At 45.5% G+C, this 288,358-nt stretch overlaps 5 protein-coding genes and 1 long non-coding RNA gene across 56 annotated transcripts; 3 read left to right on the top strand and 3 right to left on the bottom strand.

Moving 5' to 3' along the window:
* Window positions 1–3,442: 3,442 nt before the first annotated feature.
* LOC120958331 (AF4/FMR2 family member lilli-like) lies at window positions 3,443–15,547 on the top strand. Its single transcript, XM_040381046.2, has 7 exons — window positions 3,443–5,153; window positions 6,968–7,291; window positions 7,357–8,134; window positions 10,496–10,659; window positions 10,740–12,841; window positions 12,909–13,029; window positions 14,164–15,547. Exons 2-7 carry the CDS (start codon window positions 7,118–7,120, stop codon window positions 14,944–14,946), a joined length of 4,122 nt encoding a protein of 1,373 aa, XP_040236980.2. The 5' UTR covers window positions 3,443–5,153; window positions 6,968–7,117; the 3' UTR covers window positions 14,947–15,547.
* Window positions 15,548–17,245: 1,698 nt separating this feature from the next.
* LOC120956532 (trithorax group protein osa) lies at window positions 17,246–26,486 on the top strand. Its single transcript, XM_040378055.2, has 3 exons — window positions 17,246–18,270; window positions 20,860–24,447; window positions 25,222–26,486. Exons 1-3 carry the CDS (start codon window positions 18,043–18,045, stop codon window positions 25,321–25,323), a joined length of 3,918 nt encoding a protein of 1,305 aa, XP_040233989.2. The 5' UTR covers window positions 17,246–18,042; the 3' UTR covers window positions 25,324–26,486.
* LOC120956533 (protein Cep89 homolog) lies at window positions 26,002–30,796 on the bottom strand. Its single transcript, XM_040378056.2, has 5 exons — window positions 30,212–30,796; window positions 28,559–29,717; window positions 28,359–28,488; window positions 27,088–27,255; window positions 26,002–27,022 (listed from the first exon to the last, which is right to left on the bottom strand). Exons 2-5 carry the CDS (start codon window positions 29,670–29,672, stop codon window positions 26,707–26,709), a joined length of 1,728 nt encoding a protein of 575 aa, XP_040233990.2. The 5' UTR covers window positions 29,673–29,717; window positions 30,212–30,796; the 3' UTR covers window positions 26,002–26,706.
* An 18,718-nt stretch (window positions 30,797–49,514) lies between these two features.
* On the top strand, window positions 49,515–231,634 carry LOC120955320 (dystonin). Of its 50 annotated transcripts, none has more exons than XM_049608791.1 (36): window positions 94,615–94,682; window positions 119,033–120,359; window positions 128,544–128,605; window positions 144,044–144,061; window positions 144,499–144,558; window positions 145,388–145,477; window positions 145,565–145,735; window positions 167,513–167,792; window positions 168,747–169,455; window positions 169,538–169,742; window positions 169,816–170,184; window positions 170,437–170,475; window positions 171,096–172,011; window positions 172,884–173,514; window positions 173,581–173,716; window positions 175,030–175,113; window positions 177,082–177,303; window positions 189,632–189,768; window positions 189,843–200,076; window positions 203,612–203,758; window positions 203,834–211,332; window positions 211,849–214,028; window positions 214,110–214,296; window positions 214,793–214,858; window positions 215,291–215,335; window positions 216,093–216,176; window positions 216,523–216,812; window positions 216,898–217,127; window positions 217,222–217,339; window positions 219,128–219,193; window positions 222,334–222,491; window positions 225,765–225,919; window positions 226,013–226,309; window positions 226,950–227,009; window positions 227,375–227,440; window positions 228,554–231,634. In XM_049608791.1, exons 2-36 carry the CDS (start codon window positions 119,792–119,794, stop codon window positions 228,696–228,698), a joined length of 26,724 nt encoding a protein of 8,907 aa, XP_049464748.1. In that variant the 5' UTR covers window positions 94,615–94,682; window positions 119,033–119,791; the 3' UTR covers window positions 228,699–231,634. The 50 variants fall into 50 exon arrangements, with proteins under 50 accessions (XP_049464770.1, XP_049464771.1, XP_049464773.1 ...); XM_049608793.1 differs by having other exon boundaries at window positions 94,648–94,682; window positions 119,030–120,359; XM_049608800.1 differs by lacking the exon at window positions 94,615–94,682 and adding an exon at window positions 114,265–114,361 and having other exon boundaries at window positions 119,030–120,311; window positions 170,452–170,475.
* LOC125907294 (uncharacterized) lies at window positions 92,707–94,481 on the bottom strand. Its single transcript, XR_007452575.1, has 2 exons — window positions 93,454–94,481; window positions 92,707–93,375 (listed from the first exon to the last, which is right to left on the bottom strand). It is a non-coding gene; the product is annotated as an uncharacterized LOC125907294 (long non-coding RNA).
* Window positions 231,635–232,521: 887 nt separating the features above from the next.
* On the bottom strand, window positions 232,522–276,439 carry LOC120955324 (protein patched). 2 transcript variants are annotated; one of them, XM_040376130.2, is made up of 7 exons: window positions 276,312–276,439; window positions 273,897–274,887; window positions 239,435–239,985; window positions 237,458–239,360; window positions 236,507–236,714; window positions 236,165–236,436; window positions 232,522–236,095 (listed from the first exon to the last, which is right to left on the bottom strand). In XM_040376130.2, the coding sequence occupies exons 2-7, from the start codon at window positions 274,032–274,034 to the stop codon at window positions 235,142–235,144; spliced, it is 4,026 nt and encodes a 1,341-aa protein (XP_040232064.2). In that variant the 5' UTR covers window positions 274,035–274,887; window positions 276,312–276,439; the 3' UTR covers window positions 232,522–235,141. The 2 variants fall into 2 exon arrangements, with proteins under 2 accessions (XP_040232064.2, XP_049464787.1); XM_049608830.1 differs by having other exon boundaries at window positions 273,897–276,439.
* Between the last annotated feature and the right edge of the window lie 11,919 nt (window positions 276,440–288,358).

The raw sequence follows: 288,358 nt of genomic DNA, 5'->3' as shown, positions 1-288,358 counted from the left end.
ATTTAGATAGCGGTAGTTGTTCCGAACAATGATGTGCTCTCTGGAGCGCTCCCACGACTCCGATCCGACTCCGACAATTGTTAGTCCGATTCCGACAAAATGGAACCACTAGATTCGCTCGGAGTTGGAGTCGCCCGGAATCTTTCGGAGCCGCTTGGAGTCGTCCGGAGTCGTTCGGAGTCGGAGTCGTTCGGAATCGGAGTTGTTTGTAGTCGTTCGGAGTCGTCCGGAATCGATTGGAGTTGGAATTATTGAAGATTTGGTTTAATGTGCTTGTGATCAGGCATTTAATTTTGTTGTGGTTTTGTTGTCTTTCACTTTTGCGCGTGCAGTTCGTAAACAGGCCTTTGTTTCGAAGACTGACTCCCAACGACTCCGGTCAACTCCGACTCCGAACGACTCCGACTTCGAACGACTCCGGATGACTCCGGACAATTCTGGGCAATTCCGAACGACTCCGGATAATGCAGGATGGAACAACCCAAATAGCCAGCTCGAACTCCATAGCTGATTTGGGGCTGTTTTACGAAAAATCGTTCCGATGTCGTACTTTGTAGGTGATTAAGAGATGAAACGGTACTTGGTGGAACAATACAGCTTTTTAACAATCACACGGTACTCTTTAGAGCTTTGCGGCTGATTAGTACTAACTGCAGGGTTGGCGATGGAACTTTAAGGCTTTTTTAGAATTTCTACCGATCTTGGTGAAACTTTGTATCTTTTTAATGCATGACATCGGTACAGTATCGGACAGAAAGATAGGGCATTGGTTTTTTAACGCACCATGCACCCGTTGGGCCAAGTTTATGTGTGGTTTGTATGTGCTTGTGTTTGTGTGTGTGTGTGTGTATGTGTGTGTATGTGTGTTTGTGTGTATGTGTGTGTGTGTGTGTGTGTGTGTGTGTGTGTGTATGTGTGTGTGGATGTATGTTTGAATGTGTATTGATGTGTGTGTTTGTTTCACAAGTAGGTCGTTTCGGATAGATTTGTAAGTAGTTTTTTTGTGTTTTGAGTTAGGTTTTTGGTGTGATAAGCAGGACCACCGCCCTCGCGATCAGTGTGTTTTCGATATATTAACAATGTTACGGTCTTCTTTCGCCGTGGTCTTCTGAGGACGTCCGGTTGACTTGCGCGTTTCGGTTGTCCAAGCGCGTTTCAGTTGTCTAAGCACGTTTCGGTTGTCCGAAGCGCGTTTGCCACAAAAGTGCGCGATCGTTCCATTACGAACTCGATCCTTTTGCGTTTAATGCCAGCAGCTGCCATTCGCTTTTACATATGGCACTGATGATCGGTACAACGTTTACCTCGACCCATTGTTACTAACATTGCTTGCTTGGACCGTCAAGAACGCGCTGGTTAAAAACTTGGACACGGCTGATCCCGTGCTCTGCCTGCGTTCTACTTCTATACGCGATGAATTACATCGTTTTGGAGCAGCGAAAACATCGCATCGATAAAAACTATCAACGAGTACGCGAGTAAGCGTCTTCCTTTCAAAATCGAGAAAAGAATACTGCCGCGCTCATGAAACAAAACGCCCATTGAAAAGAATAACTGCGCGCCAGCTCAATGCACGCACAAAGTTTACCATTCGCACACAACGTGCAACGCAGAGATGCACGAAGGCCTTTCAATGGCGTGCACTGGAGAAACATCTGTGAGGGAATGCCGAGTTCATTGCTATTGTGCGCGTGTCCATTTCGCACCGGTGTCGCATTCACAGTCATGAAACAGCACACCTGCGTTTTCGTCCGAGAAACAAGCGCTGCTGTCGATGCAAACTTTAGTTTTTATCCAAGTGTAAACGCACAATGTTTCACATGATAACAAACATAACAAGAATAATTTCAACGCAATATGACATCATGGCAAGCTATGTTTTTCAGACACAAACCCGCGCACTTGCTAATACACATTAAAAAGCACACTCTCTTTCTACTACTACACACACACACACATGCACACACACACACATACACACACACACACACACACACACACACACACACACACACACATACACACACACAAACACAAGTAACGTGGCAAAACAAGTGCACGGTGCATTGAAAAAAAAGGGTCCTATCTTAATGTCCGATACTGTACAAGGTAGCTCTTGTCAAAGTGTCAAAGACAGACGCCGTCTCGTAGTTTATGTTCCAGTTAGATTAGTTATTTGAAGTAATAATGTTAAGATAGTTAACTTAACTGTTAAGGATTTAAAATTCTGAGAACGTTATGAACATTTACAGTTCACAAATAAACATGCACATAAAGAAAACTCAAATTGTGTTGTTTATTTCAATGACGACGTCTTGCTTGAAAGTAAAACATAATGAAAAAAATGAAAAATAATGACCAGCACCCTGGCATAAGGAAGCTGCTTTGGCGCAATTTAGAAAGACCATCTGGAACTATGATGGTTTATCTACTGCAAAAGGCGATTTCAAGCAGCGATCTTTAGCATGCCAAAATTGGCTGCTTAAGCAATTTTGGCTATTTGGGTACCTTACAGAGTCGATTCTGAATTTATTGGAGTCGGATCTGAGTTTACTCCGGATTTTTGCCAACTTTACTCATTACTATTTCCGACGCAATGCATTGAAATTCATCGATTACCACTGCCTGGCAGACGCATGGGTTAGGTAGCGGTAATCGTTACGGCTCGGGTCTATGAAAATTTTCCGGGAAAATTTGTTCCCAAATCTTATGGACGAACTGTCAAACTCATGTTGTGAGAACATGTTGCAAGAGTCTAGTATTTAAACAATCGTATCGCCGTTCTAGTTCTAGTGATACATAACTTCAATGCGAAACCATACAACAGTACAGAGGGAATGGGAAAGCTTTCCTCCAAGCGAGGAAGCTCCACTAGTTGGGCATCCCACCAACAGATGGCGCCACCAGCTATTTTTTGCTATTTTGCTATTTTTAGAATGCATGAGTCGTTTGCCGTCTGCTAAACGAAGTCTTTCTATATTCCGTTTAGGTAGAGTGCTTGAGTCGTTTAGAAGCCGTTTAGTGATCGTTTAGTGGATTTGTGGCACTTGGTACATTCATTAGTTTTGACGTTCCGTGGAAGATTCACCTAAAAAATATTTCACTGTATATGCTCGTGTTGATGTTGTTGATCGTCAACTCTTTAAAACATACCGAAAACTACCGATGCAATTTTGATACTTCTACCGAAAACCGCCAATAAAATCTGGTCACACTGACTGTCAAATCAAATTCTAAACTGCACGTTTTGGAAATCCAAAGCGTTTGCGTTAAATTAGAAAATACTAACAAAATGTGATAAAATCAATGTAAAAATTTGTCACTTTTACACTAAAATAACTTGCATGTTTTAAAAATAACGATAAAAATAAAAAACCAACCACCGAACGTGGTGTGAAATATTTCATACCGAATTTTTCGAACATCCAAACGTCCGAAGCGAACAGCGCACTGTTCTCCTCGCCTTTCCCCCTGGTGCCAGAAGATCGGTCCAACTGCTGAGAAGGGTTGTTGAGTCGCGCGATCGAGTCCTGGTACAGACAGCTCCCTCGGGTGCAGATTTTCAGTGCACATACCAGCGCAAAATAACAACACTTAACCGGACTCCGTCGTGTGATCGCGTGCTAATCCGAAAGGAAGAATAGTTAGCCAAAGGTATAGTGATGCAAGCAACATAAAAAAGGTGCCTTCGCTTGCTGGTAGCTGGTGGAGAAGGGGATTGCGCTACGAGGGTGTGTATGTGTGTGTGTGTGCATGGGCTGGTGGTATGTGGTAAAGTACAAGAAGAAAGGGAAAATGTTGTGCTGCTGCTGCTGCTGCTAACTAGAGAAAGAAAAAGTATGTTGTGGTGAAAATCAGTTTGTGTGCAAAATTGTCTTAAACAACCTTCCGGAAAGGCGTACACAGTCTGCGCCACATTCCAGCAGTGGTTCCATCGGGGAGGGGAGGGGGGCGAGCTCTGCTACTCTCGTTACTTCATTCCGCTTTCGGGGTGGTTCGATGTTGGATGTCGTGGGCAGTGAACGCAGTAGCCATCGAAACACGTCAACTGTGCCCGCCTCTTGTCTGCTTGCCGCAGTTGAGAAGCTTCTCTTACGGCGCAGAGGAATCGTAAGGGAAAATTTCCAAATAATAAGAAAAGTTCCCAAAAAAGATCCGGAGCGGCTGGAGGACTTTCCCTCTTCCCGTGTGTCAAAAGCAGCCCCTGCATAGATCGTGCCTCGACTTCAACATCGCTTGTATGTGTTTGTGTGTTGGAGGGCTAAAAATCGCTGCTAGCATAACGCCCGCTAGTGTGTGTGTGTGTGTGTAAGTGGTGAAGCTGAAGAAATGCTTTCGACGTGCTGCGACGCGTGTGATGGTATTGGTGGAAGAAAAAACCGTTTGTTTATGTGAAATTGTTGGAATTCCTGAAGCGCCCGTCGCCCTACCAGCGAGCGGAAAGCGGGGTGGGTCGGGTTAACGTCGTTGCGTGTTTGTGTGACAAAGTGTGTGAGCAGGCGACGAAACGAAACGACCGGAAGACCGGGTGAAACCAAAAAAAAAAAAAATGATTCAAAAATCCCACAGTGGTGCGTGAATTTCGGTGTGGTTTTTTTTTGCAACATTGGCTGCTCTGGAGTTGTTATGCTCTGGTTGAGCGCACGCTTGCTTCGATGCTTGCAGAAACCGAGAAGCCCCCAATGGCGACCAGTGTCGTATGCGCATCGATTTTTGTCCGTCCCGCATGCACGCTAATCGTTGAGCTAATTGCTTATCGGGAAGCGAATTAAAGTGCAATTCGGGCGCAATTCGTAGAAAGGGGCTAATGATGGTACGCGTTGCCCTGTCCTGGTAACGAAAGGTCGATGGTAGCGCCGATCATATCCGATCATCGATCATGCAGCATCGCGCGGAGGGCAGTGGCCAATGATCTTTTGCGGTGCAGTTGTGCCATTACGCCAGCCGGATTCAGTTGGGAATGAAGTGATGTGAACCAGTGAACAAAACTGTGCATTTATACTAGTAAACCAAGTTAGTAAGAAAGTGAAGAATCGATATTTATTTGTGTGACAACCCATAAAGCAACCGTTTGAAACGAATCCCCTCCAGATAAGGTGAATAATCAGTCAGATAGAAAACCACAGCAGCGGCGGCAAGCATAAAAATTAAAGGTACGTGTTTTTTATGCAAAAACAAATTCTTGCCATAACGATCCATCCTTTTTTTTTCGGAGCACGAAGGGGAAACAAAGTGTTTTCCGGTGCTATCACTTGTACCATCATCCCGTATTCAAATAAAACTGTTGATCTGCTCGATTAGTTTCACTGCTTCCTTTCTTCTTCTTTCCCTTGCCTGGCTTCCTTTTTTTCTCTTGTTTTTTTTTTATACGCTCCGCCACCACCACGGTGTATCATTTAATTTGCATTCAATGAAATGTAAATGATGTGTGCGATCTCCGGTGTGTCGGTGCGCCGGTGTGCGAGTTTTATGTTTCCGTTTGATATCTCTTTTCCCATGTTGCGCGCGCCCATATGTCGACGATGGGTAGTAATGTGCCGCTAAAGGGAGGAGGGAACCGTTTGGAGCGAACTTTCTTTCTTCACACTCTGATTTTTCTGATTTTTATTCGCTCGCTGAGCTGAAAGCGCACACGCTTTGTAACGCTCATCTAGTCGTGCGAGATCGGTATCAATGAAACATTACAATATACTGGTGTATTTTTTTTTTTAGATTATACTTACAAGTGCAATGCACATCAATTTACAATGTGTAACAACCGTCGGGTTCGTCGCTTGCAATCCCGTTGAAGTCTTTTGAATGCAATCGTTGGCATGAAACCTTTCAAAGCGGCATTTTTGTACCAATAATCATTTAGTGATAATGAAGCTAAGCAGATACAGATTTGAACTTGCTTAAACGAGAAAACTCGATAAGGTAGAATGTGTACAAAGTCTCTTTTCTCGCTTGTTTCTATATATAATCAAACATGATTTTTTGCCAATCAAACGTTTCAAAATATATTTTAATTTTGGTGGTATTTAAAAGGCATGAGAATACGTACTACTGCAGGAAAAATGTCAAATAAAGTAAATAAATATGAGAAAAGGTTTGAATTGGATAAATAATACCTTTTGAAAACCTCTATCTTTGAGTTCTTTGTTTTTGGGATCCATCTTTACTGGGAAACAGCTCAATTTAAAGCTCACCAAAAACAAAATAAAAATGTAAAATTACATATTTGTATATATTCCGTTCAGCAATGCGCTTATTAACACGTACACGCTATTAAATAAAGGAAATAAAGACAATAACTATTATTTTATTTTTTTTAAATTTTTTAAATGTTGTATTGCCTATTTTAATATTGACACAATTGACTTAATATTTAATAATGACGATAATTATTATTTTAAGTTTGAACAACGGTGAGGAGGATCAAAACAGTTTTTTATGATTTTTCTTTTCTGATTCCATGAATTTTCTCTTGTACAAGTTCTTCTGTCTGTAATTTGATCAAATCGAGACTTCATATCAATAACTGGTGTTGTATCATCTTTGGTAACACTCTCTACATATAAAACACTCACTAGAATCTTTTTAGAATGTGTGAATTACAAGAAAAAACCATCTGTAAAGGGGCGAAAGCATTCCAAAGCTTCTTATCTTCATGCACAACAAAGAAACAACAACCCCTCCTAGGTAGTCATGCAATCGCGCATGACTTGCATGCAGAATTAGAAACGCCACAACGGCCATTGATTGAAATGCAGAGCAATCACTCAGCTTAAGAGAAACAGGGAATTGTTCTAGAGCCCCCTCCCCCCACAGCGAGTGTGAGAAAGCGAGCACAAATGTGCGAAGCATATATGTTTGTTGCATTTTTATTATGCACATTTTATGCTTGCTAGTTTTTAAACGAACCCAACGAGCAACACGAGTAGGGAATGTAAATTAAATCGTTTTTTTTTTTCGTTTTCTTTTACAGAAACAAACCACAACATTCGATGAATCGATTCCCGGTCCGGCAATCGATCGGCGAAGAGAACAAGTGTTACAGCCCCGCTGCAAATCCGTACATTTCGTAATTTACAAAGACACACGAGGGGGTAGGAGGGTGAGAGCAAAAAGTAAAGCCATGACGGAATTTCTGCCCCTCTGCGACGTGCTGTTCAATGTGATCTCACTGGCCGGCTACTTCTGTGACGTCGTGTTCGATGTGGTGCTAGGGTACGCGCTGTACGAGCGGCAGAAGTTCGCCTACTTCGCGGCGGTCATCGTGATCGTGTCGTTCTCGCTAGTAATCTCACAGGTAAGTTGGTAGTGAAAAGGCAGTTTTTTTAATGTAAATTTAATCCCTCTCTTTTACTCTTACAGATTGTGTCCATCCGGTGGTACTTGAATAAGCGCAAAATTCGCAATGCCAGCGCGTCGACCACCGGGCCACCGGACGCGGAAGCCAACGCGCCCGGCAGTGGCAGCAGTCTGGAGAAGAAGAAAAAGAAACCAAACAGCCTGAACGCGGCCAACGGCCAGAGCGTGGCCGGAAGGGGCGAAGAGGCCGAAGGCAGAATGGCCCCCGGCGGTGGTGGTGCCTCCCGCACCTCCGAGTACAGCCGGTACATAGTGCTCGCGCTGCACGTCACCCAGCTCGGGGTGCTGTGGCGGTACGCGAAGCTGTTCGTGCCGGTCGACCTGCGGCACGTGAAGCACGAGGTGCGCGACCTCTGCATGCTGCGGCTGGTGCACGCGTTTTGCGAGGCCGCCCCGATGCTGCTGCTCCAGCTGTACGTGCTCGTGACGCTGCAGAGCGAGGCGCAGCTGGCCGCGGCACTGAAGCTGAAAACGCTGGGCCATCACCACCATCACCTGCCGCCGAGTACCGCGCTGGTGCAGCAGACCAATCTGGCCGAGCAGCAGCAGAAAACGTTCCGCGATCTGAACATGGTGTCGGCCACGCTGTCGCTGTTTAGCGTGTGCTGGGCGCTGGCCAGCTTTAGCAAGAACGTGCGGCTGCAGAACGTCCACCGGCTGGTGCTGACCTGGCTCGGGGTGATCTTCCAGTTTCTGTGGCGCCTCGGGACGGTCATTTCGCGCGTCATCTCGCTGACGGTGTACGCGTCCGTGTACAGTCACTGGGTGTTTCTGGTGATAAGTGAGTAATTCGGGGAGGGGAGGGGGATGGAGAAAGGCTATGGGAGGGCTACAGGGGGACGGGTCCATTGCAGGCTTGAACTCATGACGGGTATGTTATTGAGTCGTTCGACTTGACGACTGTACCACGGCGCGGCCTAATATTATCTAGTGTTATATGTTCTTTTAAGCGTCGCAAACATTTGGTAACATCAAAGGAGTAGTAGTCGAGTAGTCATCAAAAGTTTTGGGCATCAAAAGTAAAGGATCCTTCGATCACATAGTGCATCTATGTGACCAGTCACTAGTTTTAAAACAAACATGCGCACTGAGCAACTAGTTTTATACGGTGAAATGCTATCAGTGTTTCTCCACGGAAGCCTTTTTATTGCAATACGTGTGAACCTTTTTTGAACTTTTTCCAGCCTGTCAATTCTAGTTACTTGTACAGGGGAACCAAGCTACTGAACGCATACTCAATTATTTGACGTACAAAACAATAATACAAAGATTTTAAGCACAGTGGATCGTGGTAGATTCTACTTGTCCTTAGAATATTTCTTAACGTCCTGTTAGCCTTGGTTAGTACCGAGTCAACATGTCAACAATGGCCGCTTGCCCTCTTAAGTTCGTAGACTGAAATTTCAGCCTGTCAGCTGTATGCATTGTATAGCAGTTTTCGAGCCACTATCAAAGTGGGATTAATATCCAGGTAGGCTTATCCCAAGGTTTATGTACTTAGAAGGGTGATTTTTATCGCTTCTGCTTCTGAATGAAGATTTTAAGAGTGTTTTGTGTATTCCTCAAGCCTCCAGAAAGCTTGTTTGAGCAAAAGTTTTCACCCGTGCTGTCAAAAAGCGACGCTCAATTTCCACCACCTGATCTCTTTAATACACCTTGGGATAAATGAAAACACCACCTTGTTTTGCCTTTTTTCGAGTAGGTACTCGAATCTAATTCTAGCTTTGAGGCTGAAATAATCTAGGAAGAAAAAAGCTGACTAGAATCATGAAGGGATTTCCCCATTGATGGAACAACAATTTACATGACAGACTCAGTCATTGCCATTGCTACGTCGTTAATAAATAAATTACATAATAGTGGGTCCAAAATACTGCCCAGAGGCCACTGCCTGCGGATCGGCAAAATTCTTCGGAAAAAACTGTCTCCTATTTTAACTCGTACGCAGGGTGACGCACTAAGTAGGAATCAAGCCACCTAATTAATCCGGAGTGGAAACCAAATTTTTGAAAATTTAGTGATTAGCATTTGAATATTAACATAATCAAATGCAGAGTAGTGTTGGGTTTCGTGAATCGTTTGTTGAGATTCATTCATATGAATCTTCAGTGATGAGTGAATCTCGAATCGACTCTTCAAAGAACCATGTATCTCTAAAGCATCTCCAAGAATTTATGAATCTGTTAAGGTTCATGAATCTATAAGATTCATAAATCCATTAAAATTCATATATCTCCAGAGATTCATAAATCTATCAAAATATTGAATTTGAGCGATCTTGCCTAACAATATGCCTGTCGGAGCTTCGAATCACGCATGGATCGTCTACCCGTAGCAAAACAAACTATCTGGCTGCGTGGTACTTGCCAAGAAGTCTCGACGGCCTTTATATACTGGCATGATCTCGTAGGTTGTTACTCCAAGAAGAAGAATAATGAAAAGCTCAAGCTCTACGAATCCATGGAGATTTATGAATCCCTAGAGATTCGTGAATCTTTCGAGATATATACATCTTTCGGGATTTATGATTCTTTGGTGATCCTAGAATCTTTGGAGATTCTTGATTCTTTGTGTTAGATGATTCTTTAAGATTCACTAATCTTTGTAATAGAGATTCAGTATCTTTGAATCATTTAAAAGATTCATTTAGATTCATGAATCTGAATCAGATTTACCCAACACTAATGCAGAGTTAAAATCAGTATAGATTGTATCAACTTGCATCCATTTTATCTGGCTTCTCAAAACAGTAATGTAGAAACTGCACTATGTTTTTTTGCTGTCTAAACCCATGTTGTAGTGGTGTTGGAGAACAGTCCCTAGCAATAGGTATAGGTCCCTAGAACAGAGTATAGAAATAGATTCATAGTTAGAAAGTGAGGATCTGTCTCCTTTTTTATGTACAGGATATATTCAGGATTTTTTCCAAACAGCTGGGAAACACCCAGATTGAAAAAAACTACTGTCTCCGGGATGTTATTAGAACCTTAGGACCTTAGGAGCTTAGGATGGTTTTACTTTAGCAGCTGGCGAGCGAATGTCTTCAATAGTTAGTGCCGGAATCGGAATATCCACTGTATCGGGAGGGACAAATGTTGATGTTTATGGAGTTTATATTAATGTTGTTTCCCCTTTTTTTCAGTTCTGCACTGGTTTTCAATGTTTCTGTGGCTGATTTCGCCCAAGAACGTGTTTCACGGGGAGCGCATTTCGCGGCTTAAGAAGACGACGCTCGGCGGTTTGATTGCGTTCGTGTACATCTTTGCGTACATCAATCTGCAGGAAGTGAGGCATCGGCAAAAGATGGTAAGAAAAAACCCGTCGGTAGCAAAACTTCCAATTTCTTGCAGCTCTAATTCCATTCCACCCCCCTCAAACCATTACAGCTCACCTTCTACGTGGTAATGTTTGCGGAAAACTGTCTGCTCGTCTGCCTGTGGATGGTCGGCGTGTGGCCAAACCGGCCGGACGGTTGGTATCTCGTGCCGCTGTCCGTGCTGGGCAGCTTTGCCGCCGGCCTGTTCTTTATGGTCGTGTACTACCGGTACTTCCACGTGCGCCGGCTCGGGTACGAGGCGGGTGGACGCGTGGCGGAGAAGTGCGCTGGTCACTGCGCCCCGGATGGATGCCGCTGCCTGGCCGGGCACGAGCACGGTATGGATGGTGGTGGTGGTGGTGGTGGCGGAGGCGCCGGAGGCAAGGGAGGTGGCGGTATCGGTGGAGGCGTTGGGCGTGGTGTGCTGAACGGTAATGGCTGCCAGAAGTATCCACACGCGATTCCGGGTGTGTTTAACTGCCGCTTTTCGAACCCGGTCAATGCGGCCACGAAGCGGAAAAAGAAGAAACCGACCACCTTTGTGCCGCCGCCGAACTTGGCGATTGCATCGCCGAATGCAAACGCTGGGGGCGGTGTGAACGATCATGCTGTGACGAGCCAGCTGCTTCAGCAGCAACAATCCCACCAACAACTGCAACTTCCATCACATCAGCAGCAACATCAGCAGCAGCAGCAGCAGCAGCAGCAGCATCACCATCAGCAGCACCAGCAGCAGTATCTACAGCAACAACCATTGCTCTCACATCAACAGCAGCAGCAGCAGCACCAACAGCAGACACTACAGCAGCAGCAACAGGAGCTTCAGCAACAATACATGGGCCCGATGGCCATCCCCTTCTGGCGGCGGCCGCTGCCACGATCGCACACCGGCGGCTCGAGCGAGAACGAAGGCAGCAGCGTCGGTTCGCGGGTAAACATCCAGCAGAAGCTGCAGGAGAAAAAGCAGAAGCAGCTGGCCGAGCTGAAGATCATCGAGGAGGAGATCAAGCAGGGCAAGCTGGGCGGCCCGGGTGGTACCGGCACGCTCAGCTCCGGGGACGACGCGGGCAAAACGACGCTGCCGCGGCAACCGATCCCGCGCGCTAAGAAGCACATCGATCTCGATCCGATCGAGTGGCGTACTTCCAGCCCGGATATGGCGGAGATCGTGGCGAACAAGTCGTTCAACGACCTGAACCTGCTGCTCGCGGCCAATCTGGACGATGTGAATAGCTTGAACAAGTTCAACAGCAACTACGATCCGATCTACAACAGCTTCGGGCTAAACGGGATCAACATATCGGCGCTGGTCAACCTGAAGGGTGGTGGGGGTAGCGGTTCGGCGGGTGCGCTAGTCGATGCCACCGGGCAGTCGGCATCGTCGTCGGCAGTACCGGGCGTGGGACCGGGCGTAGGTGGTGCGGGCAACCGTAACATGTCGCCGATATCGTCGCAAATCTCGGCCACCGAGAGCAATTCGCTCACGCGCCAAGTGCTGCCGCGCTCCAAGATACTGCCGAACAACATCCCGCGCAATCCGTTCGCCGAGAACTATCGGGGCAACTTTGTGAATCTGTACGCGGATGCGGCCGCCAGCACACCGGCGGCCGGGCTGATCAATGGTGCGGCCGGCGGTGGTGCCAGCGGCAGTGGGGCCGGTGTGCGGGCACCCTCCATCAGCCCGCGGACGACGGAGATTGCGCAGTCGAACCGAGCCATCCTGTACGATGCGCACGGGCGGCTGTACACCGATGCGAACCATCCGCGGCAGGTGTCCGGCACGTACAGCAGCACGGAGAATGCGGGCGCCGAAAATCTGCCCTTCCCGTACAATGTGGTGCCGCCGCCCCGGAGCAAGCTGGACAGCCGCGGCACACCGACGACGCCGGTCCCGTCCGGGTCGGCGAGCGGCAGTGCGAACAACACGAACAGTAGCAACAAATCGGGCCGCACCTCCGCGACCGCCACGATGGCGGCGATCGTGGCGAGCGTCGGTGGAGCGGGCGGATCCGCCGGTGGATCCAGCGGTGCCGGAGTGATCAACAACCTGAACAACACCAAGCGGCAGAACATGCAGCGGGCCAAGACGCCGGAAATTCTGCTCGCCCCGCACTATCTCGAGAACTCGCGCATCTACTTCGACTGGGTGGCACGGGAGGCGGCCAACTTTAGGTGAGTAGGTGGTACGGTGGAGTGTGTGAGAGGAGATGTTATATTTTTTGGGTGGTCGTATTCGTAGATTACAAGAATCGGAACGTGATCAACCGATGGAAAGCAGCGGAGACGAGAACCTGGACAACTCTGGATGCGACGATGGACACAACGGACATCATCGGATACCTTCGGATATTGATAGTCAGGTAGGTGTTGTTGATTACTGGTAGGTTAAGGCACTGGAATAGGATGCGGGATGCGTTTCTGGAGTAGCTTAGGGTCAAAATTACTTATTTTATGGTTTCATGAATAATTCTTGGATTGGAAATGAGTTGGGATCAGTTCCAAGACAGTTCAGTATCAGTTACTCAGATTCTAGACCAGTTAGGTACTAGACGCTATCAGGACCTGGATTGATATGAGTTTGGATTGATATCTATGGAAAGGATTTGTATACATTCGAGACATCTGATACGTTTGAGTCAATTTCAGGATTTGAAATGAATTGCGATCAGTTCCCAATCCGTCATTAGTTCAGTATCAGATAGGTACGACGTAGCTGGCATGTTAAACTTAAGATCTGATAAAGATCTGTTCAAAATTGGGAGACAACAGATGCTAAACATATATAGGGATAAACATCAGATTCTAATTGAGATAGACATCAGATCCTAATGGGATATACTTTAAATTCTATTTGAGATAGACTCCAAATTTTTTATTGGGGTAGACATCAGATTTGGTGTATCCGTATCAGAAGGGCAATAAAACTTCTATCGTTTTGTACTAAAGCAAAGGTTCCGGTTCAGTTTCTAGATCAGAATGTGCCCAAGATTAATATCTGGACGCGAATAAGTTAGTTATCAATTTCTGGATTGATATAGCTTTGATGTCTATCTGAGCGAGTTCTTCCTATAGGAAAGGTTCAATTTGATAGATAGGATAGGTTCGGCACACCAATAGATGCAATATCAATTTCTGGATCAGTGTAAGTCTAGGAAAACGATTATATGAAATCGTGGTCTTGTTAGGTTCATGGTCTGTTTCAGGATTTCAATTGGTTGCGATCCTTTCCTTAACTGGGATAGGTGCTGATAAATTCCTGAAGCAACATAGGTTTTGAAACAGATATTGCCCGGGGAAAGGGTTAGTATCAGTTTCTGGGACAAGATGGATCCATAATCAATTCCAGAAACAAAAGATCTCCATCTGGTTAAGTTTGGGATAAGGATTTTAGACAGTAACTTAAAAAGCCCAAGAGTATATCTCAGAATTGAAATGTGTAAACTTCAAACTAAACCGACATATCCAATGTCCTCCAAATGTTTGTATTTTTACAGGTCTCACTACCCCGTTCCTACACACTGCCCCGCGAGTTCAAGTACTACCGCCGAAACAAGGGCCGCAAGGTGAAGAATGAGCATTTCATTGCCAGCACAAACAGCAGCGATGGCGATGTGGACAGCGGAGATGACAACGAGTCGGAGCGGCTCTCCAACCTTTCCTCCAGTTCGCAGCGACGCGTGAAAAACGCCACACCGTGCACAAACCTCCAACCAAATGGCCATCACGTTCCATCGTTGCAGCAGCAGCAACAGCAGCTTCTCCAACAGCCATTGCCTCGCCAACGGTTAAACAATCTGAATAAAGGCATGCCACAGCCACCGATCAGCGCATCGATGGCCCTGATGTACGCGGGTCCCGGTGGTCCGGGCGGATCGCCCAGCGGTACGATGCTGCTCACGAACGGACAGGCCATACCGGCGGGAAACGTTAGTCGACAAACGCTTAATGCAACGCCTCAAAATCTTCACCAACCACCCCTACCTCACGTGCCGATCGGGCTAGCGAACGGGTACAATCTAACGGGCGCGGGAGACCGTAGCAGTCCCGCCCTGCCCGCCCTACTGTCCGGCAGCGACGGTAGCCCAGTCGGGATGGTCGGTAAACCGGGAGCGGTGCATAGCTTCGATCTAATTAGCGGCGTGGAAGGGGCGGCGGGTGCTGTACTGCCACCGTACCATCCCGGTGGCGGTGCAGCTGGTGGCAATGGTGCACGTCCGACGCGTTTCCGCATGTACGGTACCAAGAATGGTATGGTGCGTCACGAAACCAAGCTGTAGAAGCGATGCTTGGAAATGAACGCATCCCCCCGTAGGAGGTAGCTAATTTATTAACCTTTCTGTGCAAATTACTGTACAAGTTAGAATTCCGAGAGACCGAGTTCGGATTTACAGTGTGTTGTAAAAAGCCTACCCTAGGAAAGCCATCGGTTCTCTATTGTTTTTTTTCCTCAATTTTAAAATACCCTTTTTACGTTAGATGGTTTTAACAGTTTGAGGAAGAAATGAAGAAAACGTGCTGTTACGTGCTGGCTAAAATAACGTTGTGATATAATTTAACCACGCCATTACATCGTAACACGCGCATCGTGGACACACTGTAGGGAAGTGTTTAAAAAAAAATAATATTCGCATACACAATTACACACAGACTGCCAAACGTGTTTGTAACGACACGATATCGTTTTATTTTAATGCAATGAGCGGGCGTAAAGGACAGGTCAGGTGAACGATTCACACCAGAGCCGTTCAAGGAAGGCTCCGGTGGTATTTTAGAACTCGGTTGAAAATGAGATTGTAATTTATGCGCCAATTTAGGGAATTGTGTTTTAATGTTGTCAATAATAAATAAACGGAACTATTTTATTTTATTACAATGGAAGTTTTATGAGTGCTGTTACCCAGTGGCCTCTCATGATATAATGTTACTGTGGAAAACTGTAAAACTAATGGTGTACTAATATATATATATTTTTTAATTACAGTGGAACCCCTCATAACGAGTTCAATTCGTTCCAATGACTCACTCGTTATGTGGGAGGCTCTTTTTCATACAATTTCTATGAAAAGTAAAATAGTTGGTTCCAGATCAAGAAAAGCGCAGGTATATTGGGATCATATGCATCACAAGCATACGAAACACCTCCAACTGGCAACAGTAATGCATTGCTCAATTCTTAGTATCGAAATTCTCACCTTCACGAGCAAGTAGATCAAGAATGCATGCATGTCGCTAATATTGCCCAGACCCGAAGAGAGCCCTGTCAAATAAGAAGGACGGAAATGGAGCAATTAAACTGAAGACATTACCTAACTTACTCCTTCTTCTTTTTTTCTTCTTTGGCACAACAACCGCTGTCGGTCAAGGCCTGCCTGTACCCACTAGTGAATTGGGCTTGGCTTTCAGTAACTTTTTGTTACCGTAGCAGTATAGTCAGTCTTACGTATGGAGGCACGGTCTATTCGGGACTTGAACCCATGACGGGCATGTTGTTACGTCGTACGAGTTGACGACTGTACCACCAGACCGGCCCTAACCAGACCAAACTTACTCCACCTATGGTAAAATTCTCAGCTCCGCTATCTGATCTGAAAAGAGTTATCTGGACGTGAAGTGGACGCGCCGGCTTTTTTCGAATTTTGTATGACCGCGGGAGTTTTGGATTAGCAGTGGGCGTAAATGTGTCATCACCCTTACGCTTTTCCTCCACACTTATACACTACCCACTTAAGGAAATAGCTTAAGATATTTAACGATTTTTAGTATTGAAACTCTCGAAATGGTCACGATTTCTTATTGGGAACAAAAATGAAAATTATCTTTATGCGAGATTTAATTCGTTAAGAGGGTTATCCGTAGAGCATTTAGATTTCCTCGTTGTGCGAAAAATTCGTTAGAAGAGGTACTTGTAATGAGGGATTATGCACTGTACTAACAAAGGCCCTGTTACAGGATTATGCAATATAATTTTAGAAATATTGAATAAATTCAGGATTAAGGCACAAAGGTTTTTTTAAGACAACTCAATTCCCATGCCTCATATTTTTACTAATCCTCTGCGCCTGCGGCATCTTTAATGGTCCCTAGAACATTAGTTCGATATCCTAAACATCTCGGATAACCATGCCTAAATATAAAAAGTTATAGTCAGTTCTGTAAAAGTATTAACATCAGTTCTGAAAATTAATATAATGGCTTTGCTAAGTGGTTTTATTATTATCTAGTTGTCAACATGCTTGCATCAGCATAGCCAAAGCCCCTTTATTAGAATTTTATTATAGAGCTGTGAAAAATAATTAATTCAGAACATTCATATGCAAAAATGAAAAAGAAAGGCAACAAAAACACATTTCAAGCGCACCCAAATCCCGTGCCACAAAACAAGCACATCATATTGCATACCTGCAGGCGTTCAGTGCGTATCATATTGCATACTTTCGGGCGTTTATGAAGGTCATGCCATTGCTAGCCGCATGAAGGCATTTACGCATTAGTTTTTAAAAACGTTCCAAAATAAGGAACTTTTGGTTAGTTGTAAATTAGGTCAATCAAATCAATGGTTGCCTTTTGTAATCAAAATATTTAAAAATATCCACCCCAGGGCAAGGATTGTCACAGTTGCTGTCCGATGTACTCACCTCGCTTCGTTCGGCATTTGACAGCTACCGCGGTTTTTGACAGCTCAGTGCGAAGTTTTGCGTCCGCCAGCCAGCCAGCCACCACCAGTCGGGTCGCTCGCTGTAGTTTTTTATCATCGGTGCAGATTTCACAAACTCTTCTCGAAACTCACACACATACGGTCGACCGGACCCGGACGAGTAGTAAATCGAATCGGAAAACCTCCTCCCAACAGGAGACGTGTCCCGGCGGTTGTGTGTTGCCGCGTTGTTCCCCTCCTCCCCCATCAGTCCCGTTTGTCCGACCGGAACGGGCACGGGGTGTGTGGAGGCTTCCCTGCACGGCGTGTAGAAAAAAGGATTGTGTACTCTGGTGTGTCGTCGCACACGCGTAACGAATAGCAGAACCACGGAGCGGAGCTCATACGCCGCAGCAGGTGTTTTGTGGGTGTGGAATTGCGGGAGGGGGCGTGATTTGGTGGTGAAAAGTGTGTTTTGTTCTGTGTTGCCACAGTGTGTGTGTGTGTGGGTGTGGGTGAGGTGAAAGAAGGGAAAGAAAGCACCGGCTGCATTCCGTTCCCGGGATCCGGCGGTACACGGCAGAGTGCCTTGGAGAGTGCTGTGGACGCGGGTTGCAGTAGGGTGCGGTAACGAGCCGTCGTCCTACGCAGCAAAGGAAAAGCTGCACGCTCATCGGCAGACACACACACTGCGAACGCGAATCGACACACACACACACGATCCCAGGTCGGCAGAGAAATGTCGGAGAAAGCAGCAGTCGTCACAGCAGCAGCAGCCGCGGCCGTTCCGGCACCGCTACCGCCAGCTCCGGTAGTGCCAGCTCCGGCTCCGGCAGCAGCAGCAGCAGCAGCAGTAGCGGCACCAGCAGCAGGAGCAGCAGCAGCAACAACAACAACAACAACAACCACACCGCCAGCTCAACAGAAGTTATCGGAATCGGATGATTTTACCGACAATTCGGCAGAAGTAAGTTTCCACACGGACATTTCCGGACTGGGCATTGCGGAAAAGAAGGAGAACGGCAAGCAGAGGAACGCGGGTGAAAGCAACCACATCTGTCTGCCAAAGGGCAGATTGCACAACAGTATATAAACAAACTTGACCTTTTTTCTTCCACCCCCTGTTTGTTTCTTCGTACGCAGTAGGGTGCGCGGAACTGCAAGCTTTGCAATTTGGACCTATGTCGGGTGGCCCCTCCAGTGGAAAGGGGGAGAGGCAGTATTTTAGGGTGGCAAACAGCATGCGTGTGGATTGCGGGCATTCAAGCGTCCCAGCGAAGCATCTCACTAGTAAGAGAAGAAGGGGAGCTAAAGGAGCAATGAGCCAATTGCCTCATCCGCTAACTCCTCCAACATGTACACAGGGTTGCATGCTTTAGGCACATCCAGCACGATCTGTGTGCACAGTGATGGCATCTTTTGGTTTTTCCTTCGCTACCACGTGTAACGTTGCTGGGTTCCGGGCTAGTAGTAGTAGTCGATATATCCCCCTTTCTAAGCTTCTTTTTTCTGTGATTTATTACAGCACCGTGTGCGGACAGCAGTGTTGTGGCGCAGCGTATAAAAACTCTTCTTTACCGTTTGACTGAAGCGCTGCATTTATTGGGATAATCACACGCCGCGCACGCTTTGATCGGCTTTTTGGGGGGCGATAGGGCGAAATTGGAAAACGTTCAGTCAGCTGCAGCCCCGCATCGGCCGGTGACGCCGCGTGGCTGGAAAGCGGAATGAATTGCCCGGTTGTTAACCGCTAGCAGAGTGCGGGGGGGTTATTAATTCGATTTGGCACCCGGCAACGCGAGATGTGGTTTGTCCAAGCACCGGTAAATTGGGTGGAGAAGAAAAAAAATTGAAGAGAGACATATCGCCACCTTTGTTACCTCGCTCTAACGGCCAACACGCACACACACATGCTGCGGGGAAGGAGAAAATACCAAAATTTCTCCTACATACACTGCCGGCTATATTCCCCGGATGGTAAGAGCAAAAAGCGTCGCCATTGTTTTTGCAACGCCTGCTGCTGCTACTGCTCCCTGTTTCCCGTACATTGGCAAGATGTGCGATTTCGTGCATTGGCTGTACAAATGGTTGGAGCGATTTTTCTTGCGTGAAAATTGATATGCAGCAGCCGTAGCCGCCGCTGTAACGGGGCAGCGCAACGGGCCTAGCCCCGCGAGTGAAAGGCAATCGAAACAGAGAGAAGAAGAATGAGAGAGAGAGAGGACACACTGCTCTGGTAGAGATTGCAGCCGGTGCCCGATGCGTTTACATGCTTGAATGGTAAATTCAACAGCCCCGTTTTGGTGTGATGAGGATGATGATGATGATGGTTACTGTTTGGTCAATCGGAGAGATATGATGATCTACCTACCTACCCACACCCCCTGCTTTGCACTATCAATCGATCACCACATTGTTCAAATACGTTTCGGTAGAAGAGAGTGCATGCTCATGATCATCATCATCATCGGTCGGCTCGGATGGTGTTGATCCAAGTCGCCGATCGCAACGCTTGCCTGCGCTTTTCTTCCCGCACCTCTGGCCGCGTGTTTGCGCCGGCGCTAACGATTCCGGCACGCATTCCGGGAAACCATGCGCCGGCGAATAGGTTTGCCAATTAGGTTACCTCGTTTTTTTTTCTTTTTTTTGGGTTTTCATCTTATTTCCCTTTTTCTATTTCGGAAAGGAAAGCCCACACAAAAGGGGGGGGAGGCTTTTCTTTTTTTTTTCTTTAGCGATGGAAGGGGGAAGGGCGGTTTTAATGGTTTTTTTTTCGGCCAGACTAAAGCGAAACGGTAATTTTGGTTTAGCAAAGACATTTCGGTCCAATTTTTTTTTGTATTTTCGGGAAAACGGATAAAAACATATCGAAAAACGGCACGAAAGGCATGTAAAAACAAGTTTCATATTAATTAAGGGGTTGAACTCTTTTGCTTTTCAATTTTGCCTTCTGCAAAGACTTGTGTAAACGAAGGCAATACGTTTGGGTAACGTTGTAACCAATTTACAGGGTTTTCCAAGTCAGTTTTGAATACATTTCAAAACAAAATTCCACATCGATCTGACATTTCATTTCCATCAAACTAATTTTGATTTCTTCAGCATGATTTTCAACACTTTAACGGGCTGCTGCCATAGTTTTTTCGCCTTTGCCTGTATGTGGAATACAGGGTTTTCCAGGTCACTTTTGAATGGGCACATAATTATTCACCCGCCTCCAAGATGTTTTTCAACAGTTGTCAAATTGTGTATTTGCATCAAAATAAAATTTACGTTTTTACACATGATTTTCAACACATCACAAAGAACCGTCACACTCAATCCAGCTTGAGATGTGTTGAAAATCATGCTGAGGAAGTTAAAAATTACTATGATGGAAATGAAATTTCAGATTGGAAATCGACTTGGAAAACCCTGTATGATTATGTGTGAAGGAACACGCAGATACATACATGCTGTTGAAATCTAATTTATTGTATTGTCTATGAAATTCGCTAGACAACAATTGTAATAAAATCGTCACTAATTTAAAAATTATACAAAATCCCCCTTCCAGAACACAAAGGAAGCCAATCAGGAGGACACTTCGCAGCAGAGCGGTCTGGCGACGGTCGAGTCCGAGTACGATACTGCCTCCGATTCGCCGTCGGACGGCGGCGAGGAGGAAGATGAAGAGGACGATTACGAGGAGGAGGAAAGCGGTGGCGAGGAAGAGGAGGACGAAGAGGATGACGACGGTACGGAGGAGGACGACGAGGACGACGGTACCGAGGAGGAGGAGGAAGACGAGGAGGACGACGATGATGTGATCGAGGTGCACGAGCGGCAGAGCGGCGACGGGCAGGAGCAGGACGCGGAAAGCCGCCGCAAGGTGGACGACGACGAGGACCGCAGCAACCCGCAGTACATCCCGAAGAAGGGCACGTTCTACGAGCACGACGACCGGACGGCCGAGGACGATCTGGACGATTCGGGGGTGGACGGGGACGAGCAGCGGGCGAAGCGGAACGAGGACGGGCTCGGTGAAGGCGATTCGCACGGTGGCGGCGGTGGTGGTGGTGGCGGTGGCGGCGGCGGCGGAGGCGGTGAGCTCGGAGCGCCCGGAATGTACGGGGGCGAGCGGCGCGGTTCGGAGAAGGGCGGCGGTGGCGGTACCGGTGGCGGAGCCGGAGCGAAGGGAGCCAAGAAGTGGCAGGCATCGGCCGACCGGTGGACGCACGACCGGTTCGACGAGAGCGAGCAGGCCCCGAAATCGCAGGCTGAGCTGGTGTTCGCGTACGGGTACGACATCCGGAGCGAAGATGGGCCGCCGAAGGCGCGCAGGAAGCGCCGGTACGCCCGCGGCCCGAACCGGTACACGCGCAACTGGGAGGACGAGGACGCGTACCAGAAGTCGTCCGGGGCGGAGCACCACCAGCGGCACAAGAAGCTGCCGCGGCCGGAGGAGTTCCCCGAGCTGGCGGGCGGCGCCAACGGGAAAAGTGGTCGGGCGACGGGCCGGGGCCGCCGGGAAGGCCCGCCGAAGGGTGGAGACGGGCAGCGAAGGCAGTCCGGCGGGACGGAGGGTGGTGTTGCTGCTGGTGGTCGTGCGAAGTCGTCCGATGTGCGGCGGGCGGGTGGCACCGGGCCGGACCGCTCGATGGGCCGTTCGGAGCGGGTACGATCGGGCGATTGGGCCGCGAGTGCGGCCAGTGGCGATCGTGACCGGGAGCAGGAGCAGCGGGCCGGCGATTGGGAGCAGCGGCCCGAGTACGGAGGCGGCAATGGGCGGTATCGCAACGAGGAGCGCGGCGCGCGCAACAATTATCATAACAAGGAGAACAAGCTCGCCGGCAGCGGCGGGCGAAATAGTAAGGAGAAGGAGTACAAGGTGATGAGCTCGCTGCAGTACAAGGGTCAGGCGAGAAACAAAAATGGCGAAGCAGGAGGAGCTGGAACGGGTGGCAGTGGGGTTGCACCGATGGGAGCTGGAGCTGGGGCAGGATCGGGACAACCGGGTGGTAGTCCGGGACTGGCTGCCGCCGCCGCTCCGATGATGCACAGCAGCAGTGCCGGTGCGCTGTCCGGCAGCAGCAATAGCAACAAGATGAACAACCATGGCCCAGTGCAACAGCAGCAGCAACAGCAGCAGCATGGAAACAGCACCAGCCCCGGAGGTGAACGCATCCACCACGCGGACCCGAACCATCAGAGCAGAATGATGAACGTGGTGACGACATCGGCTTCGCTGGGTTCGGTGCCATCGGCCGGGGTGCAGCAACAGCACTACGGCATTCATGGCCAAATGGCGCAGCATCCGCATCAGCAGCAGCAGCAACAGCCGTCCCAACCGCCTCAGAAGATGAAACAGGGCTACCTGGAGGAGGACCATTCGAAGTATGTACCTCTGTACGCGGGATCAGCGCCAATGCAACAGGCGAACGCAGCCGGTGGGCAGCTTCCGATGAGTCAGCGATCTCAAATCTCACCCCGCGCAATAGTGGCACAACCCGCTCCGCCGACAGAGCAGGTGTCGTCCGAGCGCATGCAGCTGGAGTACCAAGCGATGCCGCAAGGGTACGGTGGCCAGCAGCGACCGTTGACAGTTCAACAGCAGCAGCAGCAGGTTGCTAATCAAATGCAACATCAGCAGCAGATGCTACCGGCGGAGGTTCCTCGTGCGACGAAACGATACTCGACACAGCGGCAGCGATCCGCGATGGAAAGTGCGGCCAACGTTAATGCGATGCAGGTGCAGCAGCAGCAACAGCAGGTGCAACAGCAGCAGCAACAGCAAGCGGCCGCTGCGGCAGCAGCGGCAGCAGCAGCCGCCTCCATGCACGAGCAGCGCCAGCTGATGCAACAGCACCAGGAGCAGATGCTGCGGCATCAGCACGAACAACAGCTCAACAAGCAGAAGCAGCAGCAGCAGGTGTACGCCCAGCAACAGCTGCCCCAGAGCGGACCGGCACCCGGTGGGCTGCCCATGACGCTGCAGCCCGCCGAGTATCACGTGGCCGTCGGCAAGACGCACCAGCAACCGCCTCCGCCGCCGCAGGGCGCTCCGGGTGGCCAAAGCGCACCGGTCCAGTACCACCAGACGGCGGCCCTCTACTACGCGCCCGCGCCGGGTGGTGCTGGTGGACCGGCGCCGGGCGAGTACGTCACCGCGGCCGCTCCCGGCGGTCAGCCGCAGCAGCAGCAGGCGCCACCACCGCCGCAACAGCAACCGTCCCAGGCGCCACCACCCCCGCAAGCCCAGTATGCACCGCCCCCGTACGCAGCGCAAGGACCGCCGCCGCAACCGCCCCAGTCCGCCCCGTACCTGGCGGGTCCCGTGCCCGCCCCCAGTGCCTACTTGCCAGCGCCACAACCTGCCAGCGTGCCGCAGCCCGGCCCGCAGCCGCCCACGGGCGTCGTGCCGGGCGGTGGTGCACCGCCCCCGCCGATGAACTTTGTGCCGGCGCTCGGGCCACCACCGAGCGGGGCCGCACCGGGCGTTAGCCCGGCCCAGTACCCGACCGCCTACGCCGCCAGCTTCCAGACCGGGTACGCACCGGCCGTCGGTGTCGTGCCGCAGCCCGTGCCCGGTGGCCCACCGCCATCGGCCGTCGTCGCCGGTCCGCCCACCGGAGGCCCCGGTGGACCACCGCCGCCGACCGCGCTGTACCAACCGTCCGGTGGCATCACGTACTACGCACCTCAAACGCAAGCGCAAGCACCCCGCCCACTGCCCACCGGTCGAAGGCCGACCGCCGCTATACCGATTCTGGCCCCGCCGGATCGTAAACCGGCCGGAGCCGCCGCCACGCCCGCCAGCGCGAGTGCGGCGAACAAATCGGGCGGGGCGACCAGCCGCTCCACCGGGGACGAATCGACGGCAGCGAATGCTGCAGAGGGTGGGGCGGAGGGTGCCGGCGGCTCTGCGCCGGCCGACAGTGGCGAAAACATCGACCACATCCTGGACAACATGTTCGTGCAGCGCCCCCAGTATCAGCCACCGTCGCGCAAGAGTCCGTCGCCCGCGCTGGCAGCAACTGCCGCCGTCGCCGCAGCCACTACGCCTCAGCAAGCGCCGGGCGGTAACGAAACACCCAACGGGGCTGTGGACGCAGCCGGCACCGAGGGACAGGAGCCGATGGATAAAATTGGAGAGTCTGTTAAGGTAAGGTTGGAGATGAGATATTACTACAGGGTTTTCCAGGTCACTTTCGAATGGGCACATAATTATTCACCCCCCCTTCAAGATGTTTTTCAACAGGTGTCAAATGGTGTATTTGCTTCAAAACGAAATTTCAGTTTTAAACGCACATCGGGGTACATAGTCCGTACTTGCTAGTGTAATTTAGATTTTCACTAGCGCATCTAGCGACGGCTAGTGGAAGCTTTTTTTTAATCATTGAGGGAATGGCCATGCCGGATCTCAAATTAAAGTGTAATTTTCACCGTTTTTCGATGCGAAAATGAATGCAATGAGTGCAGAACATGTGTGTTTAACTTTTACAAAACTTTTACAGTCCAGTTTAAGTAAAAAACATGTAAAAATAACATACTTTCTGAAGCGGTTCCAAATTGTTTGACAAAATGCTTCAGTCAGCCGCCGCCAGATGCGACAGTGAAAATCTAAATTACTCCATGAAATAATGTTATTTTTCCATGTTTTTTACATATAGTGGACGGGAAAAGCTTTGTAATTGATAGATAAATATGTTGTGCAAGTATTTCAGCCATTTTAGCATCAACAAAACGGACAAAAACTACTTAAATTTGAGATCCGGCATGATCGATTCCCAAAAAAAAAAAACTTCCACCAGTCGCCGTCAGGACGACGGACAATGTATCCCGGCCTTAACATTCGAAACTGACTTGGAAAACCCTGTATCGCATGGATTTTTACTTTACTCTATGACGCTAATGCTCTCGGTCCTTTTTTTTGCAGAAAATGTCCATCCAAGACACGGATAAACTGTCCATCGCCGGTGGTGTGCCAGCAGTAGAGGCCAAAGAGGTTGCGGCCGGTGTGAGCGAAGCGGTTGAATGACGCTACTAAAAGCTAGCGTGCTGATCGTGGAGTAGTAGTAGCGCCGCTGCTTGCAATATAGGCTTACGTTTGGTCATCCCTGGGAACGCACCCAGGGAGGAGCCATTGTAATGATTGTCTGTTCAGAGTGTTGTGTAGTAGCAGAGTACTACTTCGCTTAGGTTTGTTTTTGTGCTACTCCCGCGAGAGAAAGAGAGAGAGAGAGAAGGTAGGTGTATCGTTTTTTGACTATTTTTCCCAGTAACACTAGGAAACATCAACAACGATCGACTGTGTGATTTGAGCAGTAGTAATTGTGTTGTGCACTCACGGCTTCACGCGCCTGTACACGTGATTCATACAGAATTGAATTGATTTGTCGAACTACAAATTGGCCGCTGGCAAGGAAGAAGTGGGTACGAGAAGTAGAAAAGTAACTTTTAGGGGCCCTTTTGGTTTTTTGTTTGTTTGTTTGTCCCTCCTCGCCAAGTAGAAATGATTTAGTGATATTTACATCAAACTATATTTATCTTCCTCTCTTGCGCAACCCTGACTAACCTATCATTGGGCAAATGGGCATCTAATCAGTGTGTGCGTGTAGTTGCTGTGTGTGAGTAATACAACCTACAAAAAAGGAGTGACATTTAGAGCAGCTTCAGGCATAACAAGAGAAAAGGCACGCGCGCGTACGTCCAGTCCAACGACAGAATACACGAGCTATTAATTATGTAAGAAAAACCTGTGTGTACAGCAGAACAGATTAAAAACAAAAAATAGATGCATCCCTGCACCGCAACAGTCACAAAAATCGAACAGATTTAGCCTGCAGCAAGAAGGCGGAAATAATCACCGGAATCACGTGCTCCACCACCACCAACACACAGCTGCACTTTTTTCTCTCTAATTTAACCCTTCGATTCCTTTCACGTCATCAAAACCAAGCAATACGATTTCACGAAGCAGAACAAAAAAGCACCGTCTATAGCCAATAAGAATCACAGAGGAGGTGTGAAAGAGGCAAAAAAAATCTAATTGTATTTATATATTGATTACGAAGAAGAACAAAACAAACCGGTTAGAACGAGCCCAAAACGGATTTCGCATGAGTTTTTGCAGCGTAGTGTTTAGGAGCAACGATAGAAAAGAAAGAAAGAGCGAGAAAAAAAATGTATGAAGCAATGAAAAACATATGAAGTCATTATCTAAGAATGAAATAAAAAAGAAAGTATAATCTATCAAAAGTGCGCAACTATATCCTGAAAACGGCCCGAAAAATTGATTGTAAATCTGGCTGAATCAAGCGAACATAATATGCTTTGTACAGTTTTCTCTATATTTTGTTTTGTTTTTTGTTTTTTTTTTCAGAAACATTGAGCGATTGACTAATGGATTTGCATCGTCCGCTCAACTGTGGCGCTGAAATTGGGCCTTATCTGCTAGAATCTTACGTAGCGTATCCTCCCGCTGGCGCAGCCGACGCTGCAGCTGCTCCTGCTCGACCTGGAAGCGTTGCTGCTGCGCCTGGAGCTGCCGGTCGCGCTGCTGCAGCTGGTCCTGCAGTGCGCGAATGTTGCGCCAGCAGTCGGCCAGCTGATCTTTGCGCTGTTCCGAACCCTTGTCCCAGCTGATCATGGTTTTGAGGCGCTGCTTCAGTATTTCCTTCGATTGTCTGGTGCGCTCGAGCGTTTGCTTCAGCGTAGTGTTCTTTCCCATAAGGATTCTGCGGTGTACGGGTATCATTAGCATTTAAACAAACCTCAAATATTCCTCCCGTAAGATATTTACTCATTGATTTCTTTCTGCCGCTCGAAGATGCCCTGCTGCTGCCGGTGGTCCTGGCGAAGCTGCTCAAGGTCGGCCGTTCGTTGGCGGAGCTCGGTCCGCAGGGATTCCACCTCCGTTGCCGTACGGGCACGTTCCTCGCTGTGCTGGTGTCGAAGTTCCTCCAGAAGTCTGGCAAGTGAATGAAATGTATTAGAACAGCAATGTACAAGGTTTTCCAAGTCATATTCGAATGTGCACATCATTATTCACCACCTATACGATGATTTTCAACAGCTGTCATATATTGTATTCGCATCACAAGAAAAATTTCAGTTCTTATCAGTGCTGCAAAATGTCATTTTAAATGTCATAAAAATAATCTGACTGAAACAAAATCCATGTCAGCGTCACGTACTCAATATTGATAGTCAGAGGTGATACTCAAAACGATTGGTGTGACTAATGCATGCGACCAACGCTTGGTCAGTCACTATGTCAAAATTTGTTTTACTGTGTTCAGTTGTGCAAAATTTCACTGACATCATGACAAATTCCGGCTGAAACAAAATAATGTCAGCGTCACGAGCGCTACTGTGATCAAATCTGACATAGTGAAACAAAGCATGATCTTTTTGCTTCTGGGGAAAAAATACATGCCAAGTATAATGTCGTTATTATCACCGACATAAAATGTCATGACCATGTGAGTGACCAAGAGATGGGTGCTACAAAAAATGTCACCAAGCATGTGATTGGTCTCCCAACTGTTTGAGTCTCACCTCTGATCATCTCAGTTGTGTACGTGAGCTGATTTGAGCTTCGTTTCAGTCATGAGTGTTGGTGACTGAATCAGTGGCATTTGGCAGCACTGTTCACAGCCAGAAAAAAATCATGATAATGCTTGCATTAAGCTCAGCTTGTCAGCCAGAGTTTCGCGTTTCACTAAAGCACTCGCACATCGCATACGGCATGTCATGACGCAATGAACATCAAGCTAACATGGATATGTTCACTGTTTTCGTTGGTGAATATCTTGTAATGATCATGACATTTTGCAGCACTGGTTCTTACACATGATTTTCAACTTGAGCACAAAGAACTGTTAAACTCAATCCAACTTCCAGCGTGTTGAAAATCATATAGAAGAACTGAACCATTATTGTGATGTAAATACAACATTTGACAGCTGTTGAAAAACATATCGCAAGCAATGAAAAATGTTGTTGACATTCTAAATTGACTCGAATAACCCTGTAAAGCATTGCGGGTAGAAGCTTAATCAGTGCACATACTTTTGGCATTCCTTCAAACTATTCGCGACAACCTCTGGATTTTGGTTCAGATTGCGCAGTGAGGTCAGCTCCCCTTTCGCGCGTGAGTAAGCTTCCTGCAGTCGCTCAATGTCTAGATTTTGGGCTTGTACTGGTTGAAATAAAATCATGCATTATTGTATGAGCGTTTTTTCTGATTGCAGGCAGGAAACAGTTCTTACCTTTCTGTTCGTAACATTTGAGCACCTCCACCAGCTTTTCCTTCGCCAGATCGGCCCGCTTCCCCTGCACCTCCGCCTTGCTCCGCAGCACATCAACCTGCGCCTGCAGGCGTGCCTTTTCCGACGCCCATCCGCTCTGACCGGCCCGTACCTCTTCCGCCATCTTCTGCAGTGCTTCGTTTTCCTCCAGCACCTTCTTCAGCTTGCCGGTGAAACTGGCCAGCTCCGATTCGTACCGCTGCACCAGTGCCGTCTTCTCGGCGATCGTTTCCTCGTACGCGTTCAGCAGCGGTCCGAGCGTGTGCGAATTCACCGGCCCCCAGTTCAGATTGTCCTTCGCTCCCCCGTACGTGCTGTCGACAAAGTCGAGCCGGGGTATGTCGGTCCTGCCCTCGCGGATCGTGTCCTGATACCGTTCGATCTGTACATTTAGCCGGTACACGAGTATCTTCATCATTTTGACATCGTTCCGTAGATCGGCATTTTCTTTTGTCAGTAGGCTTCGTTCCGCTTCAAAGCCGGCGCAACGGTCGCAGCTTTTCGCCTGAATGGCTTCGAGCGTGCGCAGGCTCTGCACCGCCTGCTGGTACTCCTTCTGCAGCTTTTCGTGCTCCACCGCGAACTGATTGTTGCACTCAAACACGGCCGTCAGCTTCTTGATCAACTTCGCTATCTGTTGGTCCTTCAGCTGTAGAAGCTTTTCCGCCTGGCGATGATGATGATGATGGTGTGAAGGGGCAATTGTGTCGTGCGATTTGGTAATCGCATCCTCTTCTGTGTCCGATCCGGAACCGACACCGGCCACAGCCGTTAGATCGTCCACACTTTTGCTACGACCGACGATCGCACCGGAATAGGTTAGAGCTGTACCTTGAGGTGATGCTCTTGGTTTGCGGCGTGTGTGCGTCTTGCGCTTGTGGAACCGTGTCTTGCCGGGAATGGGTGGGTCAGGATCGCGCGGAATGCTATCGGCCGGTATGCGGTAGAAATCGCCCATCTCCGAATCGGTCCGGGCGACGGAAGACGACGCAAGATCGGAATGGTCGGCAAAGAGCTGTGAGATGATACGAAACACGGGCTCTACGTTGTGACGCTTCGGCAGTCGGGAGCACATGATCGAGTTGTAGGACTCATTTTGGGGAGTAACATTTGAAAGTTTCTGAAACGAAGAGGAATTTAGAGGAAATTCATTTTACAAAGAATATGTGGAACGGTCCTGGGAATTGAGTTTTTGAAGAAGAAAAAAAGTTTAATGACGATGACCCAGGTTGTAAATGTACAAAACGTGTCATTTGTGGGCGTTATGCTGTAACGCAGTTTCCAAGCAAAATGTCAATTCAAAAATAAACAAATAAATCACTCCAGCTCATTATCCTTGACCTACTAGGCGAACCCAGGCAGGGATGACAACCGTTTATAATTATTTGAGCTCGACCTTTGCAGCTAAACTATTGGGATTTGTTACGAAATTCCCAAATCTTTTAATCTATTCTTTATTCTAGTTCTACAACAAAGAAAAGGATACGCGCCTAGTGCCGTTTCAAATTTATTACCCAACTTCTGTACATTCCGCCGAAACTGGGTCGTTGTGGTGTGAGTGACCACTTACACAAACCGCATTAAAAAAAGAAGGGAAAAGCAGCTGGAACTTACCCCACGCTAGCTGGTGTCACCCCCGTGCAATAAGTTATTACTTCACTGCTTCATCTGCACCCAACAAAACGATGGATCTGTACACGGGATAGCAAGTAAATTAAACACTTTTCCTACAGCGCACTGTAACACATCTGATGCTAAATAACTTTACAAAGACGGTGAACCTAACCCCGATCGACGGGGGCGCACGTTTCATTGAAGAAAATGGGCGGAAAACTGTTCATCGTCGTACGAAATTTCGGTTAGTTACAAATGTCACGAGCAAATAAACAAACGCGCGCGCCGTTGCGATGGGGGAGAGTAAACAAACGCAGTGGAGAGAGAGAGAGCGAGCGAGAAACTAAACGAGAGCATGAGAGTGGATTCTTTTTCGAAAATGGTTTTTTTAAATTTGTCGCGGATATTCTGGATAAATTTGGTTAAATTCAATAAAATCGAATTAAGACTGATTTTGTTGACGATTTTAATGTTAGTTTTAATTTAATTTAAAAAAATACATACGTTGCAATGTGTATAAATAGAGCATTTATAAAAATCTTACTCAGTAATCTATTGTGATTTACAATATTAAAAAAAAATCATATTATGACATTTTTTGAGCGATCTTAATTTTATATTGGATCTAATTTACGACGTTTTTTCAGTTTTTTTATGGTTAATTTCACAATATTGTGAAAAGTCTCGAACATAAAAAGGCCTAAATCAATCGAAAGGATAGACCATACAACAACAAAAAAAAAAAACAACAAAAAATGTTACAAAAGAAAAGTAGCAAGATAAACATAAAAATAAGATATATAAGTATAACATAACCATCAGTAGCTGATGTTAATAGGACGTTAAAAGAGTTGCTAAGTGTAAACAGTTGAGAAAAAATATTATCTAAAACCATGCAAAATGAATGAAAAAGACAGTATTTCACGCTAATTAAAAAAATACGAGAAAGAATAATAAATACGCATTGCAGCTATTGCAAAAAAAATAAATAAAAAAACACAGAACAAAAACAAACCAAAACCAACCAATTCATCAGTCCCATTAGCGCATTTTCGAAAACCGCTTATCTGACCACTGTTTGACGGTGGGAAAGCGCACACGCTCTCGCTCGACTGTGCAGTTCGGCGAACTTCGGTTGCTTGCGTTGTTGTTTTTTTTTTTCTCTCTTCTCTTCTGCCTGCTGTGTTTTGTTCTACAAAGAGCGCACTACCACCACTTGCCCGTTGACGGCAAAGCTGACACGCACACAAGCTCATCCACCCAACGCAAGCGGTTCACAGGCTCTGATAGTGAGTATTGCTGCTGCTGCTCCTGCTCCGGCAGTGTGTGCGAGATACAAACACGCGCCCGCCGTTCATTGTACTCCCCACAACCATACGCTACGGGTGAGGAGGAAAACACCTTCCAGTAAAAATTGATAAACGGGAAGTGAAAACACAGCAATTGGCATATTAGCAAAAGGTGACACAATTAAAACAACATCACATCTTTATTGGATCGTGTGTGTGTGTGTGCGTGCGTGTGTGGAGGAATAGAGCCGCCACGAAACATCCGTAACCCGCGATAGCACAGATAGCACGTGTGTGTGGGGCAAAAAGAAAGGTAATTAGATCGATTGATAAGAGTCTGCTGCTGCTACTACTGCCGCTGTGGTTACTGTCCTGATTACAGTGGAGGAACATTGAACAGTGTGTCTTCGTTGTGGCTGCTTTTCGGTGGAATGAAAACGGTGAACCAGCTTGCACCAGAATCGGTACCGGGAAACGTGTGAAACCGTTTTTTGTTCTATTGGTACGAATCGGCGGCCCCTGCTCCTGCTGTATAAATGTGTGTGTGTGTGCATTCTTGGAAAAGCAGGCTGAAAACTGGCTACCCAGTAGCAGTAGAGTTCAGTTCGATCCAGCCAAAGGAAGCAGTATGGTAGTAACCTTTGCCTTTTTTGACTGCAGCCAAAATGGTCCCTTTGCAGTGCAAAAGTTTTCATTAATCCTAACTCCACTATAAGTTTCATTGTGCCAATTGTCCGGGGTGTGAAAATGTGTGTGTAAAACCAATAAGAAAACCCCGGTCCCCGGTGCACAGAACGCGAACGACGGAACAAGGCGTACGCAATTATTGATTTTCTGTAGATTTTCTTCAACCCGGCTCAGTGTGTGGCTTTTCATGGGGGCTGCTTGGTTTCGACGTGTGTGGGTGGCTCTCTACGTGTATGTGTGCTTTTGTGTGCGCGCGCGTGTGTGTGTGTGTAGGTGAAGAGATACCGCCGAATGATAGAAGAAATAACGAAAGGCAGTGAGATAGAGCGAGAGAAGAGGCAGAGCGTGAGCTGGAGAGCTTGGATGCCGGGGCACGGGCGGTGACGGTGCAATGCAATTGGCGCAATGCTGATCGGTGATGGCGGTTTTGAAGGCGTATAGGGGAAGAAGATGCGCTGCACAGGGGTGGTGTGTGTGTTGGGATGTTGTGTTGGATTGTGCGTAACGCAAACGTGCTCTTGATTGAGTGTGTAAAGTGGATCCGGCGAGCGTTCTAAGTGGAATGATTACGCGATATAGGAGAAGAAATTTTGTGATAAGTTGTTTGAAAGTAGCTGTTTGTGTGTGTGTGCATGGTTTTCACGCACTCGGTGTTCTGAATCCGGGGGTTTCCCGGTTGCGTTGTATTTTTTTATGGATTTAAGTTGGCAATGAATCGGAGGGCTCGTTGCTAATGGTAACGGTCGCTATTGCAAACAATAGCTCCTTGTCGTCGGATGGATTTGCTACGAATTAAGCAGCTAAAAAGAATGATAGTAATCAGGGGTAAGTTTCCTACGCGAATGGCATTATTTTGCCTTTTTATTTACTTTCTCTTATTATTTTTGTATATCATTGTATCTTGAAATGTCTATCCTGCTATGGCAATCAATCAGTCCACTAAAAGGCAGGCAATACCTTATGACCGATATCGGGGTTGTGCCAAAGAAGAAGAAGAAGCCCTATCAATCTGAGAAAATACTTAATTTAAATAACTAAATATAATCCAATGTAGGGTTCAGGCACAATCCTGTTGAATTTGTCGCTTACGGGGTTTTTAAGGGGTTGTCATAATTTTGGGATGCACACCTTTCTTATGGGATGTTGGGGCTCTTTCTTATGGGATGTTAACTTCATACGAATGGAATGACATGGACTCTACACAGACTCCTTGGAAATTCCTATTGGATTTGTCCAATAAGAGTGCTAAAGAGTTCAATTCCCATTACATTAAGTTTATTTCAGGTAAGAAGGAGTCAATAAAGTGTTCCGCAGCTATGAGAACTCCTGGAATATCCTTGTAATTATATAATGCAAAAATAACTTGTAGCAAGGTGTATGGGACCATTGTTATATGAGTACTGGAGTTTAACCACTTAAACGACCAAGGGGATCATTTTGTCCTTGTACAATACGCGTTATCGGCTCATAACTTATAATTGAATCGATATTTTTATTGAAATTACGTCAAAATAAAACACATGTCGATGATGGTAAATCTATCTCTGAACGAATATAAAATAAAACAACTTATTCGTAGTATTCAACTATGTTCTTGGCCAAAGCAGCAGTGAATATAAAAAGAATTGGGTTGTAAAGATCCTCGAAAAACTGCTGTAAATACGCAAATCTACGAAATTTTGGGACAATTTATTTGTGCAATGTTAATTGTAATCTATGTTTCTTTGTAAAACAAAGACATTACCTCTGTACAGCTTTTCTAAAAAAGAAACCTAAGACTTACGGTTCTCGAAACTAGTTAACTGAAGGTGCCAGTATATGTACAATACACTAACTGATTTTTAAGACAGTTGTATTTCGATAGGAGACGCCCCACATAGGTGTATTTAACTGTTTTGTGCAGGTTTTGAGTCATGAACTATGCTTAGTGACCACATCCTCTGGCATTTTGGACCCAAAAAAGCAAGAGGCAAAGATTTTTCAAAACAAAATCACTCTTGTAAGCGATGGGGAAGGCCCTACCAGAGAAAACTCGGAATACACATATGAAACATTTTTCTCGCGCGGTAACCCAGCCGCCGTGGCTACGCATTGTAAAGCGCGAGATGTTATACAAAAAAAAAGAACTACAGAAACGCTTCTTTGGTGTGCAGTTGGGCGTGTGTGTGTGTTTTTTGTTTGTAATCAGCTTGGTAGCTTTTGCTTTTTTGTGGGTTTATGGTGGTGTTGTGTTCATGAAGCAGCGCGGGAGCATCCGTACAAGGTTTGTTGGCAAGCAAATACAAACAACAGATCTCCAACCGTGTACCGTAAGTCCGCGTGCAACTGTGTGTGACTGACCTACACACACAGTGTGTAATAAGGGGGAGGTGGTGAGGGAGGGACTATGATTGATGGACGGCTCAAGAATGAAAATGCTGCCGGTGCTTTCTTAGCTAGAGAGGAGACCACAAAGGGGTACTAAGGAGAGAAGATGAGCCTGGGGGAAGACGAAGGGGGAGTGAGCGATAGATCCGATCCGATGAATGAATGTGTAAAAAACGAGTGCTTCTGCTGTGCTGCGGCAATGGCCGGTCCGGGAGAATTTTCGGCCGGTTTCGCTGGAGCCAACCGCGGGGGGAGAACGACCAGAAGGAAGCAAATGAGCATGATTCATCATGGACTCCTTCCGGTTGTCTTTTATTGCTGTAGAGAGCAACAGAGAGAAAAGAGAGGGAACGGGAGAGAGAGAGAGAGTGGAGTGAATGTTTTTTAGCTGCTGCTCTTTGGTCGGATGCTCTTTCTTTGCTTTGTACCGTTTGGCCCTTTCGCTGGAAGAATGATGGCGAGGTAAAACACTTCCGCTTTTGCGGTGGACTGTCTTGCCTTTCTGTGCAATTGAGTACTCTTTAGTAGATGGTTGAGCGGCGGCTGCTTTCTGTAATTTTAACCGAATAATAGAACGATTATTAATTTGACAAATAGAGCATTTTCGTCCATCCATGGAGTGTTTTTTTCTTTTTTTCATTTTTTTTTCAATATCCAAAGACATTACTGGATTATTCTAGAATCTTCTGTTTTCACGATAGGTAATTTTTGGTGAAAAACTGTCTCCGCTCCCCGGAGTCGCTAAAAAGCCCAAGGGCTTCCAGTAATAAAACGTCCGAAATGGGGTGTATTTGTTGGGCACTTTTACCGGGCAGCAAGCAATCGATGAGCGATGAGTAGTGCTGACGGCTCTCTCCTATCAGCATAAACCGGCGATGATGTGTTCTATATTGCTCGCTTCATGCAATGGTGTGGTGTGTTGTATATTTTCGCCCTTGCCAACATCATTTCCGACGACCGTGCTCACCGGCTGCAATCGCAACAGAGAGAGAGAGAGAGAGAGAGAGAGGTAGTAGTAGTGAGCATGTGTAAGTCAGCTGTCTGGACTTTTGAGGGTGTACTCTACCGTGAGCGTCCCCGGATGCAACATGGGTGTATTTATTTTCAAATCTTTAAATAAATATGTTTTTTTAAATCCAACTATTCATGTCCCTAACGCAACCAACAAGTAAAATTAAGGTCGGTATGGAGTAGCCCAACTAAAACAGGACTTACCGGTAAAGTTCTGCAGTAGATTAATTTTGCTCTGCAATATTGGCAAAAAGCTACTGCGAGCATGATTATGGCATAACTGAATTTATATTTATAGATAATTTAAACGTATATTTTGAATGTGAAAGCACTCCTTGAGCGCATTTGTATTGTGTCATGTATTGTGGTACAAATGCAAAAGGGTTAAGCTGATTTTGGAATCGGTGCAAAGATTCATCTATTTGGATTATTTACGATATTTTGGAATTTGTTAATTTGTTAATTTAATTAATTTGTTAATAAGTTAATTTGGATTTGTTAATTTAGCTGTACATTTGTTAAAATTAAAGGTTCTTCATATTCATATTCATATCTTTAATGGTAACCAATGTGAGGCAATTGTTTTTTTAACACTATAAGCGCCGTGTCATATAAATTCGCATGACGGTTTTGCTCACCGTTCAGCTTTGCATCTGACGTTCAGTGATTCTCTTGAGAACGAATGAGGTAGGAAAGAGAGAAGGAGAACGACATGTGCTACGCCGCTTATCGCCATGAAACAAAAGAGTGATAACAATGGCACGAGAAGCTGTCGCTCTCATCGCTCTCTTGCCATGCGCTACGTGCTCACTCAAAAACTGTGACGTCAGGCTGGCGGTCAAAGTGTTAATGGAAAATGTAAAATCACTCTAAAAATCATTCTATATACGGTCCAATAATTATCCATAAAAAGAGCTGCATTGTGAAAACTGTTAGGCATATATTCCAGTACCAGTAGCACACAATAAATTTCAAAATTTCGGACCATGTTTCGAATCTGTTTCGGTACCGAAATTTGTTCTACCGTAAACCAGGTCAATGTCTATAGTCATTTCTTATTAATAGCTTTATACTCCGTACCGAAAATTGCATGAGAAGTATAGCAGGCTCTCTTTAGCAGCAGGCTGTGGCTGAATTGTTCCTGCCTTCACTTTCATCCAGTGGTATTTTCATTCCTAAAACATCGTAGAATAGTTTTGATCCTAAGAATCGTGAAGTTGGAAGGATATCAGATGCAACTTTCGCTTTGCATTATTGTACCCCGGACCCTTGAGTGTTTTAGTGCGCTTTTTTGAAGCCCAGCGCAAATTAAAAAATAGAATGATAGAACGACTGCATGATCGAAAAAACAGATGAAAACCTTCTGTACTAGGAAGAAGAATCTCCTCAGTGAGAAGAGTCGTAAATTATCTCACGTGCTACTGGTGGAATATTTGATCCAAAAAGTGATTATATTATAAAGACCACTATGTTTATTATAGAGGAGATATTTTATCAAAATTGTTAAGTTAGGTCAATTTTTCTTATTATATTTTGCTTAAGCCGCGTATTTTTATTAAATATAAAAATGTCCGCGCTTTAGCTCAATTCACACATAACCACGAGCATCTTTATCCCAAGATCGATCAGACTGTTAGAGTTATAACGGTCGATTTGTAGTGGCATAACTTCTTTGTAAGGAGCTACGTAAAAATAGTCCCATCCATCATATTTAGGAATTCTATTTGATTTCAAGCAATATTTTGTACTTTTTAAAATCACGTTGCTACTTTGAATATTTTAAACTGAGTTTTTTTCAGAATAGGTGCGCTTTTTGCATTGCTGGATACATATTTGTCTGCTTTCTCAATTCTTAATTACGCTATGAGCATTGGAATTGAAAATAAAACTCAGTAAAGATTAAAGGCATATGATGTATATAGAATAATCTTTTATTTATCAAACATGCTAGTTATTTCTTGTCGACAAAATGGTCTGAGATATTGGTAAATAATATTGATTCTGAATTTTATTCACACAAAAACTAAAACATCAAGAAAAAGCATACGACATTAGCTAATAAATTTATGATTGTGCCCTTTTAAGTATAAAGTACTAAACGGTGTGCACAGTATGCAATACCTCTAAAAAAATGCAAAAATCAACAGCACTAAAAAAACATACCTGTAGTAGAACACAACCTCAAATCCAAAACTGTACCACATCACTCTCACCAATGCGCCGTATTTTGTTCCTAAAATTACGACCAAAAGAGAGCGAGGAGAGAGTGAGCGAGCGCAAACGCGCGCGCCGGATCGAACCGAGAGACCGAGACCGGCCGTGGTTCTTCTACTGCTCGGCGCACGGTTGCGAGAGCCCATCTCCATCTATCACGACCGAACCGCGCTACGAGTTTGACGTTCTTTCCCTGTGGTGTGCCCCGTCGATCCGCGGTGTTCGACGACGCGCACACTGTGTGTGTGTTTTTTTCCTCTTCTACTCTGTTGTTGTTTGAGGAACGAAAGTGCCTACTGGCTCGCCGTGTGTACCGCTAATCACGCTGCAAGTGAGCCCCGCGCGAAGCTAACGAAGCAAAGTTGTCGTCCCCCCACGAAACGAGAACACAGGCCACAGTGTCTCTGTGCTGTGTGTGTGTATGTGTCTGTGTTAGATAATATAATTTCGGTCGGACACATATTTCGTCCACGCGTGTTTGGCCTGCAGAACGAAAAAAGTAAGCCCATGGTTGGGAAAAATATTGTGTCATTTGCGTGGCTGGCTTGATGTTTGTTTTTTTCTGTTCATTGGGTCAAAAAAGGGTGCATTCTAACGGCCAGCGAAAAGTGTTTATAAGCAATGTGTTATGGTTTCTTGTGCCGGTCTATTCGGCCGCCGTTCTGGGAGTGAACAGAATTTTGCACAGAATTTTCTTCACCCCTGTGCTGTGTGTAGTGGGGGCGTGTTGGTAGGGCAAAAACACATGCGCGGTATAGACGACGGTTTGCGTGAAAAATTGCACTGGTTTGACAGGGCAAAATACTTGTGCGCCGTACGGTGAAGATGTTCTGCAATACATATCCTGTGTAGTAGGATACCCATTCGCTAGTGGTTGGTAGTGCAGTAAAGGTGCCTTATTGGAAAATGCGGTCCAGTAGTAAATGCAAACGGCAAGGAAAATCCAAAAGGAATAATACCCATTGGAGTTGTTTTGGTACTGCACGATGAAGGTTGCACGCGTGAGCCCTGAAAACTGGTGTTATTTTTCGGTTTTAGGTAAGTTCGTGCTTCCAAAATAAACCGAGCTTGTTTATTATTTTATAGTGAAATAGTGCATTGCAAAGACTATTGGATTTGTCAAACAAGAGTGCTGCAGAGTCCAATTCCTATTACATTAAGCTCATTTCACGTAAGAAAGAGTCAATAAAATGTTCAACAGCTATTAGAATTTCTGGAAACTCCTGTAAAATCTTATTGGTGGTGTGTAAAACAAAACTTCACATATGGTCTTACCCTTACTACTACCATACACTCGTTTTAAAAGGATAATCGTGCTCAAAGGATAGATTGTGTGTGTGTGTTTATCGTTACAATATACTGCATTATGCATTTTCATCACTGTATGGGTCTGTGCGTGTCGTGAATATGATAGGGAGGAAAAATGCACCACCGGGTATTTTCTAAGGGTGCGTGTGTGTATCTGTGTGTGTGTGGTGCTTCTAGCGTTAGAGGAGTTTTGTGAATGAAAAGGGGGAAAACCAGGAACAACGAACACACGTACATACGCTGCACGTCGTATCCTTGTGCCGTAGAAACGTGCCAGACGTGCGTTGTACGAAAGAGCAATTTATAGGGACCGGATGCATGAGCTCATGCTTTTGATAGTGTTTAATGAATAATTGAGCTCCTTTGTGGTGGAATAAATGTTTTTTGTTTAAATGAGATAAAAAAGTACTGAAATGTTTTTATATTTTTTTGCCAAATATTATTAAAAAAAGGTGTTGAAGAAGTCGCCGGCAGTACATATTTTATTTTGTTTCACATGACACATTTTGCATTCCCTTTTATCTCGTGTATATAGAGGGTTGAAGAGCGTGTAAAATGGCAAAACTTTGAAATTAGTAGTTGCTTGCAAATTATCTCGCCCCATTGTTCACAAGTTTCGCAAACTGCAGTTTAATGATTCACCCGTTTAGCTGTTAGCGTGGTGCAAAATGACAAGCATTATTTTTGCACGCTTGTTGGAGTGTTGAGTGTTTCTTTTACTTCTTCTTGAAACTGTGTTGAACTACTGTATTTTGTGTAAAATATTAAAAAAAATAAATAAAAAAGTCAAAAAGGCTTTATTTATAATGTTTAAAGTAGTGAACAAAAAGATCTAAAAACAATTCAATTTTTCCTTAAACATATAGAATTGAATATTTATCACACCTTCAACACCATGTCACCTTACCTGGAGCAAAAGCACACCGAGGTACTACGAGGCCGTTGTACAATTGTGCTAAACAAATTGCTTGTTGCGTAAAAACAGGCCTCAAGTCGATTAGTGGAAGCCCGTGAGGGATTTATCGTTCGGTGCTTGTCCCTTTTGCAGTGCAAATTCGTGCCTAGGTGTCGTCCCCTCGCCTCCTCCCTCAAAGCAGGTTTGAGGTGAAGAAAGCACCAGGTCAAGTTAATCGTTAGTGACGCCACCCTTTTTTTCCTAGTGTTCTCCGTTCCATGGCGACAGTTTTACGCGCCACTACCGCTGCGTGTGTCCTTGCGTCCTTTCGAGAAGCTTCTTCTACACTGCGCCAGCCCTCTTCAGTTTTCTGTTTTAATGCTCATCGCGAGCGAGCGTTTGGTTGTGGTGCTTGTTTGAAAAATCGATCAAATGTATTCACCATCGGTCGGTCGGTCGGTGGTAGGGTAGTTCGTTCTCAGGGTGTTGGTAAGGTCGATTACCTATGGGTTGAAGGAAACCAAACGTAGTCGCCTGCAACTATTCCCCCAAACCCTTGCCACAGGTGCACTATGGATTTGGAGCTTTGATTAGAAATCGACAGCGCAAAGGAAAACATCCCTCTGGCACGAACATTGCGCTGGGGCTGGATTGAGCAGGAGGTTCCTTGGTAGCAGTGGTGGTGGTAACAAGAAAATGTGTAGACTTTCTTGCGAGAATTTTATCAAAAAGTAAACTTTTCATCGAGGTTCGTCTTTGCTTTGCGCCAGAGGGAAACTAGTTTGCAACCAGTTAAAAGAAGCTTGTTTGCCATCGCTAGTGAATGTAGAACAACGAACCTATTGTGCCAGGTGCGAACTCTTTCAAAAAGGTCGATTTTTGCACGTGCTTCTCGTAGCGTGATACTGGTTGACAAGGCTTTAGGCCGAAGTAATTTAAATTAAATTTATTCATTGAATATGTTTATTCATTGAATATGTGAACGTTCGTGACTTTCAAGCCACTGTTTTTTCCTTGAAGTTAACTCGAATGAAAGCTGAAGAACACTCTTAAACATTTTTTTTAATTTGATTATTGAGATCCGTCATAGAAAGTAGTATTTTGTCCTTATAATAAGAAATAATATTTAAAGCAAATTATGTTGGTACCAAGATGAATTTTAAGGAAATTTGAAAGTTCACTTTAACTTCTCTTTTCCGGCGCTACAAATCGCGAATGGATTATTTTGTTTTTGTTTAATTCGATCGGGTTCGATCGAGATTCTAATATACGACCTGGCGTGTGTAACGCCGAACCTTTGTCATTGCGCCACGGGTCTCTTGCCTTACCGGTCAGTAAAAAGAGCTATTTAAATTAAGTTCTTCTGTTTATGATCTGCATTAAATCTCAGTTATCTTTTAGCTAAATGGAAAAAAAGCTTAAAACGAGTTTTTGTTAAGGAATACGATCACAAAGAAAACCGTATTATTTCACAATTACGAACCCGAGCCAAGCGTTTCATTTTGAAGTTAAACCAACTGTGTGAACCCATTCCATCATCCTCCCTTCGCGTCATCATTTGTATCTTTTATAAGCTCATCAACGTAGTAAACTAGTATCATTCCTTCGTTAATGCTTGCACTGAAGCATTGAGATGGTACAGTAATTGCATCATTGCATCAATGTTATTAACCAGCACCGTCGCCGAGGGTTGTTCCCCGTAGCTTGGAGTAAGCTTCTAGCACACGGAAACACACGACCCGGCTAGCTGTGATGCTAGTCTTTCTACTGCCCCACTTCAACAGAGCGTTGGAACTCACCGCTTGTCCGTACCAGATCGTGTTCTAGTCGTCTTGAGCAGCAGCTCCATCGCACAAGCAATCCATTCCTGTTCCAAACATCTACCACGGGGCAGAGATTCGCTAACTTGCATGGGCAGAGAGAAGACAAGAAGGAAACACGATGCTAAAAGTGGTCTTCCTCAGTCAGGCAGGGTTTAGAATTGCGTGGAAAAATGTAACGGAAAATGACAGGCCCAGTTCGCAGTCGTTTGTCACCATGCTTGCGCGTGTCTGGGTGTGCGTGTGTGCATTTACCAAGAGGATGTATCGGGACGCATTTATGAGCGGTTACAGCATTGGTGGAGCAGTAGACGATGAAGGGGATCATTTATTAATTTATGGGAAAACTTACTTTTCGAATACATTGTGTTCGGTTCTACGCTGTCTAAATGGATATCGTAAGACAGTTAGCAATAATTTGAAAGCTCTCAGGGCTTTCTATTGAATTTTATTTGAAAGGAAATTCAAAACATTGCTCGGGCGCGATCACTTTTTCTGGTCTATTCTTGAGCAGAGATCTCTGCACAACAAACGTTACACCATCACGAGCGAGTTTGGGAATTGAGAGCATGAGAAAAGTGTGTAGCTCAAAATTGATCATTTCGGGTACCGGGGGGAAACGGATGTCGTAACGGGAAAAGCGAACAGAGGAAAAAGGCGTCACCAAAACCGTCCGTCGTCGTCGTCCGTCCAACCTAATTCTCGTGCGCGTCGGAAAGCTTTGGGCCAGGGAAAAACAACACACAGCCCCCAACACGAATCGTTCGCTCGTTCGCTTGGCGGTGGTGCTGTGGAAGCTGCCCCGTTGTTGTGTTTGCAAGCGATGTCTGCTGCTGGGTACAGCGCTCTCTTGCTTGCACACCTTGGGCCGCGCTGGAGGAAAATCTACCACAGAAGACGCGACACGGGAGGGCGGAAGAAAAAGGTAGAGAAGAGCGCGCTAAAAGCGAAAGAACGGAGGAAACGATGGCAAGAGATGAAGCGATACAAAAGCAGGCCAGCCCCATATACTTGTGTTGCCGGTGGAGGCAGCGAAAAACGCGCCCGCAAAAGATCGCGCAGCAGCAGCAGCTCCTCCGGTGGGGTGGGGTGAAATGAGCGGGAAAGCGGGAAGAGCGCGCGCTCAAGAAGTTCGTTGAACCTGCTCGCTGGGTTCTAAATGCACAACATCGTCGCCGGGTTTTTGGACCGGCTCTCCGGTTGGTAGTAAAGCAAAACCAACTCCTTCGCTGAGGGACTGCACAACACCACGGCACTCTCTGTTTGTACGAGGAGCATTGCTAGGGCCTCCCTTCGGCGAGAGTATAGTGAGATGATGCACCAGATGGGGGATGCAACATTTCCCTCCAGATAGAATACTTTGTGCACGATGCTGCTGTGTTTGCTGTTCGCAAGGGGGAAGATCGCAAGGAAGTTTGTGCAGATGTGGAGTTGTGATTAATTTCCTTCCGCCGTTTGGCGCGTTTGTTTGCGCTGTGTGTGACAGTAAATGCAAAGATAAACAAAGCACAAGATTGGCCGAGTTTGTATGTATTATTGGCATGAGGATGTTGCGTTTTATTTCGCTAACGTTGCATTTAATGAGTGTTTTGGGGATTGAAAACTCTGAGTTTCATTTATCGAAGGCAGTTTTTTTATATCAAATTTGATGAAAGACGATGACCGATTAGCTAAACTGATGTCCTTGTTTGAGCTTATTACTTTTTTATTTTAATTATAATTTGGTTTTTTATGTCCTAAGTTTTGAACCATGTTTTACTATGCTGTTTTATAATAAAACTTGATGTACATACTGTATTGATTTCTCTAAACCCTCAAATGATAAAAATGCACATACAATATCCAGACAGAAATATCAACAAGTAATATCAAGACTGTGAATTTGTCAGACCAAACTAACTTACAGTCATATAATTTCAAAAGAATCGCCAGCACTCGGCAAATACTGCAGAACACACAACTCAGCCTGACGTATACTACCAGAGTGCAACGGATACAAAAAGTTTAGGGAATCCTGTAATCTGAACATTCATATTGATGAAATTCTATCAGAAAACCACAAATAATTAAAAAAAACTAATAATCTTGTAAGAAAAATCTCACTTATACAATCTAATTTAACAACTATTAGAAACAAAAGTATAAGATTATCATGTTGTAGATTCGAGTATTTTACAATAGTCTGACACAACATGATAAAAAGGGCTGAGTTACCGCCAGTGCTGCAAAATGTCATGAGCATCACGAGATTTTCGCCAACGAAAACAATGAACATATCCGTGGTAGCTTGATGCTCACTACTGACAGTCAATAAAAGTGCGTCATGACATGCTGAACACGACATGTGAATTCTTGAGTCCAACGCGATACTCTGACTGACAAGCTGAGCTTAATGCCGGCGCAAGCATAATCACGATTTTTTCTGGCTGCGAACAGTGCTGCCAAATGCCACTGTTTCAGTCCCCAACACTCATGACTGAAACGAAGCTTCAAATCAGCTCACGTACACAACTGAGATGATCAGTGACGATACTCAAATAGTTGGAGAATCAATCGCATGCTTGGTGACATTTTGATTAGCACTCAACTCTTGGTCGCTCACTTGGTCACGACATTTTTGACATTCTTGGAATATACTTGACGCATGGGCTCTAACAACAAAATGAGCATGCTTTCTCCCCCTGTCTGTTTTGATTATCTGTCGGGTCAAACAGAGCGAGAAAACATGCTCATTTTATTTCTTGGAACCACTCGCACGCACCGTATATCTCCCATGACTATCGTGATGATCTCTGACAGAAAATGTCGCGACCAAGTGACTACTGACCAAGATTTGCACACAATGTCACCAAGCATGTGATGGTCGCACCAACTGTTTGAGGCTCGCCTCTGATCATCACAGCAGAGCTCGTGACGCTGACATTATTTTGTTTCAGCCGAAAGTTGTCATGACTATATCAGTGACATTTGCAAAACTGATCATAGCAAAAAAAAAAAGTCGTGACATAGTGTCTGACCAAGCGATGGTGGCAAACATGTCATGAGCATGTATTGGTCACACCAACCGTTCTGAGTATCACCTCTGATTATCACAATTGAGTACGTGACGCTGATATGGATTTTGTTTCAGTCAGATTTTTTTATGACATTGACAGTGAATAAAAATAAAAGCATGAAATAAAAGCATTTTGCAGCACTAGTTACCGCACAACTCACCACAGGGCAGATTTGACTAACCAGTATAGTCTGATGAACCTGTGGTAGAAAGGTTTAAGTTACCTAAACAACTTAACAGAGGCGAAAGAGACCCAAGAGGTCCAAAACCACTTTACATATTAAAACAACAACCACAACATTTCTCTTAACGTCTCCATTTTTCTCATTTCTTGCGTTTTCATCTTTAATATTTTTACTCTTCATTTTTCCGTTTCATTATTATGTTGTTACTATATATTCATTGATGTTACTACATTACCAACTGCATGTTGTATCTTTCATATTTTGCATCAGATTTTTATTTTTAATGTATTTTTAATGTAAATATGTTTTTTTTGTGACTTCGATATTTTTTTGTTATTTTGTTTTGCTATGTAACGTCTTGGAATGAATTATTTTGGTTTGGTAGGCTAATGTGAAACAAATATCAATGCAAAAAAAATGCTTCTCTTCTTTTATCTGCATCTCCTCTATTACTCTTGCCAATTCTCAGCATCGAAGGGCTTGCGATTGGGGGGAAACAAAAAATGGAATGCAACAACAAAAAAACTGCAGGAAACAGATTTTGTTCATTCCTTTCCAACCACGGCTGCCTTTGTCCGCTTCTTTCGTGAGCGAAATGAAACGAGAACTGCGGGATTCATGCTTTAGCCCGCTTCGGCTGCTTCGGCTGCTTCGGCTGCTGCTGGTAGTGTACCGTAATTTTAATGAGCAAAATCCGTTGCTCAGCATTTCTGGAATAGACAGTGGTGCTCCAGCCGTCTCTCCCGGGAAACGGCGATGGAACCACATGGGGAACGTATTTTGGACTTCTAAACTGTCTTCCGCTACGCAACCTCCTCACAGCGAACGAACACTCTCTGGGGTCTCCCGTGTGGAGTCATCTGTGAGCAACCATCTTGTGTGCGATGTATGTGTGTGTACTACAAATAGGCTTAAGCAAAGGGGGAAAATGGGGGCTTTGACGCAGCATAATCATTTGTGGAAATTGAATGCAATTATGCTGTGGGCCGGAGAGAGATTAAGCTATATTAATCGATTTTTGTTTTCAGATTTCGCTTTGCGCGGGAGCCTAAAGCTTAGGAAAGCGGTCCCAAAATGTGGAGCAAAATCTGCATCCTCGGGCAGTGTGTTTATCTGTCAGCTGCAGTAAGCCCGCCACCGGATGAGATATCGCTTAAATAAAAGCATTTTATGTCTCGGGTGTAGTTTCACACCAGCCGGTCTTATCTGCTCGTGTTTGCGATATTATTCATGAAGCATAGCGTCGGAAAAGCTTAATTTATTTACGCTTTCCGGCCGCAGAGGTTCGCAGTGACGCTCTTCTAAGTTATTCATTTATCAGTCGGTGGAACATCACAGTGTCGTGGAGCTCTGTTTTGTTTTCGAGTTATGAGTTTACGTTGTTGGCCTTGCGAGTGTTCACCGTTGTGAATCGGTTTTCGTTTGAGAATTTTCACACCAAACCGCATTCTGCGGCAGCAGTATATTGGCCAAAACGTGAAGGGCGAAACAAAACTATGCGCGGCAAGAAACTAAAACTTCTGTTCAGGGTAAAACAAACCTGGGTGGTACAGATTTTCCCACTCATTGCGCCTGCTGCTGCTTCTTCTTCATCCCGGCATTCCCTAGTTTTCCTCCATGGTGGTGGAAGCATCATCACGAACTTGGCCTGCAAGAACGACGGCGCGGTGCACGAGAGATGGGCGACCGTTAGCTCGGAAGAGCGCGAAAGCTGCCCGTATTTCGTGCGCTGCTACGGTTCTGAAGGGAGTATTACGGTCTTTACAGGCGATTGGGGAATGTTACAGCGCATTTCTATTCGAGTTAAATGAACATCCCGGGTGAGAAAGCTGGTGGTGTGCGTGTGTGGGAAAATTAATCGAGTATCGGTGGGTGGTGGTGGTGGCGGTGGTGGCGGTGGTTGGTACCAATTTGCGAGTGGAATTCTTTAAGGTCGGCCAACCTACTTGAAACCGTCTGCACTGGAGAAGATGGTTTAAGTGGGACGTACCTTAAACAATTGCACTTGGAAAGAGTATCAGGAAATGAAAATGGAGAGAAATATAGGCCCTCGTGCTTCTTCAGAAATTTGGAGGACAACTTTGGTCGCATCTGTTAGTTTTAGTTGCTTGAGATGTTTTTTGTTGAGTTTTGATTTCAGAAAGCAGTCTAATATGTAATATAGTTGCATCATGTAATCAGATACGACTAGGTGCATTCAATTCTTCACCACAAAATCCAAAAATATTGACATTTTGACATATTTTTGAATCTCAAGGACTCATGAATCTCAAAAATGCAAGACGCTGAAAGGTTTATGAATCTCGAAAGAATCTTGAAAGATTCATGAATCTGTAGGGATTCACGAATTCTATAAGAATCATAAGGTTTGAGCTTGAGCTTTTTCTTCTTCTTGGCGTTACTACCTATGGAGTCTTGATTTCGTGATACTTGATACAACCGAAAAGCACTACGGCTACGAGGAGGTGGTGCGAGGCTTTAATCCACGAAGGACATATTATTAAGTCCTGTGAGTTGACCACTGTACCACGGAACTGCCCCAAATTAAACTTCAAAAAATCATAAATTTATAAAGATTTATGAATCTTCAGAAATTCCCGAATCTTCAGAAACACACAATTCTTCAGAAATGTATGAATCTTCAGAAATTCACAAGTCTTCAGAATTACACGAATCTTCAGAAATTCCTAAACCTTTGGGGAGACTTGAAAATCTTTATGGATTCAGGAATCTTTAGATTTGAGATTTTAGAGGAAGCCACACAATTTTGAGAAAGGTATGCTTCAAGATATGTATTTAGTACACATATTTTGTAATATTTTGTATCCTTTCAAAAGTCTCACGCACGAATTTTTGTCATTGAAAATTGAGAACTGGCAATATCATCGCTTCAAATTATTCTTCTAATTCTAATAATTCTCATATGTCCTTGTCTTTTATATTATTGCTGATATATTCTTCTTCTCTACCGTTTCTCATTGTAGGTACTGGACCGGGGTTCGTTTGCCGATAAACAATAACATTCAATGCCGGCATCGTTCATCATCGGCCTTATCGTGCCCTGCAGTGCATTGGCACTGTTTTCCAGTGGAAAAATTGTGTCTGGCTGAGATTTTCGCGGCATCCTTCCACAGACGACCAGATAAATCAGCTTCTCGCTCGCGACCATTGGAGTGGCTCCATTTTCACCATCTGCCGTTTGCAAGTGGTTGGAAAAATCGCCTTCCACGCATCGAAAAACGTAACCAGGCATAAGTGCCAAGAAGGTGGGGTGAGTGCGCTGTAAACGAGGTATACGGGCCCAGAAGGACATAAGCGCTTGCCAATCACCCCCCTATGCCGAGAACATACGAGTGTGTTACCGATTGCGCTCATCGTCCGTTTGGCGCATGGTCATCATCGAGCATTGGCTGTTGTGTGGTCATCGACCACAGGCACCCCAGACCGATCGATGGTGTGCAGAAAGTTACAGTGGTTCCACATGTTCATGTCCTTCATGTCTGCTGTTGTTGTTACCACAGCGCCACGCAGCTGGGACGAATATTGAATCGAAAGCCTAAATTTAAAACCATCCAAAACACGACCAGGGAGAGAGAGAGACAGAGTGAGGGGGACTATGAGCGATCGATTTCAAGTTACAACGCAATCGCCGAGAAATTAAAGCCGCCCCTGCGTGTGTGTGTGTTGTGTGATTGTTTTTCATTACTGTTTGTGGAAAGAGGTTTTTCGGCGTCGTCGTCATCGGTTTAACATTATCGCATCGAGCTTTCAGTGATACAGCCCCACACCAAGCGTTTACTGTGTGGACTCTTAAACCTTAACTTAACACCAACTCACCTAACCCAACTTACCGCTGTCTTACGCTACCCCTCTGCCACGTCAACCCAGTCGAAAGCAAACGGGGGGAAAATTAAGCTTTTTGGAAAATAAAAACAAACGAAATTTGTGGCAATAAATGCGAAAATGTCTGGGATGCGTTACGGCCTGGCGCTACAGCAGCGCTGCTCAGAGAGCAGTTACGCATTTGTGCATAATTGAATGTGAATGAGGAGACGGACGTTTCGGTAGGGCCGCCTTTAGAAAGTACGGACGGAGAGGCTTGTCGCTTCGCGCATCATTGAGGACGATGACAATTATATCACGCTTGTATCCTGTCCGTTGGCGATGAATTATTGGCTCCGGTCTTTATCACATGGTTAATGGACGAGGCAGCAGCAGTATTTGTGCTGAAGAGCAGTAGCGTAAGCCAGTAAGGCTCAGAAGAGAAGCAAGGTTACGGCGTGTGGGTTTAATGTGGCGTTTCGTTGGCAGAAACAATCCAACGCGAACATGAATCGTTCACCAAATATGCTCGCCGTCTATCTGTCGGTCGGTTGCAAAAGCGGCAAAGTGTTTGACAGTTGTCTGATCTGATTTGATTGTTGTTTTATGTTTCAAATTTAATATAAATTTTCCTTTTCCTCTATTTTATTGTTGTGCCGAATCTATCAAGAGTGTTAAAAGTGTGTGAGAGTGCAAACAATAGTATAATAATTCGTTTCTTGCAAAAAAGTGAGGGAAAAAATGTATGTAAATAAGTAAAACGCAAAATGTAAATGATTCGATCGAAAGTAAATGGTGTATGAATGCTCTATATCGCACCGCTGAGGCTGAGAAAGTGAATAGAGCAACATAAGCAACAGCAACGAAAATAGAAAAGTATGTATTTATTCAATGCCGCCACCAATTCCATTCCACCCACAAATTCGATACGATCGCGTTGCTGAGTGTAAGTGAGGCGTGTGTGTGTGTGCTGCTGAGTGTTGTTTTGTTGGTTGCGCCTGGTGGTGATGCGAATCGGTCAGAAAAAAAGTGTAGTAATGATGCATTATTTGAAAAAGGTGCAAAAGTGCCAGTTGTTTTACCAGTGAGCGCGAATAGTGCAACGTAACGTCCGAAATACGATCAGCAGCGCCTTGCCAATCTTGCAGCCAACTTCACGAAACAGCAGCAGTGTGAGTAGCCGTACGAGTAAAGACACCACACCGCACACTCCCAACAGCGAGACAACCATGAAGCGAACGCCGCGAAAGCCCAGCGTGTCCGGATTTAGCGTCGATCGGGAAAGCCTGGCCGAATGGGCAAAGGATAAGCCGCTCAGCATACTGCAGCTAGATCCGGCGGATCGGGCCGTACTGAGAATAGCAGGTATGTAAGGGTTTTTTCTGGACTTTATTTGGGGAGGTACATCGGAACGTGTTCCTACAGAAATTGAATCAATACGGTTGTCATTGGAAAACATTGTCACAAACAATTCCCATTTTCAATTACAGCACCAGAACCTTAGAATCTTTTTCGCTACCTTTCATTTTCAACAAGACAGTCCACAAATTGTCACTATATTGTCGTCAATGTCCCAGAACCCAAACAGTTTTGTTTGAACTTCGGGCCCATGCCTTCGAAAAAAGGGTGTCACCTGCGGCGGTTAGGTCACAATCTATTTTTGCTGAGTCAAGGCAAAAAGTGAATCGACCCGATGACTTCAGACGCTCTGTTGTCCCGGTTGCGTCAGGTGTGTGTGGTACTGGAAGCGTTACGCCACCAGTGGAAGTATTTATAAAAAATGGGTTCATACCGGTAGCCCCAATCCCGCTCTGAAGTCGGGCACCTCTGGCATCTCTTACGGGCTAAGAAGTAGCAGACGTCCCTTCATACTACTACAGCGCCCCCACAGTGTAGACTGTTTATTTCCGAACTTGACATAAATTAGCAGTAGCTTGGCTACCGCTGAGCGTTCCAAGGTTAAGGGTACGATGCTTGAAGGTTACCCAAAAAAGCCCCGAAAGCACACACTCTTTCATATCGTTGTCAACCGAAGCAATCAACAGCCCTAGAAATCCACTTGTGTCGGGTCCCTCTCTCCACGGGGGCGGCCTCCCAACAGCGTTGTACGTGGTCGTTTCACACTTGGTCGACACACCTGGGTCTTGTGGGTTTTCATCAAGCACAGAAAGGTGATGCCCACCCGACCATGCTCTAGAGGTGGTTTGGGATATTTTCGAGCCCAATCGATCAACGAAGTGACTTGGAGAGTGTATACGCCCCATTGTATCCCCCAGTGTTCTTGATGGAGGAAGAGACCTATTCTCATGGCACGTGTCACCGTACACCACTGCAATTTGTCAATTTGCCGCTATCAATTGCTACCTTTAGCTGGATAAACAGTGTCAATCGATTAGAGGTTTGCTGTTGTCATCGTTCACCTTCAGAGCTGAGAGATAGTCATGCCAATGACACACATTGGGCTGTGGGGAAATTAATTTGATCACATTATAGCTAGGGAGCTCCAGGTGGGGCTCTGATTGGGCTGTAAAAGTTTACTGTCAATTAAAATGCACTTAATCATTTCGTGGTTGTTGTTTTTTGTGGTGGATGGAGGGTTTTTTTGGAGGAATGATATCATGATTGATTGGAAGTGAATTGCCCCGGTTATAATATTTGGTAAACTGTAAATTGTGTGTTTGTTTTTTGGGTAACGAGTTGCACAGGGTAGTGTTGTGTTGGATGACTGTTCGCACAACTACTTCTGTGTGTAATGTTATAGCGATAATTAATTAAAAGGTCTTTTGTTATTAAAAGTTTGGAGTCATGTGGGAATCGAACCTATGACATATTGTATATCGACCCGATGACCTAGTCACACTGTCATGAGACCTGCAGTGGTATGGTACGCTTGAATGTTGGTTTGTTTCAGCACGCTATTCTGTTACAGGAAGCGTTTGGTATTAGTCATTTACTAAGGTCTTACTTGTTGTAGACTACGATATGTCTAGATAGCAATTCAATCTGATGTATTAAGGTACATCAAGGCATATTGAACTTCGCCGTTGAGGTTGGTATATCTCTAATGACAACCCATAATTGTTTAATCGCTTTCCTATAGAACATCGATATCTTCTAAATTAAAAAGACGCTAGTTTGGTATCTAATCCATTTCACAAAAAAAGGTCATTAGAATGGTTTTATGTCAAGTTATCCAGTTTTCGTGCAATCCTGGAACCAACTTAAGCAACTCGCCGCACCCCTCCCCTACCCTTAGCGCATGGCGACAAAACACTCCCTTAGCTAAAGCCCCAGGATCTTGCTGGAAGCGTAACGACGGGGATTGAATTGCATAAACGCGGCTTTACGGCTTAAGCAAGGCGTGCTCTCTCCCCCTGTGCTTGGTTGTTTTCGTGTGGTGAAGCCTTACCTGTGCGTCGGGGAATGAAATTTAATCGACGCTTGTGCACCTTTCCCTACTACTGCTGCAGGCTGCCTTCTTCTTTCCTCTGTATATCGGAGAACTTGTTCCGTGTCTGGGGGGGTCCGCCTATTACCAGTCGGTGTTGTCTCGGTCGGCGTTTTTTGTCTGAATGCACGCCGAATTTGGATAACGTTTGAAGGCGCACTGCTGGCAAAGCACTACTCGGCCAGCCGATCGCGTGAGCCGTGTGAGAATGGGCCCAATCATCAATCAAACCGATTGATTGGGAGCTTTTTTTGTTGTTGGTTGAGCTGTTAGCCGCCGCCTGTGGGGGCACTGCATGTAATCGATATGGCGAGGTTTTTGGGCGAGCAGTGCAAAAGGAAAATCATTCTATAAGGTTTCACTTGGCGTGTGTGTGAGCAGGCCTTAAACCGCACCAGAGTTCAAGTTGGTGTGGCGTTCGTGGAAAAATGGCTCGCTAGAGAGCGTGCGTCCCCCCCTCCCGTCTAATTATGATCGGATATCCGTCTCGCGCGAATATGATATTAAATGTATTTATTTGTTCGGCCCATCAAACGTGCGGACAACAATGAGCGCGGGTTTTTATTGATTTCAATATAGCTTGGAGCAACAATGGCCCTTGGTGATTGCTCGTATGCTTCCAGCGTGAATAGACGTATTGACAGTATCATGGCAGGGCTGCGTTTGTACAAATTATGCTGTTTTAGAGTCAAGTGGAGTGCGCCTCACTGTCGCTCACTTGAGTCTCTCATCCGCGTGTCTCAAAAGTTCTATCATAATAGGGAATGGTTTTTTTTTGTCCAATACACTCTCATCGCTGGCCGGACAAACAATGCGTGTTCTGTGTAGTTTTCCAGGCGGAGAAAAAAAAAGTGCAAGAAAAAGAGAACCATCTCCCGAGCAGTGCGAAACTCGTAAAAGAAACCACTATATCGACAGGATGCCGGCGCCACCATTCAGCCCATTATGTTGATGTGTATTGCTGCTAGCCGTCTCTCGCCTCTTTTCCTCTTCGTAGCTGACGTCAACACAGTCGGCTGTTGTGAAAGAATGAAAGTGATTGAGGAAGTAAGGGTGTAGAAGGTTTTTACTGTTGAACGCGAGTAGTTGTACCCTTATACACATATATTCCGCACATCGAATTTCTGTTTTGTTTGCATTGTCAGTGTGGTGCCACTATCATCATGCCTCCCCAGGTGGAGCACCGTTACCTTCGCACGGTTTCTATAGTCGGTGGTTGGACGCATCGAGGGCCGGTAGGAATCACGCCCCAAGAATTTGATGTTTTCTTCCGGTTGGTGAAGGTAAAAAAAAACCTCATTCCGACGGTTTTACGCAATCGTGAGTTAGGGTAGGGTGGTGTTGCTGCTGGTTGCTGCTGTTGGGGCACTGCGTGTCTTATCAACCACGTGAGCAGTGGACGACGACATTCACGACGTTTGCGGTACAGGAAATCAAACATGTCGAAAGCATTGACGCGAGGTATCAGAGATGTGTGTATAGAGATATCTTGGAATCCTTGTTGTTGTTTAAATTGAAGATGCTTTTTGAAGGTGATGTCTGCAATTTAAAAACATTTGGTAACAGTATTGGTTGAGGTAATTCTAATGCTTCAAAATGATTATTTGTTTTCCGTATTTGTAAGAGTTTCCAATGTGCTCAAAATATCGAATTTCTTACTGGAATTTTGTTGAGATCGACCGTCCAATGGCTCTGTGTCAATTCTGTTTAAATAATGATTAGATTAGGGAGGCTAAAAGTGTGAAGAATTTAGGTAGATAACCAAGTGGAAGTTAGTCAGACCAGAAGGAGGCTTTGCAAGTGATAATAAATAAAGAAACGGGAAGTATGTCTTGTGCTACTACTATCTGTATTTTAAGGTACATACTTGCTAAAATTGACTTTGTCTCTTATTATATAACCACAAATAGTCTACAACAGAGTTGTACCAGTTTTACCGAAACGGAAAAGGGTTACTATTGGTTCTCGTTTTCATTTTATTCGTGGCTTTGGGCCATTCCAACTCTCCTCCTCCCCAAGCTTGAATGATTTCGAAAGCGAAGCTAACATTTATCGTTGTTCCTTCAATATCTTAAACTCAAACTCTGTGTGTGTATGTGTGTGGTTGTGTCTGTTCCGTTTATAATTATTTATTTGTAACCGCGAAACAGGCGTAACACACCTGCCTTGATCTACCACCGGATTTGTTGTGTAGCGGTGAGTTTGGTCATTTGTAATTCTAATCGTTTATAAACGATTGGAAGGTTTGGGTTTTCCTCTGCCAACAAAAAAAAAATGTTTTAACCATATTCCGCCAAAAGGGAGAGTGGAAAACGAAAATGAAACGCACAGGCCCCGGCCGACAAAAGGAAAAACTTTGCCAAATCTCGTACCTCTTTCGGTACTTTTGTTGCTGTTTGTACTAGCAAAATAACAAGTACTCTGCTGCTGCTGTGTGCTGGCCTTCGTGTGCTTTGGTCCCCGATGCTCAAGGGTTTACCTACTACAACACATTGTTTGCGCTGTGCGGTTCAGCTGAGCGTGGTGCAAAATTAGCTTATTTAACAGTTACCAGTGGTACGTTTTTGGTGACGTGATGTTGGTGCGTGTACGCACTATCTTGCGTGTGTGTATGTGTGTAGTATGCCGGTTTTTAGGGAGCTAGCTTCTTGGAATGTTTGCGTTTGCGTGCGGTACTGTTTTGCACCGTTTTCATTCGAGCCAAGGTACACCTGAATCGACCGTATTCAAATTTGGACGGTGTGTCGAGCATATTACGTGGCCGAAAGCGAATCATAGACGGTACGGAAACATTTCGGGAAGATGGAAGAAGCAACAGGAACAGACAACCACTATCCGATCGGCATAGTGTGCTGAACCGCGCTGTTGTTTCAATTGTTTCCACGTGTCGGGTGAATCGGCGTGGTAAGAGGGAAGTCTCGTGCCAAGAGCAGTAGAATTTAAAATTATCTTCATCAAATTTGAATTTCTGTGCCTGGGAGGGAAATGACAGGGAGTTAGCTCTAGTAGGGGAGTTAGGTTCCAAAAAGGGTATGCGGAGTGTATTTTAGGATACACATTGTTGGAACAAAAAAGTTTGTTGAGAGAGCGATATTGAATTTGAATCTTCGCGACATGCCAACATCACTGCCGAGAAAACGGATACAGTTTGCATATTCATAGATTATGCATATTGTTGGATGATGAAGCATTCAATCGTTAAGCTTGCATTCGGTAACATAGAAAGATGATAATAACATTGCAAATCAATGAAAATATCGCAAGACTATCAAATGTTTCCATAATCGTAGGCAACAAATGGGTTGATTGAACAAGGCATATACCTATTTTATTTATTTAGATATTTTTAAATGCATTTTCGAGTAAAACAAGTAAAAACTATTAAAGTGCTTTTCGACATTATTCAACTATACGTAAACATTTGACGTCCAACAGAAACAGAAACTCTGATGCCTTTCTGAAGATTGTTCAATCGCAACTAAACGTTTGCTATCTCCCCGTACTTAATCGTACGTTTATATAACACGGTTTAGTTTCTTTGGTGATCGTTTTGCTGCAAATTAAATGTTTGGAACTTGATTCCAATTAATTTTGTACCTATTTAATGGTCAATGATTAAATTTGAAGGTAGCGAGATAAATTATTAACAAAAAAAAAATCAGAATATTTTTGGAAATGAAGACACAAACCAAAAGGCTAAACTCCACGAACAAACAGATCGACTAAAGCGTTTCCATTGCTTAGTTACGATTGAACAAAGCTCAGATATGTATCAGTATTTCAGTTGGACGTCAAATGTGTTTACCTACAGTTGAACAATGTTCAAAAGCATCAGAGCTTCTTCTTCTTTGGTACAATAACCGTTGCTGGTCAAGGTCTGTATTTACCACTTAGTGGGCTTGGCTTTCGGTGACTTTTTAATCACTTGGCTTGGCTGTTAGTGACTTTTTAATCACCCATGGTAGGATAATCAGTCCGACGTATGGCGGTACGGTCTATTTGGGGCTTGAAGCCATGACGGGCAAGTTGTTACTGTGCCAGTTGACGACTGTACCACCAGACCAGCTCAAGCAGCTCAAGGTTAACCAGCTTAACGTTCTTCATTTGGGCTCGAAAGGGGCGTAAACCAGATGATATCACAACTGTAAAAAGGTGAAATCGGAAAACCATGCTTCAAATAGTTTATAAAATTATTGAAGTTTTTTAAACTCCAGAGCTATTATAAGCGTTTTACAATGTAAATCGCGTATTTAGAGACTTTAGAGACCAAATCCAAACATAGTTCTCTTAAAATCTGCTTGAAGATGAAATTGCATTGAGTTGCGATTTTTGTGTTGTAAATTTTTGTCTTCAAATGTCAAGAATATCTCATGTGCGTTGTGTTAAAGGGCTCCATTTTAGTTATTTTAATAACTTTCAATATATCACACTACCCCAGACTCGCCTACTTCAGATTTCATGAATGTGTTAAGTGGCATTAAAGCTGTTAATTACACCCGACACCCAAATTGGGATGCGATGAACTCATTTTCTCCTGGCCCAGCCCGTCGAGTGATCGCATCCGTCAGCTTAAATATTTGTCCAACACTCACCCACAATTTCGGTGGACGCGCGCGGCTAACTTAATTCGACGGGAATCGTTCTGAAAGGCCATCGAACCGTGGCAGCAGCAATCACGGTCAAGTAAATATGTCCATCCACGCCTTCACCGTGAATGGGATTATCGGCTAATCAAACATCCCGACTACTGCTAGTGAAGCATTCCAAAACATACTACAAACAACAAACCGCAAGTGATGGTGGTGGGTTGATCTTTTCCGAAACTGTGAAGTGTGCGTGTGTGTACGTCATTCCGTGTCAGCGCACGCACCGTTGATTGAACGATTTTCAATCGCTTGATCGATCACACTCAGCCGCTCTGTAGAGGAACCGGGGAGACCCTGTGCCGACCTTCTATCACCTGCCAGCCCAGCGGTGAGATGAGGTGTGAATTGAAATCGACATTTTTTTGTTACGATTGATCGAAGCAAAAGCACAGTGTGCCTGTGGGGTGTCTTAATCTGGCCAAGAGTTGAGCAAAAAATAACGTCTAATCAAAAACACAAATTGCTCGATTTAGCTTAACCTTCACCGTGAAGTCGTTTATCAATTTGGCTAGAGTGACCACCGTTGACGGGGTGGGGTGATGGCTTTTGTTCCTAATCGTTAGAGTTAGGAGATTGCTGGTGTATTGCATCGTTGTGAGGTATTTTGCAACGTAGCCAGCAGTAGTACACACTCTGGCGCTATCACCGACGACTGTATGCACGTAATTATCCCACTCTATTGACTTAATTGATTAGATTAATGGCATGCCGGGTACGATTGATGGTTGATCTACACATTCAGAATGTATTGATTAAACTGGATGGTGTTTTCGACACGTTTTGCTCATTGATGGTTCATAAATCTTTCTGCTTGAAAATAATCTCGCTGGTTGGTGGCAGAGTTACTTGCATGTCTGCTCTGTTTTATTAATGTTCTTCTGTCGTTTGTTATATATTTTTTATGCTTTAGCGTTTTATATTCTATATTTAAGGTATAAAAGAAGTGATTTTAAAGTGAAACTGCAGGCAAAAATTGCTGTCAATCCCTCTTTTTTAAGCTCTTCTCCTATTCAGTTTTTGGTTTCATTTATATTTTACACAATATTTATTGCACATCAATGCCTTGTATCTTTAAAAAAGTCATCTAAAAACGTCTTTTAATCCGAATAAAATTTCGGATTACTACTATTACTACTTTCAATTTGAAGGTAGTAATAGATCATGTTCAAAGACCTTTGTAACCAATAGACCAATTGTAACCAAAACTATTAACAGTTTTTTTCCTCCACTGGTGCTACTGATTGGAGGGCAGCCCCTTATTCCCACTGTGCGCTGCTGCACGACTGCTCGATCCCTCCGCTCGACTTTTGGAGCACACAGTTCAGCAACCGGGGGTTTGAACTTGAACTAGACACACAAATGCTTGCACCCGGCTGAGGCGAGATATAGTAGTGTGGAGCCGCGATCGTGCGCTGCACTGTTACCCTAAGCAAAGCTGCAGAGCAGAGATGATGCCCTCCAACTACACCACCACCAGCCATGATCTTGGTTTGAAGATATTTTTTTTGTTTCTTCTGTCTCCCATTGGATTTTTGTACACCCAACACACTCCTCTCGTTTCCCTTTCGTGTTCGTGTTACTATCAAGATGCACATAAACAAAGCCGTGGTGAGGTAGCGCGCGCGCGAGATTGCGTTGTGTAACGGTTGAGTAAATGTTTCTCGTTCGTTTGGGAGAGGGGGCAGGATAGAGAGAGAGAGTGAGATTAGCTATTTTTAAGCCACCGCCGCCTATGGTGCCCCTTTCCATTTTGTCGCTGTTTTTCTAAGCGTAGATTTGGCCTTTTTTCTTTCTGCATTTCTCGTTGCTAGAGAATTGGAATGCTTCTGAGTTACTTTTGGAGCATCATGGGGATTAGATGATCATTGGGAGGATGTGTGTGTGGGTGCGTGCGTGGTATAAGCTGTGAGGTTTTGTGTCGACGGGTAAAGGCTTGCTAATGGGAATGGAACGTGTGTAACCCAGTGTAGCGGTGTGTTGAAGTGGAGTTCATTGACTAGAAGACACATTTCCGTGTACTTAGAGAAAGAGAGAAAGTTCCGGTTGAGATTTTAAGGTGAACATTTACCCGGAAGTTGTATTCTAAACGTATCAAAATTGATTGAAATAAGTTGTTTTATTTTGATCGAACAAAAACGTGACCTCTATATTGTGTTTAAGTAAATTATATTTTTTTCGTTTTCCCATATTTTCGCTAAAACAAAATCATGCGTGGTGTATTGCTTTATTGCTGCAATGAAGCTTATTGCAATAATGAAATATCGTTTGGTAGGTTGTCATGTTTTATGGCCAAAGCTAAGCGAAGATCGTGCGCAATAAATCAATATTTTGCTTTCGCAAGCTATTTTTCGGTGGAATGGTAAACGGTAAAAATTGCTTGTTTTGAAATTTTCTGCTTCAGCGTTGTTTTGATCCAATTCATCCGATGGTTCAGCGGTGTCGAGACTTTCAACTAAAACCAACCCATCAATCGATCACTGCTTAAAATATTAACCCGGTTGTGACGGAAATTATTGTTTATTTATATTTTTATTGATATTGCGTTTGATTTTCAGATGTATAATTGATATCATAATTGAGTATCATGCTTTTCAGTGTATTACAGAGTTTTTCACGAGTTCTCATAGCTCTGGGACACTTGATTGACTCTTTCTAACTCGAAATGAACTTAATGTAATGGGAATTGGACTCTATAGCACCCTTATTGGACAAATCCAACAGGAATTTCCAAGGAGCTTGTCCAAAAAGGGTGCCATAGAAACCAACTTCCATCATATGAAGTTCATTTCTCATTAGAAAGATGCAAGGAAAAGTCCCATAATTATGAAAACCACTGGAAAACCCTGTATATCTTGGGAGTAAAGCTGTGAGTAGCCTTTGAAATAAGTATTTATTTTGGCCGTACCATTTTTTACTTAACTTAAGCTGAACTCGCTTTCACGTACGCATGCATCAAACGAGCAAAATATACAGTAAGATTCATATTTAGCCGCGACGCGGGAATGAAAATCGAAAATGTCTAGCACAAACCCCCCATTCCTGGGACAAGAAGTGAGTGGTGCTTGTGAGGGTGTGTCAAGGGGGGATGGGGCGTTCCCATAGACGTTTTTGATTAGTTTTTAATTTCCCCTTCCGACTGCTATAATAATCATCCAATTCATTGATTTTATGGGCCAAAGTATCATTTGATTATGGAGCGGCGTCCGCGCACTCTCGCGTTCGCGTTTTGCATTGGGCGCGGAATGGGGCGCAATGAGTAAGAAAATCCATCCAACTGAAGATGTGGCGGACATACGGGTGGTGGACAAAAAGAAAAAAAAAAGCGAAGAGAAGGTAAGGTAGCTAGAAAAGGTTTAACGATTTAATGTGTGTGTGTGCGTATATGCGGGAATAGAGGAGAGGGTGGCTTTGCTAGCATTATGGGATGGGAGCTAAAGCTGTCCAGTTAATTTGTCCTCATCAGAGCAGCACACACATGGCGGGTGAGCTCGAAGAAGAAACCGATTGCCAAGCGGGAAAGACGGGACAAAGAAAAGTAAACGATCCATGAATGTGCACCTGTACCTAGGGTATGTGTGTGCGTGCGTGGGTTATTAGACTTGGGTTTTAGGGGCACATTTTGAAGCGCGCATCTACTGTAGAAATGGTGATGATTGAGGCCTGCTGCCTTTGATAGGATTTAAATTTCAATTTAAATGAGAAGAAATTTAATTCCAGTTGGATGTGCTCTGTTAAACGCGGGTCGTATGGAAATTGGATTTGTGATAAACATTACAGCTATTTGTCTGTATTTTGTTTAAAACAATTAAGGTTTTAAAATAATTGTAGATATCCTTGTTTTTATAAATTCTATGGTTTAAGAAAGTCCATGTGAAAAGTAGTGCTTCTATAAAACGTACCAAGAATTATTTTTTATCGGGTCATTTACAAAAGAAGACTAAATCTGGAACGCTGAAAGGTACCACTATTCATCGTAACGCAGACCCTTTTTCATATTAACCCCCATTCGGTAGGGCTTCAACCTGCTCTGCTGGGTTTGGAACGAACATCAACATCTAACGGAGGTTTGTCTCTTTTGTGGCGCTTCTGGTCTGTTGAGCAAAAGGGTAAGGGAGACCCTATTGGACGTTTATACATTCTGATTTGGTTGCCGAAGACGGGAGGATCACAATTCCAAGAGCTGTCAGCAGCAAACGATGTGTGCAAAATGGTAGGATGGCTACGAATTCTTGGTATGGTTTTTTGCTAGACTTTTTAGGCATTCAAACTTGCTGAAAAATGTCGAAAAGAAAAAAAGAAAAAAAGGAAATGTTAAAAGTATTCAGAACTATAAAAATTTGTAATTTTAAAAATTATAACAAATATGTTTAATTCTGGCATAATAATTCTTCAATAACGCATTGGCCCGTAAGCGTTTGTATAAGTTTATGCTTTGTGCTACTACTGATGGGTAAAGTTGGAAAAAAATCTGGAGTTAATTCCGATTCAATTCCAAAGTTTACGGAACCGACTCCAGAACGTAGGTCCGACCAGCATTATTTGGAGTAGTCGTGCGGAGTCATCTGGCATCGTTTGGAGTTGTTTGGAGTCGTCCCGAGTCGTCCAGAGCCATCAGTAGTTGTCTGGAGTCGTCTGGAGTCGCCTGGAATCGTCTGGAGTCGTCTGGAGTCGTCTGGAGTCGTCTGGAGTCGTCTGGAGTCATCTGGAGTCATCTGGAGTCATCTGAAGTCTTCAGGAGTCTTCAGAAGTCGTTTGGAGTCTTCAGGAATCTTTAGGAGTCATCTGGAGTCGCCAGTCTGGAGTCGTCGAGAGTCGTCGAGAGTCGTCGAGAGTCGTCTGGAGTCGTCTGGAGTCGTCTGGAGTCGTCTGGAGTCGTCTGGAGTCTTCAGGAGTCGTCTGGAGGCTTCAGGAGTCTTCAGGAGTCATCTGGAGTCGTCTGGAGTTGTCCGGGGTATTCTGGAGTCGTCCAGAGTGGTCTGAAGTCGGGAAGAGACGTAGTCGGCGTCATCCTTAGGTGGAATCGGATTCCCCAGGAATTATAGTCGGAGTCATCCAAATTCGGGGTCGTCCAAAGTCGGAGTAGTCTGGACCGGACGACTCCAACTCGAGATTCCTCTGACTCCGGGTGAAATTATTGATTCTGGTTTTGCAGGGGTCGAAACCGGACTTACAATACCCGGAGTCGGATCGGAGTGACGGGAGCGCTCCAGAGAGCACATCACTAGTTGTTACCACCTGGAGAAAATCGGCAAGAGACAGCAGAGGCGGCCTGCCCTAGTAAAACGGTACCTGTGTGCCACACATATCTAGATTATGCGCTGCCGCCAAATTATAGGTTCTGGAGCAGCAGCGCGGCCGTAGTAGTCTCTGTTATGTCTGCCGTGCCGCACACTCTCGTCTGTTGCCAGTGTTCCCTTGTGCTGGGCGAACAGCGAACCTCTGATGCATGTGTGTTATTATGTAGGTTTCGTATCTTTCTTTTATCCCATTGCTTTTTTTCAATTTAAATCCACCCGAGAGCAGCGCGCGCTTGTTCTGCTTCCATGGGCGGTAGTGTGGTCGACTGGTTTTGATTGGTCTGCCGGGCATCTTTCCGTTGTAGGATTTTTTTTCGTTATAAACGCTTTAAGAATTAAATCATAATAAAAAAGGATTTACGTTGATTATGCATAAAAAGAGCCTCCATTCTGTTACGACTACAAAAATCAATCATCACCATTATCCCGCTCCCGTGGAGTGCCGGGACGTCGATAAAATTATGACGTCGTTTGCATGCAAATGTGCCCATTTATGCTCTACTTTCAACTGCCGTTAACGCTTTTTAAAAGATCATCAATAGTTTTATGAAGAAGAAAAAAGTTCTCAGCCTCAGGGCGCGCTTACAGCTAATCATGTACATCATCACCCCAAACCAGATGATACATTGAAGCGTGACCGTTTTCTAACGGCATAATCAAGAGAAGCAAAAAACAGTTCTGGTGCCACAACACACGTGACAGCACCGCATTCTCCGCATGTTGCATTGGTTTTCGGTGTCGGAATATTTCTGCTGCACGTGACGAACCCGCGACACATGGGTACGCTGTTTTTGGATGAAGGAAATGTCTGGTAGCTCATTCTTTGCATTCCTTTCTGTGATTTTTTTTCACTCTGGCTACTGTCAGCTAACCAGATGCTGTTCATATCAAGAATGGTGCATATTTTCCCTTCGTAGCTGTTGTTTTAGACACATAATGGAATGCGTAAATTATCTGATCTTATTTTTTAATTCGGAATGATCTAAATGCGTTAAATTAGTTGGAAAAGGCTAGCTAAAAGATCATTCATATGATTTTATGGAATATCTAGACTGGGTTTTAACATGTAAACTGGAAGCTATTTCCACATCGGCTACCGTTGAACCGGTAGCCAAATTTGTCGACATTGACCCTGCTGGTTACAAGATTAAATGATAATGAAATGCTGACGCGGTTGCATTGCTATTTTTCTCAGTATTGGAGGCTTATAAGATAAAGCTAAACCAGCGATAACGATTTCAAATCTTTCATTAACCGCGTGCGTTGTTGTTACTGCCTGCTTGTTCATTTGTCGATTTCATATAATTGAATTCTATATTATTCTGTATTTTATTAGTGGATCTATTTCTGCATCACTTGTTGCAATAAATACAGTAGAGTCTCTCTAATCTGCAGTATTAATAATTCAGAAATGATTTGAAAATGCTTCGCAGTCCCTTCACATTCAGTACAGCTTTGGCATCTTATTGTTAGAATACCTTTGCTACATGTCTAATATTGAAGTTTGTGATGATACTGTTGAATGAATAATAAAACAATAATTGATTAACAGACTAGGGAGCTTTTTGATGTGCGTGCTATTTTCTTTCTAATGACACTACCCCAACCGCCTTATACCGCTGCGTTTTGCCAACAAAAACTGATGAAATCAGTTGCGTGTGTGGTGTCGTTGCTGTTGTTGAAGGTTTGCTGTAATTATTCGTCATGGTAAAATAATCGTACATACTTTTGATGCAGCTGAAAGATGACAACGACGACGAAGAGGAGAAGCACACCACAGCTCATTCTAGTGATGGGTGATGTTGGCAAAAATTCAGAATCGACAACGATATGCGTCTTACATTTTCTGAACCGACTCCGGAAGGTAGGGTTAACCACCATTATCCGGAGCCGCCCGGAGCCGGTCCGAGTTAAAGTCGTCCGGAGTTGAAGGAAGAGTTGGAGTCGTGCGGAGTCGATAGTCTTTATTGAGGCCGGAGATGGCTGACTCCGGATGACTCCTACTTTCGAAGATTCGAACTCTGGACGATTCCGTCCCTGGATGACTCCAGACATGACTTCTGAAGACTCCTGATGACTCCAACGGATTCCAGACGACTCCAGACATGACTTCTGCAGACTCCTGAAGGCTTCTGAAGACTCCAGACGACTTCAGACGACTCAAGACGACTCAAGACGACTTCAGACGACTCCAGATGACTCCAGATGACTCCAGACGACTCCAGACGACTTCAGACGACTGTAGACGACTCCAGAAGACTCCAGAAGACTTCAGACGACTCCAGGCAACTCCAGACGACTCCAGACGACTCCAGACGACTCCAGACGACTCCAGACGACTCCAGACGACTCCAGGCGACTCCAGACGACTCCAGACGACTCCAGACGACTCCAGACGACTCCAGACGACTCCAGACGACTCCGAACGATTCCAGATGACTCCAGATGACTTCAGACGACTCCAGATGACTGCAGACGACTGCAGACGACTCTAGACGACTCTAGACGACTCTAGACGACTCTAGACGACTCTAGACGACTCTAGACGAATCTAGATGACTCCAGACGACTCCAGACGACTCCAGACGACTCCGGAGTCGGATAGGAGTCGTGGGTGCGCTCCACAGAGCACACCACAATTCGTTCGCGTGTTGGGTAGGTTGGAATGTCGTGTGAAAATTGTTCGAACATTATTTCGTGGGCACAAAACAGCAATAAGAAAAGCAACACACATTTTCTCACACGCCGAGTCAGATGATTTAATTTGCATTAGCACTAGAGTGGAAAGGGCATTCGGTCAAGGGTAAAAGGTGGTGGTGCGTTTCAATGTCATTTTCATTAGGGTTAAGAAAATCTTGGAAGATCAATTTGTGAGATAGAATGATGTATTTTCTGAATTCAATGTTCTGGCGTTGCCTTATCCTCCTTTTATCCAACCAAATGAAAAAAGAAAGATAGTAAGAACGCTTTCATTAAAGGTCAGTAAAATGTTAGTCAGTTAGAAGTTTTCGCGTACATGTAACACTTTAAAAACTTAAATACCTTTAAATTTTTATCGCATTCAGTTTTACAGTTGATTTCAGAATTCTTCCTTAATTTCGTTCTTATCTCGTACAGTGCGTGCATCCGTGTTGTTGAGTTTCAGTCGAACGATTCTGCGTAATATAGCCATTTACTGTTTAAAGTAGAGAAAATGGCAAAGATCTAGTGAGTACGCTGTAATTGTGTGCGTATGTGTGTGTGTGCGAGTATGCGTTGCACGAAAACAACCCGCGGGGAAAATCGAGCTTACCGATTATCTCACGCTAGGGATCTAGGGCAACTCTGGTTTGGAGTCTCGATTTGTGGGGGCCTATTGGTGTGTATTCATCTTCGCCCCAACCGTAAGCCATCGGAAGCAGCTATACAACCATCCAGCACACCTTTACATCTTATTCTTTCACGCATTTTAAAGAGACAGAGAGAGAGAGGGAAGAAAGCTGTGCGCTGCTCCTCTGTTCGCGTTGCTGTTTATTGCTTCTTCAACAGGTGGAAATGCTTTAGGGTGCGAGAAGGCTGCTGCAACACCAACTACACTCTCCATCAAAACCAGCCCCATTTTCCGGTCCACGCATCCGTTCTTTCCCTTACCGTACCCCGCATATCCCCGCAGCAGGGCTTACTTTTTCCACCATTCAAGTGTAATGCTACGTTTTCTTTTCAAATCGAGACGATTCCGAGAGAGTTAAACCCCTGCGGCGGCTACGGTGTTTTCACCCAACCTGTGCGTGTGTTTGTGCAAGTGCGTATGCAAGTAGTGCATACATTTTTCCCTTTTCAGCAACAAACACACACACACACACACGCTCCTGGTCGGCCATTGTGCGCGGAAGCATCTTTATTCGCGATAAAAAAAACGATGTGATGCCACATGCGGCTGCCACCCGTTCGTGCGTTTGCTTCGCATGTGTGGTTGTAGAGTTTAATTAATATATGATTAATTAAGAAATTTCCATGGAGGGGTTTTTTCACTCTTTCGTTTTATTACTGCCTTTGCAGCAACGCTCAAGCTCTGGGAAAGCTTTCGCTCACGCATTAATGTGTGCCACCCCTTTGCTCCCCTTTGTGGAAGCAAACGCATTCAGATGGGAGGGAAAGGTTATAAAAAATAAGAAGTAAAACATAAACATTATCGAAAAGGGGGAGGAGGCGACGAACCTACCCGCAACCGCACAACAAAAAATAGGTACGATTTGCAAAAATTATCGGTTATTCTCTCCCTACCGTGGTTAGAAAGCGTCCTAAAGGAAAACTGTCTGTGTGTGTGTGTGTGCGTTGGAAGAAAATCAAAATAGAGAGAAAAAAATCATCATGTGGATGTTTTCCCTGCTGTTTTGCTTATTTTTCATTTCGCATGTATTTCCCATTTCGCTTCCGCAAAACATTGCATCTATTGTTTCTGTCTCTCTCTCTCTCCTTCGCACCGTGTACAACCGACATGCATCTGTTGTTATCGCTGACTTCCCTCCGAGACTTTTGCTTTTCCCTCTTGCAATTTTTTCTTCGCCTTCTCAAGCAACTTCTGCTGCTGCTGCATGCCACACGGGGCCCGCGTATGCATTCTTGCCAGTCATATCTGCACAATCGTCCAGATTGGACCGTCGTGTCGAGATCGAGGCCTGTGTAAATCGTGGCTGGGCAGCCAGCCAGCCACCCACCCACCTGCCGTGTGATAACTCCCGTGTGCAAATTGTGAGGAGGCGAGCGTTTTTTGGGGAAGAGAGAAAATAAAGAAATTTGCTGGAATTTGAAATAATGTTGCCATCTCTTCGTTAGAGACGAGATATCCAGAGTGTGTTTTAGTGTCTTTGGAATAGTTTGTGTGTGTGTGTGTGCTTGTGCTCCATTTGATATGTGGTGGGCTATTATTTTAGCAGAAGTGGAGTGGGAGGAAAGTTCATCCAGCTGTGACGGAATTATTCGTCCGCGGGGGGGTCCTTTTGTGCGTTCGTGAATGTGCGTGCGTGTGATGGTTAGCTTAAGCAGGAAAGGAAATTAATTTAAGAAAAGCCCTTTTTACTGGGAGCCCAGTTTCTCCTTCCTTCTGGTGGCAATGGCGAGCAAAGTGCAGTGATTAATGGCTTACCATTTATACTGTTTTATGTTTCACTACGTGCGTGTATGTGTTTATATCATGTGTATGTGTGGTTAATTGGTGCTGCTAGATAAGAGGTGCTGCTTGTATATCTCGTGCAGTTAAAGTGTGTTTGTGTTAGCGGGTTGCTGTTAAATATACGCAAGATATTTCGTGTACAGGAATTGCAAGTCGTTCTTATCTCACTGGAAAGAGAATTATTTTTAAATGAAATTTAGTCCTACTTTTTTCGTAGGATTTTTCTTTTTGTTCCAATATTTTTTTGTAGCACCAATCGAAAAAACTTCTCAATGCCATTAATTAATTAATCCCCGACTACATTACACAACACACATACCAAAGGGCGTGCCATTTGAGATAGGCTTTTTGTGAGTAAGCCGCTGCCAAACCCCCTAAACCAACCCGCCGCCACCAACCGAAGCGTGCCAGATGATAATTATTTTGCAAAGATGTATTTGCATGAGCGTGTGTGGTGTGGTGTTTGTTTTTCGCATGCAAAGTATCATTATCCGGTTGTACGCCATAAAAAAGCCTGACATTTACTGCCACCACCAACATCATGCCTCTTCAACAGCGACAACTAATCATACCCACAAACACACACCGTAAAATGTGACCAAATTGACTATGGCGGGACAGGCGGCGAACCTACCACCGACCACCGTTTTGGTGGTGGCCGTAGTTGTTAGTGACTGTCTGCTTTGATTTGCAAGCGCGCGAGCTTGCTTCGCAAGAGCTATTTTTTATTGCAGGTCAAGGAGGGAACAAAAAGGCAAAAAGAAGCTACTTCATTCTAATCAAACAACGCTCGGGAATGAATACCTTTCCAAGCGTTAGGATTCTTGAGTTTAAATGTGTATCTGCTTTTTTACGACCTAAGAACAGACCTACTGCGCTCGTCTCGCATATGTGTTCTGAACGACTTCTGGCGGAAGAGCGCGGGATGTGTTTCGCCTCCAACCCTGAACCACTGACCATGAATATTCATCTAAGACGATGTTTTTGTTGTTGCAACAATACTTTTTTCTTCTGTGGTCATAAAACTCCTCTCTGAAGAAAATTTGCTCCGCGCAACGACGCTATTTGCATTTAATAATTCACTTGATTTGTCCCACCGCCACCACCACCAGTAGTGGCAGCATCGGACCAACGTGCACAATGTCAGACAAAGGGTATGAGGGTAATAACAGTTCGTTATCAACACTTTCCTTTCCCGGGCCTGGAATGTGACCTCTTAGAGCCTAGAGCATTTGTGTGTGTTAACAAAAGTGTTTTAGTGACTCTCGCAAAAAAAGGAAGCATAACGTTTTGACTTCTTACTGATGCAGCGTGCCAACCATTACCCCTCTTTAGATAAAGTGCCAAACGCACGGGCGAGGTCAGGCTGTGAAAGGTGTGGTAAAATTTAGTCAATAAAGCAAATGGTCAAATTTATTAAACGATAACACCCCTGTCTCAACGTTAGTGGGGCGGGAAATGGGACCAGGAATGAAGATAAAGAGAGCCAAATGCTGTATTCTCTTCTCTTTATTTTTTTCCTTGGCACTTGATTTTATGGCCAAAAATGTAGATGATGCAAACGTTCGTCGCCTGCGTTTGCTTGGTTGGCGTATAATGGAAAGTTGCTGTATGAGATTTTAAAACAGATGCTTCCAATCAAGAATTTCACAAAAATTGGTGTTCTCTGTCACCGGGCCTACTGAGCTGCTGGTGGCATGGTTGGGAGTATGCAGCCAGAACGTGTCATCACGTATTTATGGTGTGAAAAAGTTTGATGCCAACACACGGTATTATTGGCAGAAGTTGTTTCTGCATGATGCTTTGTGTGCCAAGAAATTAGATTGATGTTTAAAAACTTTAAGCCATTTAAATGAATTGAAAATTGAGATGGAAAGGTATAATTAAAGCTAGTGTTGTGTTTCATGGGTCTTTCGTTGAGCATGATTCATATGAATCTACAGCGGGCAGTGATGCGAATCTCCACAGATTTAGCTGGTTCTGTGATACAGTCATCAACTTGCTTGAACTTGGTCATTCTTCAACTTGACTGACTTCTGATCATACCCGTCATGTGTTCAAGCCCTGTATGGACTATGCCCTCCACATGTAGGGCTGACTATTGCACTATCAAGAAGGAGTACACAAGTATTCAACAAGCCACTGATAGCCAAGCCTATGGCGTTAAAGGTAGACCAAGACCGACATCGCTTGTTGTGTCAAAGAAGAATAAAGATGCATGAATCTTTAAAGATTCAAAATTCTTTATATATTTAAAAATCACCAAAGATAAAGTCATGAAGATTATTGAATCTTTGGAGATATAAGAATTTAAAGATATTGAGTTATCTCGAAACATTTGAATTTCAGAAGATTCATGTATCTCATTGCGTTTCATGAATCTCTGTAGATGTTAGGAAGTTCATTAATATCTATTGGTGTTATGTTGATATCTTGTCCCTGCTCTATTTTACGTTAGAGTCATGAATTATCATATATACATGATGAATTCTCAGGGATTCATCAATCTTTGGAGATTCGCCAATCTTTGTGGATTCTTAGATTTTGGAGAATCATGAATTTCAAACTTTGAGATTCAGAATCACTCATATATTTCATAGATTCATTCAGATTCATGGATCTCAATCAGAGTTATCGATCATTCAATCAGAGTTATCCATCTATGCATGAATCATTTCCATGATAAATCCTCAGGAACTCATGAATCTTTGGAGATTCATAAATCGTTGAGGATTCTTGATCTTTTGGAGATTCATGAATCTCAAACTCAAAGATTCAGATTGATACTTTTATTCATAGATTCATTCGAATTCATGAATCTCAATCAGAATTATCCATCTCTAATCAAAACAAGAATAGTGTACCTAAAGCAGTTCTATTTCATGCTTGTGTCTATTTAGCTACTTATTAGACTAAAAGTCGACCATGGTGATGTCATCGTGACCGAGAACTGTCTTTAGAATCTAGAACCAGTTTGTCAGTTGCTTGGGCTGGTACTGCTAATGCTATAATGGACCCAGTTATTACCTATGTTTGCTTACTCGCCAGCTCAACGCCGATACGGCTTATCTATCATTACCAAGTGCTCCACGCACCCTACTAATGGTTGCTCGTGTGTAAATACAAAATTTGCATAAAATCCTGTACCACCACAGGTGGCGCTCATAAATGTAGAGCACCGACATTTAGCATGAACATGGTTGTGTGCAGGCTCTTAAACTCCTTGAATTAGTTCCACCTTGATGCGTCCCTTGGAAATCAACATGCGGTAATAATTCATATTGATACTTGTCTCTGGTAATACTCGATCTCTCTACACGACGTAATGTGAACAGTAGTCGCGACCCTAAGATAGTGAGGCCGCCACTATCAAATTGTTCGTTTTGATTGAGTAACAACACTGTGCCGCGTGTATGTACAACATGGTCTGAGGTAACCGCTGGAGATGACGGCATCTAATAAATCTATGCAATTTTGTCACACCCTGGATACCTTGAACCGGTTGGAAACGGGGGAAAAGAGTGGCTGAAACGAAGGAACCTTAATAAAAATCGTCATCTATTGCGATACAACCACCATAGGGTATAGTAATGTCACCGCAGAGGTTAGGGTGGTGGCAATTTGTGAGCACACGGCACAATAGGACAAATGCGTTCTTAATTACTTTACACAGGAGCCGCTGGAACCAAGAAAAAGGTTTACGCTTGCTGAAGGTTAAGAGGTGCAATTGAATTCAAAATGCCCGTTTTTGTTGTTTGTTTGTGCCTTCTCTGGGAAGGTTAGTGCCATGCATGAGGAATGTGATTATTGCTAGTAGCGCTAGTCAGCGTACTTTCGTGCTCGGCACATCGCCCAGATGTCGGTGTATTGAAAATCTATTTTTTTTTTGCGATTTGTTTGTATGTTGTTTTTTTTCCTGCCGGGATCTCCCCGCATTGAAGGCGCGAGATAATAAAGCTACAACAATTGCACCCTCAATTAGCACAATGATCTCTCTCGCTCTCCGTGTATGTTTGCCTGTGCGTGCCATAAAATGGTCATTAGTGTAGAGGAATGGCGTGGGAAGTTGCATCTACAACTGCTGGTGGTGGTGGTGGCGGCACCGCGCTATGGGCCGGTTGGGCCTATCAAAGTCGATCACGTGTAAAAATAAACCCGATTTTTTTGTGTTGCATTTGCACTGAACCGCGTAGATGCATTCGGTAGCAAACGATTGGGAGGAGGGCGAGCTACTATTATTAGTTCCTCCTACACATCGCCGCCGTCCGTGTGGTCATTGTAGTGCAATTGCAGTTTTCTGCGTTGTGTTGCAAGTTGCAAATTTGCATAAAACTGTTGGCATTGATTCGCGGCTCCTTTTTTGCGGGACGGTTATGATGGCTGTGGATGCACTCTGTTCTTGGAAACGATGATATGACAGCCTGTTGTGTATAGTGTGGCGTTGATTAAATTATTTATGGCACGAAATGAATGTGTGTTACGTCGTCTTTATCGCTATTAAAATGTACATGATTGTGGAAGCGAATAAATGTGTGTTTTATTGGTGCGCTAGCATTTAGCTTAAACATGTCATAATACATGATTTTTATTACTTAACGCTCATGTCCAAACAACGTCGTAGATCAAACATCGAGCAAGTGTTATAAAAATGCGGTATACATGAAAAATAATTAACCGATCGTTCAATGTTCCGTGTGTTACTTTCTTCATGTCCAATGGTGGCTTAAGAAGCTTAAGAAGTGGTACGTTTACGCAAGCAAACGCATGTAAAATAATGATACAGCATGCGAAGTGCACGACACAGAAGGGCCCAATGCCTTCGGTACTATCGCGCTTCAACAAGTACGATCGCATGATCCTCACGCTGACAAGTAAGTTTTTGGAATTTGGATAAAATCTATTGTTCCCGCTATATATTTGTTATGTTTTACGATCCGCGTTCAATGAAGTAAAACAAATAAATTACCTGTTAAAATCATCATTAGTTCGCACTCTCTCCCTGTGAAGCTGTGCGAATGTTTTTATTAGCGGTCACGGTGTAGTGATTTTATTATTTGTCAAATTAGGGCCACCAATCCCGCCGTCTACGGCTCATTAGGTTTTTGGATAGTTTGTTGTCTGTCCCGGGGTACGACAGAAGAAAAGGGGATGTTACGGATGTTTGATTCTGTTTTGATGGTTCCAGTAATAACAATGTTCTCTTGCTCTTGGAAGAAAACACACGAATGTCAACAGTTCCATCATATTCACTCGCTAGCTCTGACTGTTTGTTTGATGTATGCTTGCTTCGAGTGCACGTACTCCTCCATCTGTGTGTGTGCCTTGTGTGAACATTGGAAGAAAACACATTCGGGTGAGCTAAAGCAGCAAACATTTCCGGTGGTGTGGTGCTGCCGGGAAGCACATCGGCTATCTTCCCCTCAAAGGAAGGTTCCGTTTGGGTGCGTTTGGTTAAATTTGCATACTTCTTCGCAGCGGGTCGTCACAAAGCGAAACAAGGTGGTGGTAGTTGTCGGGAGTAATATTTCGCAATCGGCAAGATGAGGAACCTGCTGGTTGGCTGGTTGGATTATGATGCGGCCAGAGGAAGCAGAGTGGTAGCAATAAGGTAAGCAGCCTCTTTGTTGACGGCATCTTTCATGTGCTTCCCACCGCAAAATAAACGCATTGGCGCAACTGTGTGTTGTGGCGGCGGGAGTGGCGACGATCAAGTGAAAAAATGAGCTGTTTTATTTGGAAACGATGGAAATAAAAGTAAAATGCTTCTAAAGTATGGGAAAATGTCTTTGGAAACAGGCTTAATATTGATCTTGATACAAGCATGTGATACTACCTCAAGTAAAAAAGAGATCCGCTGTGAAGAACATTTCAGATCAAGATCAAGGGGTTTGAATACTCCTCTTTTCAACATTTTTTAGCAATTTTAAGGAATTGTGGACACAAATTTTGTTGAATAAAATTATTTGACCTTTTTGTTTTTCGTGTTCCACTAACACTTTCTTTTTTCTGTTTCTTTTTAGGTATGTTCTTTGTGGTAAAACTCCTCTACCCCGTTAACAGCATGGAATGTTGATCCAGAATGTATTCGCGTCACTGATAATTAAAGCATACACACGCTCGTGTGAATTGGTGAGGTTGTTGCGAACTTCAAACGTCGTGATTTTTGTTACAGATTATTTGCATATTTTGTTAAAAGGCGAAGGAAAAAAGAACAAACTGTAACAACACGTAGAAAACCGTACCGTAGCAACACATTGCTTTTTCTTGCGGCTATCCTACTGATAAAGACACACATCACCGCATACGAGAACAACTGCCGTGCTGCGCTACAAAGCCGCGGCAGCATTTAAATCGTACGGTTTTAGAGAAGCAGACCGTAGATAGACATAATTTGCATTAATTAAAGAAGTCTTTATGGCTTCAAGTGTCCTTGTTTGTTTTCTGCGCGTGTGTGATTTTGGGCCGGTAGCTAAGGTTTCATTTTAAGGAACGCGAGTTCATATTTAGGAACAGGCTATTGGGGGTGATCTTCACATACAAAAACGTGGAGAAGCAGACAAACACACTTATTGATGATAGCGGGTGATTTAAATTTTTATTACAAACAGGTTCCATTTATGGGACACCACATACACCATGGGTTCGGTTAGCGATGGTGGACCCATTAGGCTGGTGGACGAAATTGGGGTAAAATTTGGTCGAATAAAATATATTCCACCAAATCGAAATGTGTGCAAATGCCCCGTTGCAAACAGGTTTGATCTCGTTGTTTGATAGAGATATCTTGCCGATTATAAATTAGTTGGCTTATTTTATTGTAGCCGTTCGTTGGGATGCTCTGGTTGTAAATTGTTTTAAAATGTTGTGCCCAAACGAAGCTTTCAAAGCCAAGAATGTGCCATGTCTTTTGTATGGTGTATTTGTGTTTAATGAATTTATACATCCCAGCTCAAATGTTGTGTATACGGGCCGCATAATTGTGTTTAGCACAATATCGATTGACAAATCTCTCAACAAAATGGGTTAGTTTATGTGGAGCATCGCCAAGAATCTACTCTCCAGCAGCAACTCGCTCGAGACCTGTGTGGTGCGCTGTGCAACGATGGGATGGGATTTGCATATTTTAGCATTTCATAATGTAAAATGAGGTCACTTATAAATTCATAAACTCACACCAGCCAATACACAGGACGCTGTACCTAGGAGGTGATGCTGCGGAGGGGACAAAATCAAAATCAGGTTCTGGTTCCGGAGAAAATCGATCGACGAGAGCGCGCGGCTAGAGATCAATTTAATTTATGGGCGTAATTTGATGCGGTTTTATTATGAACCGTCACACCAATATTAGCTCTGTGAGGTGTGCAACACAAGGAAAGGCAGTCCGTTGTGTGGCAGTTGTCGCTTGAGCGAATTAAAGAACAACAACACTAATTTAGGATTTAAGGCCTTTTTGGTACGGTTGTAAGCTAGACACGGTCACCGATTTGAGCTATGGTAGCTGTAAATCGTATTTTTAGAATACAACACAACAAAATAAATGGATTGACGATTTATTGAAGCAAAGTGTTGTGACTAAGGGGCAACCGCCAGCCGGCCGGCTTTGCAAAAAGGGACTAGTAGGAGCTGGCAAAGTATGGTAGACAAGTTCGCCTACGGAAACAACTTTTCTCGCTCCGTCTAGACACGTCTGCAGGGAAAGGGACCGCCGTACCTACGGGTCGATTCCACCGCCCGATACGATGATGTGTGTACCACTGGAGCGCAAGACGCCCGATGGTGTTTAATCAGATTTAGCTCGTGTTCCTCACCATCGAGGGGGTAGCCCACGCGTGTACTTAAAATTGCGGAACCATCGCACAAATGATGGCAAGCTACGATGGGGCTCGTCGAGACACGCTTGGGGGACAGCCATTGGCCGTTCCCTTTGCAGCAAATTGGCAAATTGACATCAACACACAGTGCAGATCGGTGGGCCGCGCAAGGGTTAAATAGCATTGCACAATTCACATTGTGGCCTGTTCTTCTGCTACGCTCCTTTGAACCTACGGGACGACACACACGCAGTGGTGAATGTTTGCTTTACATTCTTTCCGACACAATTGACTACTTGGGATAGAAAGTGGAAATTGTTGTTGAAATTGTGAGCGACGAAACACGCAACGAAGGGCTGTGTGCGATTGTAAAGAAGCCTACTTATTAAGCGTGGGTTGAAGTGATTGCATTGAAAGAGAATGTGTCTCTCGATGTGTACACAGCAGTCGCTAAATCATGGCCTGGAAGGGTTGGCGTTTTTGCACATGGAAACCAGAATCATCGTTTTAACAAGGGTTATAAAATTAATCATTAAAGTAATTGAAATGATTTGCGAACGATATGGGCTCCAAGGGTTCATCGTTGTAACATCATCACTGCCATTTCATCGCGAAAACCATCTACAATGTAGTTTGCACATTGTTCAGTTTTGACGTTGACTTTAGAATTGTGCCGATTTCGTTTGAGCAGTATGTGTCGCTGACAACCGACACTAATGACATCTTGAACTGACACATCCGGTATGCTCTTCGAGCTGTTGGCAGTGGTGTGTGTGTCTGTTCGGCGTTGGTTCCGTTAGCCGGTACCGGTCAACTGTATTTTGCTACAGCGTCGCTGGCGGCTCGTCGTTGGATGACAAACGATCGGCAGTGGTGCATGCCACGGACGGCCAAATGGAGAAGTTGAGGTGTATGTGTGGTGACTTTTCTTTTTCCGCTCCTTTGGCTCGCGCTCAATCACTACTTCAGCTGTGGCGCTAGGGGAATGTACAGGAAATGCATGATTTGAGCCGAGGAACCGAAGGTTCATGGTTCGAATTTCGAAAGGCTAAGAGAGAGGAACAGGAACAGCAGGGGTTTTTTGCATCTTCTTTCTTTCTTTTTGTTTGTTGGGGTATTAGACGTTCTGCATTCAGGCCTCGCGTGACAGGAAATGGCGCAGACAGTTTGTAACAAAAATACTTCAAAATGTTGAACTGTTGAAGTCCTCTTAACCAGATTTCGATTCCAGTAGGCAGTCTCAAGGCGCTCAATGTTGGACTCTAAAGAACTCGTGAACGTTTTTTGTTTCTTGTTTTGTTGTTGTTATGTTGTTTCTATTGGTTTTATTTGATTCTTTATAAGCATGGCTTGAATCCATGTATCCCTTTTAAGATTACAGGCTGAAATTTCAGCCTATCAGTTGTTCAGCATTGTATAGCAGTTTTCGAGCAGCTATCAAAGTGGGTATAATGTAGAGGTGGGCTTATCGCAATGTGTATTTATATAGAACGTTGATTTTTTTCGCTTCTGCTTCTGAATAAAGGTTTTTAGTGTGTTTTGTGTATTCGTCAAGTTTATCAGAAAACCTGTTTGAGCAAAAGTTTTCACCCGGCCTGTCAAAAAGTGACGTTCAAATTTGGTTATAAAAAACAGGCTATGAGACCACCTCATCTACATACACTTTGATTCTAGATTCCATCGCCTGATATCTTTAACGCACCTTGGGATAAATGAAAACACGACCTTGTTTTGCCATTTTTCAAGCAGGTACTCGAATATAATTCTAGCTTTGAGGCTGAAATAATCTAAGCTGAAAATCGCAGGCTAGTTTTGTGTGTGGTTTTGTCTGGGGTGTTGACATGAATTCAGCCGCCATTTGTCAAACTCCATAAAAAAAAGCGGGGTAGTATCGTGAAAGGCCCCTATATTAAATAGATCGATACCCCTCAGAAAAATCTAAATCATTTGGTATTAACATCAAGTTTTTTTCTTCATTTTGACTTGTTTTTATAGTTATTATGGACAAAATATTTCATCATTATCTTTTTCAGAATGTCGCTTGTAGGAAAAAACCTGGCCGATTTTTCATCTTGTGCATTCTCACCCGAAAAGTCTGTTTTCAACTAAACGTTTGGACGAAATTGGTTTCTGTACACGACATCGATTCTTTCTTGCTTGGTTCACAATTTCCCGAACCTCTCTCCATCCACTGTAATTGGAAGATATCGATTTGATTCGGCACCCAATAAAGCGGGCACAGTAGCTTCGCGTCGATGTGTCATGAAGCGTCCATCGGAAAATGGGACACTCACCACACGCATGATATGAATGATGCACGTGATGAAAAGGGCATCTCGTATCACCGAATCAGTTTTACCGGGACCCAATTCCGCAAGAATGCTTTTTTTGTTGCCTTCTCCTTCCTAGTATGTGGCAGTGCAAGCATGGATGTAATGAATGGTCATGCTTTTTTTCTGTTACTTTCTTCTTCTTGGGAAATGAAGTGATTATCCCATGCAAAGTCCCGTTAACTCGTGAGCAATAAAAACCTTTTCCCATAGATTCACATCTCGGCAAGTAGAAGACGAGGAGGTGTGTGTGTGTGTGTGTGGTGTACATGAAGATGGTCACACGATCTTGGTGCGGTGGATCTTTGTCAAACGAGGATTGAGAGATTAAGCTTATGAGAACCACTTAAACGAAATGCGATATTACAATGACGACTGATTAGTATGATCCTCTATACCTAATATTGAGGGTTATTACATCATTACTATTAATAAAGGTTGAAATCGAGCAGTACAGGATCGATATATTCTATAAATCCAATAAGATGTTATAATTCTTGACATTTCCTATATGATTTTTATGAGTTTATTACATCAAACGATACACCTATTGGATAATTTCTCAGATATCATCAATTAGTAGATGTATTTCATTGCTTATTCAGCTTTAGTTACGAATTTAGACATTATATGCAATTTGAAATAAAAAACTGGCGCAATAGTGTTTTGCGGTTGTAATATCATTGTATTTTTTAACAAACTCACGTAACAGAAGAAAGTATTGATTATGTGTCTTCGAATCGATATTTAATGGAGCACTCAAGCGAATGCCAACTAAACGCTAGTACAGTGTAAATATTGATGAGACCCCCACGCCGTGTCACACAAGACGCATTTGAGCAGTGCATTTTTCATGATGCGCATCCGAAAGCTTTACCGAGTCGAGAGATGATGGTTGATTACATGGACCGCACATTGAGATGGATTTTCCCGTCTCTCACACACGACTAGGTGGGTGGAAAGCAAAAGCAACTCGCAGGGAGTTGATGTGCACTGAAGCAAACACTCCGAGGGAGTGAATCCCGTACCTCCTACGCAAGAAAGTCAAGCCAAGCTGGCGTCAAATTGACCCAGACCGGAGCAGGAGAAGCGTATGACTGGCGCTGGGTGTTACAAATGTGTTACAGTGCGTTAGACGAAACCGACCCTAAACCTAAATGGATGGGAAGAAGCAGCAAACACATTAGACAACGGTGACACACGATCGTTGGGGAGCTGGTTTCTTAGAGAAGAGAATGCGATGATGCGTGTCAAAGACGATGATCGGGAACGCACGGAAGTGGAACGCATGTGTGCTATAGTATGTCAATTGAAATTTTGTTTTCAATGAAGCTGTTAGAAAAAAAGAAACAAAAGGCAACTTGAACCTCTGATGCATCATCCCCATTCCTTCAGCGCAGCGCTTATGGGGTGCAAAAAAAAAGGTGTCAACATTGAAATTGGATTACAGCGAAAAGGGCGTCTAACGTAATCGCGCCACACCGTCAGACGAGGGAAGTAATAGCAAGATCAGCTCGCACAACAATGGGTACTTTATTCGGTTGAATTAGCAGCAGTGGAAGGGGAGAAGCAGTTTAGCAGATTAAGTTAGTGTGTCGTAAAAGGTCGTGTACTAACGGATGGGGCAGCTCCGAGTTTGCGGAAGTATAGGGAGGTGTCGCAGTTTAAAAAAAATACAATCGATACGGTGGTGTAGCAGCACCTTCATGGAAGATTAGTTACACCGGCGGTCAGCAACTGCATTCCGGGGTAGTTTTATTTTTTCGTGCGGATAGACGCGAGGTTGCGATTGTAGGCCAAACATGACTCGCCATTTGATATGGCACGGCCAGGATTTGTACGTTTTCTAGGTCACTGTTTTGTCCGACAGATTTGTCACGGTTGTCCATAATCGTTTTTTTTAGGGAAGAATTGGGTGGATGAAATTTGATACCTTCTTACATGATCAATTCTTGTTTTTTGCTTCTCTCTTTTCATGTTTGTATGATTACTGTTATGTTTAGATCTTATGGTTGTTTTTAAGTCATTTTCATTTTTTGTTGGTGACTTTTAACAGTTTTTGATTTTGTGTTATTATCGCTTACTTCTCGTTTTTGTTTATTCTCCTTTCTTGCTTTGTAATATATTGTTCCTTGCATTCTTTTAGCAAGTTTTGTCTTTCTTTTCGTTTTCTTGTTCTATTATGTGTTTTTATCTTTTTGCATCTTTTGTTATAAAACTAGTTCCTGCTGTACAACCTTCTTGAATGAATTAAACAAAGAATGAATATTTTTTGAAAAAAAAAGAAATTCAAAAAGTATTTCCGTCAGACACTGCAGCAAAACAAAAACAATTTAAACAAATCGACATTGCTGAAGGTATCATATTTTGATGATCTTGTTTTAATTCTTCGAAAAATGGAAATTGAAACAAAAACCAACTAAAATACGAATACAGGTTCCAGTTTCGACGCCATATCCGCATCCCCGTCTTAAAGCTGCTGATTTACGATAACGGCTTGTTTATGTTTTCCTGTCAGTCGCTCCGCGTAGCGCCGCACAGTTCGAAGATGATGGGCCGCTTTGATGCGCTCGGGGAGTGATAGATAGATATATATATTTTTGGACGGTTTCCTCCCTCTCTACTACCTATTTATTGCATTCTTATTATTCCATCCGTCACAGCACGATTTTGACGAATGTGATTTGTTGGGAAGGAGTGGGATACATGGGGCGCACGGAACACGGAAGGCTAGTTGTAAAAATTTATCACTTCTTAAAATAGATTTCCGGAATGGCGGCTTAATCTGGCGGTTTTTATCAAGATCTCTGTGTGGTGTACCCTTCGCAGATGGATCTCTGGGGTCCAACGGCACTTTGTTGATCGGCACGTGACTGATCGGCTCTGGCACATGATTCGACGGCTTTAGGTTTTGTGCTATTTTGGGTTACTTAAAATTGGTAGTAGTAGAGCAAAAGAATGCGTTCGAAAGAGGACAGGAAACTCTTAAAAACGTTTGTCTTTGTCGCCCCTTTGTTTTCTTTGGTAACCGATTGAAAATGACCGGAAGTTGAAGTGAAGTTGAAAATGTTATAGAACACCTAAGTAATGGTATGGAAATGTTTTTTCCCTTTTCTGAAGTTGCCTTTGTCCCATTGGGGTGCGGCACTAGACGATCGCGGAAATACCATGGGAAAATTCCAACCTCCTGCCGTACCGAAGGTTCGATGTGGGAAAATTTATTCCCGAGCATTTCGGGGGGAAAGACAATTCCATTCTTGACTTCCGCATCTCTCACCTTCTACTGGCCGCAGCATCATTCTAGCGTGTGGCGGTGGCGTTGTTGAACCAGTCTGTCAGGGGAAGCTATTTTGGCTCACGAAACGTTTGGAACGAAGAATCCGGGTCAACTAGCTTGTGCCTGTTTCCCAGGGGAAGAGTGCATCATGCTTGCGGAGACTTTTCTCTTGCAGCACCTTGTTTGAAGTTTCTTCCCATGCTCTCTTGCGTTGTTGCTCCGGCGGGGAGCGACAGAATATGCCAACTCTGCCCTTTTCAAAAACCCATCCCAGCTGAGCGACGGAGAAGGTTTGCGGGTTGATTGTGTCGTGTCTTTTGTACCATCATCTTTCCACCCTGTAACCGCTTGTGTGAGTGTGAATGAACCTATTTGTCGTGTCTTGTACGGTGTATGAGACAAACCGACGCGGAAGATGTCCAACTTGACACATGCCTGGGTGGGTCCGGCCAACTACAGTGAAGTCTACCGGGTTCTGCTGTACACGATGCACGACGGTTCGAGGAGTGATGGCTCATCAGAAAAGGATGACGAGGGCCGTATCGGCTCAAGAACCGTGGCTTAGTTAACAAGTCGTTTAACATAGTTTGCTCTGGGGTATCCTGAGAGGGGACTCAGTGTAGTTGGGGAGTCGTGCCAGTGCACTGCTGCGCTGGTTCGGCACTGCATTTAATGGATACATCTTTGAATCTCTCGGCGAAGAGAGTGTGAAATGTGTAATGAAGCGGTCGAACAAATATTGCCTGCGTTTTATTGAGGCGATTGTATTGTTGGCATGCAGCTTTTTGCTTGCTCATCATGGCAAACAAGAAGCATTCTCCTTAGTAGTGATGGGAAGAATGAGGCTTTGGTTGCAATCGATTCCAACTAGCTTCAATTTTTTGTGAAATCCTATAGTAAGTTCTGAATCACTTTCCGGAATCTCATCCGGAATCGACTCTGTAATTGGAATCTGATCGCGTTTGGCATATCCATGAGAATAGGTGTTTGGGTCCTATGCAACTACTATTGTAGCGATAGTCACAAAGAATTCAAATATACTTTCAAACGATCCATTCTCATGGACATTCCGTGGCTGATTTCAATTTCAGAGCTGACTCCGATTTTGGGGCCAATTCTGATTGATATTCCGGAGCTATTTGCAATTTCCGTGTCGACTCGGGAGCCGAATATGACTCCGGATCTAATTCCGATTCCGATTCCGAACCGATTTCGGAACCGATTCTAACTCTGGATCCGATTCAGGAATCGATTCCGGGCTCGAAGTTGGCTCCGGAATCGATTCCAGAATTGAAATCGGCTTTGGAATTGGAGTCGGCATTGGAATTGGAATCGGATCCGGAACTGGAATCGGTTCCGGAACTGATTCCGAACAAGGATTTGGAATCGGGTAGTTCCGATTTCGAGATCCCACCACTACTCCTTAGGTCGCTTGCACTTAGTAATGATGTGCAAAACCCAATTATATTTATATTTATTTATCTATTTTATTTGCGCATGAATAGTTGTCTCCACAACAGCGTACGCGAGAGCGCGATTTAAGTGTCCATTGCATTTTTATGTCAAAATGTTGCCTACTCATTAAGAACTGATTTCTGCAACCATCAATATATAAACAGATTCCCTATACTACGAAATCCTACCGTCAGGCAGTTGATCCACGATACTTTATCCTTCAACAAACACACGATCGAACGATTCTTGCCACGACCTATCCCAATCGGTCGATTCGTTGCGTTAGGTCAGGTCTCGTCTCGTTATTAAAAGTGTGTCTACTCGAAGTGAAGGGGGAAAAACCCGCGGCTACACACACGAAATAACACAACCCACTTGAGAAGATGGATCCCCCACCCGTCACCCGTCGGGTTAAACGTTGTTCAATTTATGCGATGGCAGGGTGGTGGTACACACACCGTCTCCAAGACAGACGGTTAAGATGATCCGCGGATCTGTTTCGTCTCGTCGTACGTGGCGACCACCCCCCCCCCCCCCCCCCCCCCCCCAACAAATCACCTCCTTAAGCGCTATGATATCCGGACATTTGCTTTGCCGGGGCGAGGGTTAAGCCACTGTGAGCCCCAACCTTGAATGGTCAAACATATTTATTCGTACCACCTATCTACCTCCCGCACCCCGAATATAACACTTGACGTGTTAATAATATAGCACCGACACACACACACACACCGTGGGGTCGTGTTTTCGGGTGCGAAAGAAATAAAAGCATAATATCTCACAACAACAACACGGCTTGTGAGAAAAGACTGCCGAGTTTCCCGTTCGACGTCCATTTCGTCGTGGTGTCGTGAGTAGAAGAGATGTTGCACAAATTGGCCACGATTTATGGTTTCTATTGCTCCACTGTCTAGGCGGCGTGGTCTTTTGTGGGTGGGATAATTTTGCTCAGGAAGATTGCCCAGAACATTGATGAGCTACGTTCGTCGTTGGTGATAGACGACGATTTGAGTCGAATCGGTCATTCGAGTAGGCCAACTGACGGGCGAAATCTGAGGCGGGCGCGCTTCCCATCCCACACATGATTAATTGTTTGTTTCGTTTGCGTTCAGCACACGCGACTGCTTTTTGCCAAACATGTAATGGATAGCTGTCATGGTTTCATTACTCTGTCATTATTCTATGTTAACGAGCGTAATAAATAAATTATGTTTCCTATGTTTTTGAAACGTTTTGAGTAAATATTTTTGTTTCTTGACCGTAATAGTTTTTTTTATCATCAAAAATTAGGAGAAAGGTTCTTGAAATTCCATTTTTTCTTACTGCACAGGATTTTCCAAGCGTTCGTATGTAAACATTGTTATTCAACGCGTGCAAGATGTTAATCCACATCAATCTTAAATTTCATTTCCATCATAATTTTTTTTTTAATTTCTTCAGAATGATTTTCAACACTTAAGCGATACAGGAAAATACAGGATATTTCAAGTCACTTTTGAATGTGCTCATCATGTTTCACCTCCTTAAAGATGTTTTTCAACAGCTGTTACACATTGTATTGGCATCAGTATGAAATTTCAGTTCTTACACATGATTTTCAACACAGCACAAATAACCGTCAAACTCAATCCAGCTTGAGACGTGTTGAAAATCATGTGGAAGAATTGAACTATTATTGTGATGCAAATCGAATATTTGACAGCTGTTGAAAAACATCTCGCAAGCAATGAGAAATGTTGTTGACATTGGAAGTTGACTCAGAAGAACCTAAATTATTCACCGCTTGCAAAATGTTCTTCAACATCTATCACATATTGTTATGACATCACAATGAAATTTGAGTTTTCAACACATCACACATAACTGTCAAACTCTATCTAGCTTGATACTTGTTGAAAATCATGTGCAAGAACTGGAATATTATTGTGATGTAAATGTAATAGTTGACTGTTGAAAAACATATCGCAAACAATGAAAAATGTTGTTGACATTGGAAATTTACATGAAAAACACTGTAAATTTTCAGAAATCCGACAAAAATTTAACAAAAATTTATTTGTTTTTTTGATAACTCGTTGCAATGATCAAAAACTCGTTTATTGCTAGGGATCTTTGCTTTGAGCTTTATTGTTGTTAAAAAATCCTTTGAAATGGTTTTTGTTTCGTTTTGTCTTGCCAAATGAGCTCATCCTGTAACGTTCATCGTCATCGAATCGAAGAAATTGTTTCTGTTTTTTTAACCCCAAGCACACGTACCACTCTTCTTCTCACCACAATGCGGTCGTCGTCGGTAAAATGTCTTTGAAGACAATTGCACCTCATTCATACGGAAAATAGCCCACCAAATCACTGTCCTGCTAATGTGCGTAGCGCATACCTTTGCCCCGGTAGAAATGATGTGTTCCTCAGCGGGCGTTTTACCGCCCGAAGTAGTAAGTGCATGCTGCTTGACTGTCTTCCCGTTAAATTGGGCATCAGCAGCAATACCCTGGACAAGGCTGGAGCTACGAGAATGGCAAGAAATTAACACATTATCGTTGTGGAGGACTGATTTTAACCCGGTTCCGCCGACCAGTGCATACCGGTTTGTGTGTTTGCCGGTCGTCGTCATATCCGCAAATGAGCCCGGAGTATGCCGTAGCCGCCACCTCTTTGGTATTCGGTGTGAACAACCCTCGTCGTAATACGCGCAAGATCACACCACCGACCAGCGGCATCCCCGTTATTAGCCATGTGTGGAGTGAAGAGAAATGCACTTTTTTGTAGGCCAATTTAGGTACAAATAAGCAAGAAAATGCTGTTGCTTGAGTAGGAAGTGTGGATCTTTTCGAGCAGGTAAAAAGGTGAGAAAATCTTTCACGATCTTTCACTCGAGAACAACTTACACACTCTTTATCCAACATCAAATCTTAATCTAAGTACTTGAGCTGTTTCTGCAACCAATGGCGCTAATAATGCAAATGATCCCTTCTCCCCCTTAGGCTTTGATAGCTACAACAAGTGTAAAACTGTGGAATTTTTCGCCTAACCTCTTCACACGAACGCAAAAAAAGCAATCAGGTTTTGAGCTTAAATAACCAATAAAGATTCTTGACATGGTTGAGAAGTGCGCCATGCTATTGATACGCGATCGCACACTTCTTCGTGCAGGGCCTGATCGTTCAAGTTCCACTGAACTGCTTTACGTGGGCTGAATTTGGATTGTTAGCAGCCCCCAGCCCCACGCGGGTGTAGAGTGATTTGCGCCCGAGTGGCTCTTTTCTTGCTATTTGCGTGCTGCTTGCTGCGCTTCCCTTTCTATTTGCGCGGTCGTTGATCGTGTTGCGATGATGATGATCTTGGCGCACACACGTTTGCTGCAGCAAAAAAAAATAAGGGATGAGTAATTCGTCCTAACGGTGCATCTGAGTGACGTGTACTGCTCGGTACGCGCCATATGGTATACATGATTTTGCGAGAGAGAGTACATGGTGTGGTAGTTTGCAAAAATAAAAAAAAATGTGTACCACCGTCTTCCGCTTATTATGCACAGCACGTGTGTTGCTGGGGCCTGTGGTGTGTTTGCTCTACGACCTTTATGAATAATAGGACATTGTTTGAGATTGTTTTCCGTTGTGCTAAATGCAAATATAGGACAATTGACTATGACGAGAAGACGGCATTTTGTTTTGAAGATAACGTGAAGATTTGAAGAATTGGGAAGATGGAATTCTCCTAAATATTCATCAGACAGAGAAATTAACAGCTGCAAAACAAAATTCACGAAATTATAAAGTAGAGCAAAATTTATCTCTTGTTACTTGAATATTGGAAACGAAATGTGTATATATTATTAAATATACGTAAAATTAAATGTTTACTAAGAACATATTAATGCCAAAATAAATAAAAAAAAGAACATTACAAATATCGAAACCACCGAAAGAGCGTTTCTAATGTACTAAACTGTAAACTGCAGTAAAAGCGTTTACTGCAGATCACGCACACAACCACAATATCTGTTTCGTGGGTTTGTGTCTTCGCTAAACGGAACCCGTGCTTGCATTCGTTTCCTGTAGATGGCGCTAGTATGCCTTCGTTTTGTCTTTTCTCAGCTGGTTGCTGATTTCTTCAGCACTCCTTTCCACTTGTGCATGTTAATCGTGATTTAATGATCATTTCTTGTGCCGTTGTCGTTTGCAGTTACACGATTTCTTTTTCATGATTCCTGCTGAGAGTGAAATACATTCATCTGAACTACAAAATTCACTGCCTGTCCCTCACTGCCCTTTGTACCTCATTTTCTCCCTGCTCTTCTTTTGGCGACTCCTCTTGAATGAGAAATATGCTGTATCCTTACGGGCTACCAGCTATAACACGCGGTTTGTGCGTGACTTTGGTTAAATTTTTGTCTGTCATCGATCACCACCATTCCTGTACCGAGAGACAGAGAAACGTGCACAATCGTTTAATTCGGTAATTGCCTCCTGAAGCGGTAGGATCCCTTTTGGGCAGGATTTCTCACCCATCGAAGCAGATTACATAGCGAGGGTGATGATGTAATGCCCAGCACGACTCGTGATAACGGCTGTAGGGTCCTTCTGATTTGGGCACCGCTGATGGACAGAAACATACAGCAGCATGTGGCCGCATCATACTGTACTGCGCCCGCAAGATAGCGGTTGATGTTGAATTTTAATTAAAGAGTCCGTGCACAATTTTGACCAAGTAGGGAAATGCGAAGGCTTTCGTCGGGAGAGCGCGAGCCGGACAAGGGACAGGGGGACGAGGTGATGATTTCTTAATCGGGCACGAATTGATAAATTATTTATGAAATTAACACCGCTTTGCGCGTCTCTAAACGAGACACAACGACTGGGACGGCTGAGACGGCTAGCCTACTGGTGTTGATAGCATCTGGTTTGTATCAGATTTTGTTTTTTGGCTCAGGTGGATATTATCAACAGAGCGCAGTATTGAATATTCAATGTCTAATGGGTTTTCCAATCATAAAAAGATGATCTATTCAATTAGAAGCAAAGCTTTTGATATTGTTGATTTCTAATGTTCTAACCGGTTCCTGTCCGGATCATGATCTCCTTGAGGAAAACAAAAACAATCAAACAAATGGAAAGAAATCAATTTCCAACAGTTCCACCAGTAAGTTGAAGTGCGTTGGTTCATGTTTTACACGCATTACGATGCTCTACGTTTTAAAGTGTGGAGTGTGGAGTTGAGCTATAATCGTTCAATACACTCCATCCCACCCGTTCGCTTATCGGTTGTTTACTTCTTTTCAATTGCTGATTAATAGCACGCTGCTGTACCATTTCAGAAAAAGTGCACTTTTTGCCGCCCTGCGTCTCCACACAGAAGAGCGACACAGTGTAACACATGCTTTTGAGGTCTGTGGCGCTCCTCGCAGGAAATGAGGGTTATAAAATAGGGTGACGCATGTGCGTGCGTCCGCGCTACTACAGTTGTCCATTCATTCACACAACACAAGGTGTCTACTACTTCCTCTCACCCAGCCTGGGTCGTGTCGTGTCTCCCCTTTGGTTGGAAGACTGTTTGCTTTATGGTGCGTCGATAATGCATTATTTATTGTGGCGGCGTCGTGGCTCGTGCAATAATTGAAAGTGATTCAATCGATCAGAGATATAGACCGTCGAGAGGAGGGTACCGTCAGAATAGTAGAGGGCTTCCTCGGATATTGATCCATGTTAGGTAGGGTTTATGTCTTACTTACACACCTTAGAGCGCACTCGTTCTAAGGGGAGTTAGTTGCAGGCAGGTGTGATAAAATTTGTTGCTGATTTGTTATGTGACAAGCTAGCTTAATAGTTACTATTTAGTATTTTAAGGAAAAAATCATATTAAAATCAGTTCATTAATTTTCAGTACAATATATTATTGTTTGGAACTCAAATTCAACGTTTAACGTTAACAATAGCTGTAATGTCTTGGCTAAGGGAATGAACTTCATTGATTCATAATGCATCACAATCCGCATCATTAGGCAGCAACTCCACTCCTCCGTTAAGGCATTGCAAGAATTGATCGATCGAAGTGCTGCAGCAGTGGGGCAGTGTACATGTTAATCGTTTTTAATGCATTTTAATCTGGTATGGGTTGAATCGCATTATTGCAATGGACCTCAATCATGCTATCGGTAGCAGTGCAACGTTTAACGATAATGATGTGACGCATGCAGTGTCTTAATTTTCCATTGTTTTTGAGGGACATTGGAATATATTGGAGATGTATTAAAACAAATTAAATTTAAATTTAAAGACAATTAAAGGATTTTTATTGATTTTACTCTTCTCTCTTATACTTACAGGTATGTACAACATAAACAAACAATCCAAATCACTCAACGAGCGCTTGTAGTAATCGTATAAGAAATTGGAATAGGAAGAGAATTTAAAATCAAATCATACTTCAATGTATGACTCTCTTAATTTATTACAATCAGCTAAACGGTAAGTTAACACTGAGTTATGATTGAAGCTTGCTGCTTGGAAAAAGATCGCACCACGATCCTATAGAGGAAATAATATCATAGGATTCGAACTGAAGGACCCTAGCAATCTTTTTCTAGACACTCGCACGATAATGATCTCTCTTCGGCGCTTACTCTTTCCGTTGAAATGTATCGCTCATATGTTCAGATAGTCGCGTACTTGTACGCGCACTTGCGACGTCAGTGCGCCTCGTTTGCCAGACGGCCTTCTGGGGATGGCTGGTGTACGCAATGCGCTATTTTTATGTTATATGCGTGTGAATTTATCGTCTCTTGGCCTCGTGTTTCGTACCATGATGTCTCATCTCTTCTGCACTCTCTCTCTCTCTGCCTCTGTGCATAATAATGTCTAGTGTTACTTGCTGCGACAGTTGCGATTTTCTAGGAAGATTTATTGCGTAGAATGTTGTGATTTGATTAAACCACTCGATGGTGGTGGCGGTGCGTTGGAAGGTGGAATATGCAGTTCTGTATAAGCCGTTTTGTTTGAAGTTTGGGTATGGCGATAATCTCGCAGAATCAATGATGTCATTTGTTTTGATAAATTCGTTTTATGTTCAATTAAAATTTGAATAAGATGCAAAAGCAAGAAAATATTAATGTTGACTTAAATATCCATAATTTCAGCAGAAAGACCTTGGCCTTGCACCGTCTCCTTTGCGCTGTAGATTACAAGTTTCATAAAAAAACGCCATATTTGCACCAGGTGTGTGCATCCTTATCAGGTGGCCATGATCAGTTTGGAGAAATTTATGAGGTGTGAAGAAACGTAGTAACGAGCCGGCTTCTGCACACGTTGGTGATGGTTTTGGCGATGATTAGACCTTCCGTTTTGCCTTTGCACAGCAAAGCGGAATGTTTAATATCGTGGACCACTGACTTTGTGAGTGCCTGCGAAACGATGGAAACTTCCACACTCCATCGAGCGCATCATCAGCTTTCCGTTGTGGCACAGTGTGGGATCTAATTAACTCATGTTATGATATTGCTTCCAGCAACCATAATAAAACATTTCATGAGTGGAGTGGATTCATGTTGATCCAACTCCAAGAACTCGCAGTCCTCCTTTTTTTGTCTGTATCACACTTTGTTCCTCCTTGATGTTTATGGATGTGAATTGCTATGTTTTTGTTCTTTGCTCTTCGTTCAAAGGGGCTCCCCATTTACATCCGCAGCATAGCAACTGATGAGTCCAAACTTCTAGGAAGTCTGGATGGAGGAAATATGCTCAATTTTCAAGATGTTTGTTCACTCCACACTGGAAGGACACCCTGCTGATGCTGCTGCTGCTTTGGCTAATCTTTGCCGCTGCGCACACACATCTCGCATCGGGTCAGCTTGCTGTTTTCTTCTGAAGAGGATCAAACCGCCGCGGTACAAGGGTAGATTGCCTTGCGGGCCTGCAGGTTGATGGGTTTATGATGCATTAATTGCCAACCGTCGGCAGAGGGCCCCCGCGGACGTGACTTTGTTTTGATCGCTCTCCAATTTTGCCGACAGCCGTTTCGCAGTCGTCGGCGCCATATTTGGTCAAATCGGATCGCTTTGTTTGCATTACGACAGGCGTGTGTGGAGAGGGTGGCTCAGTCTCGTTAAGTTTGGCTGGGTTTTCTGGTGAAATATCCATGCTCTTCTGGTTGGAGTTGGAGGACGCAGAGAGTAGCAGGAAGACCTCGAAGATTTAGCCATGTTGTGCAAATGAATTGACATTAGCTGACATTGGAGTTTTAATTTTGTGATTCCCTTATGATTCCGTGCATTTTTTTAATTAATAGAACTTGTCATCATTTTGAGCATCATCTGAAGAGTAGATGTCCACTCTGTTGTTGTGGTAGCGAAAGTGAATCAAGATTTTGACCCAAATGTGTCGAAGCTGTTGGGAAACAACTTGGTCCCAACGTCTACGTCTAGATGTCCCCAACAATTTATTGACACACACGCACAAACGATGTGATGATCACCTTGATGCAATAATAGGATTTAATAGCTTTCCGAAACAGAGGGCTTCGCTTTATGATCGCACCCCAAAAACTGTTGTGTCCTCTTTCCCATTTGAATGGCATTTTCATGGCATATGCAACTGCATCGTTTTCATTTTCTCTCTCGGCCACATTTAGCATCGGATGTGTCCGAGCCGTGAACCAGAATGCTGCACCGGTTACGTTGTTGTGCTCTGCACTGTGTTACTGCAACAATTCCCATTCCTGGGATGACGTTTAGTTACGCTCACTTTCTTCGGATATGTGGTGTAGCGTCCTATTAATAGTGGTGGCGGCGGAGGCACACGTTAGCGTGAGTTCCGTTTTATTTCCGTTCCGTGGTGTTGGTGTGTGCAGTCCCACCAGGTATGTGCAACGGGTTGGCGTAGTAGGAACCTTCTTGAAACTCTTTGCCGTTTCGTGCCTATGTTCATTCTGCACCATGTTGCGTTAAATGTGAAGTATACTCTCCCTGGGGAGTTCGAGATCCGAACACTCTCGGAACGGAACAGGATGTGAGAGCGTGTGTTTTATTGTAGGGTACTACTTGTGATATTTATGCAGGTTTAAACATTTGTCTAAGTATTGCATTTCAATTTAACGACCTCGATTGATTTAAGATATATCATTGTAAATTGGAAACGAGTGTCATTTAAACTATCATTTTGATTCAAATCGATCCACCTGCAATAGTACCTGAACCTGATACAATTTCAGTGCGTTCGTCATTATGGTTGCGTATTAATTACCTGTCATTAAGCAATCGGACATTATGATTTCCCGCTGCAACCACATACAGCACAGCGCATTCCCGGCTGGGCGAGAAGAAGTCCCCATAAAAGTCACGGCGCATCCACGTCGTCGCGCACACATCAATCACAGACACCACAGAGTCGTCTCCCAAGAATGGTCACAGGGGGTTCGGGTCCGGTTTTAGGGTGCCCTCGCCCTTGGACAACACATAGCCTCCCCTGGTTTCCCATTTGGAAATGGAATGCATCTCCTGGTATAACACAGTGTTGCTGCTGCTGCATCAACTAAAATGGAACGTTTCATACAAGCAAGTATTGCACCACCTCCATCACACTATCTTGAGTCAGCAATTAGGCACTGGGACAGCCATCATTCACTACCTTTCCGTTCCTTCCCATGATGTAGTTGTGAATGAATTCGGTTTGAAGCATGCTTTCCAATTTTATCTCAACGTCACTATGCGTTCATGATGCAGTCCCAGGGATAGACGGTTTTCATTGAGCGCACAAAAAAGATGTGTCAAACGGATGAACAACCTCGGACACGGACAGGCAGCGGAGCATCAATCATAGAGCGTCCCGTAGATAGATGCTTCCGTTCGATCTCTGGCGACCGTTTAGTGAAACAATAAAAAAAAAATGCTCACTTTCCTTCGATCATTATCGGGAAAACTGGTTGGAATGCGAGAGGACAAGGGCATTTCTTTCCCTTTGGTTCTTCGCAATTTTTTTTGCCCTCGTCTCTCTCTTTAACACATGCTGCAGATTCCGAACCCGCACCGCGATTGAAAGTGAAATGGTGGTGCAGTGAAAGTTTCTCGATCAATATTCGGTCATCCCGGGATCGTTTAAGCACAGTGGGAGGGGGAGAAGGTGAGTCGAGGAGATCGCTAAACAGCGATCGTGTTAGTTAGGTTCCGTTCCGTACGGTAAAAGAAGGGATGGAGGTTGGCGAGGAGTGTGCATTAAGTGGGAATTATTTTCGCTAACCGTTTTGCTTCCCATCCAATTTGTTGCATGGGAGAGAAAGAAGCAAGATAGGGTGGATTTATGATGGCATTATTCTCGGTGGGCGTGTGTGTTGTTGACCTCATCCTCCTCACATATGTATGTTATCAGCACCATTAGTCAAGTATGACAGCATTGGAAAAGGAGGGTGTTTTTTTCTTTTTTACAGCAATCACAAAAGATGAACTGAAGATGCTCATTATTTTATTGTTTGTGTATCATCATGTCAAACTTACTTTCTTCTGAATCAATTGATTGAATGTTACAAATAGATTTTTTTGAAGAACGATTTTTTTTCAAGTTTGAGATTTGAACTGACGATCGTTCTGGCAGGAATCACTCGGTGATCACTAACGGTCAAACGTACGGACGGCTGAAGCATCAATAATTTCTTACTTAAAACACAAATCGAGGAATAGACTTTCTTATTTCAAGCTAATCGGTTTTTGCTAACAAATCTACCATGATCATGAGTAATGATTTAGTTGATTTGGACCACCTTTTTACATCTTATCAAGAATTCGTGCGAATACACACGCATACACACTAATCAAGCTGATTTACAGCCTATCACGTTGCTTACGTTTTTTTTGTTACTGTTTCGATTTTGTCAACCGTGTCAGCCGTCGCTAATAATACAGCCATTACTCATGTCTTTGGCGGTGGACTAGTCATGTCAACCGCACACCCCGGATGACTTCATGCCTATTATTTGCTGCTTTCTTTGCGACTGTCTTTGAGACACAGTACTAGCCGGCGAGTGTATGTGTGTTATCAGAAATTAATTAGCACATGGTTCTCCGCACCGAGTGAACGCGTTTTCTTTGCTGTTTGCTCCGCGGATATTGTAGCTGAAATAGTTTCGATAGGGACAGGCGAATAGGGAAATGATGTGCAAAACTCTTCGGCACTGGTGGTAATTAACCTACCTAAGGCAGGATAGTTTCCTTTCGATATATCTTGCAAGCCGATGGTGTGTAATGTGTACTTTAGAACCTCCTTTCTGTTTCTTTGCGGATGCAAAACACACCCTCGTGCCCATTTTTCACCGAAGATGAGCGGCTACTCAGTATGAAAGAAAATATGCGATACGTTCTTCCGGCATGCAAACCGCTCGTTTGTTACTCGTCACGCACGAACACACTTGGGGGGGATGTTACCTTTTTTTTCCTGAAAAGCACCTTCTCCAATATCTGAATGCAAATGTTTTTTTTTGTTGCTGTTGGTTGGGAGTAGCAAATTTTCACCCTTGCCTGCCTGCAACGATAATGATCGGGTTGGCAAGATTGGCAACTGGTCAACTTGTGGCTCGCTGCTGTGTGGACACACTAACCGAGGCGCCGGCTACGCTGGTCGATAGACGTTTTCAAGGTGTACACCGCTACCGTGCACAGCAGGTGTTGGTGTAAGTGAGCAGCCGCTTTTCACGCGCACCAAGATTGTGAGAGCGTGTTGTAGATGGAGGTGATGCGTGCGTGCTGGTAGTGGTATAATACGCTTTGTTTGTTTATTTTATCAAAAATTTAATGCGCACGGGGAAGGGTTGGCTTAACTGTCATTAGAAGCGGGTACGCTGGATTATTTGGTGCAGGTGCAAGTAGATAAAGTAAATTATTTCCAAACATTTGAAACAGCATTTTATATTGCTCTATACAATTGGATTATTATTGGATAAATAGTTTTTAATTTAAAATATTGAATCAAACTAATCTAATTGGTTACTCAATTTTAATGGTTTGTTCTTGAAATTATTATCAGTAATTAAATGAAAAACGTATTAGTAGTTTCACAACACTTCTTTACTGATAGCTTCTACTCTTCCCGCTAACATGTATTTGTAGCGCGATCTGCGTGTATGTGTGTGTTTTCTGCCCGGTTGGGGGGCCGCATTGCCGCGAGTGTATTCGCCCGCCGTATCGCGACTACTCTTTCTCTTATCCATCCAGCAAGCACCCCCCCTCGCAGTGCGTGTAACTTTGAAGAGAGTTAGAGAGGCCCCCAAAACCCGCCAACAGAGTATGTGCCGGTGTGTGCGTGTGGGCAAGATTTCCCTGCTGGCATGCTACAAGCGGGAAGGTTAGTCAGCCGCACTTACATGCCCGGACTTTCAGTTTGCGTTTTAACGTGGGAGCATATTCCTTGCGCGGGCTCGCTCTGTGTACGTTTGCACGTTGATATTTGTACCTTTTTTGTTGTTATAATTTTTCCTATCGCAACAAAAAAAAGAAATAGTTGATGGGAAAGTTAGTAAGGAAAAATTAGTTAAATTTCATCAACTGCTGTGCAACTATGTATCTTTCTTCTCCGGGCTTAACACGTGTCTGCATAAGTGTGTGAGAGTGATTTAGTTTTTCTCTCTCGTGTGTGTGGTTTAGTACACGTACGACATTCGCGAACTTTGTGCGCTGCTGTGTCCCTGCCCCGGCGGCATTCGTTCACTATTGATTAATAATTATACGGCTTTTCAACACACCGTTGACTCAGCACAGCACAGCAGTAGTGATTGTTGCCAATTTTGGCACGAAGTTGTGGGCAGAGAGCAACGGTTTTTAAGTATTGCGGTTGTGACGAGTGGTGTTAGTGACGTTTGAAATCGAAGAAATAATCGATTGGAAAATAAGCTAAATAACAAGAGAGTGTATATTTGGTTCGTAGAAGCAATAACACACACAATCAATCTGACATTAGAAGGAAAAAAACAAGTGCACAAAACGAAGCCAACCTGCACTGGTCTTGCCTTTCTCGTGCGTTTCTCTAGCCCGGTCTCCAGTTTGTGCATTACTTTTCCTCCCCTGTAATGCACTTTACCGTGGCCCGGTGTCTGTCACATGGCTGTGCGGAATGTGTCACGTTGCGGTTGGTGTCGGCACCAAGTGTACTACTATCACCTCACTGTCTCTTCGTCGATATATGTGTACGTCCAAGTCCAAACGTCCATCGGTTGTGTGATGTGTGATCTCATTAGCTTGCCTTTTTGGCTTCCCGATGATGGTGTGGCGGTTGAGAGCAGATCGTGTGAAGTTTCCAAAAATATAATTCAACATTAGAGAGCGTCTGGTGTGGACTGTGGGAGAGGTGTAGTGCATGTGACGAATGGGTCCGTGACGTTTCTGGAGCATTGTTTTATTTACTTTTCGATAGTTTTTGTGTTCTTTTCTTCATCGTCTCTCTCTAGACAAGATCTTGTGGCCTTTCTTTTCTTTACTTCTGTATTCTGGTTTGTTTTTGCTTGTTTCCTGTCAACGATCGTTAGATTCTGTGCCCTAGAGTGTGATGGTTGTGTCTGGCGATGGTTTTTCTCTTCTCGGTTTACGTTCTCTTCTGCGTACCACACCATCACGTGTACTTCGATTCTTTATTCTATTCTCGTATTTTTGTACACGATGTGTGTTGTGCTTGTTGCTACTGCTGGCTTCTCGGTTAGGCGAGATGTGTGTACGAGACGTTATTCTCTTGGTGGAGAAAAATTTGCATATTTTTTTACCGCTTGGTGATTAGTTCGTGGTGTGAGCGCGAGCGGATTTTTGTGAGCGAAGGGAGCAAACTGTGTGAGCAAACGAAGAAGCGGAGTCGTCTTCTCACCGTTAAATGTGTGTACGTGCGCAAACTGTGACCGCGCAAGACAGTTTTATTATCGCGCACGGTTCCACGTTGCGGTGGTGTGCGTTTTGTTTATTTCTACCGGTTTGAAATAAAAAAAAAGTCTGTTAGAAGAAAAGGCACCAAGCAAACAACGAAGAAGAGGGATTGGGAGATTACGTTCCATTGCGTCACCGTTCAAAATTGTCATCACCGGTGTGAAGGTTCGGGGTGGTGCGATGTCGCAAGGGCATCCAAGCTTATAAGGATTATAGAACGGTTGCAGCCGGGTTTTCGGACGTTGGACCCCGAATTGTGCAGTGGTGCCAAGACCTCGGCGCCAAGAAGCAGAGTTTGGCGCTGCACTTTGCATCACCGGGGAGTGATGGCAGTGTGAGTTGGCATGTTGATGCATCTAATTTTACCTCTCTACATCCCTCCGTAACTGCGATAACTGACTCAACAGGCAACTTGGTGTGCTCTCTCGCTGTTGCTCTCCTGCTCTGAGTTTCTAATGGAACAGAGAGAAGCGTTTCATGCTTGGTTATTCTCGTTCGATTGCATTCTCGTTCGGTGGCTTTGTTTTCCTGGAATTATGCTCAGCACTGACACGCAAACACGTTGTTCTTCTGTCAGTTTTTTTTTTATTTCTTCTCCAGCGCATCAAGGCGAACGAGCTAGTAAGATGCATGCATCGGTGATGCATAGTGCATTTGCGTTTTGTGGTTATGTTGAACTCACGGGGAATCCTTCCTCTTTGTTGTTCGAAACGGTGCCGCCTCTGCCGCCGTTTGGTGCATTATTTATGCTCTGTTCGAACGATTCTGTTGTGGTTTTTCTTTTCGATCCACTCTTTGCCCCGGTTAGAATGTGTAACCGAGAGAGCATTGGAGTTAGGTCTTTCACGGCAAGCCTCGCCTTACGCTTGGCGTGTTTGCGTGACTAGAAGTAATATGGTTCGACTGCTCGAATATGAAGTTGGCTGTTTAGATCAATCGTGGGCACTACGAGCGTATACGAGCATATTTCAATTGAGTGAGACGATAGAATGGTTATGAGAATTTATAATCGTATTCGAATCGAAGGTTTAATATTGTTTGAAATACGGAAATCTATGGTCTGCATCAAATAGGCTTTTAGATCTTCGAAAAGATAGATCGTACTTTATTAAGTTTATAATTATTATTGATTTTAAGTAAATGATTTGAATCAACCGAATAATTATATAAAGGTTAACGATAATGTTGGTTGGTGCATGAGAAGATCATAAATCGAGTATTAGGTTAAGTATATATTGCAGTTTTAACAGTATGGTTAACGGATGGTCTGTTGGTCTCGTGGCAAGGTTGCTGGTCTTGCACAATATAGGTCATGCGATCAATTCTTATAAAGACCCGGTGCTCTTCTTAAAAGCATGTTCTGATTTTCCTTATGTCAAGGATTGAAAAGGAGAAATACTATGTGGATGTTTTCATGATTTGACTAAATTATTGTACAAATAAAGACTAAAAATGTTTTTAGTGCAATTTTCTAACTCATAAATTGAGGAGAAAATCATCTGGATATGGATGATATTTGAAGTCGTTGGATTGCATTATACTGCGTACAGTATGTGAGTATCAGGGTTTTTATATTTGGATTCCATAAAATATTCCATACAACACATGATCAAGTGGTCAAGTGGAAAGTATTTTGAATGCAAAAACCGGATGCATCATTGCGTTCTAAACCTTTGCGTCGTCTCAGCTGTTCTAGAAGCAATGTCATATCAACAATATGTCACCTCCAAACAGACATTAGACGAACATATGCACCCATCACGACAAACAGTAGAGGTTTTCTCGCTGTTGTTGCCACAACTTTCTTTATCTTATCACTGGGCAATTACACTTTTAGCGCTTTGTTTTAATTATACGCGATAGAGTGGGTTGTAAGCAATGCTTTTGCGGTGCGCGGGCACTAATGATGACCAACAACAATTACGGCGACGACGGTCTGTCCGGGTACACGGGGTACGGGGTTGCGTGTGCACATCGGTGTCTGGCGCGCGCACGGCTGTACTATCAATTAGCGAAGGCGACTTGTTTTATGATGACCTTTGCGAGCGGATTTCCGAACCGTTTATTAAGCGATCAAAGGATCATTAAGCGATATGATTTGTGAATGTAGTACCGGAGTTTTGTGTTGTGAAGCCTTACGAGTGAGCCGTAAATTTCACCCGGCTGAGGAGCGTCTATCAGCGCAGCCTTACACACTGCTCATCGATTATTTTAAGACGTGCTGAGATGGCGCGCTTGTCGATAGGCCCGATTGGCTGGGATCTGTCAATCTTCTAGAGGCCGTCAAGCACTCACTCGATTCCGCTTCGTTCGAACGTGTAGTGTTAAAGCAAACAGTGACATCAGCGGGCGCGCGCGCTTTGGTGCTGACCTGTGTTGACGCGCTGTGAGGATCAATCGTCGCGAAAATCGGACGCGTCGTCTCAATGTCGCCGAGGGCAGCTTTTTAAACACCGGTGGCAACCGTTTCGAATCGCTGCAGCACGAGCGCGGCACATCATCTGGAGTGGATCACTTCGAAGCTGTGTTGAAAGCTGTTTGATGTCTGGTGATCCATGATCGCCGAGATATGCAAGATCGCAAAAAGCAGCCACAAGAATCCGATGACGCTGTTTCTGATGAATTCCGACTCACCTTGCTGACCCACGGTGTGTAACACGATTATCTTGGTGTGCGCGGTGGAGTAGTGAGATCTCGTCTTGTGCAAACAATTAACACATTTCTGAAACGCTCCTTTGCATTTCCTCCCGACGACCGTGTGAGTATGTGTAGCGTTTTCGGGGGCTAGTTAATGGTAGCTTAGGCACTGGATAGTTTGCGTACTTCCAAGATATTCACTCTTTAACGTAAAGTTTGCTTTCGAGATGATGCAGTCGTCTCCAGTTGGCTTGTTGACACCTCTCCGAAGCGCACGCAGCAGTTGCTCACAGTACACAAAAATATTTACCATTGCCCCAATGAACGCCCTCCGGCGTACTCTCCTACGCATTCCTTGCACAAGGCAGGCAGGCAAGTATAATACCGCAATTTTGCAACCATAGATGGCGCCTAGGTTTCGATCACGATCAGAAATAGCTAATGATTTGTGGCATCGGGAGCACACACAACACCTCCGCAAAAGAACTGAGACTGAGCTCTCCCTCCTGTCGTTGATTGCCTCTCCGCCGTACAAGGTTCTGGTTCGAGTTGTGGTGGCTGAGCTCTTCAACGAATGCCGTTGAAGAGGCGTTATCTTTGACACGTGTTCAATCGCAGCGTTGTGTTGTGTGGCAGAGACCGGGCGAGAGAAGTGGCTAGCATCGTGGCGATCGACATCTAACTGCCTCCCTCCACGCCGCTACCTTACTAGTCTATCACGGCATACTGTCTCTCCTACGCGTGCATGCGCGTGAACCATAACCATCGACTCAAAAAGTGCTGCCTGTTGTGTTACGCTAGCAAATCACTGACACAGCCGTAGACATTAGTCGGCTTGTGAAATGGTACAAACATCTTGCGTAGGCTCCCCGAACGGCTGGGAGGCCAGTTGGGGCCTAGACCTCGCGCTCTACAAGGCGAGATCTAGAATCTCGCAGTACCTTGAGATTGGGTCCACTCCACCCAACCGACATTAGGAACTCATATGATATTTTGTCGTCCGGTGTAGCGAACGCCACCTACGGATGCTGATCTCATTGTACGGCGGGAGGGACTGGGTCAGCTGGAAATTGTTGGAACCTTGCCGTATTGCAAGGTAAGAAGTTGTGTGGTGTCCAACACCGGAGGTTGGACCTTAAATTGGAGAGGCGTGGTATCATGCCTGAACCAAGCGCACCAAAAACCTTTCCCAGAGGAGAAGTGGTGTACCTTTGCTGATGCGATGCTGTTGTGTTGAGTGCTCTGTCCAGGAGGAGAGCACAGCAGTGTGATCAATTGTGCCGAACGCTGTGTGGTCTTATCTTTGGCCAGAGCAGTAATCGATTTAAGGGTAAAATACGATTAAACCATCCCACTCTTTGCTTGATTGGATCACCTCATCAATTACCTCGGGCGGGGTATATACTACTACAGAGGTACAGGCGGCGCAGGGTTTGTTGTTTTTTTTTGTCTTGTGTGCGCAAAACCGCCACCAAACCGAGAACCAATCAATCAGCTGCTGCTAGACGCAGCGCATGGTTGGGCATTTCGGTTTAATTCAATTAATGGCAGGAAGGCCAGAGGGTGGAAATAAAGCAGCACAAAAGTGCCTACACATAACAGCCCGCTCCGTTGTTATGGGTGGTCCAGGAGTGTTCGAGTGTTCGTTGGCTCCTTGTAAGGGGAACGCGCGGCCACTATTATCAGAGCTTGTCTTTTCGGGGTTGCCGGAGATGTAATTATTATTGTACCGAACGATGACTGCAAAGATCGATCGATCTGGGAAGCTGGGAGTTTGAACGAATGATGATGACGGAGGAACGCACGGGAATCGACGGAGTATACTGTAGCAATAATTCCGGAGTACGGGAGTAATGTTGGGCATTGTCGTCACTGTCGATGAGATGATGTCGTTTGTTTGGATCCCACCACCGTACGGTTGATCGCAAACCCTGGGGGCAAGCTCTCGTGAGTGGTATTTTATTTCTAGCCCTCGGGAATTTCAGGAAGAGCTAAAGACACACATACACATACACACATATAGACAGTTGAGTGAAAGAGTGTGGTGATATGCGAGAACGAGGGGATTATTTATAGGAGTCCCTGCCCAGATCTCGGGTTGCAGTGTGGACGCGTCTGGGTGTTATGTGCAACCTATGGTCTGCAAAGTCACTGAGCCCCCTCATATATAGGTGCTATAATTATAGGGACCCCCGACACACTGCCCTTTACGCTGCCCTCGGTAAGCTCGAAAAAACAAACCCGTCGAGTGCGTTTCCTGTGTGGACGGCGGCGACGTGTGTCCATCGAGAAAAAGGGTGGTGGTTATTTCTTTCGAAAGGTGCGGAGATTGATTAATGCGATGCGATCCAACCGCGCGGTTGGGTTCGCTTAGGTTAGGGCGCAGTGTTGATGTTGTTGTGTTTTTTCGAGCCAGAGAGCGAGAGATGAAGAGCAATGGGAAGTTAAACGTATCATTTGGGGGTTGCACCAGGCAAGGCGAGATATTTACATTTCTAGCGTGCTAGATGCTGCTTTTTGCACTGTGATGGCGGCGGCGGCAGCACGATGCATGTCAGGTAATGTCTAACCAGTGTGTGCAAATATGTGTGGTACACTGCTGACACACCACCATCAGCAAAGCGGAGGAGGTGGCGCTGCTCGCCAGTAGTTTGAAGTGTAGTAATGTGAGACAGACGGAGCGAAAAGAGTTGGGCTTAGTCACTGCGCGTGTCAAGTCAAAGGCACGGTGATATGATCGATGGAGTCATAGGAAAGATCCGCCAGACGGAGACGGTTTTTCCGAGCCGCCCCGAGAGTCCTCCGACCGCTGATCGTGTAGGTGGAGTTTAGGCTTAGCAACTAAATCCGGGGACCCCAATGTGTATGTGTGTCTAGTCATTCGCATGGTTAATACGCCTACCGCGAAAGGGAAAGGTAATTTTGAGTCTGGTCTTGCTTGTTTGGATTTGGTTAAGATGTTTTGCCGTTTTTGCTGCGGTCGTTGACGGAGGAATGTATGCCGTTTCGCCCGACGAGGAGATTGAAGTAAATGCACATGAATTTAGGGTGTTTAGTGTCGTGGAATAAATTAACTCCATGCTCTGTGGAAGGTTCATTTTTGCAAGTTTCCCTTGCTACGACCAGAGTCCAACAGAAAATGCACTATTTCTCGTTGTTTAATTTCCTTCCAACGGTTTTGCCACTAGCGCTGGCTACTTCTTGTGGGAGTAAAAGTGAAACGACAAACCCCACTTGCTTGATCTTTCCCGGACTGATCATGCTTTATCTTGAACAAACACTCACAAAATTCCCGTCACTGTGTTTCGTACAGTCCGATTGATTTATGCTAATCTGTTTTCGTGGGAGAAAGTTTCATTGGGGCGTTATTTTTTGTTGTTGTATGTTTGTTATCGTAACTGTGCCCTGTCTGTGCTCGTTTCGTCTACGTAGTTCCATTAGCTCTGCAAGTCGTCACACCCGGGACTGAGTGTGTGTATTGCATTACATCACCGGGTGCGCGCCGTATGTGTTAGTTTTTACAACGCCTTTCGATTGCTTCCGAGAGGGAGAGAGGTCACTTTTTTATGGCAACTAGTCTTGTGTTACATCGTAAACACAGTGCACAAACTACAAAGTCCACGGGCTGAAACTTACATGTGTTCGGGGATTTGCATTAGTCGATATATAGCGCGTCCCACTTATACCTAAACAGATACCATGATAAGATACTGAAAAGCAATGAAAAGTGTAAAGATCTATTCATTATGCAGTCAATTGACTGTTAGACAGAGTGGTTTTCATCTCACGTGAGTCCGGAAGTGTGCCTCACCAACACTCTGTGCGCACAACACACATCCAGTGCATGCCCAGCTGGTTCAAAAGCTCTCCCTGCCTTTTGACACGTTGACATCGAGAAATATTTCACCAATCTTTACGATCATCGAAAGGCGAAGATGGCTTGACGTTGGTTTCAATGTAACTTTCGGATAGCTTTTAGCGCGTGCTTGTGGTGGTTGAGGTTGTTTGGTTGAGGTAGTACTGGTGCCCGTTACTGATCATGCAATAACCCATTGGGGAATGTCGTGATCGTAAAATGTTTAACGGGTGATTTCGTTTTGTTGATTATTACAGCGAGATACGGTGGACAATGCGGGGGCTTTGTGTGTTTTTAAAAGCGGTGGTATCATTGCATTAGCAGCTCCCCCATCGTTTAGAGTCAATTTTGAGGATCGAGGAAGTGCAGGTTATGCAGGTTTTGCTGAAACGACAATAAAGGTTGCTATATTTATCGGAACATCGTCATTGCAATCTCTGTTGCATGAAGTTTAGTCGGAGCAGTACTAAAATCAATTAAAAAACATGTTCAAAAACAGAAAACAAAACAAAAACCAGCAAGCAAATTTTAGGTTCTCCACGATCAGCCAAAGACGCCTCACAGCGACAGTACAGACAGATCATATCTTTACCATCCTGGGAAGCCACCGGGAGTGACATCATTTCTTTCTTGGGCGAATGATTTAACAAGCGAAACTGAAGAAGTGGTAAAACTGTGGTGCGCATTTTTTTACACTCTCGCGCGCCCGATGGCCATATTCGGGTAGATCTTTCGTGGTTTTCGTGGGAGTGTAGCGTTTCAGTTTCGGCGCGCTTTGTCCCTGGAGAAGTATCCCGATTTGCCGATCGCGCACAGGTTCTCGTGTGTGCTGATTCTTTGCCCACTTCCGAATGTGGTGGCGTGATATGGTGGTGGGCGCCAACAACTTCCTCGCGTGTACCCGATTGGATGTGCCAAAAGAATCTTTCCAAGTTTTCAAGCGGTTATGGACTCTCTGCCGGGGTAGAAGTGGGCTCAGTAGTTGTATTTTACGGCAACACGGACAAACGATCACAATCTGTTGCTGTTCTATGTTTGGGGATGCTAATTACTCCACATTAGTAGTGATTTCCCTAGAAACGGTGGGCGTTTGCAGGTCTCCATCGCCGTCTCAGAAGTTAGTCGGAGGCGATGATCCTCTTTTCTGATAGTGTTGTATACAATTTTATAGTTATTGCTCTGCTGACGCCTATCGATGGTTGGGGAGTTTAGCTATAGGGTCTCAACTAGAACATGTCGAGCGCTCGCGCGCCTACGTAGAAGTTGACTAGATCATATACATATAGCACCCTCCACCACCGGCTCTAGTGACTCTCTGTTTGTCACGTTGAAGGTGCGGCGGCGCGTGGCGTAGGTCGAGGATGATTAACGACGAAGTGTCGATGGTCGGAGCCGATGGCGTCATCGTTTCCATTGAGGGTGGCTATCGCGTCGATGGCAAAAAGGCTGGAAGCCGCGTCTAGCAGCACCTGTTGCAGAAATTGACCCTGAATGGGTCGGTGCCGGGGTTGAGTGTACTTGAAGGTATTCCAAGAGCAGGGAAAGATTGCAAATCTCGTTTTTATTCAAACGATGTAGTGATTCTGGTGTATAGAGCGCAGGTAAATGATTTCAAAAGCTCGGGCCGAGAGAGAGAGAGAACAAAAACCAGACGTAGAGAAGGAGTTGGAGAGTAACGTTTCACTGTGAATGCATTCCATTGTGTCAATTGCATTGTCAGGCATTAGGAGTTCCAGGGAGCGGCTCCCGGTTCTGTCCGGTTTTTTGACCAAAAACCTGGGACGGACGATGATGTCAGAGATACTGGACACTATGACGTCAGGTTGTCGAGATGGGTTAAATTTATGGATGAATCGTTTGGAGCAGTTCTTTTTTATGGTTTTCTAGCGGGAAATTTGAATTGGTCTCGAGCCTGTTGGAAACCTGATTTCTCGTGAAGAGGATAATGTCAACTGTGCGTTGATCTTTGGAACTTTGAGTGCTTGGAGAACTACGCGCATATCTAGATGATCCTCTGATGACTTTGAAAGATCGGACCTAAGCTTTTAAGCATCTCCAAGCATCACCAAGATAAGGAAGTTGAGGTTGCCTCCTATCTTGAGGATAGGACTTCCTAATTCTCGTGCAGATTAATGTCTTTTTAACGATCCTATACGGTGCGTCCTCCAAATCTGAACTGCAGACATTGGAGCTTCACGTTACGTGAACTCTTGTGGGGTTGACGGCATACAGCTTTGTTTGTGTTTGAATGGGTGACCGCGGAACGCAAAAACAAAACAAAAAATGACCGTTTAGTTTGCTTTAAACGCTCGTGCTCTTGTGATTTTGCACATGCCAACATCAGACGGCGGTGGATCTCATTTGCTCCCTTCCAACCCCGTACATCACCATCACAGACGTCCGGCAAAGCTGACTGTCAAGTGTAAGTGTTTTAGGATGTGCCGTTTTCGTTTCCACTCGACTGCTGATACAGTCGCAAAGTGCCAAAGCATCGGAGTGTCGAGTACAAGCGCGCAAGTTAGTCGAGTGAAAAATGCAATGCAAACAAAGATGATCATCATCACCGTCATATGTTTTTCCTTCGCGCACCAAGATTACGTGAGAGAGCAGGTGAATGTGCGCTGCCGGCGCGCTTCGTTTCACATTGCATTTGCAGCGGGTCGGGATGGGCGAATTTTGTGTTTTGGCGTTCGCGAACGACGAAAGTGTGAAAGTTTGGAGCCGTAGCCGTAGGTGTGTGAAATTGGACTGTGTGGAGGTAACAGCGGGAATAAATCTATAAAACTGAATGGAAGTCACGGGGAAGTGAGTCGTACGTTGGACAAGGGGAGAATGTGGCCTTTAATCACCAAAATGTGGGGTAATAACTCTACCTCGGCCATTTCGCTTTGAGCGTAAAGTGGAATGTAAAGATATAGAATTTCATGCTTTAAATGTAGTTAGCAGTTTTATTTGCCAAAAATCAGTCCCTACACTACTGCGGCAAGATCTCAGCAAGACATTCACGGGCGTTTTTATAGGTGTTGTGTGTTTAAAAAGCTTTTAAGCTTTTCTCCTTTTTAAATTGGATCAGGAGGCGCTAAATTAAGATATCCTGAGGCACAACTGTTTACCAGGAGGTCCATGAATGGTGGGAGTGCTCTTATTTGTTTGGATGACTTGAATGTTTCCCCGTGGTGTGCAGCAGCACACATCTGTTTTGCCGTTTTTATACAAAGCGCTTTGCAAAGAATAGCGCTGGTCGAAACCTACGCAAATGTTTCAAATCTCCCCGATATATTTTCGCCTGACCAAAGTTGGTACCCCGTTGCGGTGTGGTGGGACATGCCAAATGTCCCATTCATTCAGGGCGTGCATGTGTGTACCTTCCCCATCGCACACAATCCGTATCGGAAGTGGATCGGTTGGCAGGACAAAAAAAATGGACCCCAAAAGGCAAAGCAGGCCTTCCTCTCCCTGTCCGATGGAATTAAAGCACAATTCATAAAACGCCACTCACGCACAATTCTTCCTCCGCTCGGGGAAGGGCATGTTTGACTGCGGCGACACACACCTGTGCATGGTGCGCAGGTTTGGTGTGGTGTTACGCTGAACACGAAGAATGACTATGGTGGCTAATTTTAGCATCAAAGCGTATGGGGGCGAATAAGGAAAAGAAGGAAAGAAACAGGGCGACCAGTACTCTTTTTTTCGTGTCCAGCGCAAAGCGATCGGTTTGGGTTTTATGTCCACAAGAAAGAAGAGCAAACAATAAGTTTTGCGTTTGCTGGTCGACTATTATTCTTGAGGAGCAAAGAGTGTCAAGTGCCAATGGGGAGAAGTAACGGTTTCGAATGAGTTTGTACCGAACATCGAGGGTGGATTGAGTGTTCCTACTTTTTTGTAGGAGTTGGTGGTTTTAGTAGGAGTTTACTACTCCGAAGAATACAATTCTTCCTGTACACTGTCTGTTTCCTTATTTCATTTCTGCCGTTGCCTATGAAATCCACACGCGCACGTTTACTGTTTGACGTGTGCGAATGTACGATTGACGTTGTAATCGAATCTCGCCGTCGCAAACATAAAGAGCTCTTAACATTTTAACGGGCGTTTCTGTGCCACAAGAGAACAGGTTGCCTATGTCCTTTCCAAGTCAGATTTATTGGAGTCCGGAACCGGGGGACGAATGACAAGAGACCATTTTTGGAACACCTCGAACCAAACCGAGAACTGCACCAGGATTCGATTTATGTGAAGCTAAACGAACAAGCGCTCCGAAGTTAAATGTGTGTTGGGATTTTTTGTGTTACCTACCGAAAGGAAAAGGGTAATCAATTAGTTGTTGAATCAGCAGCCCGTCCGGTGGCAGAGAATTGCAGCGAACTGCAGCGCCTCGGGACACGGAAACGAAGCCACGTGCTTAATTTTAATCGTCTCTAATCAATCACAGGATTTTTAACCTGTGTCGTAGTTCTCCTTTTTTCTTAGCCTGGGCTCTGAGGACTTTTGAGTTGTCCCAAGTGAGTGAGTGTGCCACTGTTACCAATTAATGTTGCAAAACAAAGTCTGCTAATGTCAATGCCGCTACCTGTATGTGTGTGGTTGGCTGGGCGAGTAAAAGGTCACTTCGGTTTTCGGGGGTGCGAATTGTGCTTTAGCTCCGGATGACATCTACGGCGTTCTTTTAATCTTTATTTCTTCCTAGGGTCGTAAAATCGTGCTTAATGCGAGAGAGAGAGAGATGTGTATGGTGGTTTTGGTGTGACGTACTTAGATGTTGCTTCCGCCGTTGTCGTTCGCCTTGAGTCACGTTGGTTAATGTGTGCCTATTTGTACAATTAGTCACCAAAGGCGGAACGGAAGAAGCAGGGCGGTGGTCGGTAACGCGTGCAAAGTGTGCTGTGTGTTGCCCCCGTAGGGTGCTTGAAATCGGTTTCACATCCGAGAGGTGTCTAATTAATCGAAGGTGATCGAGAGAAGAAGGCTGAAAAAAGGTGTATGCGCCATCGCCAACGTAAAATTGCAAACACTCTCAGATGTATCCCACTCGCTGTATACGAGCAAGCAGATACAGCCTAATGAGAATCGTCTCAGTTGGGTCCCGCAGGCGAACGCGCACTCACTCACTGCCCCCAAAACACACAGAAGGTCAAGCAGGGACCACCACCTTAACCTTACTTTCTCTCCGCTTGGGAAAGGTTTTAATGGCATGGTTTTGTTTTTTTTTTGCACAAGCTTTCAAACTTTTTATTGAGAGTGTGTCTGTTTTCCTTAGCGTGGATTACCTTTCTACTTCTTCCATCGTCCGTTGATTTTGAGCGGGTTCCGCCTAAGTCAAACGACGTTTTAGTGCGCGACACGTCGGTCAAGGTTTTCGTGGCGTGACCGTGACTGGAAACGGTCGTCTTCGCGTCGTCGTGATCCATCACTTTCCTAATTTGCATCATTTTTATGTTCCGCCCCGGGCTTGCGGGCGTCCAAATTTTTGGACTGTATATCGTGCATGGCTGTGGCACGCTCGATGACAAAACTCCACACCGGGTGCTGTGCTGTCTCGCGCGCTGCAGGTTTGGGCGAGAGACATTGGCGCGACACCCACACTCGCGCCGGAAGTGTTGTTGGTTAACCGGAATCGGGTATTATCGTGGGAGCTTTCTTGGGTTGGAGAAGTATCGCGCGAGGGCAGCAGCGAGTATGTCCTTTGAGCGAGACGTTGAAGGCTGCGAGTGTCTCGAGTGTGTAGGTGTAAAATTATGTCACCTACATTCGAGCGCACCAGAACTTCGTAGTCGTCGGGTCTTTTTTGTCTCCTCTCCTGTTGCTGCTGCTGCTGCTCTACGATGTGAGATGATGACGATGAAGGCGAAAAATGTGCTTTTCGCACCCACTGAGAGCACACGCACGTAGAATATCGGCAAGGTGCTCCTAATGGTGGGATTTAAATTAGATTCCTTTTTTGTTGCTGCTGCCGTTGTTTGTCAAGGAAATGTGTGTTTTGCTTGTAGCTGTGGTGCACCACCAATCATATACCGCTCGACCTACGATCATGGCAATAAATGGATAAAAGTAACACACACCTCCGCTTCATGCTTTTGTCACGCCATGTGGTGCAATCGACCTTTAATAGTAATTCCCCACTAGGATAAGCGCTCGCTTGCGTCAAGATTGAAGATAAAATTTGCAAAATAACTCAATCAAAAGATTTAAGCGACGAACCCCTTATTTTGCCGGTTCGTCGCTTCTATCCTTTTGCTGTAATTTAATTTTTTTTCTCTCCTTTTAATCATTCTTGAAAAATAGAACCATATGTGTTGTTTGTTCATGTATACACTCTGCTCATGTGTGCATTAAAAAGATAATTCGTATGTGGAGAACCCTAACTCCACAATAAACCGTAACCATTGAACTGATTTGAATAAATTTCGATAAGCACGCAAAAGGAGTGGTTCTGCGGAGGATGGGACACACAGATATGGAATGCAACAATCAACCATATCCGAGCATTTATGAGACAACTTTGAATGGGTTTGTTTTTCGCTTGTTCGAATCTACCCGTAAGCATGCTTTCTGGAACAAGTTTTTCCCATATATCTACCCATTTCAATGGTGCGGATAAAGTGGTCCGATCCGAAGTCTCTGTAGCTTTAGTGGTGCACCAGCTGTTCCGCCGGTGGTGGTGGGTCGCAATTTGTTTTGCATATATTAACCTTTTGTTGATAGAGCTCTGTGGAACTACTACCGTGTCTTCGGATTAATGCTTGATTGCGGGATTCAGGTTTTCACGGTTCAGTTTTGGTAGCTCGAAATGATGTACTGCCGAGAATCGTTTCGCGAAACACATTAATACGTTATTATTCAAAATTCTTCCGTCGTCGGCGCACAAACTTACCAAACTGAACCTTTTGAGGGGGAATGTGGTAGAAGCCGTTAATAGCGGTCGTTAAATTTTTGAATGCCAAAAATGGATGAACTCATCGTCGCAGAGCTTTGACAGAGGAACACACAGCAGAATCGGGGGCCGTGCTGATTGGTATTGGAGAGTTTAATATGAAACAGAGCGGAGGATTGAGTATTGAGAGTGTAATATTTATCTTTGCTAGAAGTAGGCACAGATTTTCCTTCTCCTTGGCAGCAATGTTCGTGTGCTGAATTATTTACGATTGTGTACCCCGAGTTTGGATTTGTCGAAGTTGTGAAATGACACAACTGGTTGTTGTGTTGGATTGCAACTTTCGATTGCTGTCCAACTCTGTGCGTGGTCGCTGGTGTTTGGTGGTGCTTTGTTTCTTCATCACACGCAGTACAAAAACCGGCGCGCAGGGTGACGACGTACGGCCGAAACAGCGCGCAGAGGGAGTACGACTTTGCGACGATCTCCTACGCAAAAAAAACCTCTTCGCCGCCCCATTTACATCCAGCATCACTTACAATTTAATGGCCGACTAGACGCGAGCGATCGATCTCTCGAATTCGAAGGCGGGAAGAAACGGGAAATCCAACGCCGAAAGAAAAAGAAGCGACACTCGCTTTCAATTGGCTGCGAGGGAAGGCGCCTGGCGCAAAGAACTCGCCGCCAACGGGGAGGTGACACGAGATCTCCAGGGTCCTCTCCTCCTACGCGCGCATCTCTTGCAAGCCAGGAAAGTTGCATTTGGTTGGGAACAAGAGCGGAATTAGCCTCGACCTGGATCGAGCCGGCGGCAGTGTTGGGCGGTTTCTTTTCTCTTTGTTTTCACCATGTACAGTAGCCACCACCAGAAGGACCTCGCTCGGGTAAGGGGGGGCAGTGTTACAGCTGGGAAGATTTATTCGGGCTCCAAAAATGAAACATTGGAACACTGGCTGTGTCTCTCGTAGGTGCGCTGTATTTCTAGTGCATACAACGTGTCCCAATCGGGGGGAAGGGAACCGTGTCTGGTGGCTGCAAGCGGTGACAGACTATTGCTCCCCCGTAGACGTCAGACCATCACCATTCCAGACAACAACGAAGCGGCAGCAAGCTTCTTGTTAGCGTGAACCTCAAGACAATGCACAAACAAATGCAATCCCGGGGCGCGCGTGATCCATCATCCGATTGACAGCCGGTTGGGGACGTTGATTGTGTGCAAGGGGGATGATGAGATGTACCTTTCGGAAGGTACTCGATTGCTGCCAGAGTGGGGAATTTCAGCTTTGGAATGAGAGCTCCTCGGTCCCGAAAGGCCTCCTCGGTCTCAAGACCCATCACAACAATAGCGCTAAGCCCTCGCAGAGAGCAATGCGAGTGTGCATCCTCTTATCTCTGCGGACGCGGTGCTAGGAGTATGCCGTGGAGTTGTTGCACACCACCCCTTGGGCCTGAGAAGGCTCTCGTGTTTTGGTTGAAGATATCTCCTCAGTACGCGCGCGTAGGTGTTTGGCACTTTCAATTGCACCGCGTGCCGCCCCGGTGAAAGTAGAGCTCGATTTTCATTATTTAGCCACCGTGAAGACATTCCGCTGCAAGATGTGTGTGTTGCTGCCTTCCTCTTGATCAAGATGGCTTTCCGTTACCGGACAGTTTCGCGGTTCCGGCGGCCGTATATGTGCACTCGACGTGGAGGTGTGGCGCACGACTCACACCCACTACAGGCTAGCTAAAACAATTCTTCGGCACGAGGCTCTCGTACTCCTCGTAAACATTTATTTTCATCTCGGTTTCGGAATCTTTGCGGCGGGCAGGTATGGGGCGGCCTCTCGCATGCACCGAGAGAGGTGTTTAATCTATTTCGATTGCTTTCCCATCCCCGTAGAAGGTGGTGGAGTGTTAAAACAAATATCTCCCATTTAAATGCGACCGGTGTAGGGGAGGGTGGTGATGGATAATGGTGGATTCAGTCGAGCTACTGCCGATTACGCAATTTGGCGATAGATCCAATCTTTTGGCGAGAGTCCGAGAGTTTGGGGGAGAAAGGTGTATTGCGTCGTTCACTGCCGTATTATCCGGTCCAGTTTTCGTTTTTCAAAGCAAACGGCGCACGGTGTACAGCATGATATTGCAGGGCAGAGAAAAGAGAAAACGATTTTGTTGTGTGTGTGGCCAAGCAGCAGTGGCCGTTGGTGGATGCCGGATTTAATGCGATTCTTCGTTACAGCGCTAAATAATGGGCCGTGAAACGGTCAAGATGGTTTAGTTTAAACATCGATTGATTTTGAATAAGTCTTGAAAATGATACCCTCTGTTTTCTCCGTTTTGTGGACAGTAGCCGCTGAATTTGGTGCTCGAAATTATTATAATCACTCCCCGGCCAAATCCTCATGACGGATGAATTATCAATCTTTTGATATTATAAAATGCTGAATTTTAGGTGAGATTTGAACTCACGGTCTTTTGTGCTTCAGCCCGAGCGTGTAGCGCGACGCCATTGTCTTGCTTTAGCATGAGTAGTGTTAAAAGACAATAAAATCTTAACTAGGAGTTAAAAACTCTGAAGAGTGGGATATCCTCAAAATTTACTTCAAGTTGAAACTTATTTGCCCTTTTTTTAAATGTGATCTACACACGATTCCTTGACACAAAACACACTCTGCTTTAAGCCTCAATTAGGTCAATGAATGGAAAAGATTGGACGTTATAAAATTCAACCAACCCGATGTCCCCGAGGCACTCCCACTCATCGTGCAATTTGCATGTGCCACGCATGACGTCAGACGGTTTATTTTACGCTCTTTACCCCATCGATGGATGGAGTTGGTTCCACTGAACCTCACTGGGAAACCTGTTCTCGATCACTTACTCCTCGATCGTTGCCAGCAGAGACAATGTGTTCCGTAGGTGTGCAGAGATTTGGCTGTTTTGTTGCTTAATTTGGTAGGGCAAGAATCCTTTGCTTGTGAATCTACTCTGCAAGTATTCCCTTTCAAGGTAAAGGTTTCTCGCGATGCTGCCCACAAAAAAAAGAGCGGTGTGTCATATCCGCTCTTGACTACTGCCCCAAACCGTGCGGACCAGTGTGACGACGCGTCACACGAAAGCATCCGAAAGCCGTCGACTCATCGTTTTATGATGGTGTGATTCCGTGCTGCTGCCGCTGCTGCATCAGGTTTTTCTCGTACGCTCTTTTCAACCCTTCCGGAACCGGATTCGTGATGCAAAGCGGGTTGAGGCTTCCGCTACGCATCTCGTCCCCGTGTGTGTCATACGGATGCATGCGTGTGTGCGGTGACTTCATCCGGCGGGGACCGGTTCAACGTTGAAATTGGCACGGTCGGTATGCGAATTGAACCAAGCCGAGCGGCTCTCGGCGGTTCTGAACGCTGACAAATCATTAGGGGACCAGCGTCGGTGCAATCGTATCTCCTTTGCATCAGAGGTGTTATGTTTGAATTCCTTGAGATAGGGGAAGTATTGCATGCATGTTGGCATTGGAATGGAAAGATTGGAATACGCATTTTGAAGTAGCAGAACTCGGGGGTAAGGGGTTCTTTCCTGTTTCCATCTCCCCAACATCGAACATTCCTGTTGTGGTGTTGGGGAATATTTATGTCTGGTTTGAAGATAAAATTCTTGCGTCAAATTACGGATGAGATCATTGGAGGGGCTCTGTTGACGTCTAAGCGTTTTATGTTTGGAATTGGCATTGTTTATTCCAATCTTTTTCCAGTCTTTAGTCTTATCATCTTCATAGGACTGTGTAGATAAATAAGGATGAAGATAGGTATTCGCGATGAAGCAGATGTAAATTGGTGGTTGAATGTTGTTACTTAAGAGAAGTAAGAATGTCTTTAGAACAGATCCAATATATCAAGATATCAAGATGCATGAAGTTCATTTTACATTCTATTGGATGTCTAGACATTTACGATTGACGTCTAAACTATATATACTACAGACATTGGGGTTTTGGGAATAGCATCTCTAGGCTCAAGAAACTGCAGTTGTTATCCTAGGCTTAAACCTGTAAAAATTTTAGCTTCACTTGAAGATTGTCACTACGCTCCAAGTAACAGTCCGTAGGCCCCAGCAGAGATACTTTTTCAGCTGCTTGATCTTCTCCCCTAGCTGCTAGAAAGCAAAACCCGTCCAGCAGCAAAGCGAGAGCGCATATTCGAGCAAGACATTCCACCGGAGAACGAGATTTTGGAGAATGAAAAATGTAAGCCGCGAGAGAAACTGCGGAATCAGCAGGATAAAGTCGCCCGCGCAACTTCCACTCACACTCACAGGCGTTGGCGGCTCACTAACACCATCAGTGTCGAATACGCTTTATGTGTCAGGTGCGCATCGGTGACGTTTTAATGTTTGAATAGAGAGAGAGAGAGCGAGAAAGGCAAAGAGAGAGAAAATTATAAGAAACATTGAAAAAGAACCTGCCTGCAGTACGCGTGGGGAACGTGAACCATAGAGCGGAAGAGAGAGAGAGATAAGAAAAGAAACATCAGCCTCTTTCTTCGAAGTATGCTTCTTTGACTGCATGTGTATATGTGTGCGCTTTTATGCTTACGCGGGGGCGCGATATCTTACAAGAGCGCGAGAGAGAGAGAGAGAACAGTTTACAGAGAGTGTGTGTGTGTGTGTACGATCGCGCGGAAGAGAGCGAAGCAGCGCGATGTTGTGGAACGCGCGTTCACTTTGCGACGTCCGGAACTGCTCGACTCTCAGTACTTAGCTGAAATTCGTTGCGTACGGTTGTTCGACAACGCGCCGCTACGAAAAAAGCGAACGAAGTGAAAAAAACCGTCCTCAACATATTTTCCTCTTGCAAAAAAGTAGGCAGTGTTTGTGTTTGTTTCTTTACATTTTCCTCTCTTCCAACTGTGTGTGCACTGATGATCGTCGTTCGTACGTTGACGTCGTCGTCGTCGCGTCTTTCCAGTTTGGTTGATGGGTTTTGTTGTCTAAATTTCCGTGCTTACCGAATGTGTCCGTGCGCCCGCTGTTGTGTTTTTCTCCAGCGTGTGTGAAGTGCGTATGTTTGTGTGTGTGCGTCTTAAAAGGTTTTGTGAATGGAAATGTGAGAGACGACTACGCTGTGTTCTGTGTAAAGATCGTTGATCCGCAAGATCGTTGGAAAGGCTTCGGAAAGCTTTCCCCGCAGTGAGACTAATTCCAAGATGCCATTCTTTACGTAGATGTTTGTGTGTGTGTGTATGTGTGTGTTCGCTGAAGAGGGTTAGTGTGTGACACGAAGCAGACAGAAATGTGCGAGAGCCAAAGAAAGATAGATTTATCAATGAACAGAATTTGGAGTTTGTTTGGAACACCGAGGTGCATCAGACACCTTAGCTAACTTGATGTACTAGTACTTTTTGTGCAAGTATTATGTTTTGATTTTGGTATGGATAAAATGCTGTAAACATTTCAACTCCTGTAAGACCTGGAAGAATCCAGAGACTTCTGGATACTCTGGAAGAAAAGAAAGCAACAAACGTTTAGGCTCTGAAGCAAAATACCCGTGGAGTTGGTACGTGGTGACGTCGTTTTTGTTCCTTCTCTCCCGCTAACGCTAACTGAGCGATAGCGGGTTTTGATTGTTGTTGTCCGTGGGGTACTTCTCCTGGGCAGGCCAGCCGTGGTCGTTTGCGGGGTTTCCTTCCGAAGCCCTCTGAGTGCCGATGCACGATACACGTACACACGCGGTGCGCGATAGCGACGCGTTTCTTCTCTGATATGAACCCAAACCCAAACGGGCAATGAAGAGGAGAGGTCTATAAACGAAGGAAGCAGGCACACTGCACAGCAGTAGAAATGAGACAGGGTGGCATTATTTCTCAAGTGCTTTCAGCCGTTGTTTTTGGGCCGCTCCGCGCTGCGAGATGACGCGCCTTTTACATCCGACCGTGGAAGGTTCCGAAATAAATGAGGGCTTTAAATTCTGGTTTCTTTCTTCCAATCCGTTAGGGCATCGTTTTACCGGAGACAAGAGAGTGTATAGAGAGGTGAAACTGACTGTGGGAAATGATGGGAAAAAATCACAAAGAAATCGTTCCGTTGTATTGCTTAATTTGCTCCCCGTGTGCCATAAACATAGAAATTCCAATGTCTTCCTCTGTTCCGTAGAACTCTGGACATGACCGATTCGTCTGGCTTTGATTTACATATCCAAAAAATGGCTACAAATAGTGGTCTTAAGAATAAATTCTTCCTTCTGAATGGTAGAAGAGCACGAAAAAAGTGTAGGAAAACAAAGACATTATACACCGTAATCTGTTCCATTAATTCGCTAATGGTTTTCAGTTTATTGGTACCGATTACACAAGTAATCAGCGGTGTGTTATGCCTTTAAAAATCATTTACAACCGTTCAAAGCTCTAATAAAAACTCTGTGCAAAGGCTTGTTCTGTGTCTCATTGCGTGCGGCGGGCAGAGGAGGGAAAAGGAGAGGCTAAAAACCGTCAAATTATTGAGGTTATCGGTTTTCCTCGCAACTCAAGCCACACCGAGGGAGGCCAATTACTTTCGCTGTTGGATAACTTTTCTGATCCACCCTCTCTCCTCCACACCCCCAAAAGTGACCCATAGTGATCGGTGTTTTTCTTCTCCTTCGCTTTAGCTATTATGCAATTAAGCGGGGTTTTCTTGTTTTTTCACCTTTCAACTTCCTATTGCAACCTTGCCTGGCGATCGTACGTTTTACTAGGTGGGTTTTTCGTGAAAATGTTTCTCCAATTCCCTTTCATTTGATGTGCTGGGGGGAAATTGGAAAGAGTTGCTTGTGCTGTAGGGGGAGGAAGAGGGATGAATTATGGATGAAGCTTTGAGGATCTTCCATTTTCTCACCCCAAAAATGGTGTGAGGCGAGTTAAGGCGAGCTCTTCGGTGTCATAATTGCGTTCCGGTCCGGTTGTACTCGGGCAGGGAAAGCAACTTTACTGCAAATTCGATTGAACCGGTACAAAACTATCAAAATAACAGTCCTGTTCAGAGGCCGTATTGCGAAACGAAACGAGGTAATAGCACGTTCCATTCGATTAAGCACCATTAAAAGCGGGACCGGTTAAGATCTATGGTCCAAGATGATTATGATGTTTCAACGGGTGGTCAACATTAATTTGATAAGGCTGTCTGTTCCACAGTCACCTTAAACTTCCCCGTGCAACAGGTGTGTTTTGGTCGCATTTTTTGTGCGTGTTTTGGAACAGGAGCTCTATATCGATTGCTGTGTGGCGGCAGTTGTTGCTGTTGTGTTCATACTCGGTGTTCGGATCGTGTTTCATCGAACCCCGCGATCGCGGATCAGCAAAATTATGCGGGCAGCAAATCGAAATTTAAATGTGATAAAAATGTAAATTAAATCGCCAGCCCCGGAGCGGGCCACACATTTATTGGCATTTAATTACGAGCAGTTCGGAATTTCAGCCTTCCTGTTGTATGTGTATCTGCTCGACACGATCGATCGATCGTTGGTTATTGGGCATCAGAAATTCGAAGTGTCCTAAGGGTAGGAAAATGGCAGCAAGAAGACTCAGGATTATCATGTGTTGCATTCCCGTGGTAAATTATTTTCTTTGCCAACGGTGCTGTGGTGCAGTCAAGGAAGAGGGAGTGTGACAATATTTATTGAGTTTTTCTTACCGGTTTTTTGCTGTACTGCTGCGTGTGTCCTTCTTCTGCTTCTCCAGCTGGGAATGGAACTGTCGGGATTCGATTAAAAATCCGGTTCTACTGAATCTTCAGCAGCATGATCTCTTTCCAGGAATGGTTCCGATTATGCAAATGGGGCCGGCATAAGCTCGATAAATGTTTAAAAATGTTTTGCTCATAGCACGAAAAAATAGCCTAAAGCTCTCCACACCGACATCAAGGCACAATGTTGTGGAGTAAATTGGTGGCGTCAGTTTTAATCCTGTTAATGGGTCGGGAAGTCGGCTATAGCTTTTGGGATTTGTGTATGGCGAGCTAATGAGATCTTTTCTCTGAGAGTGTGGCATTCGTGAACCATTAAAGAAATTTGGCCGAATTTGGAAGAAGTCCTGAGACTGTCTGGGGGTAAGAACTTTCAGATTTCATCAGGTAGTTGAACACATTCGATGAGTCTGTAAGGGATGTTGTAGGTTGAAATGTTATTTCCGTACTTTGAAAAACAATGTAAATGAAAATACAACACATACATATGCATTACAAATCTTGATATGATTATGAACTCAGGGTTTTAAGGCATCTTTTCGATAAATTCGACATGTAGAAATAAGCAAAGCATCCGGTACCCGAGACCGCATAAACATCGTTTTGTATAGCACTGTATACATTAGCCGGCAAATATCTGACGCATAAATTACAAGATCTTGCTTGGTTGGCAGCTCGCGGCAACAAAACCCATAGAATGACAGATCCAATGTACCTCCCCGGTCGGTTCCAGGAAACGTTGATTTTTGTTTTTTTGACATTTCAAACACCACCAGATATGTTTTGTCAGGCAATGGTGGCCCGTCGAGGTGTGTGTACCTGTTTTTAAGAGCCCACCGGTCGCGGAACCTTGCTATGTAAGAGAGGCCCTACTACTCTGTATGTGTGTGTTTGTGTTTCAGAATTGTCTCTCAAATGACTTTACACGTCTGTGTATGCGTGTGCAAAGGGAAGTCGAAGGAGAAGTCCCATTTTCGCGAAACCCTGGACGACGGCAGGGAATTCTTTCCATATTTCTTCCCATACCGGTTCTCGCTGGGACATTGGGAACGGGGCGCGTTCGTTGTTGCTGTTTGCATTATGCGAAGGTTGACTGGATGTGTGGACTTGGAGAGCTTTTTTTAGCGCTTCCTCAAGATCTCCTGCAGGAAGAATCCACCACTCCTCCACTATTGAACTGCGAACAAATCTCGGCACTCGCTCTCGGTGGGAAGAGGCTTTTCCTCTCTGCTTTTTGAAGATGTGTCGGGAGAGAGACAGAGACAGAGAGGATACAGCATGTAGACTTTGGCCCGGCAGCGAAAGTGGTGACCTGGATGGGTCGGCGGAGGTATTTCTCTTCGTTTCTTCCCCGCTTCCCCGTTTTCTTGGCATGGTCCGAAAAACCGGTCTGCTTGGGTGTCGCGGTAGGCATTCGGAAGGGAAGTTGACCTGGCCTGGGGTTTTCTGTTGCGAGGAATGCGAATATCACAAACGGCGCCGTGCGCACACTTACACATACACATTTCAAGAAAGGGTGTAGAATGTGTTAGGAAATGGGTTTGGCAAGTTTGAAGTTGGCGTTTAACAGTAACCAGTGTATAGAGTTCAAACTTTGGAATTGGAATTGACTGTGTTCTTGTGAAATTAGAACTTCAATTGTCTTCAATTGTGAAATAATGTCTTGTGGAACGTTCTGGAACTAAAAGTTCAACAAACTGTGCAGTGGTGATCGTGCAAACGTCGCGTGAGATGATGTAGTGAGTGGAAAAGAATTTGCCCAGAATGTGTCATTAATACAACAAGTGTTTCTTATTTGATTCTGTTATTAGCAGCCCCAGTAGGAAACGAAAGCATAAATAATAAATCGATCGACAAAGCCAGCCCAACGCAGCTTCATGTTTGTGAGTGAAAAAACGATTTTCTCGTGAAGAAAATTAGCGCACAAACGCGTGTGCCTGCAGTGGTGATTCGGGGGGAAAAATAGCGTACGTGAATACGAAAATCAATCGAAAAAGATATAAGGATGGATAATTTCGACGAAGAAATATAAATCCATTCCAAATCGGAAGATTCAGTGGTGGTGACGAGTGAAGTGATTTAATTGTGACGAGAGAGAAGCGAGAGAGAGAGTGTCAAAGTTTGTGCATCTCGCGAGTGAAAAGTGTCTTTATTTTGTATTTTTTGTTATTATATCATTAATATTCAACTAAAGTGCCATTAACAACAGCAACACCCCACTACTGCGCAACAATCGTCCTTACATAATCAGTGCGCAAGAAGCTTCAAATAATACCCACCCTTACCAGTATATATTCGTTCCGCTTGTGTTTTTACATCGTTTAACCAACTACTAAAGCAGCAAACCAACAACACGATTAAAAAGGAATAAAACAACAAAAAAAAACATAAAAAAGGAAACAACAACTTAAATCCTCTTATAACCAACAAAACAACGGCTTCGATCGATGTAAAACGAGTACGAAAACGAGTAGCGCAACATTAACGAGGAGCAAAACGAAACGAAGCAAAAAGAGTCGCTCCCTCTCTAACTACGAAAATCCGCTCACAACGGGAGAAGAACAGCGGAAACAATGTCAACGCAATCATACTACAAGGACCGGCTCGGGTTCGATCCGCGGGAAGCACTGTACGACAACAACAATGGTGAGGTGCAGCAGCACCACACCAGCAGCAGCTCGACCAGCATCAACAACAATCATCACCATCAGCAGCATCAGCAGCAACAGTACCATCAAACGATTACGACCACCACAACGCACCGGCACAGCATCGGTGGCAGTGGTGGTGGTGCTGTGGCCACTAGCAGCAGCGGTGGCACAACAATAGTGGGCAAAAACCATCACTACTACAACAATGGTGGCGGTGGTGGTAGCCCCGGCCCAGGCAACGGTACCGTAGGTGGTGGCGGCACCAGTCCGCACAACGGTGGCAGTCATCATCATCATCATCACAACAACAACGGTGAATACTACCATACAACGCCGGCCAAACGTCATCGGCAGTCGTTCACGGCGACGTCACCGGCGACCGGCTCGTCGCTGAACGTTACCAGCCAGGGCGGCTACGAGGATGCGCTGACACAGTTTAAAGGTACTGAATTGATGACGATATGGGAACATTTTGTTTGGGATACGATAGGTACGTCTGTTTGCAGGTTGCCTTTTTGAGTGGCCGTGGCGCCGCGTGAGTGTGTGGTAAGCCGCGTTGTGCCTGGAAGCCGTGTGAGCATGCAGTGTTGTGTTTCTTCTGCTCGTTGGCCGCCGAATGTTGCTACAGCTGCTCCAAGGAGAGTTTCTGGAAAGAGGAAAGAGACATCTTCCTGCCGGAGATATTATAACAGTTTTGCTGCGGTCGTTTGTCTAAAGTCTTTCTTTCGCTAACATCCTGCGTCGCTGCATCCCGGTTTTTTGTTTTGTTTGTTCTTTCTTTCTCTCTATCTAATGTCCTTGATCCCGAAACACACTTTGCTGTTGATTTGTTTATTTTGTTTTTATCTCAAGTTTATTTGTGTCTTAAAGAAATCGAGCGCTATGAATTGCTTTGATTCATAGATTGGCAACAAGGCTATCTTGTTGTGAATTCAGGTGTACTATTCCTGGAGAAAGTTAACATAAACAAGTTCTTCCTGTTTGTGAAGGCTTCATATTCTTAAAAAAAGAACCAATGAATGGTTTTCTCTCACCAATATATTTTTAATTTTTTTAAATAATTTATTCTTTTTCCATTTTTGTATTCTTTTTTTCTAAGCTATTTTAGCTTTAATACTTTCTTATGCTCTGTTGTATTTTCGTTCAAAATTTTGTTTGATTGTATCTTGTGCATTGTGTTTAATAATTTGGGTTAAATTTTAACATTCCTTTGTTAAAATTACTCTGAGTTTTAGGTTTTTTTTCCATTATTTTGAACAGTTGTTTTGGTTGCTTTTTGTGTTTACTGCAAAATAACAAATACTGCCCAAAAAATCTTGATTTGTGTTTGATTTTGAATGGCTTTAATGAATTTCGATTGTTTCAGTTCAATCTAATCTATTGTTTTGTGTTGTTTTTTTACTTGTTATTAAGCTTGTTGTTTTCATTCGGCTTTTGGTTGTTGTTGTGTACTGTTATTTGTTGCTTGTTTTACTTCAATTATTATTTATATCTTTTTATCAAGTTCTTTCTTACACTTGATGCTCATCTCTTTTGTATTTACATTTTCTATTAATGATTTGTGTAAAGCAAATCTTGCTTTTAGAAACATGAAGATTTTATATTGCTTAACGTAACGAAATGACCAAAAATTATAAAAATCGCTTTTTGAAATGCCAATGTTTAATTTCATCCCACTGAACAACATTTGGGCGATAAACAAAAAAAAGCCTTTTCAATAACGAAGCAGTGGCTCTTTTTTCACAATCAATGCTGTTTTTGTGTTCTGTATTTGATGCAGCTGTGAGTCACACGCTTTGGGCGATAATTCGGTCCACAGCGTTACTGAAGGCTGCATTTCAGACTTGTTCTGCTTGCTGAACTGAACTGAACGAAGCAGCAAAAAAGGGATTGGCCTCAATGTGTGCAAAAGCGATTACTCATCAAATCGTTTAAAACATTTTTGTTTTGTTTTTTTGCGCTTCAACTGTTCCGCTGACCCATCCCGGACCAAATTGAATGCAAAAATGCATTCCTCAACGCTGCCTAAAAGGCTCGGCCGCGGCAGATATTTATCGATAAATCACGTGCGTCAGTAGTACGCAAGTGTTGTGTGCATCATGAGTGTTTGCGGTTGACGTCAGAGGGAGGGGTGTAGCGTTGTTTATCGGGTTTTAAGCTTCCGCCTTGTCACCGAGCGATCCGAGATTGGAGCGCGCGGTTAGTTGGGACATTGTGGGCTGGGCAAAAAAATAAAAAAGAAGCAAAGCATGCCGGTAGCGTTTGATGTTATAATCATACTTGAGCACTAATTAGGAACGCTTCATTGAGTCTGTTTTATTTCGTTATCGTGATATTCATGATTGATTAGATTCGGACCATTCCGGCACTGACTGTTTGTACGTATGTCTTCGTTCACTCCCAGCGTGTCGAATTGTCTGTTGCGCCTCTCTATCCGGTAGTAGCAAACGGCAATGGGCTATAATTGAATTAACACAATATCCCACCAACCAATAACCCTCAGCAGAAGCGTTCCTTCGTGGTCCCTCTGCTCCTCTAGGGGTTTCGGAAGTCACGTCACCAAAATGTGTGGCCACAGTTCTTCCCCGTAAGTGTGTCCCGTGAGTAATTCGCCTATTTGTGGTCGTGTACGAGCGACTCGCTAATGGAAATGACGACGGTCGGGGTCCGGATGACATTGACAGCAATTCAAATATTGGTATTTCCGTTTCAGACTGACAAAAGCTGTATGTTGGCAATTTTGGGGAATAGAAATACTGGCGATATGATGGTGGTAAGCGTTACAAGTGGCTCCGTAGCGTAGTATTCCAACTGTGTCCAAGACCAGAGTTAAGGTGTTGGGTATTATGTTTTTATCGCAATAGTGATTTTGAGCCACAGCTGTGACGAAGCAGTATAAAAGATATGATAAGCGAATTTGGATGTTTAGCTCTTCAACACCCGAACACCGAAGCGTACACAATGATTGATTGGGTTAGCAGAGTAAAGTGTCTATTATTTCTCCCAAAATGCTGTACCGCTTCACCCCAAAGGGGATCGATCAATTTTCCGTGTGACCATTCGGACACGCAACACGAACAGGAGTTAAGGTACGGTTTACTGGTGTATGAAAGCGTCAGGTAAACGCACGACAATGTATATTAGTCACTTGGAATTACGCGCCCAATTTGGGCTATTCTGCGCGTCCAAGGCTCGCCGAGACGCGCTGATTAATCGAGAAAGTCGACAACAGCACGCTTTTTATCATCTCATCCCTCCCCGTACGCACGCCCTACTGCCTGCCTGTTGTGTTGCCATTCGACTCACGCACGATCTTTGATCGATCGATCGCAATTGTTGACATCTAAGACATGTCAGGTTTGGGTGGAGTGTTTTTTTTTGCTGTTCGTGGAATCCTTTTCACGTTGTGGTGAGGGAGCTTGTTTCGAAGCGTCTCCCTTGTCGTAGTAGTACCATTTTGCCCTCTGTCGTCTGATATATTCGTCCGATTGTCATCGGCCGGGCCAGGTGGAATGTTAAGCAAGCCTGTAGTTGGGTTTTTTTCTCGCTTTTGCTAAAATTAGCGCTGTCTGGCGCCAGAAAGCGTTGTTTGGTAATATTGTTCGTCTTTACTGCCGGGGTTTTTTCGTGGTTGTGGGGACAGATTTAAGAATTCTGCTCACGCGTTTGGCCGCGAATGAATCACCGTACATTGTAATGTGTTGGCATAGGAACTGGTGACGTTTTTACTGGAGCTGTTTTAAATGTATATGATCGCTTTTAGATGGGTTGCAAATGGCGGGAAGTATTAATAAAAAAAAATGAATTGAAAATATGTTTGCAGATCAAAGAATCATTGTGGAGTTTTCTAATGTTGTAACGTACACTTTTCTATGTTTTGAAGCTTTCTATTATGGTCTAATATTGACCCCTATATTGAAATTTAAGGCATTCATGTTTTCCACATTGAGCCTACATTGACATTGACATTTTGCTGTTATTATATGAAGATAATCGATGGATCGAGTATTTTCAAGTATTAAATAATGACACTAAATTTAGGCTCTAACTCACCTATTGTTGGGTTTAAGGTACCAATTTTTGGACAGCGTGTCAAAATGTTTCAATTGTTGACAGTGCGTATCAATTTTTGTCTCTAATGCATTAATTTAGGAACGTTTCATTTATAAAGTTTTGCGTAATATCTGAAACTGTGCGTTTCAAAATTATTGAATTTATGTAATTTCATTGATACAATTTCAAATATAACCAGTATTATGCCAATTTTGAAAGATAAACGCATTTAGAAAAAAGTAGGCATGTATTTTGAGGTGTAAACAATGTCTTGATAATTTATAAAATTTAATTAGTTTTCCACAAAAAGAAAAAAGAAAACAACCAATCTACCTGGTTTTTTGTTGTGATTATGTAATGTAACATTACAATTGTCATAATTATGCTCAAATACCTTTTAAAAATGGTCATGATTCTTAACAGATTAAAAAAATGTTGACTTACAGACAGAAATAGGTTCGTTAGAGTCAAAAACTCATGAGTACTGACAAAAACTGATGCCTCAGAGTCAGTAGCGGCTTTTGCTGACCAGAGTCCCAGCAGCAACCCAGCGTATGGGGATATTAATCATATTAACATTCCATTTTTGATGTTTTAGTACGCACTTTTTTCGAATTATGGCGCTTGAAATTATGTTCTAGGATTAATTCTGATAGTTGAATAATATTAAATGCTTTAGCGGATATATCCAACATATACAAGATCTAGAGAAATGAATACAGATCTAGATCGTTTGTTATTTTACTATTTCAGCAGCTGCTAGAATCGAATTAGTGACTAGCAATTTCAAAGCCACGCTCAGTGTAAACCTAATTTTCAAGAAACTTACTTAGATTGTAATACACAACAACATTGTAAAAATATTCCATTTGAATAGTAACCGCTTTTGTGTGAATCGAAATCATCCCCTGTTTGTCTTAAAATCAAAGGCGAAGACAGCTTTTAATGTGCCCGGTATAAGTGATATGCCTTGGAAAAAATCACAAAACAAAGCCCACACCAATGTATGAATGAACTTGTCTAGCTTGCACACACACACACATGCACACAAAAAATACATAGACAAAAGCAGCAGCCCTTACCTTCGCCGTCGACCGTGATTTTGTTTGCTGACGAAAGCTTCACATTCGCGCCCACCTCCCCCCAGCGGAACCGCGGAATCTGTCTCCCGGTGTACTCCGTCGAACCACATTCGCACGGTTGTGTGTATGTTGTTGGGGCCGTGCCTGTCGCACACAGTACACACTCATGCCGTTGGAGAAGATGGCTTTTGGTTGGCCATTCATCTTCACCCAGCTCTCTAGGCTAGACGATGACGATAGAGACGATGAGGGGGGAGGCAGAACAATCTCCTTCACATACACACACCACCTTTCACAAACCACACCACCCACCCACCCGGGGGGAATAGTGGTGTTTGAGTTTTTTTTATGGATTCCAGAACCGGTTTGAAGTTTTCCTGTGGTGAAGCCTTCTTCGACGAACCCCGCGCGCGCGCGGCCCAAGCGGTGGTAATTGAATTTGAGACGAACAGGAGGTAAAAATATCCGCGTGCGACTCTCTCTCTCTCTCTCTCTCTCTCTCTCTCTCTCTCTCTCTCTTTCTCTCTCTCTCTCTCTCTCTCTCTCCCTTCCCATCCGGTGCGAGTTTTTATATACCCTCTGTTTCGTCCCGTTGATTTATCTTTACTGTGACTTGGGTCGGTTTTCGCTCGGCTGATGCCTGCTGACATCAGGGGGTTGGTTTTGATTAGCCCTTTGGAGTTTCTTTTTGCAAGCACGAAGGGAGGAGTGTACGAATTCCACGCTTATGACGACTGGGAAAGCTCCTCTTGGTGAGATTATTATCGGCTCTCGTTATCGTTCAATCTTGGAGAATGTGTGTTGTTTTTATTTTTTGTTGTTGCATGGATCTAATCGTTCCTATAGAAAAGAAAAGGACGAAATTAGGTTAAAATACTGTCAATACTAGGCAATGTCATTTAAATGCAGTAAGTTATTGTAAAAACAAAACAAAAAAGGAGTATATTACACCCTCTCAACCCTGAAATGTCCACCCAAAGCGTAATTGTCGTTTGTCTTACCTTACAAATTGATGACGCCAGCAGGCTTCATTATAATTCATTTTCGGTCTCTTAACGACACGTGTACTTTCCCGCCAATATACGAAAAGGGCTTTTCTATCGAACGTTTGTACTGTTTCCGTTTGCTTTTATGCTGTTGTTGTTGGTTGGAGCGGTTTTCCTTTCATCCCAACCGTTGGCAATCACCTCAAGGCAACCCAGGGACCCTTCTAGGGCACCTGCTCACAGTGAATCAACCCGGCAAGGTGGTGACACTCTCCATCGCTCGGCTGACATCAGGAGAAGGGGAACTTTGTGGTTTTCAAACTGCCCGAACACCTAAATTACCTTCGAACACACACACCCGGCTCGACAAAGGGGGACGGAGTTGGAAAAAAGAAAGAAACACATTTCGTCAGTGATAACGCACGCTTGACAAAAACACACCACGCCAGGGGGTGCGGCAGAGAAGGAGAATGTTTATGCTAATGAGTGTCAAACATGTTGTACATGCGCGCGCTCGAGCGACAAAACTGCCGTGCTGGTAAGTCTGCAAGATATATCCGAAGGAGTAAAGTCGAGTGCGCACGCACACGCGAATTCCAAAAGCACTTCACTGTCTTAGGCGCAGACAAGAGAGCAACACAGGGACTTTATGCGGCTAAATGTGTGACAATGGAGGAAGTAAACAAATTTGTTCGCTTTATCATCACCAGCCCCTTTATCGAACGTTTCCTGATGGAGACGGAAAAGGGCGGGCAACGGTGGTGAATGTGGTGCTGGGTCGGAACACCTTGTCGTGTCGCTTTTTTGACACTTTTTTCTGGACCTTGAATCAAGAGACCATCGCGGGCGTGTGTGTGTTGGTTGTGGTTTCTTGTTGTACCTCCGCCATAGGAAGAATGTTGGTTTGGATATGGTGTGTGATCGGTGATACCTCACGTCATTACCTATCCTATCTGCTTGGTTTGCAGTTTGTGAGGCGAAATCGCACTTCTGTTAGGTTCCATTATGTTCGACGGCAGGGGGTTTGAATTGTACGCATTGGAGTGGCAATATAGCGCATAGGCTCAGCCCTTTTCATAACTGGCATTGGACAAGGCAGCGCGATCGCATAGAAGCAGGAGGAGTTCGTTTGTAAATAGGAGGTCGTTAAGAGGCGCTGAAGAATAATTGCATTAATTTAACTGTCAAAACATGTATTATGGATACTCATTCATAGCTAGAGAGATGGCAGATTGGTAGGCTCGCTTCTGTTAAAGTGAGTATTACGTTGAATAGTGTATTTGTTGAATGAGCTTCTTATGTAATGTTTCCAATTATGGAATTAATAATGCATTAGCATTTGTGGTAATTTGATGAGCACGACATTAGACGCGCTGCTGTGTGAATTTGACAGTTTTCAGTCGAATTTATTATACTTATTTAGATAATATGTAATTCAGGAGCTTTATGTTATCCACTTTCATAGCAAAATTCATCATAAATTGTTATTAAATAGTAAGCGGTTGATTGAACTGACAACTGTCAGTTTGACATTTCGTTGAAATATCTTCTTCTTCTTCGGTTTGTAACATAAAAATTGTGCAACGTCATTTGATTTGTTATAACAGCTGTCATTTTGACATTTATCTGATAAAATTGTAAAATAAATTTAACTAATTAGGAAAATCTTTCCTATTGGAATCGTTCCTATTGCAAGTAATTTTCTATGATGTCTATGGTTTAAACAGGTGATGGTTTTATGACCTAAATTTTCCCTTTCTTGTTTTGATTTACCACTCCGCGAAACTTAGGCCATTACAACTACCGGCTTTCTGGCGAAAGTGTAGTTGGTCGTTTGCGGTGGTCGCTTATAAAACCGTTTACCAAAATCAAACGCTTCACGTTTTCCAGTTCGTTGTCAATTATAATTTCCTGCTGCAATAAAAAAAAACACACACACAAAACAAACCAGAAGCCGATTAAGATGTTCCATTTTGATTGCGGATGGGACAAGCGAAGGAGGTCTTAAAAAAAAAAAACGCTACAAAAAGTAGTCGGAACGGATTTGCGAACTCCTCCCCAGGAGGGCATTTCAAGATCTCAAAACGTCAAGTCCCAGACCGTGCGGCAGAGTGTGTGTTGTTATTCGTGTGCGATCTTTTATCAACTATAAATCTCTTACTAATAAACCGTTTCTTGTTTGTTTGTTCAGCATGCGCTCGTTGATTAAACTCGCAATCCATCATAATTAGATCAACGTGTACTAATGCTTCTTTCTTTTCTCTCCCCCTCACCCACTCGCTCGCTCTCCCGTGGCACCATTCATCAACCAAACGATGCGTTACGTTTTGATGAATTTCAAAAAATAATGCGTATCTAATGGCTACGAAACGGTTGATCTGCTCGATCCTGGATGGCGCCTACGAATGATGTGGTCTGCTGCTGAATCCACTGCCGATGCTGCTTGTGATGCTGTTGGTACACTCACTATGGCCACCCTCCCCGTTCCTGCTCGTCATCGTCAAACGTCAACGAACCTCTGCTGTCCCTGCCCTTGCCGCCGCCACCGCACAGATGAGCGAGATGCCATACAGAAGAAAACTTTCACGAAGTGGGTCAACAAACATCTGAAAAAGGTAAGACACGGACATGGCCAATTTCGTTATTTTCGTAACGACGATTCGAACGACGAACGCGATGTTGCCGTTCATGATGATGATGATGATGATCATAATGATGTGCTGTCGAATGGTTTTGCTGTTGTGTTGGGAGTGGGGATTGGGGTGATCAATTTTGCACTCTCTCATTGACGCGTGTGTGTCCGCGTGGGGACCACCTACACAAGCGCAGGCCTCTCTCCCTCCCTGCTAAGCATGATCAGTTCGCCTTTCACTCTCATTTCGGAATTCGCTAAACTTGTGGGTTTCATGGAGTGTTTTTTTGTCGTTGATGTTGTTGTTACTAATGGATCTCAGAAGTTCGATGTCGCAGATTTATGATTTCGTTTGGATGGCGGAGTTCCTGTTCCTTTTTTCCTTTCTTTAAAACATTTGTATCAGTTTTGTTTGAAGTTTCTTAGTTTCCATGTTTTCCATGCGTGGGAAAGCAGTAGTTGTGCAATGTATCGCGCAGTACATGTTTCATTTTCCACTCAATTTATTGCTTCCGTTCGTTGCTTTACTGTGCAATGAAGTCTTTTGAACAATCGTGCCAAATAAGTACTTTTGAAATAGGAACTGGGTACAAATTATTTGTTCGTAAGTTGCACATGTTGTTTAGATTATTTTAAAAATTTGGAACGAGGTCTTAAACCTATCTCTGTGCAGCTTTTACTGTACTATTTGTAAAAATTGGCTCAGTGATTGGTCTCCAAAAAATGCAAGAAAGTAACCAATGTTTTCAAGCTATGATGCTTTTAAATTACTTTTGAAGATCCTTCTTTTTAAGGCTTTTTTTGACGTCATTTTTCATTCGATAAACGATACAAATTGGACTCAGAGCCTATCAGGCACAAGGCCATTTATAGCTTCATATATTGCTGACAACATACCGGCCACCAAGCCATTAGAAGCGGATCGATATTCCGTTAGGTCGTCAAATGTCGACTCATCTGCATCCATTTCCAGACCAGATCTTTGTGCATTCCATCGAAGATTCGTGGTAAACGCCAGATCTTGTGTGCTTTTTTTTTTTGACTGGTTATCCAACGCATTGCGACCGAAATTTGTAACATCAAGGCATCGTTGCAGCAATTAAACGGCAATCGCCCTCCAATCGGTGGAGCTCATGATTAATCGATGCTTGTTTGGAATTGTGTCTCCCGAAAACCGTCGGCTACCAACGAAGCTTCTAAAAGGTTCGGCTGGGTAGTAGGGAATGTAGGTCGCACGTTGATTGTGTACAGCGCAGGAAGCAAACTGTGCGCAGTCTGCCGGTTCGGGCGTAGAGTACTTCAGAGAACCAGGCAGATGGAGGAGAAACTGTTAAGCTACTTAATTGGGAGTGTCGTTCAATCAATGCCTCAATAGAGATTTATTCTCTGCCGTTCAATCGGAGGGCGCACTCGTGCAGGAAGGTTACGAGAGAGAAACCTTTGTCTTAGGATTGTTTTGTTTTTGGAACAGTGGCAAAAAGATTTGTGGAGGGATGCATTTGAAATTGTTTTTTAATTGTGAATATTTACGATGAATTGCAGAATTAGAAATAAGAAAGAGGAGTAAATACAGTAAAATATTTTGAATATATTTTAATTGAGAATGCAATCAATCCCTCAAATTTTGATATTGACATGATAAAGCCTTGAGGTGAAACAGAATATTACTTTACCAGTTACCTTGTGTACCTGGAGCGAACACAACTGCCTGGGAAAAAGAAAGTATTACTTCTGTCTCTTATTTTGATTCCTTGTATGTGATATCGTGTGTATCGTACGAGTTTCCAGACAGTGGAATAACAGCCACTCAACCTCAACAACAGTATGCAGTCCGTTACCGATCATAGGGCCTCACAGATCCGTGATACTCCGCCACCGCGTGGGGTTTTTTTTGTTGGTTTCGCGGATTCGATTAAAAGAAAACCGCCGGCAAACAGTTGGTGTTATGAAGTCCGGTAGCTTGTCTGGTGGTAGTCGCCGCCACCACGAACGACAAAACCCGGCCACTATCGGTTCCCTCCCCCCGAGGGGCAATAAATCTTAAGCGGAACGTACTTCAACGCCACCATGCCCACGAGGAACGTTGGCGGTTTGGAACAAAAATCCGATACTGCAAAAATATCGGTCCCACCTCGATCGCTGCTGTGGGGAGCGGTGGTTGTAATGGTAGGAGGACAGGTTGGCGCAGGAATTAGGTCTAGCAGGCAGGCTGGCTGGTTTGGCTGGACTTGTTAAGTATGCAAGCCATGCAGCTGACTCACGTGAATGACTTACTCTCCTGTCCCTTAGTGCGTTGCTGCGTCTCTCGGCGGAGGCCTACGCGCGACGGCCGGTCCGTTTCTGCTCTAGAAAGCGTTGCTTTAGCTGCTGCTGCTGCTGTCCATTCGCCATCTTAACGTGTGGTACGCGTTCGGCTCGAGTTACGTTACGCACGTCTGATATGCGCGCGTATGATCTCTGTCGGCAGCGTGTATGTGTACCCTGTCTCGTGCTCTGATTTTCCCCTCAAATGGATATCAACGCGCCCTCTAACTGTGGAGGGCTTCCTGGAGTGGGCTTTCGGTGAAAGGCGACAGATTTAGCTAGAGTCTGGAGGAGATTACATTAAAAGCCCACATTGCCAAATGATTTTTTGTTGCCCGCTTGCAAGGTGAAAATCGAAAATCATTCAACTGTTGAACTCTGGTTAGGCTCTCAACTGTTAGATGAAGAAATAACAAACATTTTTGGGGAGAAAAGTAAAGCCTGGTAGCTGCGAGATGATTTACAAATGTGTAAGTCTGTCTTAAAAAGGCCGTTTGGATGGATAAACGTGTCAAACAATCATATTTTCTGACCGGTCAACAAAGGTTGAGGAGTAGATAGGATTACGGTGGTGGAGGTGCTGCTTTGACAATCATGTGCTCAATTTCAACGGTTGTCTCCCGCGTAAGGGCGTGATTTATTTGACAATACGGTGGTTAGCAAGCTCATAAAGAGCTTCATTGTCAGACACACATTTAAGACACAGAGGCAGGTAGTCTTCCTCGGCACAAAAATAACACCATTCATTAAAACGGGAGGTACAATGATGCGCCGCGTAACGTACGTACTCTGCGTTATACCTGTTGTTTGAAGGTGATCATCAGGCCGGTAGTGTCAAATTATCAATTTGTATGCTAATTAAACGAATCTTGAATGTTGATGTAGCCTCCAGTTTTTAGTTGACGCGGCTACATCGTCGTCCTTCATAGCTTTCAGCATTATGAAATTGATGCAAACTTGAAAGGGCGGTGGGTGGAACAGTAAAACAACAAACAACCGGAACCTGATCTTCCGTGGCGTCCCAGAGGCTCTTTTCTTGTGTGCGGGCTGGAAATGGCAAACAAGTCGAGCGCTAATGTAAAGTGAGTGTATATTAATGTGGGAACTCATTAGTGCACTGATGGAATCTAGACACGAAAAGGCCTTTTTCGAGCTGTTTTTTTTGTTTAGAGCTGTCAAGAGACGAGTCTCTGAGAAGAAGTTATGCCTGCAATGTCTGGAATCTATTTCTATGCTGATAATACCAGAGCAGCACATATAAAGCAGGATATTGAGAGATGAGTTGTTCGAAGCTATTTATAATATTCATATACTCGGCTGATGAGCTGTTCGCGTGCGACTGGCGCCTGCATGTCCGGTGACGGGTCAGGTTGGGTCAGATTCTGTGAAACGATCATTGAACAGAGTGTGTCGCGCACATGTTCGCTTGGACAGTAATTTCCCAACGTGCCTATACCCCCTTCCAATGTTCCAAGAAGAGCATCCGCTACTACGGCCAAGCCCTGCTGACACACATTACCGTGCCGGGCCTTTAGTAGCCTCTGGTGCAACGTGTACGTAACGAAAGAAAAAACGTGATTCATAAGAAGAAGCGCACAGGGCGAGACGACATCACGACAAGAAGGTCACTATAAAAGAGATGCGATGGCGGCGAACGCTCACGATGACGGTGGCAGTAAATGAACACGCATACTAGGGCAAGAAGTCACTGCAAACAAAACAAAACGCCTCTTATTTCGCCCCTTACACTGCTATTCTCCAGGTCCCGGGCGACTGGTGTGTCCACCCTGCAGTCGACATTCCGCGATTTCGCGAACCGTGGCGCACTCTGATTCTTCGTCCCCGCGCCTCTCCGATCATCATTAAATCTTCCACTACACCTCTGTCCCAAGCCCGGGAGGAGGACGAAGCGTTAATGAATGCAGTTTGTTATGCGTGCCCAGTCGATGCCCATGCACATTCATGTAACGCGCGGCCCGCCCTCCCTGGTACTTGTGGAGGGGTTGGGTCGTAAGAGATGAATCGATGTGTTTGCGGCACTTGGGAGAATTAATGTGGCAGCGTATGGCTGCGTAAGTGTGCATTAGCGTATTAGTACCTCCGCACAAGCGAAGAGTGTGACCTAGTGAATATCAAAATAGTCTCACCCGCGCCTTCTTTTTATTAAGTGTTGTTTGTGATCAACGAGAATGCATCTTGAAGCGGCAGTGTTTGCGAACTAGACAAGCATTGGAGCACTTTAATAATGGTGCTCTAGAGACGCTGTGGATAGCATTAAGATGGGATTTAATTTATTCCATTTGAGTCAAGTAGTCGAGTTTACCCATGTGAGAGGAGAGATACTTTTGAAGAGCAGCACGTCCGCAACACAATAACCTCTCGCCACATGCTTCTGGGTGCAAAAAGACCCCGAAACTCCACCCAAAAATGACACACTCGGCTGTGCAGCAGAAAGCAAGGATTTATTTCAACACTTTTGCTTTATCCGGTAGACTTCTGCGCTCTGAGTCACACACTGTGTGTATGGTTTCACTTTTTATTTACTTTCGTTTCCTTCTCTGGGCGCGCGGTGGTGGTACGTACGGCTTTGCAACGACGACAACGTCCTCCGAGGCCTGTCAAGGGGTTTTCCTTTCGGGGATCCTTGACTGCGCATTCGATAAGGTGTTGTGCGTGCTTTTTTTTGCTGTGGTGCTGCTCTCGCTGGGAGGAGACATTTTGGTCATTTCTGCCATACATGGCGGCACCGATCGCAAGAAGAGAAGCCGCCTTACGCCCGTCTGTCTGGCGAGCTATCTCGGTGCGTACACTGGCTTTTCTGCCTAGGATGTCCGTATGAGGCGAGGGAATCAATTTAAATTCCCGGTGGCCCTCGATGTTTTATCATCTTGGTGTTTGCGTTTTGGTTGGTTTGAGTTTTTACTTTGTGTTTTCGTTTTTCGTACAGAAAAACATTTGCATACAATGGTACGGCGATTATGCCGGCGGGTAGTGCCGTCGGAGGGAGGGAAGGAGTGCAGTAGTAGTGAGTAAGTGGGTGCAAAAACGGGTGTCCCTGGGATTCGAAAATTGAAGGCAGATCGGTTTTAATGTTCATTTTCTCACGGGCGATGGTCATATGGGTGGTGGGTCCCTCAATTGTGGTGGATGGGGCATAAGTGCATTGTCTGAATCCGGCTAGTAGCGCACAGCGAACGGTCGTGTCTCTGATGCGTTCCACTGAAGTTATCTTGAGAATTGTTTCGATGATGGTGGACTGTGTTCGGAGCATATTGCAATAGAATACTAAGGTTTGGTGCACGGGCAAATTGAAAAATGAATTTCTTATTTTCCCCTTTTTTATAACGAATTTATAAACTCTGCCATAAAACATTATTCGTGAATTCATTCTTATAGCAAAATGGCAAAATTAAGTATTTGAGCTATAAAAACTTATGGTATTCTTTATAGCAAAATTAATCTGTTGTGCTGTCTATCTTGTTGAAGTTATTCAACCAATTTTTCAGTACATCCAGCTATGTTTCCTTGTCCGCCAAACACATTCCCATCACACACACCATACAATTGCATTAGCCCGTCATCTTCAAAGATTGCTAATCATGGTGATATATAGCTAACTCTCCAGGGAGTAATTCTACCGAGCGTTAGTAGAAGTTTCAATTATTGGGAGAAATCTATCCAAACCTCCCCGATCGCCTGCCCCGAACACATACCATTAACACACATCGTCACTGGGCTTGGGACTGACAACCGTATAACCAGCGGGTGTCAAAACAGTCGAAAGAGGGAACAAATGAAACGTTTGCCGCGGCTTGAAACCACCACGTTGACGAGCTTCGCCTAAGAAAGGTGTATTTTTCGAGGCCCAGCTTACACACATACACCTAGCGACCAATGATCCGGCTGTTAACTATTCATTAGTGCGCTCGAGTGTTGGAAATTGTTCGCGAAAAACGTGAAATATGACTCTAAGGATTGGACGTTCCGTTTTCCCTTTTCCTACCTTCGTAATAATGCCTTCCACACGAGAACGCCTTCCACGGTTTCGGCGGTTTGTTGTGGGGGGGTACTGCTCGGTTCGTAACGGTGTGTCCCGCTCGACGACGGTCCGCCAAGGGGCAGGTACAGGAGAAGATATCATGCGGCGCGATGAAGCGACAGCCTAGACACTTATTTATCATCGACCCGATCGATCACTTCGGGTTTGGCCTTATTTCGCTTTCGCTCGACTATGTATAATGGTTCTGTCACGGAATGGTTGTGCGGTCGCGCTCGTTGGCAGGAAAGAGGAAGCGCCGTGCCGTTTGGGAAACGGTGTTATCTTCGCCGCGAAAGCTTGGCACTTTTGAATACATGGGATACATGGGAAGCTGATGGTAGTGATGTGTACACTCCAGTCGTGGAATGTGGGAAGTGATTTTTGAGTAGCTTAAGTTAGGTTATTTACCGCTAGAAGAAGAGCCGGCAGAGCAGATGTAGGTCGATGGTGATAGGTAAGAGAGGCCAAGTTGTTCTAATTGTGTGTGTTTTTTGTTTGAGTACATTGGGAAATACAAAAGTTGTGGCACAGTACCGTAATGCCGAGTGCATGTTACATAAACAATAACCTCAAAATCAATTAGAAAAGTAAACCGCACGAATGTGCGACGCCATTGTGGCGCAACGGTTTTATACTACTACCGCGCATCATCAACTACCGACCCCGAACGTACATTTGATTGGTAAGAGCGCAGCATCTGTTAACCAGTATCGGATGGTATGTTGTGTCTCCTCCTTCTCCTCTCCGTCTTGGTGGTTGGTTGTCAGTTTTATCGCCATCGGTGCAGTTCAGTGCTACATCAGTACCACGGTAGCTACGGTTTCAGTACAATTATTGATTATTAAATTGAGTTATTGGTCGTAAATTGTGTTGTTTTATGATCACTGACCCTTGCCACACAGCAATCAACTTTCCGCAAACCTACCACTTCTTCTGCCTCGCTTTGTTCCTCCACATCGTTTGATCAAACATCAGATGCAGCAGAGAACGAAACTGAAGTGTCTATGCAGTAGTGGCAAGTGGTGGTGTGACTGTTATACGAAGGTGTTGATTAGTTTCCATAGAAGCATTGACCAATTTTTAAGGCATACGTATATTTATCACCTCATAAAATCAATCGAGCGAATGGAACCTGGATACAATACACATCTTTACCGACTATTACACTCAAAACATTATTGATGTGTGTAATAGAGAATGACATTGATGAAGGTCGTATTCGAACTTGTATTAAAAAATGTACTATATACTCAGAAGTCTGCAGCTGGTGCTAGTTAACGATTTGCGCTCTATCTGCTGTGTTCGTCAGAGCTCCTTAGAGACCACTTTGCACACACGTGCCTACGCGTACCTGGCTTTAGCGTCCAATTAGCAGCCAGTCTCTCGTGTGCATTCTAGTTCACTTTTCTTTTCGGAAGTTGGCGTGCATTCCTTGGGTTCCACAGCTCTACCCAACCGGACGCTCCAACTCTGGCGCATTGTCTACGTGCGGCCATGCGTAGGCCAATTCCTCGACCTCCAAGATATCTCCAAAAGCCAAGATATGCGTTGTGGTGTAACACAACGTGATTTTTAAACGAGCCCGCCCAGAAAGGGCAAATCGAGAGCAAAACTGGTGCGCCAAGATAAAACCTCTGTAACCGGTCGCGCGTTGTCGTCGGTGGCGGCGGCGGCGGCGGCATCGTGAACTCTCACGACGGCAGTTCCAGGGCGGAGCAGCTGGGGTACTAGCGGTCGAGAAGATGGTATCGCTTCGCGAAATACAATTTTCAGTGAATCAGTTCCATTGTATTTGTTGTGTGCGGAGATGACGAGGCTCGGGAAATGTTACAGCCACCCGTCAGCCCAGCCAGCCAGAGCCTGCAGCATCCACAAACCCGGTCATCCCAGGGTAGGATTAATTGATTGTGAAGTTACGAGGAGAATTGGCGTTTCTCGTTTTGTAGTTTTCATGATTTCTGCTATTTCTGGTAGGAATGTTTCATCAAGATCGTGGGTTGTCTAGACAGGGAGCGATGAGGAGCAGCGGTGTGGAATGTGAGCTACAATGTTGGAGATGATAGTGGAATTTACTTTTGTGTGTATGCGGTGTATCTCGGGCAAAGTTGCCAAAGGTCATCGACGTGGAGTAGAGAAAGTGTTCAATCATATCATTCATTGTGGATATGTTGCCTCAATCAAAGGGAAAGGTATGCTCAATAGAATGACCTTATAAAGATAAACCAACAAACCTTTTATTTATTGATGTGTGATGGTCTTAATGAATTCTTATCACTTTGAAAAAAAAAAAAAAAAAAAAAAAAACATATCGCCTTCTAGACTCAAGAAAACCTTTTTCCAGAATGTCATACAATTCTGTAAACAACTTCTTTCCCCCTACATAATGCTGGGGCTTTCACGTTGTCGTTTCTGTGAACGTGTGGTATTTTAGGTCGAGCATTCCTAAAATCACTTTCATTGTTGTCTCGCGTTGGAGTGTACGAAACATGATCCTCCTTTTACCACCGCCCTTTTTACCTATCATGTGCTGTTGTTCTACATGCCCTTCTAGCCAATTTCGAAGCGGCCCTATACAAATAGGTCAGACACGCGAAGATGGCTATCAGTAATGCGCTGCCTGCTCGACACGATTCCTTAAAAGGATGCCCGAGCTCAATAGCGGGGTAAGGTTGAAGCCTCTCTCGGGGGAGTTTTGCGTTCCATGCTAACAACCCAATTAGCTGCAGGCGTCAACACACACATACACACATACATACGGTCTAGATGTTGTTCTACACATGTACGAACCTCCCTCCCTCTTTTCAGGCAATGTTCGACATTTATAAGTCGCTCCAAAAAACAAGTCAGAACAGCGCAGCGAGTGGAGTAGGTTCTCTACGTCTACGTCGCCCCAGGTTTTGCACTTTTGCTTGGTGGATCGATGTTTTGCACCCAAACACCAAACACAGAACAGCACCAAACGGAAAGGATTTAATTAAATCAGTGCGCATAACCAAGTACACCTATGGGACACATGGTATTACTACAGTTGCTGCAAGCGGGCCAAACACGTGTTATTGATTGTTGTGCCGCTCCTCGCAACGCCGTTAAACGTTCGGTGTTTCACACCACATAGACACGCTTTTGACGCTGTGGAATAGATACAGTTTGCCTTGCCTATATGGTGATACTATTCGCGGCGTTGCAGCTCGTCGTACTTGGGCTGTTATTAACTAGGCAGATGATGCATCGCCTAGTAGGAGGTGTTCAGAAATCGATACACTCCGGCGTGACGGCGTTCTCTCTCACCATTGTCGCCGATGGTCGGGGCGAATGGCGCGACACAATTGCTAAACCACAGCCGGTTAATAGGTAAAACATGATTGACAATCCTGTCGCGGCCGTTTTTATCCCCCTCCGGCATCTTACCCGTACGGTGTCGGATAAGATCGCCCCGGCTCGAGCTATTTTTAGAGCTGTGCGATCTTCTGTTCTATCCTTGGAGAATGGCTTGGCAGGCGCAAGCAAGACCAGGCTTACTGGGAAGTGGAATGCGAATGGAAGATCTCCTTCTCGCATAAATTTCTCATCCCCTCAAGACAGTCTGGAATGGCCTAGATGACACGCCCGCACTCAGAAGCCTCACAGCGATGTGCAAGAAGCGATGCGTCAGAAGCTCGGTGTCTGAAAACGCAGGCGCCAGCAACGACGACGGATGTTCCAAACATCGTGTGCATGTAATTGGAGTGCCCATAAATCTTGGCCCGTGATCTGCAACCGGCAAAACTGCTGGTGGACCGGTTTTTACCCCATACGTGTGCGCCCGGGGTGTTTCACCAATATGGCCGGGTGGCGAGGTTAAGTGTATGAATTATGAGGACCCGAGAATCAGAGAGGAAGGGAGTATCTTGCTAGCTGCTACCTCGTCACATCAATGACGCGCGATGGTAAAACTTTGCATGCGGAATTGCGCGTGTGCGCAAAGTTATTGTACAGAAGAATGTGAGGTGCAACTTAACAACCGAGAGAGCTCCACAGAAGATGCATGCTCGTTTCGCATTCGCACTCAAATCCATCAAGCACACAGGCAAGACAATTAATATCCATTTGGAGGAGGTTGATGGGTGATTAAAACACGAGCGTGTTCCGCAGCTCGGCGTTGAAGATGCGCCGGAAGCTATCGGTATTTCTTGGCCCGCGGCTCTTGCGAGACCGGCCGGCGAAGGCGTGTTGCCAGGCGTCGGGAGTTAATGCTTTGTATCCAATCCAACCATTAGCTACGAAGGGGTTGCCACCAGGCCCCAATTGGTGTCGTACAGCAGAAGAGCGCAGTGTCCCATAATCGATTGGGTGATCATCATTGGGACAGTAGAATTGCAGCTTTTAATTCGCCTCAATTACTTCAGGCTTTTATATCGATGTTGTGTGGTGATCGCTGGGAGTGCATCGGTGAATGGTGTGATCATTAGGGTGGAATTGATAGTTGATTAATTCATTCGTAACGATTGATGCAGTTGCTGTAGTTGAGGGTTGGACAGGCTGGATTTTGTAATTGCCTGTGACAACTAGCTCGTTCAGACGTCTGATTGGGTACGGTTGGGTTAATATCCTGTTGTCGGGGTTATGGACATATCGATGTGTCGTATCTTCGAAATCATTTGTACTTACGTCGTACAAGAAATAAATGTTGATAAATCGTCTGTTAGATATATGAGATCTTGAACATGAACATGGGAGGATCTGGACAGGACTGAACACAATGTAAAAAAGTTGATGATCGATTTCATGAGCTGCTGCTACTAACGAAACCCTACCAGCGAAATGATGACGTCCGAAAGTGTGATGCGGAGTTTGTATGCGAGTAAACATCCGTCTGTAGAAGACCGCAAGCAAAACACACATGTTCTCGCTTTACTCTTGTGCTCTTCTTGCGCGAGCTAATTCCAGACATCTGCCACAAACTACACTGGAAGGGACTTAAATCTTTACCATCTTCCTCTTCCCATTTTGAAATCTCAACTTCATTTCATATTCCGCTCGTACGAAAAGCGCGAAACAAAGCGAAGTGAAGTGAATTATAAAATATACCCTCAATTCGTCACACAAAATCGCAAACCATGAACCATTTTGGCTTGGCTACATCAGGAAGCCATATGGACAGTCTGTGGATGGTTTTGGGTAGTAGCTTCCTTAGCATATGCCCTTTGGTGTGTGTATATACGCACATTTGAACTCACTTTGTTGCGAACTCCGAACTGTTTGGTAAGAAAATTGCATAGCTCCGACATTCGGTGCCGCGGAACAGTACGCGAGACAGCACACTCTTACGGGTGATGAAGAGTATTCGTCTGTCCGTGCAATGACCTGCACGTGACACGGTTGTTGTGTACGTACGAAACACACACACGAACGTGCACCATATGCCGGACCGTACAATATACGCCGGGTTGGCGGCTTTTTGCGCCCTACGCCGTGTTAGTTCCAACAGTGAGACGGCTGCGTGTCGGTTGCCCTTACCAGGGACCGTCTAACTGTGCAACTGTTGATGATGCCAATGATGACGATGATGATGATGGATACATTTGTGCCCATATTTCTGCACTCCGAACAGCGACGAAATGTGTTTTGCTTTATGCATTTTTGGGATGCTGCAGTCCCGCCTGGGGGACTGTCTGGGATGATGGTGTAGCATTTGCATGATGCTCTCTGTACCATAGAAGGGGGTTTTGGGTTAGCAGGAAATGGAATCTATTTTTCGCCTTCATTATTTGCGCTTGCAAAGATGACTGCAGCCGCCGCCGTATGGCATTCATTATTGTAGTTTTGAAGCGGGATGAAAAGAAGAAGCGTGCGCAAGCGTGTCGTAAAGTCGCGGCTGTTGTTTGCGGCTTTATGAGTCGCAGTGAGTGCGCAGAGATATGCAAACTCGTTTGCTGCAATGTTATGGGGTCCGCTAATGGGTTTAGAAGAATGCGAGACGCGAAATGAGGTTCATTACGCCCAGCACTGTTTGAATGCTTTAGAAAGTAAAGGGCAAAAGGGAAGCCCGTGTTTGGATAATAAATGTGAGAATTTGTGTTTCCAACAGATTGCAACGAATGTAATGTGCCATAAAATGTACAACAAGCAGTATCTTTCTATAGGAATCATTTTTTAAACATACAGGAACATTGATCGGTTCCTTTCACTCTCACGAGTCTAAAATGGGGCCACAGTGTGCATCGCGGGAGGGAAGAAGAAACCCGCCGGAAGTAGTAAAAACGGTGAGAACACGGAAGTGCGGATAAACATCCTCGAGCGATGCGTTGCCTAAATCCCGCCGACATTAACGATGTGTCATAAACCAGCTCCGTGCGTGGTGAGATTTGCCCGGGGTTTCGGTGGAACGATCGCGAAACGACAGCTTCCGTAATCCGATGCGTTGCTGGTGTCGTGTGCACTGTGTCGTTCTTGATGAAAAATCTGTACATGGGATCATGTGAGCCTTTTGAAGGCAATTTATGGCATGCTAGAGGAGTAAGTGTTGGCTTACTAAGTGAGATATGTGAACTATTTTTCACTGCTGGAAAGGCTGGTATAAATTATTTGTACTTCAGGGTGATTATTTGGCATTTGACAAAAAAAAAAGAAAAAAAAGTCTGTATTTTCATTCTGTTGATTAATATGTGTTAACGAAGAGAAATACTAGTTGCTATAAAAATGCTATAAAAAATGAATAATGTTCTCTTACTGTTTACTAATTTGTACGATGGGATCAGACCTTCCCTTCTATTAGTTTGATGAAACATTCACACTTCTTCATGCGCTTTTTGATATTTCTACCGTTTCTCCAATGTACGCTTTTACACTCAACTCAAGGGGTGCAAAAATAAAACATGTTTCCCCATCTCTACTACTCACTTCTCCCTTCTACCATTACCTTTCCCAAGCTTGAAAGACAACAGCAAAACTTTGCGCTTTGACCGGCAGCTAATCTGCTGGCGATGATGCCGGTGTTCCGTCCGCCGTGCGTGCGTTTTCATCGATCAGCGGGAGAGTTAATCCTATCAGAAATCAATCGACGGCCGGTCGTGTGTTCCGTTTGCGTAAACCAAAATTAATGAACGTTTTACGCCAATATACGGCTTATCCATTTTTTTGCTGATGTTATTGTTGTTGCCCGTTGTATTTTGCTACCAACACCAACAACACACACACGCACACACGTCAATCGATGATCGGTTTCATCGATCCGGGGTGGGAAAGGAAAGGTTAAGCTTTGATTTGCTGCTGATGTTTGTGAGAAATTGCGCGAGAAAAAAAGGTGGCGCTGTGAGATCCACCGTGACGGGGCATTTAGCTCCGGGAGGTTCTTGAAAGGGATTGGGCTTTAATTTTAGCTCACGGTGTAGGGTTTTCCGTGTTCAACAACATTTTCCATTGCTTGCGAGATATTTTTCAAACAGCTGTCTAATGTTATATTTGCAGCACAATAATTTTTCAGTTCTTGCATACGTGATTTTTAACACGTCTTAAATTGAATTTGACAGTTCTTTATGATGTATTGAAAATCATGTGTAAGAACTAAAACTTTATTCTGATATTAATACAATGTGTGACAGCTGTTGAAAAACATCTTGAAGACGGTGAATAATGATGTGAACTTTAGGAAGTGATCTGGAAAACCCTGTAATGGTTGATATGATGCTTTGAAGCGTTTTTTTCTTTTGCTGGAGAATATTGTTCAATTAATTTTTGCGATACAATTGAGACGGTAATTTGACAACTGTCAAAAATGATAGAATGCCACACAAAATTGTTACAAATTCGTGCAAGTCAAATCAAACTTATAGCAGGAGAAACTGAACTGTTTTCGTCCTACCATCTTTAATAATCATCGTAGTATCTTGGTTATGACTTTTTTCCCCGACACTGCTTCTCCCCTGCAGATATGCAATTTGATGTGTAGTTAGAGCGTTGTTATGCCGATTTCTAATTCACAGTACAAACGAGAGCCGCCATCCGAACGCGCTGCACAGCACCAACGCCAAGTTTGCCCTGTGCGGCACGTTTAGCCCCGAGCATGTTAACCTTTGACAGCGGCGGGTGGTTGGCTGTGCACGGTGGCAGCAATTTTACCTTCTTCCTTGGCCGGCCCGGGAGCTGCTTAGCTTTCCCGGTTGCCTAAGCTGAGCTGAGTGTGCGGTGAAAGCTCGACCAATTAGGTATGCGAAAATGGGTGAAGAAGCTCATTTTGTTTGTGCCTTGCCTGCCTAGCAGGGTTTGAATTCGATCCTTTTGCTAACGATCAATGTACGATGCCGACCCACGGTTCGGTAGAGGAAATTAAACGAAGGTCAATCAACTCTGAAACACTTAGGTGTGGAGTGTGGCAGAGAGAAAGAGGCTGTCTGCTTATATTTATTATTTCTAACCTACACGGAACTAATACAGTAAGGCCCTACTACAGCTGTGTTTCTGTCACACACACTGCAAAAGATAGATAAAATGGAGCAAACCGAGGGCAATTTAATAATTGTGCCCGTGTATTTAGTGTTTTAAACATAGGTCTAGGTATAGATAAGTTAGAATTCTACCCAGGCAGGCTACCTTCAACGACCTTGTCCTCTGCTAGATTGTCATCCGGAATGGGGGCTCGCTATCAGTGTGGTGTACTGGAGGGTTTTTTGTTGTGTGTAAAACGTACGGTATAATATCTTTCCTTATCTTATCATATTGGAAGGAAATAATCGTGCCAGAAAGGTTTTGCAGGTGGTGTTCATTTACTTGCCAATTTAAACTTACATTCAAACGAGACAAAATTTCTTAGAAATTGGAAGTTTTGTCGCATTTAATGATTGCTTGAAAATAAAAGAAAATTAAATTTCTCTGGAAGGCCTGTAAAGCTGATTTTTGTAATAATCTTTCAATTTTAATATATTTTTTATCTGCGACATTGAAAGGTGATTGAAATTTGTACATTGATGTGTTTGTAGTCTTGACTCTTTGTTTATTTTCAACTATTTTTGACAAAATTATTTCCATTTTTATCTCCATTCAATTGTTGGTTAATCTATTTTTCCTCCCTTTTCCACTTTCCAACAATACATTCGTCTAAAGCATTGGAAATATTTAAAGGTATGCTTGAATATCCTATTTCACCCCAGTGTAGTAGTTTAGTGTTTAGTGGAGCACTTTTAACGCCCCTTTTATTTGCATTGAAATTAATTATTTTACTGCTTTGAAGCAGTATTTATTATTTTATTGCATTTCTCGATCTTGATTGACATCATTTCGCAAAACAAAATATATGGGTTCGTGCACTTTTTTTTTCTTTTAGTAGATTTGATTTGAAGTTAAGTTGCCTTTTGTTTTTCTGTTTTTTTTTTTTAATTTTATTTCCACAATTGGAAATTTGCTATTACTTTAAAACCAATCTCATTGTGCTTCATTTAGTATTGGCTAAAACCTTTATTGCTGCTGCCGCTGCCTGTCTTGCCTGCCCAGCTGCTCATACGTTTGTACTGAAACGAGTTATTTTCGTGTTTCTATTTTTCTCCCGTCCTCTATTACAGACCTACACCCATTTACATGTTTGCGTAATCATCAACGGATTACCCTGTTGTCCGCCAGCTGTAAGTCGAAAGGATTCGTTTTCGTTTTTTTTTCGAAGTGAAATAATACCTCACTGTTTTCTTTTTCGGTTTTATTTGATCGGTTGTTTGACTTCAGCGACTGATGTGTGTCTGTGTGTTACACTTTTTGCGTTGTGTGTTTAATAATGTTTTTTGTTTTTGTTTTCGGTTTAAATGTTTTGTCTTCTTCGATTGTTGTTTTTGATTGAATTGACGTTTTTAATTTGAATTGTTGTTTTATCTTTAATTGTTTTTTTTTCTATCTTCTTCTTGACATGAACTTTCTTCTATCACTTCTTACTGTTGTTTTAGTTTCTCTTCTTTTTTGCATTTCCAATAAGATGTGGTTCTATACAAAATCGTTAATTAAGCAAAAACATATTCATATTGTTCGTTCTTCTGTGCATGTAGTTAAAAGCTTGGATGTAAAAATGCGCAGTAATTCTTGCTTAGATACTCACGTTTGCTTATTGTATCAATATGTTGCTAATTGCAAACTATTTTTATTCAGCAACAAGATTTCTTCTCATTTTTTTATTTGTTGTATTTACCTTTGGTCAGTTCCAAGTATATAAAATTTTTCATCTAAATCTAGTCATTAAACCAAACAAATATCGTTATCGAAGCTTAATTATTTCTGGTTCTATAGATTTGTGTGTTATGTTATTCTTTCTCTTTTCGTTTTGGTCTATCGTTAACTTGATCTGTCATGTTACTGGTGCATGCGTTGGTAACATAAATATAATGCCGTATTAAATGATGTACCCATAAAATAAAATGTGTATTCTTAAATAAACCTAATATCTCTTCTTATTTCAATTCGCTCTAGGCCTCTCGTCGTGTCGATGACCTATTCGAAGATCTGCGCGATGGACACAATCTTCTTTCTCTCTTGGAAGTATTATCTGGCGAACATCTTGTAAGTGTCTGCCGCTTGGTGCCAATAGTAGAATGATAGTAAACTTATAATTTTACCGTTTGCTATTTGTTTGTCTCACCATTTTAGCCAAGGGAGAAAGGAAAAATGCGCTTCCACATGCTGCAGAACGCACAGATGGCGCTCGACTTTCTGCGGTACAAAAAGATCAAATTAGTCAACATCCGGGCGGAGGACATCGTGGACGGCAATCCGAAGCTAACACTGGGTCTAATATGGACCATCATTTTGCACTTCCAGGTAGGTGCCATAATTATGGTGTGCTACACAAGAGCCATAAATAAAGGATACGGAGCAATTTAAAAAATGGATCGCGAAATATAAATACGTTGAGAGCATGCAATTAAATCAAATTACTCTTGAAGCTACTTTGTTTTGGTTACGAGTAGATGTTTATTTTTATAGCTCTTCATTGGAATCTGTTTACGTTTATTTTTGAAACAGCATTATTTCTACCACCAAAAATTCCAATTATTCATTCCAATGACTGTAGCTCATAGCTTATACAGTAGCTCATAGAATCCGTTTGAATTGGAAATAATTACTGGATATTAGTAGCAACGAATTGAATATGATAATAATTCCATTTTTACACTGCTACACGGAATTGTTTAACGTTCGTATTTATCATCTATTTTCTTCCAACCCTTGCTCCACCCCCCCACTTTGCCATAATACTTTCTCACACCAATCGAAATGCCGCGCAACCAAACTGTTCACCACAATCGTGCTGCCGCCGCATGTTTACTAAACTCTTCCCCCTTTCGCCGATGTTCAATGTCACTTACGATACAACTTATCCCTGTAACAATCCGTACAATCGATGCGTTCAATCGGCAATTGTGATTTGATCGACACGTGTGTCCTTTTGTCTGATTTGTAACGATATTTAAAATTTTAAAATTCATTACACGTGCAAACACACAAAAACGAGCAAAACACATGCGCATCGAATTTTCAAACATGCAATGAATTAAATTACTAACCCACCCCAAACACTGGCCGATGATCTCGCTGCGCCAATGATTTGTGTAGTGGACACGGCGGGTAAGTTTGTACGCAACCCCTATAGGATTACGCTAAACGTGTCTCAAGCTTCCTTCACCGTATCCTTTTCCGCATCTTTTAGTGCGCTTTTAATTTTGCAGCAGCCGCGGTTGGTTGGCATTGTGTTTTCGATGTTCTGATTGATTCGCTTCAACTCATGCTCTCTTCATATCATGTTAATTGTGTGTTATAACACAGGGTTTCCCTAGCCAGTTTCGAATGTGCACATCATTATTCACCGCCTACGCGATGATTTTCAACAGCTGTCATACATTGTTTTGGCATAATAATGAAATTGAAATTCTTACTCATGATTTTCAACATAAAACAGATAACTGTCATATTCAATCCAGTAGAGGCGTGTTGAAAATCGTATAAAAGAACTGACAATTTATTGAGGTGCAAATACAATATTTGACGGCTGTTGAAAAACATCTAGCAAGCAATGAAAAATATTGTTGACATTCTAAATTGACGCAGAAAACCCTGTATTACACTTAATGTTTTCATTTTCATATGCATGAATATCATGAATTTTTTTTAACATGCCGTTCAATTTAATTTTAGAAGTATTTGGTACCCTTTTGCCGGTCATTTGCAGGCGTCGTTTGCACTACGTGGGCAATGTGTCAACCTCCCACACAATACGGTGAGATGTGGACGAATTATTTCGTTGCATTTTGCATTCCCCCTCCCGCGACACCACCCATAGGGATTAATGCTTGATTGGTTGGCGTCGCCTCAGTTGCGCCTCAGTTGTCGGTTACCTTGACGTCCAACCACGCCAAAAACACATTCTTGACAGCGGAAATTAGCTAATGAAGAGATTTATGTGTGCATTCGGCGGCTGCTGCTGCTGTTGCTGTAGGTGTCCCTGTGCTCTGTACAGCCGGCTAGCGTGTGCCATATTACTGCGAATGAGTTGCAGAAACAGGTTCCGCTTCTTAAGAGGTGGTTTTAAATTGCAAGCAATCAGAGTGGGTTTGAATAGCTGGTTTTCTTTTCTTTCGTGCGGCATACGGGGGTGCAGGTGACGCATTAAATGCTATTTATTGAACGATAACAAAGTGTTTTCAACCATTCATTATGGGTTTCTCGTGCCAGTGACGGATCAGAAAAATGATTCCCTCACGAACAATTGTTTCTTTTTTTGTTGTCAACAGAACGACACTCAGGCTGATGCTATAAATATTGATATTGTTATGTAAATTGCGTCGATTTCTGCAATGGTTTGATTGTTTCATGTAGTGCTCTGTAAGACTTGTTCGATTAAAAATAAGAGCAAACGCGACCGGTTTGGCGAACATTGCGCTCAATGGTTTCGTTCAATGTTCTGTCTATATATTATCGTATCAATCATGCTGCCGGTGGTGGTGGTCGCCGCCGCCTCTACCTTGCTACTAACCAGCACCAGCACGAGCCAAACCTGACACTAACCCGCGTTGATACACGCGAAAGGCCCCGCCACACTCTAATGACGATCGGGTGGCGTTGTTTGCAAATGAAGGTAATGGGTACTTAAGCTGCCAGACTAAACTGGTTACTGGTTCAGCTTAGCTGCACGTATCTTGCTCGTATTGTATGCACGCAATCGGTTGTATCATAATGCAGGAAGATCATTATCATTAATCGATCTGCTACGGCCATTAGAGGACAGAGGCGCTTTTTAGTATACCTTTCCTGTGTGAGGTTCGTCGCTTGCCTCGTTTCTCAGAGTTGATATGCAAATTCTGTAGAGCAAAAGCGCCTTAAGATAGCACGAACAGCAAAATAGCGATTTGTTTTTGTCGCGTTCAAAATTCGATCACCACATCACAACACCCTCCCACCCACAAACGGTGTAACAGTCTGACGCAGTCAGTAAAAAATGTCACCGGAACATCCGGTTGCGAGGGCGCGAGGTAGTATACCCGGCCGCTCGTGCGTTGGTGGTGATTTCTCGGTAGTTTTAAGTAAAATCTCGAGGTTTTTTTTTCGTCGTAACGTTTTCTCAAGATCACCTGTACTCCCACGCAATCGATCGAACTTGATTGGTGTGTGGGAGCGTGAGGGAAGAAGTGAAACAACTTGCCAGCTGGGTCGTTTGAGCTTTGTGCGAATGTTTGAACACGACGCTACTACCCCATAGTGTGTAGTAGTGGGATGGTTGTTGCTGCTTTTTTTGAGGTAAAACTGTGCCGCGAAACTGGCTAACCTTTAGTTTTATGAATGAATTTGCTTACACTACGTTCATTCAAGAATGGCAAAGTGTGGTGTTTTTTTTTTGTTTGTTTTGTGTAACGTTGTTGCTGCTCGAGCGATGATGTGCGTGGTGCGATATTTTTATTGGTCGTAAACTAGGAACTCTAGTCGTAAATGGAAAGTTGAGTTTTTGCGTCGAGCGTTGGTGAAACCGAGGGCCGCGAGGCGAATCATGTGCGTTGGTTTAAGAACTGAGGAAATATTTCAGCTTGCCGAAAAGGTTGTGGAATAATTTATGACATACTTTTGACATAGAATCAATTATGAAGCAAGATTCTTGAGCCCACATGTTTGTAGTTTTTAAGCTTTGTGGGACCGAAAGCGCGAAGCGAAATTTTATCTCATTGTGTAATATTGTTAACCCACTTATTCCCATACGTTGTATTATATCAGTTTCAAAATTCCTCACGGCAAAATTTAGCAAAATGAGGAAAAAAAACCGAATTCTGAAATTGGTATTTGTTTATGTTGACGTTGTGCATTTAAAATCAATCAGCACGATTTGAACCAAACGATAAGCCTCCCATTGTTTGACTCATCCATTGATCTCTGCCACAGAGATTCTGCCACAGTGCCCCCGTAACGCGGCATTCTTGCGCTCGAATTTACCGCTCATTAGTCAACCATGTGATTAAATAATTAAATTGTTTGCGCGTGACCTCTGAGCGCTTCTTGGTCCCCTCCGGCATCCAGGCAGGCAAATCAATTGCCTCTTTTTATCGGTAGTATTTTATCTTCCGAACGCGAACGGGCGCGCTGGCTAATTTATGACGCGCTTCCCAGATGGGAAACATCAATTGTTGCCACAGAGGAGGGACTCAGCCCTTGCGTTGCGAGCAGCTACTAAGGTGTGCGCGGTTTTGCTTCCCTTCGAACGCGTAGAGCGGAAGCGTTTGATCGGATCGATTGTGGGTGTGCTTGACACACCAATTCACAGAGGCACGCAACAACAGTGTACCGATCGGTCGGGGGATACGTTTCATAAGGGTTATAAAATGTATTATATTGTGGAATACTCAAGATAAGATTAACCATAATCATTCGCATTGCGAATAGTTTGAAAACAACCCAAAACGGATTGCATACATCCGGCTACATTACTGCCAATCGGATGTCAATGTGTTAAATTTTGATTCATTTCACTCGGGCAAAAAGCCGCAATTAATTTTTATAGAATTTATGGCAAGATTTTGCAGCATGTGTTCGGAAAAATTAAAAATAATATTCTTGTTTGACATTGTGGAGATATGTAAGCGATTTCAATAAGACATTCACCGCCTCCAATATATTTTTCAACAGCTGTCACACATTATATTGGCATAACAATAAAATTGCAGTTCTTACACATGATTTTCAACAATTCAACACTCAAAGAACTATCAAACTCAATCCAGCTTGAGACGTGTTGAAAATCATGTGCAAGAACTGAAAAATTATCGTGTTGCAATTACAACATTTGAAAGCTGTTGAAAAATATATAGCAAGCACTGAAATGCGTTGTAGACATTGTAAATTGATTTGGAAACCCCTATATCTCATTTGCCATTTAAAAAAATAAAATTGAACGTCTCGCAATGTGTGTACTGACATGTACTGCTGCCACGAATATCTTGAAGGGCTTCGTTTAATTCAACCGATTTGTTCCCACGGCTGGAAAGCGTGTTGATTGGTTTGTTGGTTCCTCAAATCGAGTCAATACACCCCAAGCTCGTAAGATTAAAGCCAGACCTTTTTTTCACTTTCCTTTATGAGGTTAACAACTTGGCCATAAAATCAAACTTCAAATTCAGTATATAATCCCTTGCATCGAGTTGAAAGTGATCGCTCATGGCAGTGCATTTTCTCACAAGTTGAAGAGGCGTGCATTTCATTTCACATAAGCGGCGCCCGGTTGAGGTTGTGTTGCATATGCGCACGCATAAACTTTATTACTATCCAAATACAAAATCTGTCAACGCGTACGGTTATGATGATGCGGTTGTCATTGAGCTAGATATGTCATAATATCAAAATGCTGCAGATGGGGGTGCAGAACACAATCCCCTCTATAAACAGACATTAATTTGTATGCAGCCGTCACACGGTTGTAGACCTGCCAGTGGCAGCACTGCTGCTGCCATACGGCCACCGAACGAACAGGATTACGTTTTGGCCATATGCGGGTGCATCTCGTCCCACACAATCTCCAGTCACGCGGGGTCTCTACTTGGTTAATGGTACGTACGCTGCTGTGCTGCGAGGATAAAACAAAATCCTTCGACAGCTTGTGTGTCGACTACCTACTTTGCAATGCGCTACGGTTGCTCATCCTACGCATTTGGCCGCATTACACACTGACCGTTCCTGCGTTGTTCGGTTAGCCTGGCTGCTGTTTTACTATGCTGCAAGAGAGGAGTAGTGTATGAAAACCATCTGTCCACAATGAACGGGGGTTCAGCATTGATTAAATTTTAATCAAAATCACCTTTATGGCAAATCGAGTGTGTAACGCAAGGGTGGACTCAACAACGCGCAAAGACCTTTTTTGTTGGCTGGCTGGCTGGTTGGCGTAAACGTCCATGCGTAATGCTCACGTGCGAGGGTTTTTGCTTCGTGACTTTGAATATCATTAGGCAGGAGAGCTGCGCATACACACGTGTGAATAGCATTTAAAATTACGAACCTGTCCACCTGTGTGAGTATTAGAGACCTTGTACGCCTTTTGCCTGTCTGTTTAACTTTTTGTCATTTTTGTACAGAAAAAAATACGATTCTATCGATTTAGTTTTGTGAAAACAGCGTTTGTCCAACTGTGCGTACTGAAATGAACCGTTGTGCAAGAAATGTGTATCACGCCGCGCTATTGCATACTTTCAGGCGGATTTCTATCATCGCGGTCATGATGGCTGAAGCAACAGTGCGCGTACGCTTTTCGTTGGCGTTGATTTTAGTACGCTATTTTCGAGCGAATCGAGATCGAAGCGCTCTTCTTATCCAAATTCAATCCTCCCTCGCCTGTTTCGTGCGTTTAGAGGCGTCCTTAATTGGAACGATTGATTCTGCCTACCCCCTGTGGGCATGATAAATATTGAATTTTCATCTCAAAAGCTTATGAAAACAAATGTTTAATGCATTAAATGCTTCTAAGGTTCGATCGTGAACGGGAGTGCTCTGTTGTGTGGCAATTTATGGCAATTGTTGTTTGCTTATTTGTCAAATTGAATATGACCTCTTTTTTAAGGGAGGATGTTTTCGGTTTGGAATTATCCTACTACGACTGAAGTGGGTTGATTTATGTTGATCGATAGTTGATTGCCTTCACGGCTGCAATGGATGATGCAGTGATGCTAATTTGAATGCAATTATTCATCCTTCACGGTAAGAACACAGAGCGGTCTTGAGTGTCTTGATAACAGTGCATTGTATGGAAGTGTGTATGGTCGTGTTTTATTCAAATGATTTCGAATGAATTAATCATGAAATTGTTCGCTAACATGGCTCTTGAGGAAATAATGTAACACTTTGCTTTGTCATTTTGAAGTATGTTTCTCTCTATTTGCAATAGGAATCAAATAGAGAAGGATGAAATGCAAAATATTCCTGAAAATATGTAATGAATAAAAAAATCGCATTATGTAATGGCACTCTGTATCAATGCAGTCCTTCAACATTTAAATGCGTCCACCCGCGAGAAAACTTGCTAGGAAAGGGGAATGAAATATGTAGATTTTTGCATAAAATCGATTTACACGTGATTGCAGCAGCCGTTTAGCTGCATTTATCGACTGAACAAGGGCTTTAATGCGCGTAACATCAACCACCATGCTTTGTGGTTGCGCGGGAGCCGGCTTCTGCTCTATAGCAGTCTCGGTGGTCTCTTTTGTACTTCACCGCAACCCGACATTTAAATGCAATGAAGCTGATGTTTGATATAACCATTAGCTCTCACTAGCGTTAGCGCTAAGAGGTTGGAATAGACGGAGAAAAAACATGCAAGTATGTGCAAGGATTTACATGGGCCCAATTAAAGTTGATAGAGAAAATAGGGAGGGTGTAATCGCGTGCCTGCTGAGCTGGTGATAGCGCCCTGTCAAGCTAATTTAAATTATTTTCATTGTCCATGGGACTATTACGCGGAATTATATTAACGGATGAAAAAAAGATTGGAATATTATACATTTAACATTTAAATTTCAGTGTAGTGTTTCGTTTTGACTAAATATGTACCAAAATGATGCCGATAAAGCAGAGAATTGTCAATTTCATCCGGCACCTTTTGGACATATGGCGGATGGCAAACAATGCCAACCAAAAAAAATTAACATCAATTGGCGACATTTGTCGTTGTTTTCTGTTAAACCTTAGGAAAATGCCAAAAAGCAACACTCTCATCAGATGTTCACGAGCGTATGCGATACGCTCTAGCGACGCAAAACCACCAACGGGCAAACCAATTCGCATCGCCACTAATTGGACTGTGTTTTGGCGTACGCGCTTTCAGGGAAGGTTTTCGGCGAAGTGGTCGACTCCGGCCGGTCCAAACTTTCATTTCCATGATCACACTCAGATTGAGATGTTTTCCTACAGTAGTGTGTGTGTATAAGTGTGTTTGTGTATTTCCTTCTCTCGTCAAGGGAAAACTCATTTCCGTTGTGCTCCGTCAAAATTGTAGCTCCCACCGAAAATCCATCCCCCCCCGGATGACACGATTTCGGAGCGGCACAAGCCGAAGCGAAGAAGCTAAACTTTCTGACAATGAACAATGTTTGTTATGTGTAAAATTGGAGCAATTTAAACGAAAGGAAATGTTTTTGATAATAGCACCTGGAACGGGTGGGAGCGTTTTGTGTGTTTGTGTTGTGGGTTCGTCTCTTGCTTTTGACGTGCGCTGCTGTTGCTAGCATTGAAGTCTTTTGTTTTGGCTGGTGGTTGCTGCCGTAGACAAAATGTTTAGCAGCCGGTCTGCAATCTGCAGAAGTGTTTGTGGGCAGATTTAGGCAGACTCGGATCACTCATCACCCGGGGGTGCTGCAGATTGTTGAATGAGTGATTTTAGACAAAAAGGTCACTAGGTTGATTGTTTTGATGGGTCGGTCGGTTAGCCGTTGGTGCTACATCAAAGCAATTCAAGCAATGATTGCAAGCGTGAAGTTGTGATCCCCATTCTCACGTTCTTCTCTTTCCTTTCTGCATTCCAAACAGCCGACAAGTGAGTTTAAAACCTTCCCGAACTCGATCGATAAGATAAATTGTCTAATTTGATAAAGTGGCTCAGCGCAGCTTAAGTTGCATTATTTCTGTGGCAAATTATTTTCGTGTCTTTTGACGTATGCTACACGGCACGGGACTGACAAAAACCAGCGTACTGATAATATGATAACAGTGAACTAACCTTGCGTCGTCAGACAAATGCTTTATCGTTGTATCATAAATTCCTTTGCGTTTAATTTTGTTTGAAAGATTCTGTAAATCTAATTTTAACGCAAGCCCCCAGGTCCCCTTGAGTATGAGGGACAAACAATAGGACCCGCTTAGCAGCTATATGTTGGACTGGAAAACCGTTTGGCATAACATTTGTGTATCCACCGCCATCCGCCAACTCTACTAACAGCTGATTTTACGTAACGTTCTTTCAACCGGAACCATGATCGGCTCTGTCTCGCGCGGCAGCTGTTGATGAGACGACAGGAGCACCGGACCGAGCCATGCGAATAAAGAATGAAATGACCCGCACGGTTTAAGGAAAAACACTTTCCGTAAAGCAAAAGTTTCGCCTTGCCCTTACGGAGTCGTACATTTTCCTCTGCACGAAGGCGTTGTACTGTTGAGGTATTGCCTTGTGCTGTCTTAGCGAGTTAACGAAGCGTAAAGTTCAACGGAAAGGTTGAAAAGCTGTCGTCGTCGCCTGGGTGTGCGGTATGAAAAATGGATGCAAATTGTTGTAGTAGTGGGTGACTGTATGCTCTGGTGCGTCTTGTGCGGCATTAAGAAGAAATAAACAAAGAGACTTTATGAAGTGTATTTTTGCTGTGTGCTGTTGAACGCTTTTCTTCCCTCACCGGAAGCGACGGAACAGGTATCACAATGGGTGTTGTTTTGTCGGGACACACAATTTAATGCAGGAAGGAATAATTTAATCTGCAAAGATACTTAAGGGGAGCTATATTTTGTATCGTTTGTTAAAGGTTTTCATTTTGGGCAAGCTCTAAACAAGTCTCACTCAAATCATCATGCATGCAATATTGACCAAAATTGAACCATGATGCTAATATAGGCTGCTAATCAATATGCGCGCTATTCCCAAATTTGGAACTGTGTAAGCTCTTCATTCGTACGCTTCGAAATTAGCTGTACATGCCATTTTTTTACAATAAATGACTCAAGCCTGCGCAATGTTGAATCGATGTTTGTTTACCGTTTCCTGAATTGGAAGCATCGGAAGGCTCAGTTTGAACAGAATCAATTAACACCCTTTTCTTTGCATTTGTTTCATTTCAGGTAAGCGATAGCGGTCCAATATGTTTGATTGGGCGCAAGATGTCCATAGATAAGTATTTGGCAACCGGGGTTGAGTGAGTAAATAAACAATTTAGATTTGTATTTCCATTGGTTTGAAACTATTGGACATTAGACATTTCAATGAGAGAGTCTACGTTTGCCTCCATAACAGTGGAGAGAGACTATAAATCGATCAAACCGCCCTTAGATCATCAATGTAAACGCTTCATGTGTAGGACGTGTTGTTTAATGGACCCTACCTCTCTGGCCGGCCGATTAGGAGCTACCTAAAACATTGGTGCCCTTGCAGGAAGGCATAAAAGGCGCGACATGATGATGGCGCGACTGAGAGCGCCCGACCTCTCGACGGTCCTCCATGCTAGGTGGAGCTCGAAAAGTGCGCCTACGAACAGTTGCGCGGCCAGATAGGGAGGGATGTGACCGAGTCTGGGGCCGCCATGTGCTTTTGAAAATCTTTCCCTTGCTCTGTTGTCCCCGCTGGGCCACAACTCACAACTGTGTTGGCACAGCAAACCTTGGTTGGTTATGTACGCCGACGCAAACGCAACCTTGTCCTTGCCCTAATTCATAGCCGGGTTGACTTGGCTGGGTAGGGAGAGAACCTCTCCTCCGCTTGCGTCGGTGATCTTCATATGCCACCACATCCCACGCTCATCATGTGTCCTCAGTGTCCAATGTCTTATCACACGTCGAAAATCTCCTACGCGACTGCCGGGGAAGTCTTCAATCGATGGAGAGGAGTATTTGCTCGCCGTTGCTACTGCTGTGTAGTATGTAGGCCTCACGAGGAATGCTTCACGTCTGTGGGCGAGTCAACTATGTCCCGCTCGGGGTCGGCCCGCCGTCGAGGTACGAGGAGGTGGAGGGCAGAATGCGGGACACAATCCGTGACGTAATCAATCCACCAGTTGGTGAGACGCGCGCTGAACTTGATCGTACCATTTTTGGTCAGGATCGCACGGCGGTTTGCTGCGCCTGGTCGTGTGTTTCGTCGTCGTAACCGCACGCGATGGACTTGGGGGCGGCAGGTGAAGATGTTGGCGGCTCTGAACAAATATCCGGAGGCTCTCCACCCGTAGTACATGCGCGAGGAGAAGAAGGCCCTTCTTGATGGCGGGCGCGAGGGGTAAAAAGGGTCTCGGTCAACTTACACCGATCATAAATCTTTGAGACGCAGTAGTAGTATGCGCATTACCAGGAGTATTGTCGCCGTGTCATACCCCATGACCTGTAGTGCGTATGTGCGCGCGGTGTATGAGAATTAAATTAAAAGGATCTGGGGTAACCCTGTAGGTGTTGTAGGTGCGCGCAAGCCGCCAGTAAGGGAGATGCGCAGAGCTTCAAAAGCTGATATTTGTGTGCCCCCCACCAACTGTGTTTACCTCGGTCGCATCGAGCAGTTGATGTCTGGGGCGCTTGCTCGCTCGCTCGGTTGGCGGCATCCGAAATTGGGCATGCAACGCAAAGCTGTGCAAAGTACCTACGCAAACTCAAGAGACGCGTGTTTCAGTGGAAGTTGGCAGGAGAACACAGAGATCTACCTGAAGAGAAAAAAGGCTGCCAGCTGTCACATTATGCGTGTGTTGTGTGTACAGCGCTGTACGGTTGGGGTCATCAGAGTTGTGTAGATATCTTTTTAAAGCCCAATCTACTTTGCTGTGCATTGGAAATGGTATGGCTTCGGTTGTTCTGCATGGTTGCGCTTATGAGCGGGAATTGAGAAGTGAGAATCGGTGGAAAAGTTTGTAAAATTAGAGTTGGTTTTATTTGGTAAAGAATCATACACTACTCTTAAGATTTTGAAGATAGTAGGAGGAGATTTGACATGAATTTTCAGATGGTCTTTATTCGTAACTTCGTTACATAGAAAGATCTAAACCTCACATTGACGAAGAGAGTTCTCAACACGTCTCATTCGTAGTTTTCCACTTGTTCACTTCCGGCCATAAGGGTCGGGTCGGCTCACCATCAGACCAAACCTTTCTTGACAGCTGTGGTGTGTGTGGTGGTTCGTCGAGCGTACCCAGTTGTTTTCATCCGCCCTCTGTGTACGCGGGTGGAAAGCTAAACAAGCGGCAAACTGCTGTTCCCCCTTGCAAAAGAGAACACCCGGACCTGGGGAATATAGAGAACCTATATGTCACATTCGGTGAACTCTCTCTTGGTACCCTCCGTCTCTCGTGTCGGAGCGTAGGAAACGTCACTGACAACAACACACCGCCAACACGCAACAACGGAATCTAGCAAAGTGAGAGAGAACCCCTAACCCAAACGACGGCTGCACAACACCACCACCGAGAGCGTAGTAACGTAAGAGAGCTTGTGGTGGTGACCTACCTCTGCGCAGGGGTGCGGTGGCGTCGACTTAATACACCTTTTATAGGGAGAGCCGCCCCAGCCGACAGCGATGGAGCGTTGGTTGGTTGGTGTATGAGAGCTCTGGAAGGGAAGCAACAATGTCCACACCGTCGCGTACGCGCGTCTGACAGTTGACGGTTTAGTCAATTGCTAGCGAACGTAACGAACGGACCGAGAGTCGAGCTGTGCCCGATCGTATACCACTTGTTTGTGTACTATCTGTCTCTTATCTATCCTTTTGTTTCGATACGTTAAGCTGTTTACTTGCGCGTGTCTCTTCATTTTTTGAAAAGAAGAATGCATTGTGTTAAAGTTTTAAGTTGCTTTTGAGATTTAAATGTTGTGGAACAATATTTGATACAAACGCTTTCAATGTTGAAGTTATAAAGTTCGTCGTCTGTTGCGCTTTTTCGATGTTTTTAGATAATTGGATCGTTTATTGACAATCTGTGAAAGTGCTTTTTAGACCTAAATAATAGCTTCTTTAAACTTTTCCAAGCAACCAAAAGTAGCTGTTTGTTAATTAAAATTTATCAACAAAATCAGTGACGGCAAGAGCGACTTCACCTTTCCCAAAAAACCCACGCAAAAAGGTCGTGATTTGTCCAAAACTTTCCTCTCTCGGTCGGTGTGTTGTGCATCGCATTGTGTAGTGCGTTCCAAAACGGCTTTTCCCACCGCCGTCCTGGAAAAAGTGGCCAATTGTGCATTTATTTGTTTTTCCTTGCCGTTTGGGAAAAATACAACAGTGTGTGTTTATGTGATTATAGAGCAAAGTGCGAATGGTGCGCGGGTGGGTGGGTGTGCGAAGAAGTTTTGGGATGGCAAGAAGCGCCCATCACACAGCAGAGGAGTGTGTCGGGTGTTAGTGTTTGTAAAACAGTGCTCTCACAACACCGGTGAAACTTGATATCAATAACCTGCGCTTCTCCTTGCGGTGGTTATGGACCTGCCCTTTTTTGTGTGGAGTTTGTATGCGTGTTGCACCCGTAATTTACAGTTTGGTGCATATATTTGGTGAACAGTGAAATGGGGAAAAATAAAGCAAGAATTAATGCTCTCGCACCTAGAGAGCAATGTGTGCCCTGCGTACAATGACATAGGTCATACTAGTTAAAAGGTGTAAGAGAAAGAGAGGAAGAAGGAGAAACAAACCAACGCAGAAAGAGACAGTTTGATCTATGTGTGGCCCCACCTATAATTAGAGGTGCTTGTCCCTTCGCCTTTGGCTGTATTACAATGTTAAGATGTCACCATTAATTAAATTTCTCCTCGCGGGCATGTGAGATGTGTGTACGCAGCGTCTGGAAATTGGTCACAATAGGCAGACAAATATAACGCTGGGAGAGAGAGAGTGGACCCCATAGGCCCTGACGTAGCTGATGTTGCAAGAGGTGCAACCATGTACGCTTCAATATCACGCGAGCTTCCCGAGGAGCAGCGGCACAATCTCTTATCGACCGTACACAGATCGGTGATTCGTTATCGATAAGAAGGTAGTAGCCCCGTGTACTGCCGCCAGGGTCGGTATGTGTGGAGGAAGACGACGCGGCAGCGAAATGTAGGTTGTGTAGGTTCCTCCAACGGGGGTGATGATGGTGGTGATTTGTTCACCATTGACACCTTCATCATCGCTAATGTGTTGAGAAGGCATTGTGTTGTGAGGTGCTTCAAAACGATAGTGGGACACTGATGGATCCAGAGATGGTAGTGTGGAGGCGGTGGTGTGTAGTAGCGCAGCTGCTGGTAGCAATAGCAAGCAACGCCTCCACCATCATTCCTCACCGAGAGAGACTCAACCTCACAGTGCGACCCAGGCACACATCCTCCTACGTTGTGCTCTGGTGATCCACATTCAAGTTTGTTGGCGCCCACGACATAGCTCGTGACGATGACATTGTTTTGCGGTGTCGCGTTCAATTCGCTAATGTTACACTAAGAAGTAAATCAACAAATAGGCAGGTGTTGCGGGTATCTTTTTTTTTGTGACAATAATATTGATTTAAAAAAATCATTAAATTGAAACATTTTGTTGCGAATGTTGCGAAACACACTGTATCTACCTATCAGCTGTGTAGATGAGCAGCAATCCGCCATTGCTGTGTGTTCTTTCATTACACCTTCGCAGAACACAAATGCGTTTTGCAAATGGAGCGAGTTTGTGCTTTGTTGTGGTGGTCTGGTGTGGTGTATTATGTGCACTTGTCTCTCGTGTCATTCGCACAGTGGTCACGTTAGCGTTTTTTTTTTTGCTTTGTTTTGGGGGGAACATCGGTTACCGCATACTGATCGGTAGCTAATTGAATTACAGGAACGCAAAGCGATGAACCTTACTTGGGCTGTCGCCGCCGGTACGTTCTAACTGCTTGAAGGGTTCTAAATAGGGGTTGAAGAATCGAGCAAGGAAATAGAGACGACACCCTCTGCGAAGGTGTGGAATGTAGAAGTCTAGGAATTTGGTTTTGAATGAAAGTGCTTCTCAAAAACATTTTTGTATTATTTTAGTAAGTTTTAGAATGTTTTAATTTGTTTTAGAAGTATTTTTTTAAATCCTTGTTCAACACCGAACATTACTTCATTGATATCGATAATAATAGATTATGTGTATCCAAATTGCGATTAGGCGACGAACCCCCTCTAGAACCATTGATTTTTTTTTTTCACTTGTATAGAACCCTCTACTACTCCTACACATACCGTAAATGCCATTGCAATGACAAATTATCTATCTGGCTAAAATCGAACGCATTCAAAACGTCACAAAAACAAATTTTAGTGGACATTAGGCACGACGGCAGCAGCAAAATTGATTTGTGCTGCAAGCACAACCAGAGAACAGCTCCTCCCGTACACCTCCGTGTTTGTGTACGAATCTATAGCAATTTAAATATCTTTATGGAGAACTACCGCACACAACCACCACACGCATCCGGTGCTTTTTGCGCCCACCGCCATCATCAGAAAAGCGATCTTTTTACATATACATACCCGTGAATAGGTTAGAAACTGCAACGTGGTGGTGCGACCAGCACAGGGATTCGCTACCTAAAAAAGAGCGAAAACCATCATCATCATCCCCCCCCAGTTGGTTTGGGTGGTGGTGGCTGTGTCGGTCCGGTCTGTTCCGGTCGAGCTGTGCCGCGCTTCCCACACATACCCAATACCACCTAGCGAATTGGAATGGGTGGTGTGGTCGATTATTGTGTGGGCTTTTACAGTATTGCAGCAGGGTTTTTTTTTTTTTTGGTCGAGGAGGAATGAGCAGCAAATGGCAAATAAAACCTAAAACAACACGATGGCGCACTTGCCAAACTTAACGCCCATATCGAATCCGATTTTGGAGTGTACACGGATCAGAATGGGTAGATTATACGTAGGGAAGATGTCAGCACAGGAGGTTGCACAATATTTGAAACTTCTTTCGCTTGACTGCAACGATTTTGAAGTTTGATCTAGTTTTTTTTTAATTAACGTTGCTTAAAAACGATTTCTTTAATTAAAAATAAAGTCAAATGATATGGCTGATTTGATTACTGTCCACGTACAGAGTGTGTTCATCCCTAGCTATATTCGGTCATAGCATAGGAATTCGATGCCATAAATGACAACATCAAAGGCGAATTTGTGCTGCAAAACACCATCACTCACTGCTATGTGGAACTGTGACAAATCTATCATTTTTATTTTTATCTATACCATCTAAATCACCCACTGCACATGTGTTAACTGTGTGTGTGTAAGTGTTGAAGTACAACGTGCCGGTGGAATTTCCAGCATTTGTGCAGGGCTTTGCTTGTCCACAGTGGAATGTCCAGTTTTGATAATTATTTTAATCGGCTGCACGGTGGTAGATAAAAACAGTGATGCTCCTTTCACTTCAAAACAAACAGAGACAGTGTGCGAATGTTTGGATTGACGTAATTATTCATCCCATGTTAAAAAGTTAGTGAATTGTGAGTTGAAATGACAAAGAAAATGGTGTGAAAGTGATTGATACTATTTTTTTATACTCTCCTTAGTGTCGAATCTCTTTTAATGTAATTTTAGCTATGTATCATATCAAAAAGCATTATTTCTTTCCAAATGTACCGATCGTAGAGCATCAAAATAAACGACGTAGAAGGTATTTAATGGAACTTTAAACTCCACCCAATTGCTAACTACCATTCTATGGCCTAAATGACCTATGAAAGCCATTCTCCAACGACAAAGCACTACCACCTTGTGTTAGAAGGCTCTGGAATCGTTTACCAGACCCGTTGCCGTTTTGAATGAAGCGCTTCCCGTCACGGATGTCTCGTCATGGTTCCGTTACATCCGGAAGAAACGAACATGTACGTGCAAGTGCTGTGGTGCCGTACCCTGTTGAACATGAGATAGCACCAAACGTTGGCTCACGAATGCGTACGTTCTGTGTTTGAAACTGCTTTTTCTTACCTCACATATCAAAGGTTTTGAGAAGGGTTTTCTTCACTCTTCAACAATTACTCGGTTGTGGTTCAAAAGAGGTAGAAAAAATGCGTTCGCTAACAGGTGGAAAACTAGCGATGTGTGGTAGGCGTTTTTTTACTTCTTTTGTTCTTGTGCTTTGTAGATGGAAAATTGGGCGTAGGATTTTAAGTACACAGTGAATGCCTTTTTTGTGAATTTATGTTAGAGCTTCTTCCGTAATCGGAACCGTTTTTTAGGCCGTTGATTAGAACTGTGCGTCTCCAGTGTGTTGGTTCGATTTTCGCTTGGTTCCTCTCTTTCTCTCCATTATCTCGTTACGGATTAGATTTTTATGTGAATTGGAAAATAGCTGTTTAATACATCTGCTTCAGACAAAAACTGTGTGTCTAATGGTGTAAAAGCGAGAGCTGCGTTGAAGGCAACAGCAAAGTGTGTATCATGACCGATTATTTTCTCCTCGTAGCGTGCCAATCAGTGTCAGTGTAGATTGAACCGTTTAACTGAACTGCTAAATGCTTCCGAATAATCGCACAAACGAAATCGAAGACTGTGTTGTAAAGTGTTTCAAAATTTTCGAGGTGTAGTCGTAGTGGTGCGTTCGAAGACACAGAACTTTGCTTCCTGCCGACGATCGCAACGCCAAAATGTACAAAATCGACGATGAGTTTCGACCCCGGGGCAGGGTGTTTATGAAGGCACAGCGGGAAAACAATCCCGGCAGCTCGTCGTCGTACGCCGTCGTCCAGAGCCGGTCCAGTTCGCGGTCGAGTGGACGCGGGCCAGCCATCACCACCAATCTGGACGATAGCAATCTGCGCTTTCGGCACGAGATTCTGAACGAGAAGGTGATCGAGGCGACCGTTACCGAGCTGCCGGACGTGATCGATGGCATCAACCGGGACCACTGGCGGGCCCTGCCGTCATCGCTCGCGTACGGCAACGAGCTGGTGGTGGCGGCGGCACCGCGCCAAACCGATCCAGGCGGTGGCAGCAGTACGGTCGTGGCGGAGGTTACGCGCAACAAGCGCCTGTCGACCGAGGTGCTCGGCAGTACGCTCGAAACGACGAAAAGCTCGCAGCGGGCAGCGGATGGTCATCGGCGGATGACGACCCACATTGTCCGGAAGATAACGACGCTGACGCGGGCCGAGGAGCAGGAGCAGGCGGACAACATGATCCGCCAGAACCGGGACGTGAAGACGACCGAGATTGGCTACATGCGTACCGGCCGGCTGGACAGCAAGCGGGCAAAGGTAGCAACTTCTTTTGAGGGAGTGGAAGCGGAACTTCTGACGGGAAATGAATCATTTTTGCTATAAAAAACAAAAATTCAAATTTGCCACCGTTGGCTTGGTGAAGGTTAATTGTTTGGCTTGTAATTATTTTACGACACAGGAAATAATTGCAAGAAACAGTCGTACAGTTTGTAGCTGCCGGCGAAGGTTACATTTAACGCATTACGTTAAGACTGCTTCGCTTCAAAGTTCGTCGCTTACGCCCGTTCAGTTGATCATCCTATAAAACAAATTAAACGAAAGACTTCAACGCTGGTTTCAAGTTTCGTCATCAAGCGACGAACTCTCTCTCACCAAAGCTTACTCTTTCTCTCGCACGCTTGTGTGTCAACAGAGGGCACAGTGGGACGGCCCTCTGTACATGTCGACACGTAGCTCTATCAACCCTCGGGGGCTGTGTGTGCAGTGAGCACAGCAGCACGTTGGTAATGGTGTTGTACCGTTCAATGTTTACAACCGTGTGTTACATGATCTATGGCTGTTGGTTTGTGTCGCCGCGATTGTCGGTTTGGGGCATGAAAGATACACAAGTTGGCCTCCCGCCGGCGGTGGCGCGGTGGTGATGTGTTGGTTTTAGGGTTGGTTCTGTTGCGCCAAACGGAGGATATTTATTTTATGAGCCCCGATCACCACCAAACGAGGCGCAGGCGCATGACGTTATGGAGAGCGATCGTAATTGCTCGAGGCAATATCATTAGCCGGCATGGCATGTTGATATGTTTTGAATCCGATCGAGAGAGGTAGGGAGTATAGGTATGCTTGTGGAAGATACATACTCTTGACGGTTGAGAGAATGTGTGCTTTTGATGATCGCTCTTCGTGCTATAATTTCCTCTCCGAACTCAAATTGGCTTCAAGCACAGCGCGAGGATCATCGTTGGCGTTTACCGTGCAGTAGTACACTGCGAGCTCCAACATTTGCAAAGGGCTCCGATATGATCAGCGAGGGTGAATAATTTACCAACAATATACGTTGTGCATTCCATTCTGCGTCATGAAGCTCCCGGTTTCGTCGAAACACGCCCGCTTGTGGCGCGTTTGTTAGTGTGCGGTGATTCAAACGAACACCGACGGTCGGTGGCAAGGGCTAGCAGACAGAAAGCACAAGCTGCGCCACAACGAATGACGCTTGATCAAACAGCTGTTTATAGAATGTTGTTTTTCTCGATAAAAAAGTAGAATTTACCAAACTGTTTTCTAAGCAGTTCATAGGAAGCGTAAAAATTCAATATTCCCAAAAAAATCCGGTTCGAAGGACCACAATTTCAGCCATTTTTCTTATCGCATACCATGACAATAGAACCTATATGGGGGATCTCTTAGATATTGCTGCAAAGGAATGTCACAATTAAATGTTAAAAGGTTCTTAACGTTCCCAGCTCAAAAGAACCATTTTCCATCTTGGTTAATCTACTCAGTCAACAAAGACCAAACTGGGATGACGGCACCCACTGCTTGGAGTGCCGAATTTGGAGCGACGGTCTTAAAACGATGTAAACTACCACTGGGCCGAGAAACGGATCTCCGTTCCAATCCTCAACAAACGTCCCGGGTGTAGATTGTGTTGGAGGCGATGTTTGTTATTACGGCTTAATTTAATCTTTTCCTTCGTTGGGGATCTCTCTGTGGGGTGACTAAGGGCAAGGGCAGTTTGCGGTTGGACAGCGCCAAACATCTGCCTGTCTGTGTTGCTGCACCATAAAAACGTCCAGGAAACTTAAATCCCTCCAAAACAGTTGATAGACTCGTTCCTCCGTAGTGCAGGTGATTGTTAGCATTACCGTATAAGGAACGCAGTAAAGGGCTGCTGGAAGGATCCAACGTGGTAAATGATACACCTTCCGTGGTAGATCCTAAAAAAATGTCCCAAAAAATAAAGATGTTTGTTTAGCCCCAGCCATGCCTCGCCGAGTGTGGAGTTTCGATAATCGTTCCTTTCTGACAGCTAATCCATCAACGAAAAAACACGCTGCGACGCTAAACGATGCACACGACGACGACGCCGCCGTCAGGCAAGGCGCCAAACTGCCGAAAGCGGCTTAACGCCTTGATGCATATATTGATTCATTAAGCCGAAGTTCGTGCCGCGGTAATAATTTGACGGAGTTCTGCTGTCAATCATACACCTTTTGCGGTTCGTTTGTGTTACTGCTGCTGCTGATGCAGTGGCTAGCGTTTTGGGGGTTTGCGTGTTTAGATCCTTGACCAGCACGATACCGCTCACACAATGTATCGGTTTCCTCTCGAGGTTCGATTGCTTCTTTTGAGCGATCGGCAAACTTGAAGCCTGTGTACGCGCGCAGTTACAAGTGGAAGATCATAGTTCGTTGTATCTGTCTGTCTGTCTGTCACCGTGAGATTACATTACACACGTGACCCTGCTCGTCGGCAGGGGCTGGCGTTAAGGAATCGTAGATCATAATAGATTGCACGATCGTTCGGTTTGTTTACTTTGGTTCGTGCTTTTCCCGTTTTGGGGATGTCCGAAGCGTAGGAAAATCCTTGTAGGGGGTAGTTTGGAGTCTGCTATAGGTCTTTTGTTGCGTTAGAGAACATAGCATAAAGAATAGTAATGGAATACACTTGCAAATGTTGCATTGAATTATTCTCTGCATATGTTGAATTATTTTTAAAGAATATTTTAACGTTATGTACTAGTTGTAAAGGTTATATTCCAAGTTAAAATATTTCGCATAATTTGTAATCATAGAACCGTACCCCTTTTCGGGTGACTACAATGTAGACGGTAGTAATAAATCTACCACTCTGACGGCTGCCCATTTTGTAATCATTATTTAAACGTACCAATCAGCTGGCCGTACGTTAAACGATCATGACGCAGCTTATTCTCCCTGTCTGACCTGTAACGAGTGACATTTAAAAATGGTTCTCTTTGCCCGAGGAATAAAGGGCTTCGGTACGGAGAGCTCCCCTCGTGTCAGCAACATGGGCAGCGATCGATCCGAAGAAGGAAAATAAATCATTTACAAGATGATTAACGAAAGGCTTGACCTGCGCTGAGGACCAAAAGCGGGCGGCATCGCAACCAGCTGTTAGAGACTTTTGACGAAGGTGGTGCGGCACTGGCAAGATTGACAGTAAAATGAAGTAATTAATTTTTCCTAATTCAATTAAAAAGCCTTACAGATTGAGGCACAGTCCGTTGAGACCTGTTTAGACCGGGCTGTAACTGATGCTGTGTGTGGCGTATTAAAAGGCTTTCGTTTCTTATTGGAAGAGGCCTGTATCTCTCTCTATTGATCCTAAATCGTCTGATTGGACGTTGAAGAGGAATCCCCCATCAATCGCCGGTTGTGGCGACACCAGAAGACAACACTCAATTAAGAGCTCCAACCGTGCTATGATGATAGTACACCGCATTGCTCGATCAAAGATCGTGATTTGCGATTCGCAGCAGCTCTAAAATGAAGCATTATGCAGTGCCGTGCTCTATACTCTCCAGTGTGTGTTGTGCGGTGAGGATGGCATTGAAAATGTAAAATGTCACGCCACAGTCAAATCGGGCAACAATGGTTTGCGCGCAGAGAGAAGAGGTCCCAATACAGCACAATGCGCGTCGGATGCGGATATTGTCCAGCGAGAACAACCATCCCACTCCCGGAGGCTGCTGTGTTGCAGTTAACCTCTGTCTTTTTTTGTTGCACTAAGGGAGGGAAAGGGGACAAGCGATTGTGCTGAATAAAATGTGCCATTTTTATGCAGCATTGTTACAGATGGCTGCCTTTCGCGCACTTCTGTCCCGCGATGGCGTTGTGCTGTCAGGTTCAATTTGTAAATTCCAGGTGTTTCGTGGCATTCGTGGGAAAAGAATTTAAAGCTTGTGTTTGCAGCTCTTGTTAAGCTCATTGGGCGTTAGTTTTAATGAGCAGGCTTTCACTTAGCAGGTGATTTTAAGGTTGTGCTATTGAGATTTATTCCAATTGCCTGTTTGAGGAACCACTTCTTGTCTGCATGATTTTAAAATTAAAATTAAAAACCTTCCTTTAATTGATCATTATTTGTTCACTCACTCAACTGGGTTACCAAAAGTATTTGAAATAGATTCCAAATCCGTTCTATATCTAACATTTATCTTTTCTTCTCCTTCTTTCTTCCCCTAATTTAGATTTCCGACATTGTCGTCGGACAAGAGGACAATCTGACTGCCCGGGAGGCGCTGCTCCGATGGGCCCGCCGCTCGACCGCCAAATACCCGGGCGTCCGGGTGAACGACTTTACCAGCTCGTGGCGCGACGGTTTAGCATTCTCCGCGCTCATCCACCGGAATCGACCCGATCTGATCGACTGGCGAGAATCACGATCGCGTCGACCGCGGGAGCGGCTCGAGGTTGCTTTCCACGTCGTCGAGAAGGAGTACGGCGTTACGCGATTGCTGGATCCGGAAGGTAAGGGGTAGAGAAGGATCGATTAGTAACAGGTGGTGGGGCAAGGGGGGGGGGATGTCACCAGCTAGCCCCTGATTGATTAAGTCGTTTGAGTAGGGTTGCAAGAGCACGAAAAAAGCCTTCACACGCGGTGGTGCAGGTCCCCAGGCAGGTGACTCTTTTTACGCAGAGTGGAGACCTGTTCGATGATGACAGTGAGATAGGCGAAATGAGAGAGGACTGTTTTGACAGACAGTCTTTAACAGAGTTTGTGGCGGTCAGATCAAAGGGAAGGCACATGCTGAGACACGCGTATGGGATGGCTTAGTGTACTAAATGCCGCACGCTGTAGGATTGCCCCGAAAAAGGAAAGCGGTCGCAGAATATATCCGCGTAGTGGTAGCGACGTGACAATGTCATCGCGTTAAAGCGATGTGCCCTTAGGGCAATATTTCACGCTCTCGCTGTAAACGGTAGGATGCCTCATTATTGAGGCACCGTAACATGATGCTGTCCTCTACTTGGTGTATTTTCTTCGCTGTTTTACGACATTCAGCAATGCTGTTCACTTTATGTTTTATACTAGATAAACCCGAAGCTCTTGGGCCGCTCTGGTGGTACAGTGGTCTTAACAATTTGCTCGTCTTAGGTTCAAGCCTCAAAATGATCGTGCTCCCATATGTAGGACTATCTGACTATCTTGTTATGGTAAAGAATAAGTCACTGAAAGCCAAAGCCCACTAGTGGTCTACAGGCAGGCCTTGACCGACACCAGTTGTTATGCCAAAGGAGGATAAGAAGAAGATACCCGAAGCTCACTGCTGCTTTACTGCAGAAATTTGGCTACGAAGTTTGTATAAAGAATGAATTTTATGGTCCGGTTTAGAGTAAAAAAGGCAAGCTGCAGCGTTCAAATTTTGTGAAAAAAGCCGACACAACATCACACTAAAATAATATATCCTCTCCGTTTCACAGACGTCGACACGAACGAGCCGGATGAGAAATCGATGATCACCTACCTGAGCTCGCTGTACGATGTGTTCCCGGAGCCGCCGCAGATGCACCCCCTGTTCGACATGGACTCGCAGCGCCGCGTGCAGGAGTACCGCGAGCAGGCCCAGCAGTTGCTGTACTGGTGCCGGGAGAAGACATCGCTCCTGCAGGAGCGGGCCTTCCCGACCACGCTGATCGAGCTGAAGCGGCTGCTGACCGATCTGAACCGGTTCCGCACCGAGGAGGTACCGCCGCGGCAGCGCGACAAGCAGCACCTCTTCTCGATCTACAAGGAGCTGGAGAAGTACTTCGAGTCGATCGGCGAGGTGGACGTCGAGACGGAGCTCCGTCCGGAGGCGCTGGAGAAGGCGTGGCACCGGCTAATGTCGGCGCTGGCCGACCGCGACTCGATCCTGCAGCAGGAGGTGCAGCGGCTCGAGCGGCTGCAGAAGATCGCCGAGAAGGTGCAGCGCGAGTACAAGCACACGGAGACGATCATCACGAAGATTGAGACGCGAATCTCAGAGGAAAGCCGCCGCATCGAGCGTCTGCATCCGGTCGAGGCGAAGAACATCGTCGAGGGACTGGACGGGGACATACGGCATCTGGAGCAGCCGCTGCAGGAGATGAACGACGATTGTCACAACCTGAAGGATGGTCGCTATCCGCAGGCGAGCGACCTGCATAAGAAGTAAGTCTCGGGGCGGGAATGGGCAATGCAAGGTGTTGAAGGCAGGTCAACTAATGTTTGTGTGCTTTACCTCTATTTGCAGGGTCACCAAGCTACATCAACGTTGGTCCCAGCTAAGGACAACATTCCATACTAGCCTAGTACAAAAACTGTCCGGTCTGAGCTATCCGGTGCAAGAGACGACGATCACGAAGCAAACGCGCGTCGTCACGGAAACGCGACAGATCGGCACCAACCCCTACTTCCGGGATGTGCAAGAGTACACTGAATGGTGCCAATCGAAACTGGTAAGCTGGTCTGCCGAAGAGAGTGCTGCGCCACAGCATAATAACATTTTGCTTTTGCTTTACTTCCTTTTAGAAACAACTGCATACCTCCGACTACGGTTCTGACCTTCCGTCCGCTAAAGTGGAACTCGAGCGCCATCAGCACGAGCACAAAGTGATCGACCAGTTCCACTCTAAAATAGCCCAGTGCGAACGGCACGCGTCCAACTTCACCGGCGAGGAGCTGCAGCTGTACCGGCAGCGCCTGAGCCAGCTGCAGAAGGTGTACGCCGAGCTGCTGAGCACCTCGACCAAGCGCCTGTCCGATCTGGATGCGCTCGTCGATTTCTTGGCGACCGCGACGGCCGAACTTAGCTGGCTGAACGATCGCGAGCAGATCGAAGTGAGCCGCGACTGGGCCGACAAGAACCTGGACCTGTCGGCGGTCCATCGGTACTATGAGGTAGGTGTTACAGACCTGTTTTTGTGGCGCAACACACAGAAAAGACCGTCTCAGATGAATGTCTCAGTCTTACTTAATCCCCATTCTAACCACTGCGGAACATGTTTCGTTCTTTCATCTTAATTCTTCTGTTCTCTCTTTTTTCTTCTGTTTGTTCGGTTATAAATCGTTTCGTCATTTCCTTGCTGTCTCTAATTACACACTAACAACATCTTCCCCCTGTCCATTGTGTCAAAATTCTAACCAAAAAAGTCTACTTACATCAAGCGTACTTATGGAAATGGTGAGGAAGTAAGTAAACCGTTTCTTCATATGATTCCGTGTTTTCACCCCTCTGTTTTGTTGTTGTTTGTCCTTACAGGGGTTTTTCAAGAGTTTCCATAGCTGTGGGACACTTTATTGACTCTTTCTTAAGTGAAATGACATTAATGTAATGGGAATCTATAGGATCCTTGTTGGACAAATCCAATAGGAATTTTCAAGCAACCTGTAGAAAAAGGGTGCAATAGAGTTCAAATACCATCGTATAAAGATAACTTCCCATAAGAAAGAGTCAAGCAAGTGTCCCATAACTATGAGAAGCCGTGGAAAACCCTGTATTTGTATTTTACCCTTATTTGATTTACGTTGGTTATAAATTTGCAATATGTTTTAAATGTAATTCCTCTCTCTATTCCAACTTTTACCTTTTCCTTTGTCCACTGTTAGTTATACCTTTTCCAATATGTGTTCATGTTTAAAGAACTTTTCTCTTGTGTGGTGTTTGTTAGTTTCATAAAGTGTTCTTGTAGTTTTGAAAAGCGTAGTAGTGGTTTGTGTCATTCGTTTCTGCTTTTCGTGTCTGTAGAAGTTATAATTGATCAAGCTTATTTATCCTAATTGTTTTGTGTTTTATTTCCCTCTTTCCACAGAATCTCATGTCCGAGCTGGAAAAACGCGAAATGCATTTCGCTACCATTCTGGACCGCGGCGAGGCCCTGCTCGTCCAGTCGCACCCAGCGTCCAAGTGTATCGAGGGCCACCTGCAGGCGCTCCAGTCGCAGTGGTCCTGGCTGCTGCAGCTCACGCTCTGCCTCGAGGTGCACCTGAAGCATGCGACCGACTACCACTCGTTCTTCGACGAGGTGCGCGAGGCCGAGAACTGGCTGACCAAGCGGGACGAAATTCTGAACAGCAAGTACTCGCAGTCAGAGTTTACGCTCGACCAGGGCGAATCGCTGCTGCGCGGCATGCAGGACATACGCGAGGAGCTGAACGCGTTCGGCGAAACGATTGCGCAGCTGCAGCACCAGGCGACCGCGATCGTGCCATTGAAGCAGCGCAAGCAGCCAGTGAACCGGCAGTGCACCGTGCAGTCGATCTGCTCGTACAAGCAGGGCAACATTTCGCTGGACAAGAACGAAACCTGCACCCTGCTGGACACGTCCGGGCGCGTCAAGTGGCGCGTCAAGACATCGAAGGGCGTCGAAGGGTCCGTGCACGGCGTGTGTCTGCTGCTGCCGCCGCCCGACCAGGAAGCGATCGAGGCGGCCGAACGGCTGAAGCGCCTGTTCGACCGCTCGGTCGCGCTGTGGCAGAAGAAGCAGCTCCGCCTGCGGCAGAACATGATCTTCGCCACCATCAAGGTGGTGAAGGGCTGGGACTTTGAGCAGTTCTTGGCGATGGGGGCGGAACAGCGGACGGCCATCCGCCGGGCGCTGAACGACGATGCGGACAAGCTGCTGGCCGAGGGCGATCCGGCCGATCCGCAGCTTCGCCGACTGCGCCGCGAGATGGACGAGGTGAACCGGCTGTTTGATGAATTCGAAAAACGTGCCAGAGCAGAAGGTAGGTGTCGTATAACGGGATGGGAAATTCCCGTGTATGGAAAAACATGAGCATTCTTTCACTTAACCCCCGTGAGTATCAGAGGCACTATAAATTAGGAACGATTGAAAAAGCACTGACAATGTGTGGTGGAATTTAATTGGATAATTGGGTGATCGCTTTCAATCGCTTCATTTTCCGGACTCCGGAGCAATTCCATGTTTGGATGATGGTGAAGGTCAAGCGTCTGTAGATTGGGCTATTACTGCACTCGTTATGCGCATTCATTCATTCGAATGACCAAAACAAAAGGCATTGGAACGTGTACTGCCCCGTTGGAAGACTTTTTTGGGATTTTTTAGTAACTTCTTTGAACTCCAGTCCCATGGTCAAACGCGTTTATGTTTACTGTATTGGATGGGTAGCCATTGTCTACGGGAGAGATATTAATTTTCCAATTGTTGTGCCAAAGAAGGTGTCGTATGTTGTAGGTGTTAGTTTATCATCGTTGTCCGTTCCAATGGCACCACATGACAGTCGTTTTGTTTCTGGCTTGGTCAGAGAATACCGAGATACTGGTCGAGTGAGTTTAGATGCTCTGAAGCTCGCCAAAAGATCAGTTAAAGTTGTGCTCTGGTGCTGAGTGGATCGAAAGAAACAGTGAATAGATCACTTTTTTTCTGGAACTTGCGTTCGATATTGAAAAGTGATTTTATTCATTACTTGTTTTAAGTTCAAATCATTTCTAATAATTTGTGGAAAATGAAAGGAGTCTTTCGCTTTCGATCTTTTCGTGGTAAGGGTTCAAATAAGAGTTGTGTTTGTGTTTGCGATTTCTGATGTGACGATCTTAGCTAATTCTTTGAATGTGTTTTACATTATTCGCCCAACAGAGGAGAGTAAGCAGGCCAGCCGCATCTTTACGGAGCAGTGCATATCGCTGAAGACGCGCCTGGAGGAGATGGCCCGCGAGCTGGACCACATCATCCTATCGCCGATGCCGCGCGATCTCGACTCGCTCGAACATACCGTCCAGATACTGGAGGACTACAAGCGCCGTCTCGGCGGGCTGGAGCCGGACCTGAAGCATCTGCAGGAAACGTTCCGCACGATCACGCTGAAGACGCCGGCCCTGAAGAAGAGCCTCGACAATCTGATGGACCTGTGGAAGGAGCTGAACACGCAGGCAGGCTTGCACGGCGATCGGTTGAAGCTGCTCGAGGGTGCACTGGCCGGGCTGGAAGACAACGAACAGGTGATCTCCGATCTGGAGGGCAAGCTGTCGCGCCAGCTCGAGCTACCGTCGACCCAGGAAGGCCTGTACGAGGTGTACAAGCGGCTGACCGCTATACAGGAAACGATTTCGAGCCAGCAGCCCGAAATGGACAAGATGAACGATTCGGCCGATCAGCTCGGTCGCATGGGCGTGCCGACGAAGGTGCTGGGCGACCTGAAACGCCTACACTCGAACGTGGAGCGCTTGAACTCGCGCTGGAACAACATCTGTGGACAGCTGGCTGAGCGGTAAGTTTGCAGCAGACGGTTTGCTCTTTTGTTAGTGCATTGTGACCTTTTCTATTTTCTGTACAGCATGCGCAGCGTAGAAACGGCAATCGGCTTGATGAAAAACCTGCAAACCAGCATTGTCGTGGAGGAGACCTGGGTGGAGAAGCAGACGGAGAAGCTGCAGGCTCTTCCGACGGCAACATCCGCGCGGGAGCTCGATGTAAGTACCGACCTAACGAACCATTGCCTTTACAGCGCCGCCGTACTGTTGAGGTTGTTGTTAGCTTTGTATAGCAGCCATACCTTTCGAATCTTGAAGATGCGTGGTATCAGTTACGAGCAGGAAACTGGACGAGAAACGACAGTGTTGAGAAGCCAAATAGAACAAATCGGTTTTCAGTAATAATAATGATGATGATGATAATGAAACAGAAAGGTAAAGCAAACATACGCAGAAAACGAAGCAGGATTTTGTTAGGAAAGTTCTGTGATCTTGTCGGTGAAAACGCCCCAAATTGACTAGATGTTTCACCATCAAATTTGTGGCAAATTGCCGTTGAGAGTAAATAGTGGTACATTTATCTTACAACAAACAAACCAAAACCAAAAACACGATATTAAAAAAAACACAGAGAAGGAGGCATTTTCACATAGCTAGATCATGTTAACGTAACTACCATGAACAAGGTTTAGGGCGTACCGAGAACATTGACTAACTGCACTCCAACTTAAAGAAAGTACTGTATTAGCAGTAGAACGGCAAGGAAAACAATGGACACTAGTACACTGAATGAAAACTAACACATTAGAGGATCATTTGCATGCGTACGGAGAAGGGTAACAGCAGCTGAAAATGATTTAAAATCGTTCAAGTTAATCTTGAATTGACACAACATAATTTAATTCTAAAGAAACAATTACTGTTAACATTTGAATTCCACGGTTAAGGGACAGAAGAGCACCATCTTGCTCTAATGACAAGTTCACCGCCACAGGGAATATAATAGTGCACACGTTAAAAAAAAAGACAACAACCAGAAAGTAGCAGTAGAGTAACTGTATTGCACCAACGTAGATACTGTAGCGTTTAGACACACCGTACACCACCAACTTCACTGTAGTTTCTAGTTCCTTAGTGCACTCCCCCGTACGTCGTAAGACTAGCAATCGTATCGTATTGTTAGTTACCAGTATATAACCCACATACTAATGCGTTAATTTATTTATTTTTCTCCTTCCCCATTCATCTTATTCCTGCGTAATTTTACACACCAAAAAAACACCACCAATTTGCAAACTACTCTGTGAAACTCCACCACCACCAACCACAACAACATGAACAACAACTACAACACCTACCAACAACCTATATACACCAACCTATCTACACAACCACGGTCACCTATCTTCACTCTGCGTCGCCGGTGAACATCGGTTTCTTCCCTTTCCCTGTGTGCGTGCGCGTATGTGTTATGTTCCATCCGGTTGTGTGTGTATTCCGTGTTGTGCCCTGGGATCGACATCCAAATACAGTCGATGCTCGGCGAAACGGTGGAACGCATTCCGAAGGTTGAACAGGTTAATCTCACCGGTGGCCGCTTGATCCGAGAAGCTAAGGTATGTAGAATATTTGCGTGCCGTGTGGTTCCTTTTTTTGTCCCGTTTTCTCCTCCTATAAATACACACAGAGAGAGAGGAAGCCAGTGAGCGCATACTCCTCTCTCGCTGTTCAAATCCTTCCAACATTTATATCCCGGTTGCAATCTCCAAAAGTGTAAGAAACTGTTTTCCTCCTGTGTGATACACGTCCTGCGTGGTGTATTCTGTGTTTGTGTGCAGCAAAATGTGAATATTTATACGTCCGTCCCACTGTTTTCTTCACTCTATCTCTCTCTTTTGTCGCTATCCAGTCTGTATTTCGGTGTTTTGAGCTTACTGTTTTTTTTTTCTACTGCTGGTGAAAGGATATGGTTTTTCTTTATCGTCCTCCGACATAAAGTTGCGTTGTGTCTCGTGAAGCGTGAACAACAAGCGTGTCCCCGTGTGTTGTACAGTCTTGTTGGTGATGATATCCTTTTCTATGAAGGGCTCGAAAGGAAAGGAAAGCTTAGTCCCGTCCACTCTGCTGTTATTATACTGCCTCAGTACCTTTGTGTGCGTCGTCACTATGTGGGAGAGCGAGATAGAAAGCTGTTGTGTGCGTTCGAATATGTATGAGTGCGTGTCCTGATGAATGTGCCGCGGGCTTTACGTACCGATCCACAGCAGGGTTATAGTCGCAAAATACTCCTAGCCTAGGTGAATGGTTACACGCTTTTTAAGACACTTTAATTTACCCTTCTGCTTCCTGGAAGCTTAATCTATTAAAACAATATTTTCCAAATTGCCTCACTGACCCGCAAGTACCATATTCTGCCTACTTCTTTTCAAATCTCAAGGTGTTGGTGTTTTTTTTCCGAATTTCACTTTCCTCACGCTGGAAATTGAAACAAATTTTCCGATTTTTACGCTCCGCTCAGACCTAGGGCTTCGCTTTATGGCGAAAGTTCAGCTTAGGGGGGCGCGAACGCGCATCTGCTAATCGTTTCGGCAAACTTCTTGATTCGCTTGTGATTGATTCGCTCTCTGTGGCCACACTGGAACAATAATAATTAGTAGCTGTGATTAATACCCAAAGCAATGCATCAAATGAACCAAAGTTCAACGCACAATCGGACAAAAAGTAGGTAGTTTAAGTTGGAAAAATGACTAACTCGCGATTAGTAGACAAGCTCCCCTCTATTCCGGTGTGGTACAGAGAGGTTTCGCTAGAGAGGGAAGCTGTTTAAAGGTTTAAAAATCCACTTACTGCATTATCTGCGCGAAACCCTGCTACACACAAGCCTCGTCGTTATCCGTTTATACCTGTTACATTTAATATCTTACATTTTTGAGTGATTTCCCGCTCCCACGTTGAGTCCCACCTGCACAGTAGCGTAGTGCTGGTGAGTGGTGAGAGTTCAAAATTCTGTTTCGCTGGCCATGAAGTTTGAAATTAAAAACCATTTCTTTCGGATCACTAAACTCGCCCACTTATCAGCAATACAAGTAAAAGCTCCCCTTTTATTCCCAAACCCCTTAATATGCGTATTCGACTTATTTGCAAATACTAATCAATATAATAACTCCAATTTCAACCAAACGCCGTACACACTTACATTCTTTTTATAAAAAAAACACAACCCACTTACACAACATGTCAACAAACAAACAAAAACCCCACGCATCATAAACCGATTTACTACACACACCCCTCCTCCTACTACGCACCACCACCTTTATAATCTGCGGCTTCGAAAACCTAAATGTAACAAACGTGTGCCTCAACTTGTACAACGGCGAAATGATGTCATTTGCGCATCTGTAACATCGAAACCACCAAATCAACGTTGCGTCCTCCGAACAAAATCAAAATCGCTCTCTCCATCTCCTGTATCGTTCCGTCCGTCAACACAACGTGGGGCTTATCGACTGTGTGTGCATGCGCATCACCGAAACAAACCGATCACAAACGTAAACAAACAAAAATGGCATAATATCGTACAGATCTACGATGGTAAATGTGTTCACTATATCGATTGGTTGAGCGAAGTACGGCCCAGCTTTTCGCCTCCTCGACAGGATCTCCGGCCGGCAAATGCCGATCCCGGCGCGACGGAAGTGTACTCGAAGCGGCTGGACACGCTGAACGGTCGCTTCGAGACGCTGCTCGAACAACTGACCCAGCGGCTGAAGACGGCTATCGAGGTGAATGGCGCGGACGGATTGGTAAGTGGACTGTTTATTATCATTTTCTATATATTTAATATAAGGCGTAGCAGTAGACGACGAACCTGAAATTCGTACGAAAAGTCATGATTGGCAACTTGCAATATATGGTGGTTTATTTTGTGGCAGCACTGATTCTTCTGATTTGATCTAGATTTGGGAAGGCGCTTTTAGCAAGAAGGCAGCACCGTGCTTAGAATACAATGTTGAACTCCAATAAAAACAGCATGTTATGATCGCAAAAACCAGTTTGCTGGTTAAAAAAAAACAAACTTCAATTCAAAATTTGCATAACCAACGAGCAACATTAACCCTCGACGAAGGTATGTCACCTTGGTTGTGGACTGTCGCTCCCATGCTAAAGTCCTTATTTGAGCGGTTCTACAAAAAAGCTCCAGACTGCTGGCTACTCGTTTCTATGCAATGCGGCGCGACGCGCACGGTTGACATCATCAGGTTTTCAACCTTTAGGTGATTCGATTTCGACTCTCTCTGCGCACAACAAGTTGTGATCGTTGTTGCAAGCCTAACCAGGTCTGGGACGATAATTCCGTCATCTTCTATTTCTAAAGCTGATTGCCTCCTTTTTGTGTGTCAGTTGGTTGTCTTTCGACGCGTGGCTACCGCGTACTTCGAGCGTACACCCCGTAGGGTCAAGTGATGATGGATGACGAATGTGGCGTAAGTGTTCGCGCGCGTACTCGCACGGGGATGTGTTTCGTGAATGGAACCAAATCTTGGTTGCGTTTTTGTTTGTTTGCAATGTTCGACCTGCTGTTTCATCGAGGTGTAAACATGTCGTACGTGTTGTGTTGACGGCGTCTTATCCGTTGGCTTGATTTCGATGTTTGGCTTTGCAATTGTCACGGTAACACTTGAAGCCAATTTTTTTTAAATCAAAACACAATGGCAGATAATCTGGGCAGTTCTGCGCGTGGAATATGGTCAATGAATATCTGCTTAGATTCATTAGCATCTCGTGTTGTTTACTGACGTGTTTGTTGAGGGTACTCAAGTGAGCGCCTAATTTCACGTTTATTTATTGTTGTTTTTTTATTCTCCTTCTGGGAATCGAACAATTTTCTATTCCGTGTACACATTTACTTTATCTGTAAAAGTGAGCTAATGTTTTAAGGCGCTAACTCACTTCGAGAAGGCAGGTTCCTCTCGCATGTGCTTCAATTGACCCCCAATGTGAATTTATTCATTGCGAAAGAGCCAATGTACGATCAAGCGTCCCCCGGAGTAAATTGCGGAGGAGCGGTTCGTTGCGTATTTTATTGCACTTTGCGTCATCACTCGATGCTCATGAACGTTGGCGGTGGTGGACAGGTTGGTTGTGCGAGTTATAATAAAATATGACGCTATTCGCCAGTCCTTGCAACAACCCTCAAAATAGTGTCCAACAAGTTCAATATAATGCTGATCTTAGCTTCCACTGTTTGGGCGAGGTGTTTTATGACATAATCCTCTTACCAGGAACCAGTAACCTGGCCAATTGTTGGACTGCAGTCTATCGAATTGAATATGGTTTGAATATGGATCAGAATCAGAGGATGAATATGGTATAAATTATTCGTTTAAGAGTAAAAACAAGGCGGTAGAACGGTTCAGTTTTTATTTCATAAAACATCTTCTATCCAGACTTATCGGATGCACTGGTAAATCCATAAAATTAATGCTCCAGAACATGAATTAATTGAAAAAAAATCCGCAGTGCTAGGCACACGCGATCGAGTAAAAAGCGAAGAAACGCCTCCTCACCATTAAATGCGAAAGGCTAAAAAGCCACCCAGCGGGAGACTGCAGCCTTCTGTAATTGCACCAAAAGCTCTCACCGTGTCTGTCGCTATATCTTCCCACCCGGCTGCCGAAAAGCGCACCGAAGCATAAACGCTTATTTTTAGTATATGACATCATATAGCGCCGCGAAGGCCAACAAGCAGCACACCTCGAAGAGGCGGAAATCGACGACGCGATCTTTCAGAAATCGGCGAAAAAAAAAAGTCAGATAAAAAATCGCCCAAGCGGCGATCATTTGTTTACCAGCCACATTCTTGTGCTGGCTGCTGGTGGAGTGGTTTTGCGATTCATAAAATTTTATCTCCCTCTTTTTTGCTTTGCTTCGTTCGTGGTGTCACAGCGCGCTAATGGAGATTTCTTGCAGATGAAGAAATCGCACTGAGAGCACCAAAAACAGGCTTTTTTTAACCTTTGTTTGTGCTTCAAGGTTTAAGTTTATGGCCAGCACTGTAACCGGTCTGGTGCGAAGGCGTGACGTCATTCAATTAGTTCACTCGAACCGTGACGACGAAGTCGTCTTAGTGTGAGAGAAGTAGTACAGCAGTTTGTGGCGCTCTTTCGCTTTGTGCGGTATACTCGCGAGAGGAATACCGATGCTCTCAATCGCTCGCCCTCTCTTTCGTGCGGCCGGCATTTCCGCTCAGAAAACACTGACCACTATAGCGGACTGCGGCCATAGACCAGAGGTTCGACCAAAGTGTTTGTCCGCTCGTTCATTCAGTTTTTGACGGGATAGTGAAACTGATTGGTCACGAGCGTACGCGCGCGTATATTCGCTCGCGGAATTCTATTTTACCTTTCATTTTTGTTGCGCACATTGAGGATAGTAACAGTTTCACTTGCAGAAGAAGATCGGTGATTAGATGTGGATTTCATTGCGTGTGATTTTTTTTACTGCGTCGGTAAAAAAAATCAGTACAAAAGTATTCAACAAAACGTGATCGTGAAGTCACAAATAAAAAGCTAAAGAGAAAGGTAGTATTACCGCTGGTGATGAGCGTTGTGTCTTACTAGCGATAGAGGGGAAGATGTGAAAAATGTGTACACGTCGTTTCGTCGTTAAGTCGCTTTTCGCGGCACAAGAATAGTGTGTGTAACGTCGCGAAGAAAATTATTCAAATGTGTCTAGAAGTCACCGAAAAAAAGCAGGCCACATAACACAAACCCCTCTGGTGTGTGCGTTTGTCGGCGTTGATGATGATGATGATACCAGGCAGTAGCCTTACCCCTTCTCTTTGAGTGTCGAGAGTGTGTGTTGTGATCGTCCAAATGGAATATATTTTCGGTGAAGGTCATGAAGCGCGAGAAGCCCCAGCCTGGCGAGAAGTGGCGGCGGCTTGCTTCTTTTGTGATACTGTGCACACAAAAAGAAAATTTAAATAATACCTACTAGGCTGTAGTAGTGGTATAGTGTGGCTGGCTACCGAAAAGTGAGACGTTAGACACGGCACCAGCGTTCTAACGTGAGGCTAGAATTTCCGAAATCGTGTGCATAGCGCACGATGAGAGGGTTCGTGATGCGAAACCCACCAGCAGTGTTTGTTCGCTTGAGTGCAATCCGTCCCGGTGTTAGTGTGTGTGTCGGCTGCTTATCACTGTCTACTTGCACAGTCCTAAATAATGAGTAGTTCAGCAAACGTGTTTATTTTCACTCTTGAGTTTAAAGCCAACATTTGCAGCACAAACAACGAATGGAATTGGGCCCGGGGTTCAGTGTGTCTAAAATGAGGGGAACAGAAAATCGATCGTCAATTTGGAAGCATAATCGGGTCGGGAATTTTCACCGTCAGAAGCCAGCGTAACAAATCCCTCCAGCCAGCGATGCCACAAAATCGATTCCAATCGCCCTTGACAAGTCGTTTTGGTTCCGTTTTAGAATTTTCTTTTATTTTAATCCCTTTTGAACCTAAAGCCCTATCAAGCAGACAGTTGAAACAACACAAGAAGCAAAAAATAACAATCGAAAATTTAAAAACAGCAAACCTACAAAGCGGGAACTACTCTATCAAGTACTGCAGTATCGGCACTGCTGCTGCTGGTGTGTGCCGTTTGTTCATCTAATCAATATTTTCATGCCGGCATTGCATCGTGCAACACTACCTCTCTAATAAAATCGAGCAGGGGGAGGTGCAGAAACGTTTCCTTCCTCTACTTTCCATCACTAAGGGGAAGCGGTTGGTAGTAATTGGGGCAAAAATAGTTTCATTTTCCGTTGTTTTCTCGTGTTGCTGCTTTTTTCCGCCATTCCATTCGGCATCTTCAACCAGCTTACCCCCCGGGTGCAGTGAGGAAGTGCATGCGGCACTGCAACTGCACCACGGTGTACTGGCGCGCTCTGGTGCATTAAGCGTATTAGCCGTTCGGGAGAGGCGGTACACACACACATCATCGCCGCCAAACGGTTGGGGCAGGCTTAACGGCCGGGCAAATAAGTAAACAAAGTTTTGTGCAAATGCAACCCCACCCTATTCGATGGTTCGCCTGCCACGAAGGCGGAGATGGTGAAAAACCGCGTGTTGTTACGTGTAAAATTTAATCGAGTCGAACAGTTGCATTTAATAGTGTTTGGCGTCAACGCATTACAGCATTTCAAGTCCACACTTTTGGTTTAGTGTTTTGGTACCTTTTAAAAAACATGTTTTAGTACGTGTTTTATGTGCACGTAACGCGGCGGACGGATAGAGCAATGCGAAGCGTGTACGCTGCTATAGGAGATGCTGTGCGATCGATTCTCATGTAGACTCATGCGAATTAGAACAGGAGTTTCGACTTTAGGATTATGTTCACAGTTGTATTGGTTGTTTGTTACTTATTTTCGGTCCTAAAAAGTTTACGTATGTGTAGTTGTCCATACTTCTTGCAAGATTTGTCGTTTTGAAAGTTGCCTTGTGAACTATACGAATATGAGACTCTCCCGTACGTGCTCGTTCTCTTTGTTTTGTTTTAAGAACAGCAACACTTATCGCAACAAACTGTGTAACTAAATCCGATTCGAAAAGGAAATCGAAAACAATCGTGCTTATTATAACATCACACAAGCCCCAGCCCAAGGTCGCATGGATTATAACCGCTCGGCGGCTAGTTCTCCCCAAGCACACCAACACGCACTGTGAATTCCCGATAACCTGCCACCACATACCACACTGCTAAATCCAAACAACATTGTGCCTCCTCCCCTATCAGCTGATTGTTGTGTGGGGTCTTAGTGTACTGTATTTTCAATTTCGTTCGAAACATCCGAACGGATGTTTGCCGCGGTGGAGGATGGTGGCGAGGACTCGGTGATAGTGGGAGTGGTGAATATATGTACATATTTCATTCATTATCACAAAGTGGCTGCGACCTTTGAGCGGATGTACGATTGTGTCATGATGGTCATGTCCGTCGTGCTCTAAATGTTGGGTTATTTTTGGAAGACGTCTCCGTTTCTTGGTTCTTATTTTGGATCTGCTCCAAAATCTCACGAAAGTAAATCGTGTTGCGATGTGAGGTAAGGTTTTGAGGTCTGACACTTACGCAAGGTCACGTAGGAGCGTCCGTTCCGTTTTGCTTCTACGGCCAGATTACTCAACCCACACATCAGGTATGCTTAACATTTCAGAGTAGGTGTCATATGCCCCACGACTCATTAAACACATACACACACCGATCTCTTCCTGCTGACAAGATGATCATCTTCAAGATCAGTACTTGGACGGGTTGTGGCGTAGAGGAAGTTGTTTCCACACGGTTGTGGACGCTTTGAATCCATCTTCAGCAGCTCGTTTAATGCTTCGCCACTTTTTTAATGTCAGTGTCAAGATTTTTTCCCTACCTCTCTTTGCTTTGGGATCGAGATGAGAATGTTATTTTAGACATTGGGATTTGATTTGCGTCACCTCGGCGCGCCGTGGTGCTTTAACTTGGATAGAATTATTCATTATGAGCTTCAATCCTACTTGATATGGGGTAAGATGTTTTGCAAAAATCATATTTCGATCTTTCTGCAAGCTTTATCTTCTCGCTAATAAACGGAAGTAAAGAATTAGGGAACGGTGACAACCGAAACACGTTGCTGCTGCTAAGCCATGCTGAGTTTGAAAACGCTCGTTTGAAATTTGTGTTTTTTCACTTTCATTTCCAATTTTGCACCCTTTTTTCGTAGCTCATATTTTTACGAGCAACTCATCTCTCGGCTGTTTTATGCGATCCAATCAGTCTTTTTCCTTCTTTCTTTGGTGTGACCTTTCGCGCGTTTGCCATGCGGTCTGGGGTGTTGTGTAGTATTGGGAAGCCGATGGTCAACAACATGATCATAAATTAATCAAACATCTGCATAAATGGCGGGGCCGGCGTTCTGTGCCGCCGAGCATTGTTAGAGACACACGAGTCGTCGCTATAATGTTGTTGAAGAAAGAAGCAAAGGAAGCACAATGAGGAGTCGAGAAAGAATCTTGCGCTCGTGTATGGTGGACAAATTTTGAAGACGACAAAATTAAATTCAAGGATACCGAAAGGCGAGAAAACTGAGCAGAGCGAATCAACCATTCTCATTTCATATGTTGGTTCTTTTCGGCGTTATGCGACTTGAGCACGGGTACATTTCTGTGGGTGTGTGATAAAGCGTCGTGTGTCGAAAACGAAATTCTAGCTTTATGAGAAATCTTGGCAGGAGACATAATTTGATGTACAAAAGGCAACATTTCACACTAGCTTGGTTATGCATGAGTGCTAAGAAGCACTTCTGACGACCAAACTCCATTCTGATCTTGTTGGTTTGAATTTCATATTCAAAGAAGAGCAGAAATTGTGATGAAACCTATCATGTAACTTTTGCAAGAGAGTCGTCTCATTGCATATATTCAGCGTACGCCTTGAAGTGATGTTTCGGAGCCTTAAAATAACCTATTACGTGTTTGGTGTCGGCTGTTTGTAGAATGCAATATTTTTACGATAATTCTTGATGACTTTACCGGCTGCCATTATCGCTTTATCGCTGTCTGTGATGTCTGTGAGTTTTACTAACCATATAGCAATAACTCATGATGCCACAGCAAACATACAACCTGAGTTTCACGGTATGATTAGCCTTCTGTACATTAGGTTACATACAAATACACGGAGAGAGAGCGACAGTTGTGGTGTGGTGTGCACATGATTTCGTAATCTTTAGTGGAAACCTATGTAACAACATTTTAAGCATTAAAAAACCGAGAATCAGATTTGAGGATTTGACATCGAGTACTTCATGTCCCTTTTCCAAGCAAAACTGTATCTTGGTTATCAGATTGTCTGGCAATAAACGAGAGCTCTTTTTTTAAGCGGAACCAATAAATCGTTTCCACTTTGGAGGAACATTCTCGCCTGGCTCACTGATAAGATGTCGCTTGGCTGTGTGACTGCTTGGTTTGGCTGGACGAAGCGACAATCATCTTCTCCTCCTCCTGCAATTGACGGAATGTAAACAAACCGTGTAAAGTGGGGGAGGGCAACGCAAGTTGTCCATTTATGCCAATTATTGCGCCACACGCTTGCATTAGCGAGTTCTCAATCTGTGTGTGCGTGTCTGCTTGGGGTGGTTGTTTATATACGCTTCAGAAAGATGAGCTCATCTAGACAAAATGTGGGGTGCTGATAAAGCCTGCAATGATAGGGCCCTGAGCGTCCAGATTTAATGCGAGCAAATGATTAGACATGGACGTGTTGTACACAGCCAAAGCATGGCATGGTGTTGTACGAACACTGACTAATGGTCTGGGGCAAGTAAGCGTTTATTTTTGCATCAATGAACTAAATACTGACGATGATAACGATTGGAAAATGAGTCCTATTTAGCACGTCCCTTCAACGTCTGGCTAGCACCCGTGCGAAGACACCAACGCCGCGATTGCGCTGATCTCACTGTCAATTGTGTGGAGACACGTGGAATTCTCATTTTCTTCCAGAATGATGAATGTTGTTACCTCGTTCCCGTTTTATCTGATGATCTTTCCAGAGTGATGAAAGGTCATGGGGAGTGATAAACGCAGCTCAGAGTGTGCTTTATTGATGTCAGGAACATTGCGCTTTATTATTCCACCCATTGAAGTTGTCATAAACGCAACAACCGCGCACGTACTACCCATTAACCATGAGGCTTAACTCTTTCACCCTTTGTACGCCATTGTCGCTATTCACAATTGTTCGATTGTTTGTCTTGCTGATGTCGTACAAGGTGTACACCTTGAAGCATGAAGGGTTATGGTCACACCGGAGGAAGAGAGCTGCCTAACGATACATGAAGTTCCGGTTTGCGAATTATGTCGCGCCTTTCGAAGGGGGGGAGCAAAAAACTCATTCCCATTCCTGTGGCCGTAAGGCGCTGCTAACACCACATTAACACAGACAAGCTCCTCTCATCGGCTTGTTTACACCGGTTCTCTAGCCGTCGATGGCATCGGGTTCGTCGAAAACTGTCAGCGAAGCGTAAGAACAAATTGGATTAACAGCAGCATATGTACACTTGATGCCGCCGCTGGCGCACCGTAACGTGCTTGGCGCGCTTCTCCATTTCTGTTACCATTTTGTTTCGCCTTGTGGTTTGTTCTCATGCACACACACACACAATGGGGTCCAACCAACTCCGGTGTGTGTGCTATTTCCATTATCATGGACCTCGGACCTCGCGGATGTATTTCGTTTCGTTTGTTCCGTCTGGTCTTGTTGTTATGGTACTGCTTTTACTTGACTTTGCTGCGCTGCGTGTTGCGGCTGCGACTCAACCTGTGCCTGCCTGGTGGTAGAAGTTACTCTTCTTTCATTTTTGTCCCGACCACGTATCACATTTCGAGCGTCCGGGTGAAGTGGTTTCGGTTGTGTAAATTTCACGTCCGTTAAGATCGAGTGTACTGTACGTTAGCCTTGCTTTGGGGAAGGTCCCCTGCTCACACCACATGCGCCGCTGATGACGCATTCGTTTGCGGCGTCTTGATGGTGTAGTGTGATGTCCCCCTCTTTCATATGTGGCCATGTAATATGTGTCTGCGCCCCCCACTCAACACTTCCCCCGTTGTTGGTCATGGTTGTTTATGGATGCCCTTCGGCGAGGTCAGCAAACGCGCCTAACCGTAAAATGCTTTTCTCACACACAATTCTCACGAGATGTATCGCCTTGCACAGCGGGGAAGAGACAGCGTCATTGAGCGGCAGGTGATTGTTACAGGTCGTCGTTTTTTTGGTCTGAGCTGCAGAGTGTTTATGACTTCATAGAAGTGTAATTTGTCGTAAGACTCACATTGGCACATCGCTACTAGTAGTAGACCACAAAGAGAAAGACGGCAGAATTCATGTAAATATAGCATAACAACGCGGGCGCCATGTATATGAGGCTATATGAGGCAACTACCAGTCGGGGGCCTAACCTTTGGTACTGAGAGAAAACAGATCAGTTGATGCCAACGGTTTGTTCAAAGGTGGCCACTAAAGCAGTTTGTCTACATCGATTGAACAAGTCGTCGCCAGACATATCACACACACCCTGTCCGGTGATGATCGAATTGTGAGTCCACTTTAAAAATAGTTTGCAATCAACCAACACCCTGCTGCGCGCCAGGTGACGACGAGCACGGAGAGGAAGTAAACGGTGCGCGATTAACGTCCACGTCGCATTGGGAGAAAGTGTAACACGTTACGTTACCCGCTGATGTCCTTGGCGTGTGTGTGATAAATCGAACGATGATCGATACATTTTCCAAATGGTGAAATTTTCGTTCGCATTTGCTTGGAAAAAAATGGTCTCCCTGCTGCTGGTGTTTGTTTCTACGACCGCCAGAGGGAAGTAAAAATAAATATTATGGTTTTTGGTGGATACATCGAAGTTGCGTTTGGTACAAACATCTGAGCCATTTGCCATGTTCATTTTAGATCTGTTGGAAATGGTAGATGTCATTGGAGAAAAGATGCAGTTCAATTTGAAATTTAAAAAAACAAAGGTTTTAGTATTAGTTTTTTCCATAGAATAGCAAAAATATTAATTTTGGAAAACAAATCTGGAGAGTATTTGCTCGTATCCTGAGCGCCCTGGACTCTACTGTATGAAAACAGCTGATTTCACTCAAGTGTTATCGAGAAATACGTGGCGAATCTAGGTCACACCGAAATCATCTGTTCTCTTTTCCGGAGTTCGGGAGCAGAAATCTCCGTTCTCGGAAAATCCCTCTCCAAGAGAGCAAAATGTGGACGAAAAATCTCTCCACTAAGCGTATCCTTTCACATCTCACAGCAATTCTGTGCGTCTTGGTGTTCGTGTGTCGAACTGTCAAAGCTGCTCTCTTGCTCTCACTGTTTTTGCCGGCGGAATGTGACACATCCGTACTGGGGTTGTGTCCGCAACGTCACATGCCGGAACACCGAAGCCGAAATCGAGCAAGTCATCATCAAACGGGGGGCATGGACCGATAGATGCGCCACCGTCCGTTCGATATTTTAAGTGGAGCGTCCTTCGCGTGCGGAAGTCATCCATCGAACGGCGGCGAGTTTCAACTTAATAAGTGCATTGACTGGACATCGCAGAAGTCGGCGGTGTGTTTTTTTGTGCAGTGCAAACCGATGGGTGGCAAACAACATCCGGGAAAATCGTGCCTGTGCTGTTTGATTTATGAACTCTCTCCATAAGGCCGCTGGATTGTTTAAAGTGCTGCGGCGACTGGATGGATGGAAAATGGATCGATTATTTTTCATTTTCAATTTATACATATACACGACGGCTCCTCACAGATAGGAAGTGTATCGCTGTAAGTGGTGTGCTTTATTGATCCCACATTCCAGCGCCTGCAAGTAGGGAAGTACTTTGAAGCTGGTCCCTGCGTGTGGTGTCTGTTGTGTATCAAAATGTGCGCTGGAAACGACCATACCATATGGGCCTAATATGAAGTCACAAAGCATGGATGCGCCCAGTCATTGACGCACACAACACACCCCGCGTGCATGAAATGTTGGGCGGCCCATTGGGAGGGGGATTTATTTATTTGCGTGCTTTCGCACGGTTTAATATTTTCGTCAGCATTATGTAATGGTTGTGCGAAAATGGTGTTTCATTACTTCATCTGGTTCCGCCGTGTCGCGTTGTGTTTGCTCTCTGACACCACCCGGGTGTGTGTGTGAGGGTGGTGCACTGCATCAAAACCCATGTCGCAACTGGGGCGATGAATAAGTCAGCTCCTCCTTCCCCCCAGTGTGGTGCGTGCGTTTGCGTTTAGCAATTTTTTCACTTTCGTTTGCAACGTGGCTTCCCTAAAATAAACGCGACGAACGTAGCGACTGCGAACGGATTGAACGGGCAGTTGTCGTAGTTTTATTTGCATCTTGTTTTGTTGCTTGCCGACACGCGCGCTAGGTTTTGCTGTTCTTTTTTCCGTTTTCTGTGTGTTTCTTTTGCGTATAACGATGAACTAGCGATACAGTTTTAGGTCAAATTCATCTTTCTCTGTGTCATATGATTCAGGCTGTCGAATTGGTGGCACGGGGGTAAAAGGGCTTCCTTTCTTTTACTTCTGTTTGAAGCTCATTATAAATTAAAAGTTAAATTTCGCACCTTAGCTTTGCGCCCCTTTGTGAAAACCCCTTTCCGCAAAAGGAATTAATTAATTACGTGTAAAGTGCACTTTAAACAAATGGCTTATTTTCGGTACGGTTGTTTGCCGACATCTGCACACAAAATTAGATATGCCATTTTCAATTTGCAACCGAGTGCTAACAGTTTGAAGAAAGGGTAGGGGGATAAAATAAGCACCACGGCGTCTCTGGCGTGCTAAAATGCCATTTAGATGCCGTAGCGTGTTAGATTGCACGATATTTGTGTGCCTGTGTGGGGCGTTGTTATTCACGTGCGCGGCGGTGGAATTTGTGGCCACTTGCTGGGTAGATTTGTGGCAACTTCTGAACGGATACACATTCCAAACGTAATGTTCTGTCGAACGAGAGAGAGAGAGGGCACGCGAGATTGCTTCAAGATTGAATCGATTTTTAAACCGAATTCATTACCTTATTCTCTATCCCAGTGCATTTGCTAATTGATTAAGAAGAAGAAGAAGAAGTATATCTCTACACGGTCACAGAGAGTGTATAAAGTTGCACAAGGAATACAGCTTTCCCACCGTGGGAAAGGAGTCGATGAAAAGAAAATGAGCCAGCCGGAACATAAAGCGGGCAAAAAATCTAGATCCCGAAACAAGCGGAAAGACTCCGGTATAAGCAGCACGATTGCAACCGGTAGCAGTAACAGTAGCAGCAGCATACTGAACAATGCATCCGCCACCACTGCCACTACCACCACCAGCACATCGTCCGCCTCGTCGACGTCAACCATGACGAAGCGCTTGCGAGAGATCGACGAATATGTGTACGAGTATGACTTTTCGTACGAATTTCGGGTAAATCAGTTGAAAAAAAAACATGTTTAGAAAATAAGCTTTACTTGCTAGTTTTACAATGCCTTTGTTTCATGATGTTTGTATTTTTATAACTAACCTTTGATTTTTGCCTTTTTTGTCCCATTAAATAAATGCAGCGCTACGCAGAAAGTCTTCACAAGCCGCTCCGGACCTATCGGGTCGAGTTCAATCTTGGTCGACCGGCAAACAATGGCACTGAGGGCCACCAGGAGGTCGAGGAGGACATCTACACCTCGACGTACAGCACATCGCAGTAAGTATTACACATCGGTACAATGATCCCCGCCCTTACACTGACGACTGCTTTCGCTGCTCCCCTTATTCCAGAATTACCAAGATCACGAACAACAAACTGATCTACGATACGATCGATAAGAATGGCATGCCGACGACTGCCGCGTCCCAGCTGCGCGAGAACGGATCGCCCACGAAAGCAAAGCCCACGGATGGCGCAGGCGGCTACCCGACCAACGGTGCTTCCTCGGTGCAGTTCACGGAGATTCGCAGCCTGAAGCGAATTCAGCGCACGAGCGAAGCGGTCGGCACGAACGGTGAAGAGGACGGTGCCCCTGCCCTGCTTGGCGACGGTGATAACATACTGAACACACCGGGCATTATCGATCCGACCACCGGTCGGACGCTGACCGTCGGTGAGGCGATCCGGTTGCGTGTGCTGGACGTGCGCAGCGGGCTGCTAAACGTGAGCACGACCGGTGAGCGCATCAGCCTGGAAGAGGCGGCCCTGCGCCAGCTGATCGATCCGGCGCTGGTGGGCAAACTGTTGCGGCCCGGGGCCGCCCTCGACCGAGACGGCCGCCCCCTGAGCCTGCTGGAGGTGATCCAGAAGGAGATACTGGAGGCGGAGAACGGTGGATCGTACGAGAGTACGGAGAAGCGCATCAAGGTAACGACCGAGGGCATCAACGAGCGGCAGCATAGCGGCAGTAGTAGAGCGGCCATCGCTGACGGTGGTGGTAGTGGTGGTGCTGCGGCGGCGACGGTGGCGGCGACGACGACGGCGTCCTCCTCCTCGCAGCAGCAGCGCGCTGTAAAGTATAGCACTAAGGAAGCAAAAAGTATTGTCGATGCGATCAAGCAGGGCCTGGTGGATGTGACGGCCGGCGGTGGCGGCGGCCTCTACCGCACGCCGTCCGGCCGGGAGCTTTCGCTGGCCGACGCGTACGAGTGCGGCTATTTGGTTAGGAGCGAGGCGATCAAGATAGCACCGCACACACTCTGTCTGGCCGATGCGCTGGCGCAGGGGCTGGTCGATACCGGCGGCTGGGTGACGGACCGTAACACTGGCGATACGTTCCGGCTGGACTCGGCCATCGAGCGGCAGCTGATCGATCCGCACGTGCGCGAGGTGGTGGACACCAAGCACGACACGAAGGTGACGGTTGCGCAGGCGCTCGAGCAGGGCATCATCAACGCGCGCACCGGACGGTACATGAACCCGCAGACGAAGGAGAAGCTGACGTTTGCGGAGGCGCGGCACCGGCAGCTGATCGGCAAGCCGCTCACGCTGAAGGACGTGTGCGATCTGCAGCTGTACGATCAGAGCGAGCGCATTGCGTCGCCGACGAGGCGCGAGCGGGTCAACATTCCCGGCGCGATCAGTTTGGGCGTGCTGGATGGGGAGAATGTGCGGTCGATCTTTAAGACGGGCGGGGCGGAACTGTTGACGCTGGCGGAAGCGATGGATCAGGGCATTGTGCTGCCGTTCGAGAATCGCTACCGGCATCACGAGACGGGCGAGCTGATGACGATTCCGGAGGCGGTCGATCGCGGGCTGATCTCGTCCGTGTCGATACGGTCGATATTTAACATACACGGCTTTAAGGATCCGCACAGCGGCGAGTTTGTGTCGTTCAATATGGCGCTCGCGAAGAACGTGCTGCGCAAGCGGGACGGGCAGTTTATGCTAGACAGTGGGAAGGGTGTTTTGCTGCCACTGGGCGAAGCGGTGGGACTGGGTCTGGTGCGACCGGAGGTTTATGAGATGTTTAACCGGGCGATAGGTGTGCAGGATGACCGGGCGGACCGGGAGCTGTCGCTGATCGAGCTGGTGTATCGCGACCACATCGATCCAAAGACGGGCTTCCTGCTCGATGCCGCCCGCCGAGTGCTACCGCTCGAGCCGGCCATCGAGCGGAAGTTTATCACGCCCGAAGGAGCACTGCTGTTGATCAGCCTGCTCAACATTACGCTCACGACGGAAACGGTCACGAAAACGATCAAGCGCTACGTCACCATTACGCACACGGGCGAAGCGCCGGAAGGGCAGCCCCAGGTGCTGCTATCGTTTACCGAAGCCGTACGGCAAGGTTTGATTGACGAGCAGACGCGCACGTACCGCGATCCGGCCACCGGCAATCTATACTCCATCCAGCAGGCCCTCAACCATGGGCTGCTGCTGCCGGACACGGAAGCGCTGCCTGAGCAGGCTGCGAGAGGGGTACCAAGTGGTAGCGGTGCTACCGCACCGATCCAGTTTGAAACGCGCGTAGTAAAGGGAGCAAACAGTCGCACGCTAAACATTACGACCGAGTACCTCGAGCGGGCCGACAGCGAGCTGCAAACGTTCGAGCTGCCGGCGAACGGGTGGCCACTGAACGAAGCGATCGAGCGGCAGCTGCTGAACCCCGACACGGGCCTGCTGGTAATTCCGGGCACGGATCGGTTGGTTAGCTTCGAGGAGTGCATTAAGCTGCAAATCATTAACCGCCAGTCGGCGTTCGTGTCCGATCCGAAAACACCGGAACGGCGCGTGACGATCGACCGGGCGCTGGAGAAGAAGATACTCGATCCGGTCGGGCGGTACAGTGCGCGCAAGGGTGCCGAGCCGCTCACGATGCGGCAAGCCATCGAGCAGGAGTATATCATCTTCGAACAGTGCCTACCGTCGGCGACGGTTGCGGACGGGTCGGAGAATCGAACGATACAGGTGACGAAACGCACCGGACAGCCGGATCGGGTGGAAATTTCAAACCCCTCGGCAAAGAACTCCACCTTGGTGGAGGTGAAGGTTGTGGCGACACCGGAGCTCATGAGCCCCGAGCCGCTGCAGCTAGCGCCGGGCGTTATTTACGATCCCAGCACGGCGCTTGTCATTTTCGCTGAAACGGGACGGTCGGATAGTATACTGGGTGCGGTAGCGGGTGGCAAGATCGACCCGAGCCTGGTGCAGCTGGTCGATCCGGCAAACCCGGCCGGGGAGAAACTGTCGATAGCGGAAGCAATCAAGCGTGGCCTTATTGATGAGCAGACGGGTGAGATACGCACTGCCAGCGGTCCGATCAGTATGATCGAAGCCATCCAGAAGGGACTCCTATTAGTGGCAGGCGCTCCACTGGTTGCTGCCGCCGGAGCGATTGACTCCCTCAAGCTGTTTACCGATCCCGTCACGGGTGAGGAAATTCCAATCGAGTTGGCGTACGAAAGGGGTCTTATTACCCGCAGCCAGCTGCCAAGCCCGGAGCGAGCTGCTTTGTTGAGGAAAAAACTCAGCGTGGAAAGTAGACGATCGTCGGAGGGTATAACGACGGTGGTAACGAAGGCTGGCTCGCTTGAGTACGGCCAGGAGCCGAAAAAACTGCAGAAGATGCGTAAGTGTGTTCTGCGTCCGAAGGATGCGGCCGAACAGGGCATAATCGATGCCGAGACGGCACAGAAATTGGAAGATCCAGCTCTCTTTTCGAACCCATCCACGACGCTAGCCGATGTCCTGAAGAGTGGACAGCTGAAGGGCGAAAGTGGCAGGATCGTCGATCCTCAGCGGGGTCATGTGCTCAATTTGAAGCAAGCAGCCCAGCGAGGTATACTGGATCTGCACGGTACGAACATGATATTTGTACCGATTGCACGCTGCCTTAGTCTTCCTGCGCTTGAGACGCAGGGCTTGCTGAACCCGTCCGACTCTCGAATATACCATCCCGAGTCTGGGCAGCTGCTGACGCTGCGGGAAGCGCTGTTGTGCGAAATAGTCGATCCCCTAGCGGAGATCACAGTGAACGAGCAATCCATGCCGCTGGAGCAAGCGATCAGTGCCGGTTTGGTGGACGAGGATCGTTGCACGATTGGTGGGGAATTGAAGATTGCCGATGCAATCGATCGGGGACTGTGCCAACCATCCAACTACGAGTCAAAGATACCGCCAATCGGAATGTCTCTGCCGGTGGTGGTGGAACGTGGTTTGCTGGACGTCGCGCGAAAGGAAGTAACGCATCCAATCTCACGCGTCCCGATGCCTTTGGAGTCAGCGTTGAGGAATGACTTTATCATGGCTACTCCGTACACTCCCGACGTGGACGGTGTGCAACTGCTGGACGCCATCGATCGGGGTCGCATTGATACGACCAAGGGTACGTACAAGACCCCGCTCAAGGGTACGGCTGAGATAGTAGACATACCGTTGCGGGAAGCAATCGATACGGGCAAGCTTATTGTGAAGCCGCTGCCGAAATTGATCCAAAACTTGCAGGCGAATCATGCCGTCACGTCGGTACAGGAAACGGTGGCCGCATTCCATACCATCACCACCAAGACGGTGGAAATTCAGTCCGGCTATGCGCTGATCTCGGCAAACGAGGTTCAGGACTTGCAAACCGGCGCAATCATGTCTGTTGACGAGGCAGTTAAGCAGGGTATTATGACACAACCCGAAGAAACGCGTGAAGAACTGACCCAGCAGGAGGTGAAAATTGGTTTGAATGAAGCACTACAGCGAGGGCTGCTGGATGTGACGAAGGGTACGTTTATCCATCCGAGCACTGGGGAAGTGATGTCGATTTCCGTTGCCGTCGATCGTGGCTTCATTGGATCCCACTCGTCGAGCGAGGAAACGCTCAACCGGTCGCCGGAAATGTCTCACAAAGCTATCGGAAAAGTGGATGTGGCTGAGAGCACGCCTTCCGATTCGCCGAAGAAGACGGTACCACTTGAAGCTAGTGGACAGTTGGGACCTATGTCCCAACAGCCTTCGGGTACGCCTGTTGGAGGTGTTTTAGATCGCAGTCAAATCGCACAGTCGGCACCTTCTGCTGTGGCTTCAAACAGCTCAACCGCTCCATCGAGTGGAAGCAACATTGGCAACAACATCAAGGATGCTGCCAAGCTTGGCCTTATGGCTGTGGTAGGTGCACCGGTACTGGGCGGCATGGCCATTGCCGGGGCAGTAAAGAAAGCTTTCGAGAAGAAAGACAAAGGTGACACAGCTAGTGCGGCAGGTTTTGAAGTCGTTGGAAACATTGAGGAACCAACGGTACCGTTCGTAAATCTGGCAACGGACGAGATTCTGGATCCAACTGCTAATCAATTTGCTCAAGTGCAACCGATGGTTGACTCCAGTGCTCAAAAGATGCCAGCTGAACAAGACACTGAAAAGGCACCGGAAGCAATAGAAGCGCTGGAAAATGTCAAACAACTTGCAAAGGCTATGGTAGAACCAGTCAAACCGGAAGAAAATTCCACCGTAAAAGAAGAACTGGTAACTCCAACCCCAGTAGGAACAGATAGCGAAGATCAGCTCCTTGCTCAGAAGAAGCCAGTAAAATCAGAAAAAGACTCGTTGAGCCAATTTTTAGATGCGGAAAAGTCTGCATCAGCAGCTGCTCAATTACCGCAAGAACAGGCAGGCTCATCCAAACTTGCCGAAGCTTCCACGGATGTTGAGAGTGGAGCTTCGGACAAACTTCCTGCGGCAGATCCAAACACAGCTGCTCAAGATGCACCACCAAATGATTCAATTTCGAAATCAAAACAAACAACCGAACAGATGCCCGAGGTAGGCGAACAATCACTGAAAGTGGAGGAAGACACAACTCCCCTTGAAACAAAATCTGTAGAGCAGGTTGTGGTTCCACAGACGAAGAAGGGAACTGATTCCATTAGTGATTCCACAGATGCCAACAATGAAAATAATAAGCTTGCATCTGTCCCTGAAGTTGCCGCAACAACTGGTAGTGCAATTGCTGATGTTAAGGCATCTGATCCTTCAGAAAAGCAGGACGAGATGGTGTCTCAGGAAGCTCCAAGCGTGAGTTCTTCAGAAGAAGTACAAAAAACAAAAACGATCCCTGAACCCACAACGCACAGCTCTTCCAATAGCTCAGCTATTGAGGATGCTCACGTAGCTAAACCCTCCAATGTGCCAACAGCCATCCCAGAGGAAGAAATCGCTCCTCAACTCTCGGGAGATGTATCGTCCAACTTCCAGAAGGCAGAGGTGCCAAGCACTACCGACGGTGGTGCTGGAAGTAAGCTAATGGATGCAGCCAAGTTAGGTCTCATGGCTGTCGTGGGAGCGCCTCTGCTGGCCGGCAAGGCAGTGGTAGATGCACTAAAGTCTGACAAGCAACCTGCAGCGGTAGGAGAAGTTGTAGCCACCGGGGTAGAACCTACCGAGCGACACGTCACGTTCGTGGAACGTCCTTCGGAGCGTCCCGAACGGATGACACTGGGAGAGGCAATATCGCAGGGCAAAATTGATCCCAAGCACTGCCGCATCCTGGTAGACGATAAGCAGATGCCTTACACGGTAGAGGAGGGCCTAAATCAGGGCAACGTGCGCATCTACGATGTGGTTGACGTGCTGTCGAAGGAACGCATTTCGTTCGTCGAGGGCGAGGAAGGCGATGATGCACTTGTGCTGGACGCATCGCTTACCGAACAGCGGCTGGGCGAGCTGGGAGTGTATGATGTGGAGAAGGGATACTTCCTCGATCCAACGACCGGCGAGCGTGTATCGTTCCGGGACTTTATCTACAATGCCGGTGCACTGATCGATCCGACCACGATCTTTGTGAAGGATCTTGGCAGGAATCGGTTTGAGCGGTTAGATGTGGCTTTGAAGAAGCATCTGATCGATAAGCACACTGGGCATATGCTGGATAACAAGACGGGCAAGAAGATCAAGTTCGTGGAATGCTGCCGCAGGGGCTGGATCGTACAGCGTGAGCCGGCGGGCGATGAAGATCTATCCCCGACCCTGGCCGAAGTCATTGACGCTGGGCAGATCAATCCGCAGACGGGAGAGTTCATTCAGAACAATGAAAGCATCCCAATTGCCGAAGCGTTGCGTGCAGGGTTCATTGACAATGATTCGCTGTCGGTGAGGGATCCTACCGATGGGCAGATCGTACCGCTAGCGGTCGCGATCGAGAAGGGCATCATCGACCTGAAGCTGGGTGTGCTGTTCAACAAGGACACCCAGGAGGAGATCGATCTGAACGAAGCGTACGTTAAGGGGTATATGCTGGAGGGCAAACGGAAGCCAATCTCGCTGGAAGCGGCCGTACTGAAGGGTTTGTACAATCCGGAATCGGGCCTCATTCTCGACACGATCACGGAGGAGATGGTGGACGTGCAGCAGTCCGTCGATAAGGGTATCGTCGATCCGAAGATCTCCAACGTGAAGGATACGAAGGAGAACACGCTGGTCCCGCTGCAGGATGCGCTCGACATGAAGCTGATCGATGCCGAATCGGGCAAGCTGAAAGATACCGCCAGCGATCAGCTTATGGCACTGGACGTGGCGGTTGAAAAGAACCTCATGGACACGAAGCACGTGACGCACAGCTTGATCGATGTGCTGAGCCGTGAGTTCTACAACCCGGCTACCGGCAAGATTCTCGACCCGGCCAATGGCGATGAAAGCAACCTGAAGGATGCAATCAACACGCAGCTGGTAGAGATCGACAGTGTGCTGATTCGGGATGAGGCACGCGAAAGCGTTGTCAAGTGTCGGGACGCCATTGCGAGTGGGCTGGTCGATGATGTGAGGGGCGTTCTGACACGGCCAGAACTTACGCTCGACCGGGCCTATCAGAAGGGGTACGTGCTGAGCAACAAGAAACCGATCTCGTTGGCTGACGCACTGCTGCGCGGTTTTTACGACCCAACGACCGGGAAGCTGTTGCTGGAGGATGCACCAGCCGCCGTTACGCTCGAGCAAGCGATCGGACAGGGTGAAATTTCCACCAACGATCTGATCGTGCGCGATCCCAAGAGCGGTACGGTGATCAGTCTCGCGGAGGCGATTCGCAGCGAGTTGGTAGATCCTGCCGCCGGTTTGGTGGTAGACTCCGCGTCCGGCTTGAGCATGGGCCTTGGGGAGGCGATGGATCGGGGGCTGATTGTGGCGTCGAAGCGGCGCTGCAGCCTGCCGGACGCCGTGTACCGAGGGCTGTACGATCCAAAGTCGGGCCAGTTCAGCAGCACCACCACGCCCGAACGGATGTCTACCGAGCGGGCGATACGGCGCGGGTTGTTGGATCCGGAATCGACGATCGTCACCGTCGGTGGCAAGATCGTTCCGTTCGAGCTTGCGATCGAGAACGGTACGGTGGATGTGCGCCGGGGAACGATTCGCGACGATGAAGGGGTGCGCATCGATTTCCGAGAGGCGTTCGATCGCGGTTTGCTGGTGGAAGTCCGCAAACCAATTGGGTTGAGTGAGGCCGTACTGAAGGGAATTTATCGCGAAGGTAACGGAAAGTTCGTGGAGCCTAAGACGGGCAAAAAATTAACGCTCGAGCAGGCGATTGCGGGCAAACTGATCGATCCACACTCTGTGCAGGTGCGTGACGCGACCACAGGGTACTACAAGGATCTGGATCTGAACGAAGCGATAGCGACACAGTTTATCGATGGAGATAGCTCCAAGGTACGGCACGGTGATGGGTGGATAACGCTGAAGCACGCGTTCGACATCGGGCTGCTGTACGACCGGAAGGCCCCGGTAAGCCTGCAGCGAGCCATCCACCAGGGCATCTACGACGACAAGACGGGCAAATTCGTTGAGCCCGCTACCGGTCGCAAGATCACGCTGCAGGAAGCGACGCGCAAGTTTATCATCAATCCGCAGCTTCCGTGCTACTTTAACGAGCGGGACGAAACCATGCTCAATCTGTTCGAGGCGTGCCGGGCGAAGCTGATCGACCGGCGGGAGGGCGTATTCCGCGAGCCGGGCAGTGAGGTATTTATCCCGCTGAGTGAAGCGCTCGCTCTCGGTCTCATCGTGGACATTGAAAGTGCAGGCTTTGGGCTGTACGAAACGCTAGCGATGGGTTTCTATCGACCCCAGACGGGGCAGATTCTGCACCCGATCACGGGCAGACAGATAACGCTGGAGGAGGCCTGCGATGAGGACATTGTAAGTCCGGCGGCATCGATTGTAAAGATTGCTTCCACGGGTCGGTACGTCCGGTTGGACGAGGCTATCGAACAGGGTGTGGTAGATGCGCAGGCGGGGATGTACAACCTGCCGGAGGGGAAGATTAACCTGCAGGAAGCACGTCGCAGGGGTCTGATCGTGACGAACCAGAAGCTACTCTCGCTAGAGAAAGCCATAAAGATGGGGCTATACCGAGGCGACGAGGGTGGCTTTGTTGAACCCAGCTCGGGTGACTTGCTCAACCTGCAGGAAGCGCTCGATGCCGGTCTGCTCGATTTCGAAACGACCGTGTACAAGGACGCAATCACCGGTCAGGATAAGCCGTTGCGTGCCGCCATGCATCAGGCCGACATTGACGTGGACAAGGGCAAGGTGCTCGATCGCAAGAACGATCGTGCGTACAACTTTGACGTCGCGTTCGGCAAGGGTCTGCTGGTAACGGTTAACCGTCCAATCACGGGCAAAATCCTGGAGCGCAAGGAATCGATCGATAACCTGCTCCAGGAGTCGCCCATCGGCAGGGGGCCGAAGGAAATGAGCCTGCAGGACGCTCTGCGCCACGATCTGCTCTCGCTCGAGGTGTCTGTGGTGCGCGATCCACGCACCGGGTTGTTTGTGCCGCTCCGGCAAGCGCTGCAGGACGGTGTCCTGCAGGAAGGTGCCCGTGCAACCGTCGATCCCAAGCTGCTCTTCTTCACCTTCGACAACGACTGCGTAGTGTACGTGCGCGAACCGCTCAGCTTCGATCGGGCCGTCGAGTGCCAGCTGCTCGATCTAACGACAGGCCGCTTTTTGTCCGTACCGTCTGCATCCTCCACCGCCCAACCCGGTCCAGCCCCGAGCTCCGAGCCATCGGCCGCCACCATCACCCTCCGGGACGCCATCGTGCAGGGGCTGATCGATCCCGAGTCGGTCCTGCTGAAGGACGGTGCCAAGCGCAAGCTGCTGCACCTGCCGGAAGCTTTCCGCAAGGGTTTAATCGAGCCGGAAAAATCGAACGTGCTGGATACGGCCAGCTCGAAGCTGGTCCCGCTGCAGGCGGCCGTCGAGACCGGGCTGCTGACGACGCCCCGGCGTGCGTTCGGGCTGCTCGAGGCGCTCGACTATCAGCTGTACGCGCCGGCCGAGGGCAACTTCCGCGATCCGTTCCACCATGCGGCCCCGGCCCGGACGCTCGCGGCCACGATCGAGGCCGGCCTGATCGATCCGTCCACGACGGTGGTGCGCGACAGTGTCGGTAAAGGTAGCGCCATTGTGCCGCTCGCGTCCGCCATCGCGAGCGGGCTGGTCGATGCCGGGCGCGGCCAATACCACGGCGACGATCGCGAACCGATCGATCTCGTGCAGGCGCGCGAGAAAGGATATCTATTGCTAGCGGAGCAACGGGTAAGTCGCCACCCCGCCGTGGGTGCTGCTGCACGAGAACAACCCCCCAAACCCCCCTCCTCCTTTGCGCTGTTTTCTTCCCCCGCCTGCCACCATGCTCTCCCTAAACCTACAGCGCGGTGTGTGCCCCCTTGCTGGTGGTGTTCCCTCCTATGTTTTAGGCTCTCCTCTTTCATGTGGGGCGTTTCGTGTTCTTTTCTGTTATAGCTGATTTGTTTTCCTTTTTGTTTACCCCTACCATACGAATGAAAACACCAACCTATGACGGGTCGTCGTTTTTTCAGTTCATGTTTTGTGTTCTTCGCATAATACCTTTCATCTTTTGGCCTTGAATTTCATACTTTCATTTTGGATTTTACCGTTCAAAATCGCAATCTCTAACCAGCCATTCATTGCTTGAATGATTTTTCTTCTTCTATAAATCTGTTTTAATGCAACCAAAATTTCCTCGAGTTCTGTTTTTGGCACTTTGTTTTCTTCTTATGGGCCGTATTACAATATATTGGTACTTTGCTCAAGAGCAGGACTGTAAAATGTTTAAAAAATGTCAACCACTCACAAAATGCTAAACTGAATGCGTTTGGGTGTTTTTTCGTTTTATCTATTTCATTGTTCTCTTCATTTTTCCCCTATCTTTGTCTCTTTATATGTTGGTTGGATAATTTTCATTCAAAAGTTCAATCGTAAACGACCAGTTTTCAGCAAGTTAAGCAACAAATAATTATTGAATAATCAATACACAAATACTTACACCTAATATAATACTTACCTAAAAAACCTGAACACTTCCTTTTCTAAATGAGATTTATTTAATCTTCTTCATTATATTGTTCTTCTTGATTCTATGAATAACATTTAGAAGAAACAAAAAACTTAATCATAACAAATTATTGGAACTACAATTCATTCAAGAACTTACTGAACTCTGGTAAATTAAATTAGGAATCTTTTCTTATGACTTCTTCTGACAATTTTCCCCGTCCTTTCACTAACACGTTCTATTGTCTTTTTTTCGTCGAATTAATCTATGAAATATTGTATTTGTCGCTTTTTCCTTAAATATATTATAGAATGTTTCGCTTTTTCTTCTTTTAAGATGTTTAACAATTACTACTTCTGTTACTGCATGTTGTCATTTAAAACGCAAACTAAGGATATTGTTTTCAATTTTATTTACTAATTACTTCTGCCTTCAATTTCCGTTGGCTTCTCTCCGTTTAGTATGCTCTTTACATATATCTCATTATTTGTTTGCTTAACTGTCTCAAAACTGGTGGCTCTTGTTGATGGAGAGGGTAAACTTTCCCCTACCGATAGTATTTTTTTATTTCAAATAGTACCAAGCACACACCCTCCATGAGACGTGGGATGTTGTGGTAATGATCATGTTAGTGTATTTGCTCTTAGTGGAAATTTGATCTAGAGTAATTGCTCCCAACAGTATATTAATCGTGTAGCGATCACGTATCAAACCCTATCACTTTAGCAGAGAGTTCACGAATCATCCGATCATGAGACGCTTGGCGGAAAATACGCGCTCCACAAGCGCCTATGGCTCATCCTCCCATGCTCATTATTGGGGAAAAATCTTTTCTGTTCTCTTTTATCATTGGATTGTTCCTTCACCTCATCCTATCATGGTGCATAACATAACAGTCGTTCCAAATCTACGCTACACATGCAATGTTTTCGCCGAGTGATGACACCTACACCTAAACAATTTACAAAACAATCAAAAACATTTGCATGCGGTGTGCAATGAAAGTTACAGCAACAACAACAAAACAAGCGGAATGAAAACACGCGAATGCGCTATTGTGTGCCTTGCGCGGGGGAATATTGGCTGCCAAAACTGCAAAATCAATACCAACTGTGTGTGTGTGTGTGTGCGCGTGCTTCTGTGTGTAAAACATAATTAAGGTGCACTAGAGCACATAAGCTTCAGATAGGTAGTTTGATGATTTAGGGAAGAACTACAGGGAAGTACAGGAGATGTTTGTAACAGAATAGGAAGAAGATGAAAGAATAGTGGTAGGACAGCAGTAGAGGATCATTTCAAACCAGCAATAGGGTCCAGTCATTTTAATTTCTAAAGCAGGGCACAATCAGAATACGCTGCTTCAAGATGTGCGTCAAAAATCTTCAATACTTTTTTCTTCCAATTTTGTATAGTTCTTTAAGATAGTGTTTATAGTCTCTCCTACACTCTAGCTGCAACGACTATGTTGTACTCACCGTACTGGTTTTACAGTAGTTATACCTTCTTAGTGTAAGACTTACCCAAAACCAAACTTATGTTTTCCACTTTTCAGGATTTGTAAATAGTAAACATTTACCTAGAGCGAGCAATTTAGATTAATATCCTTGCGGAGCAAGAAATCAAAACATTAATAGCGATGCGTACTACTAACACACACCGTATTCTCGCACTCCTTTATGGCACGAAGAGCTGAACATTGAATCCACAACTAACAACTAACACCACTCTGATCACTAAATGTCTAGATGTATGCACCACCAGTAGCTAGAATCTACCATGCAATCAAACATTAGGGGTGTTGGGTTGTTTTTGTTTGTTATAGTAATCACTTAGTATCTAGTGTGTTCCAAGTGGTACAAGGTAGATCCTACAATGCCTCACTAAAAGCCGGCACTAAAGGATTTGCTGACAAACACTCTCTTGACCACGCTGCTTGGTTAACAACAAACCCTTTTGCCGCTGAATATGTTTTGAGACTGTTGTTTCTATTTACTCTCTACTGGTTTGCTTAATTATTTTCTCTGCTGTGTGTTTTTTGCCTGGTTTTTGTTGTTTGATTGTTTCCTTTTTTTATGCTCTTGCGTGTGATTGTGTGATTTGTTCTTCCCTCTTATTTGACTATCCACTTTTGTGTGTACTCCACATTCCGGTGTTTCCTCTTGTGCATTCCATACTGTTTTTTTATTGTATCTCTTTTTTATTTACCTCTAATGTACACTTCTTTCCAGCATATACGTTTTTATCTTCATCGGTGTGTTTGTCTGTTTGTTTTGTTTTATATATCTTCTACGTTTCTTCTTCATTGATTTATGCTACCTGTGTTTTTTTTTATTATGTCTTTGGTTTTGTTTTGTTTTCTGTTTCTGTTTCTTTTTTTATTGGTTTGTTTGTATGTACTACTTTTTAAATACTCTCTTTCATCTTCTTTCGCTGTATGTTTCTTTACTTTCTAGAACCAGTGTGTGAATTATCATCATCATTAATATTCCAGCCATTGTTTTATTTTACCTCAACCAATTATTGTTTTATTGGCTTGCGTTATTGATAATTTGTACTGTTCGTTGTGTATCATATACATTATTTTCCAAAATTATTGATAAAATCATTTGTGTACATTTCTTCCATATGTAATCTCGTTTGTAAACGATGATTTGTAAACATCCAACAGTATATGTGCTTACATGTACATTTCGTGTGATGTGTATTAACTGTAAGTTTTGTTATTTCTTCCCTCCTATCCTTGCGTCTTATCGTACGTATCTACGCAACCCACAGCAAGCAGTGATTGAGAAATTCGCTCTCTGTGAGGACCACCTGGCCAAGCTCCTGGAATGGATAACTCGTGTCGAACAAGACATTGCCGCCGTGGGAGGACCCAAGGAACGCGTCGACGATCTGCGCAACCAGATCAACTCGCTGAAGGTTTGTATAGACGTAACTGAAAATGTTGCTTCTGAAACGATTGTTTAATTTATTATTTTCTACTTCCACTTACAGCAAATCAAGGAAGACATCGATGGACAGAGCCGTCCCGTTGCTTCCTGCTTGGATCAAGTGCGTCAGCTCGTGCTGACCGGTGGAGATGTGCTGAGCGCACCCGAGGTAGCCGCCCTCGAGACGTCGGGCCGTGAACTGCGCGCCCGTGTCGACAAGGCGCAGGATCGCACCGGCAAACTGCTGCGTCGCCTGGGAGCTGCCCGCGACGAGCTGGGCAAGCTGCGCACCGAGCTCGATACGTTCTCCAGCTGGCTGCAGTCGTCGCGCCGCACGCTAGAGGACAAAGAAAGCACGCTGTCCGATCTGCACAATCTGCCCTCGCAGTCCGACACGGTGAAGGAGTTCCACAGCGACGTGATTGCCCATCAGGCGGATTTGCGCTTCATCACGATGTCGGCCCAGAAGTTTGTCGACGAGTGCAAGGATTATCTGGGCGTGCTGAACGATTTCCGCACCACGCTGCCGGATCGTTTGCCGCACATTGAGCAAATATCCAGCTCGGACAGTCCGATTCGTCAGGAGGTGTCGCTAGTGACGGCCCAGTACCGCGATCTGCTGAACCGTGCCAACGCGCTGTTGGATCGTTTGGCCGGGCTCGGCAATCGTCAGCGAGACTATCAGGAATCGCTGGAAAAGGTGCGCAGCTGGTTGCGTGACGTGCAGCCGCGCGTCAGCAGCGTCCTTTCGGACCCGATCGCGGCTGATCCGCAATCGGTGCAGGACCAGATGAATCAGACGAAGGCGCTGCAGAGCGAATTCCTGTCGCAGGGCCGTCTGCTGGACAATGTACAGCACAGTCTCGATGCGCTGCTGAAATCGCTAGCTGGCCGGTTGAGCCCGTCAGAAGTGTCCGCGCTGGAGATACCGGTAGAGGAGGTGAAGGACAAGTACAGCCAGCTGCTGGAAGCGCTTGGCGATCGTTCGAAGCTGCTCGACACGGCCCTGGTACAGTCGCAGGGTGTACAGGATGCACTGGACGGACTCGCCGTGTGGATCAACCAGTCGGAGGAGAAGTTCAAGCTGCAGAACCGTCCGGCCTCGCTGATAAAGGATCGTCTCAACGAGCAGGTGCGCGAACACCGTGGCCTGCTGAACGATCTCGAGTCGCACCGCACGAGCCTCGAAAGTGTAACGCTCTCGGCGCAGGAGCTGATGGCTACGCCTTCCAACACGCGTCTCGCCAAGCGCATCGAGAGCAACCTGAGCGACGTGACGGGACGCTTCGAGAAGCTGCTGGACAAGGCGCTGAAGCGGGGCGAATTCCTGGAGGACACCATGTCCCAGCTTACGAAGTTCCTGAACGATTCATCCAATCTGGAACACGAGCTGACGGCACTGAACGAATCGCTCGAGGGACGTGAGCTGGCCTCGCTGCCGGCGGAAGTGTTTGCCCAGCGCATGGTGGAGCTGTCCCGGCTGAAGGAAGATTTGCGCCCGCAGTACGAAGCCACGGTTCGGCTGGGCAAGGATCTGGTCGCCAAGCGCGACGTGACCGATACGGGCGTGGTGCGCGATCTGGTGAAGGTGCTGGAGAACCTGTGGAAGACGACGGTCACCACGCTGGAGGAGAAGCTGAAGCTGTCCAAGCAGAAGGCGGAACAGCTGCACGCGTACGAGAACCTGAAGGATCAGGTGCTGGTGTGGCTTTCGAGCATTGAGACGCGCACGAACAACCTGGCACCGGTGGCGGTCGATGTCGATGCGATCAAGTTCCAGATCGAGGAGGTTCGCCCGCTCGTCAAGGAGCATCGCGAGTACGGTGTGACGATCGATCGCGTCAACGATCTCGGCGCCCAGTACGATGCGCTGATTCGCCCGGACAGTCCGACGCGCAAGCGCTCGGTGTACAGCCCGATCAAGCGGTCGAACGTGAGCCCGATGCGGCGCATGTCGGGCGATGCACGATCGCCCAGCCCGACCAAGGGTGGTCCGTCGCCGCTATCGCCCGCGAGCGGATCGAGCGGATTCGGTAGCCGGCGATCGTCGCAGGACGGTTTCCAGCTAACCGATCTGACTCCGATCCAGCAGCAGCTGACGGAAATCAACAACCGGTACAGTCTGGTCGGGGCCCGGCTGAACGATCGCCAGAATGAGCTGGATTCGGTGCGCGACGAGGTGCGCAAGCACCAGGAGAATCTGAAGACGCTCGCCAGCTTCCTGGACAAAATTCACCGCCAGGTGCCGCGTGACGTCATCGGCAACAAGGAGGAGGCGGACCGGTGCAACAAGCAGGCGCGCAAGATTCTCGAGGAGATGTACGAACGGCAAAGCCTGCTCGACTCGACCAAGGCGCAGGTGAAGGATCTGCTGAAGCGTAAGCCGGACGTGCAGGGCGCGGAGCGGCTGCGGGCCGAGCTGGACACCGTTGCCGATCGCTGGAAGAACCTGAACGATCTGTGCAAGGATCGCATCACGTTCTCGGAGCATCTGCGCGACTTCCTCGACACGCACGACAATCTGAACACGTGGCTGGCGGCGAAGGAGCGCATGCTGACCGTGCTGGGACCGATCTCGTCGGACCCGCGTATGGTGCAGAGCCAGGTGCAGCAGGTGCAGGTCCTGCGGGAGGAGTTCCGCGGCCAGCAGCCGCAGCTGAACCACCTGCAGGAGGTTGGCAATGCCGTGCTGGAGCATCTGCGCGAATCATCGCCCGAAGGGCAGGCCGTCTCGACGAAGCTGCGCAACGTGCAGAAGAAGTGGGACGAGCTGGTGGCCCGATTGGACGAGCGTGCCCAAAGCCTCGGTGCCGCTGCCGACAGCTCGAAGGAGTTCGATGCCGGGCTGAACCGCTTGCGCGAGGCACTGCAGACGATTAGCGATAATCTCGACTCGCTGCCAACGGACCGGGACCATCAGGAGACGCTGCGCAAGATCGAGAACCTTGAGCGCCAGCTGGAGGGCCAGCGGCCGCTGTTGGCCGACTCGGAAGCGGCCGCCGAAACGCTCTGCCGCGTGCTGAGCGATCCAGTGTCGCGTGCCGACGTGAACGCGCGCGTTGCTGCCGTCGGCAAGCAGTACCAGACGCTGCAGAAGAAGCTCGACATGCGCAAGGCCGAAACGGATGCGGCACTGCGCGACGGTCGCCAGTTTGCGGAAACGTGCGCCAAGACGCTGGGCTGGCTGTCGGGCGAGCTGGGCAACCTGACCGATCGCTTGCTCGTGTCGGCCCACCGGCCGACGCTGCAGCACCAGATCGACACGCACGAGCCGGTGTACCGGGAGGTGATGGGCCGGGAGCACGAGGTGATCATGCTGCTGAACAAGGGGCGCGATTTGCAGGACCGGCCGGGCCAAACGACGGACCGCGGGATGCAGCGCGATCTGGAGAAGATTGCCCAGCAGTGGGACCGGCTTCGGTCCGCCGCCGTCGACCGCCACTCGCGGCTGCAGACGTGCATGGAGCACTGCAAGAAGCATGCGGCCGCGTCGGAAGCGTTCCTGTCGTGGCTGCGCGGCGCCGAGGACAAGCTGTCCCTGCTGAAGCCGGGCCTGCTGAAGAAGCAGCAGCTCGACCAGCAGCTGCGCGACCTGCAAACCTTCCGCAGCGACGTGTGGAAGCGTTCGGGTGAGTACGAGACGTGCCGCAGCCTGGGCGAAACGTTCATCGGCGCGTGCGACGTGGACAAGGAGGCGATCAAGGCGGAGCTGCAGGACATGAAGGATCGCTGGGAGCGGCTGAACAACGAGCTGCTGGCACGTGCGCAAACGCTCGAAACGTGTGCCAAGCGGTTGGGCGACTTCAACGAGGAGCTGCGCGATCTCGACCACGCCGTCGGGCGCTGCGAGGACCGTCTTGCGGCGCACGACGCGCTGGGCGGTGCGGCGAAGGATCCGAAGCTGCTGGAGCGCGTCCGTGCCATCAAGGATGATGCCGCGGCACTGCGCAAACCGCTGCAGTCGGTGCGTAAGCTGGCGGGTGAAATCGCGGCTGAAGCTCGGGCTGCCGGCGGCGACGGTGATCATCTGAAGTCGGAGGTGGATGGTATTTCCGATCGCATTGAAGATCTGCACGCTCGCTTGGATGACCGGTGTGGTGAGCTGCAGTCGGCCGCTACCGCGGTGTCGCAGTTCAACGATCAGGTGAAGCTGCTCGGCGTGGATTTGAACGATCTGGAGCAACAGGTTGATTCGCTGCATCCACCAGCGCGCGAGATTAAGGTCGTGCTGAACCAGCTGGACGAGGTGGCCGGCATACTCGGCAAGATCGACCGGGCCGCGTCGAACGTGAGCGAGGTGGAACGTGCCGGCGAGCAGCTGGTCGACTGTGGCTTCGCGCCCGACACTGCCCAAACGCGGGACCAGATCGGAACGCTGCGCAAGCAGCTCGGTCGGCTGGAGAACCGGGCCCGCGATCACGACGATGCGCTGCAGCGCGCACTGAAGGCGCTGGAGAAGTTCTACGACTTGCACCAGCACACGCAGGAAGATTTGGGCGACGTGAGCGATCAGCTGAAAAAGATGAAGCCGGTCAGCTCGGAGCTGGAGCAGATTCGCCACCAGCAGGAGGACTTCCGCCGATTCCGCCAGCGCGTGGTGGAACCGCTCACCGGCAAGATCGATGAGCTGAACCGTCTGGGACAGGATCTGATCCGCTCGGCGCAGGGCGGCGTACCGACCGCACTGCTCGAGAAGGACCTGGAGAAGATCAACGATCGCTGGAACGACCTGAAGGAGAAGATGAATGAGCGCGAGCGCCGGCTCGATGTGGGTCTGCTGCAGTCGGGCAAGTTCCAGGAAGCGCTGGACGGGCTGTCCGAATGGTTGAAGGTGACGGAGGAGATGGTTGCCAACCAGAAGCCACCGTCGGCGGACTACAAGGTCGTGAAGGCGCAGCTTGCCGACCAGCCGTTCCTGATGAAGATGCTGTCTGATCGGCAGGAAACGATGGCATCGATGTTCGAGCTGGGCCAAGAAGTGGCCGCTGGATGCGACGCGTCCGAGAAGGCCGCCATCGAACGGCAGCTGAAGGAGCTGATGCGGCGGCTGGACGATCTAACCGATGCGGCCCAGCGCCGTACGCACGACCTGGAGCAGGCGATGCACGTGGCGAAGCAGTTCCAGGATCAGCTGATCCCCCTGACCAAGTGGCTGGACGGTGCGGAGCGCGCCGTGAAGGCGATGGAGCTGGTGCCGACGGACGAGGAGAAGATTCAGGCGCGCATTCGCGAGCACGAGCAGCTGCACGACGAAATTCTGTCCAAGAAGCCCGACTTTACCGAGCTGGCCGACATTGCCGCTCAGCTGATGGAGCTGGTCGGCGATGATGAGGCGGTGACGCTTAGCGAGAAGGTCAAGAACACGACCGACCGGTACACGGATCTGGTGGTGGCTAGCGAAAACATTGGCCACGTGCTGAACGAATCGCGGCAGGGACTGCGCCACCTGGTGCTGACCTATCAGGATCTGGTTTCGTGGATGGAGAAGACGGAGGGTAGACTGCAGCGGTTCAAGATCATCCCGGTGCACACCGAGAAGCTGCTCGAGCAGATGAACGCGCTGGTAATGCTGAACGAGGAGATTGCCAGCCGCTCGCCGAACGTGGAGTCGACGGTGGAGGCCGGCTCGGAACTGATGAAGCACATCTCCTCCGACGAGGCGTTGCAGCTGAAGGACAAGCTGGACTCGCTGCAGCGTCGCTACGGCGAGCTGACGACGAAGGGTGGCGATCTGCTGAAGCACGCGCAGGATGCCCTCCCGCTGGTGCAGCAGTTCCACGATAGCCATCTGCGCCTGGTGAACTGGATGCAGGCGGCCGAAGCTTCGCTTGCAACGGGCGATGCGAATGAGAACGATATCGCTCGCCTCGAGGCGGAGCTGAGCGAAATCCGTCCACTGCTGGAGCAGGTGAATTCGATCGGTCCGCAGCTGTGTCAGATTTCGCCCGGCGAAGGCGCGTCGACGATCGAGGGCATTGTGACGCGCGACAACCGTCGCTTCGAAGCGATCGTCGAGCAGATCCAGCGCAAGGCCGAGCGTCTGCACTTGAGCAAACAGCGCTCGAACGAGGTAACGGCCGATATCGACGAGCTGCTGGAGTGGTTCCGCGACATGGACGCTACGCTGCGCGATGCCGATCCTCCGGCAATGACACCGAAGCTGGTACGTACGCAGCTGCAGGAGCATCGGTCCATCAACGACGACATCTCGAGCCAGAAGGGACGCGTGCGCGATGTAACGGCCGCCGCGAAGAAGGTGCTGCGCGAATCGCAACCGAACGACAACACGATTGCGCTGCGCGAGAAGCTCGAGGACCTGAAGGAGGTCGTCGAAACGGTGGCCGCACTGTGCTCGAACCGTCTGTCGGTGCTCGAGCAGGCGCTGCCACTGTCGGAGCACTTTGCCGACTCGCACACCGGGCTCGCGACCTGGCTGAACGACATGGAGCATCAGATCTCGATGCTGTCGATGCCGGCCCTGCGCCCCGACCAGATCGCCATCCAGCAGGACAAGAACGAGCGGCTGACGCAGTCGATCGCCGAGCACAAGCCGCTGCTGGACAAGCTGAACAAAACGGGCGAAGCGCTGATGGCACTGGTCGCGGACGACGATGCGGCCAAGATTGGCGAGATACTGGACTCGGACAATGCGCGGTATGCCGCGCTGCGCACGGAGCTGCGCGATCGCCAAAATGCGCTCGACCAGGCGCTGCAGGAGTCGGCCCAGTTCTCGGACAAGCTGGAGGGTATGCTGCGCGCGCTGCAAAACACCGCCGAGCAGGCCAACCAGGCCGATCCGATCTCGGCCCATCCGCCCAAGATTCGCGACCAAATCGACGAAAACGTGGCGCTGGTGCAGGACATCGATAAGCGCGGGGAAGCGTTCGCCGCGGTACAGCGTGCGGCGAGCGATGTCATCTCGAAGGCTACGAACCAGTCGGATCCGGCCGTGCGCGACATCAAGAAGAAGCTGGACAAGCTGAACGCACTGTGGGGCGATCTGCAGAAGACGACGGCGAAGCGGGGCACGGCGCTGAACGATACGCTCGGCGTGGCGGAGAAGTTCTGGAAGGAGATGCAGGCGGTGATGGAGACGCTGAAGGAGCTGCAGGAGGCGCTGCAGACGCAGGAACCGCCCGCCGCCCAGCCGCAGGCGATCCAGAAGCAGCAGGTCGCGCTGCAGGAGATTCGCCAGGAGATCGACCAAACCAAGCCGGAGGTGGAGCAGGTGCGCCGCACCGGCAGCAACCTGATGTCGCTGTGCGGCGAGCCGGACAAGCCGGAGGTGAAGAAGCACATCGAAGACTTGGACAACGCGTGGGACAACATTACGGCGCTGTACGCGAAGCGCGAGGAGAACCTGATCGACGCCATGGAGAAGGCGATGGAGTTCCACGAGACGCTGCAGAACCTGCTGAGCTTCCTGAAGCGGGCCGAGGAGCGGTTCCAGAACCTTGGACCGCTCGGCTCGGACATCGAGGCGGTGAAGAAGCAGATCGAGCAGCTGAAGCACTTCAAGGACGACGTCGACCCGCACATGGTGGAAGTGGAGGCATTGAACCGGTAAGTGCTGGCGGTGCGCTAACGAGCATCCCCTTTCGTGGAATGGAACCGCGAACATCGCCGAATCGAATGAAGTAACATTATTTTTCTCTCGTTTTTTCATGCTGGTCATATTGGATGGGTTTTATAGAGCTCTAAACAGGCAAGAAATGAATAAGCAATTAACAGTTGCTAATTTTACTGAACTCCGATAGTAGCCATGTCTGTGTAGCTTGCAAGCTTTACTTCCCGCTCGGGATTATTGGGAATGGGAGACCGAATGGGATAAGATTGGCAAATTTGTTTCGCATACAGAGATGAAAATGTGTTGTCGTCCTGATTTTGTTAAGCAATGTAGTGCATTAGATACTTTGTTTTGTTTTAAAAAATTGTCCAACAATTTTCATCTCGAACCAATGATTTTAAGCTCCGTGCAAAAAAGTAGCTAGCCTGATCGCATGATATTATCGCTTTTTGTGTCTACAATGCAACGTTTCTGTTCGTGCGTTTCTAACACCTTTTCATCCCCCTTTGCAGACAAGCGGTGGAACTGACGGAACGTACCTCAGCCGAACAGGCTGGCGCCATTCGTGAGCCACTGAATGCGGTCAACCGCCGGTGGGAGAACCTGCTGCGCGGTATGGTCGAGCGGCAGAAGCAGCTGGAGCATGCGCTCCTGCATCTCGGCCAGTTCCAGCACGCGCTGAACGAGCTGCTGGTGTGGATCAACAAGACCGACGCCAACCTGGACGAGCTGAAACCGATCCCAGGCGATCCGCAGCTGCTGGAGGTGGAGCTGGCCAAGCTGAAGGTGCTGGCAAACGACATCCACGCCCACCAGAGCTCGGTCGACACGCTGAACGATGCGGGCCGCAAGCTGATCGAGAACGATCGCGGCTCGCTGGAAGCGTCCACCACGCAGGACAAGCTGCAGCAGCTGAACAAGCAGTGGCGCGATCTGCTGCAGAAGGCGGCCGACCGCCAGCACGAGCTGGAGGAGTCGTTGCGCGAGGCGCAAGCGTTCACGGCCGAAATTCAGGACCTGCTTGGCTGGCTGGGCGATGTCGATGCGGTGATCAGTGCGAGCAAACCGGTCGGCGGTCTGCCCGAGACGGCGTCCGAGCAGCTCGAGCGCTTCATGGAGGTGTACAACGAGCTGGAGGAAAACCGCGCCAAGGTGGAGACGCTGATCGCGCAGGGCCAGGAGTACGTGCGCAAGCAGACGCAGCTGCAGGTGTCGGCTAGCAACCTGCAGCACACGCTGCGCACGCTGAAGCAGCGCTGGGACGCGGTGGTGTCGCGCGCCTCCGACAAGAAGATCAAGCTGGAGATCGCGCTGAAGGAAGCGACCGAGTTCCACGACGCGCTGCAAGCGTTCGTCGAATGGTTGACGCAGGCCGAGAAGCAGCTGTCGAGCGCGTCGGCCGTGTCGCGCGTGCTGGAGACGATCCAGCAGCAGATGGAGGAGCACAAGGTGCTGCAGAAGGACGTGTCGATCCATCGCGAGTCGATGCTGCTGCTGGACAAGAAGGGCACGCACCTGAAGTACTTCAGCCAGAAGCAGGACGTGATTCTGATCAAGAATCTGCTCGTCTCGGTGCAGCACCGGTGGGAGCGGGTGGTGGCAAAGGCCGCCGAGCGTACCCGCGCACTGGACCACGGCTACAAAGAGGCGCGCGAGTTCCACGACGCTTGGGTGCAGCTGACCGGCTGGCTGAAGGAGACGGAGAAAACGCTCGATACGCTGGCGGAGGAAACGAGCAACGATGCGGTCAAGATCAAGAAGCATCTCGAGAAGTTGCGCGAAATCCAGCGCAATCTGCAGTCGAAGGAAAGCTTCTACGATAGCACGATGCGCAACGGCAAGGGACTGATGGACCGGGCGCCGAAGTCGGACGAACCGGTGCTGTCCAAGATGATGGGCGAGCTGAAGGACGCGTGGAAGCGGGTCTGTCACAAGAGCGTCGAGCGGCAGCGCAAGTTCGAGGAGGCACTGCTGCTGTCCGGCCAGTTTGCCGACGCGCTGCAGGCCCTGCTCGATTGGCTGCGCAAGACGAAGGCGCGCCTGGCGGAGGACGGCCCGGTGCACGGCGATCTCGACACGGTAACGACGCTGGTCGAGCATCACCGGCAGCTGGAGTCGGATCTGGACAAGCGGTCGGCCCAGATGCAGAGCGTCATGAAGACGGGGCTCGAGCTGGAGCGCTCGGATGAGACGCGCGAAACTAGCAAGCATCTGAAGGAGATGCAGCGCCTGTGGGACGATGTGCAGGACCTGAGCGGCCGGCGCAAGAGCCGTCTGGACGTGGCGCTGAAGGAAGCGGAGCGGCTGCACAAGTCGGTGCACATGCTGCTCGAGTGGCTGTCGGAGGCGGAGCAGAAGCTGCGCTTCGCGGCGGCCGCACCGGACGATGAGTCGCAGGCGAAGGATCTGCTCGACACGCACGCCAAGTTCATGAAGGAGCTGCGCGAGAAGGAGTACGACAAGGAGGACACGATCGGGCTGGCAAACAGCATCCTCGGCAAGGCGCACCCGGACGCGATACCGATCATCAAGAACTGGATCTCCATCATCCAGTCGCGCTGGGACGAGATCTCGCAATGGGCGATCAGCCGCCAGACCAAGCTGGAGCAGCATCTGAAGGATCTGCAGGATCTGGACGAATCGATCGAGGAGCTGCTCGCTTGGTTGGCCGGATTGGAAGCAACGCTGCTAAGTAAGAATCTCTTCTTCGGCGTAGTGGGTGGAGCATGTTCCAAACTTCTGCTAAATCTCAATTTTCCTTCCTTTTTTGTAGATCTGGAAACGGAACCACTGCCGGATGAAATTCCACCGCTAGAGGTGCTGATTGCGGACCACAAGGAGTTCATGGAAAATACGGCGCGCCGTCAAGGTGAGGTCGACCGTGCGTGCAAACCACGCCAACCGCCACCGGGCCTGAAGGAAACGCGTAAACCGTCCCGTGGTGTACTGAAGACACCCATGTAAGTACAGTAAAACACTGAAAGGAGCCCCCTTGTGTTAGTGGCCTCAGCCTTCCAGGAGGTCATCATAGCCTGTATGCGTGTGTTTGTTAGATCACAGTAAAATGTTCTGTTATTAATAATTTAGCCGTTATCGCAATTGTGTTGCACATTAGAATAGCCGCGATTCGTTCAAAGAGTTGCTTTTTTTTGTGTTTTATTAATTTTGTTCTGTTCTGGTCGTTAACGTTTTAAAAACACGTTCGTTTTGCCGCAAACTTAATTTCATTTGTGAATTTTCACACCAAATTGAGAGCATCGCAAGCGCCACGCACATGCAGTCAAGCGTTTCTTTTTTGTTTAATTATCATATCAATTGCATTTCTAACTCTTCTGTTCAATATTTTTGTTGCCCATACACCCACACAAACATTTTGTTGTTTCGCATTTATGTCAACCTAACTCCTATCGTCTACATCCAACGCCACCAACGCGATCTCATTGCTCAAAATAACAGTAAAGGATCTCAGGCCGATCTTCGTGAGCATTCACCCGACTACGGCACCCTAGGACGCAAGCAGAGGTTTGTTTTTATTTATGGTTTTATAATTTCATTTGTTTTTATTTCATTTTTTCATTCTTTATCGTGTGTGTTTGTTTGTTACACGTTCAATTAACATGTGTGTATCATCATTATACCAATTACGCATAATTACACTCAACAGATAAATGTTATTGGTCGACACTCGTCGTATCTCATTTATTGTTCTTATTTTCTCGAAAAAAAATACTCTTTCGTGATACTAATGCAATGGAATGTTCTCATATCTCATCTCTGATTCCATCCAATTTATCTATTTGTACACATGTTTGTTTCTATTTCATCATTTCATTAAATTTACACTTTTCGTTTCATGCTTTCATCACATGTGTTTGTGTGTCTGTTTATTTAACTTTCTTTCTTGCTTTACTCTCTATCGTGTCACGTGTGTTGTGTTTGCATATTCCCGTGCAGCTTTAAGGGATCGCGTGATCAAGGCCTGAATTCACGTCGCACAAGGTGTGTATTGGTTATTGGTTCTTATCATTTCACATTCTCTATTACACCGTTTTGTTCATTTTGTGATAATAACTCATTATGAAAAGAATATTTATTACTGATTTAAATTGAAGTAAAAAAAACATCAAATTCGGTTAAAAGAAACGAAGAACTCTTTCATTTTCAAAACGGTCCTGTACATGATTTAATTTATGGGGAATGGTAGCATCAACTGTATCTCTATTTTGCACCATTTTATATACATTTGTTTGGGTGTTTGTTTTTTTACAATTAGCTTTACATACATTGTTACCGGTTTTGTGCATGTTTGTTATATATATCATTGTTTTTGGTTGTTTTTTTCTCTTCTTTTCTCACATATTCCGGCCGCTGTGCTACACGCGTGTTTCTGTTGCTGTGTTGTGTTGTATTTATGTTGCCATATGCTCTCTCATCTGTATTATCGTCTTCTGCCTCCCCCCCATTACCATCACGATGCTGCCTGTTCGTCGTGCGTGTTATGTGCCCTATGTGTATATGTATTGCTGTGTACATTGTGTTCTGTGTTCCTGTCCCATTATTTGACAAACCATGTCATCGAACGTATCCCGTACCATTATTGCCAACAAATTGGAATTACATGAACATAAAAAAAAACCTATGAAAATTTGCAAACTGCATCAAAACTCCATTCCGTGAACTATGTTATTCCCCTCTTCATTGCTTCATTGCGCACATACTCCGATACTCCGATATCTCCGCACCACCAACCGAGCAGCCGCGCAACCCAGAGTCCTGGACGCGAAACGCAAACACCGGAACGGGATCGGTTGCCACATTACGGTCCACGGTTTTCGACAAGGTATTGTAGTTTGGTCCCCGTACACATCAGATTCTTAGCTGCGAAACACGCCGGCGTTGGATCCGGTTACCGTGCGCACACATACTTCATCCCATTCGAAAACCAGCAACTTCATTGTGGAGAACACGAATCATTACGAATCATCATACCCACGTACCCATATAGTACTAGAGTGCATCCAATAGTAGACAACTCAACAATATGTAGCGAGTTGCGCTGGCATTGATTGCCGCGCCCACCATTATGTATCATACATTTGCACCGAATCAACCGTTCCCGCAGACGGGTACACACAGAAGAGCAGCAAGCTTAACACTGTTTTCATCCTCTTCCACTTTTTGAATAGCAACCAAGCGGACACGGAGCTCCGTTCGCCGCGTGCGAAGCTGCTGTGGGAGAAGTGGCGCTACGTGTGGATGCTGGCATGGGAACGCCAGCGGCGCCTGCACGACCACATGCTCTACCTGCAGGATGTGGAGCGCGTCCGGCAGTTCAGCTGGGAGGAGTGGCGCAAGCGCTTCCTCAAGTTCATGAACCACAAGAAGTCCCGCCTGACGGATCTGTTCCGCAAGATGGACAAGGATAACAACGGTCTGATACCGCGCGAGGTGTTCATCGATGGAATTATTGGCACAAGTACCTATCTTTTCTTCGGGATACTGTGAAGCATGTGACCTTTTCCTCTAATTATTATGTTTTTTTTTTTTGTTACTCTGCGTAGAGTTCGACACGTCCAAGCTGGAGATGGGCGCCGTAGCCGATCTGTTCGATCGCAACGGCGAAGGACTGATCGATTGGCAGGAGTTCATTGCGGCGCTGCGACCGGACTGGCAGGACCGCAAACCGAAGACTGAGGCGGACAAGATCCACGACGAGGTCAAGCGGTTGGTCATGCTGTGTACGTGTCGGCAGAAGTTCCGCGTGTTCCAGGTCGGCGAAGGAAAATATCGAGTAAGTAGCCCGCTGTGATCATCGTGTGCAATCGTGATGAACCGTTGAACCAAAAACAAAGCTAACTATGGTTTCCTCCCTAACCCCTCTTCAGTTCGGTGACTCCCAGAAGCTTCGCTTGGTGCGCATCCTGAGAAGTACAGTGATGGTCCGCGTCGGCGGTGGATGGGTGGCGCTGGACGAATTCCTGGTGAAGAACGATCCTTGCCGAGGTATGTACTACGCGTTCTGCTTTCTATCTATTTATTTATTTTTATCTACTATACGTTACTGTTACCGTTACGTTTAGGATAGCGTTAGGTGTAGACAATAGTAAGCTTAGTAAAACGAAACATTCAACGAATCTTTCCATTTCGGTTGCAAGCATAGGATAATGTTAGAAATGAACAAACTCTTTAGGTATAGCAACGGTTGTCTTCAAACCAAACCAACAAGATGCCAATAATAGGTTCAAACTCACCATGATGTTCCCCTCTTACCACCACCTCCGCCCCATGTTTAATGCTCCCACAGCTTAACGTTACTACTGCCCAACTGCTAGGTGAACAGTTTTATAATTGCTGAAAAATAATGGTGAATTGTTATAACTCCGGGGCAAGCGGCCGCAGCCGTTACCTCGTTTTTGTTTTTTTTAATGAACCCAAATTTACCATACATAACCCTCTTAATTATCGGAAGTTGAAAAAGTGTTTACAACAACAACAAGAAACGTTGATCTCAATATTAATTCATGGTTAATGGGGCGAAGTTTTAATGCAGAGGGGCTACTACCCACACCTTAATATTGCCACTCTATCCACAAACTCAAGCTAATTTCTGTTTATTAACAAACCACCGTTTATTATACCACCGTTCCTGATGATGTGAGAGCAAGAGTCCGGTTTTCTTTCACAATCTCTGCATGCCTATATGAAGTTTAATACCGTTTAATAGACGCAAAGTGTCATTTGCTAAGAGCATTTCTTGAAATGCCTTAACCTTACCCGAACCTAATGCGCAGAACCGTTGCGAGTATCCTACGCACTAACCATTCTTGTTTCATCGTTACTTTCTACCGGTCTCTACCGGGATGGAGGAAAGCTTATGTTTCGGTTTATACCCGCCTATATATGCTACACACTAACCGAGAGTCCCTAACGAGTTGCTTTTTCTTTATTGACGAGTTGTCGCTTGGTGTTTTTTTGGAAACGGAAGGAAGTTGCTGAATTGATTCAAATCTCAAGCATTGCGCTTTTCACTCTCTGCTTTGCGGAGTTATTTCCCGCATCTTGCAAATCGAAATGGATATTTGCACAAACTACATGTGTGTGTGCGTGTGTTTTGTCAAACGTTTCATTGCGCTTTGCTACTCTTGCTCCGATTGCAATTGCATCACATGGGCGGGAAAAAATGCGATCGCCCAGCTGCTTTTCATATGCAGCTCTCTCTCTTTCTCTCCCTGTGTATGTGTTGCTCCGTCCATTTGTTGTGTGTTGTTTGTGTGTGTCTTCATTGTGACGTTGCGTGCCGTGATGCTGCTGTTAACTTGTCCGCCTAATGCCTCGCGCTGCAATGCTGGTAATTCTAACAAACTAATCAACCAATTTCTTCCTTCTTCTTTCTTTCTTTTAACGCTAACACATATACGATAATCGTTAACCACTCCTCCCTGCGTTCATTACTCCTGCTCTCTGTCGCATTTGTGTGGCCGTGTTTGCTTGACGAACCGCCCGGTGCCACATATATCAACCAACATAACATCAACCTTCATCTCGTTACACACGCACACGCCATATATCGTTACATGCAAACATGGATCGATACATCAACAACACCCATCATCAACATGTTCATCACTACAAATCGAACATCTTCATCATACACACTCCCATATATCCACTTGGCCGTGTCACTTCGTTTGGGATAATTTTTCGGGGATGTTTTTACGTTCAAACTTTCCAAACGTACTTCGTAAAACACTATTTGTGGACGCGGGGTTGAAATTTCACTAAACTACACAGTGGCCTTAGTTCTACCACTACCGAACCCGAACGATCCGCGCCAGCACGAAGCCTGCTGTCCGTTGTGTAAGCAGCCAGAATTACTTAGCCTTCGGCAGCTGCTGCTGTGGCAGAGGAAGAAATTTCAGTTCGCCGACCACGGTGGTGGGCCGCGTTACATTTTCCTCAACGAAAAGGGACACTGAGTGTGTAACATGGGAAGGGAAAGCCTGGGATCCGATCTCAGCGCTGTGAACGAACACGTTTGTCTTCAAATCCAATATTGTGGCCGGGCCGAAGAGAATTTCCATTACTACAATGATAACTATGTGCCTGCCCATTATATTGTGTGCGTTTGTTTTTTCTTCTACCTTTTCAATCGTGTTCTCTATTCTATAAGCGCCCTCTTCGGCGTGTTTTATTTCACTTTTTGGCTTACCAAGAATTGATGTTTTCTTTTGGTGTCATTTGAATTGTTATGTTTGTTTGTTTTGTTTAGAAAATGATGTTTTATCTTTTTCTATTCTTTGTTATGTTGGTTTCAAAATTGTTACTAGATTGTTTGTAAATTAGTTTGAATATTTCCTTTCGAGTTTGTTAATGAATGTTGTACTGCGCGAATGTTCCATTGATGAGATTGTTCCGTTTTTAATGTAAATGAATATACGATGATAAACACCTGCTGTGTGTAGAGCTCTCTACTACAACAATAAAGTTGATTACGCGGCGATAATGCGCCCATTTTGCTTAGTAAAATCTTGTTCGTATTCTTTGTTAATTTAATTGTGTACGTATTTTGTGCATTTTTCAAGTTGCTTCATGTATTAAATATTTCTGGATTCTCAATATTGCAATTACAAATCAATACTCAGCAAAAGTAAATTTACAAGCAAACCTCCTGGTTGTGTACGTTGAATGTGTGTATGCTTTAGAAATACTGTTTAATTCGCACTGTCCTTCTCCTCTTCTACTCAACTCGCACACATTTCCATACACATATGCGTGCGCGCACTACTACTAGTGCACTACTATCTTTCACCACAGTTTCAATTTGTTCATCCATCGTACATTCGTTACATTGAAATCTCACACACACACACAAATCACACGCATATACACCCACACGCATCATACGTGCTACGAGCCCCATATACCGTCCAATCGAGCACCTTTCAGCAGTCTATCAGCTCGCCTAACAACAGCTACTACTAATTCTACTACTAACATATGACACCGTGTTCTCCACACAAACGTCCGTCCAAAATTGCCGATTGATCTATGTATTGTATCGTGTGTGTCTCTCTCTCTTTATCTGTGGTGTCGTAAGAAGAATTTTAAGTTTTTTTTCTTGACTAATATAACACGTTTGCTTCCTTTTTGTTCTACGTTGTTGGCATCTGTTTTCTTGTTTTTTTTTTTATTGTGTTCTTGTGTGATATTTTACTATGTTCATTTTAGTTGTACATTATGTAGCGCTGTTTTATATATTATTTAGATGCTAAGTTCGGGTATTAGTGTTTAAGTTTATTCTTTCCATACATTAGCTATTTTTTTATTCATCTCATGCAAAACTTGAATGTTGTACAGCACAGTTTTACGTTAAGGTTGTTTTTTTTTTACACTTTTTCCTTTTTAAGTTAGAAATTATGTGCTTTAGTTTACTTATGTGTTGCGTTCGTATGATTTCGAAAATTCTGAATAGTATTTTATCTTTGTAAGCCTTTTACAGTTTTAGTCTTTTACTTTTAAGTTTTGCTTCGGCTCGTACACAAAATTGGAAAATGAAACGTAATATAAATAACGCGAAACCTCTCCACCCGCAAAAAGGCATAAGGAACATGAAATTTCATCCATTCTTCCACCGAGAAGTTAAGCTTCCCCAAAGCAGCATTTTATAAAAACACACACACACAAGAACTACACTTTATATGATTTCGTTCGTATTCGATAATCGTAAGTGAAAGAGAAGCGTGTGTATAAACAATCATACATCACTTTTTTTAGTTGCCATTGATTAATATAAGTTATGACGGTTTATATCCCTTTCTAAGGATCTTCTATTTCGGGACCCAACACACAGTGGGAAAGCACATAGTTTTTAATTTTATTTAGATCGTGTGTGAAGATTTGGTTTTGATTAGTTTGTTTAATTTAAGTTTGTTTGGTATTTTATAAGATTGTAACACTCGAGAAAATATGTATTTTATTTTTTTTTCGAGAAATATGTATGAAATTAAAAATGTATTTTCTCGAGCGTTTATTTATTATAAGTATTATTAGTTTTAGTGTTGTTTGTTAGTTTTATTTCGTATGTTTTTTTTCGCATTTAGTTTACATACTACATTTTATATTTGTTTGTTTGTTTGTTTATTTTTTTCTTTCAATTGTTTTATATTCAACACACTTCCTTACTCAACAATTTAACAATCCCCTTGTTCATTGCTTTTATTATCTACACCACTTGCCCTTTTTCCCATTTCTATTTCCAAATCATCCATATTACCTTTTACTGTTAATTTCGTATGTTTTGGTGATGGTTTATATTTGCACACCGGGAATGTTTTGGCCTTTCTTTTTATTTTACAATTGGATAATAATTTTGTTACAATCATCCAACCTTTTTATGTTTTTTTTTTTTCAAAATCTTTCACAATCGAAATTTCTTTTCTTCTTCTACTTCTTTATCTTTTTCCTTTGTTTTCTTTTTCTGCCAAACCGTCACCTTCACCGCCACCAAAATGTAAACCCTTATTTAATTTACTTTCCCGCCATTTACATCCGTCCCCTTTACACTTCACTGACCCTCTCACTGCGACCGGTTACTTTGACTGATTTCGACTTATTATTTTATTCGACTCCCTTATACGACGTTATTATCTCTATCGAACACGAACAAATTTATCTGCGTGTGTTGTGTGTTTTTTTCTTTGTGATGCTGTGTTCATTATCTAAAATGATAATTAATTTCGTTTTACAATCAAAATCAACCATCACACACACACATACACACTCAACCATGAAACCAAACCCCTCTTATCCCTTCCCCGTACTGCCTTTTTCACCATTCACGCATTATTACGCATTAATTCACCTGCCTTTCGTAACCATTATGAACAACAACAACATCTACTACTACCACCACTGTCCAAAACATGGTAAAAAAACTTAAAACTCGAACAACAACGAAAAAACCCTCCTCCAAAATCGTAAATGTCAAACCACAATAGCCAAGGGACGTACAAACATCGAACTACGTGAGCAGTTCATACTGGCCGACGGTGTGTCGCAGTCGATGGCCGCCTTTAAGCCGCGTATGTCTGGCTCGGCCGGTTCCGGATCGAATCAAACCAGCTCGCCGATACCAACACAAGGTCCTATTGTGAAGGTAAATATTTCCCACTCTCTCTGTCTCTCTCTTACACACTCTCTCTCTCTCTCTCTATCACAAAACCAACCCCGTTCTGTGTACTGTTTCCTATTCCTATTTTTTATTTAGTCAACATGTTTGTTTCCCCTGTTCAGGCTGCGTTTCCTTGTTGTTACCGGTACTATTTCTTAATGTTTTTTTTTCTGTTTTATTAGCTACTCTTGAAAGCTAATGAAGAGAGACAACACTGCTGTTGTTGTCTTAAACGGTTTTTTTATACTTTACTTGAACTGTGCTACTTTTTTCTTTTCTTTTTTCAATTCTCAATACTTGCTCTTTTACAATTTCTGTTGTTTCTTTTCTATTTTTAATATTTTCTTGTTTTTTCATCATTTTGAAAGAATTGCTCTCTCGCTCTTTCAAAACTTGTTCTTTTATCTTTTTTTTAAACATTCTTTCCCTTTTATCGACATGTAAATTACGTGTGAAGTAGTTGAAATGTAAAAGTTTTTTAAACATTAATTTAAGAATAGTCCGCAATAGAACAACTAGATCACGATCACTTGTGTATGTGTGCAATAGTTTGTAATGTCAAGTACAATAAGGGTGTTAGCCATGTATCTGCACCGTTTTGACTTGGGGGGCATAAGCACACACACATGGGCTCTCAATTTTGGTGTGGGTTTATGTAATTCTATTGTTTTTGGTTCTTTTCTCTTTTCTCCCTTTTTGTTTTGTATCATATATTTTGTTTTCTCTTCCGAAGGACAGCATCTATTTTGGTAGCTGACTGTCTTTCGTTTTTCTTTTTGGACGGATAGTGTAAATATGATTATGTTTTCTAATGTTTCTTTATCTCTAACTGGCAAAAGGCATTCGATTTTTTTTAAATTTATAGTTTGTTTTACTTATCTTGTGTTATTTTTATGACGATGTGTCATAATCATCTCTTGGTTTGAAACATTTAGATGTTTTCTTTTACTTTTTTTATTTTTTTGAGTCTCCATCAATGTTTTTTTAAATGTTTCAATTGGTGTGTCAATGTTTGAGTGCCTTTTTAAAGATTATACTCCATCTCAATGAATTGTCAAACGTATAATCGATTGTTGTTGATTGTTGCAACAAAATGTCCTCTCGATGGTTTATTAGGACCCCGTTGTGATGTATAGGAATCCTCGTTTCTCTCCATTTCCTCCATGAAAACCCTGTTTCCCCATGTTATTAGAACACAATGTTTCCCCCCTAAAACATCCCTAAAACTCCTCCACATATTTCCGGTATTATCAAGCCCGTTTCGAACCCATTGTTTCCGGTTTGATAAAGGTACGTATGTGACCACTGGCTGGTGTTACACAACCATCCCTTTTTGAATGTTTGTAGTTGAGTATGAGATATGTTTTGATATGTGTGTACAAAAATCGATAGTTTGTTTGAGCTGTGTTATCAATTTATTTCCTTTTTGTTTTTGTTTGGTTCATGTCGTTATCTCCTATGTTTTTAGCCCGCGTATCCTTGACGTGCTCTATTACATTTTGCACAATTTTATTTTCTGGTTCAACTTTACCTGTTGTCGTTTTGTACTGTTCGTGTGCACTGTTGTTTCTCTCTTTTTGTTTTACTGAATGTGTCTTTTAGCATTTGAAGTTGTTGCGAAAATGAATGGTTTACTTTTTCCATTTTTTTATTTTTTTTTGTTATGCGTGTGATTTTTCATCTCTTCTGTTTTTATTTTTGCATGTTTTTTTCATCCTATTATTCTTTTGTCAGTGTTTGTCAATGCATCGTTCATATATGCGCGTATGAAAACATTTTGCACCTGTTTTTATGTTTTTTTTTTCTTCCTTTTTTTGTCATCGGGGTATTTAACCCATCTTGGTTTTGGGGGGCGTACTTTCGACGATAATCAAATGGGGGGAAAGCTCGCCTGTTTGGCTGCTACATACTTCTAACCACACACAAACACACACAACCATACATACATTGTAATGCATCGCTCGTGTATACATATGCATCCTTTGCTCAAACAAGTCGTTGGATCGGCTGGTGGGCCAACAACTTTCCTCCGTGTCCTTGTGGCGCTTTCACTGTTTGTTTTAAAATTCTTACAGTTTTCTTACATTCAAAAACCATTCTCCGTCTGCCTGTTTTGCTATACAATGCACGCGCAAACCACCTTTTGCTGCCCGCGTGGGGCACGCAAGTCCTTCTCTAATTCATCCAGCCACTGTTGGGTTGTTAATAAACAGAAACACACTTCCACGTGAAACCTAGTCAACTAGTTCAACTAGTCGCGAAGAAGAAGTATAGTGCATTGTACACAGTGTATGTTGTGGCAGTATTGACGTCTCTACTTAAAATTTCGCCCACTGAATGAGCCTATATCGAATAGAACAAGTCGCATCATCATCTCGAAGACCGTCTCTGTAGGAAACTGTGCCGAAGGAGCGTGCATATATGAAAGGAAAATAAGTAATAGGGTAGAATGGATGTATTATTTTTCGAAGTAACGCGCATTTTGACGTAAAATTGCCTTCTTGTCCTTTTCCCACCATTATCAATTCTTCCCCCCCGACGTCGCCACTTCCAGCCGATGAACATTTGGCCGAACTGATGCCAATCTTTGAGCAGCTGCGGGCGCAGGGCAATCTGCCCTGCACCTACCCGCTGCACGTCACCTCCAGCGGTACCGCCTTTATACGGGGCGGGTCGCGTTCCACTCCGCTCAGTCCGCACGCCCCCCACTGTCATCCGTCGACGCACTGGGTAAGTTAAAAAAAAAGCGTTTGCTCTCCAGCGGTCCCCAGCGGTCTCTACCCGTTCGCTGCTGCATCGTGTTTGTGTGTGTGTGTGTTTACATTCTCTTAATTGTTTTCTTTTAAAACTGCCTTAATTCACATCCTCAAATATTTATGGCCTTTCGAAACGGGGTTTTGTTTCGTTCGCTAGTTTACTAGCGCCATCTATGTGTGAGAAAAAGCCACGCTACAAGTGATCTAGTGGTTCTAGTTGTGGTTTGTGTATTGGATAAAGTTAGAACATCTGACGGCTAGATGGCGCCACTGCATTTTTCGTGTATGTGCGTTTGTTTTCCTGGGTCTCCCCCAGAACACTCTTCCTCCAGCCTGAACGGGAAAATCCCCATTTTCTGTTTTTGCCATCAATCCCCATTCAATAAACTCCCCTCTTGAAATAATATTTTGAAAAGCGTTTACTCACATGTTTTTTCTCTTTATTTACAACTTGTAAATGTAATTAAAAAAAAAACCAAAAACACCAATGATAAAAATCTAGGTACGCGAACGTTCGGCAAAGTCGATTTCCATGTCGCGACCGTCGCGCTCGTCACTGTCCGCGTCGACGCCGGACTCGCTCAGCGATAACGAAAGTGGAATTGGAACGCCCGGACGCTTCCAGACGCCCAGCCGCAAATCTTCAGTGCCAGCCAGGTAGCTATTCAACTGCAATTGCTTTGCAGCTTTTAAAGTAAATGCGAATTCTTCTCCTCTAATATATGCATTCCGATTAATTTTTTTTTACAGTCGATCTCAGATGACACCGGGTGGTTCGAGGGCCAACTCACGCCCTAGTTCACGACCAGCCAGCCGGGCCGGTTCGAAACCACCGTCCCGGCACGGGTCCACCCTGTCGCTGGACAGCACGGACGATGCAACGCCATCGCGCATTCCTACCCGCCGGCTAACGCAAACATCGACACCGCGGCCATCGCGCCTGTCGGTCGGATCCGTTTCGGGTCGCACGGGCACAACCACCACCACCACCACGAACGGTGTCTCATCGCGAACGGCTTCCGGTGCTGCCTCACCTGCTCCGACGAGGTAAGCGAATTGTAGTAATTGAAGTACAGCGTTTTCCAGCGGTTCCCATAGTTTTAGGACACTTTCTTAATTCTGTCTTATTGGAAATGAACTTAATGTAATGTGAATTGGACCATATGGCTTCCTTCTTAGACAGTCTCATTGGAAATTGGAAATCAATTGGATTTGTCTAACAAGGATACTAATAGAAGTCCAATTCCCATTACATTAAGGCCATTTCACGTGTGAAAGAGTCTTAAGTGTCCCAAAGCTATGAGAACTCCTGTAAAACCCTGTAATGCATCCATTCATTTAATTGCTTGCAGAAGTAGAAAAATATCAAACGTAAAAGCTGCGTAATGGATGAGAGAAATATATTTAACACCATTTTTTTTATTCTCTCTTTCTCTTTCTTACATTAAAATGCGCTCTGCGAAACAAAACATAATATTCACTCTTGCTCTAAAAAAAACGAAAATCAATGCATCTGCTCGGATTGGTGCTCGATATTATTATTATTATTATTATTATTATTACTATTGCAACCATTAATAATTGCATCGCCTTTTTTAAAACCCCAACACCAAACCAAAACACAACAACCAACCTAACCTCAACTTAAAACATACTTATACGGCTTGTGGGTGGATGAATAAAACAGAAACGGTGGCATGAGTCGATCATCCAGTATACCAACACTAATAGGACTACCAAATAGCAGGTAAATATATCGACGGGGTTTTGCACGGGGTTTGGTGTGTGGAGCATATCTATTGCTTTCTCTATTTACCTCCACAATGGCGGAAAAATGGGAGCAAATGGAGGATAGCTGGGGTGCACAAAGGAAGCGGGGGGATAGTTCTTCTTTCTAGCTAATAATTAATTTTATTTAATTATCTTCTCTTTTACCAAAAAAAAAAAAAACAACCCTCTAACGTCTCGTAACTGTGCGCGCCTCTATACTCTAAATGCAAAATAAACGCACTTGCAATATGATACACTCAACAACTGCTACTACTACTACTACCACCACTACCGCTACTACTATTACTACTACTGCTACCTCTACTGCAACAACTACTGTAGTCAACCTCGCTCACGGATTCCCGTCCGTCAAACTTCCAATGTATCGAACTCTTCGTCAGCGACGGGGTAAATTTTGAAGAAGAAACCGATAACAATATTTGTGCGATTTAGTTGGCTTTAGTTTGCTTGCTTTTTTTTAGAAAATGCCATAGAACCAGCCAAATAATGCACTGAATTTGTGTTACTGTTGCTATGTCGCTATCATTTAGAATCAGCTATCATGTGTTTAAAACCAGTGTTCTTTTACTTAATTTTGTACTGAAATGCAGCATAATGTTGTTGTTTTTCCCTAAAAATTGTTTTTCTGTGCAGTTGTTTCTCATTTACAGTCGTTGCCACTAAATATCGGCTCTATTTCATCTATTTTTGTCTTTAAGGCATCCATTTTTGAAAGCGTGTCACAATTTTTGCTTCTAAGGCATTTATTGTTGACTGAGTCAATCATTTTATTGACAAAATTTGTTGCATTTTTGATCCAAAATTATTGAATTTAAGTTAAGTAACGAATAATTACAATTGTTATGCCAATTTTGCGAAGTTGGATCTTAATGTAATACATTAGATTTTGAATAATTTGGCATGTGTTTTCAGGTGCAAAAAATTAATTTATATATTTTTCAATTTCATTATATTTTGCACAAAAAAAAACAATCAAATCACATAGTTTTTGTAGTGTTTTTGTAATGTCAAATAACAGTTGTCATAACGCTGCTCAAATGCTTTGTAAAATTTATCATGATTCCTGCAATCGACCAAATTAGTTGATTTAAAGGCAAAAATAGGTGCGCTTAAGTCAAAATTAGAGCCAAAATTTGGTGGAAACGACTGTATTTTATCCTTTTTTTGTGTGATTCGACACCCTAAAGATGCTTTTAACATAATTGAGTTAAAATAGGTTTCATTTTTCAGTTTTATTTAACTCCTTCAACAGTTTGTTTGTCCCATGCACTTCATTTATTAAGTCTATTTTTGCCATTGTTTTTTTCTTATTGGATTTTTACTAAATTCCCTCAAATCTCTTCTCTATTTGCACTTAACAATCGTTTGCTTGCGTTTATTTCCTCTCCAGTACTTCTGTTCTCTCCTGTGTGCTGTGTTGTTTTCTGTTTGGTTTTCGCTGTTTTTTCCAGTTTTTTTTTCTATTGTTTTCTAATACTATATTTTTATTTCCAAAAATAGAAAAACGAGCGGTGCATCAACACCGTCCGGCATGCAGACACCACGCCGCACCTCGGTAGAGCCCGGCACGGCACCACCGCGACCGGAAAGTCGCAACTCCCGGGGCACGACGCCGAGCGAAAAGCGTGCACCGTTCCGGCTGTAAGGAGCGAACGTACTGTTAGTGTATGTGCCAGAAAAGGAAAGTAAGAAGAAAACAATCATCAACATCAGCCCCCCACCAACGGTTTCGCTATCCCCAGATCAAAAAACAAACACGAACCACGAAAAACGAGAAACAACATCTGATCGAAAAGAATTGAGAAACGAAGAAACCGAACGGGCTAGTAGTAAACGGGGATAGTAGTAGCAGGTTGTAGTGGATTTAGGATCCCCAAACTACAGTGGAGACAAAAAAACTGTAGCTTTGAAACGTTAAAAACCAAGGAGAAGGAACAACAGAATTGTTCAGTGAAAAATGTGAAGAAAAAAGTTTTACAAACCCGGAAAGGGCAGGAAGAAAGTGAAGGAAAAAAGTAGAATGAAGTGCATTTTCTAGGCGCCATAATTCCAGTGAACATGCGTGTAGGCGTCCTTTTATTTTACAGCAGAGTGTATGTAACAAGCAGGAAAAGGAAACAGCAAATTTGTGAATATATTTTCTATCAAAAACACAAAACAAAGAATGATAAAGAGAGGGAAACAGATGTAAAAACGTATTCGCAAACGAAAAGAAACATCACGAGTAAAAGGAGATTGCAAAAACAAAACGCTCGAATATGCAGAAAGTGTTCAACAGCAACGAACAAGAACGATTAAGGAAAAGAATTGAAAAAAAGTTTAGTTGCGCAGAAAAAAAAAGGTAAAAATCGCCAGTTTTGCCCTTTTTCTGTAGTGGTTAAGCTGACAATTCTTGGAACTTGAAGGAGAAAAAGGGCACAACCTTTGCAATTAAAGGTTGCCTTTCTTTGTTTTCCATTTTGTTGTTTATTATTATTATTATCTTCTTTTTGTTGTAGTTTATTTTTCTACTTTCACTCATATGTTTCTTTCTTCATTCTTCAACAACTTTCTTTTATCTCTTTGTTTAGTTTACTTTTAAAGGATTTATTTATTGCCATTCTTTTGTGTTTATAATAACGACTGCTTTATTTGTTTTCCTTGTTTTTATTTTTTCAATTCTCTAAACACATCCCATCCCTGTCGTGTGGGATTTTTTGTTAAAAAAAAGAAAAAAAAGGGAAAGTGTAAAAGATCGCCAGCTTTTACCCTTTACTCCTTTTTTTTGTTTGCTTTGCCCGATTAACGATAGCATCGAAAATCGGAAAAAAAGTATTTCGTGCGATAAAAAAGAAAGACTTTTGTGCGTGAGATTTTCTTTCGCCGGTAGCTTTACGACCACAGCACATTTTGGGAACGTTGGAAAAAATCGCCAGTTTTTCCTGTCCCAAACGTGTTATCCTCGTGGGAAACCGCTACCGTGCGGGACAGAAGCTCACTGCAGCGCTGTACACACACACTCTCTGTGTAGTGGTTACCAACTTTTCACGCAAAAGTGCAAGTGCAGCACAGAGCGGCTTGGGAGGGAAAACATATTACAAAGCGTAACAATGGTTCATTTTTGTGTTGTTTTTTTTTACGATTTTTTGAGAAGTTGTAGGACGGAGGGTTTTTTATTTGTTAAAATGCATATTCTTTGCAACACATGGAATATTATTCTCCCCCTTTTTAAGTTAAAACACAGCGCGAAAAGGGAGCAAAAAGAGGAAAAAAAAGTCATTTAGTTACTAAGAAAAAGCAACGGAAGAAGTGGCGCGATGTGTGCGGTAGTGTGGGGTGATGTTTTTTGAATGATAATAGTGCAGGAATTTATTATTACGAAAAAAAGTCCCATTTAATAAGCTCCCCCCATTGATCGTGTTCGAATATTGTGTTTGTTTTTTTTTTTAAATATAGGATGAACAACGATAGTGTGATAGTGTGAAGGTGTGAATAGGAGAGAGCAAGTGAGCAACGCAAAGTGAACGTAAAATAGGGAAACACACACACACATGCCGGCCCATCGCGCCCACTATTATTCGCTTTATTGAAACTAATAGTTTTGTATGTGTTAATGTGTTTTTTTTTTCATTATTTCTTTTAATTGCTAAACATCCCTCCGTGTTGTTGTTTTGACCACAGCTCTTGCGCTAATACAATAATAATTCCTGCTAGACACTAAACAAGAGAAAACCACGGCGAGACTCGGTGCGGTCCGACGCTACCCGGCGGGTCTCGCTCGTATCTTTTGCCCATTTGTAATTATTATACATATAAACACAACTACCACGTAAAACAAGCAAAACAATTTATTAAAGAATAAAACAACAAAAAAAAGCGCATGAAGAAGAAGGAGTCGTAGATAATCTCTTAGGGTTTTTTTTTTGTTTGTTTGCTTGCTGTACGGCGCAATTGTTCAGTTATAGATGAGTAGGGGTTTCTTTTTTAATAAAAAGTCAGAAAAAGTTATACAAAAAAAAACAACGTGCGAGAAACACAACTTTTCCCCCGCAACATTGGGTGGGGCAAAAAAATAATAATTAACGATTAACTCTAGCTTATTTGTAATTTGTAACAAATTAATAACAGAATTTAAGGAATTGCGATATAGATAGCGAGAGAGAGTGCGTGCGAGTGATGCGAGAACGAGAGATGCGTGTGCGATTGCACGTGTGGAGTAGATAGAGCATAGGACGAGTAATTTACATTCTCGGTGGTTTGGCTTCTATTTGCAGATAAACAAAAAACAAAACAAAATGCAATTTTAAATCGATTTTGCTTTAAAACCACAATTAGAAACCATGTGTTTTTGCGCATAACAAGCAATGTAAACGAAAATGCTACCCTTCGTGGTAGAGAAAGCAACGCTTAATACAAAAATAAAGCTATTTGTTAATTTAAAAAAGCAAATGCAGCAGAAACGAGCAAAAAGCAACAAGATTATCTGCAAGTAAAGGCGCAACCGATGAAACCGAAGAAGAAGGAGTGTGAACCGAAGGAAGAAGGAAGACAAACTGTTCTAAAAAATTAATAAAGACGAAACAACAGTTATTAATCAACAAAGGTTGTTTTGATTTTTAATTTTGTTTTGTGAAAGAAATTTTGAATCACCCTGCGCAAGAAAAACAACCGTTGCAATCGTTATTTCATTAGTGGCGCCATCTATTGCCGACTAGCTGCACTGTGCATTTGAAAGGCGAGAAAGAGACGGCTCTATGTGCACCAGCTGCCAGCGGTTGCTATACCCTGTTTTTTTCCGATCCGATTTCTGAGCTACTAGATTTGGGCGCAGCATCCCAATTAGAATCCGAAAAGAAAGAGACGACTATATGTACCAGTGACCAGTGAGCGACTGGTGCGCACCTCCTGCGAATCCTGCTCGCCTGTTACAAAAGTCGAAAGTTCAAGCCACATTTCGAGCTGCAAAATCGATACGGAACAGGCGCAGCTGCAGCAGGCGTGCAACCTCCTGCGTTGCATGCTCGCCTGGTACTAAAATCGAAATTCGCTCTCGGCGCACGGCGATCGACGACGACGACGACCCAGGGGGCGAAAACTGCAAAATTGAGAGCGCCCACCACGCATCGAATTTCTTTCAAATCCAAATAATCAGTTGGCATTAAAAATTGAGACAAATGTGTTTGATTGATTATTTCGTTTGTGTGTGTATTTATTACTTTTCATTATTTCTTTTTCATCTTCATACTTACGCAACTCAGGATATAATTTAAGAAAACGGTTCGCTTACACACGCTTTGCTTTTTTGCATTTATGATACAGTGTTTGTCTCTAATCTTTCTAACTCTTGCTTCCACTCGCAATGATTTTTTCTTTTCATCATTCTCTTCTCTCTTCTTTACTTAAATGCATACCCGCTTTTTGTCTTGTATATTTTACTTGCTCGTAGTTTCATAAAATACAGTGTGTGTTTTTTGTTCGTTCTGTTGTGTACACGCTACTAGACTCTCTCGTTTGTTTTCTTCTTCTTCTCGTTTCTCATTACTCAGTTTTGTTTTATACATTTACCCTATATCCCTGTCCTATTATAGCTCCGGGTTCGAGGTTCCTAATCGTTTAATTAAAATAGAAACATATGGTTACGCGTAGTGTTTCTATTTTAGCAGTCTGCATAACGAAATAAATAAGTTTCCTTCCATTACCTTTGTTTTTCTTACTAGTTAACTCATTCGTTTTGTTTTGTGGGGTTTTCTATTACCACCTCTGCGTTCCTGACTGTTTTCATATTACTTAGTTTAAACTTTTTTTCAACCCATTTCTTTTACATCTATTAAAACAGTACACAATCCAAATTTTTAGTCCGAAAAAAAACAAGAAAAATCCAAATCCTAAAGCACACACGACGCACGTTCGTTTCAAAGAAAATATTAATGCTGTTGTTCGGTACACTTGATTTTCGTTGTTTATTTTTTGTTCCATTTTGCCCATTAGGCTTACCTCTGCCCTGGTAACCGTCCGTTAAATTTAGTATTTCCTTTCTAATTTAGTTATGTTATGTTTTGCTTACCTTCTTTTCATCTTTTAGAATAAAATATTTTAGATTTTTCTCTTTCTCTCTCTCTCTCTAATTTCTCTCTAATTTACATTTCGCTTATCTCAAAATTCCCTTTTCCCTCTCTAATTAGGTGGGTTTTGTTTTCTCTTGTTAGTGTTTACTTACAGTGTGTGTGCATGTGTTTTTTTTTGTTTCTTCCTTTCATTTTGTTACTGTTTTTACTTATTTTTCTTCTTCTTCTTCTTCTACACTTTCATTTTCACATTAAAAACCATCGCTGGGAGTATATTTTGCTCGACATTTTCTACTTTTCCATCGTTCTCTCCACGCGTTCATCGATTTGTTCTCTCTTTCTTTTAACAGTTTGGCTTGTGTCTTTGATACTTTTGCGGTATACATGAATGTAAGGGTGGTATGTGTGTGTGAGTGTGAAAAGGACGCTTTTTTGTTGTGTATGAAACTTTGTTCTGTGTTTTCGTTTGATCGTTTTCCTCCCGCGCACAAACTTCATTTCAGTTCAGGAATCGCATTACCGCTTCTAGCTTCTACTCTCTCTTTCCCTCCTTCCTCGCAACACATCTTTTAGCTGAATTACTTTAAACATTTAAGTACTGATTGGTTTCATGCTGACTTGGCGCTTTTCTTCTCCATCCGTTGCTTTTCTCTGCCCTGCGTTTCGCATAATTTACAATTATTACACTTTTAATAGCCCCTTTTGTGTGTGTGTGTGTTTGTATTTTGTTTAGAACAAAAAAGCAAAGCTTCTGTTCACCACAAATTTCTGTTTCGCTATCTTCTAAACAAAAAAAATGCTCCAAGAATACTATTTACACAGCATCCTTACGATAGTGAGTGAGTAAATGAGCCTGTAAGTGAGCGATAGTGAGCAAGGAGAAAGAGAGAGAGAGAGATAAAAAGAAAAAGAGAAAAAAAGTGTATGGAGATGAGTGAAATAGACCAAATGTACATCAGAGTGAGCCATGAGCAGATGCGCGAGGGAAAGAAAAGAACGTTTTCATAACCTACTATGATTCAGCTCCATTAAGCAGAGCTGGGTCGGGGGGCAAATGACCCATTTCCCCCAAAACTGCATAAAAGGATCTTAAACAGCTATTAAACAGGTTTGATCTACAATCTCTTAAGTGTGTTTTTCCTTCATTATATATACCTCTTTCTCTTTCTCTTTCTCTTTCTCTTTCTCTTTCTCTTTCTCTTTCTCTTTCTCTTTCTCTTTCTCTTTCTCTTTCTCTTTCTCTTTCTCTTTCTCTTTCTCTTTCTCTTTCTCTTTCTCTTTCTCTTTCTCTTTCTAGTAGTTACGGTGCATATGCTTTTCTTAACAAACAAAAATACCTTCTTTAAAAAAAAGAGTACACCCAATAAGAAACATTATCTTCAACAAAACAGCAATGTTTCTTAAGTGCACCCATACCCTTCATTATGCAAAATAATACTTTCTAGCTCTCAGAGGTTACAATAATATCGGTCGGAAAAGATAAAAATCGGGAATCGGGATCAGCTGGGAAAGCAGGATTGGGGAAAAGGGCACAATAAATAATGATTTTTTTGCTTGTTTTAAAACTTTTAAAACAGCAAAAAGAACACACCTCTTAACGCGTTATTTACACATACACATTGGGAAGGGCGGTTTGGCATGATGATTGTGGGAAAGACAAGGCGATGGGATGGCGATAATAATAGATGAAAAGCGCACTACAAAAACAAAACAGTAATTTCCTTATCGGTGTTCCAGTATATGATGCCTACACGTACAACGAAACGCACTAAAGTTGATTAGTGGTTCGTTTTTGTTTTGTTTCGTTAATTTAATGTTTGAATTGGTTCGTTCGATTGGTAGAGATTGGTCTAGTTTTCTTACTTCGTGCTGCCGTAACTATTTTTAAGCATTAACATTATTACTATTTTCTACACGCTCCAAAACTTACAAAACCTAAGGATTAGTATTCGTTGGTGTTAATAACCTGCAGGACCCGCTTCATCGTCGTCTTACTTCTTCTCCTCCTTCGCTTCACAGTCTATCAAAGAGCGAGAGCGAGTGGTTAGCTGCTGGCACTGCCCGTGCTACTGCTCGTCGAGCTACTGCTACCCGTGCTGCCGCTACTACTGCTCGCCGTCGTATGCATCATCCTTGCTGCCCGGCCGGGCGTCACCAGCTCCACCTTGATGTTGGCCGTCGCCGTCACCTTCGTGTTCTGGTGGTCCCCCCCGTGGTGGTGCGTCTCGACCGTCACCTCCGGCTGCAGCACAATGCTCTGCAGCTCCGGCGCCTGCTGATGATGGTGATGGTGGTAGTGGTGCGCATGGGGATGGCTGTAAACACCCCCGACACCGTTCAGATTACCATCGCCCATCATGCCCACACCACCACCGGCCCCGCCGAGCGAAGTGCCCGAGGAAGGAGGTGGACCAACGGTAACACCACCGATACCGCCGCCACCACCACCCACCATCCCGGACAGTGATCTATGATGGCCCATCGATGATCCGCCGGTCGTTTTCTCGTGTATCGACGGTATGGACGAGGCGGAACTCTTCCACGACTGTGGCTCCTCGGTAATCGTCGTCAGCGACGGCTCGTTGCTCAGATTTACATTGTTGTGCTTGTGGTGGTGATGCGGCTTGGTGCAGCTGCGCGAGCAGGACGATCGTTTGTTGTTCAGCACGATCGGCTTACCGCTCGACAGCTTGTTGATGCGCTTCGGCGGTGGCGACGGTGTGGAAATGCGGTTCGCGTACTGCAGCGGGATGATTTCCGCGCCCGGGCCCACCAGGCTGAGCAGGATGGGGAAGAAGAACAGCCCGTTGACGGCACCGATCAGGACGGCGGACAGCAGTAGCCAGAAGAAGTGGCGCACGACGAACTCGAACGAGGAGGTGGACAGCATAAAGATGGCCAGTGCGGACGTGATGACGCCGTGCACGATCGGGGCGAAGCAGTGCTCGAGGGCGAGCTTTACCCGCCGGTCCCGATTGCCGATCGAGGTGATAAAGCCCTGTTGGGGACAAAAATAGGAATGTTAGAATGTGAAATTGAAAATAAAAAAACAATTTTAGTTACTCACCAGCGCCACATGTACGGTGATGCCGACGCCCAGCCCAATGCTGGCGATCAGTATGACCGCCGGTATGGCCGACAGCTTGATGCCGAGCAGGATCATCACACCGAGCAGCTGAATTTGCATCATCAGCACGTTCAGCACGATTAGCAGCGCGGCCCAGCCGGACAGGAGCAGCAGCGAGACGAACACAAACACCGCCAGCAGGGCGCAGCCGATCGCTTTCAGCAGCCCCGGCCGTAGGTTCATGTACTGCTCCCAGAAAATGAATGGAATGCCTACGGGAGTAACACAGAAAGGAGGTTAAAATGCGTTCAAAGGAAGCAGCGGCTTCGAGGGAGAGCTCACCTGAAGGATAGTTGGGCAGTCCGCGCGACTCAAACCGGGAGCACAGTTCGCGTATCTGGCTGATCATCGTCTTGATGTCGGCCGTATCGCTCAGCCCGTGCAGATAGAACGGCAGCTGGGTATAGGTGAGCGGTGCGCTTTTCGGGATTTTCAGCTCAAAGTCGGACGGTGTGTGAAACCATTCCCGTGGCTCCGGTCGTAAGTTACCCTGGGGGAGAAGGAAAAAATAAAGTAAAATTAATAACGTCTCCAACATTTCAACTAATTAGTTGTGGGAGCTCGGAATCGGACCAACCCGATTCTGGTTTCGTGTTTGGATTCAATCCCAGAGCCGATTCCGATGCTGGATTCCGGATTCGATTCCAAACCCGATTCCGATTCCGGACTCGATTCCAATTACGGATCGGAAACGATTCCGATTAGGGATCAGATTCCGATTCTGATTTCGGATCCGACTCCGAATCCGCTTCCGAATCCGGAACCATTTCCGAAGCCGAATCCGATTCCGGACCCGAACTCAATTCAAAAGCCAATTCCGGACCCGATTCCGATTCCGAACCAAATTCCGAATACGAACCCGATTCCGATTCCGGATTCGATTCCAATTACGAACCGGATTCTGATTCCGGAAACGATTCCGATTCGGGATCTAATTCCGATTCTGATTCCGGATCCGGATCTGATTCCGATTCCGCTTCCGATTCCGGACCCGATTCCGATTCCGAAACCATTTCCGAAGCCGATTTCGATTCTGTACCCGATCTCGATTCCGGAACCTATTTCGATTCCGGAACCAATTCTGGGACCGATTCCGATTCGCGATTCGATTCCGAACCTACTATCCGGAATCGATTTCAAAAAACTTCTGAGCTATCCGGAATCGATTCCAACGACATCTTCATTTATCCCATCTCTACAACTAATGCTCCTCTCTCTCTCTCTCAAACTCACCTGCGAAGCACCGTAAGCGAGCACATCGTTCCAGGCCCACGCGGACAGGTAGTTGTAGAACGCTTCCGGATTGATCACACCCTCCGAGTCGACCAGCCGCACCTGCGTCACCAAACTCTTGTCGATCGGGTTGTCCACGTGCCCCGTCTGGACCAGCAGCTTGTACGCCAGGATCGCATCGTTGCTCGCGTTCGAGTACCACCGTTCCTGCGTGATCCGTCCCTCCCGATAGTCCCGATCAAACGCACGCTGCAAATTCACCAACCAATCGCGGAACAAGCTCAACCAAAAGTCCGGCAGCCCCCCGTTATCGTTCTTGATCACGTGCGAAACGCGCACGAACGCTTCGTGGTACTCGTGCAGCAGCTTCTGATTGTTCGGATACTCAAAATCGCCCTGCGTGACGGCAAACATGCTGTAGAAGCCGAACAGCTTGCCCTGCACGCTTAGGAACCGGTGCTCGTTCGTGTTTTGCGGCACGAGGTCTGTGAGCTCGAGCCCGTCCGGGAGCTTCATGGAGGCGAATAGGGAGACACCAAGGATGCCGGATAGTAGCAGCATCCCGAACACCTTCACCGAGCTGCGCGTAATGAACGGAGCGTAGTGTTTGATCGCAAATCGGGACAGCGAGAAGCTGAGGCACGATTTCGACTGACACTCGATCAGTGTCTCTTCCTCGTGGCGTTGCGCTTCGATGTTGTTTTGCGGCTGTTGCTGCTGCTGTGGCTGTTGCGGTTGCTGATGATAATGGTAGCTGCGCTGCGTGTTGAGGTCGTGCGTGGTGCTCGGGAGCGCTGGCAGGCAGCAGCAAAGCACATCCGCCCGCCCAGACCGTCGTCGGCGCAGGTCGAGCGAAATCATTGCCGGGAACACGAGCAGCACGGCGGCCAGGTTGAACACCGTCAGGATCGCGCCCTGGAAGCAGAAGACGCGCAGTGCCGGCACCGGGATGAGGGTGGCCGCAAAGAACGATCCTGCCGTCGACGCCCCGGCAAACAGTACGCTCAGCCCTGCCTTCTTCAGCACCTGGCCCGTCTGTTCGCTCGTATCGCGCTCCGCGTACGCATGCGTCAGCACAAAGATGTGATCAACGCCGAGCCCGAGCGCGAGAAACGGAATGACCTGCGTCGTGGCGGCATTGAAAGCGATCCCCAGCAGCGCACAGAAGCCCAGCCCGGCCGCTGTCGTTACCGTGATCAGCAGCACACCGGCCACACCGACTCCACTCTGCCCATTGATGCCATCCTTCCAGCGCAACAACGTACAAGCCGTATAAAGCAAAATAATCGCAATACCAATCCCAAGGCTGATCGGGTTCGGGTTAGAGTGTTTCCCCAGTATATCGTCCAACGTCGCCGACGAAAACGCGTACACCCCATAGTACGACAGCGGTTTCACCTCCGTCTGCATGATTTTGTTCACCTCGGCGGAAAACTTCTTCTGCCAAGCGTTCAGCACCTCGGCCGCCTTGTCCGGGTTCCACCCAATGTGGTGCACCTTGTAGTGATTGTTCCAGTAGTCGTACAGTTCCCGTTCGCCCATCAGCTGAATGACCGTCTGCAGCGCTTTCGCCGACCGGAGATGGTGCGTGCGGTTGCGTACCGCACCACCAACGACGAGCTCTTCCGGCCAGTGCATATACTTGGCGGCAAAGCCATAGCAACCGCCGGTAAGGCTTGCGCCAATGTCCGGTACCTGGCCCGACTTTTTGTTCGGTGCCGTATCGGGGCACTGCTTGTCTTTCGGGTTGAGGCAGGGTTTCTCCGTGTAGCCGGTGCTGATGCCGGCCCGCTTCATGTACTGCTCGAGCGTTTCGAACGGGAACTGGTAGTTCTGCGCCTTGATGTCCTTCAGCAGCGTCTGGGGGTTGAGCGAGGTCCACTGCACTTTGTTCGTTTGGCCACTAGAATGCAAGCCACAAAAAGAAAAAAGAAATTAATAACTCAAAAACACAGCTAGATTGAGTTCAAAACTTACGGTATATGGACGGGATACTTTGGCCCCAGCAGCTTGCTGCCCTCCCAGAAACAGTCCAGCGGCGTGATGATCGCGCACGGTATGATGTTCTCGAAGATCTGCTCGATAAAGTGCGTATCGAAGCTCGGTATGCTGGGTGAGTAGCACATGTCCTTGAGGCTCCACGTGATGTCGTACATGTGCACCGTCACCGAGATCGCTTTCTTCACCACGTCCAGGTGCGTCAGTAGCGCGTTCGGGTGCAGTATCGAGGCGTCCATATCTTTGGGCGTTTGGATTAGCAGCTGGTGCGTGGAGGAGTCCATCTCGCCGAGCGATTTCTGCGTGTAGGCTAGCTCATGCTCGAGCGAACCACCTTCCTGTATCCAGAGCTGATGCACTTTCGAGTGGACCGTAGCGGATTTCAGCCCGACGCAGAACGTGCTGAGTACCAGTATCGCCACGAATAGGACCTTACCGGCGTGCTTCTGTATCGAACAGCCGAGGTTGTAGAGATAGGACTGGAAGAGGGAGCGCATGTACACTGAGGACCTTCTCCCCCGTGCTTTACCCTGTTGGAAATAGAAGCAGAAAGTGCCGGATTTAGAATAATGTTTTAGAATGTTGAAATGAAAAGATCTTCTCAAAGACTTTCAGAAGACAAAGACTCAACGACCACTAAACCAGAAGCTTTAGAATAAAGTTTTATAATGTTGAAATTAAAAGATCTTCTCAAAGACTCGCTTAGAATTGGTGAAGAGGACCTAAGGTCCTATGGTATCTTCTCACAGAACTAAACAAGAAGTTAATTCCACTTAACCAGAAGCTTTAAAATAAAGTTTTATAATGTTGAAATTAAAAGATCTTCTCAAAGACTCGCTTAGAATTGGTGAAGAGGACCTAAGGTCATATGGTATCTTCTCACAGACCACTTCTAATTCCACTTAACCAGAAGCCCCACAACTCAACACCTTCCCATGGGGACACCCGATTGAAGGGCGCCTCGGTCGTGCAGGTTAATTGACTTCTTCACCAGGCACACACTCAAGCGAGAAGTGTAATTGAGCGTTAAAACTGAACTACCGCACATGACGCTTACTACTACTACGCTGATGATGATCACGATGATCATATGCCACCGCAGAGTAGCCCTGGAGAGGTTTCCCATTGTAAAGGTTAAACCGTCTTGCGAAGAGGTAAACTCCTGCGACGGTTTCATGTTGCAACTGCCGCCGTACCGTGATTTTGGTTACTCGACTGGAAAATCATACCGTCCAACAGCACAACTGCTGACCGTCCACCGTCTTCTTACGTCTTCCTGAAAGGGTAACGGGTATCAAGTTTCCCAACAAACGACCCACCAAGACTCAACAACGACCAGGACCAGGGTTACCACAAAAACACCTTCTGTCCTGTCCTGGACATTGGTAGAGGCTTAAAAGTGATGGAAGATCACGAGGATCATCTTCTTTCAATTCTCCCCCAACAGCTTTCATAAAGTCGAACCACAAGTCTCTCGGCAGGCTCACCTCCAGCAGGTAGAATTGCGGGGAGGCGTATTGTGTTACGATTTTGTTTGTGACCACCCAACGAATCACCTTTTTTCTCTCTTTCTCTCTCCTTAGTGAAGCAAACCTTTAAAACCTTCTCTAAGAGCACATGAAGCCTTGCCCGTTATTGTTTGTGGGTTTGCGCGACAATCATATGCTCCACTCTGAACGGGTAACATCTGGAAGGCGTGGTGATCTTGATTTGCCGCTGGCAGCTCCGACCGATCAAATCGATCGTGTTGCGTTGTTTTGCAAACAGCTTCCGTAATTTAGTGGGCAAATGCTTCTGTACGATTCGCAAGCACCACACATCACAGGAGGCGCGTAATTCGGTTGACAACAGGAATTTGGGGCCTTCGTTTTTTGGGCACGCCATATTGTGGACGAGTCAAAAAGAGATCTGATGGATCCCAATTTGAAGAGCTACGAAAAGATCATATTTCGGTGGGACATCAGCACAGGATTTGGGACGTTATGAAGATCACCTGATCTTTCGATCAATACGGAGCAGTCCTACATACCAAGCATAGCATATAGCAGAGTTTCACACGGTCAATTCTTTCCCTATCTTTCGCTCTTTCTTTGGGATTGTAAGCATTGAGGCTCCAAATCGAGCGAATTCGCATCAATGTTGCGCCATCGCCTTCCAAAGAAGGGGGAATCTTCATCATTAAAAGCTCCATCCGCGAACGGACACATTCCTCTGGTGTGGTTACACCATTTCTGAGATGAAAGGTGAAAAGCCAGACACAGGGAGAGAGTGAAAGAGAAGCAGAAGAAAAACCGCCGACAACGTCTGGGAACATCTTAATTAAAACAAATGTTTACGTCTTAATCTTCCGCCCGCGAGGTGCCGCGGAAATGTGATTTCTCCCCCTAAAACACGACCACGGCCGAACGATCAATCAAAAGGCCGAAGCTCCAGTACCTTACTAGGCACAAACCACCTCACAGTCTCCACAAATTGAACCCTTGGGAATGGGTTTGGTTTCTCGTTTTGCGCATCGAAAGGGGGAGAATGAAATGAATCACCCTTTTCGGAGTTTCGCGGTGTGTGCTGGAATTTCACGGCACTCTTGGGGAAGAGGGGAAAATTGTTGAGGAGTGCAGACGGGCGAGTACTCCTAAAGCTCCTAATGGACCAGCGAGAGAAGGAAGATTAATCGAACGAGCGCCTCAGATGAGATGTCGGATTCAATCGGCCGACTAGCGGGAGAAAGCAAGTGAATGGAATAGATAAGGGGCTACAACCACAGGGTAAGTAAGACATTCGTTTGTAGGAAGAGAGGACAGCCTCTTTACACGACAACCAAGGCTGGGCAACGCGAGAGTGACGGCGATATAGGCGAAAGGAAAGCGTCGTCCGTACCATGATAAAGGGAATGGAACACCGCGGACGATGATCTAACTGTGTGCTCGAGCATTAGGCAGAGGGAAAGGGTGCACAGAGAAGGTGTAGTGCCTACTCTCTTGGGTGGGTTTTGTAGTTTCCCCTGGGTAAGCGCCGATCTCCGGGAACCGATACCGCACACGGAGGAGTAGAGATTTGTAGCAAACTGACATTAGATGATGATTCCGATAGACACACAGAAAACTCGGCCATTGTTGTGTCCCATCCCTGATCGGTACGTGAGATGAATGAAGAGCCCGAGCCCTTCTTGTTCGTGGTCCTATTCTCCGCTATCCACACTCCTTCCTTTTTCGATCGGATGTCACCGCTTACGCATTTCCGTTAAGCTTACGATATAAATCAAAGATTAGCGCTCACCGGTTCCACCAGTGCGTGTAGCTAAACATATATATCGACTCCATCCGCCACACAGGAAACCGGAGCGCCGAGTGGGGAACCCAACTATTTCTCTGGAGATCACAAATAAGCTATGAATGGTTCCTTCGTTTCCGTTCCCATGGTGCATTGCTAGGCGCAAAAGGGCAGAGAGGAGCATCCCAAGTGTACCGACCAATGACAAACAGCAACCATTGGGGAAAGGGGGGCCTGCACATTCAACACAGTTCCCCTCTAAGTGATGAATGTGTAAAATGCTGTTTATTTGTGTATGCAAACACATAATTGCTGTACGGGCCGGGTTTCTGAGGGAGCTTGAGTTGAAATGAAGGGACCGGAGACACGCCAACCGAAGATAGACGAGTTTGGGAAGGAGACAGAAGAGAGCGTTCGGGCGGTCCCGGGGTACACACGCTCGGGAGTAGTAATGGACATTAATTACCAACAATGTATGTGTGTGAGTGCATGTTCGATGCAAACGGCTCATTAACATTGTCTGTTTATGCGCTTTTGTGTGTGGCAACGCTGTGACTGCTAGGGCCAGTCCTAACCATCTTGCCACCATGAACTTTGGGATATTCACGGCATACGGCAACAGGCCCCGTGGGCTGGTCAGTACTTCCAGGAATCTTGCAATGTATGGAACACAGTTTTTAATGAGCTGAGACACAAATTAAGATGTAAATTGTAAGCAGTAGTTAGATTCACTCTAGCATATCCAATGCCATTGATTTCATTGATGTAATGTCTGAACTTGTTTTGTAATTTGAGTTTTGAGGAAGTCTCACTACGATCTTGTGACTTCAACTTTCTCTTGAAATTCCTGTATCTTTGATTCGATTGATGTTTAAAAGTAATTGTATTCTAATGTGAAATTGCTCCAGATGTCTAAGTACCCTCCGATCTTCTCATTGATCTTACAACTTTCCCTTACATTTCCGGTATCTTTGATACGATTTGGACAAGGTTATAGTATGCATTGTAATGTGACATTGCTTAAAACGTCTAGCGAGAGATGAAAGAACTCTACAGGAGGCAAAACATAAGCGCTATACAAACAACCACAAGTCTGACTAGCACTGATCTTCTCATTGATCTTGTGACATTAAATTTCTTCTCGATCTCCATTTCCTTTGATTCGATTCAAGCGAGGTTATTGCCTTCAACTGCGACATTCGGTTAGCAGTAATCTTCCAACAGGTCTCTTCAATTTGATCATGTGACTATTAATTGCTCTGCAAGATCATTTATTCTTCCCACACGCCAAGTACATCTAATTTCACTTTTCGCCCAGAGGGCAAGGCCATGACGCTGTCCGTGTAGTACAGAACGCATAAGACCAAGGAAACATCTGCCCAACAGCCCTAATAAGGCAGACTTTGCTTACACACCCATCCTCATCATCCTCATGATCATCATCACGGGATTGTGTGAATATTCAAAGAATTGTGTAAAACTAACATCCGCTTCTATTTCCATACGTCCCAGCGGTAGTGCGGCAAAGAAAAAGACCGCCTCGCCTCCACAGCATTCCTTCCCTTATACCGTGTTTTCATTGCCAGCGACGGTCTGCAAGCGGCATCGGCAATATAGGGCCATAAATCGTGCAATCGTTACACGATGTTTTACGCTTTCAACGACGTTCCGGATGATTGGATGTGACGATGAGGAGCAGCGCAGGCATGCATCTTCGGGCCCTTCGCCAGCTTTTCCGGGATCCGACCCACGTTTGATTGCGGCCACTTCACAGACATAAAGCATAAAATGGCATACCGTATCCCTCTTCCCTCTACATCCACCCCAAGAGCTGCGTGTTTCGAATCTGTCTGCGTAGAAGACAGGCATCTTCTCTCTGACTCGCAAGAGGCATATGTTGCATTTACATTCTGCAAAGCGGTGCAAAGCCCTCGACTCTTGTAGTGTGACGATTTCTTTTGATGTTGACTCTGCACGTTCGACGCGTTTGTTGTCCCGCTCCGTGCCGAAACATTCTATCGATCGTCGACAAAAGCGACGACGAGCGAAAGAGAGAGAGCGCGAGAGCTCGTAATCCGAGATCTCGAGAAGTTTTTTTTTCCGTTTCCTTCGTTTCCTCTCGCGCATCTAATGACTTCCTTCCTTCCAGGAAGCTACTGCCGTGATCCCTGCCCTTAACTCCGTTTGCGAAGCGCTGCCACCACCACCTCTTGCAGAGTTTGCGATCTTTTCCGTTATCTCTCCATCCGTCGTCTTCGCTTCCCAGCGTGTGATGGATTCTCTAATTTTCCGCTCAAAACAGCTTGTCGAATTGCGAAAACCTCGATCTTCTGCGCGCTTCGCTCAAATCCCAGCCAGGGCATTCCACTGTTGGATGATGCTGCTGGTGAGCCTCTAGCTTCTGAATGTGAAACGAAGTATTCAGGCGATATATCTACCTGCTGTGATAATAAATGATCTTTGCAAATTCCTCTCTTTTTTTTTTGGTTTAGTTCGTTTGCTAACCTTATCCGTAAAGATCACGCTTCTCTCGGTTGGTAGATCCGAGAGTAGTAGTCGAGAAGGGAGGCTCCACTCTAAATAGAGACATCTGAAACTGATCCACCGATGAGATCAGGCTTTTTGAAAGCGTTTCAAAAGCTCTCTCTCTTGCTCCCTCTGTACCTCTCAGACCACCACGGGGAATAGAGGGTTGTGTCTTTTGTCCGCTTGCTACCCAGCGGCTGATCTTTATGCGCGGCCTCTAAACTTTATCCCAAGGAAACGAGATTTACCCTTCCAGCTATCCTTTGCCTTCTCGCTCACGCTGTATCACTGTACCCATTTGCTCTATCTATCAGTGCTGTGCGATAAAGCGAAATAAAACCCATCACACTCCCCCCCTCTGTCCCGAGATGAGACGCCGGAAAGCTGTGTGTGTATGTGTGTCTTAGGTCTATAATAATGCTCGCTGGTCTTCAATGTTTTTTTAATGTCCTCCACTTCCCTATTCCACAACTCACTGTTGGCCACCAACGGTGGAGAGTCCTATCGTATAAGCGCTTACAACTCTTTTATGAGCACCAGCGGGAGGTCCGATACCTGTCGCCCGGTGAGTGAACTAGTCCGAAAGCGGCCAAGATCTCTCTTACTCTCTCCCTCTCGGTCTTATGCTTTTAAACATACACTTTTGAGACGACCTTCAGCGGCTGAAGTGAAGGATATCGTGCCGACGACCACCATAGTTGAGTGAAAGACATTCACACAGACTCTAGGTTCTCTATGATGATGGCGAGACACACACACAGCAAGACGACACACGTGAGCGATAAGACATGAACCGAAAAACCCATTGGGTACGCATGTTAAGCCATTACAGCTTTCCGTGGGGTCTTCTCGACCACCACCATCACCAACACCAGGGCCAAGAACGCTTTCCAATTTTACATGGAGACGTACATCCGGTGATTTGAATATCTTTGGGTTGGGATAGCTTAAGCTATCACCACAAAGCCAAATGGTAATGAGCGCGCTTGTATGTGCCCGTTGAGATTGGGCTGGGCTCATCAAACAAGCTCTTCTTCCAGCAATAAACATCGTCCAATTCTGGCGGAAGATGCTCCATACCGGTACGGGGTTCTAAAGTCCCGGTCGTCCCCGTTACATCCCGTAGTCGTACGGTTGGGTACTGCTGCCCAAGATTGGATTGGAGATGGGCATTACTTTATGGTTATTGCTGCATTCTTCCAGTCCGTGGGCTTTGCTTGAAGTTACCCTTCCAGGAAACGGTGCCATACCACCCAGAGAGCGTTGCAGTAGAGGCAGTACCAGCACCACAATCCAAAACCCCGTCAATTGCAGTCTCCACGGGCTGGGATGAAAACATTCCATTATATCCGGGATGGGAGGTGCGTGTTGTAAAGTTGTCCCTTTTTGCCCTTTTTCGGAATGCGTTACTTGTGGTCCTTTTATATATCCGGTACAAGTGGTACACGTATTCCAAGGACCATTTGGGCGAGGTCACGCAAAAGCACAAAACTCTTGCAATCAACACGATCGCCAAGTTTATTGACACACTTTCGCCGGGCCCCGGGTGCACTAGCCCCGAAGGGGATAACTACTTATAAAATGGTTGGCATGTTTTGATTGCACCCTATTGGACGCAAAGACACATACACACACACGTCGAGGGGCTGGTAGCCTTGGTAGAAAAGGTGGGACACGCAAAACGCAGAGCCGTTTTATGAGTGCAGAAAACGGAACGGTTTCCAGAAGGTCGAACGGAATGTGCGGCGATCCCACAACATACCGAAGCTGACATTACGGCAAACAAAACCACCGGGTGGTTGGCTGATCCGCAACGCGTTGCCTCCATGTGACATGGGTCGTCTACAACAAAAGGAGTTGTCCTCGTCCTTGAAATTGAGCGATTGAGCGTACGAAATCCCATCATAAATCCGATTATACCTTAGAAGCTTATCCTTTGCAGGTTGCAAAGTTGGACATCTGCAACAAGGACACAACGAAAGCAGAACCTAGAAAGCTTTTATTGGAAGACTCAAAAGAGTATCCAATGGAGAAAACAGGATCAAGGGTACAGAGAATGATCGTTGGTGTCGTTAAGAAATACACAACAACGGAATAAATATTATCAGTCAACCAACATGTTTTCACAAGCTAAAACATCCCCTTGGATTGGACCTTGAACCTTTCAAACCAAAGACGCTTAGCTACCGTTATTAAAAACTTTAAAAACCGTTTTCGATTTGGCCAAGGCCGACCTCCTGAAGACCCGGGGGGGAAACGTTTTACCAAACTTTTACTGCTAATTAATGCAATAGTCGTAATGCAGTCCACCTTTCATTTGGTGTTCGTCCCTTTAAGGCAAATCCCAAAAACCCGCGCGTAAACGTTCTCAACTAAAATCGAAATCCAATCGGCCGGAATGCTTTTGCCCGCCAGCCCGCCGCCGCTACACAAATCATCCGGGGACGGGGATCGCTAATAATTTGTGCTTCGTGAAAACGTGAAACGGAAAATGTACAAAACCGTAAAACCGTACCTTCGTTTGGGGAGAGTGGATAGGGAAGAACAGCAACGGAGTTCTCCCGCACGTTTGGATGATTTATTGCAAAATTATTGGAAACCAAAAAAAAAACCCTCGAAAGGAAATCCAATCTTCGTAGCCATGGAAGGCGCACGAGCTCGCGCAAAAGGTCGGACAAGGTTTCGGTAGGTAAATAATGAAAAGGTGTATCCCACAAATGAGGACGATCCTCGTGCAGAAGGCACCGCACCAGGGGCACGGTTCTGTGGCTTAGAATTAGCCCCCGGAGTAAGAGGAAGAACGCGACCGGTCCAGGTTCTTATGATTTGTTTTCGTTGTACGTTTTTTTTCGGCTCTTTTTTCCACGAAACTTTTGCACAAAATTAGGAGCAGATGTGTGTCCGTCTGGTCCGTATGTCCGGGAGCGGGTTTTCTTCCCTTCTTCTAATGGAGTTGTGGACCCGAGATACCTGCGATGGACGGTGGTTGTTGTTAGTTGCATAAAATCGACACATTCCAACCATTCCTCTATCAGCCCGGTTTGGTCAATTACGTGGAATCATAATGATTGAAATCTCAATCTCTCGAAACGAACCCAATTCTAAGACCACCACCGCACGGCACTAATGAACTCTACGCTTGTGTTCCCCTGGGCTGAAAAATTTCAACGATCCTCTTTTCTTCAACGCATATCTTCATTAAATGTGCTTTTTTGGGAATTTCAAAGCTTAAAACCTCAAAACCATCTCACATTCCATCACCCAACAAAAGGCTCAGTGACATTAAATTATGCTCTCGGAGTCCACTCTCCCGCAAACACCCCTGGCTGTACGAGGAGTGGACATTTTTATGTTAATTGATTAAGCATGTTAATATTTACGATCAACCCCCGGCATCATCCTCGCTTCTCCACAGAGAGAGCTCTCGATTTCATCGCTGTCGCTAAGGGAAATCAATATCCCGCTCCTCCGTGGGACACATTCCCGGACGACTCCGGACTCTTCCGCGTAATGATCTTTTCATTTTGTTTTATGCTAAATTAAGAAAGGTAAAGCCATTCTAGACTAGGATTTTAGCTCCGCTTACGCACACGTAATAGGAGAAAGGAAGACCTTGCTGACCACCCAGAGGAATGCTACGAGTTTAAACGAGTGAGAATGACGCGAGATCCTAAATTGGATTGCTCCACTCCAGATCAAAGGCATGATCTTCGCGCGGGGTCTCGCGCAACCTCCATATCATCCCAGAAGGCACACGCAAATTCCATTCGAAGCGTTATGCGAGATGCGTAACGGATTTATTTCACTCTCGCACGTTCCCCCAAAACCTACAGCAGCGACTACTACTAAACGCACGATATCTCGTGTGCCTTTGATGCTTCAAAACCTCTCGCTCCAAAACCGTGCGCCAGCACAGTTGAAGATGGACTGCGCGCCCCGGGAGGAGGAGTGTGTTTCGTTTCCACCCTTTTCTTCTGTGCCGCTACACAACAACAACAACAACACATCATCATCATCCCACCGTTGGCGGCGGCCGCTTCGGAGGACGAGTCTGGACAACTTCATCAAACCATCAACTCTCATCGAGCCGACCCCGCTTGCTTCACTATATCTTCGGTGGCCGTTTTTTTTTCTTCTCTCTCTCGTGTGGCCTGCCCTCTTCGTCGTCATCTTCGCCGGTGGCGGTCGCGAGGTTTTGTGAAGGAAAGTTGATTTGGTTTGGGAAAATTATAGTGAACCGGTTGTTATGCCTTCCCAGGATCCCCTTGTCTGTGTCCCGACTTCCCGTTCCCTTCTCGCTGCTTTGTTCCTGTGTGCGTGTGTGTGTGATCTCTCTTTCTCTCTCTTCTCTTATTATGCCCCCAAGCGTTCCAAAAGGCACGGTGGTATCCACGAGAGCGAGATAAATAAGACGTCGTCAGGTGTGCCCCGGTCGGTCGTCGGCCATCACATGTACACCACCCCCGGGAGAAGCCGCACCGATCTCGGCAGTGCGTTGAGCATCCACCCTTATCTTTGATGTCTTTCTTTCGTGTCTCCATCTCTCTCTCCTTCCTTTTGTACATGTGCGTGCCCGGCGTGTGGCTCTGTGTGGGGTTGTGGTCTTGTATTTTGTGTTTTTTTCCACCCCGATCTTCTCTGCGGAATCAATTGCTCTTCCCTTTAGAAGGAGAGCTACGCACAGAGCGCAACATAGCGCTGCCGTCTCTTCTGCCCGCCCGGGTGGACTCCCCTTCTGGACGAGTTCCTGGAAATTGTGTCAAATTCTAGGAAATTAAGGAAATTTATGCTTCTTACCTAGCAATTAGCCATCCCAACCCCTTCGACTTCGACTCCTCCACCGTCGTGTATTCTACACCCTTTTTTCCATGTGGAGGTTCCCACCACACACACGCGCGAACAGGGCGACGTCGACGTGATCATCAACGTGGGGGCAAGCGCGAGCGAAAGACAACAAACAGGAGATCAGTTTCAGCTCACACATTTTATCTTGCACGGGCACGTAGTAGGCGATCTTATCGCTTATGCATCATGCGTGTATATCAAGTTCATCATATGTAATATTCAAATGTTCACAGACCTAACCAGCAAAGAGAGACAGAGAGGGACACTTTTGTTCGTTGAAAACATTGTTTCGTTGTACATCCTTGCATCTTCAAATCCTTCCAACATATGCGTGTTTCAAAGTTCCCTGGAAATGAAACCCATCAATAAGAATCTCCTCGACCCTAATTCCTAATGGGACCTTACCCTTGAAGGCTATGAAAGTCAAGCAGGCAACAAAATAGGACCGTTCAATAGAACCTTCAGCAATGTGTCCAGTATCGTCAACAGCTCCGATGAAGACCTTCACAAAGTTAATGAAGTTGACCTGTCACACTGTGGAAAGATCCCTAAATACACCCAAGGCTGCAACAGGAAAAGGACCTCCCCCGGGGATAGAAACATCACGATCAGAGTTCTGGCGAAACCCCTAACCTGACCTAAAATGTAACGTTGCTAAAATGTACGCCCTTCTAGAGATCCTTCTTGCCTTTTTCTCGAGAAATTCTTACAGATACAGCAACGAGTTCAGAAGGGTAGGAATGTAACCATTTGACAGAGCATTGATTGGGAGACCTTCTCGGGATGCATCCCACACACAAACACACCCTTACTTTCGTGCTGTGAGTAAGTCCGTCCCAACCCGACACACATGTTGCAGCACTCGTCAGGTTCACCTTCTAAGAAGACCGATCTCGGCAGAGGGACAACGATCAGAAAACATCCTGGAACAAAACGTTTAAGAAGCGCTTGCTCCAAATACTCCCAGGTCAAGCCGACAGAGCTGTGCCGCCGCCGTCGCCGACGGGTACAGCTGTTACGGAAAGTCGGAAGCAACCATTCCCAAAATTTGGTAGAACACAAAAAATCGACCCAACACATCCATGCCTCGGATGTCTCGCAGTTAATCGGTTTTTTGCTCGGATGATGATGTCTACACATTTAGGCCTAGCATCACCCGGCCGATCGAGATGAAAACGATGTTGTTGATGGTGATGATGATGATGTGGTTTGATGATGTAATCCACCGCAGAGAGAGCTCGATCGAACCACCCGTAAGCAGTACCGAAAGCCTCAAAACATAGACATTAGCGGCGCAGGGTTGGGCGACTCGCGTACGCCCCGACGACGCCCTAATCGATCCGGGTTACTCTCATCTTCCCGCCCGTCCCCGCGTGCTGCAAGATGTTGGTCGACCACGGGGGTTTTGTTTTTTCTTTCGACTCGCTCGATCCCTAAACTCAGATATCTTAACCACGGCAGGGCCGCATCTTGCCTCTGATCTTGCCTATTCGGGTTGCTCTCTCTCTCTCTCTCTCTGGCGGTGTTCTTCTTTCCCGCATTCTCGCGCCACGGCCGAAAAGATCGCCATAACTAATGTGCGCCTTTGATGGGAAAGAAGCCGTGTTCTTCTTTCTCCTTTGGCGCCTTTCCGCCCTCTTTGGTGTCCGGTTGGTGCCGGTGTCGGCCGCCTTTAAATTATGTTCCGATAATTTCTTAATATAATTTTCTCATTCCTCCTGCACCGCGCGCGCTTTGCGGTCCCATCCAGGGCGGTGTGCAGTACACAACGGGCGACCCCCACCACCCTGGCTTTGCGGTTGGTCGCTCTGGAGATCATAACTTTGGCGGGATTTTACGTGCGTGGTCAACGGTGGTGGGTTGTTTTTTGCATGTGTTTGTGTGCGTGCGTGCCCGGCACGACCCACCACCACCCGCCAGCCGGCAGACGGACATCATTCATCCTGGCGTCTCATAATTTTCGGACCACGGGCATAATTATGCACTCGGTCCAAAATTTGGGTTTTGTGGCTGGGGTTTTAGTCTGCAGCAAATGGAACAAAAACCCCAACCGCCAGCCAACCACAGAAAGTGAACGAGAGCGTGCGTTTGCGGTTGAGAAATAAATGTCTCTATTAGGTTTGGTTGTTTTTTGTTCCGCTCCCTTCGCTTGGGGATATTACAGGGCAGCGATTCCGGTTGCATGTCGGGTAGGCATTACTGAGGGTATTACTGGAGCTTAAGGAATAAGCAAAACAAAAAAAGGTTGCTTGAAACTGGAACTTCAGAAGTGCCTCAAAATGGTTTCAATTATCATTACTGTGCAGACGACTCAGGTTTGGAGTAATGAAGACGTTTAGAGAGGAAATTAAGGATAGCTGAGCTGGAGGTTTTTTATGTAATGTTACACAAATATTTAGGTACTAATTGGCAAGTCTCTCAATGCTTTGGATTCCAATTCCAATTCCAATTATCCGCACACGATTCTATGCTCTGACGATCACTCACAGGACGCGGGTTCCAGCAGTTGAAATAACATGATCAAGTCCTATATGATCACATTCTACAAAAAAGCAATGAAATGTGGTCTTAAGTGTGTTGAATATCATGTAGAAGAAATTGAAAATTGTTGTGATTTTCAGCAAAATGTTCTTCATATCAGTAACTTGTTAAAACCCCTAAAAAACATTTCAACAATATTAATATTAATTCGAATAACAATATTCAACAGTTTGACTCTCTCGAAATGGAAATTTAGAAATCACAGATGAAGAATTCCGCCGTTAAACTGACCATAGAAACCCCTGTTCAAGCTAATAAACCAACATCATGCGGAAGTTTATTGAGGTGTTAGCGCGCTTGTTTATTTCCTACCAGCTGATGAACGCCACGCACTTGTTGTTTTTGATGATGACCAGCTGTGCCGATGTTGCTACTGCTGCTGGTGTTGTGGGCGAACATTCACGGGGACGGGACAACACACCGTATGATGCCCCCAAATTTCAAGCGGAAGGGCATTACGGCGATGCATTCTTGTTAAGGAAATGGAGGTTGTAAAATACACAAATTCATTTCACCGACTGTTCCCTGGTTCAAGCGAGCGTGTATGTTTGCTGTCACCAAAAAAAAACTAACTGTCAACTGTCTATGGCCCAGATTGAAAGACATCCAATAAGGGAAGTGTCTCCTCCTGATGGTTTATTAAAATTCATCACCTACACACTTCACCTTTGCCTGCACACCGGATGTGGGCATACAATATGATGATCGTGAGCAAACGAGCTCATTACAGCCGTGATGAGGACGACAACATCCAATTGTCAAAAAAAAAAAAAACGGCGGAGGAATAGCACAACAGATCGCTCGTGTTTTTACACCAAACAATAAACAAGCAGCTGGGGCTTTACAATTATTTTTTGTACAAAACCAAGCAAAACGAAAACAGCGCACCCATCGTTTCCTGATTTCGTTTCCATCAACGTCGGATGTATATAAATAGAGCTTGCATGGGGGGGGGAGATTTGAGAAGGTTCACCATGACAGCGACAGGATTTTTCCGACACCGCAGAAGCAGGGGATGCGAGAGAGACTAATGAATGTGTCATGCCGAGATTGATTGAAGATTCTCACATTTCTCCTGGTAGTGGAGTGAAATCGATAGCAACTGCAATAGCATCTCGAGATCCACGGTTGAATAGTTGCTCTTCCTTCCTGTGTTCTAAACCGCACCCGGGAACGTGAAGAAAGTACACTTGGCATAGCAAGCACACGTGGTAACAGTGTGGATTGCATGCGGGCACACTGTGTTTGCCTCAACTCTTCCACTTCACGGGAGAAGAAGAACTGTGCGCGTTAGTAATTATGCTTCGCAGTAGCCCCGTGACAGAGGAATAAAGGGATGCAATCTTATTCTTCTGCCCTTCCGGGCTTCATGCCACCGCGTCCAATCCAATTTTTTTGGGGAAGCTGGCTGGAGATGGTGGTGAGTTTCATCATTAAGCGATGAGCATGCGATTTGTTACAATGTAACGCTGGCAGGCAGGCAGGCACAGTCGTCCAGCAAGATGTTGCTCCCCCTGTGCGAGCTGCGGAAAGGAAGCAGAGCCACACAGAGCAGGGAAAAACCCGCTCATCTCCACGTCAGTCAAACCATTCGCTTCTTCGGCTGCTTGTTCGCCCTTTCTTTCTAGGGATCGAGAATCATAAACAAAACGAAAAAAAAACACCGTTAAAAAGGGTTTACGCGAAACGCGAGACGCTTATCTACGGTCCTTGTCTGATCTGTGTGTGTGGTGGGCAGTTAGAATAGCTTTTTTTTTTTTGCTCAAACTGTCTTGTCGCCCCAAGACTGAAGCGAGAAACGAACAAGAAATAAATATAAACGTATCCAGCGCGTATGATAAAGCGGTGTGTGTCCCTCTCTTCGTCGGAGGATCGCGTGCGTGCGTCTTGGCGTTTGTGTGTGTGGGCTGCCAAACAACATGCGCGCCGCCACACGACAATGTTAGAGCATAGCTTTCCACATACCACCGCCACCACCACTGCCGCATACGATCGTCAACCCACACCCCCGACCATTGGGTGAGTGGGATTATGCTCTTTTCTGTTTTGGGATCATTTTTCTTTTTTACCTCTTTCTCTCGCGGGGAGGTTTTTTTTTTGGGGAGAAAGATTTATTGTTCAGAGCCAAACCAGCATCCCCCCGTTTGCGCAGTTTAGATGTTTGCTCTTCCCCCCGCAACAGCAGCTAGGGAAGGGAGGAAGATCAACCGATGACTTACTTCCATTTATTTTCATTTGGACGTTTGGACGGAGTGTTCCCTCTCTCTCAGCTTTTTTTGTTTCGCCGCTCTAGGAATTGGTCGAATCGGTCGTAGGATTAGAGCATTTGGAATCACAAACATTTTATTAGATCAACACAGCAACCCGCGGGGGGAGGGAAGGAGAACCGGAATATATCGACAGTCCAACAAGCGGCACGGTCACCAAAAAATACTACAATGTATTGTCGATCGCACACAACACAGGGGAGAGGGAGGCAAAGGACACACCAAAGTAAGACATAAACACGGTTGGCCGCCTCGGCTAGCCAAAACCATACTTTACGGCCAAGCCACCCATGAAACACGCGCCGCTTGCTGCCATCGATCTTTGCGCGATCGGATGACAGCGGCCAAATCTGTCTCTGTCTGTGCTTGTGTGTGTGTGGCTATAAATTGGATACAGAAAAAGGGAAGGGGAGGAAAGGGAGCAGCACCGAAACATGAACAAACGAACGAACAACCAACGGGCGGGCTAGGCTATAAGGGGGTATAAGGTTTCCCGAACATCGATGCTCACCCATTTCGGCCCACACCTTTTTACACAACCCGGCTGGGGACCCAATTGAATGCGCCCATTTCGCCGGATTAGCAGCACAGGGGGCACAAGGGGGAAGAGGATTTTCCAATTCCAATTTCCGGTAGAATGTAGCTGTGGGGGAACGCAGACCACAGCAGAGTTGGGGTGACGACCACACGCAAAACCCTTCTTCCTCATCCTGTGCGAGCCACTGCTCGCGCTAGCCCATAAATTATGACACATTTAATCTGTTACCCATCAGTGGAGCCAGTTATTTATTGGAGCTACAAACAAACACACACACACTGCTATGGTGGAGTCTCCCAGCTGGCCACACAGCAGAGTGTGTGCACCACCAGATAAGCCTGCACACACACAGCTAGCGAGGAAGGTTGGAGGGTGGAATTTTCTTATTTTCTTGAAGCTTGATTGCATCCCCGGGCGCGCTTTTTGGGCGGTAAGACACATTTTCCCTATCGGCGACCTAGCGTTGGAAGAGATAATTTATGGCCCAGATGCACAGATTAATGCGAGCCGCTCTGTAATCGAGGGAAAAGTCATCGAGGGTGTACCCGATTGCTCCTGGAGTTGTTAAGAATAATGATATTATATTAGTTTAAAGCTATTTTTTATGTAATATGCCAAATTAAGCCCGTTTGCTTGCTTCTAATCAAAATTCGAGCACAATTACTGCAGTTATTATACAATTCGAGTACAATTACTGCAGTTATCATAAAAATCGAGCTAAATTATTGCAGTTACGATAAAACTCGAGCAAATTTATTGCAGTTTTATTGTAGTTACTAAGTAGCATGCAATGCAGCTTGTAATAATCGTTTTGAAGCTGAATTCTCCATAAAAATGAGATTTTTTCAGAGAACTGTGATGTAAGAATAATAATTAAATGAAATTTAATGTCGAATATAAACTCCTGCTTATTCAATAACGAAATCTTGGCTCCAATTGAACTCTCCTTCCTCAGTTGCTTAAAAGTGTTGTTCCTACGTCTCTTCCTCTAGGCGCCAGACAGACGGTAAACCACTCTCGCACACGCAAAAGCCTCCCTCCCCCTTTTCCGCACACACCACACAAAACGATCGCAAATAGTGCAATAAATTCGTAATAAACCAACCAAGCGCTCCCAAAGACCCATCCATCGCCGGCTCCAGGCAGTATTTATTTTGCCCACCCCGACGTCTCTCGCCGAGCTGGCTCAACGTTGCTCTGTTGTTTTTGCTTTGTGACATACTCTCTACCTCCGTCGCCTCCGTGAAAACTGTCATACCCTACACTACCGGTACCCCATTTCGGGGCAGTTTGTGTGACAGTTCTTGATGAGATGGAGCGCTGCAAAGAACTACCAAGAAAACGATCGAGACCGAACCGCTCGGCGGGAGTGCAAATAAATGCCAATCGATTGAGATTGTGGTCTGTCAACACGTCTGTCGGTCGGGCTGGACGTTGAAGACGAGCCTGGTTGAAGGAGGATGAAGATGATGATGATGATGATGATGGTCGCTTATTAAAGACACTTCCAGGCGGTAGACACAAAACCGTTCGCCGTGCAAGTGTAAACTCTGTCTGTCGTCCCGCTCTCGGACATCTTCATGCCAAAACAGAAGAGATTTTGTTTTCTTCTTCATTTTGGTTTGTTTGGTAGCATTAACGCATGCGCAAATATATGCAAATCTTAAGCGCCAACCTGAACCTCTCACCCCGCTCGACCGTTTCTCGATTTTATTTCCCCCCCTCTCCACAATTCCCACCGTGTAACCGATCATTCGGGAATGTCATTACATTTTGCTTTTATTTCTTCCATTTTTTTTTGTGTTAACATTCGTTGCTTAACCTTATTTTCCTTTTCTTTTTTCACCTTCAAAGACTCATGCCAATTCACACACGATGTCACACCACGCGCAACTTTCGCAAACTCTGGTGGGAATGGCAAACAGGCTCGGGCGCGCGCACGCTCTCTGTCACAGTTTATAATTTATGAATCGCTAATGAGTGCGCTTTTTGACACGGCGGATGCGCGACATGCGCCGACTTGATGATCGAAAAGCCCGAAAAAAAGAATAAGGGAATGAATTGGAGGTTATGTGTGTGGGAAGCGAAAATTTCATGTCACGAACCAAGAGCCACACGCCACGCGATGAAGCTTGGAGTGGAAACATTAATGAAGATGACATTTCGGGGGTGGGAAATTATGCTACCAAACTGCGCTCCCCCACCTGCCAGGGTTTTGTTGCAATGGACTTATACGTGATCGAACAACAAGAAGCAGCAGCGCGCACGATACAAAGCATTCGAAATATTCCAATTAAACAAAAGCCAGTGACGCCAAGACGCGACCTTAATGAACGTGAACGTGCCCCCCCCAACGGGTTCCAAATGACAGAGGCAAGCCCGTGTGTGTGGAAGTCTTTCACAACTGCTGATTGAGCTGTCACATTCACCCAGTGTGTGTACGTGGTGTGTCTGTCTATCTGAGACGACCCTCGTGAGTGTGACGAACCTCACGCGAACATCATCATCGGCTCCCTCATCTCGGTGACGATTCGATTCGAGCGGGCAGCGTTTGAGCAAGCTGCCAAGCACAAAAAACCACGCGCAAAACAGTCTTATTTTCTTTTTCCCAGCTTTTCTTCGGCATCCTGGGCCACCACCCTTGGAGCAGCAACAGCAGAAGAAAAAGAAAAGCAATCAAAAAATCCCTCTCCGGGCCGGGCTAGAGCTTGACCACACCAGCGCTTGTGTGTGTGTGTGTGTGTGTGTGTTTGCGGAGTCGAGTCTCACGGTTGTGTGCCACAGTACCGGCGCCATTCCAGTCCGAGAGGCACAGATGGCTTTTGACCATTCGATCGATTGATTGAAGCTTGCGTACACAATTTGTGCCGGATTCCGTGTCGGGCGGTCCCAGCTGACGCCAGCCCAGCATCCGGGCGTCCACTAACAGCAAGAAAGAAAAAAACACAAACCAACGGACGGACGGGGAAAAAAAACAAAAACGATTTGATTTGCTTTGGCTGCACGGTAGCTACTAACTTCAAACAAAACGGCAGCCCAACGAAGACGGGCAAACAGCTCGCGCTGGCAGAGACGAGCAAAAGGAACGAAAACAAAAAATAGTACACCTCGAACCGGCGCGGTAATGATGTTGCACGGTTTTTCTTGCATTTACTTTCTTAACGACAGCTACCCGTAGCTCTCCCCCAAGCGCGATGTGACGCGGGGGGGGGGGGGGGGGAGAGTAGTGCGACGATGAAAAATCGTCCACCCTCCACCCTTTTGAGGGGTGCGGGGGATTGAGGAAAGAAATGCAGAAAGGAAAGAGGTTGGTGGACATAGCGAGAACCCGTCCCAGACCCGGGCTGTGGCTGGCAGCTGTGACTGGCGGGAAAATAAAAACAACTTCATCAACTCGAGCAGCGCGTTGCATGGTAATACACAAACACACAGCACTGGGGGCCGCACGGATTGAATTGAGACATTAAAATCACGGCATGGAGTAGTAGCGAATGGAAAAACGACCCCGAGAGAGAGAGAGAGAGAGAGAGAGCGAGCGCGAGATTGAGGAAGGCAATCACAGTAAAAACACGCCAAGCGGTCGGTGGTCCAAAGCGACCCCCAACATCAGTGCATTGGGTACTGGTCCCTGGTGTTTGTGGGGTAACCGGGAAAGCGAAAGACACCACCAAGAGGAGGGACACACTGGGCAGAGCGGTAACTACAAGCGCAAGGGTGCGCGGGTTTGTTGCTGCTACCTCTTCTGGCCCTTTAAATTTTGAGCTTTTTTTCCCACCCCGTAGATAATGCTGCTCGTATAGAGGGGCTTGGAAGGCAACAACGGGAACGAAGATGCAAGCGGGTGTCCTCCATCCATCGATCGCCCTTTCCCTGTATGTGCGCCTTTCGTTGCCGCCGCAAACACAAAAGCTCCCCCTTTGCCCTACTCCGGGGTTGTATTTGCATAAATGCCAAGCCCCGAGCTGCTGTTGTACACACCCCTCGGAGTGCCTTTGCACAGGAGAACGGGCGGCAGATGATTGCCTGTTGAGGGACACACGGGGCAGTTCGAGCTGAGACGAACCTCTCTCTAAAGGGAAATGTCCCGATCGCTTCAAGGCGAAGTGAAAGAGAAAAGATGCACAATGGCCCGTGTACAATGGGTACACACGGAGAGAGAGATAGAAGCGTTCCATCATTTTTCGTCTTGGGATGGGATTGAATGTCATCAAAGTCATCATCAAGGTATTGAAGATCTGCTTCAGAAATTCAATAGAGAGATGTAAATGATCTCTAGGACGTCTTTATTCTGAACTCTATTTTCATTTCCCAGATTAGGTCGTTAGAGATCTTTTAGACCTTAATGACAGCTGTTATTTTCGGAGTAATATTTTTTTCAAATGAATAGCAATCTTTCAAGGTCTGTTTGCCTGATAGAGGTTCATGATGATCTTATTGGACTTGGAGACTTCCTTTTGATGTAACAATAATGCCCAAAACTGGATCTTTGGAGTTGGAGATCTCTTTATTTTGCAATAGTAATGACAGCTGTCAATTTTGGAGAGCATTTAGAGGACTTTAAAGAAGATCAATGTACTACTATATACTAAAAATTCAAAAAAACTTGAAATCCAATACCTGGAATAAATCCTTGAAGACATCTTGAGTGACTTACCCGAACAGTTACGTTAGGAGCTCCCTACTCTGACAGATAGAGAATAACAATAAACAAAAGCCCCACCACCGTCCCATAAAGTTTCCAATCTTGCAATCTCCCCCTAATGCGATTCTCGTCCTAAAGCCTTCACCACTTCACGACTTCACTTCGACGGTACGGTCCTATTACCGTCCGTAAAACGCTGGCTGGGGCCAAACCCTTCGCGAGCCTACCCACACCCCAGACACCATCTGCAGACAACGGGAAATGGCGTAAATAACGAAAGTCAGCCACGTTTCGTTTCGGGCCCGCCGTGTGGCATTCCACCGAAGAGGAGGAGATGTGAGATGCCTTGGTGGTGTGCCGCGATAAGAGAATGCGACACCGTCGTCTGACGGTTTGGCGGGTTTTCCAAGCCCAACTTCGGTGCAGTCGGGTTATTTCTGCAAATCGCGAGCGCGCACTCACACAGCAATTGCCCTTTCCGTTCTGTGCGCGATCGAGTGAAGGAATACGATCCACCCGGGGAAGCGCAATGGTGGTCCACTGCCCAGCAAAAACAAGGCGGTAAAGATATGCGGAAACAAAACCGCGGGACGCACGAGGAGAAGCAATGGAGACGCGCTACGAGAGCGCGAAATGATTATTGGTCCTCTGACCGACTGATCCCTTCGGCCGTGGGTCTTATTTATTGGAGAAGACGTTGCGCGCCTTCTGGGCGAGGGTTTTCCAGAACGTTAAATTTTAAACCCATTGGATGGCCTTACATTGTTGAAGAATGTATAAGGAATTCCTATAGCTTTGAACAATATCAAGTTATGTCCCAATCATCTACTGTTCATCAAACTTTTTGGGGAGTTGCGAAATTCGAACAACAAAATATCTCCAAAAATTCATCTCCAAACCTCCACAGTGACTCACACACTCAAGGGTTATTTCTCTTTCTTTTGCCTTCTTGCTTCCAGCTCGTTTCAGTATCGTGAGATTGTGCAGCTAGCGCCCCTTCCCTTGATCTCCTCACCCCTTCACCCCGTCTCTAAAAGTACAGCTGTCTCAGCTGACCAACAGTGCCGCGCTCGCGCGCTTATGTCTCAATCGAAAAAAAAAGCGGAGGGGGCATATAAACTATCCGTCAGACACGCTAGCATCCTTGCGCGGCCACCCAGCGGCCTTTCAAACGCTAAATGAAACCATTACCGACCACAACAATCTCTGCTGCTGCTGCCAGTGCGCTTCGAGCCGTAACGATCGTAACGACGCGTTCGGTGGAATTTTGCGCGATCGATTGTTCAGACCTGCGCCGTCGACAGCCGGCGGGACCGTGGATCGTAAATTGGGATATTGCAGCACAGTATCTGCCGCCTGCAGTCAACGGTTGCAAGAAGCAAAACCAACCGGTAACCTTTTAAGGAGATTGATGAGACACAACAGTGCAGCTTACTTTTGTGTTGAGCAATCGATTTGAAATATTTTCAAAAAAAAAAATGTATAAGTTACTTTTAGCAAACTATTAAGAGCTCAAACTCTCTTCCAAAACATTAAAATAATGTCATTTAATCCGTAGAAATAAAGGTTACAGCAATACAAACACGCCATTCAATAAAACAAACCACTATAAAGTTGTCAACATGAATTAAAAGAAGAAAAAAAACGAACCAAAATCAGAACACGGCCACAAATCGATCGTAAACATTAATCGATTTTTGATTTCGTCAATTCCACATCGGTACAACTTGGCCTAGAGTGGCATTCGTGTGCGCATTCCCCTACCGAGCTCCAGCCGATCACGCCATTCCGCCATGCAGCTGCGTGGGGCACCGGAATCGATGACGAATTTACCCCCGAAAAACAAAACAGCAAAAAAATCCCACCCCAAGAAAACTGGAGGAGAAAAATGGAGTAAAACAAACACAAACAACAGACGGGGACAACAACAAAAAAGCAACAACCAGCATCGATGGCGACACGAATGGCGGCACTGTGTGGTGCCGGCCGACGAACGAGCACGAGGAGATGGCGGCCAATTGATCAGAAATTGAGCTTGATCTCTTCCGTTCACGTTTTCGTCCGCACGAAGCGCCGCCACACACGCACACACCACCGGTAGTGAGTTAAGCAAACGAAAGAAAGAAAAAAAAAAGCTTTACGTTCATTCTCTTTCCCGTGCTTTTCGTGCGGTTTGTTTCAGGCTCCAGTATTTTTTGTTTCTTCTGTTGTTTCTCCCTTTTTTTAACTCGAGATGCACATAATGGTCGAGACTCAGCGCTGCTAGGCGTGCAGCCGCGCCGACGACGGAGAGAACCTGCGAGGATGCGGTGGGACACCAACGTAAAACCTCGCGCCTTCCAGCCTTCCTCCCCTCTCGACTGCCCGCGATCGAACGGTTCCGGTCGATGAAGAAATAAAATATAATTAAGACGTTTATTCTGGCTCCACTCCTTGGGCCGAGAGTGCTCCTTCCATCACGCCTTCTGCCCCTGCAGGTAGGCAGGACTCATTGGTGGCATTTGGACTGGAGGACGACTTCGGACTGTCGGCAGGAACTCATTACAACCACCGTAACTGAGGGATAATTACGGTAGTGGTGAATAGTAGTAATGCCACAGCGAGAGACAGAGAGAGAGAGATGAAACCCGAAGGCGAAGAATGCAAAAAAAACAGCATACACACACCTTTGCTCTTAAAAGAATGAATAACAATAAATCTGCTGTGTTACTGAGTCTCTCGACCGGCGCTCGACCGCCCAGGGTGGTTGAGCGAAACTTGGCGACATCTCCCCCGCGCCAAACGGACGCCGCCGCGAAAGAGAAGGAGAACGAGAGACCGATCCCACGGCAATCCTTCGGTTGGGCCATGTCTGAATGGATGTGGAGAAAACATCATCATCATCATCATCATCGGCATGATCGTTGTTGATCCACGCCGCAGCCGACAAAACGCGACGAGATGTGCGAGTGAGTGGCAAGCGCTGGCGACCGGGAGCGTGGCGAATGAAAGCTCATTTTTCCTGGGCCCTTGGACACCCCCAATCCCCCAATGCGGCTCATCCGCTGCTCTGGCATCCTCGCTCCGACCGGCGTTGCACACGTCGAAGGGGAAGTAGCGCTCGACGCTCCGGAATCCATCCCAAGGAAATAGTTATTCTTCGTGCGTCCTTCATTCCACCGATGCGCAGAGGCGAGGCCGACCCCCGCGCACTGCGAAAGACTTCATCACGCAAGCACTCACGCTACTACTACTCTTTCTTAGTCTCTCTTTCTCGCTCTGTCTCTACAGAGTTTTCGGGGTCGTTTCGGGGTGGTATCTCTTTATTTTGAAGTGTGCTTTTTTTGCTGTAGGTTCGTCGCTTCCTTCGTTCCCGTCTCATTCGCCGTGCTCGATGTATAAAATCACAACGTTGGCGTTCGGGTTGGCCACCCCATCGTCGCAATGGGGCAGAGCTCGGTGTGTGTATTTTTTTTCTCTCTCTCTCTTCTCCACTTCCTTCTCCTTTTCACGCGGAACGGTGAATCGGTAATGACTTATTTAGTAGAACAACCAAAGGAGCGAGAGAGCGAGCGGGTGGTCGCACGCCGGCAAGATGAAGCCATCACATAGTAATAGTCCGCGGACGGAATTGCTCGCTATTTACCGCAAACCCCCCCAACCGCGCGCGTAAGGGGTTGGTTCCGAGATAAGTGTTGTTGTTGCTGCCCGTTTGCTGTGTGTTATTTTTTTTTTTAATACGTCGCTATATTTCCCATCAATTCGTGACCGTAGTAAACTTTTCCTCCTTCTACTGCCTGCTCTGGGTGCCGGCGGGTTGGCTAATTGAGGCATTTTGACAGGTTGTTTTTTTTTTATTTCACAGTTTGCATTGATTGCATACTTTTAGGGGCTATTTTGATTATTTTACTGAGGAATTCGATGTTTTTAAAAGGTCATTAACTTAATATAAATTTCAAATTAAATGCACAAAATAAAGAAAAATTAGTAAAGTATTCCACACTAAAATATATATCAAGAATAAGATACAAGATAGCAAAATCCACAGTTATGCATAGAAATGTCTGTAAGGACCTAAGATTGGTTCTAAAATCTGATATCCAAATTCTCCAAAATGCCTCAAAATTCCCAAAACTAAATTGTTATCCTTCGTTACCCTTCCGTCGTTGTTTGTGTAAAATCCTTCCACAGTTCTATCATCCACGCCAAGAAACACATAAAACTCCGTTTGTCGCTGTTGCGCTATTTACTTTTCACACTTTCCCGGTGGCGATAAATTGAGCAGAACTGTAAATTGGTCGTTAATTGAAGAATGGTCCGGGTGAGCACGGGGAAGCGGTCAATATTAGGATACAGGCTAGCCGACAGCTTTCCGGGTCCTCCCGGTGGTAGGCATCTCCCTGTGTGTGGTGGAATGTTGTGACCACCGGGGTCCACCACTACCAAATCACACAAGTCAACAACATTCCTTCAACACGCTGTTTCTAGCTGCGTTCTTGGAACGTATCACACAGACACGAAAGGACGTCGTGGCCCCGGGAACCTTGCAACCTCAGTCTTCTTCCAAATATGTGTGAATATTTAGAACTTTGAATGCGCTTTATTTGAGCAGCCCAAAACATCTAGCTCACACACCGTTTGCGATCGGACGAGTGTAGTAGGAGAGCGTGACAAAAAAAAATCACACAAGAAACTGCCCTGGTGATTCAACATTCCACACTTTCAAGCCTTCAAAGCTAAACGGTATCATTTCCGGGACCGGAACCGACAAACAGGGCACAGGGAGACCCACAAAAAAGCAACAACTTCGCAACAACATCGTATGTCGGCTTTTTATTCCGCTCGACTTCCACACGGCCGTAATCAACCAGTCAGGAGGCGGTGACGAACGGAAAGGGAAGGGAGGGTGGGGGGGGAGCGAGAAATGGAGAAACACGAATTAAACGCTGAATGAAATCTGCCCTGGAGGATGATCACAGAGGAGGTGCCGCGCGGGCGACGAAACTTGGAGCCTAGGGGCGGAAGCGTGTGTGTGAGCAGAAGAAGAAGAAAGAGAGTCTGTACTGCCCGTGTACCGTACACACGACGTCGGATGACGTCGGATGACGACAAAAACACGGCGACGGCGAGCGCGCGCGATTCGAAAAATGCGGTCCACGCTCTCAGGAAAGCACCGCGCGCCAGCCACACACGCACCCATCCTCCAAACGGGACGAGCGCCGTTGGCCGCGAGGTCGTGCTCGTGGGACGGGGGGACGGGAAGCGGAGAGACAGTGACAGTAAGTGTAAACGGGCGGAGACGGAGGAGACGCACAGACGGAAAGGGAGAGATGAAGGAATTGTTTAATCTGATATTTGGACCTACCGCATCGGGTGGTCCCGCAGCGTCGTTTCCCTTTCTTTGCCGGCCCGCCCGTCGTCGGCCCGCTCGTCCTGTCTTCCACTAGTCACACACTATATTTACGATACACACACACACACACAATCATCCGTACGACGCACGCACCCGAGGAAAAGGTCGCACTCTGGGTGGAGAGAGCGAGAGGGAGCGAGAGAGATCGAGCAAAGGAGGGACGAAAGCGGCAGGGTCGAGAGAAACTGAAATGAAAACATACGCAACATACTACACACAAAACGTCGCAGTCGTCTCGTCGCAGTTGTGCTCTCGTAAGGGGCAGTTCGTGCCCTCTCTCTCTCGCTTCTTCGATGCTGTTTTCCAATGTCTGATTGTCCCCCCGGTACAAGGCAACACGCCCGTAATTGATCGTACAGGCGACGGCGAAGACCAGCACACACATGCATGGATGAACGAAGATGAATGCTGTAGTATGGTGCGTGGTGCGTTACAAATATTGGTAAAATATTATCAATCTTGCATTTGGTGACAAAAGGTGTAAATAAGTAAACGTTTTTAATGGTAAATTTGCCGCAATAAAATAAAAGTAAGCAATATTCATGTAAAATTTGCATTTCATACAATAAAATCAAATTGTTACCGAAGAAACATGATCGCGTTTTAACGCAAACCCCAAAGATTGCGTGTTTTGCCGTGCGAGATGACCGATCAACGCAGCAATACACACCCTCACCGACCTGCGATCGATACTCGTGCTAGCAATGGCAAATTACACTTATTTCAACTTTAGATGAATCTACATTCATTCAAAAATCAAAAAGTAATATTGCTGCTGGTATATCTTCTGCATAATGTTGTTGAAATTGTGCTAAAAAAACAAAAAGAAGAAGATCGAGTGACCTGCTGCCACTCTCATCACATATTCTTCACTTTCCGCTCTGCCCTTTTTACTGCTGCCCATAGCTGCCATACTAGCACCAGCAATAAAATCACACTTAACTACCGTATGCGTCCATACCGCGTGCGCCCTCAAAACGCGAAGCGACAGCGCTAGAAAAGAGCAAAAGAAAATTGACAATCAAAACACAACACCCCACAAAGAGAGTAAAAGAAACAAAAAGTTGGACTGCCCCCCAAGAGCACATTTCACAGCAGTGTGATCGAATTTGCCCACCCACCCTGGTTCCGCTGCTTCTACTGCGAAAGAGAAACAACAACCGTTCCACTATGCGGCCCCCCCCGGTCCACGGAGATCTCGCTTCAGCTGCTCCTACTTTCCCACCAGCTGCGTCCCTCCAGCTCAAGGTGGCATCGTACCGGGTGGTCTCGCACGCCCGCCAACAACCACACAAACACACACACACACACACACACACGCAATAATAATACTAATAGCATCATCCAACACCCGATATAGGGTACCCTCATATGTGTGTGTGCTGGTATGCACCAAATATGGTTCCCGAACGGTTGTCACTTCCCTTCGTGTGTCAGCGCGCTCCCTTTTGCGCAAGAAACAACCCCGTCACGCATGTTTTTTTTTTTTTGACGATCGTCATCGAAATATCTCTTGTTGGTATCTTTCTGTCACCGGAAAACATGCACATCTTCCCCCCTGTCGATGTCGGGAGGATGCAAACTGCATCTCACATGAAAGATACATGACGTGGTATGTATAAACACCGCCAGCGCAGTTGTTCTTGTTTGGCGCGGGTCTACAAGACTACAAGACGCGGGGATATTAAGGATTCACGAGATCATCGAGCCGACAGCGCACATCTCTTTCTTGCGGTGCAAAAGAAAGCAAAACCACCCGGGTGTGAACCGCGAAACATCATCACCATTAGGTTTGATTATTCTTGCATTCGTAGTGGAAATTCTCTGTCCAAGCATTCATTCACAGGATTGTTATTTGAGCATTATTGACATATAGACGGATCTTGGAATTGAATCAAAACATTGATAATCCCTTAAATATTAAAAAGAATTGTGCAAAAAATAAGCCAACCCTACTCAAAAAGCTCACTTACCCCCTACAACAAATAAAGTCTACGGATCTACGGTCGGTTTGGTAGGAGCTAAATTACATCACCTTGCCACAACTCTTGCAATTCCAAGCCCCATTAAGCAGGGCAAATTATCTGTGGTAAAATAGAAATTTGCTTCTCACTTGGCCCGCGCTCTAGCACCAAGCCGCGTGCATCCAATCAAGGCGCCACCACATCACAGTACTTCGCTAGGGTCCTGTAGACCAGGTCCCTGGGTCTCTTCTTTAGACGCTGAATTAGCTCATAAAATGCTATGAAAAATCCCTTACCGCACACGCTGTCATTGGGAACGGAGCTTTACCTACTTTGATTGGCCGTTTAATAGACACATTTGATCGTTAAGTTATGTGCGTTGTCACACACTGACTGGCAATAAGCACAAACCTTTATGAGATACAAATGAGGTTGAATGTTGTTGTTCCCTTCAAGCATAGCGAGTGAGGGAGTTTTGTTTAATTAAAATTAATTACCATCAACATATTCAACCGCAATAAACGTTTATCAAAAAGAGCGCATATTTGGCATCCAAAAGTCTAAATGAGGCTGAGCACTCCACTGTGCATACAGCAGACACTAGCAGTGCTCGAATCTGGATGGAAGAGAAAGTCATTCGGTAAAAATCAAAGCTGCTGCTGCTGCTGCATCCCAAACCACGACTAATTTGTGACCGACACAAACACTTCTCCACCACCATCATCAATTCCTTCCTTTCCACGAGCGTCTAATTGCTTGATGTGATCACATCGCCGTGGGCCGCTTATGCCAGAGGGACCGGAGGGAATTGTGGGGCAGGAACCACGCTAAACTGCAACTTCGCGAGAGCACGCGCTTATAAACCACCCTCCTCTTGCCTCTTATTTTACTCGAGCGTGTTTTATTGCACGCGGCGGCGGCTGCGGCGGCACTGTGGCCTTTTTTGCGCTGCGGACGTAACGCGCGCTGCACTTGAGATTTAATTTGGCGAGCACAATATGCTGACGATTAATTATTTCGCTCATTTACTTTTGCGTTCTTCTTGCAATCCATTTTGTTTTTATTGGGGTTCATCTTTTCTTTCGCTTGCATCGTAATCGCAACACGGTAAATTTGGTGTGTGTCGGATGAGATTTGACAAGCCCCACAGATTGCCACAACACACAGGCACAGAAAACCACAGAAAGAACAGTTTAGGCTTTCAATCTTTACCCTCAACATGTAATGCCGCTGGCTTAAAATTGTAGAGAACTCAAAGAGAAGGAAAGCCAAAAACAAACAAATCACAACCCCCAACAACGATACTGGTTTCGAGAGCTCTTCTTGATTTGCGCGAGAAAGCGAAGGAAGGAAAAGGCCACACGGTAGCACATTCCACACACGCCGAAGGATGAGGGGTATACAAAATATTTAAAATATAATAATTACCAACAGCAAATCAACCAAGCGACCAGTGGCGAGGAAGAAAGATATGGTGGCCATTGACGACGACACACAATCAAAACACATCCATTGCGCGCGCTAAAGTAAACATAAATATCCGTCTCAAATCGGCCAAATGTTTACATTTTTGCCAGGCTTTGCCGCGAGATGCCAGCGAAACCGACAAAGCGGGAGCTCAGTTTCACATTCTTAAAATCGTTTTAACGGCCATTTCATCTGCCTGAGATTGAGCCTTGGTGGAGGAGCATTTATTTTTGAAGTGTTGAAGACCATATGCTGTATTGAACCTTTTAATTGTTCAGTGGAAGGAAATAAGCAGAAGCACGATCATTAGAGTTTCTGATTTATCTGGTGTGACAACTTGATTGGAGTTCACGGTGTGAACTTCCAACAAACTAGTTTCCAAGTGGGGAAACGGTGCTTGGAGCCTTGGTGGAGGAGCAATCAGAGAGGCAAGAAGAACGTTACACGTTAAGGTCGTGCCCAATATCTTTTGACAGAAGTACAAGCCAATGGTATGAGTCATACTCACAGCACGCTAATAGAGACACAGAGAGAGATACAGAGGTTGTTTGAAGGCATGGAGATAAGTTTCAATACGTGCGTAATGGAAAAAAACGAGCTCGTGCTCTAATATTCCTGTCTGAACTCCAATAGAGCCTCAATTTCTTTGCAAGAGACCTAAACATGAACTCATTTTAGTTCTTTTGCTTTACCCAAAATGGTTAATCAAGACGATCGTGCCTCGTTTGCTAGACATGCTAGACGTGCTGTTCTTCCACCCGCTCGTCTATCCCGTCGGAAAGCCTGACAGTACACGTAACAAAAACGATTAATAATCCTGCCGCGTGTGTCCTGCGCTGTTGAGCGTGACGCGAAACCACACCGAAACTGCCGCACACGGGACGACGACGACGACGAGACTTAATCAACTGTTCTGGTGCCTTAGAAAGCGAAAGAACAAGCGAACTGGCAATAAATAGAGCCTAAGCTTGGACACAAATCACCCGACCCGCGTGACGTGAAAAATTCATCTCTAATGCAAATCTTGTGTCCCTCGCTAACCGTACCGCCGAGTGTCACGTTATGGTATCAATTGCGTCAACTATTTTTGATGTCTGGAAAGGTGATCTACATGGAGGCAACTATCTGTGTTGGAGGTCTGACCTCTACGATCTAATGGAGTTTAACATCCAAAACAGTACACATTAACCAATGAACTTGGCGTTAGAATTTATCAGTACATACTGATATTTTACTAGAAATTGATGTCTCAAGTACTCTCAAGTATATGAGGTACAGTATCGGACAGAAAGATAGGGCATTGGGTTTTTAACGCACCGTGCACCCGTTGGGCCAAGTTTATGTGTGGTTTGTATGTGTTTGTGTTTGTGTGTGTGTGTATGTGTGTGTATGTGTGTGTGTGTATGTGTGTGTGTGTATGTGTGTGTGCATGTGTGTGTGTGTGTGTGGATGTATGTTTGAATGTGTATTGATGTGTGTGTTTGTTTCACAAGTAGGTCGTTTCGGATAGATTTGTAAGTAGCTTTTTTGTGTTTTGGGTTAGGTTTTTGGTGTGATAAGCAGGACCACCGCCCTCGCGATCAGTGTGTTTTCGATATATTAACAATGTTACGGTCTTCTTTCGCCGTGGTCTTCTGAGGACGTCCGGTTGACTTGCGCGTTTCGGTTGTCCAAGCGCGTTTCAGTTGTCTAAGCACGTTTCGGTTGTCCGAAGCGCGTTTGCCACAAAAGTGCGCGATCGTTCCATTACGAACTCGATCCTTTTGCGCTTAATGCCAGCAGCAGCCATTCGCTTTTACATATGGCGCTGATAATCGGTACAACGTTTACCTCGACCCATTGTTACTAACATTGCTTGCTTGGACCGTCAAGAACGCGCTGGTTAAAAACTTGGACACGGCTGATCCCGTGCTCTGCCTGCGTTCTACTTCTATACGCGATGAATTACATCGTTGTCGAGCAGCGAAAACATCGCATGGATAAAAACTATCAACGAGTACGCGAGTAAGCGTCTTCCCTTCAAAATCGAGAACAGAATACTGCCGCGCTCATGAAACAAAACGCCCATTGAAAAGAACAACTGCGCGCCAGCTCAATGCACGCACAAAGTTTACCATTCGCACACAACGTGCAACGCAGAGATGCACGAAGGCCTTTCAATGGCGTGCACTGGAGAAACACCTGTGAGGGAATGCCGAGTTCATTGCTATTGTGCGCGTGTCCATTTCGCACCGGTGTCGCATTCACATTCATGAAACAGCACACCTGCGTTCTCGTCCGGGGAACAAGCGCTGCTGTCGATGCAAACTTTAGTTTTTATCCAAGTGTAAACGCACAATGTTTCACATGATAACACACATAATAAGAATAATTTCAACGCAATATGACATCATGGCAAGCTATGTTTTTCAGACACAAACCCGCGCACTTGCAAATACACATTAAAAAGCACACTCACTTTCTACTACTACTACACACACACACACACACACAAACACACACACACACACACACACACACACACACAAACACACACACACACACACTCATACACACACAAATACACACACAAATACACACATACACACACACAAACACGAGTAACGTGGCAAAACAAGTGCACGGTGCATTGAAAAAAAAGGGTCCTATCTTAATGTCCGTTACTGTACTCTTCAGAATACTGAAGACGATTAATCCTTTGTAGATACTCATATAAACTAGCCATAAGGACAGCGGATTCAGCTCCAAAGCCAATGATTTATAACGAGGGCATCTTGTCGCTATCGAATGTGCAACAACCTCCTAAAGACAGTGTTTGACAAAGACCAAAACCCAAAGCCTGGGTTTCGTAGACATTTGGTTCATTTTTTTTACGGCACGTTCCAGTACCGAATGCCAGCGCCGTCTAGCCGATGATCTACGATGTCAAACAGATGGGCAATCCCCGACTCATAACCAACTCCGGACACGTACCAACTGCTGGACAGCACTTATAACGTCGTTCCCCGATCTCCCTCCCCGATCGGGCTGCTACTAAATCGAAATTGTTTGTAAATTCAATGCGTTGTTTTTGCGTGACTCCAGAGCTTATCATCAAACGTGCGGCGGGAGTGGCGCGACACGGACCACCACTAGTCACAGTCAAGGAGCCGATTACGATTTCAAAGTGTACCGAGGGTCGCGGTTTTCATTCAATTGTGATGTTCATTCACCGTTTGATTTCCTCGTTGCACTATATGCTGCCCTCGTCTCCACCGCTCCCATCTTCCGAGCAAGAGAACTGTTTGTACCTCGGACACGTAACGTCCGCAAAGTCCTATGCACGTCCTCCTATTTCGGAACTTTGGAATTTCCCCTTGGGAGTGGTGGTGTGTCACACAGAAATACCGCACCGACTTCGGCTCGTGACAAAAACAAACAACGGAAAATAAAGATGGCATCCTACCAGGGACGCGCACTGGGACGTGTTCCCCGGGGTCATAAATTCTCTAAATCCCCCAGAGATAGGGTGTCGCTCCGGTCGCATCTTCCGCTCCATGCTTCCTCCCGTCGGGGTAAGTAAGAATTTTGGAAACTGACCCGTTTTCCCCCTTGGGGAATTGTCGATCCGCAGTCGATCATGATTGAGACACCGCCCGCTCGCGTACTTCCTCTGCCCGGCAACTCGTGATGTGCACACATACACACTGTTCAAAGTTCAGAGGCGTCACCCGTGCGCTGCCGGTCCCGGGGTCGGCTTGTACAATCAACCGTTTCAAGATCCCGAACGAAGAAGGGGGAAAAAAAGCCCAAATACGGAACCCACACACACGGGCCCTTTTTACCCGTGTCCCGCGGGGTCCGGATCACGCACGCAGGCACACACACACGCTGAGGGAGAAATATTACGGAGTTTCGAATCCGAGGGTTTCGGTTCGGAGGCTGGAACCCGCGCCCCGACAGGCCGGGATAGATTATTTCTTTTAATGTCTTACTTTTTGTTCCCCACACTTCATCCCGTGCATCGTGCATTCCCTCTGCTGGCGATGATGCTGTGTGTGTGTGTGTTTGTCTGTCGTTCGCTTTTGCGCCGGTTTTTATTTTTTTTCCTTCGACACGGCTGTCCTTCATCTCGGGGTGCCTCGACGATCGAGGGCGAGAACCACCACCTTCCGACCCGTGCGGACAAAGTTTCGACAAACCGAGCACAACCGGCCAGCAGGTGGCAGCAACACAGCAAGCCGCGCATACGATCAGTTGGCACGAAACAGTGTCTGTGTGTGTGTGGTAGAGTAAGGGAGGAGAACCCAACCCTGCCCGTACACGACGAAACAGCCAACAGACCGAGGGTGGAGGTGTGTTGTGTTGGGTATTGCTACGTTGTCGAAACAAGACCCTACACTGTGGCATTCATCCCTTGCTCTCTCTCTCTCTCTCTGTCCCTGCCTTCATCCCTATCTCTCTCGGTCTTTCTCTTTGCCCTGGTTCATGCCGTGGCGGGTCGTCGGATTGAGTTGTAATGGTTAATGGAATAGTTTCGTTTCCGAGGGCTAGGGCCTATTTCGTTCGCCGTATTCGATCTTTACCCGTACCCTATTGAGCTGGACTGTTGAGGCTTTGAGCGCCTCAGGGTGCGTTGATGTGACTTTTTATTTTGGGTGACAAATGTACGCTCAGAGGACACATAAAGAGTCCGTCTCTCTGGAGACTAGGCATTCTACAGCGCTCAAGATATCTCAGTTTGGATCTATTGGAGATCTTGAAGAATGTTCTTCATAACAAATGTTATTCTAGATGTCTTCCGAGTGTGATCCTAGGACATCTCCAGTCATCTTCGTCTACTAGTGTTATTCTTTGGGGATTTTAACAGTACTACTTCAGCAAGTCCAATTCCCAAATGTTATTGAGAAGATCGCCCAAAAGATGTCTTGGAGAAATTGAATTTTCATACAAGTAGGTCCTAAGTTGACACAACTCCCAGAATTCAAAAACAACCAACTTCAAACTTACCTTTTCTATTTGATCGAGTGCTATCGTCGCATCGTACCAGCTGGTTCGGATGTACAGGTCGGAAAATACTTTCTCGTCCACGGTGTCGCCGTGGGTGTCCGGTACCCTCGGCAGGGTATCCATCGTCGGTACCACCATTGTTTCTAAGTTTGAGCGTGTTTGCCTGCTATCCAGCTAGTTTGCACCGCGCGTCCGAGTAGGAAGCTGGTGCGGTTCACCTACTATAAACACTATTTTCGAAACTTGAGGGCAGTGTTCCTCTTGGGAGGAATTTTTTTTTGTTGCTTTCGAGGAATTTCGTTCACTTTCTTCTTCACATTCCACCACCTGCTCTGCCGAGCGGACAGACAGCGGCCTGGGTTTGATTCCCACAACTTCTTCACCGAACCCCCCCACACACACACACTATGCTCGCTTGCAAGACCGTAGGGAGAAATTTAGATCGAAACCATAGATCACGACACGGCCGATGTTGGCTGAGTGACACATCTTCTGCCACAGAAATCCACCGCACACTGCACACTGCACACAAAACTTCACGGAATGTAGCGCGGCCTACTACTGCACACCCGAATCTCGCGGAGTTATTCCGTCGTTGGAGAGGTTGATTAGTGTGCCACACGAGCTGCGCAACCACCTGCCTTATTCCGAAAAGGACCAGCCCTTTTGCTGAGGGCCACAAGACACCAACACACACATACACAGGAAGGAAACCACTTTCTCACAGGACACTTTTCTTTTTTCTTGCTCGGAATGCGGCTTTTCTACTCCGCGAGCACACGATACTTCAGCCGTCAAACAACTCGGCAAGGGAGCAACCCCAACCACGCACTCGATATTCTTTTTGCTGCGTTTTGCCGGAAGCACCGGAGCTTCCACCAGCCACTGCGGAACAAACGGACTCGAGAACTCGACGATCGACCGACACTGTCGCGCACTGTTGTGTGTCTTCTTCGGCGGTGGTGCCGATCATCCACGCACACCCGAAAAACTGAAAAAAAAAAGATCGAGGAAAACTCGCACACACAGACACAGCGATGCACACACACACACAAACACAGACACACGCGTGTGTTGGTGTACGCACTGAAGACCTTTTTTCCCGCACACACCACAACACAACACCGGGAGAGAGCGAGACAAAAAAAAACCTTTCGTACTTTGTTTTCTTCCCAAAATTGGGCCCTCGATCTCCTTCGCTCTTTCTTGCGAGCTGGTGCGTGTGTGTTTCCGCCCTTCCGCCTTTCTCGGGTGTTTCTTTCCTTTCTCTCGTCCTCCTTTCCACTTGTTTTCTCCCGGTCGTTCTTGCTCTGTTTGCTAGCAGCAGCAGCCGCCGAGAGGGAAAGATGCTTTTTTTTTTGTTGTTTTCGGCTGTTCGACTTTCCTCCCCTTCGCTTAGCCTCTTCCCGGTGCAGCCCTCTGCCTTTAAGGTCGAAGTTGAGTGGGCTCTGCCCTTGCGCCCTGCAGTTTTTCCTGTTATTTATGTCTTACTTGTCTCGCTTTGGCTGGTGGGTCGCGTACCCAGCGTATACACGGGTGGAGAGAGAGAGAGCGCTCGCCCGGCAGCATAAACACACAAACATAAACGATCGTGGAAGGATCGTGGCGCAGCAGAGCTCCACAGCACGGTTACAAAATCGTCGTGACGATTAATTTAGGAGCTTTGCCCGAACTTTCCCAGCTTAACGCGCGAACCAAGACAACGTGAAGTTGGCAGAAGAAGAAAAGTTTGAGCGCGTTTTTGCCGTCGGTAAAACAAAAAAAAACGTTGCCGTTCGCTTGTGTTTCACGCACGCACACCGCCAATGGGGGGGGAGTGGATTTGTTTATCTCCTGCACGATCCGCTGCCGATCTTTGAAGCGCGCCGACGACTGTTTGCGATTGCAGGCCAGTTTGCGATCTAGCGCCCACCGCACACTGTGTTTGACATTGGCGCGCCTTCCTCCTGCTTCCTCCTGGAGAAACCGGCGCGCTGTCTTATCGTACGACTTAATTACGGCGCGAGTTCACCCAAACACACACACACACATACAAGCAAGAACAGGGCACAAGTTAAACGCCCTCGCTGTTCCTTTTCTGCGCGCACGCACGCACGCAAAGATCGATCGACGCTGGTGTGTTTTGGTTTTGGCGTCACACACTGTCGTTTCGTCACCACCGCACACACGATCGTACAAAACACGCACACACACACACGTTGTTTGATCTAAAGCACGCACGCGGGAGGAATTTTGAATGAAGTTTGCACGATTAAAATCCTTCGCTTGTTTTTTCTTTTCTATCTGTCACAAACACACTCCACAGAAATGCAGGATCCTTTAACAGCGAGCAGAAGTGCACACTCCGAAACGGTGCTCTGCCTCGTCGTGTCTCGTTGCGTACAAGAAGTGTTTCCGAAAAGGAACATCACACACCTCACTGATCGCACCCGGGGAGCAGCAGCGGAGCGATCGGGCTTTGCGTCCGCACTGCGCGATTGTTTTCGATCAAATAAAAGTCGGCCATCTTACCTACACCGTTGCGCACCGGCCGAACGGCGGACTGGCTGCCGCCTGTGTGTGTTGCTCGCCCTGCATGCGGTGCGCAGGCCGCGCTCTGGTACGCGTTGCCCCGTTGATGGGTGAACACCGTGCAGGAAAAGATATTGGATTGAGTTTACAGTAGCGTTGATTTAGCATTATTTTCCATAATTTTCATATTTACTTTTTTCAAAACTTTTACTCTTAATTTGAGGTGCAAAAAAGGTTTTTTATTTATTTTACCTTTTTTTTCCCGATTGAAGCGATCCGGCAAACATTGGTGCTAGGGCGGCGCCTTAGCAAAATCCGGACAAACCACCCCAACCGGTGCGCGGTGGTGTTGGTGTGTGTGCGAATGCGTGCGGCAATGGTGGTGTGCGTTGAAAACGTTCCACCGTAGGACTTGTTGCTTGTGCGTGTTCATTGCCAAAGCATGGGCCGAGTAGGTGTTGCCGTAAGTTTGGTGATATTTTTATGTTTTTTAAAGTTTCAGTTCAATATTTTTTCAAATTTATTTTCAATTTATTTTATGATTCATCAGAAATTTTATTTTTTAATCTCTTATGAATACAAAAGTATTACTAGAAAACATAAATATTTTATATTAGAAATATGACTTTTATGAAAATAAAATAAATTATTTGAACATTTATTTGTCTTTGTTTATTTTATTTTAACTTATTTTGATAATTTTAATAAATTTTACGTTCTTTCTTCGCGTTATTCGCATCAAAGATTATTCAGCTTCGAATAAAAATATTGGGAAAACTTCAAAAAATAAGATTTTTGTTATCTTATTATCGTCATCATTATGATAATCAACTAATTTAAAAAAAATCTGAACTTTATAAAATAATAAATAAAATAAATGTTAAACACATATCTGTAAAACAAACCTTCTTGCACGACAAAAACTGACCGATCAAGCTCAATGGGAGCGCTTACCCACACTGGCACGGCGCAGCATCCACCATCGGCAACATCCGTGCGCTCGTGTTGGTGCGATGATCAACCCTCACTGCGTCCGCTACCGGAGAGAGAGCGGCAAGGACAGCGGTCGCCGGCGGACAGGGGAGGGATCGTTGATGTTTCCATTTCTTTGCCCCGTCGATTGGAGCGCAGCACGTCGTGTGCGATCCCACCACCAGCAGAGGGTGTGTGTGTGTGTGTGGATGTGTTTGCTTGTGGGCCTGGGAAGGAAAGGACGGCTCGGGTGAGGGGTGCTGCGCCCGGCCCCGAGGAGGAGGACACCGGGAGACGAAATTAAGATGCATGAGGCAGAAGGCAGCCGAACGAAGGAAAGGAAAGAAGAAAAAAATACAGCACAACATAAGGGCTGTGTATATAGGCATGGCCGGTGGCCGATGGCAGGGAAGGGAAGAAGAAGGGTGGAAAGGAAAGATGGAGAGGGGCAGGGCGGAAGGGAGGGAGGAGTGAATAAAAGACGCACGCAAGCGAGAAGGAGAAGCAGGAATGGCCGGAATGGAAAGGAGAGACCGTACGCTTCTACATTATATGGGACCACCCGCATGCTTCCGCCAAGATCACTGTCATTGATCGATGATGATGAACGTGTATACCCGCACACATACAGACACAAGCACGCACACTAACACAGGCACATGTAGGCAGTGAAACGAGCTTCGGGCAGTTGAGCTGGCGGGACGCAGACGGCTCGTGAGCTGCGACAGCCTCAGTCTGCCTGCAACTGCCACAAATGTTGCTTGTAATTGTTGTTGATTTTAACATGCTTTAAGGGTGATATTATGGAAATCATTTGATTTATCAAAAATTTGTTTCACTATGATTTTATTTAAGCATTTTTTTTACATATTTTTATTTTGTTTTTTTTATCCTATTAGAAGTTGCTTTTTATGATCTAAAAATCACTTAATTCTAATGTGAAATAAAATGCAAGGATTTTTGAACAATAAATAAACAATTGAAGCAAACTAACTAAATTTTTTTAATTTTTTTAATTTTTCCTAATTTATTATTATATAATAACTATATATAACTAAAATTATTAAATACAATGAAAATATATTAATTTATATGCTTATATAAAAAATTGTAAATATGTTTCAGTATCATAAACAATTGTAAGAAATCAAGAGAATTTTTCCAAAGAGAAAATTCAAAACTAAATTTTGAGCCACATTGCAACATCAAATTTAATTTTTCACCCAACTGCGAACGATCTCGGCGAAGCGTTGCCAAAATTCCGCACCGCACTGTAGCTCGGCTTCCGTGCGCAAAAGAGACGAGCGCGCGCGCGCGGCAAACGGAAGCACAAACGGAGTGCTGCGCGATTGTTTAACGTGTGTATGCCGCGGCGGACGGAACGAAGCTTGCCTTGTCGCGTGCTCCTTTCCTTTCCACTCGCCGCTGCACCACCTAGCGTCACTCCGCATCCTCCCTTTCTCCTAACGCCGGATATTCTCCGCTCTCATTCCACAGCCCCAAAATGCCTTGCGCCTTCCTGCCCGGGGTCTTCGCGTTGCCGGTGTGTTTATTCCGGCGAACTTTTCATTGATCGTTTACCACCCCCACCCCACTGGTCCCGCCTCCACTCTTGTTCGATGCCCTGTTTTGAGAGGTTCAAAGAGAGAGAATGAGAGTGAGACAGGATGAGCGTTGCATATATGCACTTACGCCCCCTCCCCCGCCCCCATTGCCTGTCACAGGGTTGCAATTTTGATGACGTGTGGAAATTTTCAATTGCCCAATACGAACGTTCGTGCCGTATCGACACAAACGGACGGGCCCGTACGTCGCCATTGCTCCGATTTCTCGTGCATTCTTGGTACGGTAATATTATTTTGATGCTAAAATCACGCCACGCACTCACTCGCTGCATCCTTTCTTCCCGGTTGGCCCTTGTCTGTTGGTGTTTTATCTTCCAGCCGCACTAAATCCATCCGCACTGGCCTGTCCGGGCTCTCCCGTTGTCTTGGAGTGCACAATTCAGTCCGGATTGTTTCGAAAAAAAAAATTCCCTCATTTTTCCCTCCCGTCAACCCTGAACGATTTTGACTCTTGTTCGTTGCTGTTCGACTGTATTTTTCCCCCCGCTTTTTGCTTGCGAGACCGGCTTTACATCACCATTAAACTTCCTCGACGTGTGTGGTCTCCGGCGTTCGATGATGCCGGGGTGCCGTGCGTCTCCTTTTGGGGTTGCCGTGCTGGCAACATAAATATACATATATGCCCACACGCACCAGCAGGGTAATCTTGAATCTCTTACGGGCACGACCTTATCTAACGCACGTTCACCCAAAACGTGCTCAAGGACAACATTGTTGGAGGAATTGGGTGGTGGTGGTGGTGGAAATGGGGGTTTCTGAGAGAAAACTTCTCGAAGCAAACGGCACCGCGATCCCACAGCGTATATGTTTTAGGGGTGCAAATTTATTTAAACGGCCACTATCATCACGTATCCTGGAGTGTGTGGAATCCTTTTTTCCTTTTTGCTGGTACGGAAAAACAAAAATCCCTTGTTTCGCTCACGAAATGTGGCCTTCAAAATGAGTCAATTTTATGGCTCATGCTTCCTTAGCATGAGCTGGAGGATTTATTTGAGTTTTGAGGATTTAAAGGTTTGTGTTTCTGATGCAAATAAAAGTAAATTTATGTAGGTTTTGTATCACGCCATATCACGCACGTGTGCGGGTTGGTTCACATAAAACATCGAACTTGAACATTTTAGACCATTTCTGTTTGAAGATTAGGTTAGTAAAATAAAATGTTTTATATAGATTTGCTGAATTCTTAAAGTATTTTTCTCAATTGGAAAAAAAATATTAAAAAATTAGCATATAATTTGTAATCAAAAAGCATTGAAAAAGACTAAAAAAGAAAAAAACAAGAAAAAAATGCGTTTGGAATGGAATTTGTTGGAATTTACGTGAATGTACGCATTACGCATAGTTTTAAGAAAGAATGCCAACTGTGAAATAGTAATAATTCGTAGAAGTCAGTAATACAACTTATTCAAAAAATGAATTAATTAATAATATAAGTTTGTGACAATGTAAATTTTGTTTAAACAATGCAAAACATTTGAAAACAGTGAAAAATACTTTAGAAAATAAGGAATTTTACATGTCCTTAATAATTTGATGAATGCTGACAAATGATTAGCAATAATAACAATAAAAATAATGAAAACAACATCAAAAATTATAATAAAAATAATAAATAATAATAATAATTTAATACTAATAATAATAATAATCACAATAATAATAATAATTATAATAATAATCACAATAATAATAATAATTATAATAATAATAATAATCATAATAAAAATAATAATAATAATTATAATAATAATAATAATACTTATAATAATAATAATAATAATAAAAATAACAATAATTATATTAAAAATAAAAATAATAATAATAATAAAAATAATTAAAATAAAAACAATAATAATAATAATAATAAGAATATTAATACAAATAATAATAATAATAATAATAATAATAATAATAATAATAATCATAATAAGAATAAGAATAAAATTAATAATAATGATAATAATAATAATAATAATAATAATAATCATAATAATAATAAAAATAATAATATTAATAATAATAACAATAATTATTATTATTATAATAATAATAATAAAAATAATAATATTAATAATAATAATAATTATTATAATAATAATAATAATAATAATAATAATAATAATAATAAAATTAATAATAATAATAATAATAATAATGATAATAATAATACTAATAATAAAAATGAAAATACTGATAATAATAATAAAAATAATAAAAACAATAAAAATAATAATAATAATAATAAAAATAAAAATAAAAATAATAATAATAAAAATAAAAATAAAAATAAAAATAAAAATAAAAATAAAAATAAAAATAATAATAATGATAATAATAATAATAATGATGATAATAATAATAAAAATAATAATAATAATAATAATAATAATAATAATAATAATAATAGTAATAATAACAGCAATAATAAGAATAAGAATAACAAAAATAATAGCAACAATAATCACAACAGTAATAGCAACACTATCTTCAAATAAAAAATGTCCAATTTTGTCACTCATGTACGAGACAAGTTCATAAACATGAAAAAAAAACAATATATGTTTAACTACCTCATAATATTAAAATCTATTTACACATCAAATCAGATTACAGAAAACCTTAAACAGTGTGCAAAAAATCTGTAGTAAAATAAAAAAAAAGCAAAATTCTAAAGCACAATGCAATGAAAATATCAAACAGGTTACAAGTGTCGTCCTACAAACTTGTTTGATTATCATATGTTGTGTATAGTGTTTTACTTTAATTTGTGAATCAAAACTCATTTTCATGATTCTGGAGCAGCATTATCCACGAAAAGCTTAAACATATTTCTGATGAGTTAATTATTATTCGCATAGCATCATTATACTCAACAGCAAGGCTCCTACCACACATCAGAGAGGCATCCAGCAGTGGCGCAGATTTTATGCAGAATTGGTTTTCCCCTTTCTCATTGTCTACTTTTCCTATCTTAATCTTCTAAAAAAAACACACACACACATACAATTTTTACACAGCGCTTTATAATAGCTCCATAATAGCATAAAAGCTTTCAATCTGCATTTTCTTTCCATCCCTCTTGGGCGACTGGCCCTTTCCCCCTCGTCCTTTGGGCGAATGATTGATGATAGACAAATTAATTGCGGCTCTTTGACTGCACGATGGCTTCAGCAAGCGCAAATTAATTGATATAAATAACAATCATCCCCGCCGCTGTGCCGGTCGATCCCTCCCTTCCCAATGGCTCCCGGGTTTCGTTCCTTTTGCACGATGATCCACTGTATCCAGTTCCATTATTACCACAAGGCTTTTTTCTTTTTTGCTACTGATGTCTGGACTCCAAAGTACAGTGGTTCTAGCCAGACACGGGAAGGTTTTTATCTTTCACGCAGCAGGGTGGAATTTCAGAAAAAAATTATTAATTTGCAGCGAGTCCTTGGGAAGTTATGACCTTCAATATTAGCAGAAAGCCTTGAAATGCTTTACAAAATTTAAAAAATTGCTTTTGTTTACACTACTACAGCTAAATGATTTAGGATATTTTACAAAAACATCATAAAAAACATATTGATTTATCCTAATACTTTAGCTTTCGATGATGATGGGCGCAACGATTTAAAATTTGCTACCGACTGTGTGTAATTTTCGCACCGCCAAAAACTTAAAAGCACAATAAGCTCAAACCACCCAAGCGATGCTCATGTTACTCCGTCTCTGTGTGTGTGGCGGTGTGGCGCTTCGGCAAGAGATCAGTTTTGTTTGTTTACCCCTATCCTTTTCTAGCAGTTTTGTGTGAATCTTTCCCCTTTTTTTTTGCTGAACCGACTCTCTTTTCGATTCTCCAAATCGATTTCGTCTCCGTTGTCCAGTGTGTTTAAAGCTTTTTTTTGTTTTGTTTTATTCAAACCGTTTTCATATTCCTAACCTACACCCTTTCTCTTTCCCGCAGCTGTTATCTTGTGTTTTATTTTCCTTCCTTCTTTTCATCCCCTTGCCTTTCTTCTTCTTCTGTCCCCCGAGTGGTGTGTACCATTTTTTTCCCACCCGAACCATTGCTCAACCCCGGGTGTGCCGTAATTTTCTTCATCATCTCGGACCGGCCGCGGGACGATCGATGTGGGCATGAGCAGGGAAAACGGTCGGACGGCCGCCGCCGCTACGTTGCGTTTTTGGTCTTCGGTTTGGTTCAACAACAACGGGCAACCGGCAGCCCAAAAGTTGTAGCCCCTCTGATGGCTTTATAACCGTGTTTGTGTGCCTGTGTGTGTGCGCAGAGCAGTTGAACACGCGGTCGGCAAAATTGCCTTTGATCTTTGCCGAGAAAGTGAGTGTGCGCCAGCAGCCACCGGGGCAAAACCAACCCGGGGGACGGCAGCGGGGTTCTGGTTTGCCCAGATTGGAGGAAGTTTGCTGGGCGACAGACACGGTCCCAGTTCCAAATAAGCGCTTTTCGAACAAAAAAAAATCGTGAAGGAAATTGACCATTTTTCCTTACAGCTGTACGCGTGTGTGTGTGTGTGTGTGTGTGGCTTTTGTGGCTGCTTATGTCATTTTCTACTGATGAAATTATTTATCAATTTCAAGAGCTTGATAATGTCAGTCCCGCACCACGGATGCCTGGACCCGCATTGGCTGTGGAAATGGAAATATTTTACACCGGATCGTAAAGCTTTATTGATTAAATCACACTTGCGGGTTTCACAGCCATATCTAAACCTTAATTGTTCGTAGCTGCACCGGGGAATGGGGCCGGGTCCAGAAATGATTTATTGGAACGATAGAGAAGAAATAGGTGATCCCGAAACAGTGAGACCAACATACGTAGACAAAAAAACGTAAGGGGAGGTGAGAAATTCGGTCAGAATGCGGACAGTTTCCTGTCACCGAAACGTTGCGCCGTAAATCAATTTTCCCCGATTTTACGGTAAAATACGACTCAGTGGTTCCCATTTCACACGCATGCGATAGATTTATTTTTTGGTTTTTGGTTTCACATTCACAAAGAATTGGGACAGCAAGTTCAGATAAAAGCTGTGACACATATTTCCCTGCTGACAGTTGACAGCAGGGACAGTTGATCACTGTAGAATTCCAAGCTTTACTCATTTATGTGTAAAATAACACCGAATAAAATATTATAAAAAATAAAGAATTAAGTAGCTCAAACAAATCTCCACAATTATTTCCAGAACCGATTGAATCGTCAAACGAAGCTGTAAGCTAATTAAACGAAACACGGGCCCGAGCGGGGAAATAATTAAGTTGTTACTACACCGCGCAGCCGCCTGCCGGTCGATTGCTCAATCGAATAAAATGTAATAATTACGGCCCTGCGACGCAACGCTAAGGGTAGGGAGTTCCTGAAAACCAACCCACAATTGTACCGCCCCGAGCCCCGAATGCCAACCGTAACAAATTGCGGGGTAAGCTTAACGAAATCAGAGAACAAGAAGAAAAAACGACGACTGAAGAAAATGGTGAAAACCCGAGAAAAGCAACAAAAAGACTCGGACCCTTTCGGCGTCGGTCTTTGAGCGTCCGCCTGTGAAAAAGATGTAACTTTTAGACCGTGTCCAATCTGCATTATTGTGACCATTTTGGAGTCTATCGTGGGATTGAGTTTGTTTTTTTAGATGATTTTTTTTTAAAATAGGAAAGAAAACTGCCCACCTCATAGAAGGGGAAAAGATTTGGAAACGTTTTATGGTCACACTCGTACAGCCGCATGATCGGTGAGATCGTTCCATGTTTAAAAATATTAGTTCTATTCCTCGTGTTTCTGCTCTCCAAAGATGTTTACTTTGGAAATCATCATCTAGCTAGCTGAAAATAGTATCTGGATATACTCAAACTAGATTCACGATGTAAAGATCACCAAAAATGCCCGGGTTGTTGATTTGAATCTGTTCAGAATTGAAGTTGAAGCGAACTGAAGCGGTTTAATTGGAAATGATTAAATCAATTCGAAAAGCCAATCAAGGGGTTAAGGCAAGTGTATGATGTTCAGGGCGGATTCAGTTCTTAGATCTAATAATTACTGAATATAAACAGACAATCACGCGTTCAAAACAAGCGTATTTCAGAAGTGCTAAATATGAATGAATGAGTTTATTGAATCCAACAAAGAAATTGGAATTTTTCAACATGAAGAGTTAATGTCATAACATTCAAACAAGATTTTATTTTTCTGCAGAATCGAAGTCTACCGCATCTCCAAGTAGTAAATTTACATTGTACTCAGTTGAATCCTTTGGTTTTGTCAGCTTTATTCGGAATTTCGTCCCAAATCTTCACCAAACGATTCTTGAATTCGTCCTAACTGAAATATCGAAAAACTTCCTAACAGTTATTCCCAAATAATAAAGTCCAATGGCTTCAAGTCTGAAGTAGCTTAAGCAATACGACAAAGCCGTCTCTCCTGAATAAAACCAAATCTGGAGTAGCTGCAGGCCATTCAGGTCAGGTGATGAAATAAGGCATATTCTTCACACGCCATTGTTGAACGATTGCAGCCTTAAGGGCTGGAACTAAATCCTGTTGAAAGTAAAAACTATATTTCCCAAAAACTAGCACAAGGCTTCAAATAACTTTGGAGAACATGTTGCAAAAAAAGATCTATAAATACGATAATTTTGCTTGTTCAAAGTTACATTCGGAGTAATCAATATATCACTCAAAAAATGTTGTGACCAGCGTCACAACTCATTCAGAGAATCAGTCTACGATAGCTTTATCGCTTTCTAAAACTGTTTTACGCAATGTATTTCACTAAGGATGACGTAACCGACTGAAGCATGTATGCCTTAAGTATCCCTAATTGCTAAGTTACTCCAAGTCTTCAAATAATTATGCTATTAAAGACAATTAACCCACGTCCCACAGAATCAAAGATAAGCTTCATTCTTTGAGATTACAACTCAGGCTACAAATTGTCTATCATGACATGTTTCAGACGAAATCCACTGCCTACACATATATCATTCGTTAAGACATCCAAAAATCGTGACAGTTCTAATCCAACCTCTAAACCACACCCCACCGACTACTATAGCTGTGTATGTCGGTTCGATACAGTGCCTTTCGTTCAATCACTTCCACCCCCGTCAATCAACTCAATCCATCAATGAATCTCAACGTTTTTGCCCCCCTCCACACACCAACCTATAGCTGAATCGATACTGAATCGATCGATCGATCGTTACCACACGTAACCGTGACAGCGAACCGATCCTGGGTGTTGATGGTGTGATCACGAAATGACGTTAATCACCTGGCATTCGATTTGGAGTCGGGCAACCTACATTAGAATTCAACGCCGGTGGCCAAGCCATAATGGCGTTTTGGAATGGTTGGTGATTGAATTAATATAAAAAAAAAACAAAGCCTCACTGGACGGGAAAGGCAGATTGATCGACGGGGCACGCACCGTACCGTGAGGTAGACATTTCGATCGAACCGTTCAATTACGGCCCAAGCCAGATTGGAGTTATAAAACGGTTAAGCTACACATGAAAAGCTGAAACTCTGAAATTATTTATTGCACATATAATCCCTCCGATTGCTACACGATCGCCCCGAGAGCGGGCGCAAAGTGTACCGAAACCGATATGACCTCATCGCACAAGTGCCTTTACTTTATGGGTGCGCGTGTAAAATGTGTCCATGCTCTTCTCTCCGGCCAACAGGACCCGCAGGACCGTAAAAGTCAAACAAGAAGTGCGGGTAGGAAAGAAATGAAACCCAGCAACACGTTCTTATAAATGTAATCTCAATTTAATGAGACTTTTATTTGTGACGCGAATCGCGATCGCTGATGGTCTGAAAATTAAGCCCGTCTCGTCGTAAAACCCGTCATTAAAATTTGAGTGGACAGGAGGGGGGAAGGTGAGAGTATTTTGCTTTCTTTGGGCACGGGCACGAACGGGGAACGGTATCAATTTTCGTACCGAGAGAAGTGCGATCGCATTTATTTTTCTTTCCTACGGAAAGGAAATTTCGAGACGTTGCGAAAGCTCTGCTCAGTGGATAAAGCTTTGCAATTTGAAAAAAAACGGAGCAGGGGGAAAAAAAGGTTTGTATGATTTTATTATAAAAACGAAACAAAAAATGTGCTCCACACAATTCCAATCAGTGCCAAATTGAATAAGCGCAAACCCCGCAAAGACGGAAAGGAGCCCAGCATTAAAAGTCACACAGTACTTTGAATGCAAATAAAAAAGAAAGCATAATAAAAGGTACATAAAATCACTAAAATTAACAATCTTCTTAGAGAGCAGGATTTTGTTGCTGGCCTTTTTCTCCTTCTCCCCCGGCACCGCCAGGACGCAAGAAGCACAACGCATCGAGCAATGGTTGCGCCGTTCGTTCTCTGCTTTGTTTTGCTTGTTTCAACGATTTTTTGGCATCATTTTTTTGCCAGTGTGTGTGTGTGTGTTTTTGTTGCTGACCTGTCTCTGTTTGATTTCCCCGTCCGTGCGTCCGCTTTAATGTGAAAAGAGATTCGCCACCGAGCTCCCGGTATTTGTTGGTTTTAATTAATATATTCCGAACCAAATTATCTCCCGATGCCCGATGTTCGATAATCGTCATCATCAACAAGAAGAACATCATCATCAGCGTGGTCGCCGCCGTCGTCGTCGTGGTCGTCGTTATCATCATAAAACAAACGGGAACGATTTGGCCGCGAGCATAAAGTGGCTTTAGAGTGGACGAGACACAGGAAAAAAAGGAGGGAATAACACATTTTAAACCCTCGCACCGAGGAAACGAAAGGGGAACAGCACCGTATGGGAGAAAGGGGTCTCTTGCTTTATTTTTTGTTTGTTTGATTATTCAAGAATCTGAACCGACGACGGGTGAGTCGCTTGCGCACGGGATCCCGGGGGTCGTAATGGTTGAAAGATTATGGGAATTAATTAATGTGTTTTTTTTTCGGGTTTCCGCTCTTTGGTGCCTTCCGTTCTGCTAGACCTCTAGAGCAGGGATGCAGCAGTGTGGATGCGCACTGCCGGTAGCAATCACGGGCATGCTTCCCCCGACAGACTAGGCAGACGTGGAGGGCTTGTGTGAAATGGTCGGTCATATTTGCCTACGATCACGGATGATTTGAACAGGTTCATTTTTTTCCTTTAATTTCCAAACACATTATCACCCAGGAAGTTGTAGGAAGCACGTTCTTGGCTATGGAAGCGATGGTTCGTTTGTCCATTGTAAATATTAGATTGTTTTTATTTGGCGGTAAAATCAACGCAGGAGGACGCTTGCTTTGCGGGATCGTTCAACCGCAAAGGTGAGAGGATCCTTTTGCTTTTTGATCCTTGAAAGTGGTAGCCGCCTGGTTGAACCCTTCATATA

This window comes from Anopheles coluzzii, chromosome 3 (assembly GCF_943734685.1).
Source record: "Anopheles coluzzii chromosome 3, AcolN3, whole genome shotgun sequence".
Taxonomy (NCBI): Eukaryota; Metazoa; Arthropoda; class Insecta; order Diptera; family Culicidae; genus Anopheles; species Anopheles coluzzii.
This window is presented reverse-complemented; position numbering and strand designations above follow the sequence as displayed.

Excerpts from the sequence above, each read along its gene's own strand:
- LOC120955320 (XM_049608791.1), top strand. The coding sequence starts at position 119,792 with ATGTCAACGCAATCATACTACAAGGACCGGCTCGGGTTCGATCCGCGG. Across the intron at positions 214,859-215,290 it reads ACCCTAGGACGCAAGCAGAG|CTTTAAGGGATCGCGTGATC; the intron begins GTTTGTTTTTAT and ends ATTCCCGTGCAG. Across the intron at positions 217,340-219,127 it reads GAAGAACGATCCTTGCCGAG|TGGCCTTAGTTCTACCACTA; the intron begins GTATGTACTACG and ends TAAACTACACAG.
- LOC120956533 (XM_040378056.2), bottom strand. The coding sequence starts at position 29,672 with ATGTGCTCCCGACTGCCGAAGCGTCACAACGTAGAGCCCGTGTTTCGT. Across the intron at positions 28,489-28,558 it reads CAAATGTTACGAACAGAAAG|TACAAGCCCAAAATCTAGAC; the intron begins GTAAGAACTGTT and ends TATTTCAACCAG. Across the intron at positions 27,023-27,087 it reads CGGCAGAAAGAAATCAATGA|AATCCTTATGGGAAAGAACA; the intron begins GTAAATATCTTA and ends CGTACACCGCAG.
- LOC120956532 (XM_040378055.2), top strand. The coding sequence starts at position 18,043 with ATGTCGGAGAAAGCAGCAGTCGTCACAGCAGCAGCAGCCGCGGCCGTT. Across the intron at positions 18,271-20,859 it reads TTACCGACAATTCGGCAGAA|AACACAAAGGAAGCCAATCA; the intron begins GTAAGTTTCCAC and ends TCCCCCTTCCAG. Across the intron at positions 24,448-25,221 it reads AAATTGGAGAGTCTGTTAAG|AAAATGTCCATCCAAGACAC; the intron begins GTAAGGTTGGAG and ends TTTTTTTTGCAG.
- LOC120955324 (XM_049608830.1), bottom strand. The coding sequence starts at position 274,034 with ATGGTGGTACCGACGATGGATACCCTGCCGAGGGTACCGGACACCCAC. Across the intron at positions 239,361-239,434 it reads AAGTATCCCGTCCATATACC|TGGCCAAACGAACAAAGTGC; the intron begins GTAAGTTTTGAA and ends CTTGCATTCTAG. Across the intron at positions 236,437-236,506 it reads ACTGCCCAACTATCCTTCAG|GCATTCCATTCATTTTCTGG; the intron begins GTGAGCTCTCCC and ends TTACTCCCGTAG.
- LOC120958331 (XM_040381046.2), top strand. The coding sequence starts at position 7,118 with ATGACGGAATTTCTGCCCCTCTGCGACGTGCTGTTCAATGTGATCTCA. Across the intron at positions 10,660-10,739 it reads TGAGGCATCGGCAAAAGATG|CTCACCTTCTACGTGGTAAT; the intron begins GTAAGAAAAAAC and ends AAACCATTACAG. Across the intron at positions 13,030-14,163 it reads CTTCGGATATTGATAGTCAG|GTCTCACTACCCCGTTCCTA; the intron begins GTAGGTGTTGTT and ends GTATTTTTACAG.